The 260459-nt window shown below is 40.6% G+C and overlaps 3 protein-coding genes and 1 pseudogene across 4 annotated transcripts; 1 reads left to right on the forward strand and 3 right to left on the reverse strand.

The window, feature by feature from the left end:
* Positions 1-22914: 22914 nt before the first annotated feature.
* On the reverse strand, positions 22915-182204 carry GTF2F2 (general transcription factor IIF subunit 2). Its single transcript, XM_079903380.1, has 8 exons — positions 181885-182204; positions 167365-167438; positions 156731-156749; positions 155354-155498; positions 95525-95606; positions 55140-55239; positions 40926-41069; positions 22915-26842 (listed from the first exon to the last, which is right to left on the reverse strand). Exons 1-8 carry the CDS (start codon positions 181948-181950, stop codon positions 26723-26725), a joined length of 750 nt encoding a protein of 249 aa, XP_079759506.1. The 5' UTR covers positions 181951-182204; the 3' UTR covers positions 22915-26722.
* Positions 116919-121379, forward strand: KCTD4 (potassium channel tetramerization domain containing 4). The gene has a single exon (XM_079903379.1). The coding sequence runs from the start codon at positions 119391-119393 to the stop codon at positions 120168-120170; it is 780 nt and encodes a 259-aa protein (XP_079759505.1). The 5' UTR covers positions 116919-119390; the 3' UTR covers positions 120171-121379.
* A 3159-nt stretch (positions 182205-185363) lies between the features above and the next one.
* Positions 185364-185555, reverse strand: LOC307176856 (phosphatidylinositol N-acetylglucosaminyltransferase subunit Y-like; the record flags this gene model as incomplete). The annotated part of the gene is made up of 1 exon (XM_079903345.1): positions 185364-185555. A coding segment is annotated over one exon (192 nt), but the record flags the coding sequence as incomplete, so codon positions are not given.
* Positions 185523-186676, reverse strand: LOC307176567 (protein preY, mitochondrial-like; annotated as a pseudogene). The gene has a single exon. The product of its transcript is annotated as a protein preY, mitochondrial-like (transcript).
* Positions 186677-260459: the final 73783 nt, after the last annotated feature.

Consider the following 260459-nt stretch of genomic DNA (forward strand, 5'->3'; position numbering starts at 1 on the left):
TAAGAGACTACTACAAGCAACTCTATGCCAATAAAATGGACAACCTGGAAGAAATGGACAAATTCTTAGAAGGGTATAACCTTCCAAGACTGAACCAGGAAGCAATAGAAAATATGAACAGACTAATCACAAGTAATGAAATTGAAACTGTGATTAAAAATCTTCCAACAAACAAAAGTCCAGGATCAGATGGCTTCACAGGTGAATTCTATCAGACATTTAGAGAAGAGCTATCCCTCATCCCTCTCAAACTCTTCCAAAATATAGCAGAGGGAGGAACACTCCCAAACTCATTCTATGAGGCCACCATCACCCTGATACCAAAACCAGACAAAGATACTACAAAAATATAAAATTACAGACCAATATCACTGATGAATATAGATCCAAAAATCCTCAACAAAATACTAGCAAACAGAATCCAACAACACATTAAAAGGATCATACACCATGATCAAGTGGGATTTATCCCAGGGATGCAAGGATTCTTCAATATACTCAAATCAATCAATGTGATACACCACATTAACAAATTAAAGAATAAAAGCCATACGATCATCTCAATAGATGCAGAAAAAGCTTTTGACAAAATTCAACACACATTTATGATAAAAACTCTCCAGAAAGTGGGCATAGAGGGAACCTACCTCAACATAATAAAGGCCATATACAACAAACCCACAGCAAACATCATTCTCAATGGTGAGAAACTGAAATCATTTCCTCTAAGATCAGGAACAAGACAAGGATGTCCACTCTCACCACTATTATTCAACATCGTTTTGGAAGTCCTGGCCATGGCAATCAGAGAAGAAAAAGAAATAAAAGGAATACAAATTGGAAAAGAAGAAGTAAAACTGTCACTGTTTGCAGCTGACATGATACTATACATAGAGAATCCTAAAGATGCCACCAGAAAACTACTAGAGCTAATCAATGAACTTGGTGAAGTTGCAGGATACAAAATTAATGCACAGAAATCTCTTGCATTCCTATACACTAATGATGAAAAATCTGAAAGAGAAATTAAGGAAACACTCCCATTTACCATTGCAACAAAAAGAATAAAATACCTAGGAATAAACCTACCTAGGGAGACAAAAGACCTGTATGCAGAAAACTATAAGACACTGATGAAAGAAATTAAAGATGAGATAAACGGATGGAGAGATATACCATGTTCTTGGATTGGAAGAATCAATATTGTGAAAATGACTATACTACACAAAGCCATCTACAGAGTCAATGCAATCCCCATCAAATTACCAATGGCATTTTTTACAGAACTCGTACAAAAAATCCTAAAATTTGTATGGAGACACAAAAGACCCCGAATAGCCAAAGCAGTCTTGAGGGAAAAAAAGAGCTGGAGGAATCAGACTCCCTGACTTCAGACTACACTACAAAGCTACAGTAATCAAGACAGTATGGTACTGTCACAAAAACAGAAATATAGATCAATGGAACAAGATAGAAAACCCAGAGGTAAACCCACGTACCTATGGTCAACTAATCTATGACAAAGGAGGCAAGGATATACAATGGAGTAAAGACAATCTCTTCAATAAGCGGTGCTGGAAAATCTGGACAGCTACATGTAAAAGAATGAAATTAGAACACTCCCTAACACCATACACAAAAATAAACTCAAAATGGATTAAAGACCTAAATGAAAGGCCAGACACTATAAAATTCTTAGAGGAAAACATAGGAAAACCACTCTTTGACATAAATCACAGCAATATTTTTTTTGATCCACCTCCTAGAGTAATGGAAATAAAAACTAAACTAAACTAATGGGACCTAATGAACTTAAAAGCTTTTGCACAGCAAAGGAAACCAGAAACAAGACGAAAAGACAACCCTCAGAATGGGGGAAAATATTTGCAAATGAATCAACAAAGGATTAATCTCCAAAATATATAAACAGCTCATGCAGCTCAATATTAAAAAAACGAACAACCCAATCCAAGAAAGGGCAGAAGACCTAAATAGATATTTTTCCAAAGAAGACATACAGATGGCCAAGAAGCACATGAAAAGCTGCTCAACATCACTAATTATTAGAGAAACGCAAACCAAAACTATAATGAGATATCACCTCACACCAGTTAGAATGGGCATCATCAGAAAATCTACAAACAAGAAATGCTGGGAGGGTGTGGAGAAAAGGGAACCCTCTTGCACTGTTGGTGGGAATGTAAATTGATACAGCCACTATGCAGAACAGTATGGAGGTTCCTTAAAAAACTAAAAATAGAATTACCATATGACCCAGCAATCCCTCTACTGGGCATATACCCAGATAAAACCATAATTCAAAAAGACACATGTGGGCTTCCCTTGTGGCGCAGTGATTGAGAGTCCGCCTGCCGATGCAGGGGACGCTGGTTCGTGCCCCGGTCCGGGAGGATCCCACATGCCACGGAGCAGCTGGGCCTGTAAGCCATGACCGCTGAGCCTGTGCATCCGGGGCCTGTGCGTCCGGGGCGTGTGCTCCGCGACGGGAGGGGCCGCGGCAGTGAGAGGCCCGTGTGTCGCAAAAAAAAAAAAAAAAAAAAAAAAAAAAAAGACACATGTATCACAATGTTCATTGCAGCACTATTAACAATAGCCAGGTCATGGAAGCAACCTAAATGCCCATCGACAGACGAATAGATAAAGAAGATGTGGTACATATATACAATGGAATATTACTCAGCCATAGAAAGGAATGAAGTTGGGTCATTTGTAGAGACGTGGGTGGATCTAGAGACTGTCATACAGAGTGAAGTAAGTCAGAAAGAGAAAAACAAATATCGTATATTAACGCATATATGTGGAACCTAGAAAAACGGTAAAGATGAACCGGTTTGCAAGGCAGAAATAGAGACACAGATGTAGAGAACAAACATATGGACACCAAAGGGGGAAAGGGGGGGGGGTGTTGGTGGGATGAATTGGGAGATTGGGATTGACATATATACAATAATATGTATAAAATGCATAACTAATAAGAACCTGCTGTATAAAAAAATAAATAAAATTAAATTAAAAAGAATAAAGTATATGGGAGGATGTGTGTAGGTTATATTGGGTTGGCCAAAAGGTTTGTTCACGTTTTTCCGTAAGTGTCTCTAGTAGCACTTAGTTGTCTTTAACTTCATTCGAAACAATTTTGTTAGATTGTATGTGACAGCTGTCATTTCAGCGTGCATTTAAAAGAATACATCAAAATTTGTGAAATTTTGTGTAGCCGTTTTAATATTGAAGATGGAAGAAAATAAAGCAACTTTTTCGGCATATTATGCTTTATTTATTTCAAGAAAGGTAAAAATGCAACTGAAACGCAAAAAAAATTTGTGCAGTGTATGGAGAAGGTGCTGTGACTGATTGAACATGTCAAACGTGGTTTGCCAAGTTTCGCACTAGAGATTTCTCGCTGGATGAGGCTCCATGGTCAGGAGCAAATGTCAAATCAAGACATTAATTGAGAAAAAACAGCGTTATGCCACATGGGAGATAGCCGACATACTCAAAATATCCAAATCAAGCGCTGAAAATCATTTGCACCAGCTTGGTTATGGGAATCGCTTTGATGTTCGTGTTCCACGTAAGTTAAGCGAAAAAAACCTTCTTGACCGTATTTCTCCATGCGATTCTCTACTTAAACGTAATGAAAACGTTACATTTTTAAAACAAATTGTGATGGGAGATGAAAAGTGGATACTGCACAATCATGTGGAACGGAAGAGATCGTGGGGCAAGTGAAATGAACCACCACCAAGCACACCAAAGGCCGGTCTTCATCCAAAGTCATGTTGTGTATATGGTGGGATTGGAAGGGAGTCCTCTATTATGAGCTCCTTCTGGAAAACCAAATGATGAATTCCAACAAGACTGCTCCCAGTTAGACCAACTGAAAGCAGCACTCGACGAAAAGTGTCCAGAATTAGTCAACAGAAAACGCATCATCTTCCATCAGGATAATGCAAGACGGCATGTTTCTTTGATGACCACAAAAACTGTTACAGCTTGGCCGGGAAGTTCTGATTCATCCGCCCTATTCACCAGACACTGCACCTTCGGATTTCCATTTACTTAGGTCTTTACAAAATTCTCTTAATAGAAACAATTTCAATTCCCTGGAAGACTGTAAAAGGCACCTGGAACAGTTCTTTGCTCAAAAAGATTAAGAGTTTTGGGAAGATGGAATTATGAAGTTGCCTGAAAAATGGCAGAAGGTAGTGGAACAAAAGGGTCAATATGTTGTTCAATAAAGTTCTTGGTGAAAGTGAAAAATGTGTGTTTTTACTTAAAAACCGAAGGCACTTTTTGACCAATATATAAATACAGGTCATTTTATATAAGGGGCTTGAGCAGCCATGTATTTTGGTAATCAAGAGGAATTCTGGTACCAATCTCCCACGGATACTGAGAGAAGACTGTAATTTGGAAACAGCTGGATGGAAGAGATGCATAGGGCAAGGTATGTGGGAAGGGGCACAGAGATTCCATGCCCCCTTCGGGTGCACCACCTCCCAGCATGTGGATGTGTTCCCAACCTGGAAGCTTTTGGAACCCCTGTCCTTTTGGGCTTTTATGGAGGCTTCATTACATAGGCATAATTGATTGCATCATTGGCCACTGGTGACCGAACTCAATCTCCAGCCCCTCTTCTATCCCTGGTGGTCTGGGGCATGGGGGCAGGCTGAAAGTTCCAACCCTCTAATTGCATGTCTTTTTCTCCTCTGGCAACTAGCCCCTATCCTGTGGGACTTTACAAAAGTCATTTCCATTAACATAAAGTCAGGTGTGGTTGAAACGGACTTGTCATGAATACAAAAATCACAGTTGGAGAATTCCCTGATGGCCCGGGGGTTAGGACTCTGCACTTTCACTGCTGAAGGTGCGGGTTCAATCCCTGATCGAGGAACTAACGTCCCCCAAGCCTCGCATGGTGGCCAAAAACGAACAAACAAAACAACAACAAACCACTAAAACACAGTTCACCTTTATCCTCTGGAGCTATTTTGGGAGCTGGGGAACAAAAGATGTGCCTGATGCTCTCATCACTTAGCAAATTACAAAGGTTTAAGAATCTATGTGGTGGGGGGCTTCCCTGGTGGCGCTGCGGTTAAGAATCTGCCTGCCAATGCAGGGGACACAGGTTCGAGTCCTCGTCCCACATGCCACGGAGCAAGTAAGCCCGTGCGCCACAACTACTGGGCCTGCGAGCCACAACTACTGAGCCAGCGCACCACAGCTACTGAAGCCCACGCGCCTAGAGCCCGCGCTCCGCAACGAGAAGCCACCGCAATGAGAAGCTCGTGCACCACACCGAAGAGTAGCCCTCACTCGCCTCAACTAGAGAAAGTCCGCGTGCAGCAACGAAGACTCAACACAGACAAAAAAACGAAAAAAAGGCAATCATCAGCATTATCCACCTTCTCCTCCTCCTCCACCCCGTTTCCGGGGGCTCTGATCAGCAGCGGCTTCTCCTGATTACAGAGTGTGGGCCATAGCAGCTGCAGGGATTGTATAAGCCAAACGGCTGATCTCTTTGGCTCGGGAGAATGAAAATGAGCTCCTAACAGACAGTCGGGCTTGCAGCACAAGCCGCTTAATGGCCCTGCCTCTCGCCTCTCTCCCGCGAGTCCGCGTATGGGAGATGTCGCCCGGAAGGGGCGCCTGTTGCGCGGCTGCGGCTCTGAGACGTATGGAAGCGTCGCTACGTCCCTGTTGGGAGCGGTTCAGGGCAATAAAAAGAAAAAAGGTCAGGAGGAAAACCACAATGAAGGGCATCTTTTTGATATAGTCAAGTCTCCTTCAGAACCGGGACTAAGCAGACATTTTTATAGCCTGGTGGAGAAGAGCCCGGACTTGGCCTGTTGCTTAGCAACGTAAAGTTAAAGTGTTAATAAAAACCATTAAGGTGAACGTTTACAAAGTCAGGTGGTACAAAGTAAATGGATGCCACTCATCTCATAATTGAAATGCTTGAAGGCTAAGTGGAGCGAGAGTAGTTTTTGCTTCCAAATACCTCTCTGCAGAAAGCTACCAAACATTCCCTTGGGAATGAATGGAAATGGAGCTGTTGGTACATTAAGTTCAGTCTAATTCTGTTCTTAATTTATGGTGTGGGCATTCTAAGACTGCCAAAGTGGTTAGCATGTTTATTATGAATTTGTTCTTTCCGAAGATATTAAGTATTGTGCAGAGCCCATGCGCATCACCACGGAATTGTCTTTATGCAAAGCTCTTCATACCTACATCTGTTATCACCCTTTTATATCTTGTGACTATATTTTGCCCTATTCCTGCTCTTTCCTACCCCCTCAAAAAAGGCAAAGGCAGGAAAGATGATGACTTGGTAGGGGTGCAGGTTGGGGAAGGAAAACAAACTGATAGTTAATACCTGAAATCTTGTGCCAGGGGCTTCTGAAACCAGCAAATGTGAAACTAAAAGAGAAGTTTCTAGCTCTCAAGAAAAATTTAATAAACTTTGCAACCAGTTCTCCAAGACTTCCCTGGAGAATTAGACTGGGCAATGGAATTGTTATGATTTTATTAAAATTTGTACAGCCAATGACCATAACCCATTCGTTGCACCATTAAGGTATAGATAAATGTGGAAAGGAATGAAAAATATCTGCAACTGGTTAAAAAAAAAAGGTACGTAGGTAAAAGTTTTCTTTTTGGGGAAATCACACTCCCAGCTGCTGCATCCATAATACATGTATAGAAAACGGACTTGGGTTAAATCTACACGTATGTGGCCAAGGTACTTAAAAATAAAGGGCCCAGAAATGTACGGGTGGTGTAGTTCACAAAAAGGCCAGCAGAGGGCGCCCAAGCTTGCTTCCTACAAAACTGCAAGTTGCACTTCAAAGTACAGACTAAGCCCATGAAGGTTCAACACTTAGAGGTCTCCTTCCTGGAAAGTGGCGTGCAGAAGGGCTGATAACCTCAGGACCATCAGTAGGAACTGGAAGATGGCTCGGCTAATGCTCACTGGTGGATGAGAAAGTCTGGACCTTGTTTTCAGTTGTGGTCTGCTGCCACTTGGTAGGAATTTCTCTCTCCCCTCCCTCTCAACTTGTCCACCTCCAAGGGTACTTACAGCAATGGGGGACAACGACAATCCCAGGAAAGGTGTAATTACAGCCTAATGGATATATAGGTATGAATGAGGGGATGTGTACATCTACAGAGGAGAAAGTGAGTGAAATCAGCTCTACCTAATCAGGAGAACTTTGTCATATTCTAAAAGTTAAAAGCTTTGAATGAATACAGGGATTCCTTTTATTTTCAAATACATATCGGAATCTCTTTTGTCTTGTTTACTGTGACTTACTGTATTATCTATTGCTGTGTTACAAATAACCCCCAGATTTAGCATTTTAAAACAACAATAAACGTTCATTATCTTGCAGTTTCTATAGGTCAAGGATTCAGGTGTGACAGCTAGATAGTTTTAGCTTGGGGCCTCTCATGAAATTGTTGTTGTCAAGATATGAGCTGAATCTGCAATCATGCGAATGTCCGACTAGGCTTGAGGATCCACTTCCAAGAAGCTCACTCTCATGGCTGTTGGTAGGAGGCTTTAATTCCTTGACCTGTGGATCTCATCACAGGGCTATTTTGAGTGTCTCCACAATAGGCAGCTGGTTTCCCCCACAGTGAGATCCAACAGAAAGTAAGGTAGAAGCCACAATATCTTCTGTGGCCTAACTTTGGAAGTCATACACCATTATTTCCTCAACATCCTAAAGGTTACACAAGTTAGCCCTATACAATGTGGGAGGGGACTGACTACCCAAGGGTGTGAATACCAGGAGGTCATAGGAGAGCCTCTTGGAGGCTGGCTACCACTCTGTTTTCTTTTTTTTTCTTTAATTGTTAAAAAAATATTTATTTATGGTTGCGTTGGGTCTTTGTTGCGGTGCACCGGCTTCTCATTGAGGTGGCTTCTCTTGTTGCAGAGCACGGGCTCTAGAGAGCACAAGCTTCAGCAGTTGTGGCATGTGGGCTCAGTAGTTGTGGCTTGCGGGCTCTAGAACACTGGCTCAGTAGTTGTGGCGCACGGGCTTAGCTGCTCTGTGGCATGTGGGATCTTCCCGGACCAGGGCTCGAACCTGTGTTCCCTGCATTTGCAGGTGGACTCTTTTTTTATAAATTTATTTATTTATTTTTGGCTGTGTTGGGTCTTCGTTGCTGCATGTAGGCTTTCTCTAGTTGCGTTGAGCGGGGGCCACTCTTTGTTGCGGTGCCCGGGCTTCTCATTGCGGTGACTTCCCTTGTTGCAGAGCACAGGTTCTAGGCATGCGGGCTTCAGTAGTTGTGGCACGGGGGCTCAGCAGTCGTGGCTCGCAGGCTCTAGGGCACAGGCTCAGTAGTTGTGGTGAACGGGCTTAGTCGCTCCGTGGCATGTGGGATCTTCCCGGACCAGGGCTCGAACCTGTGTCCCCTGCATTGGCAGGCGGATTCTTAACCAGTGCACCACCAGGGAAGCCCCTCACTTTGTTTTCAAAATGCATATTTAAACATCTTTTCAAGTGCACATTTTACATGTTTAATGTTACTGTTCCTGTTTTAAAAATGTGTATTTAAACAAATGTTTAAATGTATACCAGAAGTTTATTTTCCTATGAGTACAAAGACCTCCCTCCTCTGTAGATCAGAAAACGATTTCTAAAGAGGTGTGCGTTGGGTGTGTATGTGTGTCCTAGCATATATATATATATATATATATATATATATATATATATATATATGATGTCTCACAACTGTAAAAACGGATGCTTTAGGGAGAAGTTGCCCACTTTCTGTATGGGAATGCTCTCATTGCTTTCTGCATGCAGACTTTCTAGAAAATGACAAGTTATATTAAACAATAAAATTCAATAAAGTCATTCAGGGAGTTACTGGATCACTTTGCTTCATAATTAACAATCCCAAGACTTTTCTTGTATGACATGACACTAGCCATCCCTGAATAGTACATGGAATGATTCTTATGTTCTCTTTTCACAAATGAGGGCTCTAAGGCAGAGAAGTTCTAAGCAACCTCAGAACTGGAGAATGGCTGAGAACTCAGTTCTAATTCACAGCGACCTTGGATGACATTAAAAAGTTAAAGGAGAGGGCTTCCCTGGTGGCACAGTGGTTGAGAGTCCGCCTGCCGATGCAGAGGACACGGGTTCGCGCCCCAGTCCGGGAAGATCCCACATGCCGCGGAGCGGCTAGGCTTGTGGGCCATGGCCGCTGAGCCTCCGCGTCCGGAGCCTGTGCTCTGCAACAGGAGAGGCCACAACAGTGTACCGCAAAAAAACAAAAAAAAACAAAAAAAAAACCAGACTTCACTTTGTGGTGAGCAGGTTGGGAACTTGGCCATGGTTCTGGGGCCCGTGTACCGCAAAAAAAAAAAAAAAAAAAAAAGAAAAGTTAAGGGAGAAAGGCTCTGACAATCACTCAGCAGACAACCTCCACTTCTGTCAACAACAGAGGCAGTGCCCAGGCATCAGACAGCTCTGTCACCGACCCCAGCACAATATGGTGCTACCACAATTCCAGTAGAGTAGCCCTCAGCTTCAGAAACATACCTAAGTGCAATGCCCTTTGCAAGGAGCTTTGGTGGGAAAGGGCCTGAAAGGGTAATGCCAAGCGAAGAACTTTTCTTTGTGTCAAGCAAGTCAAGCTTAACAAACAGCCAGGGAATCTGGTTGTTTCTTTTGAGGATAAAGAATAAGGCTGAATAGAGGCTAAAGGCAAGGTAACTCTCTCAACACTAAGATCCTACAATTTCTACATAAGACTTGAACAAAGATCCTTCAGTGGGGAAGGGAGGTAAGCCAAGCTCCACCAAAACCATCCGCCTCTTGTGGTTAGGAGCACAGGACTTTTGGAGTTAGAGAGACCTGAGTTTAATTCTTCTTTCACTTCGTACTGGCTGCGTGACACTGGATGCTTTCTTTAACCTCTCTAAGGCTAACTGTATCCCTCTGAAACGTGGAGATAATATTTATTTTCTTAGTTAGTTGTGAGGTTATCTACCTATCTATCTACCTATCTGAAACATAACATGACATTACATAGGATTTTTCTCTTTAAAAAATTGGATAAACTCTGGGGAAAATCAGGGCAGTGGAGAATGTGTGATGTCCCATATTTAGGTCCTCCACATGCTGGCATTTCATCCCCAGAACCATGGCCAGGTTCCCAACCTGCTCACCACAAAGTGAAGTCTGTTAGTTGAAAGTCCTGCCCACACACACAGAGCTCCAAATCAAACATGCAATTCCCTTGTTTAAAAAATGTGAACAGGGCTTCCCTGGTGGCGCAGTGGTTGAGAGTCTGCCTGCCGATGCAGGGGACACGGGTTCGTGCCCCGGTCCGGGAAGATCCCACATACCGCGGAGTGGCTGGGCCCGTGAGCCATGGCCGCTGAGCCTGCGCGTCCGGAGCCTGTGCTCCGCAACGGGAGAGGCCACAACAGTGAGAGGCCCGCGTAGCGCAAAAAAAAAAAAAATCCAAAATCGTCATTTCATCTTGGATCTTTCTTCTCCCTCATCCCCCCTATAAGTTACTAACTGGTTATTTCTTTCTTCAGAACATCTCTGTTCTACTCCTTATCCATTTCCACCTTAGTTCTCAACTTTATCCATTTATTCATTTAACAAGTCTTTATGAAATGTCTCGTGTGCCAAGCACTGTGCCAGAGAAGGGTCAAACACCGATTCCAAATGCCAACCTGGTAGGAGGACCCGCATGTGGCCTTCTCACCCAGCAGTCCGGGGTCTCCCTCTTCCACCTCCCCCCGCCGCTGACCCAGCAGGCCGGGCAGTCTGAGCTTCAAGAGCGGTTCTGTTCACACAACTTCCTCCGCAGGGCCTAGGAGTTTCCGCAGTGCCACTACTTGACAATTCTCGTATCTCCCTAAAACCTGTTACTCTGGAACCATTTCTTGAAGAAGGAGATTTGAAACATCGGCAAGAAGAAGCCTCCTGAGTCTCTTGGGCATGTTTGCCAGCAGAGTGATACCAGGGAAGAGGAGGTCAGGGCTCTAAAAGCGTGGAGCTTTGAGAAAGAAGACACAGGGGACAAGCTCAGCACTTGGACTGAATCCGTCTCGGAATGCGGTGAGCCGGGGTGCAGGAGCTTAGTTCCTTATTGATGAGCCTCCAATAAATTACAACATCGTGGAAGGCGTGTTCAAGAAGCGGGCCTACAGGGAATTCCCTGGTGGTCCAGTGGTTAGGGCTCCGCGCTTGCTTCCACTGCAGGGCACGGGTTCGATCTCTGGTCCGGGAACTAAGTTCCCACATGCTGTTCAGTGCGGCCAAAAAAAAAATAACGGACCAATAATCTACATTATTACACTGCTGCATTTCTATCCTTTATATTTGGGTCCATGGGGCAGATTCATTCTATGTTTTGCTTAAGCCAGTTTGACTTTCTGTCATTTGTAACTCAAAGGGCCCACACTAATAGAAAGAATTAACATGTACATATTCTTTGACAGACTACGGTTTTACCCTTACAGGAAACAACGTAAGGTAGGCACTTTGTGGTTCCCTTTATAAGGAAGAAATGAAAATGCAGATAGAGGCTGTCCCCAAACAGCTGAAATTTGAGCCAGAGTTCCTGCCCCAGAGCCTCTGCTCTTTTCTATTGAACCCCCTTCCCTCATCTGTACAGGAAGTTTTTTAAGTGGTCTCAAACACTTTCTGAAGATGGGTGTGGTTCACATTACTTACACATGATAAACTGAAGCAGGGCAATTAGGAGCTATGTTTTCATTGACTTTTTTTTTTAATGATGGTGCTTTTTTTAAAAAAAATATTTATTTTGCCTGCGCCGGGTCTTAGTTGCGGCCTGCGGGATCTTCGTTGTCACATGCGGGCTCTTCGTTGCGGCATGTGGGATCTAGTTCCCCGACCAGGGATTGAACCCGGGCCCCCTGCGTTGGGAGCGCGGAGTCTTAACCACCAGGGAAGTCCCTTCACTGATCATTAATTTGAATATTCCCACAGTCTGATTTCTTTAGGTCCTTTTAATTTCTTTCAAATTCTGGACAATGGGGCCTGACATAAACGGCAAAATGCGAGACCCCAGACTTCCCTTTACACAGGTTCAGTCAAATCCTTAAGGGAATCGCTAACTTCTCAGCCAGGACACTTCCTTTCTCCTTTCCCACTCGAGAGGCGTGAGCTATTTCTGTCCCTATTATCAAGTCTCTCTGCAGCCAAGTGAGGGGATGGTGTCAGGTGCCAGGAAAACTAGAGGAGGCTCCTGCAGGCCTGATGGAGCTTCTAAATTTCCTTTGTCAGGGGTCAGCGGCTGACCCCACTGCTGACTGTATCACGCTCATTTCCACCATCCCGAGCTCTGAGGTCAGTCCGAGTGTTTTCAGCCCACCTGCTGGAATTGCTATTCAACCCAATTTAGATGAATTTGGCAAGTCAGTCCTCATGAGCTGTGGCATCACCACCCTCTTCAAACCCAAAGTAGATCCTGTAGGTGTAGCCTCTGCTTTGATAAATAACAGAGTTGTGCACTCAGTTCACGATGAGGCAGCAAACTGTTTTCAAGATACGGCTTGTTCATCATTAAAACAAACATGATCTGGAGATAGGTTCTCATATCAAGCTCGTTCAAGGTGTGAGAAGCCAACCACTGCACCAAAACAAAGATGTGTCCAGACTCCTTGTTACCCAACTAGGTGAGGGTCTCCCCTGTTCAGAGGTGTCTACATCTCCTTGTGTGTCACCAAAGCGAATGACGGCACCAACCCAGTGGGAACTCCGAGCATCACACACTCTATTTTTCACCACTGTGGATCCCGAAGCGTGTAGGGCTTGAGGGTACAACTGAGAGTGTCTGCCTTCCAAGGAGTGGCCATGAAGAGGTACTTTCTCCATCTGTTCTTAGTGCTCTTATCTCCTGAGATGTACGGAGCAGACATTGAAGGAAACGAGGGACCTAAAATCCCAAACGACTGGTGTTTTGGAGGGTACGTTTGTGCACAGCACACTGCGGGGGGACAAGTGCTTCCTCCTTCCATTGTTTACACTGGGACACTCACGCCAAGGAGGGACTTGATAGGAAAACTGACAGGAGGTGTGGGATCCAGGCCTGGACAGACTGGCTTGCCCACTCTGGTAGCCCTGCTGGGGCGAGTGGAGATGAGGGGAGACCTGGTCTTGGGGCACCTGAACCCTCAGGGTTCTACACCAGTTAGCAAGGCTTGAGGGCCAGTCAATATTTACCTTTGTTTTACCCCAAACTGGAGTTAATATTTGGCCTGTTTGATTAAAAACAATTACCATTATCCAATATTGGATTTCCTAGGTCTTCTGCTTTTCATCCCTGTTAACGGTTTTGGCCATTTCCTGTGAAATGGCTAGAAATGAAAGATGAAAAGTGCAGGTTACCCTTATCATTTAGTGACACCATCTCTGGAAACAGATTCAACAATAAACATTTTTGAACATACACCATGTGGCAGACACTGAGACACGAGAGCTACAAACTCTCACGTAACCCTCCAGTCCCGGTTGGAAGCATTCTCATCTTTGGACTTCAGATGAGAGCAGGGAGGCCTCGAGAGGTGTCCACGTCATACGGTCAGTGTGGATTCACCCTCAGGTTCTCAGGGCAGGCTGTGTGGGGTGTGATGCATACATAACAGATACCGCGCACGTTTTCAGGAAAGCTGGAAACTCTCCTACAAGCCCTTCGTGGTCGGGAAAACACAACCTCCCTTATTTGTTCTGGGGTTGGAAGTTTTGACGAGCGCAGCTGCTTCCAGATCTGGCTGCTCATCACAAGTAACTGTGGAGGGACTTCCCTGGTGGCGCAGTGGTTAAGAACCCGCCTGCCAATGCAGGGAACTCGGGTTCGAACACTGATCCAGGAAGATCCCACGTGCCATGGAGCAGCTAAGCCCATGCACCACACTACTGAGCCCACGTGCCACAACTGTTGAAGCCCGGGCGCCCTAGAGCCTTAGAGCCTATGCTCTGTAGAAAGAGAGGCCACTGCAGTGAGAAGCCCGTGCACCACAACTAGAGAAAGCCCGTGCGCAGCAACGAACATCAATGCAGCCAAAAATAAATAAATAAATAAATAAATAAATAAATAAAGAAGTAACTGTGGAACCTCATTAAAATACAGAGCCAGGGCCCCACTCCAGGGATGTTTCAGTTCTCGGGTGGCGCCCAGCAGTCTGCATTTTGCACGCCCCCTCCCGCCACAATGATTCTGATGACTAGGGAGGTTCAAGAGTCCTGGGGCTGCAGAGACCACGGTGCTAGGGATGGTTCACCTCTCTGTGCTTTTCTGTGTCTGTAGAACGGGGACAGAAAGGACTGTTAAACTGTAAGAGATGTTAAAAGTGCCTTTCGGTGCACACTAGCAGTGTGTAAATACAAGTATCACCTCAACCTTCTCAGAACTGGAAATCAAATATTTTAAAACTTTCGCTAATAGTATGTGTGAAATGGTCCTTTATTAGCTGAATCTGCCATAAGCATGTCACCCTTCTCTTCGATCGGTTGAGTAGTCTCTGTTCTTCTATCTTTACAGGGGAATCCCAGGAATTTAAAGCCGGAAGCCCCTTTTCTCGTAATTCTCACCGTTACCTGAGCTTCACTGGTGCATCTTTCCCCAGTGCCCTCTCTCTTCAGCTGTGGGACTCCAGGCACAGACTCTCACCAGAGAGGAATACACTGGAGCAGAACTCCAGGATTCTTCTATCCCCAGATGTGCATTCCTGAGTGACTGTGTTGGGAGGGCACCGAGGTCGCCTTCGGGGGTGCTCGGCTAGCAGAACTGCTTCCTTGGGAAGCCCTCCTGTCCCCGCACTGGCGGGGGCTCTGTGGACACACGCTTCCCTCCACTGGTCAGATTAGGAGCGGCAGCAATCAGATTCTTGCAGGAAAGCTGGAGATGGGACCCGGAGTTAGAGTCAGTCAGCTGTGGGAAGCTGGGATGAAAAGTCATGGAGAAGTGAGGCTGGAGCGGAAGATAAAGCAAAGTGCGTGCTGCAGTTCTGGGGGAACATGGACCTCTGGAGCCAGGGAAGCCTGATGAGCGCAGGACGGAGGCAAACCAACGGCAAAGACCACATGGCCCCTAAGCAGGAGGGAAGAAGGGCCAGTCCCCCGGAGGACTGTCCTTCCTGCCTTTGAGCCAACTTGAGTGGATTTCTCTTTCTTACAACTGAAGAGCCCCGCGTAGGACGGAGTTGAGTAAGGACTGGGTGACAGATGAGTATTTCCGGGCGCGGGCAAGAGGAGCAGAAGCAGGGGCGCCCGCAGTGGGGGGCAGGTGATGCTGTGAAGCCAAGTAGCGAATGGTCTTTTCCCAGAATACACACACCTGTTAGTGCCTGCCATCCTGTCCACAGCGGGACATCGATGTGTACAACTCAGCGTGTGTGCTGTAGCTGGGGCTGTACCATGTGCAGAAGCTGTGAGGGAGAATAATAAACCCCGTTCCAGTCTCGGGATGGGCAAGAGTGACGGGCAAGCCCAGCCAGGCCCACGGCTTAGAAATATGGAAACCTAAAACCAGACAGGACGCTGGAGATCATCCTGGCCAACTTCTCACCAAGTACAGATGCCCTCTTCTGTTGACCAGTCTCCCTCCAGCCACTTGCCCTAAATCACAAGTTTCTCTGTCCCAGAATACTAGTGATAGCAACCACCTAAAAGCACCTGGCAAAAATAAGTATTAGATATGATGGAGAATGTGAAAGCCCAATTCTAACTTCCTGGCCTCTCTCCTTGTTCGTTTTTAGCACATGATACCCCAGCCTCGACTGACATACTCAGTATTTTCATGAGGAAATCAACTACTTGGGCCCAACAGAAAAGTGTTTTTAAAAATGTTATTTAAGGGCTTCCCTGGTGGTGCAGTGGTTGAGAGTCCATCTGCCTATGCAGGGGACACAGGTTCGTGCCCCGGTCCGGGAGGATCCCACGTGCCGCGGAGCGGCTGGGCCCGTGAGCCACGGCCGCTGAGCCTGCGCGTCCGGAGCCTGTGCTCCGCAACGGGAGAGGCCGCAGTGGTGAGAGGCCCGCGTACCGCAAAAAACAAACAAACAAACAAAAAATGTTATTTAATATAATGCTGTTTTTTTTTTTAAAAGATAAATTTATTTTTGGCTGCATTGGGTCTTCGTTGCTGCGCGCAGGCTTTCTCTAGTTGTGGTGAGCGGGGGCTACTCTTCGTTGCGGTGTGCGGGCTTCTTATTGAAGTGCCTTCTCCTGTTGTGGAGCATGGGCTCTAGAAGCATGGGCTTCAGTAGTTGCAGCACGTGGGGTCAGTAGTTGTGGCTCGCGGGCTCTAGAGCGCAGGCTCAGTAGTTGTGGCTCGCAGGCTCGAGAGCACAGGCTCAGTAGCTGAGGCACACAGGGTTAGTTGCTCCACGGCATGTGGGATCTTCCTGGACCAGGGCTCGAACCCGTGTCCCCTGCATTGGCAGGCGGATTCTTAACCACTTCGCCACCAGGGAAGCCCAATAATGCTGTTTTTCTTTCCTGTCCTTTCCCAGTTGATTACTTGGTAACCATCTGCAACAGCATTTAACTAGAGACATCCACACGCAGAGGTGTTCTCATTTCAATGTACTAAGCTTGCAGGCAAAGGTTTGTGGGCTTTCAGATGAATCTTTGTGTAGGTGGTTAACAGAATGCAATCTCAGTGCTGACTGACTGATGCTGTTAAGGTTTCACTTGCCAATGCTGTCTGAAGGCGATTAATAAGTTTTATTTTCTGAGAGGATATAAAGCTTGGTGAGTAGTAAGGACTCACTACCTTCAGAAGCTGCATCTGAACAGGCCCCTTTGCCTGGGTTCACTGCAAGGCTGGCCTGCACCCAGGAAGCGAGGGGGCCCTCACGCTCCTCTCAGACCCTTGGCTCCACGCAGGGATCAGGCTGCTCACCTGGAGGCATGAGACGTGAGAAGGTGGATGGTGTGGGGCCGGCAACATTAGCAAGAGCTTCAGCTCAAGCTGACTCGAGTTCTAGCCTGAGCTTTTCCGCAGTCCCACGGTGACATGCTCGAGAACTTATCTTGGTTTACTCTGCTTTAAAACCAGCGCATCTCTTGCCTCCCCTACTACAGGAAATAATTATTCAAAATTGCTTTCTCATACACTCAGCAAATCAAAGAAGCGAGCGGTTTCTCTTTCCTCAGTGACACTCATCTTCCAAATTTATTGTGCGTGTATAAACGACTCATCCCACTGCGGACTTTTCGTGGACCCTCTCCCAGTGGACTTAACTCAAGGCTTTCATCGTTGCACATACTGGGCACTTTCTTCCTTTTCGGAGATGGAACTGACCTCTGTTAATCCTAAGAGAATTTGTCAAGGCAACAGAGCAGGCCTCTCTCAAACCCTCTAAAAGGGTCCTGACCCACTTCTCACGTCCTTCCCTGACGGAAGAGATCCACAGGCCCCCGGGCTTGCAGTGCAGGATGAGGATGGAGCCTCATTCGGCTCCCCCAACCCAGCAGCTAGGGTGGCACCTAGGACGCAGCAGGTGAAATTCAATACATGTCTGAAGTGCAGTTAGCCTCTCTCCCACATTTAGTCCTCTAGGGAGAGGTGCTTCCTTGACGACTGGACTTAACGTATTCTCTAACCCTATTGTCCAGTGGGGTAGAAATGGAGTAGGGTGTATCTTTGTAAGTTAGTTTATTTCATAAAAGCCATGCTCTCCTTTTAAAATATAGGTAGTGTAATGTATATACATATATATATATATATATAAACACATATTCAAATATTCAAGTCAGTAATATACTCACTCTCATTATAAAAATAGTCATCCCTCGGTATCCAGATGATTGATTCCAACAACATCCTCGGATACCAAAATCTGCGGGCGCTCAAGTCCCTCATAAACAATGGCGCGGTACAATGAATACTGATAGAGAGGACTGACTGTACACACATAAAGATAAACCTCCCCCTTGCCCTTCTCCCTATTCTAGTCTCCTCCCTCGAGGTAGCTCTGTTAAAGAGTTTGGTGTGTTTCCTGACTTTTTCTTGTTTATATACATGTGTGCTCATGTAGAAATACATACTTTGTTTTGCTTTTATTAACAGAAATGGGACCTTACTATTCACACTGATTTGAAACGTGCTTTTTACACTCAAGAATACTGAACTCTTTCCATGGCAGTATACATTCTTGTATCTCATTTTTTAACGGCTGCAGACATTCCATAATACGGATGAGTCATTGTTTAACTTTTCCCTATTGATGGATATTTTTTCCAGTTTTCATCCAGTTTAAGTTTCTAAAGCCAGGTGTATTGAGGTATACTTTACATGCAGTAAAATTCACCCTTTTAATGTGCAGATTATGTTTTAACAAACACAGTTATGTAACCACCACCACGATCAGGAGTTCCATTACCACAAAAGTTCCCTTGTGTCTCTCTGTAGTAAACCCGTTCACGCACCCTCAACCCCAGGCAAATGCTGACCTGTTTTTATCCCCATAGCTTTGCTGTTTCCAGAATGTCATACAGTCAGAAGCATACAGTATGTAGCCCCACAAGTCCGGCTTCTTTCACTTGGCACAAGGCATTGGAGATTCATCCAAATGGCTGTATCGTTCGGTCCTTTACTTTCATTGCTGAGTTGTAGTCCACTGCATGCCTACACTACAGTTCACCTAGGCACAAGTTGGTGGACATTTGGGTGGTTTTCAGTTTCTGGCAGTTAGAATTAAATCTGCTTAAACACTTGTGTACAGCTGTTTGTGTGCATGTATTATGTTCATTTCTCCTGGGCAAATACCTAGGAGTGGGATTGCTGGGTTGTATGGTGGTATGTATAGCTTTACAAAAAAATGCCAAACTACTTTTCAACGTCCCTGTACACTTCTGCATTCCCAGGAGCAATTCTCACGTGTGAGAGTTCTGGTTGCTCCGCATGCCCATCAGCACTTGGTACTGTCAGGTTTCTAAAATTTTAGCCATCTTTGTAGGTATGTAACCTTACCTTGCTGTGGTTTTAATTCGCATTTCCCTAATGACCAACGATGTTGGGCAGCTTTTCATGTGCTTCTTTGACCAACCACAGCTTCTCGGTGAGGCGTATGTGTACATCTATTGCCCATTTTTAAGTTGGGTTGTTTTGTTATTATTGAATTGAGAGATCTTTTTTTTTTTTTTTTTGCGGTATGCAGGCCCCTCACTGTTGTGGCCTCTCCCGTTGCGGAGCACAGGCTCCGGATGCACAGGCTCAGTGGCCATGGCTCACGGGCCCAGCCGCTCGGCGGCATGTGGGATCCTCCCGGACCAGGGCACAAACCCGCGTCCCCTGCATTGGCAGGTGGACTCTCAACCACTGCTCCACCAGGGAAGCCTGGTAGATCTATTTTTAATTTTTTGAGGAACCTTGGTATTGTTTTCCATAGTGGCTGAACCAATTTACATTTCTACCAACAGTATACAAGAGATCCCTTTTCTCCACATTCTCACCAACACTTCTCATCTCGTCTTTCTTGAGGACAGTCATTCTAACAGGTGTGAGGTGAAAGTTCATTGTGGTTTGATCTGCATTTCCCTGATGATTAGTGATGTTGAATATTTTTTCTCGTATCTGTTGGCCATCTGGATGTCTTCTTCCAGCTGCTCCAGATTTCTCACCTGCAAATGGTTAGGTCAGGCCAAGCAACAACCAGTGGCTGGCTAGTGGTCACTAACTGAGGAGAAGGATAGGTAAAGAAAGCTCTATTTCAGCCTCAGCTCTTAGCTAGGTCCTCCAGTCCAGCTAGGAGTTAGTGGGCCTCCAAACGGAATCGTTTGACCCCTTTAGTTCTTACTCCCTATTTATCTTTATTGATTAGTTTGCAGTGGTGAGGGGCAAATGATTGGAACCTCAAACCTCTACCACAGGATTCACTAAGGTTGGTTTGGACTGCTACTCTAATAGGCCCATAGTAAAGAAACGTGTTCAGGAATAAATCAATATGAAAAGCATGCTACAAATAAGGGAGCAACTGCGTCGTCTGCATCATTTTGAGCTTGTGTGGACAACCGAAGGAGGTGAGCCCTGCCTAAACCCTCATCCATTCCACCTAGGCCCAGGGTGCGATTACCTGACCTCCAGGTTCTGCCATGAGACTCAGGCTGGACTCAGCTCAGCCAGCTACACTCCTCTGCTACTGAGCGATATCTGTAAGAACACTGAAGGGGTGTGTGGGTTCTCACTCCAACTACCTTGTGAAGAAAGGCTGCTCCTAATATCCTTACGCTTGTTCTTTCTGTATTTCCTGCCTCTTGACTTTTATTAAACTCCTAGACCCTTCAAAACCCACTTCAGATATCAACTCCTCTAAGAAGGCTTTCCTGATTCCTCAAAGATGTAATCAATCATTTCATGCTCCGTACTACTTCTGTATTTTACATATTTTGTATATGACGAAGTTGATACTTATAAAGTACTTTCTATGTGTTCATGCAGTGTTCCAAGTGCTTTACATATATTGACTCATTTAATTTTCTCCACATTCTATTCAGTAGATACTTTTTTTTTTTTTTTTTTTTTTTGCGGTACGTGGGCCTCTCACTGTTATGGCCTCTCCCGTTGCGGAGCACAGGCTCTGGACGCGCAGGCTCAGCGGCCACGGCTCACGTGCCCAGCCGCTCCGCGGCATGTGGGATCTTCGCGGACCGGGCCACGAACCCGTGTCCCCTGCATTGGCAGGCGGACTCTCAACCACTGCGCCACCAGGGAAGCCCAGTAGATACTCTTAACATTCCTATTTTGCAGATGAGGAAACTGAGGAACAGAAGGTAAACAACTTGCTGTAAGTCACAGGCTTTGAATCCGGGCAGCTCTTAAGACGTTTTGCCACGTACTTCTACTGCTGCACTTACTACACTGTATTGCCACGTGTTTGTTTCCAAGTCCTCTTCAACACTGTGAGTTTTTGAAAGCAAGGACCTGTCTTATTCGCTCAGCTCTGTACCTGCAGTCTTATGCTGAGGAACTTCCTTTGCGCTCACTAGGCCATGGCAGAGACCCTCACCTGGGACCGGCCAAGTCAGCATCTTTCTCACGAGTCTGGGATTGGACATTCACTGGGCAGTCGAGAATGTAAGCAAATCAAATGCAGTGGCCACCTGCATTCGTTCCTGGGAAATACCTCATCTGAATCTACAGCAAAAAAAGGAACTTCATCCCACAAGTAAGAAACTCTAGAACCTGAACAAGAATTGGAAATAAATCTCTGAAGACACAACAACTCAGAAGAGACTCTGCTGCCCGTTAGTCAGAAGTCAAACACAAGTTATATGTCAATTGTATCTCAATAATAATAAGAAGAACAAAGCAAACAAAAACCTCCCGAACATGGGCAGGTGCATTACAGCTTTGGGTAATCAGCAGCGCAGCACCCATTATCAACACAGGACAGTAACTAAGAGCCTGCACTGCAGAGTGCTGCTCTGGGATTTGAACCTGGCAATGGCTCTGACTGCTGTATGACCTTGGTCAGGCTTGTTAACCTCTCGGTGCCTGGAATTCCACATCTATATAACAAGGGTGATAAGAGAACCCATGCTGTTGTAGGGTTGTTAGGATTACACGAGTTATAGGAGTCGAACGCTTAGCACAGTGCCTGGCACATAGTAGGAGTCCAATAAACACAAGCTATTCTTCCTGCTTATTTAGTAAGGTAGGCAGAGATCTGGTGGCATGTAAGGCACATTATCACAAACACCGCCTTTACCCCTGGCGCCTGGCATACAATGGGCAGTCAGTGGGTTTTCACTGAACGAACGAACGAATAAATGGCTAAAGTGGTTGGTAGGCTTTTGTTCAAGGAGAAATTAGAATAGCAAAAAGAAGTAACGCTTAAAAGTCACGAGGACTAGCCCAGTAAGCACTTTAGTATTCTATTAACAAGACTGAGGTATTACAGACATCCACTGTATGTGTTCGTAATAATGATTCTTAGGCACTGTATAAATCCTTTGTGTCTTAGGAGTTATCAATGGTTATTTTCAAAGGAGTTTTAAAATTAAGTATATACTACTGCATCCAGATGCTTTAGAAACTGGAAATCCACGTAGAGCATAAATGGCAACATGAATTAACTGGAAAATCCTGATTCACTGTACACTGAGTTCACACTTCTGTGCCCACGTGGTGTTATAATCGTCTACATTCTCTGTTTCCAACTAGACTGTGAATGCGTCTAGTGCCTAGCACTCTCATATCCACGGCGCCTGGGATATATTCATGGTCAATTACTACTTGCCAAATGAACAGCCACCATGTTCCATGACCCCACCAGATTAAAGTTTTTAGTCCAGCAACATACTCTTTTGGTGTACTTACATTTACAAAAGAGTTAAAAACTCTTATCTTCTTAAGACCTTTTAAATACAAATTTCAACATTTAAAAATATGGTATACCTTAAGAAATCATTCTTTTTTTTTTAAAAAAAAAGCAAACTTAAAAAAAAATTTATTTTCTTTTTTCTTTTTGGCCACGCTGAGCAGCATGCAGGATCTCAGTTCCCCGACCAGGGATCGAACCTGTGCCCCCTGCAGTGGAAGCACGAAGCCCTAACCACTGGACCACCAGGGAATTCCCAAGAAATCATTCTTTAAAACCCTAAAATTTAAGACTAAATGACTTGACAGAATTTAGTTTAAACTGGAAGCTAGAGTATTGAAAAAGTCCTTTTTTAACTTAGACGATTTCTAACAAAATCAGATAAAAGCTGTTAATTTTTTTTCTTTTTTAAATTAAAAGTTTTAACCATTGATAATTAACCAATTATCAGTAACCAATTATTGATAATTATCAATTAACCACTGATAATTCCTAAGACACAAAAGTATAGTTGCTTTTAATTTTCTTATATTAAACCATCAAAGACTTATACTGCTGGTCTGTCAGATGTTACACCATACTATTGTATAATCAATGGTGCTACCTGCTCAAAGGAAAGGAAGTAGGAAGAAGAAAGGATGGGAGTATGTGAAGAAAACTAATGTTAAAAAGTGACCTCTTACACACTATGAAAATGATATTAGGCTTAGGAACCTGCTCTGGACTCACATAGCAATGAAAACTGAACCAAAAAGATAACCAGCTTACCACCTCCTGGACCGTCACACAAATGCCAGGGAAAATGGCCAATGCATTGGCCATCAGCTAGTGCCCCGTCCTCCTGTCACATTCCACTGCCATCCTGAACTCCGATGCAGGTCTAAGAGTCCATTCTAAAGCTGCATACCCTACCTGGATACTTGAAGTGTAATAAGGATTAAAATGTCAGCAAAAGGAGCTTGACTTTAAAGGAGGGAATGTAATCTTCATCCTGTGGGTAAGGGAGGTTTGGGTGTCTGGATTCAAGCAGGGATGCCAAAGACAATTTGGCTGCCGTTTTGATAGCCCTTTTCCTGGTATGGAGATAAGACTGGGGGGAGGGAGGCATGTGTGGGCTTCTGGGAAAGTATACTCTGGTATTCACTTTACCCCAAGGGTAAAATTCCCCTAAAGAGGGATCAGTACTCATGATAATATGTTGGGCAGGAAATGGTTCTATAAAATGGACATTATCTACCTCTTACTTAGCACTAACTTATAACCCGGGAGAGATGTGATTGCATCTGCTGAAGTGTGTCACTACTGAATTGCTGCAATGTGCCTCTCTATGTGTAATACCTGGTCATTACACTACATATCTCTAGATCGTTTATGTAGTTACATGAGCCTGTGTTACTTACACAATTAAGCAAAGCTTTAATAATAAAAAAGAAGCATTTAGTCAATAGCATAAAATATCTGTAAGAGAGAGTGGTTAACAAGTTTATTAATAAGGTTAATAAGCACATTAATAAAGTTAATATGTTTATGCTCATCAAGCTAACCGCCTGATGATATTGACGGTGTTTACTGTAGAGCAGAAGGGCATCTAGTGATTAGACCTAAGTGTATGTTGAATCATTAGTTTCTTTTCATTTCAGAGACATAGAAATAGATTTTAAACTAGAAAGAACCTGACTATCTCTTAGGCAAGAGTAACTGAACAAATACCGTACATGTCATTTCAATGTCTCTGTATAATACGTGTTCATTTTTAGTTTATAAAGAGGTTATAAAAATAAAATGACAAAACACTATATTACTGATGTAACAGTGTTTATATAAGGTATACTTCTAAATTAAAAAAAAATAATGTCTTAGCACTAATTCTGAGGATTAAATGAGATAATATTTTAGAGCATTTAACACATGGCCAGGCACTGTTTACTCTCATTACCACTAATATGTACCAACAATGATGAAAACAGCTTCAAAGAAAATGTATTCACAGACCATTAGGAACAAATGCAACTCTGCTGAAATCCAGGAGAGCTGCTTCTGTTACAACAGAGCAGAACCTGTTTACTTTTTTAAGATATATCATTTTAGATGTTACTGTGGCAACATGTGATTTCAAAGCTTTCCACTGCCCAGCAACTATAATCTTATTACATTCTGTCAGTTAAAATATCCCCAAAGTGGGTGCACTAGTTGAGTTTAACAATCTCATTTGTTAAATATGGCCTTCCTCTCCTCTTACGATGTGACATCTTACCAGATGTGTATCTCCCTTATCAGCCTTCCTCTCTCTCCATCTCACAGTGGTTATAAAGGTTTAGGATGTTTGGCTGCCAAAACCATGTTTATCAGGGCAAGAGAATCCTGGAATAAAAGAAAAAAGGGAACCTAGGTGGAAGGGAGAGTCTCCTCCATGGCCAATAGCTGTATTTTTGTACTAAATAAGAAAGCAATTTCAAAAACATTAATCAGGAACAGCACCAGTCAACCACCTAGATTAGCTATCCTACTGAGATAACAAGTTGTTGAAGAGACACAAGCAGATACTATCAGGTGTGATGAGGTACAAGGTCACTAAAACAAGCTAAAGAAACCAGGTTTGCAGAAAATACCAAAGCATAGCTTCAAATGAGACGAAGTTCTGCCCTGGAAACTCTACCAGCAGCCAGCAAGTTCAATCTGGCAGGTGTTGTCACCACAAAAACAAAAGGCAGGGGTAGAGGAGACACAGGTCTGTTTCAGGGCAGTACCATACCTCCAAAAAGACAAGGTTTGGGGGGAAGGTGTGTACTATGAACAAAGCGCATGACAGGTGTCCCGAATTCTCAGCTCTGTACGGATTTATCACACCATTGTCCATCTGCTTTCTGCCACCGAGGCTTAAGTAACTAGGAATCGAAAGGTAATGGGGATACAACATTTGGTTCCTGTGCCACAGCAAGGCAGGATAAGACAACTGGAGGTAGGGGAGGGAATGGGACCACCCTCCTCAATCAGTTTTATTTTACAGTGGGAATGCAAGGACAAAATTGTTCGTAATGCAGTGGTACCCAGCCTCAGCATTCTGGTGCTCTGCTGCTAAAAATCAAATAATACAGGAAAATATTTATCTCAGTGGATAGATTATTTCCTTGATTTGCTTTAATTACATGACATTAACAAATTTTGGCATTTGCTGCTTCCTGGCTGCAGCTGACAAAATTAACAAGTAAAGAAGACGCTTTTCATTGTGTTTAGTTTGCTCAAGCTTCTTTGGTTCTGATGGTCTTGTTCATGGGTATGCTTTTGGATTGCCTAATATATAACATTTTGTACTAGAAAGACTTTAACCATGGACATGTATTGCTTTTATTTTAAATTAATTAAAGAGAAAGATAAAAGAAGCACTTTCATTCCCCAGGGACTGGCATCAACCTTTCTGTCTGCACCTATCAGCCTCACCCCTACAACCCGCATCTAGTCTGTAACCAGCAAGAGTCGGTGCACACCCACCGAGGGTGCAGGAAAAGTTGGGGGGCACAGTCAGTCTTTGAGAAACTTATAATCTGGGTGGGGGATAAATATCTTGAACTGGAAAAGTACTTAATTTCTAATGATTTTATTCTTTTCTTTTTTTTGTGGCCACACCACAGGGCTCGTGGGATCTTAGTTCCCTGACCAGGGATCGAACCTGGGCCCTCAGCAGTGAGAGTGCGGAGTCCTAACCACTGGATGGCCAGGGAATTCCCAATTTCTAATTATTTTAAAAGAAGAAAGAAAGAAAGACTAATTGACCATGATTTTTTCCATTTCCCATGTCACTATCGCTAGGATAAAATAAGCTAATGATGAAGACAGCTATCTTAGTACAAACATAAATGCTATCCTTTCATTAATGTGCGTGAACATGAAACACAGACACCTGTTAAAAAAAATAAAGACAGCTTTGTTCTTCAACAGTTTCAGATGAAGGAACTCTTTTTAATCCCTTTTGAGAGTTTCTGTAGTTGACTACTTTTTTCCTGCTATGCCATTCGGTTTGGATCTGTATCACCTCAGCTCCTCAGAGAGAAACAAGTACAGGGAGTCCTCATTTAGAAAACATTTCCTAATTTTACATTTTAAAAGTTAATATTTAAAAAGAAAAGCCTTCTTCAACCCCCAACCGCATCATGAATAATCTGATTAAGTATATAAATAAATGTGTTCTTTTTCCTCAAAAATCACTTAAGCAACTTGACAAGAATTGTTTAAAAAATTTACCTAGAGAAATTAAAGTACCAGTCATTTTCCCCCTACAACAGATGGTGCTCAAGGATTTCACGTATCAAGGCCGTTTGCTTAGCGCATCACCCTTTAGTTGTTCTGTTAGCAGGCAGGCTTCGAGTCTTCTTAATCACTCTTTTCTTCTACTTGATAATGTCTGTACTCTGGCTTCAGCTCCCACGTGTTTTTGTGGATCCCTTTTACATTTTGAATACCAATTTCTTTTAAGATTTCCTTCAGGTACGACTGAAAAACAAAAACAAAATAACCTTGACAGATGAGATTATGAACACAGGAAACAAGATTTAAAATAAAATGATACACCAAACCACACTTTTATTAGTAATAAAAATTATGATCCTGAAAGCTCGACGAGATTTCTCTATAAAGAAGTTCAATAAACTGCTCTTTTGACTCCAGGCATACAATACGTGAAAACTGCATTAAATATATGATCATTTGCATTAAAGGGGTTGGAAGTCCTGAATGCCAGCAACCTTGAGAGCTAAAGAAAAAAAAAAAAAAAGAAGAAAAAAAGTCTAGATGAAAATACACTAGAAAATTTGCTGATGCTTAATTTATTAAGATTACACAGCATACCAAGTGTGATCTGCCCTTGAGTTCAGTGGCATCACTGAGTTCACAGTCAGATAGGGTTATTCTTGGATTGGAAACAGTTGTTTCAGAAGCAGGAGCATGTATTAAAAAAATGACATATATCTGTGGGACATTAATACTCTATGAAGCAAGCACATGACAGGTGCCCAGAATTCTCAGTTCTAAGGTGAGTTCTCAAACTTGCTATTGGGCTACTTATTTTTCTTCTGGGGGCTGCAGCTTTCTTGTGCTTGGCTCCACCAAAGGAAAGAGGTGAGTGATGACGGAGGGCAGAACACTGCGTTATGGTATTTCCGGCACCTGAAAATTCAGTATTACCCAAATGCTTACTACAGTCATGAAAATGATGGCTATGACAAATGTAATATCAAACCCCACCGTTGCTTGCCAACGCCCAAGGTGAAAAAGCATTTCACTATAAACTGATCAATACAAATTACAGTACTTCCTTCTTGGGGAAGACAGAAAAGTTAATCATTTAAAACGGACTTTTTTCTTCTTTTTTTTGCTGCAGAACAAACCAACCCAACAATAATTTTTATGTGTATGCTTCAAAGAACCAGTTACAGGTACATTACAGTGACCCATCCCATGGATGGAAGATGTCATATATGTAAATTTTTAAAATTTACTGAAATGAGGCACTAATTAGAAAAATGGCTGAGAAGCTCTTACCTTGATAATGTTTAAGGCAGTGCCTTTCTCAAGTGTGGTGCTAGACTATCTGCATCAGAACCTCATAGGAGCCTGTGAGATAAGCCCCATTTTAGAGACAGTGAATCAAAATCTCTGGGGCTAGGCACGGGACTATGCATTTCACAAGCCCCCAGGAGCCTGATTTAACTACACTAAAATCCACAGCACCTGCTTAAGGGATTCTTCTGGCTCTAATAGTCTGGCACCTTTGGGTCCTCGAAGTATTACTTAGTTTTCTCAGCCTCACTGTTGCTGAAGAGTATGCGTGAATCAGCGTCACCTAACACCACCTTACACAGACTGGTATAATGCTCTACAGCTGATAACGTACTTCCATTTAGGGCCACCTGTTCAGCACTGGAACTACGTACGGGTCCCTCAAACAGCCCTGGATGGCTCAGCTCTCGCTGGAGCAGCCTCCCCATCCCGGCAGCCAGGTCCCAGCAGGTGGCAGCAATGAACCAAAGGAGGCCTGGGTTTCCCCAGGAGAAGGCCTGCTTGCCTCCCACACCTTCTGCAGCTGGCTTCACCGAAGGACCCACCCATAAGGAGTAAGCGGATTACTCAGGTGAGCTTCAGACAGCCAGGTAATGTGCACGCCTGCCGTCTTTAGATTGCATCGAAAAAAATGGAACACTGTTCATAAACGACTTTCTAATAAACAGGATTCGTAAGTGGAAAATGATGGGTTGGGCTTTGATTTTCAGTTTAGGTGCCATGAATGACTTCTTTGTAAAATTCCAAAGAATGGTTTATTGTGAGAACGGCCAGACCCTGGGCACAAACAATCACGCAACTGTGGATGCACTGTGATGGGTCAGAAATGAACAGAGCAAGCGCCAGGAGCATGGTGGCTGCCTGACAGACGCTCTTCACTTCCAGTCTAGCAGGGTCATTTATAATCTGGAAACAGAAGATGAAAAGCCTAGAAAGGGTTAAACACAAAATATTAAGAAAGTCTTAAGGGTACAAATTCAGTTGTCTTCATGTATAGCCCACCCTCACTTTATTAAACTATCAGTAGTATAATAAGGTTATGGAGTTATTTGCTTTTTATAAAGATGTCGCTCTTTTTTCTTTTTTAACAATAAGAATGCAATGAGACAGTCACAGTCTGTCAATCTGTCAGGTAACGAGATGGGATGAGGGTCGCCACATCTAGCATGGTACAGAAATCTTTTGGGGAGGGAGGGGCAAACTTCTGAAGTTTGAGAACGTTCCAAACTGCAACCTAAGACCATTCTACTATAACTAAATGAATTAACTTGGCACAAAGCATTAGCAGAGAAAGTGGTAGTAATAATAGAGAAAAACAAGGTCAGAAAATCCTTGAAGGAAAGACATAGGTAGAGAACAGTGAGATTATGTCATTTCTCTGTTTCAGAATTTTCTCTGACTTCCCCTTTGGCCTACAGGTTAAATTCCAAATTCTTTCACAGGCATCCACCCAGGTCTGTTTGCCCTTTGGCCTCTTTCTCTAACACCTCCCCATACGCGCACTTGCCATTTCTGCGTCTGCATGCTCTTGGTTTTTTTCCATGTGCCCTACCCTTTCCCTGTAATGCGCATCCCCTTCTCTCAGATCTGAACTCCTCCTCATCCTTTCCGACTCAGCACAAATGTCACCTTCTCAGAGAAACTTTCCCTAATGGGCCTACCTCTCAGATCTACATTTCACACTGTACCTACTTCAGGGAGAGCGCTCAACTATATTATAACTCTTTGTGTACATGTCTATCTCTCCCATCAAACCCTGTGCTCCCACTGCAGGGCCCGACTGCACATCAGAGCTGCAGCGCACTGATAGTGAGTGAAATGGGTGTGCTTAAGAGTAAGGAGCTAAGAGGGTTTTGGACGGTGTGGTTGGCTGTGGGGAGGTCACTTAGAAGGCCCAAAGGAATAAACCTCTAATTCTAGTTGTTTTCATTTTTCATCTCATTAACATATAGGGCAATGACCCGGTTTGAGAAATAAAAATTGATTAAACTGTATTACCTGAATCTGAATGACATTTACTACTAAAATCTGTATTATAGTGCTAAAATATTATTTGAGACAAAGCCAACTGAGGTGGAGATTTTTTTTTTTTTTTTTTTTTTTTTTGCGGTACGCGGACCTCTCACTGTTGTGGCCTCTACCGTTGTGGAGCACAGGCTCCGGACGCGCAGGCTCAGCGGCCGTGGCCCACGGGCCCAGTCGCTCCGCGGCATGTGGGATCTTCCCGGACCGGGGCATGAACCCGGGTCCCCTGCATCGGCAGGCGGACTCTCAACCACTGCACCACGAGGGAAGCCCGAGGTGGAGATTTTAAAGGTTTTAGCAGGATTGAAGATTAATTGGTAATCTAACTTTCCTTTTAAAAAATGTATACCTTCACACTAATATTTATTCTAGTATCAGGCTGAGTGGCACACAGTGTGTAGTCATCCTCACAGAGTTCACAGTTTAAGATCAGGGTGTTAAATGGGGGGAAACAAAGGCATATAAGCAGGCAATCATAAACTAAAACAGAAGCACAGTAATAGGACGTAACACGCAGGACATTATGGGAGCACTTGGAAGGGGCACCTAACCCAGCCGGAGTCAAGATGTTAGGTTCTTTGAGGATGTACATTTGATCATTTGAACTGAATGGCAAGTCTGTGCAGGGATCAAGGGAAACTAGTTCTCCTCTTACTAATTCTAAACACTGATTTTGCAATTTAATCTTTTGCCTCATCACTTGTATTTTAAACACCAGATTCCAGAACTGAGTAGATCACCTTTATGTCACATAGGACTGGAAAGATTTCTCATTACCAACTGTGGGCAGTTCTGCAGAACAAGATCTGAAATAATAAATTGGCTCAGGTCCAGCAATTCTTCATCAAAGAGATGTGTGGGAGGGTATTTACAGCAAGCCCGAATGCAGAGAAAAAGGGGATAGAACATTACACCTTCCTTGCAAGGGAAAGGCAAAGCACATACTGGAGCAGAGAGGTCTAGTGAGTAGGATGTGGTGTGCATGTGTGGATCAAGACAAAATGGTGGTGGCCAAAAAGCTGGAAATTCACAGATCAAATTCCTGGTCTCTCCCCCAAGATCAAGACAAACCTGTGTAGGGTCACAGGGCACAGTAGCCTACTATTTTAGCCTCTCTTCTTCTCCCTCCTTACCAGCTTCCACCTCTGCCATTTTTCATATCATCTTTTCCTCTACTGCTCTGTCAGCCAAATGGAAGATTTATCTGCATTTCATTTTATCGGGCATTTGAGTGTTAAGCATTAACATACGTAATAATAAACTAACTATAACTAAATTCCTAGAAGTTGATAAAAAAACATATATCTTTGACAGAGAGCTGATCACCAAATAATAATGCTTTAGATAAGCTAAAGATATAACCCTACTAGACTTATCATCACAAAATCTTCCCCAAAAGGTTGGAATAAATGTGCGTCATGTAAATCAATACCAAAGACGGCACTGGTTAACAGTCACCAAAGGGAAACTGCTACCTGATTTTTATAAAGGGACCCAGGAGGCAAGGGCATTCATGATCAGTTATGTGATAATTTCAAAGCATCACTTCATATTTATGTGATTTTCATGTGACTGACTGTGACTCCTTTAAACAAGGTTAATAGAACAGAGGACTTACTGATGAAGATGTTAGTGGCTCCAAGGCACAAAATTCTTTCATTAAAAAGATAAACAGGGTTTCCCTGGTGGCGCAGTGGTTGAGAGTCTGCCTGCCGATGCAGGGGACATGGGTTCGTGCCCCAGTCCGGGAAGATCTCACATGCTGCGGAGTGGCTAGGCCCGTGAGCCATGGCCACGGGGCCTGTGCTGCGCAACAGGAGAGGCAACAGCAGTAAGAGGCCCGCGTACCACAAAAAAAAAAAAAAAAAAAAAAGATAAACAAACTGCACATTATACATAAGCTGTGAACAAAGGCAACCTATGTTTCATTCCTTTAGACAGAGAGAACTGTGAACAGGAGAGGGAAGATGGTACTGAGGGCATCTCTGGAACATGGGCCATCTCAGCACTTTTCTCCTCTTTTCCTTCTGGTTTCACCTCTGTTTTTATACTAGTCTCCACCCTGTCCTCCTCTCAGGGTCCCACAGGTTGCATTCCTCCCTTTGTAAAACTCTAAGAAGCAGAGAGATGATCGGTAATGAAATGGCCAAGCCACAAACTCTACCCACCCCCAGCCCTACTTTATGGCTTAATCCAAATTCTAAAGAAGAAATTTATCACTGCATTAATATTCACGTGCTGGTAAATCATCTTACTTTTAGTTAACACTTCATCTGTCCAGCAGTGAGTCGCAAATGATTCACATACTTCCATATTTCAGATAAAGTTTACTTCCTTTGGGCCAAAACTTTTAATTTTAACTATATGTTTAAAGACATGCCTTCTAAACTGTATTAGTTTATTTGTATGCTAAACATAACTTAACCTTGGAATACTGCAAGGTATTCCAAGGCTGGGATATGACGGCTTCCAACTGGGGGAAAAAAACATACATATATTCATATAGTTAATGTTAAAAGTGTTAACTAGGAACATACAAAGATATCTAAAACTTAATAAAGATGAAAAAAATTCCTATTGAAATATAAATATGAATTCTTGCATTTAGAACCATGGAAACCACCTATTAGTGCATTTGGTGTGACAAGTAGTTTAGAATGTACAAAAAATAAGAAGATATCAATTGGCAGCGTTATTATTAGTCCACTTGAAAATATTGCTCGAAATTAAATGGCAAGCAATGAGACTCTTTAGGTATATATTTTACCATAAAGAATTTTTAGAAAATTAGCTAGTATTCTCAACAATGAAGCATTATTCACCCTTAAAATATTTGGAATAAAGTTTTACTTTAAGGCAATAGTAGATAAAAGGTTTGCTAGCTAAGGATTAAAAAAGGATTGATGGGGCTCCCCTGGTGGCGCAGTGGTCGAGAGTCCGCCTGCCGATGCAGGGGACACGGGTTCGTGCCCCCGTCCGGGAAGATCCCACATGCCGCGGAGCGGCTGGGGCCGTGAGCCATGGCCGCTGCGCCTGCGCGTCCGGAGCCTGTGCTCCGCAACGGGAGAGGCCACAACAGTGAGAGGTCCGCGTACCGCAAAACAAAAAAACAAACAAACAAACAAACAAAAAAAAGATAATTCCCATAAGGATAGCAAGCTTAAAACAAGTCCTTCCTTCTAGCTTGCTCAGGGACTAAATAAAGAAATCAGGAGAAAGCAGTTAATGAGCTTAAACATTTACTTTTCCCTCCCTTTAAAATTAAATGGGACTGGAAGGGTGGAGAAAGAGATTTTATGAATAATGACATTTTTCAGAATAAACATAAATTGTGTGGCCTACTGCTTAATTTAAAACTCTATGTAAATTCTGTATGTAAATAATGCCCAATTTTGCATACTGGGAACCTATGTCAGATATTGCTGTTACCTACGTAATGTCTCACGTAAAATATGGACTCAATTGGTTATGTTAGTAAATTCACCCCCAATTTTACCCCATGCAGAAATAAGGTGAAAAAACAGTAAAAAGGCTGAAACAAACTGTACAATAAATTAAAAGAGAAAACGTTACTATTTCATAATAAACTCATTAGTAGTAAATCTATTAGTTATTAGAACCTTCTACTCATAAGGAAAGCATTAAAATTTCATAAATGTGCTTAACTTTTATCCTTTTATATTCAACATAGTTAATAATTTATTTTAGTATGACATTTCATATTCTAAAACTTTTAATTAAGGCTCAAATTCACAAGCAAATAGTTATTTTTTAGCACCACCTTCTAACCAACTAAGTTAACCAGCCACTGCAAATAATTATTTTTTAAAATGGAAGTCTCGTGACTTCCCTGGTGGTCCAGTGGTTAAGAATCTGCCTTCCAATGCAGCGGACGTCGGTTTGATCCCTGGTCGGGGAACTAAGACCCCACAGGCCGTGGGGCAGCTAAGCCTACGTCCCACAACTACTGAGCCCGTCTCACAGAGGGCTGTCACTAGCTAATATGCTCTGCTGGGAAATTGGTGGTCTTTTTAGTTTTGGTAGTACCATTCAAAACTGAAAACTCCCAGTTATAGGAGACATGAAGAGAGAATAGAAAGGAAATATGTGAACAGAAAGGAAATGATAAAGATTCAGGGGAAAAGAAGAAAAAGGAATCATGTAAAAAAGGGAAAGCATATGTCAGAACAAGACATTATAATAAAAACAGCATTATTCAGTAGTACATTTGGGAATGAACTTCAAACACGTAAAAAAACCCATTTTGGGGACTTCCCTGGTGGCACAGTGGTTAAGAATCCGCCTGCCAATGCAGGGGACACAGGTTCCAGAAGCCTTGGTCCGGGAAGATCCCATATGCCGTGGAGCAACTAAGCCCGTACGCCACAACTACTCAGCCTGTGCTCTAGAGCCTGCGAGCCACAACTACTGAGCCCACGTGCCACAACTACTGAAGCCCGTGCACCTAGGGCCTGTGCTCCACAACAAGAGAAGCCACCGCAATGAGAAGCCCGCACACCGTGATGAAGAGTAGCCCTCGCTCACCGCAGCTAGAGGAAGCCCGCACGCAGCAAGAGAGGACTCAACGCAGGCAATAAATAAATAAAAATAAACAAATTCATAAAAAAATTAAAAATAAAAAAAACCATTTTTACTTTGGATTAGAAACTGAATGAGCTAAGATAAAGCTTAGATTCCATTCTCTATGTACTTAGCTTAGATTAACGATGATGATTCTTTCTTTTAAGTTGGTTTCAACTTTTTAACGATACAATTTTTAAAAATTGATTAATCCATTAATTTTTACTTTTGGCTGCGTTGGGTCTTTGTTGCTGCACGCGGGCTTTCTCTAGTTAGGGCGAGCGGGGGCTACTCTTAGTTGCGGTGCGCAGGCTTCTCATTGCGGGGGCTTCTCTTGTTGCGGAGCACGGGCTCTAGGCGTGTGGGCTTCAGTAGTTGTGGCTCGCGGGCTCTGGAGCGCAAGCTCAGTTGTTGTGGTGCACGGGCTTAGTTGCTCCGTGGCATGTAGGATCTTCCCAGACCAGGGCTCGAACCCGTGTCCCCTGCATTGGAAGGTGGATTCTTAACCACTGCGCCACCAGGGAAGCCTGGTGATTCTTAATAACACAGACATTTGAAAGCAGTCTGCCTGAGAGAGAAATTAGCTTCCCCCCTGCTCATTAAAAAGGGGCTCCTATTGTCAGAAAAACATTTTCTTTGCTTGTCTTTGGTTGTATACACATGTCTGAATAGAAGAGGCAATGTGGTAAGAGATGCCTTCAAGCCACTAGGCAACTTCCTTCTCTGGGACTACAACTTAGACTAGATTATCTCTAGGATTACTTTTATCTTTTAAGATCCTGAGCCAGAGATATATAACACATATATGATGTATCTGTACCATAATGTGTAACATAGATATCATGAAGAGGAAACAGGAGTACAGATGTCTGGCTTGAGCAACTTGGGGAATGGTGGTGTCACTGCAATGGGGAAGTCTGGGGGGTCGGGGTTGGAGGGGTGTAGAAATCGAGAGTTTTGTTTTCAACAAACTAAATTTGAGATAACAGTCAAATGACTATGACTCATCAGGTGCTACTTCTGTAGCAAGCAGTGTGGCACAAGGGTGGGAGAGGCAGTGGGCTCGGTTGATGGACTTCCGTACCCTTGGCTCAGGAATAAGCATACAACCCCCATCAGGGCAATTAAAGTCTTCCCTGAGCTTTTGCTGGAATCATCAGGACAGATATTGTCTTTCTGCTTTGAGGCTGCTAGCTGTGAGGTGCTTCAGGAGGCCACTTTGGTTACCACATGGCAAGATCCTGCCTAAGGATAAAGACAACACACAGAATGATGAGGAAAGATGTGGAGAGATGGGGAGGGACAGTTCTAACTAAATAATATTAGTAGCTGGATCTAGCCATGTCTAAAGCAAGATGCATTCCTGAACTTCCCAGCTACAGGAGCCTATAAATTCTATTTTTGTTTAAGCTAGTTTGAGCTGAGTTTCTCTTTCTTGCAGCTGAAAGAGTCCCTACCAATTCACAGATCTATAGGAACATGTATTTGTAAATAAAATTTTATTTTTTTGACAGGAGAAATGCTCAGTATATCAAATTCCCTAGCTATTTTATCCTTTAAAAAAGCATATCTTCTTGTATCTCACTGATGCCAAATTTCACTTATTTCTGTTCAAGCATTTATTTAGGCCTGTCTGGAAACAAACTCTGAGGATTATGTTAACACTACCTTATTGCTGCATCAGTTTTATCAAAAGCTTACTTTGGGCAAATAAACAAGTCTGTTCAGCATTATTTAGTGCTAGGCAATTTGAAGTGCGGGCACCAAGCTGCTTCACGATCAAAGCCATGCAAATCTCTGCCTCATTTTTCTTGTTGATTTGAACTTACTTTATAAAAGCATGCAAACTGTTCAATTACATACACTGAATTCAAAAGTAAATGGTCCACTGGATCGACATGATTGGGGCTGCTGATTTAGAAGGGTCATCAATAATTAAAGATAAACTTCCCTGAATCTTGACGTGAAATTGAGTGGATTTAGAGCATAAGGAAATGAAGAGGTTCAGTTATAATTAGAGCTGATTTTCGACGACACTTCTAATACAAATGGATGTTTAGAGAAACACTGGGAAATGGGTGCTGTGTTAAGAGAACAGTATGCTAGGGCTCAAAATGGTCTTCGCAGTTTGGTGTTTCAAAGGGAGCAATTATATACAGTTTCTAGTGTTTTTTTTTTTTTTTCTGCACGCGGGCTTCTCACTGTTGTGGCTTCTCCCGTTGCGGAGCACAGGCTCCGGACGCGCAGGCCCAGCGGCCATGGCTCACGGGCCCAGCCACTCCACGGCATGCGGGATCTTCCCAGACCGGGGCACGAACCCGTGTCCCCTGCATCGGCAGGCGGACTCTCAACCACTGCGCCACCAGGGAAGCCCTGGTTTGTATTTTTGAAGGAAATGATATTATGCTTCTATTTTACAGATATAATAAAATATGAAGAAAGACTAGACATAACACATTCAAGGTGAAAGAGCAAAGACTGCCCGGAGAGAAATAATAGGCTTCCCCTGATAGTTTGCTTTAGAGAGGGGGAAAAAAAAGTCAAAATTTAAACTGCATAAAAACACTTCTTTAAATGGATACCATGTTTCCAACTTTTTATCAGTTACCAGAGCCTGGCATATTAATAAAATTGGCTTATTTGCCCTGAATGAGCAACTTTAACTCTTTGGTTGCTTATGCAAGTCACACACCTGCGAATGAGAGAAAAGGGCTAGCCCTTAAGGGCAGTTTCTCTAATCAATAATTTTGCTTGTAGAAGTGAAGGTTTTTAGGAAGAAGAATATAGAAGGGAAGGAACTGGAAAAACAAGAAAATACTTCAGATTCACTCAGAATGTCAAAAATGACATTCTAAAGGTCAGAAAGCAGATGGTAACTTAAGAATACAGTAGTAGTGTTAATAACAAAGAGGAGGTATTAAAGCAATACACTTCACGGTTAGAAACTTGGTATCAAAAGTGGCACTGGGCGCCATTGGAAAACGAGAGCAGGGACTTCCCTGGTGGTGCAGTGGTTAAGAATCTGCCTGCCAATGCAGGGGACACGGGTTCGAGCTGTGGTCCAGGAAGATCCCATATGCCGCGGAGCAGCTAAGCCGGTGCGCCACAACTACTGAGCCTGCGCTCTAGAGCCCACGAGCCACAACTGCTGAGCCCACGTGCCACAACTACTGAAATCCACGCACTCTAGAGCCCACGTGCCACAAATACTGAGCCCGTGGGCCCCTAGAGCCCATGCTCCGTAACAAGAGAGGCCATTGCAATGAGAAACCTGTGCACCGCAACGAAGACCCAACAAAGCCAAAATAAATAAATTAATTAATTAAAAAAAAGAAAACAAGAGCATGTCATTAAATGCATACACTAAAGAACTGATTAACACAAAGAAGATCTCTTTTCTTCCCTTTTACACAGGGCTCAAAAATTTGTTTAATAATACTAATAATAATAGTAAAATATTTTGCTGTTGACAAATGCAACTTTCATAAACATTAATTATTATAAGGATCCTGTAAACTAGGTATTTTAAAAACATATTTACAAAGTATAATATGATAAACATTTAATTTGAATATATTGGTAAATTTTATATTAAGAATGTCATATATTAAGTAAATTAAATATTAAATTATATAATGTATTAAACATTAAATGCATTTAAATACCTAGGACTCTGGCTAAATGGCAGGGCTGGGACTTGAACTGAGATCCTATTACTTCCAGTCTCGTGCTCTTTCCATCATACCAGGAAATCTCTTTCCTGGATCACTGACCTTCATGTGACACTGGGTTCCTTCATTCTCTTGGTATTACTCAGACTAAAATCAAATTAATAAGGGTATATTCATGACAATTAGTACAGACTGACTTATGCCCTGTGAACCTTTTAAAGGGGATAGTTACCTACACAGAGGAGAGCTGGGCTCTGGCCACTTTCTTTCTAGGTCAAGGGGCTTTGCCAACTCAGTTCAAATGTGAGTGGGAGGTGGAGAGGAGGAGATGAAATAGGAGAAAGAGAGAATCACAGATGGAGAGCTGGAAGGGCTCACAAGGATTATCCAGTCCAACTCCTCAATTTTAGCAATGGAAGTGACTTCTCCAGATCCCACTGAGGTATGGCAGGACTGGAATCAATGCTGACCACTTCCTGTCCTCTCCTCCCCTCTATGCGAGGATAACGGTAGCTCTGGCGTTCCATGCTTTCTTGAGATAGCTCTTTCTACCCTGCTCCTGCCATAAACGACATGAGGCCTGTCAAAATCCACCTGAGGAAAATATGGCGGTCTTTAAATACAGAGGATGGGCCATCTCCTGATTCTTAGATCAATTACTGAATTGCTACTATGTTTGTGTTGTGGAATGTATGAATATTTAGGGATATGAATAATATACAAACCTGCCTTCAAAAACTTTATGCTTGCCGAGGCAATTTAGTCCCTAAATAATAAAACCATTATAAAATAATTGTTTCTAGGTCAGTGGTTCTCAAGCTCTTTGAGGTTCCCAGGCTCTCTACGAGAAGCTGATATAAACTATAAATCTGCTCCCCAGAAAAATCCACACATTTCTGTACATATTCAGGGGGTTGCTGGATCTCCTAAAGCCCATCTACTGACCATGAATTAAGAAGCTCTATTGTAAGAGATTCACTGAGTTCCACCATGTAAAAATTATCCGAAGAACAAAGATTGACAGAAATACTAGTTATCCCTTTTCTTTGATGCAAAATGAGTAAACTTTAAAAATATGTCATCCCATGTTAAGGGCAAACAAAGTGCTTTCCCTAGTATCATCTGAATGGCCCTCTACAAACACTTATTTTCCCATATCTAATTTTGTGTGTGTGTGTGTGTGTGTGTGTGTGTGTGTGTGTGTGTTATTCTATGAGAATATACTGTTTGCATCCAGAATTTCTGGAATGGCCTTTTCATGTATATATAAAATACAAAGGTAAACTTCATTAAAACCAGAAGAAACAGAGCTTAGCTTATGAATTATTCTATTTCAAATTTTTTATCTAGCTTGGAATGCTGTTTCTAAGGCTTTGATGCTGAAGGGAGCGAAGTCATTAAGATGAGTTGATAATACTGCCGGCATGAGCACTTTCCTCCTCTCTGGTAAAAAAAAAAACGACGACAAAGTACTTAGGTCTTTTGGAATTCAAATTTCTTTCTTAATGAAAAAGTGAAAGGATGAAATATAACAGTAAAGAAATCTCTACAGAAGTGGGAAGCCGTACCATCAATACTGAAGTTTCAGAAATAATTTCCTAAAGCTTTGAATAAATCAGAAAAAAATTATACCAAGCCGTTTCTGTTAAAATATTTTACAAAAGCAGTTATCTTGTTACATATTTTGAAGCAAATAAATGGAGCAGTTAGAATTAACATATTCTTGAGTATCCTGGCAAAGCGGACAAAATAATAAAGCAAAGTGGGTAAGAGGACAAAAACAAGGGGGTTTCCATCTAATTTTTAAAAACCTGTAAAGTAAAATACTTTAGGTAAAATACTTAAAATACTAAAATACTTAAATACTTAAAATACTAAAATATAATTCAATTTGATACTTTGCTAACCTCAGGCGTGAGAAAGTTAAATGGAAGGAAATGTGACCCAAGGCTGGAGAAAGGGTTTAGATCCCTTACTTGTTACCAACATTTTAAATGGATTAGAAACACAAACTATTAGCAAATAGGCACAAGAGTCTGGAGATGTGATTAAAAATGATTACTTATAGAACAAAAACTTTCTAAAACATCAATTTATTAAAATTTTCCTTGAAAATGGAGAACAGCCCAACGCAATCATAGTCTCAACAAGCATTGTGAGGCAGTACAGCTCAAGTTTAAAAAGACCTAATGTTAGTGCTAGATAGATTCTGATTAAAAAAAAAAAAATCCACAGAGAACAGTTCACAAAACGGGGATAAACATTCACCGTGAAAGACCCATACAACTCTTCAAGTTGAGCTTTTTTGGAGGGAGGTAAGAGAACAAAAGACAGACTAGAAAGGATATAAACAAAGAGACTTCAGGCTTAAAGTCAAGGATCAGTCAAAAGGAGGACAAATCCACCTTTTCTTCATATGGAACTACTGATACTAAATGTATTTAAAATTGAAAACAATGAAGCTGAGGTAAGAAAACAAAATGAAGGAAGGGAGGAAGGAAGGGAGGAAAGAAGGGAGGGAAGGAGGGAGGAAGGAAGGAAGGAAGGGAGGAAAGGGGGGGGAGGAAGGGAGGGACGGAGGGGGAAAAAGGCTACACTGAGACATCTTTTCCGTGTTGAAACAAAATCTGACATCAGCATAGGTGCAAGTGAACTTATTCATTTACAATACACTTCTCTTCAGGGAAGCTGTATTAATGAAGCAGGACGTATTTAAAGGATCAATGTGAGCATATACATACCACAGGCTGTTTTGTGATGTCCACCAAGTCCTTAAGATTATAATATTGATGCTTCTCAAAGGCCGAAAACAACATGTCTAAAACGTGTTGTTTATCAGCTCGAGCTCGTTTCCCATCTTCTTTCTTTTTCCTTTCATATTCAATCTAGGTGCAAAAAGCAAAAAGAAAAATGGAAGCGTTAATTCAACATGCTCACTCTGAAACACAGGCACTCTCTTTTCAGTCCTCCACGTGACACTTAGATTTTAAGCTGCAAAGCAGCAGGTCAAAGGCTGGTGGTTCAGTACCGGGGGTCCTCACTGCTCCCAGGGCTCCTCAGACCTTCAAGGCTCCAAGAAGGTATTAAAGCCCATCTGTAACCCGTTTTCATTATTCCCTAAAGCTTTACATAATGTGTCCACTTCCTCGCAAAAAGCCTTTCTTTACCGAAATTGTATCAGTTCAGCGTGGCCACCAGTTAGCTCATGTTGATCACAAAGTCTAACTTGCAGTTCTTTGTTTTTGATTACCCGAAATTCAGTAAAACAGTTTATCTGCTACATGCAGTTTGGTAGGCAACATCTTTCAAAATTGGAGTTTTTCAGGGCAGGAAGAGGGTTGAGGGGCAGGCAGATCATAGAACAGGTTCTCTAGGGATGAAAAGTTTGGGGAACATTGGTAAAAAGGAAAGCACATGGGAGGTGACAGGAGGCCTTTTCTCCTCCCAACTGTGTGACCTCTTTGAACTTGCTTCTTCTGTAAGATGAAGTAAGCAGTGACATGAAGAGAGTGTATAAACTCTCTCCTAGTGTTACCTTCCAGAGACATGTGCATTTGTAAAAAAATTACCTTTTTATTGAAAACGTGCAACTTACTTGCATTCACGTCAGTTGATTAAGCTTTTAATTTTTTTTTTTTAAGAAAAACTTTATTTTATTTATTTATTTTTTTTGGCGGCACGCGGGCCTCTCACTGTTGTGGCCTCTCCCGTTGCGGAGCACAGGCTCTGGACGCGCAGGCCCAGCGGCCATGGCTCACGGGCCCAGCCGCTCTGTGGCACGTGGGATCCTCCCGGACCGGGGCATGAACCCGCGTCCCCTGCGTCGGCAGGCGGACTCTCAACCACTGCGCCACCAGGGAAGCCCAAGAAAGACTTTATTTTGATGAAGCCTCAGGAACTATATGTTATAGGACATGTATATAAACTGCGGCAGCCCACCTGGTAAATACAGCATCAGAAGGGGGGGGGTGAAAGCTGCCAAGAGAACAATCTTCTGTGCGTCTCTATAATCTAGAGACTAGCTTCAAAGACAGTGAAAGACGTTTCAAAATGTACAACTAAATTAGGCACAAATTCCAGCTTCATATAGTTAGGCTTATTCTCTGGATTTTAACAATAGAGATGTAAAAAGATAAAGTCTAATTTCTACTGATGTCAAGACTAAATAATATATCAGAGACTTTCAAATTAGAGGCAAGAAGTAACTGACAACAAGTATCTGTCCTTCAATTAGATAAAATTAGGAGCTATACAAGGAAAAAGGACTAAATTGAATGTCTTAATTTTTATGATATGTACATCTTGGGAGTAAAACTCAAAACCCATTCATCTCCTCAACAGATTAAGCATAGATTAGGTGCTTGGTATTGCACTAAAATATGGGGCAAATAAGACACTCTCTTTCAAAAGGTATCCCTTTCTTAGGGCTTGTGTATTAAAATGTACAGACAGGGCCTTGAGCATTTTAAATGTAGTAATAGTAGTAATGTAGTAATAGAGAGCACAGAGCTACCTAGAACAAGATCATGATGCTGAAAAAAAGTGCAAATGCATGGCACAGACTGTATTGTTGGGGAGGAATGAAATCTAGCTAGTCTCAAGATTTTCTGGGTGGAAAGAGCCTGAAAGAAAACAACTGTGGGCAGCTACAAAGGAATTGCTAAAGAGCAGAGTGACTAGAAGAGCTAGAAGCAAGACTGCAGAGGGGAGAGACCAGAGAAACCCATGACCAAGGGGGAAATCCATGCCTTCTCAATTTGAGGAAGATGGAAGAACAGATGAAAAAAAAAATGCACTTAAGCAAAAAGGCAGAATTACAGATTCTGCCCCAATTCTGAGAGAAAGGAGGCCGCAGAGATAGCCAAGACCAACAGAGATCTACCTGAGGGCCACTCAAGGAAGAATTTTCTTTCTCTCGGGTCAAAAGAAGGATAGAAAGAACTAAGACAGTGGCTGTATGATGGAGAAAGAAATCACGACAGACCAGGACAAAACCCACAAATCCAAACAGTCTTTGGGTTAAAAAGAAGAATGAGATCATGGAATGCCTTAAGGGATTAATCTTTAAGCCTTGCTTTGCTGACCAAGGTCTCAAATATGTCATTACTTCCCCCTACTTACATTTGTACTTAGTTTGCATCCTGACATTCCCTTCCACAGGTGCACTGTATTTGAAAGGGTTTGCTTTGTCCACTGTGATGGACAGTCTAGAAAGAAGGGCCTGGTAAAAGAGTATGAAAGTCTGGACCACGGTATGAAGATGTTATAGCCTTTTACTCTGACCAAGTGGGGACTAAGAGAAACTTAACTTGGTATCTAGAAAATAGAGGGAGATAGAATCAGACTAAGGAGGAGTGGGGAAAGCCTATTCCCTTCCCGCAGGCTTGAGTGGGATGTGGGATCTCATTTAGGGAAAAGCCATTGGTCCTCAAGAAAAACAAGACAAAGAAGTGGGGACCTAGCAAAAGACCAGTGCTAGGCTTTGGACTCTAAGTGTGGAGCTACAGTTGTATGATATTCTGTCTTCTCTTCTGTCCCAGCTTTAATTTATGCTGAAAGAAGATGGAAAAAGTTAAATTAAGGAAATAGGAAACAGAAGTTATGGTATATTCAGCTTCCACCTTTAGCCATCTCTTCCTTGTGTAAAATGACTCGAGGGCTTCCCTGGTGGCGCAGTGGTTGAGAGTCCGCCTGCCGATGCAGGGAACACGGGTTCGTGCCCCGGTCCGGGAAGATTCCACATGCCACGGAGCGGCTGGGCCCGTGAGCCATGGCCGCTGAGCCTGCGCGTCCGGAGCCTGTGCTCCACAACGGGAGAGGCCACGATAGTGAGGGGCCTGTGTACCGCAAAAAAAAAAAAAAAAAAAGACTCGAGAAGCTAGGAAGATGAACAAAAATGTTTTCAAGTAAAGAAACGTGCTGGTGAAGCAAGATGGCCCAGTTCAGAGAGGGCATACATTCTAGCTGGCAGTGGAGAGAAAAACTTAAGTGTTTGTTATCAAGTTGTCCCAACCCTAAAGCCATATGTCAGACCCAAAAGGACTGAAGAAAAGAATTTAGAATAAATTAGAAAGAAACTTCAAAATCAATATTGAGAATAAGGGACTTCCCTGGTGATCCAGTGGTTAAGAATCCGTCTTGCAACACAGGGGACGCCAGTTTGATCCCTGGTCGGGGAACTAAGATCCCACATGCCTCAGGGCAACTAAGCCCATGCACCGCAATTACTGAGCCCACACGCTCTGGAGCCCTCGCGCCACAAGTAGAGAGAAGCCTGTGTGCTGCAACGAAAAATCCTGTGTGCCACAACTAAGACCCGCCAAATAATAATACAAATAAATAGATATTAAAAAAATACTGAGGATAAGATTAAGAGTCAGATTAGGTTGTGATTTGTAATGTTAATGAGTACTGAGAAAAGCACCAATTCTACACAGAAATTTTTTTTAAAATCTTGGTTTACATGTTTCAATCTCAAAACACTGTATTTAACATTGCTGCTTTCCTTCTTTAAATTGTGGAGAAAACAGACTAGACTTGTATGCTTGTCTTTCTGTGTTAACCATGTCTATCAATGGCTCAATAACCCAGGGGACAGTGCAGCCTAACTTTACTTTTGACTAGTGAAATAAAAACACTTAAAAGCGCACCTGAAACTAACACAACATTGTAAATCAACCATACTTCAATCAATCAATCAAATATTTGCAAAAGAAAAAAAAACACTTAGAAGTGTAATCTGAAAACCCAGACATATATCTCTTTAATGCCCTCAGGGCCTGTACTATAGGATAACTTACAGAAAAGATTGTTTTAAAACAAAATTTCTGCAGTACCGCATTATTTAAATCTTTTTTGATAATGTCCAAGACAGGCTTATAACCCAAATTCTGCTCTGTGGTATCAGGTAGTTCCAATATATGTGTAACTATAAAAAGGGACTGAAATTACTTCCATGATCATTTAGTTATTAATAACTTATACTCAGGACAAAACTAAGATCCCTGAGGTAAATTTTCTCTTTTAAGCCAAACAGTGTAGAAATGCCAATCTTAATATTGCACTTACAACTTTGTACTACAAATAAAATTAATTCTACAAATAAGCTACAAATGATATGAACTAGTTTAGGAGAAGACTACTGTTTTGAGATAATGCTATTTCTTCTCATTTTAGCTCTTTTCCCTTTGGGCATTTTGTTTTGTACTGGCATTATAAGGAGATGACACTCAAAGCAGTCATATTTTCTAACTTTTTAGCAGCTACCACAAAATATTAGTAGGAGAGTTACTGGACTAGAAATAGCTTTTATATTATATGAATTTTAATTACTGATCTTATATCTGCCCCCAATGACCACAGACTACAGTGTAACCAGCTGCATAGAAATAAATGTCAATTCAGAAAGAACATTAAATTTAATCTCTAGTTACAAATTTTTACAATCCAAAAAATCCATCATATACAATTTTACTTTCAAAATGAAAAGCAAATTATTCAAGACTAAAAACGCAACCAAATGTTGAAAATCCATTGTGGATGTGGTATAGAGCTGTTCAACCATCATTACTGAAACAATAATCACTGACTAAAATTATAAATGCCACCCACTGCCAATTAAAGTATTATAATACAAATGTCTGTAAATTTCTAGATTGTTGTTTGCAGAAATATTTTGATTGCTTTGTCAAGGCAGTCTTTGTGGAGGCTTGTATTTTAACTTTTAAAGTGAGCATGACAGCCTTGAATAACATGGTTTGCATTTTAAATCCTTATGAAAGACTCCCCCCCACCCCCAATGCTCCTGTTTCTGCTTAGTGTGTTGTTATCTCTTAGGAGGAAATTATTTCTTTAGAGTTGATCAGTCCTTGGTGTGCAAATTCAAATGAACGAAGCATGTATCCTTATACTACACTATATACTACCCGATATATTCGGCAAATATTGCCGAAAGGCCTTTAGATACAGTCCTGCAGGCATCCATTTTAATCAGCAAAATTCCAAATTCATACAGATACCTGAGAACAAAACAAAAAGCCAAGCAAAACCCCCCCTACTGCCAACAACCCTAGCTCTGAAGACTAACACAGTTGGTTGCCACACAGAAGGAAACAGAGTATGCATAAAATAAATTTTCTTTTTAGTTCCTGGGGGTTTACGTCAAGATTTTATGTAATAGTTCTATTACCTCCAACAGTAGTTTTCTAGTTCAATTTTTCTAATTCTCTATCATTTTCAGACTAAGAGCTCTTGCCAGGAAAAAAAAAGGGAAAGAGAAATCTTTTTTCAAGCTGGGGTGGGTGGGGCATAGAGGGGGATTGATGATAACAGAGACGAGAAGATACTAAGCCTTTTTAAAAGCCTTAGGTTTAGTGGAAAGAGACTTCCTGGTCTCCCGGGCATCATTTTTGCTCCCCACACCAACAGGAGATGGCAGACAGAGCTATAAAAAATGCCTGTAACTGTGGATCAGTGGCGGAATGCTAGAATTACCTAGGGAACTTAAAAATTTAAGACAGTTGGCCTCCATAGTAGATCAATACAATCGATCTCTGGAGGTATTTTTCTTTTCAAAAGCTTCCCAGGTGATTCTAGTGTACAGCCAGCATTGGGAACCACTGTCTAGACAAGAGAAGACACAAATCCTTATGAGAAAAGGGAGTCCTTATGAGAAAGGTCATAAGATGGAGACTACATATAAGAATACTGTGACATTTACACAGGCTGGATGATGATATCCACAACGTCAACCAGAACACACATACACAAGCACCCTTACTTGCAATCAGGGATGGAGGGAGCTGAAAGGAATCTTACAGGTCAGCCGACTCTATATTTTGATTATACAACTCTATTAGTAAAAAAAATTTTTTTTTCCCTCGCCACGCAGCTTGTGGGATCTTAGCTCCCTGACCAGGAACGGAACCCAGGCCCTCAGCAGTGAAAGCGCTGAGTCTTACCCACTGGACCACTGGGGAAATCCCAATCAGTAAAAAATGTAAAGCATGAACTATATGAATATATATTTGTAAATTATTAAAAAATGTATTCTGTATTAATATGCACAGTTATCTTTATAAAGCATACAAGAACAAAAAATTTAAAGAGATGAAATAAAAATAAAACTATTTTAGGAATAAGTTTTAATTTAATTGGTCAAAATTACAAAACACTTTTTTTTGTTTTGCTCTCAAAATACAGTGGATCCGTCTTCATGTTCTGGAGGCTTAGTCTTTAAATGAATTGCAAACTGTGATGGCTTTGAACCAGCAACAGCTAATACAACTTACGGTACAACACAAAGGTCAAGGGTCACTATGTCAAATTATTTCCAATAAGCCTTCAGCTCCCAGCCTTGGCGGCGGTGGTGGCGGCGTCAGGGGACTGCAGGCCACACTTCCGAGACCCCCCCTGCCAGCCTGTTCCCAGCTGGGGCTCTGCCAATGGAAGAAGGAAGCAGGAGGAAGGGCGGTTTTCTTCTCTTGTGCTGTGGAAGCACCTCTGGAAGCAGCAGCTTCCTCATCTCTGGCAACCTCAGCCCTTCCATTTTTGTTATTCCATTCTGTAAACCATTTGTAACCAGTTCCCTACTTTAAGTCCCTTTTGGCTTGAAATATCTGGAGTTGTTTCTTCTTCCATGATAGACACTAATTGAATCATTAAAGACAGGGGATCACAAGCCATATTTAGAATGATAATTTCCTTTTCGGGAGGGCCAAGTTCTTGTCAGATTTGATCACGTCATCACTGTTTCTACCTCACAAAGTGACTAATAAAAGAGATTTTTTTTTTTGCCATGCCACACGGCTCACGGGATCTTAGCTCCCCGACCTGGGATCGAACCTTGGGCGCACAGCAGTGAAAGTGCCGAGTCTTAAACAGTGGACCACCAGGGAATTCCAAGAGATGGTTTTAGAAGAGAAGTGTCAGTTTTGCCACTTTCATGTTGATATATATTTGCTTCATTACTATTATCTTTAATCTACAGTTTTTTTGTTGGAATCTTTTTAAGCCATTTATTCACTTTTTGAGATTGAATTTAGTTAATAATAGATACTATAATCTGTAAATCCTTAAATTTAGCACCAAACCTAAAATGCTGAAAACAAGAGCGTGAGGTGCTGAAAGCACCAATGCCAACCCCTCTGTGTTGCACAATTTCTTTCTCTTTTCTTTGGCCACACCATGTGGCATGTGGGATCTTAGTTCCCTGATCAGGGATCGAACTTGTGCCCCCTGCGATGGAAGCTTGGAGTCTTAACCACCAAACAGCCAGGGAAGTCCTTGCGTTGTACAACTTCTACTCCTCTAATGAAAAATGACTGATTTGCACAGGGACTGCATAAGGGTACCAAGGTCAATCCCCATTGTAAATATTTCTAGAGCTCAATTTCTTTCCTTTATTAGGTAAAAACTAAGAAAAATATAAGTTCCAAAATCTCCCCCTCCCCCAATGGGCCCTTTTGTAAATCCTATTTTGACAGCCATTATTTTTCATAGTTTGTTTTTGCTACGTGAAAGGATGGGGGATGGGGAATGTGATGTTCAAATGTTTACAAAATGCAGGATTAAACAAATTCCTAGAGGTTCCCAACTTTAGTATATTAAATGCAGTGTCAGTATTGAAGGGGGAGGATATAATCAGAATCTACAAGTTCTTTTAATACACAATTCTTTTTACACAACTCTTTTTTTCAAGGAGATTCTCATAAAATTAGTGTTTCAAAAAAGTTTCTCTGGAAGAAGTTTCAGAAACTTAATGATGATCTAATAAGGCAGAGGAAAGGCCACAAACGGAGAAACCTGACAGGTCACATCCTACTAAAGGGTGAGTTTTCAGGGCCAAGCTTTCAAGGAAGGACTATTCTAAGAGATAATGCTACTAATATCATTCTTTTTGGCTCCCAAAATGCTTTCTGAATGGCAAGAATAGTAGGTATCATATCCCAGATAGTTTGTGAAGCAAAGAGATAAATTTAAATTTAATGCTTAGAAAAGCTCTATGTACAAAGTAGGAATTCAAATATTTGGAGATGATCATATATACCAAACGTAAATTTATCTAGGTGTCACAGGTGAGTGAAAATGTTTCTGGGGGTAAATGCAAAGTGGTTTCTTTCTGATCAAATATATGTATGGATATTCTTTTACAAATATATATGTCATTTCCACCTCCTTTAAAATTTTTTGTACAAATTTTTCCCCCCTTATTTCTGTCCTGAAAATTGCATTAAAAGAACCTCAACTGTTAAAATGAAATACTGGGCTTCATGTTTATATAGCTCCACCTGGCAAAAGTTTGCGAACATTTCAACCTCATATTGAATTTAAAACTGGACATCATAAAGCCACCTAAGGAGACAAAAGACCTGTATGCAGAAAACTATAAGACACTGATGAAAGAAATTAAAGACGATACAAACAGATGGAGAGACAGATATACCATGTTCTTGGATTGGAAGAATCAACACTGTGAAAATGACTATACTACCCAGAGCAATCTACAGATTCAATGCAATCCCTATCAAACTACCAATGGTATTTTTCACAGAAGTAGAACAAAAAATTTCACAATTTGTATGGAAACCCAAAAGACCCCGAATAGCCAAAGCAATCTTGAGAAAGAAAAACAGAGCTGGAGGAATCAAGCTCCCAGACTTCAGACTATACTACAAAGCTACAGTAATCAAGACAGTACGGTACTGGCACAAAAATAGAAATATACATCAACGGAATAGGATAGAAAGCCCAGAGATAAACCCACACACCTATGGTCACCTTATCTTTGATAAAGGAGACAAGAATATACAATGGAGAAAAGACAGCCTCTTCAATAAATGGTGCTGGGAAAACTGGACAGCTACATGTAAAAGAATAAAATTAGAACACTCCCCAGCACCATACACAAAAATAAACTCAAAATGGATTAAAGACCTAGATGGAAGGCCAGGCACTATAAAACTCTTAGAGGAAAACACAGGAAGAACATTCTTTGACATAAATCACAGCAAGATCCTTTTTGACCCACTTCCTAGAGAAATGGAAATAAAAACACAAATAAACAAATGGAACCTAATGAAACTTAAAAGTTTTTGCACAGGGGCTTCCCTGGTGGCACAGTGGTTGAGAGTCCGCCTGCCGATGCAGGGGACATGGGTTCGTGCCCCGTTCCAGTAAGATCCCACATGCCGTGGAGCGGCTAGGACCGTGAGCCATGGCCGCTGGGCCTGCGCGTCCAGAGCCTGTGCTCCGCAACAGGAGAGGCCACGACAGTGAGAGGCCCGTGTACCGCAAAAAAAAAAAAAAAAAGCTTTTGCACAGCAAAGGAAACCATAAACAAGATGAAAAGACAACCCTCAGAATGGGAAAAAATATTTGCAAATGAAGCAACGGACAAAGGATTAATCTCCAAAATTTACAAGCAGCTCATGCAGCTCAGTGTCAAAAAAACAAACAACCCAATTCAAAAATGGGCAGAAGACCTAAATAGATATACCCTGAGAAAACCATAATTCAAAAAAAGTCATGTACCACAATGTTCACTGCAGCTTTATTTACAATATCCAGGACATGGAAGCAACCTAAGTGTCCATCGACAGATGAATGGATAAAGAAGATGTGGCACACATATACAATGGAATATTACTCAGCCATAAGAAGAACGAAATTGAGTTATTTGTAGTGAGGTGGATGGACCCAGAGTCTGTCATACAGAGTGAAGCAAGTCAGAAAGAGAAAAACAAATACCATATGCTAACACATATACACAGAATCTTAAAAAAAATAAATAAAAAGGTTCTGAAGAACCTAGGGGCAGGACAGGAATAAAGACGCAGACGTAGAGAAGGGACTTGAGGACACAGAGAGGGGGAAGGTTAAGCTGGGACGAAGTGAGAGAGTGGCATGGACATATATACACTACCAACTGTAAAATAGATAGCTAGTGGGAAGCAGCTGCATAGCACAGGGAGATGAGCTCGGTGGTCTGTGACCACCTAGAGGGGTGGGATTGGGAGGGTGGGAGGGAGATGCAAGAGGGAGAAGATATGGGGATATATGTATATGTATAGCTGATTCACTCTGGTATAAAGCAGAAACTAACACACCATTGTAAAGCAATTATACTCCAATAAAGATGTTTAAAAAAACCACAAAAAACTGAATATCTCAGTACTTCCCTGGTGGCACAGTGGTTAAGAATCCACCTGCCAATGCCGGGGACACAGGTTTGAGCCCTGGTCCGGGAAGATCCCACATGCCGTGGGGCAAATAAGCCCGTGCACCACAACTACTGAAGCCCGCGCACCTAGAGCCTGTCTTCTGCAACAAGAGAAGCCACTGCAACGAGAACCCCCATGCATCGCAATGAAGAGTAGCCCCCGCTCACCACAACTAGAGGAAGCCCGCGCGCAGCAACAAAGACCCAACGCAGCCAAAAATAAATTAATTAAAAAAAATTTTTTTAAATAAATAAATAAAACTGAACATCTTGATTACATACTCTCTAAGTCATTCTTGTTGAATGAACTACATTGAAGTTTCTCAATCACTTAAAAATTAATGTTCCTGACAATAATAACAAAAGTTTTATACTCTTCTTACAGTTGGCATTATAATACTGAATATCCTTTTAAAAGCTATGCAGGTGCCTTCACCCATTTTGATACAATCCCATGGAAGAAATTCACTAAACATTCAAATAACATAATGTGGTAAGTTACAGTCAATCTCTGTTAATCAAAGATTACTATATGACTCATCACTGTAATTACGTTAATATTAACGACTCATTTACGCTATGACAACCTTAACGAAGGCTGTTACCATGAACTGAGATGTCACTTAATGTTAAAAAGAGTCTTTAAAGTGGATGTGATGGCTTTTTTTTTTTTTAAATAGATCTTTATTGGAGTATAATTGCTTCACAATACCGTGTTAGTTTCTGTTGCACAACAAAGCGAACCAGCCATATGCACACACTTGTCCCCACATCCCCTCCCTCTTGAGATAGGATAGGTTTATATCCTAATGAGTGGTTTAGAATATACAATATATTTGTATTTATTTTAGCAGTAGAAAGAAAGCAATGAAAAACATTCTAAAAATGACATTTGGAATGTATCTTCTATACCTGACAGGTAGATATAGTGCCAATGTCACTCTGTATATGAATTAGATAGAGGTCAGAGCTTTAATACTAAGCAAAGGTGCCGGCTTTGACTGACCTAAGAGAGATTTTCCTTTTGCCTCAGAAATGATGGTATGTGGTAGTATAACAAGAGTGACCCTTATAATGGAATTTAAGAAAAAACAATTATAATATACAAATGTGGACTCACTAGGTCAAAGGAAATATAGATTATACCCCAAATGGGGTCTGAAAAGGCATGACCAGAGAAATTGAAAGAAGTGGTAGCTGCTTCTTCTTTCTTCCGTGAAGACAGGAATTTTATTTATTTGGTTCACCAAGAGTAGGTATCTCAGGCATAAAGCAGGCATTAAAAAAATATTATTTTTGTTGACAGAAGACAAACCTTAGATAACTGTGGAAGGACATTGTCATGGCTAAGTACTAACACTCTTCCCTAGCTTTCTTCCCTTTCCCATTCCAACAGAAAAGTTTTACTGCCCACTGTAACAATTCAGACAATACATGCTCACTGTGACAATTCCAACAATTCAAAAAAGATTTCATAAAGAGGAAAATTAGGATAAAATCACTCTAGAGCCTACCATCAAAAAATAACAACTTAAAGTACTGAACTAATCCTTATTTTGGGACAAGTGTTTCTGACCTTTTCCTATCTTAAGCAATAGGGAGAAACACTATTGCATATACATCTTTGGCCACTTGTCTTACTATGATAAATTCTTAGATACAAGACTGCTAGATCAAAGGATGTATCCTTTTATAGTGCTTTTGACACAAATTACCAAACTTCTCTCCAGAAAGGCTATATCTTTTTATAGCCTATGGAAGGTGTGGTCTTCCTTGTCCTCACTGCAATAAAAACTTACACAAGAGTAGAAACAGGTATACAGAAGCCTGACCCGTAAGTGGAGAAAAAAGCACAGTCAGGGGCTACAGGAGAAGCATATTAATGAAGAAGAGAGGCAAAGACAAGTAAGACCTATCCTATTTCACTTCTCTGTTTCCACTTGGCTCCAGAAGGTTGTATGTATTCCCATCTAAGAGTAGAAAAGACTGGAATAGAAGAGGACAAAGAAGGAGACTTCTACTTACTTGTCTCAATCAACAGACATCATAAAAATACCTCTCTTGGATTATCTTATGTTTGTCCCCACTTATCTTGCCTATCCTCTTTTTTAGTTTATTTTTCCCCTGACACATAACCAGAGGCCATAAAACGAAAGCCTGCATGCATGCAGCTGAATTGTGACTTGCTTGACTAAATCCACACAGTGTAGCAATTTTTAATATCTGAATGTCTTTAGAAGGGGCACATACACTCCAGTTCATCAGTCTCTACCACTTATCTTCTTAAATTTCAGCACCCCACCCAGAGAGATGCCTGCTTGGTCCTGGAGGCACTTGCATTTGCTACCTTTCACATAAAATAACCAAAAGAAATTCAAATATCATAAAGCAGTGGTTTGGCAGATACTATCTGCGTCACTGAATAAGCCTGGAACTTAAGGCCAGTCTTAAAGAGTGTTTATTTCTTCCTAAACTCAGTATCAAGGGGAATCTTAAGCAACAAAGGAGGACACAGGTTATCAACTCTTAATTGCTACTTGACTTAACTTAGGCTTCCTTTTATTTTCAGAAAATCATCACATTTCTCCTGACGCTGCAGGTACTTCAAGACCCAGAACCCTTAGCCCTTTTAGCACTGCTAATAATGTGCAACAACACAGCACAGTGGTTCATTAAGAGTAAGGCTCCTACTCACAGACACAGGAAACAAACTTATGGTCACCAAAGGGGAAGTAGGGGGAGGGATAAATCAGGAGTATGGGATTGACAGATACACACTACTATATATAAAACAAACAGCAAGGACCTACTGTATAGCACAGAGAACTATATTCAGTATCTTGTAATAACCTACAATGTGCATAACCACATCACTTTGCTGGACACCTGAAACTAATGCAATATTATAAATCACCTATACTTCAATTAAAAAAAAAAAAAGTAAGGCTCTTAAAACAGACTATCTGATTCAACACCTGGACTGGCTCATTACTGGCTGTGTGACCTCAAGTAAGCTAACCTCTCTGTGCCTCAGTTACTTCATCTGTAAAATAAGGATAGTAGCAGTAGTTACAATAGTAAGAACAGTGCCTGGCACAAAGTACACATAGTATGTATACATGTGTATACATATTTTATACACACAGAAAATACATACTGTGTGTGTGTATATATATGCTGTGTATATATATAATAAATATAGTATATATGATATACTTCAATAAAAGAGGTTTAAACACACACACACACACACACACACATACACACAGGCAGTCCTTGCTTTGAATGGTAGTGTGAGGCCATAAAAATGCCCATAAAAGTTGAAACTATGCAAAGCCATCTTAATAATCAATGGGAAAAATTAACATTGTTTCATGGTCTTTAAAATTTTTGTCAAAACATTAAAAACTCTCAGTAATAAAGGTATTGAGAAAAAACAGCAAAACTAATATTTATTAAGGACACTAAAACATTAGAAACATTGAAAAATGAAGTGTTTTATTTCTTTGAAAAACTTTTCAGGAGTCATTTGAACAGTGGTTGCCTTCTTCTCATCGTATGATTTAGGATACACAGTGAATATCTTTTCTATGCTTGGCCAACTGTTATCTTCCTCACTAAGTCTGGATAACTCAAGCGCCTGACAGCAAGTTATGTGACTGCCAAGGTCCTTTCAAAACCTAAGAGTTTGTGATATTAAAGACAGAACAGAGTGAAGAAAGACATGAAGACTTACATTGTATTGATGATTAGCAACAGGTTTGTAATTGGTTGTCACAACTTTGTCTAGTTGCTGTGATAGCCTCACAGGTTTGGAAGATTCTTCTATTTGTAATCTGAAAAACAGAAGGCATTATTAACAAACTTACGAACATTGTTTACTGGGTGAAACCTGAAGAGTTATTCCTATAATTCTTCAAGACTAATACTTAATATATAAAGAAGATACATCAGTCTTAATACTTCAAAAACACACTGAATATGACAATAATGTAGAAACCAGACCATAAGCTAAACATACAAACCATGTCATTTAATTCTACAACTTCCTTCTAAACCTATACTTTGCAGACAAACTTTAAGTTTTAAAACAAAGAAGCTAATCAGCTTTAAATTTCTAGAAAAAAATTTGCATGTAAAAATGAATTATCTTAAGTTATATGGTCTAAAACTAATCAAGGTATTAATCCAAAACTTCTATTCATTTGATGAGATTAAAGTATGATAAAAAGATGACACATCAGCATTCAGGATCTAGTGGCTAGTAGCTGCTTTAATGGACAGTGCATATAAATAACATTTCCATCATCACAGAAATTTCTATTGGACAGCATTGGTTGTCCAACTGTAGGACTCCAGCCATCTAAATTAAAATATAATTAAAAACATCACTTTTGGAAAAAGAACCATAAAATAAACCTATGACACTAGGTATATAGCATATTATAAATATATATATTCAAATAGCAATCTGAGGAGATTTTGTTTTGTACTAAATATTACCATACCCAGTGACTCACATTCAACCATTTACTTCTTATTTTAAAAATTAATTCTTTGGTATATGAGCACAGTAAATCTAAAAAATGTTTTAAGGGGGAAAATGGTGTAGCTTTCAAAATGACTTTTTTTTTTAATCAAAGTGACTATTTTTTAAACGACAGAAGATACCACTGTACCTCTAGACTTCTCATCAGCAAGACATCAGAATACAAGAATATATTTAAAGTACTATAGAAAAAAAATTGCCAACCATGTCTAGCTAAATTATAATTGAAGAGTAAGAGTGAAATGAAAGTATTTTTGTACAAAAACAAAGTTTATCATTCACAGGTCCTCACTGAGAGAACTACTCAAGGATTCATTTCAGCAAAAAGTAAAATGAACCCAAAAGGAACTAGTGAAATGCAATGGTCACAGCAAAGAAACTGAGAACCATGTTAGAAGATTATCTACTTGATACAGACAAAAAAAAGAAGGTGGGTTTTTAAAGAAAATGGAACTTAACATGAAAGAATGGGAAGAAAGAGAGCAAAATGAATGCATTTAAGATTTCCACATGCTTTCTAAATTTTCTGCAATAAGCATCAATCACTTTCATAATCAGAAAAGGAAGTATACTTTCTTAAAGGAAAACGAAAAATCATTTCTTAGTTTGAAAGCCTTAAAAATGTTGGTCATTTAAAAATAATACATGTTGAACATCGTATTACTTTATTTTAATGGGACTTTAAATTCTTTGGTTCAACAGAACAGGAACTAAAAATGTTCATTTAAAATTCCTTCAAAAGAGAAAAACAAATACTGTATGCTAACACATATATATGGAACCTAAAAAAAAAAAAAAGCTTCTGAAGAACTTAGGGGCAGGACAGGAATAAAGATGCAGACTTAGAGAATGGACTTGAGGACACAGGGAGTGGGAATGGTAAGCTGGGGTGGGATAGGGAGGGTGGGAGGGAGACGCAAGAGGGAGGGGATACGAGGATATATGTATATGTACAGCTGATTCGCTTTGTTATAAAGCAGAAACGAACACACCATTGTAGAGCAATTATACTCCAATAAAGACGTTAAAAAAATAAAATAAAATTCCTTTAAAGGCACAACTTGCAGTATAAAAGGTACCTGCTTTTATAACATTCTTATTATTTAATTACTTGGTTGGAGTTATTTCTGTTTATTTCTGCCTATTTTTACGGATATAATACCAAATTCCTCAGAAGATATTAAATATCTACCAATTGCTTTTTTAATTTGAAAGCTACAAATACTACAGGTTTTATTTTTAACTATGATCCCCAAATTGAGTACAGCCATTTCTGTATTAAAATATAAATATTTTAATCCTTCCAATTATTCATAAATCCATATATATCCTTTAAATACATAAATTCATTATTTTATGAAGTGTAAAAAAAGTACTTTAGAAATGTCTTTAGAAACTTACTGTATATGTCACCATAAATCATATGTAGTTTGTTACTTTGCTTTTCATGGGCCAAATATACTTTCTATGAACCAGGAAGAAGGCACTAGCTAGAGGTCTAGAAGGGAGATGTCCACCCAAAGATGGACTTGGGCTAACAATCCTTCAATGGCCTCTTAACTGTTCTTGGGTGACACATAAGCTCCTTTACATGACTGCATGTCCCTATGGGATCAAGTCCCTGCTATCTCTCCAGCTTAATCCACTGTTCTCCCACATCTGCACCCGCATGGCTCCAGCTGTGCCATGACCAGACTTCAGAAGGAGCCTCTTACAGGCAATCATCCAGCAAATGACTACTGGGTGCCTCTCTCTGAAGAAAAGACTTGATTAGTGGAAGACAAACATTAAACAAACGCTTATCTATAACAGATTATCTGCAGGACTGAAGAGGGACAGGGGGTTGATATTATGACAACTGACTGCGTGCTGCTACGAAGTAAAGATTAACTCCAAGATGTGCACTTGAGGGTAAGCTGGAGCAGGGCAATCCAAACTTGTAACAGGTGAGGCGAAAAAGACTGGGCAGAAATCACTCCTCCAAGCTGAGAAGATGTCTCAAAGTGACAAAGAGATAAGCGTTTAGAGAGAAAAGAATGATTGAAGACAGATATAGGAATGTTTACAAAGAGGTAGAACTAAGCATGTGTAATTCCTTGAAAAAAGGGCGGAAACCCCCCCCCCATAACCAAGTGGCAAACTGTCTCTGAACACCTCTCTGTGCTCTAACCTTAGCCCCATCCCCTTAATGCAATCAGTTCTCAGGGGTTTGGCCTCTCTAAATGGTAATCTACCTGTTATGCTGCCACTAAATTATCTTTCCTGATTCAATCACCTCACTCCACAATTTGATCTTATAGGCTTTCAAGGAGGGAGGCATGCGCTAGCTTCTTCCTTCTACATTAAATGATTGTTCCCCTTACTTCACAATTTGAAAATTCCTTGGGGTTTCAGTCTGTTCAGGTAAGTGCATTTTTATAAATGGTAGCTTATTCTTGTCATGCTCTTACACTAGAATTTATTTTCAGCCACTGCATCCCGATTCAGGTTCATGTGGCATACTTTCCTTTCAATTCTAATACAAAAGTTCTAAAAGCCAATTTCATCATCCATAGAGTGTCATGACTCATGCCATTTTTATCCTCAAAGTATTTAATCTTTTAAATATGTAAAGGAAAACACTGAATTAACTTTTTAAAAAATAAAAAGCTCACATTAAAATTTAACCTTTTTATTATACATTTAAAAAGTCAAGTCTAAGCGTTTTGTTTTAATTAAAAGAAGATATCTTTATGATTCAAAACTCAAAAGGTGGGACTTCCCTGGTGGGACAGGGGTTAAGAATCTGCCTGCCAATGCAGGGGACACGGGTTCGAGCCCTGGTCTGGGAAGATCCCATATGCCGCGGAGCAACTAAGCCCGTGCACCACAACTACTGAGCCTGAGCTCTAGAGCCCGTGAGCCACAACGACTGAGCCAGCATGCCACAACTACTGAAGCCCACATGCCTAGAGCCCACGCTCTACAACAAGAGAAACCACAGCAATGAGAAGCCCACGCACCGCAACAAAGAGTAGCCTTCCGCTCACCGCAACTAGAGAAAGCCCACGCGCAGCACCGAAGACCCAATGCGGCCATAAATAAATAAATAGATTAAAACAAAACAAAACACCTCAAAAGGTTAATCTGTGGACTGAAAATATAACATATTCTTAAAGAACTAAATCTTAAAATACTTTAACTAACCTGAATAGTTTAAAATAATTTAGCAGGGTTCTTTACTTAACATTAAATAATCCATTTAACATTATCTCATGAAGCGTCAGAACAATTTGCAACTCCACTTCATCACTGAACAAAGCACCAAATTAAACATCACTGACCTCAACATGCCTTCAAAGTCAAAATGAGGTTTAAAGCTAGGCTTGTACAAAATAAATTAATTTGCAAATATTTGGTTTGTACAGCTGAACAGCAAACTACACACAGAGGTTTTATGCTGGACTGGGAGGAAGCTAAAAGTTTTGCTGTCCCAACCATTTAAAAAATTGGGTCTTAACTTTTTCAGAAAATTTAAAAACATGGTGTTATTTTCAAGAAGTAATAGAAAAATATTACTATGTGATCATTTAGACACAGCTAGGCCCTGTTTTACAAACCATTAAAAAAAATACGTGTTGCTAATTATTACCACCATTTCAGGACAGTTTAGAATACACATTCACATTCTTAGAAGACTAGGACTCAATGAATTCCCAGTCTTTCTAGAATTATTATTTAAAGAGTCAGTTTTTTTGTTGTTTTTTTTGTTTGTTTTTTGGGGTATGCGGGCCTCTCACTGCCGCGGCCTCTCCTGCTGCGGAGCACAGGCTCCGGACGCGCAGGCTCAGTGGCCATGGCTCACGGGCCCAGCCACTCCGTGGCATGCGGGATCCTCCTGGACGGGGTCATGAACCTGTGTCCCCTGCATCGGCAGGCGGACTCTCAACCACTGCGCCACCAGGGAAGCCCTAAACAGTCAGTTTTATCTCTCATTTTTTCCCAGCAAAGAAAAAGCTCAAGGGCTACAAGACCCAAGAGCTTAAACACTAATAAAACGACAACTATAACAAATAACAGACATTTAAAGCACTTACTATGTTGCTAGAAACTGTGTTAAAAGCTTTACCTACATCTTCTCAATCCTGCTTTTTCCTTACAGAAGGCAAAACAGAACTGGAACTCAGATCTTTTTTTTTTAACCCAAAGGTTCAAGCAGTTAATCTATACAGTCCCTAATAGGCCATATAATAGAGTAACATCTCTAATTAAAAGCTTATTGAATTTAGATCAAAATAAGTAATTCTCTTATAATGACTATAAATGGAATATAACCTTTAAAAATTGTGAATCACTTTGTTGTACACCTGAAACTTACATAATATTGTATATCAATTATAGCTCAAAAAACAATTCTCCTTGATGCTCATCAACCTGCCTTCAACTAGCCTAATTCCACACACGCGTGCGCGCACACACACACACACACACACACACAGAGAGAGACAAAGAAGAGCACATTCTCCTTTATAACAATGAAAAAAAAATTCCTATTAAGTCAATGTCACTAGGCTATAATCATGGTGCATAATCACCCTTATTAAAGTTACTTCATTATACTTTATTAAGATTTATGCACTACAGTGGGAATTCAATTCTCAAATTGTTTAGTATATTTTGAAAATATAAAATTCATTTAAAAAAAGTAGCATAAACATCCCCAAATATTTTAAAGTATGAACACTGGTAAGATCTAACAGGAACTGAAAAAAGCCAAATTCTACTGCTCTAAGCTGTTGGCAGACTGGGGAAGAGAAGTCTACAAATTTTAGTCAATAGATCTTTTTTTTAACCTCCCTGCTACATATAATGCTTCTTATGTAAAAGTAACTCAAAAATACTGGCTAAGCATATGAACAAATGACCTTTACTGGACACCTTTTTTAGATCACGAAGGCTGAATCCCATATTAACAAATTTCCCAATAATGCCTGATTTTATACATATAGACTATTCTCCTGCCTAAGCAAGACACCCTAAGTAATACTGCCTTGCTAATCTGGTTATTAACTATAGAGTGAAACAACTACAAAAACAGTGAATGACAAATGTTTCCATCCGCTGCCAATGTAGGAGTCATTTTATAATGTAAATATCACTATTTTAGCATTCATCTATCCTTTGTGCTCTAGCTGCGTTTGATTGCAATTTATGCTATTCTTAAAATGACAGGTTTCACAAAAGAAGGTAAATTTTCTTAAGATGCTGATTTCATTTTTGAAAGGGAGAGAGTAAAGCAGTGAAGGAGGTCAACAGTGCCTCCCAAGGGGGAGAAGGAAGCTGACGTTTGCCGGGTGAGAGAGAAAAGTCTCTGGGCAAGGAGAAGCAGGAACAGCCCGGAATGCTGGGACTGCCTGTGAAAACACCCACTGGGCCCTAAGTCAGATAACAAAAACAAGTTTCAGAAGAAGGCCCAGCTTGGGAGCAGGTGGACAGAAGGCTGGGAGAAGGCCAGGTGAGGGAATAACCAGATGTATGCTGAGCTGATTCACTAATACAAAAAGGTTCTGATGATGCCTAGTTTTAAGACAGTACATTTATAGGAAGCTTCAATAGGACAGAGAGCTTCTCAGAGGAATAGTAATAGTAAAACATTTTAGTCCATTAGAATGTGGATTTGAAAAAATTTTAGCACTTGCAGTTGACGAGTAATCAAATATACCCTTATCTGGCAGGACTACTAGAAGGATTACAGACAGTAAATATTAAAATTAAGTATCTCTTAGAAATATCTGTGAATTATTTGTAAGCTTCATGAAAACAGGGACCTTGCTCATATCCCTACGGCCTAGAATGGGCATGCAATATAAACGTGGTAAGTGAGGAAAAAAAGTATGAGAAGAAGAAAGGTTTTAGGCTGCATTTAATCAGAGATGGTAATTTGGATGTAAAATCATAAGACTTACAGCGATATATGCTAACATTTAGATCCGGCATCTAAGAGAAGAGACTGTAAAATACATTAAGGTTTAATGTTCACTCTGTAGGAAACACCCAATAATGGGAAAAACTCCATTATCTGCTTGCACTGTCCAATACAGTAGCCACTAGCAACATGCAACTCTTCAAATTAATTTAAATTAAAACCTCAGTTCCTTAGGCACACCAGCCACATTAAGTGTTCAACAGCCACATGTGGCTACCATACTGGACAGTACAGATATAGAACACTTCTATCATTGCAGAAAGTTCTACTGGAGAGCGCAAGAGAATCGCCAACGCAAATGTCTACAGGGGCCTGTCAAGTAAAGAAGAAAAAGTAACAGGGAGAGGTGAGGGCTGTGGTGAACTGGAAACAGAGCACAAGCTCCACCCCAAGTGGGCAACTAGTCCTCAGCACCAGGTTACTCTGCAGGAGCGTAACGCTGCTATTACCAGATTGCCTAATTATTCAAGAAAATCCAGAGTCAGATTTTTATGTGAAATCATTCATTAGACACTGCCAACTAATTCAATTTTTTTAAAAGGGCAATCCTCCTCCCCCAAAACAAAACAAAACCCCCCTCAAAACCAAAAAACACATACACTAGCTATACCAGGCCTCCAGTTAGCAGTCCTCTGATCCATATATCTATGTCCCAGGGGTTGGTTTTTTTTTTTGTTTTTTTTTTTTGCGATACACGGGCCTCCCACTGCTGTGGCCTCTCCCGTTGTGGAGCACAGGCTCTGGACGCACAGGCCCAGCGGCCATGGCTCACGGGCCCAGCGGCATGTGGGATCCTCCCGGACCGGGGCACAAACCCGTGTCCCCTGCATCAGCAGGCGGACTCCCAACCACTGCGCCACCGGGGAAGCCCCTGTTTTTTGTTTTAAGCAAAGCAGCAGCAAAGATCTAAGAATTATAACTAGATCTAAGAAAGCCATGACACAAGTGCGTCATAAACACTGGCATCAAAACTACACAATTTTGTTGAAGGACCTTGCGATTCCCTGCACCTCCAATCCCACGCTGCCATCCTGAGATCCATGAGCTGGCTGATGGACTCTCCCAGATTCCCCTTAGGAGAGGGCATTTTAGCTCGTGCTCAAACAGTCAAAAAATATCTCCTATATAATACAGAATTTTGATCATTTTTGGCTTTTTATAAAACTAGCAATTTCGTATGATTCAACCTAACAGCTCCCTCTTTTTCTCCTCCCTATGATTGTTTTTTTTAAAATTTTATTGACGTATAGTTGATTTACAATGTTGTGTTAATTTCTGTTGTACAGCAAAGTGACTCAGTTACAGATATATATACATATATATTCTTTTTCAGATTCTTTTCCATTATGCTTTATCACAGGATACTGAATACAGTTCCCTGTGCTACCCAGCAGGACCTTGCTGCTTATCCATCCTATATATACTAGTTGGCATCTGCTAACCCCAAACCCCCAATCCTCTCCCTGCCCGCCACCCCTCACAGGCAACCAGAAGTCTGTTCTCTAGGTCGGTGAGTCCTAACAGTTCCCTCTTAATGAAAGACTTAACGCTGAGTTGAATTCTTTTACATGAGAGTAATATAATTCAAATCACTAATTAAGTCCCAGCGTGAGGGTGACTTGCCCATGGTCATACAGCTTGTCTGAAAGGGAAAAAAATTCAAGATTCCTCGTCCAGTGCTCTTATATCACTGCATCTTAAACATAATGAGGCAATCCAGATGTCTTTTCAAGTTGGTAAACATATACTATCCCAATTTAAAATATTTATAGCTATTTAAGAAAATACATGATGTCCAAAACGCGTCCATTACATTAGCTAGCAAGTTGTTCGGAAGGGACCTACATCTGGCGAGGGAAACGATAATGCACAACGCACCTTGTTTTCTCCTAGGTTCGTTAGAAACAACAGCCATCCGCAAGTTTTTGGTATGTGTTGGGTAAGGTAAAATAAATGACAGTGTAATGAAGATATTTTATGTGTCTTGGTTTAATTTTTGCCTAATTTTTTCTTTTTCACCAAAACACTGTAAGACTGTCAATCCAATTTTCACTTCTCCAGGAAGAGCATATATCACCAACATTCCGGAGAGTATCTGTTTACCTAATCTGTGAGCTAAACAACACAATCTCCACTCCACAGTCCAAAATATAAATATCTTACCTGATGGCCAGAACATTTTTACTATCTTATGTAGTTTCCTTTTCTCTCATAGTCCTTCCTTATGTAATCTACTTAATATCTTGAACTTGAAGGCACCTTCAGTGGATCCCTTTAGCCTAAGCAGTAGCATTACTTCCCAGTCACCAGTGCTCTGGTTGCATGCAAGTACTACAGACGTCCAAATGGGAGGAAGTGGGTCAGAAAGACAGCAAATGCAACTGGTTCGTAGGAGTCTGGGAAGCAACAAGGTATCTAAGGTTTGCACTGCCCGGAGTTTTTGTTCAAGTAATTATAAACTTTGGTCGCTTGAAACTTTTTCTTTGCAATGTGTTTTTTCTTTAGTCCAAGAAAGGCATGACTTCTTATATCATCTCATGAAAGCAAATTGTTTTTTACCTTAGAAAGTTGTGATTTCAGTGTAAGAGTGTGTGTGATAGGGAAGGGGAAAAAGAAGGGGGGCAGTTGAAGGGGGGGCAGAAGGAAGCAATAGCATTTGATGTAAGAAACCCTTTACTGCTTATGCTTTTCCTGTTAATCAAATACCCTAGTCAATATTTTGGTACAGGCACAAAGCAGAAACACATGAGGAAAAAAGTTTAGCTAATCAGGGAACATTAATTGTTTCTCAATACATGTCCAAGTAGCTACTCTTTTTATGCTAGAAATGAAATTACCCTAAACTCCAAAGGATGATGAATGACAAAAATACTTGTTTCATTTTTAAGAACTTTTCATTTTAGTTCCCTTCTCCATACTCCAAGAAAAGTAAAAAGCCTAAATAATTTGGTATGATTCCCAGGGGGTGGCGGGTAAAAGCTTATCAATCAAAAGGACCAGGAACCATACTTATAACTCAATACAGTCGGGTCCTCCATATCTGAGGATGCAAAACACATGGATAACAAGGTCCAGCTGTATTATACCATTTTACATAAGGAACTTGCACATCTGTGAATTTTGGTGTCTGCAGCGGGTCCTGGAACCAATGTCCCGTGGATACCCAGGGATGACTGTTTTCAAAAAGGCAACAAAGAAATACCTTTTGTATTCAGATTCATGCTGATAATTTCCCATTAAAAAAAAAAATCAGAGATTAAGCAGACCTATGGCACACAGAACAACTCTGAACAATGCTTAGTTTAGAAAGAATGTACCATATCATGGTATGGTAGGGTCTGAACCCAGACTCCAGTTTTAAGGTCCAGTTCTACTATTAGGTGTTACCTTGGTCAAGTTAGTCAATCTCTTCAACACCTTGGTGCTCTCACGGGGAAAAATGAGAATTACAACAACAGAAATAAGTGAGATAATCTTTACAAATGGCCTGTCCCATGGGACGCGTTCAGTACATTTTATTATTATTTTACTTACTGTAATCACTTCAGTAGCCACACTAAACAGAAATGTATGGAAGTTATTTGAATAAACATAACTTCTAATAATTACCTGCTTCACTGATTAGATTTATGGAATCTGTGTTCATCCTTTACCCTGATGGGGGATATTTGGCTACATCAGATAAAAAGCACTTTCTTTGATCTCCTTTGACATTTTCAAGGATAAGAAAATTTCTTTCCAAATGCCATTCAGCTGCAGGTAAAATGTGTAATGCTCATGGAAGTGCTAATTAGAACTAATTATAATTTAACCACAGCAATAGGGCAGCTTACAGTTTTGGGTAACTGTTCATATATCAGATTTTAAAAATTTACTGGATTTCAGATGTAGTCAAAATATTTTTGGAGTTAATCCTTAGGGCACTCAAATCAATCTCTCATATATGACCTTCAACCATTAGTGACCAGAACATGAGTTTGAGCTTAACAAAAGTAGAAAAATGCATTTGAGCAGAACATCTTCCTAAGTTATGCAGATACCTCACAACCATTTTAAAACTACATATTAGTTTCAAAAATATCTTTCCCCATCTTCCCCGTCATATTAAAGCATGATTCAAGGGGGTTATGTAAATATTTTTCTTCCCAGGAGACAGGGTCACCTCCAGACAAACTGCATAGTGGGTGCAACTGAACGAAGTAGCTGTTTTATTCCTCTCCTTCCCTTTATTGTGGATATCTAGTTCACTGAGGCGAGTGGCCCTACTTTTCCACCTCCTGGACCTTTTTAGTCCTTGATTTTCTCTAGGTTTCTCTAGGACCTCTTGATTTTCTCTAGTTTTTCTAAATAGCTCTAGATGATTTCATACACATTATTTTACCTCATCGGCCAAAGAGGCTAATGCCTGCAGGAAACATTAAACAATAGTACTTGGGCCCATTTCTGCCCATGATCGCTAAGGAGTAGTTTAGAATTTCATATCCAACATTTATCCACACTGACCTGCGTACACTTTTGTGTGAGGCAGATCCATTTAGACGGTGTTCAGAGATCTTCTTGACATCACCGTTTCACTCATGCCACTCAGATTTCACCACCCATCTCTTCTCCCAGATTACTTTCATCAGCAGGAGGTGGGTGTTGCCTAAGTACTAATTCTAGGGGCTGCTGCTGCCTGAACTCTCCTGCCCAGCTCAGGAACTGACTCCTGTCTTCTGTTTCCTTGTGGAGTCCCCATGAACAACAAGAGCCCACAGAATCCCACAGGGATGTGTGACTCAGAGGACGACGGGATGAGAGAATTGCGGGCCAAACAGTCAGTGTGGCAGCTCAGCGTGGTGTACTGGGGGTTGCCAAGCCCTTGAATAGTCTCGAATCACATCATACACATCTTGTTAAAAACACTTTAATAATCAAGTGTTTAATAAACAGAATGCAAAAGCCTTTTCTTTCCATCAAGGATTGAAATTTATTCGTTAATTTAAAGTTGAATTTGGTTTTGAGAGCTTAAGTCTCACATAGGTTCTACCTTTGTGGATAAAATTCTTTAAAAATTAAAAGAGAAACTGCTAGAAATTACCATTAATATAATAAAATTAACTCAGTTTCATAGCAGAAACACTAATGCTCAAATGTTCACCACATTGATAAAGTGCTGAGAGCAGTTATTACACTAAGGTTTTCTATTTTCACAATTTTGTCAGTTCTTGTTGCCAGCCCTCTCAAGAGACATTCAATCCCCACTTTTATAAGCTCCTAAAACCTATCCACTGACTGATAAATAGGCTTCTGGTTTGGTATCATTTGGTGGGGAACTATGAACACTGACATGACCTGGCCAACATGCAAATTTTCTCTTATATAGAGCCTATGGATAGATTTATTAAGAACTGAGGGACTTCCCTGGTGGCGCAGTGGTTAGAAATCCGCCTGCCAATGCAGGGAACACGGGTTCGAGCCCTAGTCCAGGAAGATCCCACATGCCGCGGAGAAACTAAGCCCGTGTGCCACAACCACTGAGCCTGTGCTCTAGAGCCCGCGAACCACTACTGAGCCCATGTGCCACAACTACTGAAGCCCGCACACCTAGAGCCCGTGCTCCGCAACAAGAGAAGCCACTGCAATGAGAAGCCCGTGCACCGCAACAAAGAGTAGCCCCTCACCCCCCAAGGCTTCCCTGGTGGCGCAGTGGTTGAGAATCTGCCTGCCGATGCAGGGGACACGGGTTTGAGCCCTGGTCTGGGAGGATCCCACATGCCGTGGAGCAACTGGGCCCGTGAGCCACAACTACTGAGTCTGTGTGTCTGGAGCTTGTGCTCCGCAACAAGAGAGGCTGCGACAGTGAGAGGCCCGCGCACCGCGATGAAGAGTGGCCCCCGCTTGCCACAACTAGAGAAAGCCCTTGCACAGAAACGAAGACCCAACACAGCCAAAAATAAATAAATTAATTAATAAACTCCTACCCCCAACATCTTAAAAAAAAAAAAAACCTATCAGAAAAACAGAAGTGCAGGAACTGGTCAAGACTAAATGTGAAGCAGTATCCCCATTCTTTAAAAAAAAAAAAAAAAAAAAAGAGTAGACCCCGCTCGCTGCAACTAGAGAAAGCCTGCACGCAACAATGAAGACCCAACGCAGCCAAAACTAAATAAATAAATACTTATTAAAAAAAAAGAATATATCATTTTATGAGTTTAACAAAATAATTTTTCTTGCTATTAGTAGAGGGAAGAAGGCATTATAGAAATGCTTCAGTCTGCTTTTTCTAAATATATAAAACACTACCTGGTTCAATTCAAATCTAGGATTTTTATAGCTGGTCTTAGAACAAAGACAATAAATTTAGCATATAGGAAAATGATTTCTAAACAAGACGTGGGCAAAAACAGTATTGATGCTTTATGGATTTAGACTCTATGTGTCATTTTACTTGTATTACTAGCTCTATTTAAAAGTACCTTTACCTTTTAGTCACTTATTTTATAGCCTATTACTCCTATAAAACATTAGGGATATCAGGCTATTCTTCATGTAGCTCTGGTTAGTCACAGAATGACTACTATTAGGGGCCCCAAACAAACGTATGAAAACATTTCCTGCATCATCAACATGCACGGATGATTACAAGTTATTACACAGGCTACTTATATGGACAAAATCCACTTTATTTTGCTAATGTGTTGATATGATGATCTGGGTCATTAATCTTTGGTAGACATCCTGAATGAGGCTGAATAGCAGTAAGAAAGCATAAACTCCTACATTAGTTTTTCCAGTTGTGGTAATGGTTTCATACCAAGCTCTTTCACCCAGTTCCTTCTAGTGTCACTAGCTAAAGGCGAGGGCAAAATCTGTGTCCATGGAACAATCCAAGGTAACATGCTCAAATAGCAACTGACCATACAACCTCGGTCTCCTCGTGAATCCATTCAGTAACTGAGTTAGGCAGGAAAAGGTGAAAAAAAAATGTATGTATGTATATGTACATATTTATATTTGAATAAACACATTCTAAAATATGCCCATGTTTCTTCAGGTTCAATATTCAGAGCCCAGAAAGAAATTAGTAAGGATTTGAGCTTGCTGCATTTTTATACAGATCCAAACGAGATTACAGATGACTGAAGGGAAGTGGGCATCTGTGGGTTTCACTCACTCATTCGCAAGGTAGGGGTTAAAGTATAGAGTGTGTTTGATAAAAGCAATTTAGGTGTGAAATGAACTTGGTGGTTTAAAGCGAGCTTTTACATATTTTACAACAGATGGTACAGCAATAATTTTTTATCATTTAAGATGAGATCAGATTCTTGAAACTGTGAATTCTATCACAACAAACAGGCTACACCGTCTTCTCCAAATAATGTATATTAGAGAGTGTGTATTTTCTGCAAGGTACATATTTACGCTATGTGAAATCTGAAGAAAACACATTTTAAAAATGAAAATAGATTTATGTAACTTAGTTTCAGTGGTGACTGAAGGAACTTAGAGTGGGTATGTAGGAAGGGAAATATTCAAATGAGGTAATGCAGTTCAAAGAAGCTGACCTAACAGAAATCAGACAATAAAAGACTGGAAAAATTACTGTGATGAGAAGTACTTTCCGATTTTCCCATTTATTATACTGTAGCTGGAATTCTTATAACCAGAATTATTTAAAATGGTTTAAAGCTAAGTATCCAAGATTATCAAGCAGCCCCAACTGCTAACCTCTGATCACTTTCTTTTACTCCTAAAAATATTTAGGTTAGGGATTTAATAAGCTGCTTATGAGGATAAGTGCAATGTTTCTCTAGCCAGTCCCTGTGATATATACTGCAAGTATGAATCATTTTTCCAAATTAAAATGTCTATGATCCTATGACTACGTGATGGGTGCCAAGAGAATACAACAGTGGAATCAAAACAACTTCTATTCAGCAAATTTAAAAATACCATTCTGCAAATTTCCAGTTGCCTCTGAGTAGAAATCAGAAATATTAGCCGCATATCATGTCAAACTGTAAGAAGGTACCCAGGCATACATGAACCAAGACACTGTTGCTATGGTGACTAAGCAAATACAGCAAATGGCTACTTCATTAGTGACTCCATGAAACTATAAATGCTGGAATAATAGATGGGAAATATCTGGCAGGATGTGGCCATCAATGTGGGCTGGAATTCAGAGCGAATTTCTGAAAAAATGAGGTAAATTTTAATATGCTGTTTTAGCAACCTTTGAAAAATTAAAAAGTGAGATTAATTAGCACCAAATGAAGCTGCGGGGGGGGGCGGAAATCAGAGGAGTGGTTTGGTTCAAGAGAGAGTGCTCTGTTGAGGATCAGCTGCTGTGGTACTGATATTAAAGAGTGAGAGACACTTAGACTATCATTTAGGACAGCAAAGGGAGGAAGAAGGACTCCCTATTGACTCACTGCTTCAGACTTCCCATTGTGAATGGGGTTCCAGGCCATATGGTCTCACTTTCTCCCTATCAAGAAAATTAATTCAAACCCTTCCAACTTTGAAGAGTTTAAACTTTACATTCACGAATGAAAATAAAAGCTGGATATGAACTTCGGTAACACAGTTATAAAAGATTAATGCTAGAATTAGATTTATCTCAAATAATTTAAATTATCCAGCATTCCACATACTCTTACTTAGTCTTATAAAAACAAAGGCTGGAAACGAAAAAAACCCAAATGTTTTTGTCTTTTCCTCATGAATTTACCAGGCCTCTAAGAACTTTTAAGTGCCACTATATAGGTACTAACTAAAGACACGTTTATATTTTAGTATCTTCTAAATTCTAGTGATAAAAACAATATGTTATATTATGTTTGTACATAAATGTTAGTTATATCTGACCTTTATTTTAAATTAAAACTTTTTTATTGAAGTATAGCTGATGTACAATATTATGTAAGCTACAGGTATACGATATAGTGATTCACAATTTTTAAAGGCTACACTCCATTTATAGTTATTATAAAATACTGGGTATATTCCCCTTGTCGTACAACATATCCTTGCAGCTTATTTTATACCTAATAGTTTGTATCTCTTACTCTCCTACCCCTATATTGACCCTCTCCCTTTCCCTTTCCCCACAAGTAACCACTAGTTTGCTCTCTATATCTGTAAGTATGCTTCTTTTTTGTTATATTCACTAGTTTGTTGTAATTTTTAGCTTCCACATGTAAGTGATATCATACAGTCTTTCTCTATCTGACTTATTTCACTTAGCATAATGCCCTCCAAGTCCTTCCAAGTTGCTGCAAATGGCGAATTTTCATTTTTCTTTATGGCTGACTTCTAATAAATACCAGGCAATGCTATGCTTGTTTTTATCCTTGTTTTGATTGGTGTAAACGTCAAAGTGTAAAAGCCACAGTTACTACATACCTCAATTCATCCTCCCAGACTTCGAGCAGGACTTTCTGATCCTGTCCTATTTAGCCCAGTGACGTGCACACCACACCACAGCAGACTCTGCCCTGACTTTCTACTTGAATGGCTTTTTCATCAGCATTGCTCAAGACACACAAATTAGATTGGAATCACCTCTTTATGCCAAACTGAGCTATCAGGAATCAGTTGTTAAAACACGGGAACTACAGCAAAGGATTCACTGTAAAATGAAGACGAATTCTGGCAGCAATATAGAGAATGAAGCAGGGTAAGGAGAGACTGGTGTCAGGGAGAACAATAAACAAGAGATGAAGAGAAGCTACACAGTACCAGTGAGTGGAAGGGCAGAGCGGTATGTGAGTACAGTAAGTGTACATATGATACTGAATTCAAGAGGGTTCTGCAGACCTAACATAACCTAGGCCCAGTGTCAGGTACTGGAGGAGAAACAAATATGAAAAAGCTACCAGCTGTTGGAGGAGTAGGCAAGACAGACTGCTAGCCAAACAAAACAGCCTCTAGAACTTCTGAGGATCCGCTGGCATCTGCCACCTTCTTTTCTATTCTTACTCCTCCTTTTCTGCCTGGCAAACTCCTTCCTGGGTCGTCACCTCTCCAGCAAAGCCAGCCCTTACTCCGGAGGCGGCTGCTCCGTCTCCCATGTTCTTTACTCATGGCTCACATACTGGAGGGTAACAGTATTCCCACAGGCACCTGCGAGGCAAGTGCTGACAGCATTGTACTAAAGAAGGAAAAGCAATCCAGTGTTACTCAATTACATTCCGCCTAATACATTCAGAGTGTCTATTACCTGTCAGGGACCATGGTAACTACTGATCTGCACTCCTTTTCAAGTTCATTAGCAAAAACTGTAATAGAAATCTTCAGTGAAAGCAAATGAAGGCAAGACTATCAGAGAAGAAACCTGACTCAAGCAAAGGTTCTATGATACTGTTTTTTAAAACAGTTTTATTGAGGTGTAACTGACATACAATAGACTGCACATACTTAAAGTGCACAATTTGATAAGTTGTCAAATACGTACATACCTGTGAAACCATACGATACTTGTTTCAGAAAAACCACCCAGCCTTACAACCTAGGCTCCTCCATGCTGAATTTTGTATTCCCCGTGGAGGAATCAATAAACTCAAACTGAATTTTTTTTTAAGTTACTGTCTATTTCTGATCAATAATCTCAGGAACTTAAGGACACAGAAGTTTTATTTTGTACTTTTAATAGAATGATAACTATGGATATATATATTTATATAAAACTCTTCTAAATTTCATATGCTAATGAAGTATCAGTATACATTTGCAGGCAATATAACTATATACTTTTAAAAAAGAGAAACAGAGCTTCCCTGGTGGTGCAGTGGTTAAGAATCCGCCTGCCAATGCAGGGGACATGGGAGCGAGCCCTGGTCTGGGAAGATCCCACATGCCGCAGAGCAACTAAGCCCCTGCGCCACAGCTACTGAGCCTGCACTCTAGAGCCCACGAGCCACAACTACTGAGCCCATGTGCCACAACTACTGAGCCTGCACTCTAGAGCCTACGCACCTAGAGCCCGTGCTTCACAAGAGAAGCCATCACAATGAGAAGCCAGTGCGCTGCAGCAAAGAGTAGCCCCCATTCACCGCAACTAGAGAAAGCCCGCGCGCAGCAATCAACACCCAAAGCAGCCAAAAATAAATAAATAAATTTATATAAAAAAAGAAATAACTGAACAGTGATAGACTAGAAATAGTGCAAATATACAAAAGTAGCTTTCTTATATTCTAGCTATATAATATTTTTTAAGGGAAAGCAGTTACAATAGCAACAAAAATATAAATACACAGGGCAACCCTTACCAAAAATGTTCAACTCTATACGAACAAAACTACACATTGTTACTAAAAATATAAAGAAGGCTTGAATAAATGGAGAAAACAACTGTATTTCTGAATGGGAAGATTAAATATCCTAAGAAGCTGATTCTTCCCAAACAATTTTATAGGTTTAAAATAAAAATTTACCGGAATTTTTTGAATTTGGAAAAAAAATTGTTCTAAAATTGACTTGGAAGACTAAATAGGTAAAAAGAATTAAGAAAAACATTTTCAGGGACCTAATTAAATTTAAAAGCTTTTGCACAGCAAAGGAAACCGTAAACAAAACAAAAAGACAACCTACAGACTGGGGAATATGTTTGCAAACAATGTGATGAACAAGGGATTAATTTCTAAAATATACAAACAGCTCATACAGTTTAATACCAAAAAAATAAACAACCCAATCAAAAAACGGGCAGAACATCTAAACAGGTATTTCTCCAATGAAGAAGTACAGATGGCCAACGGGCACATGAAAAGATGCTCAACATCGCTAATTATTAGAGAAATGCAAATCAAAACTACAATGAGGTAACACTTCACACTAGCCAGAGTGGTCATCATTAAATAGTCTACAAATAATAAACGCTGGAGAGGGTGTGGAGAAAAGGGAACCCTCCTACACTGTTGGTGGGAATGTAAATTGGTGCAGCCACTATGGAAAACAGTAAGGAGGTTCCTTAAAAAACTAAAAATAGAGTTACCATTATCATTCTACAGTCCCACTCCTGGGCATATATTCAGAGAACACTCTAATTCAAAAGATACATGCACCCCTATGTTCACTGCAGCACTATTTACAATAGCCAAGACATGGAAGCAACCTGAGTGTCCATCAACAGATGAACAGATCAGGTAGATGTGGTATATATACACAATGGAATATTACTCGGCCATAAAAAAATGCCATTTGCAGCAACATGGATGGACCTAGAGATTATCATACTTAGTGAAGTAAGTCAGATAGAGAAAGACAAATACCAAATGATACTGCCTATATATGGAATCTAAAAATATGATACAAATGAACTTATTTACAAAACAGAAAGAGACTCACAGACATAGAAAACAAACTTATGGTTACCAAAGGGGAAACGGGGGTTGGGTGGAGGCATAAATTAGGAGGATGGGATTAACATATAACACTACTGTATAAAATAGGTAACAAGGACCTACTGTATAGCACAGAGAACTATACTCAATGTTTTGTAATAACCTATAAGGGAAAAGAATCTGAAAAGGAATATATATATATATATATATGAATCACTGTGCTGTACACCTGAAACTAAAATGATACTGTAAATCAACTATACTTCAATTAAAAAAATAAAAAAGAAGTCTCCCCTAGACATCTAGATCCTCTCCTTGGAGGCAACCACTGACACAATTTCTCACATATACTTCAAGATGCATTCACTGACACTTTATTTCTAAAGAAGCTGTTGGGTGGAAATGTTCTGCCTGTACTCTAGCGCTCTAATAACTGTTATCTTTGGGAGACAGCTTGTCATAGGCCACTGTTATTCTCATGGAAAAGATTAATTGTTGGGGGGGTATTCAAGAGAGAAGAAACACCATACTTAGATTTAATCATAGTTTCCAGTAATTCTATCTCAACATAAAGGTAAAAAGTAGAAACATAAGCCAGTGATTTAAAAAATAGACTCTTGAGATAGTTTAGATTATAGATGAAATACTGATCAGGTTAAACACAGAAATACATTGTTCTTGTCTACATACTATTTGAAGACTGTACCTCCTTGTTAATAATTCCTTATCAGCCAGACACATATTTGTCAAAATGTGCTCTCAGGACAACTTACATCAGAATCATCAGGCTGCCTGTTAACAATGCATATTTGTAGTCCCAACTCAAGACCTACTGAGACAAAAACTCTGCAGGCCGGGTCCTGGAATCAGCATTTTAAATAAAGTCCCCAGGTGATCTGTATACACAGGTAAAAGTCTGAGAGCAACTGGGTACTTACATAAGCCCTATAAAAACAGAAACCCTGGTTTCCTTATTCATTTTAGGCATACTACCTAGGATAATGCCTGACAAAGTACGTATCCCATTATATATGTTGGCAGTTTATTGAATGTACACTGGGCCTAACTGCAGAGTATCCTGATATGCTGTCAACACTTAACGGATTTTGAAACTGCATACTTCATCCATGATAGAAATCTGAATTTGGAAATCCACAGCTTTTAGAGATCATTAAGTTGTATGACTCAGTTTCATGGCAAAGCACTTGGAAAGATGTCAGGGAATTTAATTAGCGATACTTTATTACATATCTGAATTTCAGATAGACGGTACAGTGTACCAAGGACCAAGTGATCCAAAGGAAGGGTTCCAAATTCTACATATTTTCTATTTTGTGATTTGTTAAACACAGTGACATCTGTCCTAACTAGTACCAGAAAAGAAGCAAAAAAGAGCATCTCAGCAACCAAAACATAAGTCACAAGGCCAAGTATGACAGCTCTGGGCACTTGACTCATAGGCGAGCCCATTAGACCTTCACTCAGAGTCTATTCAGTCCTCTTTTACACATATTATTCATTCTAACAGAATTTTAAAACTGGTTCCGTAGCTCACAGGAAATTAAAAACACTAAATCAGAACAAAGAGAGGGCCTGCAACTGACAGTAACACAATCAACATTACAAAATGATAGTTGCTAAGAGGGGAGTGAAGAACTACATAAAATAATCAAAAGAACTCACAAAGTACAATACTCCATGGCCATCTTATGAAAGGGTAAATAACCCACTCTTCTTTTTTTTTTTTTTTTTTTTTTGTGGTACTTGGGCCTCTCACTGTCGTGGCCTCTCCCGTTGCGAAGCACAGGCTCCGGACTCGCAGGCTCAGTGGCCATGGCTCACGGGCCCAGCCGCTCCGCGGCATGTGGGATCTTCCCAGACCGGGGCACGAACCCGTGTCCCCTGCATCGGCAGGCAGACTCTCAACCACTGTGCCACCAGGGAAGCCCAACCCACTCTTCTTGATGTATCTGGAGGCAGCTACCACATAATTCAAAAATAGGCATTCATGAGAAAAAACAAGTTAAAGAGGAGGCTAAATTATGTTCCCAATAAACTTTGTGAGGTATGGATACAAGTATAATGTGTAATATATTTTAGGAAGATTTTCATTCATGAAACTAATTTAAAAAATGTTAAAGTTACAAACTTTCAAAAACAGTTTAGTAACAGCTATTTGGAAAACTATTAGAAACAACTCATCTCTCTAGAGTTCCAGGAATAAAAAAGATACTAATGTACCAGACCAACAGAGGAAATTTTCAAAACAAAATGTCCTTGATGGGCTTCCCTGGTGACACAGTGGTTAAGAATCCACCTGTCAAGGCAGGGGACACGGGTTTGAGCTCTGGTCCAGGAAAATTCCACATGCCACAGAGCAATTAAGCCCGTGCGCCACAACTACTGAGCCCGCATGCCATAACTACTGAGCCCGCATGCCACAACTACTGAAGCCCGCGCACCACAATGAAGAGTAGCCCAGTTCGCCGCAACTAGAGAAAGCCCGTGAGCAGCAACTGAGACCCAGTGCAGCCAAAAATAAATTTAAAAAATAGTCCTTGAGGGGACTTCCCTGGTGGCGCAGTGGTTGAGAATCTGCCTGCCAATGCAGGGGACACGGGTTCGAGCCCTGGTCCGGGAAGATCCCACATGCCACGGAGCAACTAAGCCCGTGCGCCACAACTACTGAGCCTGCGCTCTAGAGCCTGCAAGCCACAACTACTGAGCCCACGTGCCACAACTACTGAAGCTTGTGTGCCTAGAGCCCATGCTCCGCAACAAGAGAAGCCACTGCAATGAGAAGCCCGTGCGCCGCAACAAAGAGTAGCCCCCAGCTCACTGCAACTAGAGAAAGCCCGCGCACAGCAATGAAGGCCCAACACAGCCAAAGTAAATAAATAAAATAAATAAATTTAAAATAAAAAAATAATAAAAATATATAATGAGATATCTTAAAAAAAATAGTCCTTGAAAAAAATAATTTATCTCTTGGTTGACATGGTCAGCAACAGTTATTCCTATTTTCCATATTTGAAGGACTGTACAGCATATATCCTGTCATTTAGTCACCACTTAGAATCCACGTGGGGATGATCTCTGGAAAAGTCAGGGTTCTGTATTCTATGAATTATTTTCATCTTGAAGCATGATATTTTATGAAAAAGAAATATTTTATATTTATATTACAAAAAATAGTGCTATTGAAATGCACTAAAGATAACACAAATAGAAGTATAAACTCCTAGTGAGCTGCAATAAAATGCCATATGGCATTCAATGTAATTATGTAAAAAGCATTGAAAATTCTGTGAACAATAGCACTTGGCCGCCACCACACCCGCCCCCTCCAAAACTGGTGTGTGTACCAGACAGTACTGGTAAACAACAGATTTGTAAATTAACTTTAAATATTTCACATTCATGTCAGCTTCATAAAGTGTATGTGTGTGTGTGTTTCTTCTATACAGCAGCATCGTTCTGGACTATGCAGTAAGGCTTTTTAAAAGCTAGAAGATAGAGTGTAGTTCATAAAGTAGATTTAGTATTTTTCTTTTGAAACTACACAGAATGTTGCATATAAAAGCACAAGCTTTCTAAAGTGAGCAACTCAAGAACAAGTAAAGTGTCTGGTACATAATAGATGCTCAATGTTTACTGAATAAATGATTTTACATAAACTTGTGAAGCTTGAGCTGTGAAACCTTTGGTATTATGATGTAAAATACTGATTCTGAGGGGGAAAACTCTACTCATTCTATATTATTAACTTCAATTTCAACACGTAATAGCAACTTTAATTCCCTGTCCAAGCTACAGTACATATAGTATGTGTCATACCAAAGACACGCCATTTTAAAGAAAAGATGATTTCTTTGAGATTTTAAAATTAACTTTGGAATATCTGTAAATTAAATATAAATGAATTCAATTTTATGAGAATTCAACAAATAAAAAAGTATTAGGACTGAACAAAGGAAAAAACCCTGTCGATCTTACGATAAATTTCCAAAATATAAGAGGGTAAAAATATTATGAAAAACATTCATTCATGTAACAAATAATTATTGAACATTATCCTGTGGCAGGCACTATGCTAGGTGACAGGGATACCGTCAATAAGTCATAACTAATAATTAATAAAGGTAGTGCCACACAGTACTAAGTGCTAAGAATACAATAAAACTGGGTAACGGTGTAGCAAGTATCGGGGAGGAGGCTATACTATTTCATAGGAGTGGTCAGGAAAGGCCTATCTCAGGAGGTAACATATGACCTGAGAACTGCATGATGGAAAGCAGGCTGACCCTTTAAGATCTGGTGAAACACTTGTGCTTAGGCTGAAAGAGCCCTCAAATGGGAATGTTCTTGTTCCGAGGGACGAGCAAGTGGCCATTTTGGCTGCTGCCTGGGGAATGAGAGAGGAGTGTGGTAGAAGAAGAGGTTGAAGCAGCTTCAGGATCACATCACGTACAGTCTGGAAGCCCAGAGCATGGAGGATTCCTGTATATTCTAAGCAGGCAAATGGTATGATCTGATCTACTCTGATGACTCTGACTGCTATGTGAAGAATGGTCTATAGGGGGAAGCAGGGAGCCACTAGTTAGGAGGCGTCTGCTATAGCAGAGGGAAGGCCAGCTTTACTAGCAAGTGCCCCATGCAGTCACACTGCGCCTGCACTCAGAAGGGCCTTGCGCTTGATTTAATGCAATGCTGGCACCATTTTGAAATTCTTAATAATTTACGAACAAGGGGCTCTATATTTCCATTTTGCAACAGGCCCTGCAAATTAGGTAGTCAGTCCTAAACATAGCTGAAGAAGGCAGCTCAGAACAGTGTAGCAGCAGGGTGTGTAGTGTTGGTACAGCTGACAGACCCTGAAAATGGACTGCATGTGTCTTGTCAAGAAAAGAGGACTCGGGCTTCCCTGGTGGCGGAGTGGTTGAGAGTCCGCCTGCCGATGCATGGGACATGGGTTCGTGCCCCAGTCCAGGAAGATCCCACATGCCGTGGAGCGGCTGGGCCCGTGAGCCATGGCCGCTGAGCCTGCGTGTCCGGAGCCCGTGCTCCGCAACGGGAGAGGCCACAACAGTGAGAGGCCCGAGTATTGCAAAAAAAAAAAAAAAAAAGGAAAGAGGGTAACTCCCAGGTTTTTTATCCGAGTAACTGAGTGGAAACGGTGAAGAGTGGGGGAAGAACTGCATTAGGGGTGGGAGGGTGGGTAAAAACCAAAAATTCAATTTCTGGCATGTGAAGTTAAGATGCCTGTGTGATATCCAAGTGGTGTTATCAAGGGGAATGTTGTACATGTATGAGTATGAAGGTCAGGAGAGAGGTCTGGGCTGGAGAGACAAATTCTGGAGTTACTGTGTGTGTATGGTGAAAGGGGATGGGATCACTCAGCGAGATAATGTAGGGCGGGAAGAGATCAAGACAGAAGCAAGAGCTACAAAGACTATTAAGGCAAGAGGAAAACTGAAGAGGACCACAGTAACAAAGGGAGGAGAGTGTGCCAAGGACAGAGCTATGAAGGAGACCTGGGACCTCCCTCAGAGGGAAATATGCTCTATCAGTTGATTCACTGGCTCGCCTGCCTGTTCAGTCTAACACTGAAATTCCCTACAATCAGCCTTCTGTCTAATCTGCCAGGCTGATCTACTATGTTTCCTAGAACACTCCCACTGATTTATCTCAAATTATGCTGTGCTGTTCCACCCAGAATCCCTCCCTCCCCCTCTTCATCTAGTCAAACACTATGACTCCTTTCTCTGACTTTACCAAGTCAATATTTTCTGAAACCTGATATTTACTGCTTGTGCCAACCTCTCTTTCATGCCCCTGAATAACTGTGGTAGACACACACTGCCAACAAACATTAGACGTAGAGCATAAATCAGAAGTGAATTGCTTTAAGGCCTTGGTTTTAATCATGTTGGGCTACAACCTAGCTATTCTGGCTGATACGAACCCCTTAGTTATCAGCTAATGTGTTACAAAGATCTACAGGAAATTCTGTATCCGAGTAAGCCAGGAGGAAATCCATCCTGGTAGATCCTGAGATCTGTGTAATATAATACTCGTGATTCTTCATGTAAAAGGTGATGTGACCCAAATGGTTCAGTCCTTTCTAATAATAAAAATTGTGCTTTCTGGAATATTTGTGCTTTGTAATACAAGTCACATCGTGAGTACAAAGAACACGGTTTTTGGAAAATAATTTTTTCTCAAAAAAATATGATTATAAAAAATTATAATCATATAATACTCTAAATTATTATTTAGGACCCAGCTATGATCCATTCCCCAAAACGAATAAGCTCTGGTTGCTTTATGTTAGTTACACTGCTTAGTATACATTAGATGCTCAATAAATATCTGTTGAGCAAATGAGTAATAAATGACACTCTGAAGCTACGAAGCATGGGGAAGTGACAGAAGTAGATAAATTAACTTGGCATGCAACAGCCTGAAAAAGCATGACTCATTGTCATCAAAGTCCTAGGAAGCCTGTGAGACAAAACCTAAGTTTCATGCCTTCCTTTCTTCATTCGACAAATATTCAATGTGCACCTACTAGGCGCCAGGCACTCTTCCAGTCATTAGAGATACACCAGTGAACAAAGCAGACAGGAAGTCTTGCCCTCATGGAACTGCATTTTAGTGGGAATACCGTTCATTGGCATATTTTGTTTTGTGTAAGCTTACTACTAAGCCCACATCTTTCTCCCCTGTTTTTTCCCACATGTCTACTGTTTTTCAGTTTGAAAAGTTTCTGCCTGAACATGATTATTGTTAATTCCATATTTTCAGTTTTCCTCAAATACATAACATGTTACACAAAAAGGGTTTCAGACATTCTGAGGCCTTCAAAGTCACATACAGATCAGTATACAGTACATGACAAGTGTAATACTAGGGTATATTAAAGGGAACTAGATCTTCAAAATGGTACAACTACTAGTTCATCAAAAGTACCTCAAAGTATTACAACTTTCACGTCAACTTCACAAAAGTAAAACAATAAACTTCACAGACATAAAATCACTTAATACCTACCTCTCTTCTACAGATACACGGAGCTTTGAAATTCAAGCAAGTTATGCTAACAAAGCTCATTTTTAAGTTGTAGAATCTGCAATTTGATTTAAAAAATCTAAACTGAAACAATGAAGCCATTATATATTTTATATAATAAATCCATAAATGTTATCCTATTGTATAATGAAACAGAACTATGGTCCTAACGATATTAGTGTAAGTTGTGAGGCATCGGAGCAATGATCATCCAGTGCAAGAGACGAGAGAAAGAGAACAAGCTCCCTTCCCTTTGCCTACGGATAAGCCGGGCAACGTTTTGAAACTACAAAAGCCAGAAGAGGCAGCCTGCCACCTAACACACTGGAATCAATCAGATCTCAGTTCAAATTCCAGCTTTGCCATTTACAAACTGTGAGCTTGGGCAAATCACAACTTCTCTATGACTCTATGATCATTTGTGAAAATGGAAATAAGACTAAAAAAAACCAGTAACTAAAATAAACATCTAATTAATATAAATATGAAGCCATTTAAGAGTGCGTGACCCCTAAAATCAGTTCCCCAAAACAGTCTTTTAAAATCTGTAAACAATATCTTCTCTTTCTCTACTTATAAATTGAAAGATTCTTTTAAAAAAAATCCAAGTTTTCTTTACAAATACATCCCACGGCAATTGCATTAGAGTCTCAAGAAAAAGAGATAGTATATAAGATGTTTATGAGTCAGGTTTTCTTGTACTTTGATTGACTAACTACTAAGAATATTTAAAGCCTGATCATCCCAAAGTTTAAATTAGTTCGTCCTAGCAGTAAGTTAAAGGCTTGATTATCATTATTCCTACTGATTCAACATACTAAATGGGACCCTTGTTCCCTAATAAAGGAAGATGTGGTATCTTTCCTTAGTTTTCAAGTGCTTCAGGGAATCACAGACCAAGAGATGAAAACCCAGTGCCTGCAAGGACCGGGCAAGCAACTTAAATTTTAAGCCAACCGGTAAGAAAACAGGACCTGAAGGCCTGCAGCAAACCAGAGAGTAGAGCTCCTTCCCAGGTTTCTCTGTTTAGCGTGTACAGTGATGCCACATGAAGGGGCACATTCGCATCAGAGAGAGCAAAGATTTGTGTAATTATTATGACAATTTTCTGGCAGATGGTAGTAATGTCTTATTTAACAAAATATGTAAATTACTATGATTTTCTGACAGATACAAATAAAAACACTTGAGGAAGGATCACCTTTAAAAATGTGTACAATACATCCTACAGACTAGTGGTGGTCCTGATCCTGCCTAAGGACATTTGGCCACTTCTGTGGGTCACATTCAGCAGCAAGTTTTAAATTCTCAGAACAGATCTCCAACAAATGCAGCTAGGCCAGATCTACCCACTCGGGCCAGGAAGCACAGATGGTTATCCTGGGGATAAGTCCCCCTGACAAACAAAAAGGCATATTTAATCTGTGTTTAGGGCCAACCTATAAATGCTATAATTTCAATGACTTTTCTTCCTTTCTCGTGAAAAAAATGTGTCCACTCAAATACCTTGAACAGGTAACCTGATGGGTATTATCTCACATTTAGTAAGAAAAGGTTTAAAATCAAATACCCAGTTTGACTTAGGCCCATTCATTCTTAAAATATATTCAGAATTGATAGAATAAAAAAGATTAGAGCAGGATAAAAAGTAAATAGGCATGGACACATATACACTAACAAACGTAAGGTAGATAGCTAGTGGGAAGCAGCCGCATGGCACAGGGATATCGGCTAGGTGCTTTGTGACCGCCTGGAGGGGTGGGATAGGGAGGGTGGGAGGGAGGGAGACGCAAGAGGGAAGAGATATGAGAACGTATGTATATGTATAACTGATTCACTTTGTTATAAAGCAGAAACTAACACACCACTGTAAAGCAATTATACCCCAATAAAGATGTTAAAAAAAAAAAAGTAAATAGATGCGTAAAGACAGCATTACTAAGAGGAAAAGAAATGAAAAAAGGAGATGCTGGGATAATAAAGATAAACTTTCCATACTTCACAGTTTTGCCTAAGGTTTAGCCCTGTTGATTTTCAATTGTGAGTGAACAAAGAGAAATTGTGTATTGAGGTTTTTTATCCTGCAAAGCTGTGAGGCTTTGTACAAACACCACCACATGCCAATACTGTTTCTCAGGGCCTATAATTTGAACCTTAAATACAGCTAAATGCATTTTTAAAAGAGTATTCATCCTGGAGAGATTCATTAATTAAGGTACACTGTAAATTCTTAACTTTAAACTACTGATTTTTGGTCAATTACTCCCCTAGCACTTATTGAACATAAAGCTGTTGGATTAAACATGAATGAGATTACAGACCCTGACCTCAAGGAGCTCACTATCTAGTAGAGATATAAACAAAAGTAATAAAAAGTAGAATGAAAAGCAAAATGCGATTAGTGGTTTATTAGAAAAAGTATAAGCAGGAGCTTGGTGGAATGGTACTTATCTTGGGTGGAGAGAAACAGTTGTGCAGGTTGACATTTGAGCTGAATCTTAAAGGACGAACAGGAGTCTGGAAAGCAGGAAAGCAAGGAAAGAGCACAGCAGACAGTGGGACACGAAAGCACATGGGGAAGACTGATAATGACTGGGTTTGCTCTAGTGCGTGCTTGAGCTGCAATGGCAGCAGAGTAGAAGGGGTCAGAAGCCCCAGGAACACCAAGACAGCGGGCAGAAGAGGTGGGGAATTCCAAAGACGAGCTGTGTTTAGGGTGAGACAACGGTACCCAGATACTGAAAAAATCCCTCTCCTCCTGCAATCTTAAGGTAAAAATATCTGAGGACTTGAAAGAAGGATTACATAGAACCTTTGTTTGTTGTTTAATTATGCCAATGGTTTAATTTTTTAATATATCAATATATTCCTGATAACTTTTTATAATCATTTGGAAAATCCTTATTTCATCAGAATAGTAAATCTTTAGGAGCAGCCTACAGCTCAAGGGCTGTGGGGACAGCTTCTAGGGCTCTTCAGAGGGAAAAGGGACATCTTTACTGTCAATCTCCCTAAGAAGTCTTTCTTACACCAGGAATGCCCTGGCAATCCAGTGGTTAGGGCTCAGTGCTCTCACTGCCGAGGGCATGGGTTCGATCCCTGGTCAGGAAACTGAAATCCCACAAGCCTCACGGTGTAGGGGGAAAAAAAAATCCATTATTGGGACTTACCTGGTGGCGCAGTGGTTAAGAAACCACCTGCCAATGCAGGGAACACGGGTTCGAGCCCTGGTCCGGAAACATCCCACATGCCGCGGAGCATCTAAGCCCGTGCGCCACAACTACTGAGCCTGCGCTCTAGAGCCCGTGCACCACAACTACTGAGCCTGTGCTCTAGAGCCCACAGGCCACAACTACTGGGCCCGCATGCCACAACTACTGGGCCCGCGTGCCACAACTACTGAAGCCTGCGTGCCTAGAGCCCGTGCTCCGCAACAAGAGAAGCAACCATAATGAGAAGGCTGCGCACCACAACAAAGAGTAGCCCCCGCTCGTCCGAACTAGAGAAAGCCCACATGCAGCAACAAATACCCAATGCAGCCAAAAACAGAAGGCTTCCCTGCACCAAAAAGCATTCCCCATGAAGATCTGTCTTTTAAAAACTTCTTGATAAAACACCATGACTACCTTTTCACAGTCGTTTTATCCCACTGGTAGTTTTGCATGTTTACTGCAGCTATCTATTTATAATACATTTAAAAATTATTGTACTTCAATGAAGACATCCAGCTTCATTTTTAAATGGTAGTTAAAAAGGAGCAGTTCAAGGTGAAAGGATGTGAGAACAAGGGCACACTTACGGCAAAGAAGGTTAGCTGCCTTCTTGGGTTAGCTCTCTAGGACTTCCTGTTCTCTGGCCTTTAAAAAAATCTTTGATGAAGAAGATTTACAGCCCCACATTTTAAAAGTCACACATTTGGGTACCTCAGGAGAGTCATCAGCTAAAGTATCACTGCAGGAGGGGACGATAAGACTGTTTCCAAAGGTAACTTGGGAAAATTTCAGGATCAGTAACCTTTACAATTTCCATAAAGATTCTGAACATCCAGTAGAAGATTTATAAACTAAAAATCCATGGGTTTCTGATCTATATATGGTGGTGGGCACATTAAGGAGTTCTTGAGGGCAAGAACAGGGTAGATGAAAAGACTGTGAAGAGAGGGTTAACTCAGTTCCTTGGGTCTGAATCTCGATAATATCTAGGAACTTCTAAACCACTACTTTAGGGTTTTTGTTTTGAAAAGAGGATTATTATCATGAACTCTATAAAAAAATTCTTCAGATTCTTTTTCTTAGCTCTAGTCCTCTTTCTGCTCTATTTCCAATTTAAACTTGATTAAACTAATTTATCTACTTCAGGGCAGGAATTCAAAAAGAATCCTTGTGTGCAAGTCTCTTTTATCAGGAGAACTAAGACAAACCGGGTTGGGTTGGGAATATCTCCAGAGGGTTTTAGGACAGGAGTACTTACTCAGGCAACTGTCATAAACATAATGGGTAATATTTATTGAGTACCTACTCTGTGTCAGACACATCATGTAATATATAGTATTATTTAATCATTATCATAACACAGATAAATGCCACTACCACATTTTACAGATGAGGAAACAAAGGCACCGAAAGGCCATGTACTTTGCCCAAGATCATAGAGCCAGTAAATGGGGAATCCAGTCTTTAAAACCAGGCAGTGAGACTCCAGAGCCCAACCTCTTCACCATCTTACCCTATTATTAAGGCATCTTCACAGAGTTGCTTTCTAATAAAAGTTCTGACCCTCTTTCAAGAGAGAAGACGGTCATTCCTCAAGAGAAGCAATGAAGGGTGCGAATGTCCCTGATGAGTGTTTCTTATCCCTAAGATGCTTTTCTGGTAAAAAGAGTTTTGCTGTTGATCTTAGCATTATCTCCCTGGCACCCACCCTGTCCCCCCGCTACTGAGCAGCAGCCACATGTGTTGTTTGATGGGACTGACCCTCCCTCCTGTACATTTCCACAGGTGGGCCCTAAGCATTAGTGCACACTTCCCACCTTCATTAACACATTTATTGGTTTCTGAAGTAAATTCAGAACCATGTTGGCCCACAGAAGGAAGTGAAGGGTTCTGTTTAATGGTTGGTTGAAGACAAGGTCACTTAACTCCCGAGGCCCCGTATAAAGAATGAGGTAGACAATCCTGGGAGCTGCAAGTAGCCCTCTTGCTACCGGGAGAAAAGCCCGTCTGAAAACAGGCAAGCTGGAGACAGACAGACCCCAGAAAATTCAAAACAGCTCGAACACTAAGGACACTGAGAACTCCCAGGTAAAGCCACGGCTAAAGCCCACAATACCACTGGATTCAATTTACGGGAGTCAACAAATTTCTTTTATTTTTAAGCCAGTTTGCCCTGGGTTTTCTGATACTTACAAATGAAAGCATCTAATTAATACAAGTACATTAACCATTAACTTCAACATTCACCAGAAACTCTGTTCAATAAAATCTGTTTCAAATAAGATCACCAGAAAGCTAAAATCCAATACTGTATTTCCCTGGTCATAAAATTATCTTTATCGAACCCTGAGTTACTTCTATAACCTCACCTTTTATTTAGGATTAACAGAAAAGTGATTTTCTGTAAAGCTAAGTTTAGTTTATTATTCATCTTGCTGTTTAATAAACTTTATCTACAAATTTACATTAAGATTATACAAATATACATTTAAACGTTCACATCGCACTGTCATATGCCCAGATTTGGGTGGCTACTGGGACTCACACAACAGTTTATGTTCAGCCATAGCAGTTTCTAGTCTAGATTCTCTGATATATGTTTCCTAACTGCCAGAACTTTCATTATTTGACTCTTTAAGTTCTCATTTTAAAGTCAGCATTTTAATATATCCAGGCTATTCACAATAAGGGTGATCTTACATCGCAGTTTATGTGGGACAGTTTACACTGCTGTCTCAGTGTAGCTCTCAGGTTAGGCCTACTTTCATTCTTAAAAGTATCCTGTTTTAAACGATAAATTATGTAATTACCCTATTTACAACTCATTTTGTACTTTTTTAAATATAAAGGGACATAGCTATAAGATAATCATCCTAATATATAAGAAATATCATTTATAAAATAATTATTCTTTATGTAATTTATATATGAAGAAAAATAAAAATTACAAGGACTAAATATATTCAAAAACTAGTTTAAATATGGTGAAAAGAAAATGCTTCAGTGCTGTTATTGCATTAAGCAAAAATTTTATTTGCAGAAACTTCTCTGGGCATGAATCACATCACCCACAAATTACGTAAAGAGCTACTAAGTGAGAGGGTCCTTTCCACTTCCCTTACAATAAGATGTTCTAAGACATCTTTTACCATAATATGAAGCATCAGGAATCTAGGCAGGTACAGCAAGGTAACTTCTCCCCAGGAGAGAATGTGAATCACAACTTGCTTCCTCTGTCTGGTGTCTCAGAATAGAAAAAAAAACTGCTTTTTCTTTTCTCCACCCATCTACAGCCAATGTTCTGTTCCCAAAGGGAAAAGCTTTTCTTATTAGGTTTTTGAAGAAAACCCACAAACACTGAAAGAACTAAAAATAAAAATTTTTGAGACAAATATTTTTAGATGACTTAGTGACAAAAACATGCAGAAGTTAAAAAGCCATATATTTTCCTATTACTAGGATTTCCTACACGAAAACAGGTTAGGATGATTGTCTTATATTTATGTCCCTTTACATTTAAAAATGTACAATATGAACTATAAATAGGTTGATTACATAATTTATCATTTGACCATTAAGGAAAAACTCAAGGTCATTAGTAAAGTTACAGTTAATGAAACAATACAAATTAAATTTTAATTACATAATACATCAGATATGAGCTATTTTAAATATATTCACATTTAGCAATTCAAAATAAATTTCCTCCTAATAAAATATCATTCAAATCCATCCAAATTTATGTCAGATAAAGAGAAAGTACTAGAAGCATTGGAAATTTTTTTTTTCCCATTTGATTTTTAGATTTTCTTGCATGGTTAAATGGATTTTTGTAAAACTTTATATACGTGATGGGTTTGGACAAAAGAAAATTATAGCACAGGATTCATTTCTTTCTTGGCTTAAATTTCACTGATTCAAAGGTTTACATATTTCTTGGGTTTACTGCAATACTAATTTCCACCTTCATTTAAATGAATGACAGACTCTTACAAACTAACAGAATCTTACTTACATTTGATGAATATGGGAGTTATAATTCTCATAACATTTGGCTAATTTATCAGCTAAATTTTAATGACAGAGAGCTGTAATAAGAATCTACTACTAAAATTAAATTCCCACCAAAGCAACACATCGTTCTTAGAGAGTATTATATAAAATACACTTTGTATATACCCATTTACATTACTAGGAGTATAGTTCAGCTGCTATTTGCTAAAATATAATATAGTAAAATCTCACTGATTTCAGGAAAAAACCTCACTCAATTAAGTCAAGGAAAGAAAGGTCTTTGATACAAAGGCTTTCTTTTCTAGTCCTCTGTAAATGGAAGTCTATTCAATTCTTATTTTATACTTTGAAAACCTTTTTCGTTGTTGACGAAATGTTCTGTATTTGTTTTACAATCACTTTCTTCTCAAAGCAAGATGTGTGTGTGTATGTACGTGCACACACATGCACATGTAAATGAACTGAAAAATCAAGTCCAGGTTTCAAGTGTAGCTCTGGGTAAAAAAAAAAAAAAATCAAAGCAGCTGAGTGCTGCTGATTTCCATGTTTCCGTACCTAGTTTTGCCATTCATTTCTATTTCAATCAATTTCAACCCAACAGATACTTCTGGATATTTATATATTTGTAATGTGCTATGCCAAGTGCTGAGATACAAAAAGGAAAGGAGGAAGGAAAAACGGAAAAGAAAGGAAGAAAAATAAAACTCACAGTTCCTGCTCTTATGAAGTTTATAATCTTGTAGAAGATGCAACTATGTACACCTAAGTAGTAGAAAACATAGACATTTATATATACCATTAAAGAAGAACAGTATGTGGGAACATAGGAAAGGCGCAGGGGAGGCAGATCCTGACTGGAGTGGGGAGTGGAAGATATGAGAAGGTTTCTGTGAGTAAGCGACACTTGGGTTGGTTTTAAAGCCCTTAGCAGAAGGTAGTTAAGGTCTTCCAGATAAAGGATGCAACATATCACACAGCCATAAGATGTACAAGTGCCTAGTACATCTGGGAAAACAACTTGTAGTGTGATATAACTATCGGACATCTATGTAAAGGAGAAGAGCTGAAAATGAAGCCAGGAAGTGAGACAAGAGCCAGATTATCAAAAAAACCCTGAATGTCATTAAAGAGTAGGCAGTCAGAAGACGTCCCTGATGGAAGATCTAAATAGACATTTCTCCAAAGGGAACATACAGATGACCAAAAAGGTCATGAAAAGATGCTCAACATCACTAATTATTAGAGAAATGCAAATCAAAGCGATAAAGAGGCATGGACATATATACACTACTAAACGTAAGGTAGATAGCTAGTGGGAAGCAGCCGCATAGCACAGGGAGATCAGCTCGGTGCTTTGTGACCGCCTGGAGGGGTGGGATAGGGAGGGTGGGAGGGAGGGAGACGCAAGCGGGAAGAGATATGGGAACATATGTGTATATATAACTGATTCATTTTGTTGTGAAGCTGAAACTAACATACCATTGTAAAGCAATTATACTCCAATAAAGATGTTTAAAAAAATAAAAAAAAAAAAAAAAAAAAAACTACAATGAGGTATCACCTCACACTGGTCAGAATGGCCATCATCAAAAAGTCTACAACCAATAAACGCTAGGGAGGGTATGGAGAAAAGGGAACCCCCCTACACTGTTGGTGGGAATGTAAACTGGCACAGCCACTATGGAGAACAGTATGGAGGTTCCTTAAAAAACTAAAAATAGAGCTACCATATGACCCAGCAATCCCACTCCTGGGCATATATCGGGAGAAAACCATAACCTGAAAAGATACATGTACGCCAATGTTCATTGCAGCTCCATTTACAATAGCCAGGACATGGAAGCAACCTAAATGTCCATCAATGGATGAATGGATAAAGAAGATGTGGTACATATATACAACAGAATATTACTCAGCCATAAAAAAGAACAAAATAATGCCATTTACAGGGACATGGATGGACCCAGAGATTGTCATACTGAGTGAAGTCAGTCAGAGAAAGACAAATATCATGTGATATCGCTTATATGTGGAATCTAAAAAAATGGTACAAATGAGCTTATTTACAAGACAGAAATAGTCACAGATGTAGAAAACAAACTTACGGTTACCAAAGGGGAAGAGGAAAGGGAGGGATAAATTGGGAGACTGGGATTGACATATGCACACTACTATATATAAAATAGAATACTAATAAGGACCTACTATATATATATAGCACAGAGAACTCTACTCAATACTCTGTAATGATCTATATGGGAAAAGAATCTAAAAAAGAGTAGATACATGTATATGTATAACTGATACACTTTGCTGTATAGCAGAAACTAATACACCACTGTAAATCAACAACAAAAAAATTAATTAAAAGAAGAAGAAGGCCCTGAAAAACTTTGAGCCTGTGTATGAAATATCTAGGTACAGGATATCTGAAATATTGAATTGCCAATTCTGTTCTCAAACACTTCCACTTTGAGATCACCCACCCACATCTGAAAATCTGTCTTTCCACTTTACATCAATAGCACCACAACATTTCTATTCCTCCCCCACTACACTGTCAATAAATATTTTTAAATAATCCTCTGTGTGTGTTTTCTTGAGGTTCAAAGACTAAAAGCTCTCTAGAGCAAGAACAGTATCTAGTGATTTTTCTAAAACTGAATCTTACCTTAGAGATCACAGCAGACATTGGAAAATGTTGAATAATGATAAACAAAACACATGAGATACAACTTATGACTTAGATTACTTTCCTATTTTGAGAATTTACCCATTGTTACGCTTCTTGAAGTTTAAGTACTTCCTGCTTCTTTAAGTTTTTACGTAAATTGTCAACCAGGATTTAAATTAAACTGTAAGGACTTCTTTATCCCTCTGACTTGTCAATGCATTGCACAGGATGGTACGGAGCCAGTCTGAGACTCACAGCAGGACGCGTATCTAGGCCACAACACAAGAGCCACCACCATCAGTCTGGTCCTAGAGAAATCCCCTGTCCCACAACTATGGAAGTTTTAATTAAATTATTTATCTATCTATCTATTTATTTATTTACGGCTGCATTGGGTCTTCGTTGCTGCGCGCGGGCTTTCTCTAGTTGTGAGGAGCGTGGGCTACTTTTTGTTGCGGTGCACGGGTTTCCCATTGTGGTGGCTTCTCTTGTTGAGGAGCACGGGCTCTAGGCACACGAGCTTCAGTAGCTGTGGCACGCAGGCTTCAGTAGTTGTAGCTCACGGGCTCTAGAGCGCAGGCTCAGTAGTTGTGGCACTCGGGTTTAGTTGCTCTGCAGCATGTGGGATCTTCCCGGACCAGGGCTCGAACCCAGGTACCCTGCATTGGCAGGCGGATTCTTAACCACTGCACCACCAGGGAAGCCCAACCATGGAAGTTTGAGATGAGTTTATCAAGTCGCACAAACTCTACCTCCAAATATCCTCAGAACCTAGTTTCTCATCTCCCTTCTGCCTAACCACCTTGTTTAGTCATTCTGACATTTTGTACCTGGGCTATTACGTCAGCCTCTAATTTATCTCCCTGGTTTCAATCTCTGTACTATGGCCAGAATGACTCTTGTAACACACAAATCCCTTCGCTTTCCATCAGCTTAAAATCCTTCAGTGCCTCCCTAATAGTAAAAGCACACAAAGTCCAAATTTCTCACCACAGCATGTAAGACCTTTCAACAAGTAATTTAACAAGCATATGAGACTAACATTTCAACCTTTGTCCTGCCATTCATTCACTCAACAAATATTTCCTAGGACTTCCCTGGTGGCGCAGTGGTTAAGAATCCGCCTGCCAATGCAGGGGACACGGATTCAAGCCCTGGTCTGGGAAGATCCCACATGCTGCGGAGCAACTAAGCCCGTGTGCCACAACTACTGAGCCTGAGCTCTAGAGCCCGTGAGCCACGACTACTGAGCCCACATGTCATAACTACTGAAGCCTGCATGCCTAGAGCCTGTGCTCCGCAACAAGAGAAGCCACTGCAATGAGTAGCCCCCGCTCACCGCAACTAGAGAAAGCCTGCACGCAGCATTGAAGACCCAACGCAGCCATTAATTAAATAAAAACAAAACCAAAAAAAAGCACACAAAAAACCACAAATATTTCCTGACTACCTGCTACATGTCATGAACTATTCTAGACACTTGGGGGTATGCGTGTGTGTATCAGTGAACAAAGTAGGTGCACATACAGACAAAACAAAACAAAAAACAAACTATGGGAGCTTAAACTGCACTAGGGCAAAGCTGGTAATAAATATAGTAAATAAATTACATTAGGTGATATGTGCTATTGAAAAAAATACAAGCATAGAAGGAAATAAGGTGGTCAGGGTACACCTTATTGAAAAAGTAGAATTTGAGGAGAGAATTGAAAGAGGCGAGGTGAGCCATGCAGCTGTCTGGAGAAAGCGTGTTCCAGGTAGGAAAGAACATCCAGTGCAAAGACCCTCATATGGAACTGTGCCTGTGCTCGTGGACTGTTACGAGATCAGTGTGGATGGAGCAGAGTGAGTGAGGGGGAGGGAAGCAGGAAGTTTGAATGGGGAGAAGGGGAAGAGAATGGTAGGGAGATCATGTAGGTCCCTGTATACAATTATAAGGACTTGGATTTTATTCTGAGTAATACAGGAAACACTGGAAGTGACATGTGAGTAGAGGAACGGCACAACTTGACAGGTTTTAAAAGAACTGCTCTGGCTACTGTGCTGACAATAGACTCCAGTGGGGCAAGGGTAGAAGCAGGAACTCTGCTAGGAGGCTACCGCCGTGATCCAGGTGAGAAACAACGGCAGATCATGTGGGTGGTGAGAAATGGTCAGACTGCAGATGTATAATATTTTGAAGGTACAGTCAGTAAGATTTTTCTGACACACTGGATGTGGGGTGTGAGAGAGGAGTCAAGAATGCAACCAAGGTTTATGGGTTAAGAAAAATGGGAGGACAGAGTTCGCATGAGCTCAGATGAGAACGAATGCTGGTGGAGCAGGTTTGAGGGGCGAGACTGGGAGTTCAGGTTTTGACATATTTGAAATGTCTACTGGACATCCAACCAGGCTTTTGGATATTTAAGTTCACAGTTCAAAAAAGGGCTGAAGCTTCTGCTTGTTCTGCCCCAAATGAACCCTGCGTTCCAGGCTTGCAGAACTACACACAGGTCCCTGATGCCTTCCCCGGGTCTCTGTACCTACATGTCTCTCTGTGTAGAAAGTGTTCTTACTCATGTCTTTTTCCACTTGGTCAAAAAAAATCTCAGCCTTCAAGACTTATGTCATATAGCATCTAACTCACATAATTATCATCTCCTGAATCACCCTGTTTCCTCGAGTCACTGAAGTAACTGAAATATATAATGGCTGGTCTTTTAGCATACTCCAAAAGGCTAAACAATTGTAATGTCTTTTTTGGTAAGGAAAAAACAGCCATTTCATAAACACAGCAGGTGACTTGCCTGATCTCATCATCAGAAATTTTTAGAAACTTTTAAAGAAAATTAAGACCACAGAAAAATATCTTGGCAAGCAGCAGAGTAATCAGATTTTGCATTTTCCAATTTCAGTAGTTATTTGAAGAAAAATTCTCAAGAAGACTTGTATTATATAATAAACTTTATAGGCCCAAAACAAAGAGACGCATCTGCCTGTGTTCCAAAGTTATTTACTGTTATAAAAATTTTTCATTTTGATTGTCATCCTTTTACTTGCCCTGGGGAGGCACTGAAATTAGAGGGATTATTGGACAAAGCCAGTCTCTTTGTTTCATTCCCAGGAGACAGACTTCCAATCTAATTGAGAAAAGGGGAAAAAATTTTTAAATGTGAAACTGAGAGCTGATCCAGCTCAGCCAGTTTGGATATCCATAAGGGCTGCTGCTGTCACTTGGAAGTGTCCTCCCAACTACCAGTTCTGAGCAGCTACAATCTTCTAAAATGTAAGTTCCATGAGGGTAGAGATTTTTATTTGTTTTGTTCACTACTATTTCACGTAGTAAGTGCTGGGTAAATGAAAAAATATGTAATTCTAAACTACATGGGGTTGAAATACATTCAATATAAACTATAAAGCAAGTACAATAAATACATTTCTTCCGGGTTTAAAAAACTGTTGACTCTTTCAAAGTCACAAAGTTTGAAGTATCAAGAATTCACGATCATAATCTTTAAATATTAATTACAAAAGGTTAACCACGTACTAAAGTGGGGAGGAAGGACCCCTAAGCAAAATCTCTAACAAAGTCATAAGTTTCTAAAAAGTTCTTTGTAGATTAAGAGAAAAGGATGGTATTCTAGCAACTAACTATACTTGCTTTTTAATGTACAGTATTTTAGATACATATTCATCATGGGAAAATTATAGCCCTTGAAAATAAAATAGTACAAAGATCTTATTACATGTCTTTGGAGAATCAAGATTTATAAGGACAACTAGAAAAAGACATTTAAAAAATTTGATTCCAGGTTATATTAACACAGTAGCTTAATATACCCCAAATTAACAGCCCAGGTTCTGAAAGTTCTTTTGCCAAAGAAACTCTTGAGTTTTTAAAAAACTGAGGTATAACTGACATACAACATTATATTAGTTTCAGGTGTACAAGAAAACAATTCAATAACTGTATACTTTGGGAAATGATCACCACAATAAGTCTAGTTAACTTCCACCAGCATAGGTAATAGTTAAAAATTTTTTTTTGTCTTGGGATAAGAACTTTCCGGATGTATTCCCTCAGTAAACTTTCAAATGTGCAATAAAGTATTATTAACTACAGTAACCATGTTGCACATGACATCCTCATGACATTTATCTTATAACTGGAAGTTTGTTCTTACTTGGTTTTAAAACCAAACAACCTTTGAAGAAAACACTTTCAACAATAACCATAGTTTTCATGCAGTCTATAGACAATCTAATATATGTATTTCAATCCCCAAAAAGAAATAGCAGGTATTATTTTAAAGTTAAAAAACACCAACCTCTTTAATCTCATGTAGTTTTCACTGGCAGCAGGTCGGCATTCAGCTCTTTGTACCACTATTCCTTCCAGTGAAAGCTTATCTTGAATGGAAAGACAAAAATTAACAAACGTATTGAGAAATAACATTTATCACGTTCAAGACTGTATTTTGACATACTAACCAAGGTAACAATGATTACAATCAAATATAGTTAATAATAAAAATCAAGGAAAGAAAAGGAATATTTTTAAGTTTACGGTAATATCATTGGTATCATTTTTCTCTGATAAAAAAACCTTATTCTTGGCTAGTAAAAAACCTTATTCTTGGCTAGTAAAAAACTGGGCTTCTGTCAGGTTTATGTATTGGGCTGCCCCTTGCCAATAACAGCTTTTATACACTTAGCTCTTCCTAAAGAGAGTGGCTTAAAAGGGCATAAAAATCAAGTAAAAATTTGAAGGGTGTGGCAGCTATATCATCTTTGGGAGAGAAGTAAGTTCTGAAAACACAGCTAGCCTAAAGCACTAAATCAAAAATTCATACACACACGTATATGCATGCATGGGCACACACACGTATATGTGCAAAAAAGAAAATTCTAGAATACACGGTGACCAGTACAGCTAGCTTAGAAAATACTGTGGAACTAGGCAGGTCCTTGGTTGGGTTATACTGTGTACCAGTTCTGCCTGCCAGTTGCTCTGACTTCTATTTTCCAGCAAAATGATTAATATGATGTGTCTAAACTAGACCTTTAACTGCTATGAATATCTGTCCAAACAGAAGGGCAATTTTTCCCACCATTAGTAAGAATTCTTATGGTGACCCTGACACAGAATTCAAGAGAAAACAAAAGTTAGCACCTACTGCATACCTACTAGGCACCAAGTCACTTTAAGACCTCATCCTATTTGATAATGCATGTATGGCTGACCCACGATGGTATCTGCTTTACTGCAGTCTGGAAATGTATGACTATGGTTAGGAACAGTTATGGTTCAGTCGTATTTCCAGGAGAGTTCACCCAGGTTTCTGGAAGAGATTCAGGAACTCCTCTGGCTCATCAGCAATGCATTTATGATCCATCTTTTCAGGGCGAATGACCTCATGCATTCCACAAACATTAACTAAATGCCTACGATGTGAAGGGAACCATCTAGGCATTGCAGAATCGAAGATGACTGAAATACAGTATTGTCTTCAAGAAGCATACAGTTCACTGGAGGAACAGATAAGTTGACCAAAACACAGAATGCAGATAGAACCATGCCCACATGATTTATGTTAGAAAATTTTTCTTATGGTGACCTTTCTCGATTTTGCCTCCAAAATCTAGGAACTCCTTATTATAGCCCCTAAGTACTAATACACACAGTAACTCAATAATTCAATGTAACATGTGCAACAAACCTCAATTAGAGGCTGACAGATGACTGCAAAGAGCAATGATGAGAAGCACGTCTACCTTACACCAAAATATGCCAGGAAGGAAATAATAATAAGGCTGCAATTATTTTATATTAAATTTAAGTTTAAATATCTAAAAGTAATTTCCTCTTATTAATGAATTTAATAAGATTAAAATTTGAATTTTCTAAAAGCAAAACCAAGTATTATATTTGAGCATGCCTCTCCACTGAAGCTGACAGTTGTATCTAGAAAAACTCTTGCCATAACAATAACAAGATTTGGGAAAGATTCCAATCTATAATGTCTTAAACGCATGAGAAAAGTTCACTTTTTTTTTTTTTTTCCCAGTACGCGGGCCTCTCACTGCTGTGGCCTCTCCTGTTGCGGAGCACAGGCTCCGGACGCGCAGGCTCAGCGGCCATGGCTCACGGGCCCAGCCGCTCCGCGGCATGTGGGATCTTCCCAGACCGGGGCACGAACCTGTGTCCCCTGCATTGGCAGGCGGACTCTCAACCACTGTGCCACCAGGGAAGCCCCAAAAGTTCACTTTTTAAACATAAATTAATCCTTTTTGAAATACAAAATAGATCTGGAATACTGTCTCTGAAAATAATTTAGTTACATATCCAGGTGTTTACTAATGCTGAATACTAGAAAGCTACCTTTCAACACCACCTGTGAATGTTCCCCACTTATTCATCTGTACCTACTCCTGGTGGACAGGATGAGTTTAATTTCTAGTTAAAGGTTTCTGCTGTCAACGTTCCACACATAATACCTGAAAGGGTTAAAAGCATCCAAAGCACCTGCCCATTTCAACTTGGCCACCACTCATCACTCTTCTTCAATCAAGCTCACTCACACAAAGCAGTAAAATTCACCTCCCCAAACCATGATTTTCTGTCCATCACATCCCCTTTTCAAATCTAAAATAGCCTTCAAATGCTTCTCAAATGAAAGGAAAAGTCTTCATCAGCAGCAATGAAAACTTCTACCAATTGGCTGCTCTTAAATAACCCCACATCTCTGTTAACTCTTTGCCATTCCCGCTCTCTTCCTAAGTAAGTTTTTTAAAAACCAATTTACTTATAATACAGCCCCCTAAGCAAGATTTAAAGGTGTCACACACTTTTTAAAGCCTCACAGGAACATGTTTTCATATTCTTTCCACGAAACCATGCTTCTCTTCTTCTCCAAAACATTGCTTAAGATTTCAGGGGAAAGCTATTAAATATCCCATTTTAAGGCATTTGAAAGCACCCACTTGCACACCACTGCTGTTAATTACAGATCATATTCATTAAAACAGGAATCGTGACTTAAGACTACTTCATTGGCCCAGTTTGAAAGACTGTAAATACTTGAAAAATAATCTTTTTATTGCTCATATATTTATCAAATATTTACTAAGTGCCTTTATGTAAAAGATAATACAAAAACACATCAGGAATAACAAAGATAAATGAAACTTGGCTCTTGCCCTCAAGCAGTAGAGGCTGGTGCAGCCATTCACAAACGTGCGGCATATATGCCTGAAAAGTAGTGAGGAACCCCGAAGAACCTTTTATGTGGGTTTACTACTGATATTGATTACACTAGCAACTAAAACTGAAAAATGTTTAGAAAATCAGAGTGAAAAAGGCAAAAAAAGGCTTGGTATTATGACAAAAATAGCTTTGATTTCACAGGCCCCTTAAAGGGTCTCCAGGACCCCTCTACCCAGTGGTTTCCAGATCACATTTTGGGAGCTTCTGGTCTAGTAGGATGATGAGATAGGCATACAAATCACTTTAACACACGAGAAGCACTTGTGATAGACCTCCACTTAACCCACTTCTAGATTACCAAGGCTGCCAGTTCCCATCTTAACTATGGCGACAGATGCCCACAGCTCACTATACACTAGTGGGTAGTAGGTTAATCTCTACTACTCCCACACACTTCTGCTCAAACTATGCAGAACTTGTTTATGCTAGTTTTACTCTGTTAGTAATTATGCAATTTGATTATATATTACATAATCCCATTAATTAAGAGTATGGGGGGGGGCTTCCCTGGTGGCGCAGTGGTTGAGAGTCCACCTGCCGATGCAGGGGACACAGGTTCGTGCCCCGGTCCGGGAAGATCTCACATGCCGCGGAGCGGCTGGGCCCGTGAGCCATGGCCACTGAGCCTGCGCATCTGGAGCCTGTGCTCCGCAACGGGAGAGGCCGCAGCGGTGAGAGGCCCGCATACCGCAAAAAAAAAAAAAAAAAAAGAGTATGGGGGAGGGAGATGTTTCTACAAAAACTAGGTTTAATGCTTTGTAAGATGTGATATAAAGATAAGTTGCTAAAAATCTGTCAAATTAGGTACTGGAGAGACAACTAGAGATTAGAAGAGAAACATAAAAGTCTAGAAGGATTCTGCATTCATACTGTTTCGCAGTGCCTAAGTTTTTGCTCCTTTTTAAAGAAACCAAAACTGAAAATCGAAACTAAATTATGGGTTTACTTTTCACAGGAAAGAGAAATCAGATGCTTGTCAGCACCCTATACTGAAAGCAAAGGCCTTGTCCTGCATGTACACTGGTGACTAAATGTACATTTGTGGGTCTTAAAATGTTTCAGGCAGTAGGAATATATACTATTATCATTTTTATGATTCCCTACCTTTTAGTTTAACTACTGGAAGGACTGCCAGTCCTTCCATAAAGGCTGTGGGATCTACTGTACTACGCAGAATTTGCCATGGCTTATGAGGGTTATAATCTACTGACAGAGACACAGAGTACTGGGATTAAAACACACAGACACGAAGAGAATGTGTCTAGCTGGGGATTACGAAGAGCTGTGATGGAGAAAGCAATGTTTGTGCTGGACCTGGAAAAATGGGTAGGATTTAGACTGGGAGGTGAAGCAGAAGGGCACCGAAGGTGGTGGGAACAGCATGAGCAATGGCTTTTGTCTCTTCTCTGTTTCTCTGTCTGTCTGTCTCTCTCAGAATTTTAAACTAAGGGACCCATACCAGAGTCACTCCACCTCAGAAATCTCTAGAAGGACATGGTCACAACAGCACTCTGAAGAGAAGCCACATAGGCTCATCCTACTGAAAGCCCAGCCATGGCTTGGTTCCTATCTTTCCCTAGGCTTGGCCGTTCATTCAACTCTTCTTTAGATTCTGGGAACTATTCCAGGATCTTTTTCTAAATTTTCTCACCTCCCTCGCTTTTGGGGCTAGATTGGTTTGCTTATTGGTTTCTGCTACTTGTAACCCAAAGAATCCTCATGACTATGAACATACACCTTTGGTGATGGTATTTTATTGATCTATATCCTGCCACCTAGTTTCAGAAAACAATTGAGAGAAAGTTTTAAAGGGTAGTTACACAAAGTGCATCCTATAACAAGAATGGAAGTGTTCTAGTTCTGATTCTGTCTCTAAATAGCGGTGTTACTTTGGAGAAATTACTTTACATCTCTGGGCCTCAGCATCTATATGTATAATAAAGTCACTGGGATCTCTGAGATCTCCTCCAATTCTCTCTCACTAAAATAAACAAAACAAAACTGGCCTTCCCCTCCATCTGAGGATGTTTTATCATTTCATTAGTATTTATTTTGTTTGCCCTAATACTTTCTAAAAGACCTAGATACAATTAAATTTTCTTTGAGTAGAAATTAGAGAAGAACTGTTTCTTGAAATGACGATGAGAAAATGTTGAGAAGCTGTCCAAGACTTGAAAATATACAAACTTCTGTTCTAAGCTGGACCTTCCAACATACTCTATGTTGAGGAACCCAAGAGAAACAAATGACTGGCATTTTTTACAAGTTAAGGGCCTGGCTAGTTTGAAAAAGTTAAAGTGGAAGTAAACAGGAAGGGTGTCTATTAGCACTGGCATGTAAGTAATGAGAAGTAAGGTGTTAAGAAGATGTTGGGCATCAGGAAGTTACAGGCGTTCATTTCCACAAGACCACTCGATCCAGTTCAATGTGGAGGCCTTTAAGAGCACTTCCAACTCAAGTTAAAACTCAGACAAGGTTAGAACCAAGATTTTGGACTGATTCTTGAGATTTGAGGCTACTTTCCTGATTCTTCCTTACATCACACCTGTGTCTACCCTCGCTGGAAAAGGACTAAAGAAATAATATTTCAACAGAGCAAGAGCATTTAAAAGATAAACCATTTTTAATACTCCTACCAGTCTCCACTGTTCTCATTTAAAATCTTTTCCTAGCAGTTTCTGCCTGTGGTTCACAGGGCAAGGCCTATTAATACATGCTACTTACTGAAGAAATCAAAGAGGAAATCAAAAAATACCTAGAAACAAATGACAATGGAGACACAACGACCCAAAACCTGTGGGATGCAGCAAAAGCAGTTCTAAGGGGGAAGTTTATAGCAATACAAGCACACCTTAAGAAGCAGGAAACATCTAGAATAAACAACCTAACCTTGCACCTCAAGCAATTAGAGAAAGAAGAACAAAAAAACCCCAAAGCTAGCAGAAGGAAAGAAATCATAAAAATCAGATCAGAAATAAATGAAAAAGAAATGAAGGAAACAATAGCAAAGATCAATGAAACTAAAAGCTGGTTCTTTGAGAAGATAAACAAAATAGATAAACCACTAGCCAGACTTATCAAGAAAAAAAGGGAGAAGACTCAAATCAATAGAATTAGAAATGAAAAAGGAGAGGTAACAACAGACACTGCAGAAATAAAAGAGATCATGAGAGATTACTACAAGCAACTCTATGCCAATAAAATGGACAATCTGGAAGAAATGGACAAATTCTTAGAAATGCACAACCTGCCAAGACTGAATCAGGAAGAAATAGAAAATATGAACAGACCAATCACAAGCACTGAAATTGAAACTGTGATTAAAAATCTTCCAACAAAGAAAAGTCCAGGACCAGATGGCTTCACAGGCGAATTCTATCAAACATTTAGAGAAGAGCTAACACCTATCCTTCTCAAACTCTTCCAAAATATAGCAGAGGGAGGAACACTCCCAAACTCATTCTACGAGGCCACCATCACCTTGATACCAAAACCAGGCAAGGATGTCACAAAGAAAGAAAACTACAGACCAATATCACTGATGAACATAGATGCAAAAATCCTCAACAAAATACTAGCAAACAGAATCCAACAGCACATTAAAAGGATCATACACCATGATCAGGTGGGGTTTGTTCCAGGAATGCAAGGATTCTTCAATATACGCAAATCTATCAATGTGATAAACCATATTAACAAACTGAAGGAGAAAAACCATATGATCATCTCAATAGATGCAGAGAAAGCTTTTGACAAAATTCAACACCCATTTATGATAAAAACCCTGCAGAAAGTAGGCATAGAGGGAACTTTCCTCAACATAATAAAGGCCATATACGACAAGCCCACAGCAAACATCATCCTCAATGGTGAAAAACTGAAAGCATTTCCACTAAGATCAGGAACAAGACAAGGGTGCCCACTCTCACCACTCTTATTCAACATAGTTTTGGAAGTTTTAGCCACAGCAATCAGAGAAGAGAAGGAAATAAAAGGAATCCAAATCGGAAAAGAAGAAGTAAAGCTGTCACTGTTTGCAGATGACATGATCCTATACATAGAGAATCCTAAAGATGCTACCAGAAAACTACTAGAGCTAATCAATGAATTTGGTAAAGTAGCAGGATACAAAATTAATGCACAGAAATCTCTGGCATTCCTATATACTAATGATGAAAAATCTGAAAGTGAAATCAAGAAAACACTCACATTTACCATTGCAACAAAAAGAATAAAATATCTAGGAATAAACCTACCTAAGGAGACAAAAGACCTGTATGCAGAAAACTATAAGACACTGATGAAAGAAATTAAAGATGATACAAATAGATGGAGACATATACCATGTTCTTGGATTGGAAGAATCAACATTGTGAAAATGACTCTACTACCCAAAGCAATCTATAGATTCAATGCAATCCCTATCAAACTACCATTGGCATTTTTCACAGAACTAGAACAAAAAATTTCGCAATTTGTATGGAAACACAAAAGACCCCGAATAGCCAAAGCAATCTTGAGAACAAAAAAAGGAACTGGAGGAATCAGGCTCCCTGACTTCAGACTACACTACAAAGCTACAGTTATCAAGACAGTATGGTACTGGCACAAAAACAGAAAGATAGATCAATGGAACAGGATAGAAAGCCCAGAGATAAACCCATGCACATATGGACACCTTATCTTTGATAAAGGTGGCAGGAATGTACAGTGGAAAAAGGACAGCCTCTTCAATAAATGGTGCTGGGAAAACTGGACAGGTACATGTAAAAGAATGAAATTAGAACACTCCCTAACACCATACACAAAAATAAGCTCAAAATGGATTAAAGACCTAAATATAAGGCCAGAAACTATCAAACTCTTAGAGGAAAACATAGGCAGAACACTCTATGACATAAATCACAGCAAGATTCTTTCTGACCCACCCCCTAGAGTAATGGAAATAAAAACAAAAATAAACAAATGGGACCTAATGAAACTTCAAAGCTTTTGCACAGCAAAGGAAACCATAAACAAGACCAAAAGACAACCCTCAGAATGGGAGAAAATATTTGCAAATGAAGCAACTGACAAAGGATTAATCTCCAAAATTTACAAGCAGCTCATGCAGCTCAACAACAAAAAAACAAACAACCCAATCCAAAAATGGGCAGAAGACCTAAATAGACATTTCTCCAAAGAAGATATACAGACTGCCAACAAACACATGAAAGAATGCTCAACATCATTAATCATTAGAGAAATGCAAATCAAAACTACAATGAGATATCATCTCACACCAGTCAGAATGGCCATCATCAATAAATCTAGAAACAATAAATGCTGGAGAGGGTGTGGAGAAAAGGGAACCCTCTTGCACTGCTGGTGGGAATGTGAATTGGTTCAGCCACTATGGAGAACAGTATGGAGGTTCCTTAAAAAACTACAAATAGAACTACCATATGACCCAGCAATCCCACTACTGGGCATATACCCTGAGAAAACCATAATTCAAAAAGAGTCATGTACCAAAATGTTCATCGCAGCTCTATTTACAATAGCCCGGAGATGGAAACAACCTAAGTGCCCATCATCGGATGAATGGATAAAGAAGATGTGGCACATATATACAATGGAATATTACTCAGCCATAAAAAGAAACGAAATGGAGCTATTTGTAATGAGGTGGATAGACCTAGAGTCTGTCATACACAGTGAAGTAAGTCAGAAAGAAAAAGACAAATACAGTATGCTAACACATATATATGGAATTTAAGAAAAAAAAAAAATGTCATGAAGAACCTAGGGGTAAGGCAGGAATAAAGACGCAGACCTCCTAGAGAACGGACTTGAGGTTATGGGGAGGGGGAAGGGTAAGCTGTGACGGGGCGAGAGAGAGTCATGGACATATACACACTAACAAACGTAGTAAGGTAGATAGCTAGTGGGAAGCAGCCGCATGGCACAGGGATATTGGCTCGGTGCTCTGTGACAGCCTGGAGGGGTGGGATAGGGAGGGTGGGAGGGAGGGAGACGCAAGAGGGAAGAGATATGGGAACATATGTATATGTATAACTGATTCACTTTGTTATAAAGCAGAAACTAACACACCATTGTAAAGTAATTATACCCCAATAAAGATGTTAAAAAAAAAAAAAATAAAAAATAAACTCATAGCAGTGTCAGGACAAAAGAAACTCTGTCCACAACCAAATTTAAAAAAAAAAAAAAAAAAAATACATGCTACTTGGCATCTTAACAAACCAGGTGGGCAAAGCTGCAATCCCTATGTTATTAAGAAGGTGTTTCTTGCTGTATTCAGATTTGTCAATTGATGTTCTGATCTCTATCTAATACTCAGGAATTTTAGGAATAAAAGATCATGCTCAGATTTCAGTAAACCTACAGAGTCAGCATTTGATTAATTACCTCAAAAGCAACAAAATGAGCAGCCATATCAGTACTCCCCCAAATTATCTGTTCATGCAATATGTTTTCTTGTGATGATATTCAAATTACAAACATGCCTAAATAGCTGGGAATTCCCAATTTTAAACCAAATACTGAAACCATAATTTGAGGACTAGACTTCGGATTAGAAAACATCTCGGCTTCCTCACTCCTACTACTGCCCTTCAACTTTTCCCCTATGGACTGGGAGAAAGAAGGTTTATGTACATTCCTATACAAGGGATGTTGTAATGCTCATCAAAGAGCACCTGTGAATGACAAGACTGGTTGTCCGGGAGTAGGAGAGTGGTTACGTAAGGTACAAAATCGAAGACGGAGGCCTGAAGTGTACAGAGGAGTTGGGACTGTTCTAGGAGTCTACAGAAGCCATAACAAACTTTTCGTCAAAGAAATAACTTAGAGAACGACATTTTTAAAACAAACATTTGTATGTTTTACTGTTTACAAGGCAAGTTCACAAGTTATCATTCCTCCTATACTTCACAGTAGTCTTCTTTTTGCTTGCTATATATAATTATATAAATAATTTAATATATATAATTAATCAATATAAATCCTCAAATACAGATGTGGGCATAACGTTGTAATGCTGTATAAACAGACATAATTCCTAATCTAAAAGTTGCTTTCAAGAATAAGAGGTTGGCTCTACCTCTCCACACCAGCTTTCTAGTTCCCAATTCCCTCTTCCTCTTTCTCCTCTTGCCCTTCCAGTCCTCTGACTCTGAGCCCCCAGAACCAGCCTCTGGCCCCATACATGTACGGCTGCCCCACTGCAGGACCTCTGGTTTGCTGGCAGCTGTGTCTCAGAAAAAGCTGTCTTCAGCAAGGCAGAAGCAGTTCCCTGCTGGTATTCCCAGAGTCTGGTGGAACGCCTAACACATACTGTGTGGCTGACAGGGTCTTGGTGCTCCCGCCAGGTGTCAGGCGTGAACCTCTGAGGGGGGAGAGCCAAGTTCAGGACACTGGTCCACCACAGACCTCCCTGGTGGTATCAATCGGTGAGAGCTCTCCCAGAGATCTCCATCTCAACACTAAGACCCAGCTCCACTCAACGACCAGCAAGCTCCAGTGCTGGACACTCCATGCCAAACAACTATCAAAACAGGAACACAACCCCACCCATTAGCAGAGAGGCTGCCTAAAATCATAATAAGTTGACAGACACCCCAAAACACACCACCAGACGCGGTCCTGCCCATCAGAAAGACAAGATCTAGCCTCATCCACCAGAACACAGGCACCAGTCCCCTCCACCAGGAAGCCTACACAACCCACTGAACCAACCTTACCCACTGGGGGCAGACACCAAAAACAATGGCAACTACGAACCTGCAGCCTCTGAAAAGGAGACCCCAAACACAGTAAGTTAAACAAAATGAGAAGACAGAGGAATATAAAGCAGATGAAGGAGCAAGGTAAAAACCCACCAGGAAAAATAAATGAAGAGGAAATAGGCAGTCTACCTGAAAAAGAATTCAGAATAATGATACTAAAGATGATCCAAAATCTTGGAAATAGAATGGAGACAATACAAGAAATGTTTAACAAGGACCTAGAAGAACTAAAGAGCAAGCAAACAATGATGAACAACACAATAAATGAAATTAAAAATTCTCTAGAAGGAATAGCAGAATAACTGAGGCAGAAGAATGGATAAGTGACCTGGAAGATAAAATACTGGAAATAACTACTGCAGAGCAGAATAAAGAAAAAAGAATGAAAAGAATTGAGGACAGTCTCAGAGACCTCTGCGACAACATTAAATGCACCAACATTCGAATTATAGGGATCCCAGAAGAAGAAGAGAAAAAGAAAGGGACTGAGAAAATATTTGAAGAGATTATAGTTGAAAACTTCCCTAATATGGGAAAGGAAATAGTCAATTAAGTCCAGGAAGCACAGAGAGTCCCATCAGGATACATCCAAGAAGAAACATGCCAAGACACATATTCATCAAACTATCAAAAATTAAATACAAAAAAAAAAAATTAAAAGCAGCAAGGGAAAAGCAACAAATAACATACAAGGGAATCCCCACAAGGTTAACAGCTGATCTTTCAGCAGAAACTATGCAAGCCAGAAGGGTGTGGCAGGACATATTTCAAGGGATGAAAGGGAAAAACCTACAACCAAGATTACTCTACCCAGAAAGGATCTCATTCAGATTCGACGGAGAAATTAAAACCTTTACAGACAAGCAAAAGCTAAGAGAATTCAGCACCACCAAACCAGCTTTACGACAAATGCTAAAGAACTCCAGGCAGGAAACACAAGAGAAGGAAAAGATCTACAATAACAACCCAAAACAATTAAGAAAACGGTAATAGGAACATATATATCGATAATTACCTTAAATGTAAATGAAATAAATGCTCCAACCAAAAGACATAGACTGGCTGAATGGATACAAAAACAAGACCCGTATATATGCTGTCTACAAGAACCCACTTCAGACCTAGGGACACATATAGACTGAAAGTGAGGGGATGGAAAAAGATATTCCATGCAAATGGAAATCAAAAGAAAGCTGGAGTAGCAATTCTCATATCAGACAAAATAGACTTTAAAATAAAGATTATTAAAAGAGACAAGGAAGGACACTACATAATGATCAAGGGATCAATCCAAGAAGAAGATATAACAATTGTAAATATTCATGCACCCAATACATAAGGCAAATGCTAACAGCCATAAAAGGGGAAATCGACAGTGACACAATAATAGTGGGGGACTTTAACACCCCACTTTCACCAATGGACAAATCCAAAATGAAAATAAGGAAACACAAGCTTTAAATGACACATTAAACAAGATGGATTTAATTTATATTTATAGGATATTCCATCCCAAAACAACAGAATACACTTTCTTCTCAAGTGCTTATGGAACATTCTCCAGGATAGATCATATCTTGGGTCACAAATCAAGCCCTGGTAAATTTAAGAAAACTGAAATTGTATCAAGTATCTTTTCCGACCACAACGCTATGAGACTGGATATCAATTACAGGAAAAAGAAATACAAACACACGGAGGCTAAACAATATGCTACTAAATAACCAAGAGGTCACTGAAGAAATCAAAGAGGAAATCAAAAAATACCTAGAAACAAATGACAATGAAAATACAATGACCCAAAACCTATGGGATGCAACAAAAGCAGTTCTAGGAGGGAAGTTTGGAGCAATACAATCCTACCTCAAGAAACAAGAAAAATCTCAAATAAACAACCTAACCTTACACCTAAAGCAATGAGAGTAAGAAGAGCAAAAAAACCCCCAAAGTTAGCAGAAGGAAAGAAATCATAAATACCAGATCAGAAATAAATGAAAAAGAAATGAAGGAAATGATAGCAAAGATCAATAAAACTAAAAGATGGTTCTTTGAGAAGAAAAACAAAATTGATAAACCATTAGCCAGTCTCATCAAGAAAAAAAGGGAGAAGACTCAGATCAATAGAATTAGAAATGAAAAAGGAGAAGTAACAACTGACACTGCAGAAATACAAAGGATCATGAGAGATTACTACAAGCAACTATATGCCAATAAAATGGACAACCTAGAAGAAAAGAACAATTTCTTGGAAAAGCACAACCTTCTGGACTGAACCAGGAAGAAACAGAAAATACAAACAGACCAATCACAAGCACTGAAATTGAAACTGTGATTAAAAATCTTCCAACAAACAAAAGCCCAGGACAGATGGCTTCACAGGTGAATTCTATCAAACATTTAGAGAAGAGCTAACACACATCCTTCTCAAACTCTTCCAAAATACAGCAGAGGGAGGAACACTCCCAACTCATTCTACGAGGCCACCATCACCCTGATACCGAAACCAGACAAAGATGTCACAAAAAAAGAAAACTATAGGCCAACATCACTGATGAACATAGGTGCAAAAACACTTAACATAATACTAGCAAACATAATCCAACAGCACATTAAAAGGACCATATACCATGATCAAGTGGAATTTATCCCAGGAATGCAAGGATTCTTCAATATACGCAAATCAATCAATGTGATAAACCATATTAACAAAGTGAAGAATAAAAACCATATGATCATCTCAATAGATGCAGAGAAAGCTTTCGACAAAATTCAACACCCATTTATGATAAAAACTCTCCAGAAAGTAGGCACAGAAGGAACTTACCTCAACGTAATAAAGGCCATATATAACAAACCCACAGCCAACATCATTCTAAACAGTGAAAAACTGAAACCATTTCTACTAAGATCAGGAACAAGACAAGGTTGCCCACTCTCACCACTATTATTCAACATAGTTTAGAAGTTTTAGCCATAGCAATCAGAGAAGAAAAAGAAATAAAAGGAATCCAAATCAGAGAAGAAGTAAAACTGTCACTGTTTGCAGATGACATGATACTATACATAGAGAATCCTAAAGATGCTACCAGAACACTACTAGAGCTAATCAATGAATCTGGTAAAGTAGCAGGACACAAAATTAATGCACAGAAATCTCTTGCATTCCTATACACTAATGATGAGAAATCCGAAAGAGAAATTAAGGAAACACTCCCATTTACCATTGCAACAAAAAGAGTAAAATACCTAGGAATAAATCTACCTAAGGAGACAAAAGACCTGTATGCAGAAAACTATAAGACACTGATGAAAGAAATTAAAGATGATACAAACAGATGGAGAGATACATCGTGTTCTTGGGTTGGAAGAATCAACACTGTGAAAATGACTATACTACCCAAAGCAACCTACAGATTCAATGCAATCCCTATCAAACTACCATTGGCATTTTTCACACAACTAGAACAAAAAAACTGCACAATTTGTATGGAAACACAAAAAACCCCGAATAGCCAAAACAATCTTGAGAAAGAAATACGGAGCTGGAGGAATCAGGCTCCCGGACTTCAGAGTATACTACAAAGCTACAGTAATCAAGACAGTATGGTACTGGCACAAAAACAGAAATATAAATCAATGGAACAGGACAGAAAGCACAGAGATAAACCCACACACATATGGTCACCTTATGTTTGCTAAAGGAGGCAAGAATATACAATGGAGAGAAGACAGCCTCTTCAATAAGTGGTGCTCGGAAAACTGGACAACTACATGTAAAAGAATGAAATTAGAACACTCCTTAACACCATACACAAAAATAAACTCAAAATGGATTAAAGACCTAAATGTAAGGCCATACACTATAAAACTCTTAGAGGAAAACATAGGCAGAACACTCCATGACATAAATCACAGCAAGATCCTTTTTGACCCACCTCCTAGAGAAATGGAAATAAAACCCAAAATAAATAAATGGGACCTAATGAAACTTCAAAGCTTTTGCACAGCAAATGAAACAAGAAACAAGACGAAAAGATAACCCTCAGAATGGGAGAAAATATTTGCAAACAAAGCAACTGGCAAAGGATTAATCTCCAAAATATACAAGCAGCTCATGCAGCTCAATAGCAAAAAAACAAACAACCCAATCCAAAAATGGGCAGAAGACCCAAACAGACATTTCCCCAAAGAAGATATACAGATTGCCAACAAACACATGAAAGGATGCTCAACATCACTAATCATTAGAGAAATGCAAGTCAAAACTACAATGAGGGGCTTCCCTGGTGGCGCAGTGGTTGAGAGTCCACCTGCCGATGCAGCGGACACGGGTTCGTGCCCTGGTCCGGGAAGATCCCACATGCCGTGGAGTGGCTGGGCCCGTGAGCCATGGCTGCTGAGCCTGCGCATCCGGAGCCTGTGCTCCGCAACAGGAGACGCCACAACAGTGAGAGGCCCGCATACCGCAAAAAAAAACAAAAAACAAAAAACTACAATGAGGTATCACCTCACACCGGTCAGAATGGCCATCATCAAAAAATCTACAAACAATAAATAATGGAGAGGGTGTGGAGAAAAGGGAACCCTCTTTCACTGTTCATGGGAATGTAAATTGATACAGCCACTATGGAGAACAGTATGGAGGTTCCTTAAAAAACTAAAAATAGAACTACCATATGACCCAGCAATCCCAGTACTGGGCATATACCCTGAGAAAACCATAATTCAGAAAGAGTCATGTACCATCATGTTCACTGCAGCACTATTTACAATAGCCAGGACATGGAAGCAACCTATGTGCCCATCGACAGATGAATGGATAAAGAAGATGTGGCACACATATACAGTGGAATATTATTCAGCCATAAAGAGAAATGAAATTGAGTTATTTGTAGTGAGATGGATGGACCCAGAATCTGTCATACAGGGTGAAGTACGTCAGAAAGCGAAAAACAAATACTGTATGCTAACACATATATATGGAATCTAGAAAGAAAAAGAAAAAAAAGGTTCTGAAGAACCTAGGGGTAGAACAGGAATAGAGACGCAGATATAGAGAATGGACTTGAGGACACAGAGAGCGGGAAGGGTAAGCTGGGACGAAGTGAGAGAGTGGCATGGATATATATACACTACCAAATGTAAAACAGATAGCTAGTGGGAAGCAGCCACATAGCACAGGGAGATCAGCTTGGTGCTCTGTGACCACCTAGAGGGGTGGGATAGGGAGGGTGGGAGGGAGACGCAAGAGGGAGGGGATATGGGGATATATGGATAGCTGACTCACTTTGTTATACAGCAAAACTTACACACCATTGTAAAGCAATTATACTCCAATAAAGATGTTAACAAAAAATAGACAAACGGGGGGCCTCCCTGGTGACGCAGTGGTCGAGAGACCGCCTGCAGATGCAGGGGACACGGGTTCGTGCCCTGGTCCGGGAAGATCCTACATGCCGTGGAGCAGCTGGGTCCCTGAGCCATGGCCGCTGAGCCTGTGCGTCTGGAGCCTGTGCTTCACAACGGGAGAGGCCACAACAGTGGGAGGCCCGCATACCGCAAAAAAAATAGACAAATGGATAAAGAAAAAAAAATAAGAGGTTGAATAAAACCCAGAAATAAAATATAGTTTTATTTAAAAAAATGAAGTAATGCTGCATTGTAATAATAAATGAAAAGGAAAATCAGAGTACTGTGATAGTTTGTCTTAGTTAGACCTTCATCAAAGGGTGCAATGCAGCTTTGGCTGTTGCACTTGAAATTAGAGAGAATTCAAAAACAATAGCAAATGTGATTAAATGGACAGAAAAACAAATCCTTCTAGGAAAGATTAAGTCTCCTGGAGAAAAGACTTTTACTATAGTGCTTCATTACAGTTAAATAGTGCGAAACACTGTGCTAGATGTGATGAGGGGTACAAAGGAAGAAAAATACAGACCCCTGCACTTAGAAAGCCTGTAATATAGTTGAGGGATACAATATTAATATAGACCATCTGATGACACATTTTTAAATCAACTGAATATGATTCAAGTTTCATTACTTTCATCCTCAATAACTCCTGTTCTCTTCACCATGTTTAGGAACAGCAGTAATACCACATACTAATTTAGTTCTTTACAATTTTCAAGACACTTTAATAGTAAGTGATCCTCATAACTACAGAGTAGAAATTATGCCCTCATTATTAAGAACTCCTTTGGGATAAGTTCCCCTTTCTGAGCTCATCAATTTCCTGTATATGGTAGTTCTTCAACTCTGCTTGATCCTAAGAATCACCTGGGAAGCTTTTTAAAAACTACTGGGCCCACTGTCAGAGATTCTACCTTAATTGCACTGTGCGGGCAAGAGGTGTTTTTACAACCTCGCTAGATAATTCTAATATGCAGCAGCCAGGGTTGAGAACTACTGCCCTGATATTTCTCTCCTCCTCTCCCCTACATCTTTTCCTCTTCCTGTATCTCTGGTAATTTTATTTTCTGGTGGTATGGGGATAACAGCTTACAGAACTGCTCAAATATTTCATCAAATCTAAGATACCATCAATTGTAATAGTCACCATCATTTTATGTGCCCCCAAGAAAGACAAAATACTACCATGAGAATTTTACAAGCCAATGATTTTAAGACGTACCCTGATTTCAGAAATGCTAAATGTGAAAAAGTGTGCAATATGATAGACTTCTCCATCCCTGATTTGCAATCACTCTACACTGTGTAAGAACTCCATTTCCTCCTATGAACCATGATATCCCATCCTGCTGGTTCAGGACCCCCTCTCTCCTCAACACCATGTCATCACTGAAGACACAAGAGAATCTAAAATCAAGATGATAACAGGAGGGACATTGGTAGGACACCGCATCAGCAGCAGAGACTCTTTGGGTTACTGATTTCATAACAATATTAACTTTACAACTTTTCAGAGTCATGAAACCTCATTTTGAGATTGTAGACAATGGCTATTAACTTAAAACATCTCCTTCTGAAAGAGGAGGCAAAATTCCATTTTGCCAAATAGCACTATAAAAATGAGTTCTACACAATATAATTTCAGTGTTCATTTGATGGCTCATGGAAGTGCTTTGCTCATCTAGTTACAATAAAATTTTCCAGTGAATAATGCATAGTCTGCACTTCAAAAAAAGAAAAGCAAACTCATTTTTAAAAACTTAAATGACTTCTGCCTACAGAATTATAAAATACAGTTTTCCCTGAAATACTCATCTCCCAAAGTACATTTAAAATATGAATTAATGTAATTTGTAAATTGTTTTCAAGATTACCTCTGTAATGAAAAGCAAAGAAACGTGGAATGAAATTTTGCCAGAACTTCTCATTTAGTCTGTCATTTTTATTTGTGCTCCTTTTGATACAAAGTGTTTTCATCTTTTCTACACTCCTCAAGTGAGGTTTAAAAATTTGCTGATGCAGCAAAGTTTCCTGGGCTTCTCTGAAGACTCAGTTCAACACTGCAAAACATTTACAAGCTTATTCACCTGACTGGAATTACACATCCACATCACCTTCCTGCCAAGGCTATACTGAATGTGTCCTAGGAGGACTTCAGCACTCTGCACAGGTGGTGAGATACTGTGGTCAGTCAGCTCCATAAGGTAGTGAGGTAGTACTTGTGGGGATGGAAGCCCAGTACAAGACAACATCTAATTTTGCAGAGAAATTTTATATTTCAAAATGAAACTAAAGTTTTTTTTTTTTTTTTTTTGCACGGTACACGGGCCTCTCACCGTTGTGGCCTCCCCTGTTGCGGAGCACAGGCTCCAGATGCACAGGCTCAGTGGCCATGGCTCACAGGCCCAGCCGCTCTGCAGCACGTGGGATCTTCCAGGACTGGGGCACGAACCCGTGTCCGCTGCATCGGCAGGCGGACTCTCAATCACTGCGTCACCAGGGAAGCCCAAAACTAAAGTTTTGATGTTCAAATAGAATTAGATTAACACAGAAAAATCCTTGATTCTTAAAATATGTTAATACATTACACTGTGTAATTTATTTATATTTTTTAACACCAAAAAAGAGGCTAAAATAACAAGATTACAGCTGAATATCAAAGTGAATATTTCTCACATTCAATGCTATTAACGGGAGTCTATGAAGAACAAGAAAGCCACACATTAAAAAAGAGAAACTCAGCTTGTAAAAGTTATAGGAAGATCAAGGCAAAAAGGAATGAGAGGACATGCAAGTCAGATGGCCAGAGGTTAGCCAGATTTTGGAAAATGAACAGATCAAGATATCACTGCAGAATCAAGTAGATGGGTATCAAATTCAAGTGAAGAAGAAAGACCCAGATCAATAAGCCTTAAAAAATCTGCAAAAGACCAGGGCAGAGACATAGTGCCAGCTTTAAGTGAAAATTGACAGCTACTGCTCTTTCTGCAGTTGGTTTTACTTTCTTCCTAAGGTAATAGGAAATAATCTTTTTTTAAAAACAGGCATTAATGTATGCAGGTGAAAATAACCAAAAAGATTTGGTAGAGACAGAGAATGAGGAAACAGAAGCCCAGTGTTTTTAATAAAGGCAGCTTCTGAGACCATCCCTTTTCCTTGGAAAGGAGTGCTTGAATTTCAGAAAGTGATCTGTTGAGTCTAGGGGAATTATCACATCTTTTATCTTCCAACCAAGAGAAATACCTTCTTGGTAAGGTTCCACTTCCTTCCATGGCAGGAGAATACCTCTGGCATATAAATGGAGCAAGCATATATTATGGTCATGTTCTGTGTCAATAATGTTGATGATGATGACCTCATTTCCTATCAAGAGTTGGTAGATAAGATGGAAATTCCCACTGGCCTGGAATAAATTCTGCCTAATGCAGACAGTGGAAGATTAGCATCACCATATAGTGGAAAGGTTTTGCTAAAATTTGGTTAGGCATTGGGCCTAACCAATGAATATACTCATAACAAGAACCTGACAATGACACTGTTTACGTCCTCAAAGTTGGCTATCATCAACAGGAACACAAATAACAAATGTTGGCGAGGATGTGGAGAAAAGGGAATCCTCATACACTGTTGATGGGAATTAAACTGGTGCAGCCACTGTGGAAAAGAGTATGGAGGTTTCTCAAAAACTAAAAACAGAGCTACCATATGACCCAGCAATTCCACTCCTAGGTATATATTCAGAGAAAACTCTAATTCAAAAAGATACAGGCACCCAATGTTCATAGCAGCATTCTTTACAATTGCCAAGATATGAAAGGAACCTAAGTGTCCATCAACAGATGAATGGATAGAGAAGATACACACACACACACACACACACACACACACACACACACTGTAATACTACTCAGCCATAAAAAAGAATGAAATTTGCACAACATGGATGGACTTGGAGGGTATTATGCTAAGTGAAAGACGTCAGACTGAAAAAGACAAATACTATATGATATCACTTATATGTGAAATGTAAAAAATAAAACAAAACAAAACAAAAAAAGAAAGGCAGATAACACCAAGTGTTGGAAAAAATGTGGGGAAACAGGAAACCACAGGCACTGCTGGTGGGAGAGTGCACTGATAGAGCTGATCTCGGGAGTCATCTGGCAGTTCTAAGTGAAACTGAACACGGCCAGCAAGCCCTCAAATTTCCACAGACACCCATAAGAGGACGTGCTTGAAACTGTTCATCACAGCAAGGGATTGAGGCAGCCTGGGTGTCCATCACTAGGGAATCAAAAACAACATTTATTGGGTACGTAAGTGTGAAATACCGTGTGCCACCCACAAGTAGTGAAACAGATGTATACACAGCAGCATGAACTAATTCAAAAAACAGAGTTGAATGAAAAAAGTAAGAAACAGATATATATATGAAAATAAATCTTCAAAGTTGACTAAAGGGCTCTTTTATATGTGTGATTACAGATGTCTATGACAGACACTTTTTAAAAAATATATCTTTCTGTCTGCAAAGTGGATGAAATCTTCAAGTCTAGTGGTCAAGTGGACTAACGCGAGCTAATCTTTTTTTTTTTTTTTTTTTTTTGCGGTACGCGGGCCTCTCACTGTTGTGGCCTCTCCCGCTGCGGAGCACAGGCTCCAGACGCGCAGGCTCAGCAGCCATGGCTCACGGGCCCAGCTGCTCCGCGGTATGTGCGATCTTCCCGGACCGGGGCACGAACCCGTGTCCCCTGCATCGGCAGGTGGACTCTCAACCACTGTGCCACCAGGGAAGCCCGCGAGCTAACCTTTGATGTGTAGGTTAAGCCTTTCTGCTGAAACCACTGAATTGATTACTTCCAGTTGGTATCTGCAGTGAGGCAGAGAAATGTAGTCACATAAACCATGGATGTTTGCCTTGGAATAGTTATTGAAGCACCATTTTTACAGTTTTAGGGATGTGTGGACTTGACTGACATGACTCTCCCCACCCTACAGCCCCCTAAAGCAGGTACATATAAGCTTAAAAAAGACTAAAAAGAAGACAACCTGGCTTTCTCCTAAGGGGCATATGAACCACCACAGCAGCAATGATCAACAAAGCCCCGTGATTTCTGTAAACTGCAATCATCTTGCTTTAATGGGGATGGAGTGGAGTAACGCAGAGAAGCTGGGACCTACTGGGTACCATTTTTCTTTCTCAAGACGGCAAGCTGGGAGCAATAGGACATAAAAGAAAAGTCCTAGGGATTCTTATCAGCTTCCAGTCGACAAGGCTTCTGTTACACTATTGTTGCCAGGCCGCGGCTGGCAAACAAATCACACAGGTCAGGTCTGCAGAAGCCAAGAACATCAGAGTGAAGTCTACAGAGAAAGAGCGGTCACGGGTTAGAGGCACATGTCTAGCCACATGTCTGTCAAGGCAAGCCAGCAGAAACAAAGAACACACCCCAGGAATTTTAAAGACCAGAAACCAGAAGTGAGCAAGTCCGCAAGTGTAAGGTGGCCCTGGGGGTGATGGCTGAAGGGATCAGCAGTCCAACTTCCTCCAGTCCTACCTCACCTCCCCACCCCATGGAAGCAAATCCTCCAGCAGCACTAGCTTTAGGGCTCCCCCAGGAAGGCGTCTATAAACAGGCCAAACAGTGTATCAGGAAGCAGACTAAGCCTTACATAGAATTCAACTATATCACCTTATTTAAACATACAAAGAAAATTCTAGCACAGTCTCCACCACTATACTACAGTTATGTTCTACTGATTCTGGTGTCCCACGAAGTTCACTGACACAGGACTATAACTGTAAATGAAACTGGCATGCCTTTGCTGGTTTTGCCATTACATGGTACTACTCACGTGCATTGACTATTAACACAAGAATTCCATTTCTAAAGTTGTACCCCCCAAATCTGTTCAATATTTCAGAAAAAGTCATAGCCACAGGTAAGACCCGATTCCAAAACCACAGAATCAACACATATGAAATTGTTAGAATATAATAGTAAACTCTTCTTAAATGATGCAGTACTGAGAGGAAGTTTTAGTCAAAATGTTGGCTTACTACCAACAAGTTGTAAAGTTCTATATAAAACACTAAAAACTCTCGAGAATTCAATCTTACCTTTGGTTCAATTTCATGGTCTCAAAGCAAAAACTCAGCCCTAAGAATGTTATGTCTTAGATTCCTAGTTTAATTTCAATGCAATTTTGATGAGCTCAAGGATACGTAAATACTAAATTCAAAATGCGCTATAATTAAAAGTAAAATTTTTATATCTGAAGAAAATCTAACATTGTTTAGAGAAAATGCAAGGCAAGCATTTTTAGAAGAATCTGTACCAATATTTCTATCAACACAAAGTTGAAAAAATTTCAAATACCTTTAACGTAATAAAAATATAAATCAATTTAACAAAATCTAAAGTCTAATTCTGAGGACAATGCAGCTCCTCAGAATAATCTGGCAGGTAGATCAGCCAAATAATAGTGCACTGGGGACAACGCTCACACTTCTTACCACTGGGTCTTTAAATTCTAGAAACGAAGACTCAAGATCCCTAAAATGTTTTGGAAGGCAAGTTACAGTGGAAGGAGGAAAAAAAAGAAAGGGGAAAAAAAACACCACACTCACACTGTTCCAGCTCCAAAAAAAAAAAAAAGGGCAGCTAGGCTTTGGTCTTTTCTCTCCCCCTATGTGAACACTGAAAAAAAACCAACAGCGGCAAAAGAAACCCAACTAACTTAGCCCATGACACTATTTTACAGCAGGTATTTTGAATGTGTCTCTCTGTTATCTTCTCGAGGGAGGACATGCCTGCGTGCACACATACACACAAACACACAGACACACGGTTACAGTATTTTCCACAGCAGTCCAACTCTTTGTTCAGCAGTGAAGCACGTTCAGGGTGAAACAAGCTTATGAATTTTCCATAGGAAATCTTAACCAAAAAAAAAAAAAGATTACTATAAAACCTGTATATTTGATTTTTTACCTTTAGGGTAAAAAGCCAAAATAACAGAGACTTTTGTTAAAGGACATGAAGAAAATTTCTTCTCACTCGCTAAAGATCCACAAAGCAGAATCACAGGCAAATCCAATTAAATTCAAGTACAATGTCACAAACAACAGGTTGAAATATTCTCACTTGCGTCTCTAAAATGACTACACCACTTGTGAAATGTGTGACTTTTTTTAGGAGAAAAACTTCTATACACCTAGGTCCTTTGTCTTTGGGTTTCCTACTTATGATTTACTTTAAAAAATGATACTAATTCAACATACATTATTCTCCAAAAGGTGACACTATTATTCATTATTAAGCCTGCCTGATTAATAACTTAAAAGACATTTAGAAGTGGATAAAAATTCACACTTAGCTGGAGAATTAAACATATGTAACTGCTTAACTGCCAATAGGAAATTCAATTTATTCAGTAACTTTCATTACTTCAAAGAATACACATGAAAATCTTTTCACAGCGAGTTCCTTCCCTGATACAGTTAAATGCAAATTATCTTTTTCCCCTCTTACTCCAGAAAGCTCCTGCATACATAGCTGATACGCCACCTACTGCAAAACCGAGCTGGCAGCACAGGCAACGCTGCCAGCATTTCCATTCCATCACCAGGCTGGGGCTGAATAAAGGCGTGTTTGTGTGGTAGTGTTTCTTTTTAAAAAATCTCAACGCCAAGAAGAACAAGCTGAAATAGCATTTTCAAAAATGGAGCGTAAAATAAACAGAAGAGAAAAAGAAAAGGAGTATGAAGGGAAACACAACAGCCTGGAAGATGCTGACCAGGGAAAGAACTGCAAATCCACCCTGATGACCCTCAACGTTGGTGGATACTTATACATTACTCAGAAACAAACACTGACCAAGTACCCAGACACTTTCCTTGAAGGTATAGTAAATGGAAAAATCCTCTGCCCATTTGATGCCGATGGTCATTATTTCATAGACAGGGATGGGCTCCTCTTCAGGCATGTTCTAAACTTCCTACGAAACGGAGAACTTCTACTGCCAGAAGGGTTTCGAGAAAATCAACTTCTCGCACAAGAAGCAGAATTCTTTCAGCTCAAGGGACTGGCGGAGGAAGTGAAGTCCAGGTGGGAAAAAGAACAGCTAACACCCAGGGAGACTACTTTCCTGGAAATAACAGATAACCATGATCGCTCACAAGGACTGAGAATCTTCTGTAATGCTCCTGATTTCATATCAAAAATAAAATCTCGCATTGTTCTGGTGTCCAAAAGCAGGCTGGATGGCTTTCCAGAGGAGTTTTCAATATCGTCAAACATCATTCAATTCAAATACTTCATAAAGTCTGAAAATGGCACTCGACTTGTACTGAAGGAAGACAACACCTTTGTCTGCACCTTGGAAACTCTTAAGTTCGAGGCCATAATGATGGCCTTAAAGTGTGGTTTTAGACTGCTGACCAGCCTGGATTGCTCCAAAGGGTCGATTGTTCACAGCGATGCACTTCATTTTATCAAGTAATTACCTGTGTCACGAACAAAGGCAACAAGCATGCAGCCAGCAAGCTTCGGAAAACCACAGCATCAAAGGCATCCCAAATAACGTACCCAGCTAGCTCTGTACTCAGAGACCTGCTGCTAATCAATTACTGTGAGCTAACGGTATGTAAATTCTATCGCTAAAGATGTCCTTCTCTAGGGTGTTCCTGCTGATCAGACTCGTACACTTAAAGTGAAAACAGTGATCTTCTACATATTGTAAATAAAGACTGAATGCTTTTGCTATTTGTTTATTTTTCCTTAAGCTGTCTTTCAATCAGAATGTCTTAAGTATTTGCACAATGAACAAGCATGTACATTATCTATCGTTCTTTCAAGTAAATGGTAACAAAATATTTTAAGGGACTGTAAGATTTTAAATCCTTGCTACTCATGGCAAAAATCTACAAAGAAAACTGAACTGGTAAATTTAACCATTGAGACCAAGACAGATATGCAGATCTACTAAAACAGAGCTGTGGTGAAACAAAATGAGATTGTAAGAATTAAAGTTATGGATTTAATTTTTAACGGTAGGCACCAAAAGCTTGTTCATAGTTTCTGTATTTCATACTAGAATTACAGCTGAATTGATATATTGCTGAAAATTCCTAGAAAACGGCTTGATGACAATAAAAAAAAAAGAAAGCACTACTAACTTCTTTGCTTGTATTAATAATTATAGTAAAAAGTTAAATGTGTCACTTTTAAAACAAATAGTACCTTTTGACGACTTCACACAAAATTATGCATTGATGTGATCAACTGGCAGGCTGCAGTAACCCTGGCTGGACTTGCAAATGACAAAAATCAGCCAATTCATTTCTTTGCAGGCTGAGCTCCAACACAGCATGGATAACTTAGTCTCAATACAGTAGTACATGGTATTAGAATAATGAAAGAGTTCATTTTCAGAATCGTCCTATCTTCATTTTTCAAGCTCAAAAATATTAGATGAACATCACTAAACATCCTTATGAAAGAACTTTATTCTTCTCAGCACCTCTTTTGATGCTAAAACTCAGACTCAGTGAGTTGTGGTAATTTTTTTGCTTCATACTAAATAAGAAGGTATTTTTGGAAATTAAGTTTTATATATGGCTCTCAATTAAATAATCTAGAAACTTAGCTTTAAATGTGAGTGTATTTTTTTCCTCCCAAAGAACAGCTAAATCATTTATTTCTATGCCACTTATTTTCTTTGGCTTCTAAGAACAAATTACATCTTAAATTCGCTCCTTTAAAATTTAACCATTAAAACTGATAATTAAATCTTAACTTTAATAAACTTCAACAAAGTATTTCTGAAAATCTTGACTGAGGTTACATAAGTTAGCATATAAGCCAAAAGTTTGCTTACACATAAAAATTCAGCAAAGCTAATATTCATTCTCAGAAGTAAAAATGACTTCCCATTTACAACATCTGAGGTAATACAAATGTTGGCTGTACATACTAAAAGAAATATTTAAAAACCTCTTGTACAAAAAAGTCCTTTAAAAATTCACATTAAAAACAAAAATCTCTACATCAACCACGCAATCTTCTTTTTGTATTATAAGAAAAAAATGTTTCTATTAAAGCATCAAATTATCTCTTATGTACTTAAAAATGGCTTAATCAAGATTTAAAAGAACTATGAAAACAGAAAAAAGTAATAAAATCTATTTTAGCAGTCACTATAATTGAACTGTTTATATACCTCTCCAGCTTACAAGTTGACTTTTCCTTGGCATTAGACTTCGTAATGAAAAAAAGGGCAGTGATTTAATGTCAAAGCAAGATTTTCTCTAACAGGGTTTCATTACAGATAATAAAAATAGCCCTGACATCTCTTTTTACAGGAAATATAGCTGAACAAATCGCCTTAGAAGTATTATAAGTGAGGTTTTTGCATCAGTTCACAAAAAGAAAGTTTAACTGTTATAACAAAATTATTGATGGAAACCATTACTTAAAGAAATTTGTCACTTGTGTTTTTGTATATCTCTAAAAAATCGTTTCTGGAATGCATTTAATTTTTCCTCAAGCTTTTGATAAATCCTAATATCCTAAAACAATTTAGGAATCTACAAGGAAATATGGCTAGATTGATAACTCTTGTGTAACTTTTCATAAATGTACCTTTTTAAATTCAAAATTACCTGAACTTGTATTTACATATTCAAGTGCCTAAATATTGTAAGTGTACAGAAAGTATCTAGTTTTTAAATTTCACTATTTAAAAAAAAAAACTTAGAAATACTTTCCATTCAAAAAATTCAAGAAATCATACAAAATGCCAACTGTAAGTCAGAGTGAAGCTGTCATAACATTTTTGTTTGCAGTCAATGAAGAATTTCTTCCTCAAATCTTTTCTCATAAGTAAATATTGCTCCAAAGAATAAATCACAAAGTGACTCGTCATCTTCTTTTTCAGAAGAAAGGTAATAAAAAATAGGTTACTGTACTTGCCATGAGCCAAACACATATACGCCTGTATTTGGAATTACACCACACAGTGATTCTGGCATTGCCCTTAAAATATTAAAAATAAACACATAGCTTATGGTGTACTATATTTCTAAAATGTGTGCAGTGTGCAGAACAAATGAAGGGAAACACTTATGAGACTTTTCAAATGATACAAAAAAGATGACTACCATCCCAGACTGAAGATCATGATACCAATTAAGCTTGTTCAGTTATTTTTTTTAAAGAAAATTACTTATATTTAAAGTGTTATTTTTAAGATAAAAAGGTAACATTTATTGTTTTATTACATGCCAGGTATCATGCTATGCACATATATTATCTCAATTAATTCTCACGATGACCCTAAGAAAGGTACTATTATTTTTCCTTCTCACAGATGAAGAAAGAACCTAAGAGGGCTAAGGAACCTGCTAATAAGATCATACAGTTATTGAGAGGTAAAGGTGGAACCAACATTTGAAACCCAGCTATACCAGTTCCAGAGCCAGCAGGAACTACGTCTGCTTTTGCAGGTCACTTATCTCTCTAGCACCTAGAACCTGGTGTTAAACAGGTTAAAACAGGCATTCGTGAAGAACATGCTAAATAAAGCATACCAAAATACAGGTTTGCCTCACTTGATAAAAATTTCACAGTGCAGGTATTCTTAAAATGTTAAGTAAAGCAGCTGAATTTTGGGAAAGCAAATAATATTTTAAATGTCATGTCGTGTCATTTATAGAACATGAGATGAATCATCTCACAAGAATAAAGAATATCCCAAATTTGTATATTGGCAAATCTAGATTTTCACATGTCAGGTTTGCTGAAAAGGGGGGTTACTTTTTATGACTTATACAGTCCACAGAATTGACATATTTTTCCTCATAGGAAAAAAATATGGCACAGTGAAACACACACAGGCTCTGGAGTCAGACTTGGGTTCAAATTCAATTAACTTCCACTAATTTGCTTACATGACCATAAGCAAGACGCTTAACTTCTTTGAACTTCAACATCCTCACAGTAAAATGGAGATAATAATGACTAGTTGATAGAGCATTTATAAGGCTTAAGTTCTAAATTACATGTAAAATGCCTCAGCCATCACAGACTTCCCATAAGCACTGGTTATTATCTTATCCAGTGTAAAGGTACCTTCATGACATAACCATGAAGAACAAAAATGCACGTTTACATTAATTAGGCTTTCAACTTAGGCATGAACAGAACAGAGAACTTTTGACAAATGCATGCTTACTACTGTGATGAATACTATAAGATACAAGAATCTACTTTAAATTAAATTGCTCCAGGCAAATGCAGTTTTCAACTTTATTAGTTTAAAAATACATATAATGAGTTTTTCTTGGGACTTTTATCTTCTAGCTTCATGCACAAAATCTACAAGATCAAAATAATCACTGCAGCTGTTTTATCAGCAATTTAAAATCAGTCAGCAATAATATATGATACCATACTCTTAAAGATATCCCTGTCTAATAAATTATGATCAAATGACTTAAATTGCAATGATGTCAGTCAAGGTTAAAATCTGAGTATCTGAATCATAATTATCTTGCAAATAAAGCAGAAATGTAATATGGACTATCCAAAATAGCATGCAACTTAGAAATTGTTTGTATTTAGCTTTTTAATATTTTTTATTTAAGTCGAGTTGATTTACAATGTTGTGTTAATTTCTGCTGTACAGCCAAGTGACTCAGTTATACACATATATACATTCTTTTTTATATTCTTTTCCATTATGGTTTATCCCATGATACTGAATATAGTTCCCCGTGCTATACAGTAGGACCTTGTTGTTTATGCATACTATACGTAATAGTTTGTGTCTACTAACTCCAAACTCCCAGTCCATCCCTCCCCCCTCTCCCGCTCCTGCTGTACTTAGCTTTGAAATATACAATGGCTACTTCTGTAGCAGACTTATTTTCCTAATCATATTTTGCTTAAGCTAATATTAAAATTAATTTGCTTCTGTGAATAAACACCAAGGGGGTGGGGATAAAGGAAGATGTGCTGGGCAGAGGGAAATATCTAAGATGAAATTTTATTTATTTATTTTTAACATCTTTATTGGAGTACAATTGCTTTATAATGGTGTGTTAGTTTCTGCTTTATACAGAGTGAATCAGTTATCCATATACATATGTTCCCATATCTCTTCCCTCTTGCGTCTCCCTCCCTCCCACCCTCCCTATCCCACCCCTCTAGGTGGTCACAAAGCACCCAGCTGATCTCCCTGTGCCATGCAGCTGCTTCCCACTAGCTATCTATTTTACGTTTGGTAGTGTATATATGTCCATGCCACTATCTCACTTTGTCACAGCTTACCCTGCCCCCTCCCCACATCCTCAAGTCCATTCTCTAGTAGGTCTGTTTCCCGTCTTGCCCCTAGGTTCTTCATGAACTTTTTTTTTTTTCCTTAGATTCCATATATATGTGTTAGCATATGGTGTTTGTTTTTCTTTCTGACTTAATTTCACTCTGTATGACAGACTCTAGGTCCATCTACCTCACTACAAATAACTCAATTTCGTTTCTTTTTATGGCTGAGTAATATTCCATTGTATATATGTGCCAAATCTTCTTTATCCATTATAAGATGAAATTTTAAATTTGCCTGATTTATAAAGAGGTGACTGTATTCCTACGTCTTCTCTTTGCAAAGATACACAATAGTTCAAGAGTTTCTATCAAACAAAAGTCACTAAGTCTTATAAGCTATTATAAATAATTTAATTAAATCTTTCCAATAATGCAAAAACTATACAATATTAAGCATTCTGTACGTAAAATATGGCAATTCTAAATTTATCTAAATTACTACTTATTTTAGAAAAAATACTGAACTGGATATTAAAGACTTAGACAATTATAATATACTTCTTTATTATCTGTCTTAAAAAACTGTTCCCTAGCATAAAATATAACACAGTTAACCTAATAGTACAGCAGGTTTTTCCAAACCAAGGATTCCAGAATATTCAGTTACATTTAAAAGCAAGTTTTACTAGTTATTTTTTTTAAAGATCTAGTTAATTTTATAAATTTCTTTTTGAAGAAAGGGCCAACTTTTCAGAAGTAATTTTGACTATGGCCTTCTAGAATCTTTAGTACATATTTTTCTACATCATTAAAGTGTAAAATTGGGCAAATTTACTGATTTTTTTAAAAACAATTCCACCCTACTGATTTTGCCTCGTTATAAAAGAGATTTATTAACTAATTTTAAAGGTTCTTAAAATTGTTGAATGATACTAACTTTAACCTCAATGGTTGCTTGAGTTTGATAACCTTCTATGACTTAATGTGGTTTTACAAAGGACTACAACATTTAGCATTTACTTCAGGTACCATACCATTTGATGAATTTTTATTTAGATTTATTTAAAAAAACATTAAAATTAAATATACATGCAGACATCCTAAGAAAACTACTTTGAGGTTTGCATATCTTTTCTATCCATGTATAGATATTTTTAAAGAAACCACCATGGAAAGAAAAAGGAAAGACGCAGGGCGCAGTGGGGCGTGGGGTGGGAGGGAGGCACAAGAGGCAGGGGATGTATGTACACGTACAGCTGATTCACTTGGTTCTACAGCAGAAACTAACACAGCATTGTAAAGCAATTATACTCTAATAAAAAAAAGGAAAGACTACATACAGCTGTGTGCAGAAATAATTATTAATAAAGGTTGATGATTACTGGAGAGAAACATCAAAAGAATCTAAAAGTCACAGGTGACTGATTTATAAAACAACAAAACAATGCAGCCACAGGCACTTACGACACATATATGCTTACTTGTTACAACACAGCCAGAAAATAACACATTGGGATTCAATATAAAAATATTCAGCTACCTTGAAACCTGGAGGCAGGCTTTATCAAAATGCTATTTTGGTTCCCAGTTATATATCCCTTCCCTCTTTTTTCTATCTTATCAAAATTTAGATTATTTGGATATAAGGCAAATTGTACTTAATAAGAGGCAAGAAAAGAAGGCTCGACTATAGCTCTATTATAGAACAAAAATCTGTGTATTGTAAAATTCACTACATGATGAATATATAGTAAAACAGCAAAGCTTAAAAAAATTGGTAGTTAAAAATTTGGTAGTTAACAATGAGGTGCTTTAATGAAGCAAGGCTAATAAGCATTAAGTAAAATCATTCCCAACCTTCATTCTGTATCACCCTAAGACTTTCCATTTAACTAAAGGATGTAATAAAAGCATTTTTAAGTGGAATTAATTCTCTTTATTAAAAAAAAAAGAATATGTACCAATCAAAGTAAAAAAAGACATATCAACTCCACCAATGTTAAGAACTGCTAATGAAGCAAAAAGAGATGAAACTTCCACAGAGACTAATGGTTTTCCAACAAGGGAGCAACCACTACCTACCTAGCTCTTCCCTTCAAAGAAATCATCTATGGTTGTTTCTGTAAGTTTCAGCTATTGTATGACGGTATTATAAAAGATCACTACCCTGAAAAGTATATGAATGGTTGGAAAGGAATAAGAAAAAGTGGGACATGCTGGTAATATGACCTTTTAGCAAAAGTCATAAAAATGCCTGGCATTCACTGAGGCGTTACGATTTATCAGTCAGTACTTAGTACTTTATTTGCCTTATCTCCTTTCTAGTAGAGCTACACAGATTGCGTGTTACTTCCCCAACCCTCATTCTTCCCTTACTTGTTAGTAACTGAACCCTAATTCCATTGAGGTGGCAACTGTACCCAGATAAACACCTGTATTTCCTGATATTCTGTGGCTGCAAGGTCAAGTTATCGAGTTCCGACCAATGGAATATAAGCAAAACTGAGAGGGTGTGACTTTTGGATATGGTCCTCTCACAAAGCTGGGTGAGCCTTTCTGCCTTGCCCTCCTGCTCCATTTTGCTGCCTGGAATGTACATGTGATGTTTATAACCACAGCAGTCATTCTGGATCACCTTGAGAATGGAAGCCACAAACTAATGATGGCAGACAGTTGCTGATAACCATGGAACCGCCATACCAGACCTGCACTTCTTACCTCAGAACTTCTGTACAAAGAAGAAAAACGCATTAAGTCATTGATACTTTAGATGGAGGTGGGTGGTATTAAAGCCCTCGTTTTACAGATGAGAAAAGAGACCCACAGAGTTAAACAACTTGCCTCAGGCGCACCGCTAGCAAGCAATCTCCAACCGCTGTGTAAGACCACTTTCACCCAGGCACCAGGAACTGAGCGGGAGACTCAGCAGAGGACGTGAGCCTTGAAAATGGGCAGGATAACGCTGAAGGGAGGAGGGCACCTCTACGCAGTCGACTATGCCAAAACCTGGCTTAAAATACTGGAAGACGCCAAAGTTAATGAAAAGGGCATCCAGCCAGCCTGGTGAGTTGCTACAGAAAAACCACGCTAGAACAGTGAATCCACTGACGAGAGGTGCGGGGCCACAACCACAGAAAGGAAAAGGGGTAACTGATAGGTCCGGGAACAAGTGTAACCTGGAGAGAAACCTCTGTGAGCCAGGCAGATTTTTCCTCATTCAGGTACAGATTCATTACTGGATTAAATCCAGAAGAATAGCTACCTGGGAATAACCACCCAACTGATTTCTAAACATGAACTAAAAATTCTTAATGGGAACATCTAAGAAAAAGTAGAATATCTTTATGCAAATAGGAGGAGAGGAAGGGTGTTTATATATCAGGTAGGCACAGGAACAACTTCACAGATTTCTGAGATATAGTCAACTTTTGTACTACCACCCCCTCCCCTGCTTTGGGGGTGGAGGGGGAGTGTGAGGGTGGAATGGAGAAGAGCATAATCCTCCTGTTTCCCTGCGTTATCAAGCAATTAAAATACTTAGGATGAAAAAGCATCTTGCATGCTCTGTTTTAGAGTCTTCCGGGAGGGAATGAAGTAAAAAAACTGAGAAAGAGAAACAGTCTGAAAAACTGAACTTGTGGAAGCTGGGAAACATAATGATCATTTTTTTAGAAACAGTAAGGGATGAATGAATGAAGAGTTACATAAGGAGCTACCTCCAGACACAGAGAGGGGCCTGAGGCTTTAACCAGCAGGGCAGCTGTTTGTTCCCTAAGTAGCTAGTACTATCTTCAATTTTCCAAATTAGTAAGCTTGTAGTAAACTACTCAAATAATTAGATATTTTCCCCAAGAACATGTTAACAGAAGGATCAAGAAAAGCTACTGCTAGCTTTTTTACACATAAGTTAAAATACTGGAGCACAGATGATAAAGCTCACATACTTTTTAAAATAACCAGATAAAAAGTGACCTAAAGGACACGGATAAGTGAGTTTTTCTGGTTATATAACCCAAATTCGACGATCCCTTAAGAGGCAAAACGTACTCATGCACATGTTAACAGATTTATTTTATATTTACATACTACTTGTTCTTTGTATTGCACAACTTTAAAAGATAAAATACAGTTATTGTTGCTTAAAACTTTATTTTACACAGCCACATGGGAGGCAAATTATTTATAAATCATTAGAAGACTTAAACACAAGAACACAGCGTAAAAGAGTTAATCAGAAAGAAAAAAGTATTTCGAAAATTAGTAAACAAATAAATGAACGATGTCAACTAAGACCAATACAATTAAATAGACCCGAATGTTGCCCTGCATCTTTTAGCTTCTGGTCACTTATAGTGCATTAAATAACTAAACAGATGAGGACAGACAGAGAAATGTTCTTATTCTAAAACATTCAAGGAAGATGCCCGCTACCCTAGTTCCCTACCAGTCTTTTATAAAATTAAATAGAGAAGCACAGGACCAACGTCAGTGCGTGGTCCATCTTTCTGGATTGAACACACACCTAACTAAAGCTGCTAATAATATCTTCTGCTTGGCTTCACATTGATGACAGACTGCTTTCAAATGTCCTTGTAATCTGATACAGGCCAAAGCAATTAGACCCATATCTTTAAAACATATTTACACCGGACGCTTATTTAAAATTGTCTTTGTAGCTGAAGACCCTTACACCTTTAAGTTTATTGCTCAGCTCTGTTCAAAATCCTAGCCTGCACAATTACAGGCTCATATTATATGTGTATAATAATAATAATAAATTAAATTAAAATAAAGATGAATAAAAGGTTAAAATGAGCATTAAATCATGCCAGGCACTCTGCTAAAAACAGTTATTGCTACAACTCATTTACAAATGGAGAGACTGAAGTCTGGCAAAGAAGTGTGTCAGACTTCCGATCTCCTAATGAGAGACTGAGGAGGGTTTTAATTCAGCAGTCAGTTTCTAGAACCCATTCTCAATTACTACCACATACATTCTGTCAACCTACATTCTCCTTCTAGCTTTGAAAAGTAGAAAATTGACTTTTTCCTCCATCTATGAAAAATAGTGTTCATCAAACAACTTAAATCAAACAACGTAAATATGATTCAGAGGTGAGGTGCTCAGCTCATCAAAAAAGTGTTTTTAAGAACATTAGAGATGTTTACATATGTAAGTAACTGACACATTTTAAATAGTCTTATAGCTATTCATTCGAAGATTCTCCCCAAATCTCTCTGGGCCAAGCTCTTTGACTCTGATTTATTATTTTGAAATAATGACAATGACTTTCCTTAAAACTACTATGAATTGGGACTTCCCTGGTGGCGCAGTGGTTAAGAATCTGCCTGCCAATGCAGGGGACACAGGTTCGATCCCTGGTCCGGGAAGATCCCACATGCTGCGGAGCAACTAATCCCGTGCGCCACAACTACTGAGCCTGTACTCTGGAGCCCGAGAGCCACAACTACTGAGCCCGCGTGCCACAACTACTGAAGCCCACACGCCTAAAGCCCGTGCTCCGCAACAAGAGAAGCCACTGCAATGAGAAGCCCCCACACCGCAACAAAGACCCAACACAGCCAAATATAAAATAAATAAAATAAAGTAAGTTAAAAAAATAATAATAATAAAAAAAGAATCTGCCTGCCATTGCAGGGGACACGGGTTCGAGCCCCGGTCTGGGAAGATCCCACATGCCGCGGAGCAACGAAGCCCGTGCACCACAACTACTGAGCCTGCGCTCTAGAGCCCGAGAACCACAACTACTGAAGCCCACGCACCTAGAGCCCATGCTCTGCAACCAGACTAAACAAAAAGTACAAATCTATTTATACAATACTAAGGTGAAATAACAGGAGAATTAGCTGCAGAACAGAATGTTAATCTTAATAAAGTGAAAATACAACCAATGAAATTTGAGAAATTGTGTTTTGAGGAAAATAATTTCCTAATTTTTCGTAACAGAGAATCAACAGATTGTCAAAAAATGAAACCTGGAGTTAAAAAAAATAAACAACGTAATGACTCCAATCCCTTAATTTCTCTCCCCTCACATCCACAACCTCAACCCCCAACTTTAGAAGGAGCTCTTGGGAACTCATAGTTTTTGTGGAAAAGAAGCATTTATCTGACATTCAGCAATTCTTTCTGTTATCTTTCTTCTGTTAATTCAAGTAAATTAACTAGAGTTCTTCCTATTCCCTATAATGGTGAGCTAAGTTATTTAGATCAAATCTCACACCAAAAACAACTGTAAAAGTTGAATAAAATTTTGAAAGTATTAAAAAGACTACAAGATAATAAGTAATCACCAAGCTCCAAAGATAGGGAAAACAAGACTCTCTGAGGTCATGGGCCAATCCGAAGAACACGAGACCCTTTGTTTAGACAGATGTCCAAGGCGAGTGTGGGTGGACAGAAATCAAAGTCCAGAGTGCGCACAAGGTGGAACGCCTAACAGAAGTTCCTTACTTTAAAAATTAAAATCCCAAAAGACTATACCCACAGGGTGAGAGTAAACAGGATGTGGAAAAGTCCCCTAACGTTCTATAATTTAAAACATGCCCACTCAGACTAATCAGTGAATTGTGCTAAATATTTAAGTTAGAAATAAACCCAGTCTCATATAAGTTCTTCTTGGTAACAAAAAAGGGGGTCACCTCCCCAATTCATTTCATGAAGACAGTATAACCTCAACACACCAAAACTTAACAAGGACATTAGGAGAGAGGAAAATTATGGGCCAATTTTACTCATGAACATAAATGTAAAAATCTTAAACAAAAGATAAGCAAACTGAATCTAGCAATATTTAAAAATATTATAAATCAAAGCTGACTTGGGCTTATTCTAAGAATAGACGTTTGATTAGCAGTAAAAAAAAAATCAACATAATTTTCCACATTAATAAGATAAACTTTATAATCATCTCAATAGATACAGAAAAGGTATTTGATAAAATTCATCACCCATTCATTGACACGCTTAGCAAACTAGGAAGAGAAGGGAATTTCCTTAATCCGATGAGGACTAACTACCAAAAACAGCAAACTAACTAAAAGTTACAGCAAACAAAGATAAATGTTAAACAGAAAGTGACCTTATCACTTCCCCAACTAGTAAAACAGAGCAAGAAAAAGAAATGACAGGTATAAAATTTGGAAAGAAAGACATAAAACTGTGATTATATTCACAGATCTTATAATTATATAGTTATAAAATTTTTAAAAAGTCTATAGATAAATGAGTAGAATGTATAAAGGCAGTTTGGCAAGGTTGTTGGATATAAGATCAATGTTAAAATTCAACTGTATTTCTATATGCCAGCAACAAAGAGAGGATAATCTTTTTAAAGATACTTTATACAGCAGTGTCAAAAATATCAAATATATAGGAATTATAATTAAAAAATATAAGAAATCTACAGAGAAAACTATAAACATTACTGAGAACAATTAAAGAAGACTTCATAAATGTACATATATTGCAAGAGTCAATAAAAGATGTCAATTTTTCCTAAGCTGCTATACAAGACACCCCCCACCCCGGCCAAATCCAGTCAAATGCTTTGTGGAAAATTTCAAGATGATTCTAATTTATATAGAAATGGAAAGGGGCCAAGAATAACCAAGAAACTCCTGAAGAAGAACAAGGTGGGAGGGCTTGCTGTCCTGGATATCAAGAATTATTAAGCTAGGAGAGGAAAGAAAGTGTGGTATTGCACAGGAATAAATGAATTGATTAACAGAACGGAGAGGAAGTCTAAAAACAGACCTGTGCTTCAGTAGATACTTAAGGCAAAGATAGCACTGCATAACGGTGAGAAAAAGATGGTTTTTAAAAGTACATGATATTCATCCATAAGGAGGAAAAATAAAATTTGACCCCTATCTCACACCATACAGAAAAAACAATTCCAGGTAGACTGTAGATCTAAATGTGAAAGACAAAAGAGCTTCTGGAAAATGATATGAGAATACCTTTATGATCTTGGAAGCTGAAAGATTTCATAAATGGGACACAAAAAGCACAAACCATAAAAGACGAGACTAATAAATTGGACTGCACTAAAGACAATAACTTCTGTTTATCAAAAGACACCTTTAAGAGAGTGAAAAGGCAAATCACAAAATAAAAGACATTTGTAACCCATGTAACTATGGGCTATACCCAGAATATATAAAGAATTACAACTCAAAAAGAAAAAGTCAACGCAATAAAAAATAGACAAGAGGGCTTCCCTGGTGGCGCAGTGGTTGAGAGTCCGCCTGCCGATGCAGGGGACCCCGGTTCGTGCCCCGGTCCGGGAGGATCCCACATGCCGCGGAGCGGCTGGGCCCGTGAGCCATGGCCGCTGGGCCTGCGCATCCGGAGCCTGTGCTCCGCAACAGGAGAGGCCACAACGGTGAGAGGCCCACGTACCGCAAAAAAAAAAAAAAAAAAAAGACAGAGATATGAACAAGCATTTCCCAAAACAGAAAATCCAAATGGACAATAAATACATGACAGGGGTTCCACTTCATTAGAAATCAAGGAAATGTCAAATCAAACCACAAAGACAAGTCACTACACATCACGATACCAGTTAACATTAAAAAAAAAAAAAGGACAATACCATTGGAGAGGAATTGAAACAAAAAGAACTCACATACACTGCTGATGGGACTATAAACTGGTGTAACTTCTTCGGAAAACAGTTCGGCATGATCAACTAGAAGTGAACATAAACTCTGTGACCAAAGTCCACACTTAGGAACATACCTTTAAAATTTCATGTACCAGGGCACAAGTATAAACATGCGACAGCAGCACTGTTAATAAGTCACAAATATCCAGCAACAGTAAAAATGGATAAACTGAGTTAAATACACACTGTGGAATACAGCGAAGAAAATGAATAAACTGATGCTATATATAACATGGATTAGTGTTAGAAAACAATGTTCAGTGAAAAAGCCATGCCAAAAAATAGTGCATACTCTGTGGTTCTATTTAACATCCAAACACAGGCAACATAAAATATATTGCAGAGGGATGAAGGCTTAAATGCTAAAATTACGGGAAAAAAGTGATTATCATAAATGTCAATGATAATGGCTACCTCCTTGAAGGAAGGAATGAGCTATGACAGAGGAAAGATATCCATGTTCTATTTCAACTGCTTATGTTAATGCGTTTTTTCTGTATGTTAGTGTTCACATTTAAAAATGTTTTTTGGGACCTCCCTGGCAGCTCAGGGGTTAAGAAACCGCCTGCCAATGCAGGGGACACTGGTCAATCCCTGGTCCGGGAAGACCCCACATGAAGCGGAGCAACTAAGCCCGCGTGCCACAATTACTGAGGCCACGCGCCACAACTACTGAAGCCCGTGTGCTCTAGGGCCCGCATGCTGCAACTACTAAGCCCGCGTGCTGCAGCTACTGAAGTCCACGCGCCTAGAGCCTGTGCTCCGCAACAAGAGAAGCCACCGCAGTGAGAAGCCTGCGCACCACGACGAAGAGTAGCCCCTGCTCGCTGCAACTAGAGAAAGCCCGCGCGCAGCAACGAAGACCCAATGCAGCCAAAAATAATTTTTTAAAAAATTTTAAATGTTTTTCTAAATTATCCATATTGTTATTTTTAAAAATAGCCACTCTGAAAAACAGTTTGTCAGTTTCTCACAGAATTTAACATGCATTACCATATGACCCAGCAAATGCCTTCTCGGGCTTAAAGAAAAACTTACGTTCACACAAAAATCTATACACAAATGTTCATGGCAGCTTTATATAATAGCAAAAGACTGGAAACAACCCAGATATCCTTCAAAGAACGACTAGACAAACCGTGATACATCCATACTATGGAATATTCAGTGAAGAAAGGAATAAATTATTGAGACATGCAAAACCTTGGATGAATTTCCAGGAAATTTATGCCAAGTGAAGAAAGCATTTATATAACGTTTATTTGCACAACATTTATGATACTTTTTAAGTGACAAAATTATAGAAATGGGGAACAGATCAGTTGTTGCCAGGGGATGACGACGGGGCTGGGGTAAGCAGGGGCTGGGGAGTGGGAGGAAGGTGGCATGGTTACAGAGGGTAACACAAGGGATCTCTGTGGGGATGGAACTCTCTGTATATTCATTACGGCGGTGGCTACATAAAACTACACATGTGATAAAACTGCATGGAACTAGACACACGCAAGTGAGTACAAGTAAGACTGGGGACAGCTATCTGAATAAGATCAAAGGATGTCAATATCAAAGTCAGTGGACTGTACGATAGTTTGGCAATATATTACCATTGGGGGAAACTGTGTAAAGAGTACACAGGATCTCCGTGTTAGTTTTTACAACATGTGAATCTACAACTATCTGAAATTAAAAGTGTAATTAAAGTAATTTCAAAAACAGAACAAACACAATTTCTCTCTCTCTCCTTTTCTTTCTGTCTCTGTGTATCTTTATGATGTACAGTTGGGATGATGTTCACCAAATGATAATTACAACACTTATTCCTTGATGGTGTAACTCTGGGTGATTTGAATGTTCCTATACTGTTATAATATTTTTTATAACAGGCATCTCTTTTTAGAAAAATAACAAGTCATTACTTAATTTTTTAAAGGCAATACAGTATGAAACTTATGCTCTTAAAATTATAAGACACTATTAAAAAATTAAGAAGACCTAAATTAATGAAAAGACATCTATGTTCATGGATTGGAAGACAATATTGTTAAGATGACAATACTCTCGGGCTTCCCTGGTGGCGCAGTGGTTGAGAGTCCGCCTGCCGATGCAGCGGACACGGGTTTGTGCCCCGGTCTGGGAAGATCCCACATGCCGCAGAGCGGCTGGGCCCGTGAGCCATGGCCGCTGAGCCTGCGCGTCCGGAGCCTGTGCTCTGCAACGGGAGAGGCCACAACAGTGAGAGGCCCAAGTACCGCAAAAAAAAAAAAGATGACAATACTCTCTCAATTTATCCACAGATTCAACACAATCCCTCCCAAAATCCCAGTTGGTATTTTTGCAGAAATTAACAAACTGATCCTAAAATTCACAGGAAAATTCAAGGACCCAGAATAGCCAAACAATCATGAAAAGTAAAATGAAGTTGGAGGGGCTTCCCTGGTGGCGCAGTGGTTGAGAGTCTGCCTGCCAATGCAGGGGACATGGGTTCATGCCCCGGTCCGGGAGGATCCCACATGCCGCGGAGCGACTGGGCCCGTGGGCCACGGCCGCTGAGCCTGCGCGTCTGGAGCCTGTGCTCCACAACGGGAGAGGCCGCTACAGTGAGAGGCCCGCGTACAGCAAAAAAAGAAAAAAAAAAGAAAAAAAATTAAGTTGGAGAACTCTCAACTTCACAATTTCTTCACAATTTCTAAATTTACTACAAAACTATAGTAATCAAGACTGTGGTACTGGCATAAGGATAGATATATAGAGCTATGGAACGGAATTGAGAGTCTGTAAAAAAATTTCTGATTTTCCACAATGGTGCCAAGACAATTCAATGGGGAAAAAAAGATAGTCTTTTCAAAAAATAGTGTTTGGACAACTGGATATCCACATGCAAGAAATGAAGTTGGACTCTCACTTCATACCAAATACAAAATTAACTCAAAGTAGACCATAACCGAAATGTAAGAGATAAGACTATAAAACTCTTAGAACAAAGCTCAGGAGTAATTCTTTATGACCTTGAGTTAGGCAAAGCCTTCTTAAATATGACACCAAAAACAAAAGCAACAAAAAGGAAAAACAGACAAAGTGGATTTCCTCAAAATTAAAAGTTTTGTGCTTTAAAGAATACCATCAAGAAAGTGAAAAGAGAACCTACAGAATGGGAGAAAATGTTTGCCAATCATATTGCTGATAATAATACACATGTATACAGCTCTTACAACTCAATAACGAAAGACAACCAAGTTTAAATATGGGCAAAGGATCTGAATAGAAATTTCTCCAAAAAAAACCAAAAAACCAAAAAAAAAAAAAAAAACCCAAAACAAACAACAAATGGCCAACATACACATGAAAAGATATTTACATCATTAGCTATCAGGGAAATGCAAATCAAACCCACAATGAGACCACTTCACACTCACTAAGATGACTATAATCAAAATGACAGATAGGACTTCCCTGGTGGTCCAGTGGTTAAGACTCCGTGCTTCCACTCCAGGGGGCACGGTTTGACCCCTGGCTGGGGAAGTTCCACATGCCGCACTGTGCGGCCAAGAAAAACAAAAAACAAAAAACAGACAGACAGTAACAAGTGTTGATGAGGATGTGGAGAAATCAGAATGTTCATATACTGCTGGTGGGATGAAAAATAGTACAGCTGCTGTGGAAAATAGTTGAGCAGTTCTTCAAAAGGTTTAACATAAAGTTACCATACGATCTAGCACTTTACTTCTACGTATATACTCAAGAGAAATGAAAACATAAGTTCACAAAAAACTTGTACACAAATGCTCACAGCGGCACTATTCATTGCAGCTCAAAAGTGGAAACAATCCAAACATCCACCAATTGATGAATGGATAAGTAAAATACGGAATATCCATACAATAGAATATTATTCAGCAATAAAAAGGAATGAAGTACTGATTAATGCTAAAACATGGATGAACCTTTGAAGCATTATGCTAAGTGAAAAATGCCAGTTACAAAAGACCGAATATTATATGATTCCATTTACATGAACTACCCAGAATAGATATATCTATAGAGACAGAAAGTAGATTAGTGGTTGCCTATGTGATGGGGGTTTGGGGTGAAAATAACAAGTGACTACTAATAGGTATGGGGTTTCTTCTAGTGATAAAAATGTTCTAGAATCGATTGTGGTGTTGGGTGCACATCTCTGCAAATATACTAAAAAGCACTGAATTGTAGTACATTCTAAGCGGGTAAATTGTTACTAAGTGAATTATATATCAATAAAGCTGTTCTATTTAAAAAGGCAATATAATGCAAATACTTTTTCATTTACAAGACCACTAAATGACATCACGTTTACTTATAGACGAAATAGGGAATTATGAAAAATTCAGAAATTCAATACAATGTTTAAGCAGAAAACAGACAAGTTTTCATTTTGGAGCTATTTATTATTTTATTTTATTTTAAATACGAGGGATAAGAGCAATCCTTAAAGAAGGAGTAGGATCTGAGGACCAAACTAACATATGCACAGAAAAGGCGATAAACCTGGAATTTGCTTTGAAGTAATCTAGCAGTGGATAAGGGAGGTAGGAAAGGGAGATAAAAAATGTAACAGGACTGGCTGTTGTCAATTTTTGAAGCTAAGTAATAAGCATATTGAGATTCATTTATTACTCTCTCTACTATGTTTGAAGTTTTCCATTAAAAACTAAGAAGTATTTTTCTAAAAATAAATCAATAATTATATTATATTCTAATACAATATGTCATAATTTACTTCACCAGCTATTTGTTTTTGGACATCAGCTCTGTCCAATTCCATTATTAGTATGAATGCTGGGTAAACAGTCCCCAAATCACTTAATGCAGACTTAGTTGGACCACACACCTTGGGAAAGAAGGGAAGATCAAAGGAAGCAGTAGAGGATACAATTAAGGTGCACATTTTTCGCTTTTGCCCCACCCTCTACCTGGTACTGACAGATATCCAATTACCCCATGGTTAGCTCTGGAGGTTTTGAGATAGACTCTTATGATGATAATACATTAATCATATCAGAAAAATAAATAAATAAAATTAAAAGTATAACCTTAAGTACCAAACTTCCAAAGAATTATTTAAAATAGTACAGGGACTTCCCTGGTGGCGGAGTGGTTAAGAATCCGCCTGCCAACGCAGGGGACACAGATTCGATCCCTGGTCCAGGAAGATCCCACATGCCACAGAGCAACTAAGCCCGTGTGCCACAAATACTGAGCTCATACATCGCGACTACTGAAGCCTGCGTGCCTAGAGCCCATGCTCTGCAACAAGAGAAGCCACTGCAATGAGAAGCCCGTGCAACACAACGAAGTGTAGCCCCCGCTCACCTCAACTAGAGAAAGCCCGCGCGCAGCAATGAAGACCCAAGGCAGCCAATAAATAAATAAATAATACTATAAAATCAGTTTTACAATGATATCTATGGTTCTGCAGAAATGGTACAAATGGTTTTCAAATAAATCTGATTTCCTAAACAGCTTAGACAGCACTATAGTATCCTCCACAATAAGGCAGAGTGTTTTAAAATGGAAATTCTTACCAACTTATATCAAATATGTATCATCTGATTAGATCTAAAGCAGATTAAATGTGTTTCTTACTATTTATAAAACATCACTATACCCAGCTAACGATTTGCATAGTCAGTTAGACAATATATCAACCAAGACAACTAAAAACTGGCTCCAGGAACTTTCCTGGTGGTCCAGTGGCTAAGACTCCATGCTCCCAACACAGGGGTCCTGGGTTCCATCCCTGGTCAGGGAACTAGATCCTGCATGCCACAACTAAGAGTTCTCATGCCGCAACTAAAAAAGGTCCTGAATGCCACAACTAAAAGATCCCCGCATGTTGTAGCTAAGACCCAGAGCAGCCATAAATAAATATATAAAATTTTTAATAAATAAATAAAAACTGGCTCCAAATAAGGGCTAATGATTAACACAACTGAAAAGGATCTTAAACAGAATTATAAACACTAGCAAAGCTAATTCTTTTCACTGAAGGGTAATGCCATGAAACAAATGATCATAAAATGTGAAATCCTTCACAAAAGTATTCAAAGCAAATTAAATTTTAGAATGACAAATATTCAAGTGCTACAGTATGAGAAGTACTGTGCATTGTCTGAATAAAAGTAATGAGAGATAATACTGAAAAACAGTCACCATTCGTGAAAGAGGCACTTAAAGATAATAGTTGTCTTGTGAAAAATACTGTACCCCCAAATGATCAAAACATTCCTCATTCTTCAGTATGAGCAATAAGAAGATGAAATAGAAATGCATATAAAATATTTATAGCTGCATGACAATTAACTTCAAAATGATACTGAGTCTCTCATGAGCCCCTTTGGAATTACACGTCTGACAAATTCCAGGCATTAAATATCACGTCTCTTTTCCCCTCCTTTCTTCAAACCTTTATTCTAGTAGCACTGCTCAGTCTGAGATGCTCTGCACCACAGCCCCTCCCTACCTCCTGGATATTGAGGATGCTACCAATCTTTAATGCTCCCAAAGCATCTTCACCAAGATGCACACACTTCCAGGAGCTACCATTTCCCTTCAGCAAAGTAGGGGAAAGCACTCATCATCAGAGCTCGACTCACTCTCTATTGTGTATGCACATCTAGTCCCAAGTCTCCTCACTCCGTGCCTCATCCTTTACACTCGCAAAGTTCCAAACCCATCCTGCTCTCGCACCTCTGCACAAGCTGTTTCCGAAGCCCACAGGCATGCTTTGCTTGCTCAAGTAGAACCCCAACTAATACTTCAGGTCTTAACTCCGGCGAGGTTCTCAGCGAAGCTTCTCTCACTCATCCAGGATAATTTGCTGCAGCTTCTCCCTTTTGCTCCCAGTAAACCACCCCCATTTCAGAAGCGAACTCTCTGAGGACAAGAACTGTGTGTCTTGCCAAAACATTTTGTTCTCAGGGCTTGGTATAACGATCTCATAGTAGGTGGTCAAATTATATCTCCTTAACCCACCTTGAGTTATTTATTTTTCCTATCAGAATTCTTGAGGGTCATGTGATAGTACTGCAAAAGTATTTTGTAAAAGCACTGTACAAATGATGGGTTTGTCTAGGCTGTACTTATCTTTTAGACAGTGAATCACAGTGCTTTTCATCCTAAATTATAGTTGGGAAATATAGACATCTGTTAGTCTCTACTGTCGAATTTCTTAATTCTCTAACCAAATAAACTAAACGATTCCATCCCTAAGATGAATCTGACAACCTTCAGGAATATTAAGATTCCCACTTCAGGAATTTTTTCTTTTAATTTCCCCTAGGGACTTCTCTGGTGGCGCAGCGGTTAAGATTGCGTGCTCCCAATGCAAGGGGTCTGGTCTTGATCCCTGGTCAGGGAACTAGATCCCACATGCATGCCGCAACTAAGAGTTCACATGCCACAACTAAGACCCAGGGCAACCAAAATAAATAAATTAAATAAATAAATAAAGTTTAATATCCCCTAACCTCAGATATAAAGGAAAATTTATAGTGTTTATTATTTGCCTCAGAGGTGCAAAATGAATAGTCAGGCAGGACCCCCCCAAATCACTTAAACCTGTTTCTTTCAAAGTTTTGTCTGGACTCCTAAAGCAAAAACTGCAGAGCACATTATCATTCTGTCCTGTGTCCAAAGAGATACAACCTGGCTTCTTACTCATCTCTTCACTTCTTTCCTATTCTTTCAATGGCAGGAAGGGCATGGATACAGAATAAGAAAACTGGCCTCTACTTCTATTTCTCAAAGGCATTCAAAACAATTTTGCTACCTCAAAAAAAGAGACTGAAAAAAAAAAAAAGAGACACTGGACTAAAATTAGGCAGTCTCAAATTGGGGCAGGTAAAAGAGTTATGTAAAACAACTGAGTAGTTAATAAGGAATAATGGTTACTATCCTGGCCCTCTGGAGAAGAAATGTCCTGCCTAAAAATCTCAATAGTCACTAAAAACAAAACAAAAAGCTAGCCAAATAAAATACACCTGAAGGCTGGACTCAGTTTCTTACACCAACAGTATTTTAGTAGCCATAACACACATAAATTAGTGAGTTATATTTGTGAGTTCCTTGCTGATCCTGATAATCTTTCAGCACTGCCTCTTCTACCTTTGAAATTTAACTCAAAAAAAAGGAACATGAGAGCCATGTTTTCCAAGTTAAAGATATTATGGCTGGGAGATAGTTTCAACAAGCCAGAGTTTGCTGGTCCCTATTTTACTCTAATAATGAACCAATATCTTTGAATGTCTTGTCCTAAAACATCTTTGGCCTAGTACTAAAACTCTACCTTCAGTGTATGACTTTTTATTCTCCCAATATACTCTTTTTTTAAAAAATCGAATTGTATACTTTATTTATTTTTAATTAATTAATTTTTATTTTTGGCTGTTTTGGGTCTTCGTTGCTGCGCATGGGCTTTCTTTAGCTGCGGCGAGCAGGGGCCACTCTTCATCGCGGTGCGGGGGCCTCTCATTGTGGTTGCTTCTCCTGTTGCAGAGCACGGGCTCTTGGCACATGAGCTTCAGCAGCTGTGGCACACGGACTCAGCAGCTGTGGCACACGGGCTCAGCTGCTCCGCGGCACGTGGGATCTTCCTGGACCAGGGCTCGAACCCGTGCCCCCTGCATTGGCAGGCGGACTCTTAACCACTGTGCCACCAGGAAAGTCCTGTACTCTCCTTTTAACTGTGCAGCAAAGCCACCATCCTTGAATGTCAGAATTACAATACCTTTATTCATAAACGAAGGTCGCTTCCAACCAATATCCCAATACCACCACAACCCCACACACACGCACACACACAACTCCTGTTCAGAAATGGTCTGGTTCATAAGGCATCTCCCTCTCCACTAATAATGTGAGAAGATTACCATTTAAATAGCACTCCTTCTAATTCTGTAAATTCAGCCAATATGATTCCACTGGTTGAAGTATATACTATTCTCCAACGATGCATAAACTATGGGACAGACATAATCGTGTGCTGCAGAGTCATTCTCAGGTTCCCAATCAAATGTCATAATATCGTAACCCACAGGGTGAGCTTCTGGAGAAATCCAATCAAGACAAAAATAGTAAACTGTAACTCTACAGTTACTGTACTCTGCAGTTAGGGTGGGCCCTAATGCCACACGACTGGTGTCCTTTGGTCATAAAGAGACACACCAGCGGTGCATGTTCACAGAGGGATGACCATGTGAAGAGGCAGCAAGGGGGCACGCCAAGGAGAGAGGCCTCAGAAGAAATCTAACCTGCCAGCACCTTAATCTTGGACTTCTAGCCTCCAGAACTGTGAGAACATAAACTTGTTGTGTAAGCCACGCAGTCTGTGATATTTTGTTACAGCAGCCCTAGCAAACTAATACAATGTGATTTAATACCTGCGATTAAAAATTTTTGAACAAACTAAAAGATGTGGTTGGATTTTTAGAAAAATGTGTTTTCTCCTTGTGCTTTGCTTTGTTAATACAATTTGTACTGAAATATAACCTACGTTTAATAAAAGTATACAAATCATAAGTTTCCAGCTTTGATGACTTTTCACAAAGTGAACACATTCATGTAACCACCACTCATATCAAAACAGAAAACACCGGTAGCTGTGCTTTCTGAATTCATGGATTCAAAACTGAATTTTCTATACTAATTGCTTACATATCTTGAGTAACTTTGTTTCCTTCCTAATACAGATTGTTTTTTATCTTTCAAGCATAGGTCTTATTGGACACAACCAGTATTGTTTAGAAATACTGCAATATCAGAAACATTAAACTTCTTAAGGACTAACATGTTAAAAAGAAACCAACCAGAGTCATGGTTCCATCATTTTATCTATCTATCTATCTATCTATTCTTCTTTTTTTAATGGGAAGAGACTGTGGTTATCTTTGTGAGACACACAGTCTGGTAAACTTATCACATAGGCTCCAATTAGTTTTTCTTTCTCCCACTTAATATCTTTTAACATTTTCTTCCAACAAGACTTCAAGCAAGTAAAGACTTTTGTGGAAAGTGAATGTCAGTTGAAGCAGTGATGCAGTTAATTTATTTGAATTACTTTTCATGAATTTTATAGTCTTGAAATGAAATTGTTTCCAACAAGTGATAGTTTTTTCAGCTAATGAGGAGCGGTGTATTATTTTCCCCTTGCAACTGTCTTCCTGAGTAAATTATATTCTAATGGAAAAGTTCTACGGTTTTGAAGTAGTTATTTCAAAAAGCTGGAGAATACAGAGAAACTGCATAAATGAAAAACTAGATGCTGAAATCCAAAAAGATCAGAGGCAGTCTCTAAGAGAACTTTATTGGAATCATAACCACAGTTCATGGAGGGATTGGAGAAGTCCAGATGAAGAGAGGGGCAGGGATGAAAAAAGACAGGATTACCCTGGGGGACTGAGGGGAGACGGTGGTAAAAGCCCAGTGAAGGCAACAGCAGCGTGATCAGTCATCCTGATCACGGGTGCCAAGGTAATCCCTATAAAGACATCATTTTCACTTTCTGAATAAAGGTAGGGCTATAGTTTACTATCTCTATCTTGGTTTGTATTCCTCCAGAAGCTGACTGAGACAAGGTTTTAAAGTTCAGGTAGTTTATTTGTAAGGTGATCCCAGGAAACACTGGAAGAGGAATGGGGAAAAGAGACAGGAAGAAGAAAGAAGTCAATAAAGAGCTGAGTCTAGAAAACGGGTACCAGTTGCATGCCATTGTGGACAACTGCAGAACAACTGCAGTTCTGCTGCAGAACTCTGCAAGACAGTGTAGGACGGGTGCCCCGGGTCACCCCACCTGAGGGTTAAGGGAGCTGGGTATTTACCCACCAACTCCTTTCAGATATTGGTTGAGGGCCGCTCCCAGAGTGAGGGCTAATACCGTGACATTTCTGACCCGTCCTCCAGGCCAGCAGAGGAGCTGGCAACAGAGAAAGCTCTCAGGCAGAGATACAGATACTGGGATTTAGAAGTTGGCCAGTGTGCACAGAAATGGCAAGGGCTGAGGGACTCTGGGAGGGCACTGAGAGCATCTAGGGCATGTAGGTCACAGTTCCTAAACCAGGGGAATCTGTCCCTAACTTGGAAATGTAAGAAACATCACCCTTCACCTAGAAGATGCAGAAAAAGGACTGAGAACTGCTCTACATCAATAGACATTTTCCTTTGCTAAACAGTAGAGGTGCTCGTCTCAAGACATTGTTTAGCTATGATACATAACAAGTTACAAAGAAAAAATCTGCCAAATCCTTATAGTTATTAAGTTCTGCATAGTTATATAAAAGAAACCAAAGCTGTAAACGACCCTGGGTGGTGTGCTTTTTTTCTCTATGAGCAGAGAAGGCCACAACTTCCAATCATAAAATATTCTCCAGAAAGCCTCTTTTAAAGAGAAGAGAAAAAAGTGTAAAAATAGTATGTCTGTAGAGTTTTCCCCTTCTTCTTTTGGAACAGCTAATGATACAATATAAGCAAGAAACTGAGGACTGATACACATAAACATGGTTGTTACAATAAACTAAAAAACAGACTTCAGCTGAATTTCTTTTCAAACACAGTCTTTCAGAATACGCTGGCTCTCCATCTATGTTTCTTTCACCTCTGGCCAGGCCACAGCTGTCTATGTCTAACAGCTGGTAAGAACATGTAAGAATAAGGTTTTATTTAAGAACTTAAAAATGTTTATTAAGTCATTTTGCATTAAAGACATATAATTGACCTAACTTTCAAGAGGTTTATTTTAAACTTAAACTCAACTTAGATGAGATCGGTTTCTCTAGTCTTCTTGATCAATTTCTTTAATTTTCCAAACTGATATTCTAAATTGAGGTCTGTACACAAATTGTATATGTCCCTATTGTTTATATTGAGATAAACTAGTACTTCCCTACTCATAGTAACTATATTGAATTAAATAACATTTTTTAGTCCATTCATCATACAAATTCTTACACAGCTTCTATTTTATTGTTAACTTTTATTTTAAAAGCCCTCTACGCCTTTAGAGTTTGGTCATGTTGTGCTGACAACATTTTCTTCTATCTAAATGTATCTATTTGTTAACTTTAACTTTATGCAATCTGAAAATAATCCATGACATTCGGTAGACACAGTTTAAGTATTTCCCTCTCCAACAGTGTTACAAATTTGACATCAGTGCCTTGGTACAGCTCTAAAAATGATTTCCTATTCTGTCACTTCTTTGCCAGCCAAATTCCTGAAACAGTTCTGCAGAAAGACTGCTTCATGCCTTCACAGTAATACAAATGACTTGATGAACTGTATTTTCTCCAGTGGTGCCTTCGTAAGTGGACACTGTAAGCTGTTAAATTGCAAACCACTGTGATTTCAGATAAAGTTGAACCACAAATCAGAAAACAGAACGTAAAGAGGAAAAACAATCAAGAAACACTGGAGTCTGAGCATTAAATAGTTTCCGCTGACTACATCTATGATGATATTTTGGAATTAATGTTCATTTTCTTAGGTACCATAATGGTACTGTGGTTATGTATTTTTTAAAAAGGAATCCTTATGGAGACATGTACTAAGAATTTAAAGATGGAATGATATGCTGTGTGAGATAAAATAACCTTGTGAGGTACAAAGGGCAGTGGCTGGGCTACAGCTGAAGCAAGACTGACCAAATGTTGATCCTCTGAAGTTGGATGACAGGCACATGGAGTTTCACTATACTATTTCTCTACTTTTGTATATGCTTAAAATTTTTTCCACAATGAAAAGTTAAGCTGCAGGCCAGAAGGGAGTAGCATGATATATTTAAAGTGATGAAAAGGAAAAACCTTTCATCACTTTAATTCTCTACCCAGCAAGGCTCTCATTCAGATTTGACGGAGAAATCAAAAGCTTTACGGACAAGCAAAAGCTAAGACAATTCAGCACCATCAAACCAGCTTTACAACAAATGCTAAAGGAACTTCTGTAGGTGGGAAACACAGAGGTGAGAACAAGAGTAAGGGAAGAAAAAAGACCTACAAAAACAAACCCAAAACAATTAAGAAAATTGCAATAGGAAAATATATATCGATAATTACCTTAAACGTAAATGGATTAAATGCTCCAACCAAAAGTTAAGCTGTCTCAAGAGCAGTCTCCTAAAAGCACAGAAATTTCTTCTGATACAACAAAAGGAAGAAAAAAGGCAGAAGGAGGACGGGAAGGGGAAGAACAGGAGGAGAAGAACAAAAACCAACTATTGGGGAGGTGAACAGGTTCTGGTCACTCCTGTTGGCTCCATCAAAAAAAAAAAAAAAGGCATTTTTATTTTATAACTTTAATCTGATCCGCAGTTATACCAAATAGCTTGTCCACTAAGAATAACAGCTTCTCTTACGCTAGACAAGGGTTTCTCATCCTTGGCACTACTGACATTTGGGCTGGGTAATTCTGTGTTGCGAGGGGCTGTCCCTGTGCACAGCAGGGTGTTTGGTGGCATCCCCAATCACCAGATGCCAGGAACATGCAGCCAGTGTGACAGTCAAAAACGTCTCTGGATGCTGCCAACGCAGCCCCCAGGTGGAAACCACTGCACTAGATAATACATAAACACAAATACCCATCTGGAAAGAGGCAGGTTAAAAACATATTGATAATCTGCAGACAGACAATGATCAGACAGATTACTTTTGTTTCTGCAGGGCAAACCCAATAGGGAATTTACGAAGGAATTGAGGTTTAGAATAAGTGAAGCTATATATCATTTTGATAAAATCACAGTGATAGGCCTTACAGAGGCTTAGGAGACATAACGCAGCAGGGCAATGAGGGGTGCAAATATATATGAAAAAAGCAAAATACCTTTTTATAAAAGTAATTTGTTCTTTATCACTGACAGCACGTTAAAAAAGCTGGGTGGGGACAGTACACAGGGTTTATTGTAATATTCTACTTCAGTGTATGTTTGAAATGTTCCAAAATAAAAAGTTAATTTTTTTCCATTCTATTTCTCGCTTTCTTTTTTTTAATGGTGCCAATTACTCACAAAATTGATTTTGCACCTACACTCTGAAAACCACTAGAATGATGATTAAGGGCACAGGTCTACAAGCTGTATGTTGGTCAAATTATATCCTATGTAAACTCCATTTCTCTCATCAATAAAATAACAATAGTGCCTACCTCATAGGCTTGTTGTGTGAAATAAATAATTCCTGTAAATTGCTTAACATACTGAAAAAATAAGTGCTCAACAGGTTACCTACTTCAGTTTAGCTATCACTGCTTAATGACAAGAAAGACATAAACCTTAGTAAAAAGTTCCTTCAATTTTTCTAAACCAAATAGTTATGAGAATATAAAACGAGACACTGTGTTACAGCAAATGTAACCAAGAATATAGTCCAACTATAATTCAAAGATACATGCACCCCTATGTTCACAAAAGCAGTATTCACAATAGCTAAGACATGGAGACAACCTAAATGTCCATCAACAGATGAATGGATAAAGATGATGTGGTACATATATACAATGGAATACTACTACCCACCATAAAAAAGAATGAAATAATGCCATTTGCAGCAACATGGATGGACTTAGAGATTATCGCAGTCAGTGAAATAGGTGAGACAGGGAAAGACAGATATCATATGATATCACTTATATGTGGAATCTAAAAATATAATACAAATGAACTTATTTACAAAACAGAAAGAGACTCAGAGACATAGAAAACAAATTTATGATTACCAAAAGGGAAAGGGGGTGAGGGAAAGACGGATTGGGAGTTTGGGGTTAGCAGATGCAAATCATTACATATAGAACTGATAAGCAACAAGGTCCTACTGTATAGCACAGGGATATTCAATATCCTGTGATAAACCTTAATGGAAAAGAATTTTAAAAGGAATGTGTATATATATATATATATATATATATATATATGTATAACTGAATCACTTTGCTGTACAGCAGAAATTAATGCAACATTATAAATCAACTATACTTCGGTTAAAAAAAAATCTCAGAGTCCCACTGCAATGGCAATTAGTAATATACAGATGGTGATAATTTATGCAACAGTATAATTCATGTAAAAGCAGTGATAAGAAAAAACTTCAAAAAAGAAAACAGCTGTACTTTGAAAGCTATAAAGCACACACAGATACACATAAAGCTTAATTCAAACCAACTGACTCTCAACAAACAGGGGAAATGCACCAAGCATTATTATAATGTGTCCAGTGGCTAACCAAGTGTCACATCACACAGCACTGAACTAATCTGATTAGCAAAGAGAAAGTAGAAGAATCATCTGTGCCAAAATAAAAATATAATGAGCAAGAAATAAAGTAGGGAACAAAGGAATTTAATATTCAATTTTGAACCTCAAGTGTCCTAAGAAAAAGACTTAACTTTGAAGGAAGAAAATCTACCCTTTTGTCACTAACAAGTCATCTCACTTAAAAACATGCTAAAGAGTACCTTTAGGGTATTAGTAATTCTTAGGAGAAAATAAAGGAAAACAAACTATTTCAACACATATTTGCTTTAACAAGCCCATGTGCTACGTGCTCAGTCCTACAATAGACACTCTGGAGACAAGCATGAGCCACAGTCCCCTGCCCATAAGGTGTAATTCCGGGACAAAATGAGTAATACAAACGTTACTGCCACACAAGTCCAGATGAAGGAAGAATCAATCAAATCAAAAGGCTACAGCCATAAAAAAAAAAAAGCCTACAGCCATAAAGGGCAGAATGGTTATGACTGTAAAAGGCAAACAAATTCCTGCAGAGGAAAACAAGGGGAAAAGGAGAGGCAGCAGTGCCAGGAAGCTACTATGAGAGAGAAGGGATTCCAACAGATTGGACTAGAAGAGGGTAGAGAGGATGGGTGAAGTTTTCAGAGGATTTTGGATTAAGTGGTATCGAGAAATGTATATGTGTGATGTCTACTATGGGAATGACCAAGTGGGTAACTGACTGAATGTGAGAGTTAGAGGAGGCCAAGAACTATCATGGCCAAGAGAACAGAAGAATGATGTTATCACTGACAGAAATATGGATACATAGAGAATAAAGGAATGTAGAAGCCAATTTGATTTCATAACTTGCGAGTTTCAGGTGATAAGAAATCCAAGTGGATTGTCTGTTAAGACAACTAAAGATGGGATGAACATCAGATGAGAAAATAGACCTTTGTCACTGCTGCCACACTGGTCCAAGTCTCTGTCATCTCTCCCTGGATTACTGCAATAGCCTCTAGCTGCTACCCTTGTCCTCATGGTCTCTTCTCAACTGGCCAGAGAGGGCTTTCAAAATGTAAGTCAGAGTATATCACTACACTGCTCAAAACCCCCCAGTGGCTCCCCATTTCACTCAGTAAAATCCAAAACCCTTATAATGGTTCACAAATCCCTTCATGATCTGCCACCGCCAACCCCCTTCCTCTCCAGCCTAATGGCCTCTTCCCTCTGCCCATCGATTCTGCCCACACTGACTTCCTTGCTTCTCCTAGAACATTCCAGGCTTGCTCCCACCTTAGGGCAAATGTGTTCCCTCTGCCTTGAAGACTCCTAGCTGGATAACTAACTCCACAAGGCTACCCTTTGCCTCTTTCAAGACTTAGTTCAAATCCCACCTTCTCAACGAGCCCACATCTGACCACACTATTTAAAATTTCAAGCCCCACCCTCAACCTAGTACTCCTGATCCCACTTCCTGCTTTTTTCCCAGAGAACTTACCACCTTCTAGGCTGCAATGCAATTTATTTATTATGTTTACTATTTGTTACTGTCTCCTCTTACTAAAATGTAAGCACTATGAAAGCTGAGATTTTGCTCACTGAAGTATCGCAGGCCTAAGTAAAAGAGGGCTTGCAAAAACTAGGTACAAATACCAATTTTTTAAATTAACAACAAGCTGCTAAAAAGGGGTCAAAGATAATGAAAACTGGGGCTTCTCTGGTGGCGCAGTGGTTAAGAATCCGCCTGCTAATGCAGGGGACACGGGTTTGAGCCCTGGTCCGGGAATATCCCACATGCCGTGGAGCAACGAAGCCCGTGTGCCACAACTACTGAGCCTGCGCTCTAGAGCCCATGAGGCACAACTACTGAGCCTGCAAGCCACAACTACTGAAGCCCATGCGCCTAGAGCCCGTGCTCCACAACAAGAGGAGCCACCGCAAGAAAAAGCCCATGCACCGCAATGAAGAGTATCCCCTGCTCACCGCAACTAGAGAAAGCCCGCATGCAGCAACGAAGACCCAACGCAGCCAAAAATAAATAACTAAAATAAATAGATTTAAAAAAAAAAGATAATGAAAACTTGAGCAAAAAAGTCACCTTGTCTCTATCAGCTCCAAGCCTGCCCATTTCTTCCAATACTTTCTAACTCAGTAATGGTCTCACCATTCAACCAGATTCTCAAGTCAAAGAAGCTTGGAAACCATTCTAGACCTCTCACTCTTCCAGTCCCTGCCCAGTCAATTCATCACCAAAAGCTGTCAAATTTCCTCTAATATCTCTAGAACAGGAGCCCTCTTTTCCACTGCCACTGTACCAGTACAAAGATTTTCATCTCTAAACTAGACTATGAAATCCACAACTGAGCTTTTTTGCTTTGACCTAACCAGGACCATTGAACGGATTTTAGATGATGACAGAGTATGACAGGTAGCAGAAAGCTAAGTGAAGAATAGGATACTTGAAGGTGAGAGAAATAAATTTTATCTTCACTTTCTTCCCTCCTATTGATGTGCACTTATTCATATATTTGAGGTCCAGTTCAAATATTTTCTCCACTTTTGAAGCCTCTCCCATTTCCTTCAGGCAAAGTACATACTCTTTTTTGTACATAACTCTAACAGAGCACTTTCTGTAGCAATTATTTTTTCACATATCAGTTGCCCAACTGGACAGGCAAGTCTTATTCTAGCGTAGAGCCTAGCATCAAAAATATCTGTTGAACAACTTTTAGTCTAGAATTGGCAATTGTAAAATGAAAACATAAGTTTGAGCAAAGGTAGTCATACAAAGGACAAAAGAAACAGAAGTTATCTGGTTACCAGAAAATAGTAGATAAAAATACTAAACTGAAGACCCAAGGAAAACAAAAAAAAAAGGCCAAACACATGAGGCTTTTCCATGTAGATGAGGGTAGAGAGATAAGCTAATAGAGATCCCCATGGAAATATTTAATAGAGAAAATAGATTATCTGGAATTTCACGGAGAAATCTGGAGGTGGAAGAAGGGCTAATCTAAATGGCCCTTAAAAATGAAACCCCCCCCCAAAAAAAAAAAATGAAACCCATTCTCTGAGATACGAATGCTCAACTAGAAACAAATGAATTGTGTTCATCAAATGCTCATAAAATGCAGATTGTTTTAATTAAGGAGAAAGCATTGTAAAACATATCATCAGGCCCCTCTAACCCCATCACCCCAAAGACACTCAAATATTTAGAATTCAACCATTAGAAAAACTGGCTCAAAAGAGGTCTCTCAAAAACCGACAAAAGTATGTTAACTGAGAAAATAAAGCTATTAAAATTAAACTCAACACACTGAACTTAAGTGAAGGTCTAATCTTTTCTCATAAAATTCTGTTTTATAGACCTGGGCACTAGTAAAAAGAAATAAAGAGCCCAGAAAAGCAATTTTTTTTAATAAGAAGGTACAGTTCTATGCTTGAGAGAAAAATGGAAAAATATTCAGGATAATGTCCGCCTCCATGTATATTTCAATGTAAAATAAATGGCTTGCTCATTGTAAGATGACTCAGTCACTTACACTTTGGCAGGTTCATGACAAACCAAGCTAATACTAGAGTGGTGGCTCTTCAGCTTTTTTGGGTCCCAGATCCCTCTGAGACCCCAATGAAAGCTAGGGTCCTGTCCTGCAGAAAAACATGCAGATATACACTTAGCTAGCATTTTAAACATGTCACAGCAGTCACAGAGTCCCTGTTGTCTATTTATGACTTCCTAGAGAGCCAAGGAACCCAGCTGTACAACTGATACCTTAATGAGTAGAAATAGCAAATGACGCGAGGCTCAGAAAAGGAAATGAACCGTTAACGATTCTAGAGCATTTTTCCTGGTCCTCCAGACAATTAAAAACACTGAACATAAAAATCTCTTCTGGTTGAATTTTATCAAGTGATATACACCCAGATATAGGTAAAATGCATGCACACACCTTAAAATACATTTGAAACCTAAAGTGTTTAAAGGTAAAATCTAATATTAATAATAGTAATAACAGCTAATAGTTACTGAGCATGTACTATATACCAAGTATTATTCAAAGTGTTTTAAATATATTCATATTTATGCACTAACGTAAATAACTATTATCTGTATTTCATAAATAAGGAAATTAAGGCCTAAAAAGGTGCAAAGAGAGTTAAGGAACAATGACATGAAACAGAAATGACTGAGATTAGGCAGCAAAGACCTCCCTTATAGTGCACCATTTAATAGCAACTTAGACCTGTACTTGTATTGTCACAGTTCTACAAAGCAAGAACATATTGTACAAACTCCAGAAGAAGGATGACAATCTTGATCTTTTTCCATATTCCTGGCAAGATAATCCTTATAATATCATGTTCACTTTGGAGTACACTGTAACCAGAAATGTGAATACAAAATGTTCAAAAAGATCACAATGCTAACTAAAGGATTTATGAGATTAGAAATGAAAGATTAATTTTGAGGGTAACAAACCTTAGCTTTCTAAACCACTGTCCTCTGTATACGTACCAGCAATGAATCATGCTTTGGAAAAATGAGCAACTTGATAAGAGGTAAAAAATCTGAAATAGGGCACCTTTTTCTACCAAGGAAGCTCAAGTTTTCCTACCTCAAGCTTTTTTCCAGACTGCTTCCTTTTTATCATATTGGTGCCAACACCTCTTCTACTCCAGGGACACACACAAAAGTAGAGAAAACCTCACAGGTTCAATAGGTCTTATTAAATCCCATCAGTTGCAAGACTAATTCAGATTCCTTGGATGTGCCTATGCTATGCCCTGCACAACGCAGCATACAATAAATATTTGTTGAATGGCTGAATCTTCTCCAGGAGAAAATGCATACGTTTAACGTTTTCTACTTCCCATAATATTACACTACAAATTATTATGGTAACAGAATAATGTAATAATACAAATCTTTTACCTTACCATTTTTTAAATTCTACGTCCCAGGGGGAAAAACAAGACTAATTTTTTTGACATCAATTTATGCAGCTATTGGCAATCCAAGACACCACAAAAAATGTATCTGAGTACAGGTGACGCCTGAACAACATGGGTCTGAACTGCACAGGTCTACTTATATGTGGATTTTTCTCAATGGTAAATACTACAGTACTACACAATCTACAGTTGTTACGTTTGAGCACACAGAACCACAGATATGGAGGAAGCTTGGATAGAGAGCCCCCTGTAAATTACATGCGCATTTTCAACTCTGTGAGGGCTGCTGCCCTTAACCTTCCCATTTTTCAAGGATCAACTGTATACTCTATTTAAACAATAATGTTCTTAACATATTATAATTTCTTACAGCTATTTTTTTTCTAACATCTTATCGGAGTATAATTGCCTTACAATGGTGTGTTAGTTTCTGCTGTATAACAAAGTGAATCAGCTATACATAAACATACGTCCTCATATGTCCTCTGTCTTGCGTCTCCCTCCCACCCCCCCCATCCCACCCCTCTAGGTGGTCACAAAGCACCGAGCTGATCTCCCTGTGCTATGCGGCTGCTTCCCACTAGCTATCTGTTTTACATTTGGTAGTATATATAAGTCCATGCCACTCTCTCACTTCGTCCCAGTTTACCCTTCCCCCTCCCCGTGTCCTCAATCTTACAGCTTTCTTTGTAATGTTTAATGAAAATACAACAAAACCATGGATGTTTTTCTTTTAAACAACCAATAAACTTTCTGAATCAGGTAAGAGAAATTAGTTCTGTTAAAGTGAGGTGGCCTGCTGCTTTACTACTAATATGCTAAATTCAGTGAAGCTTAAAACCAAGAAACAATGAAAATAAACATATACTCTTACATATGCCACAAAAAAAGTTCCCTTTATATTTAATTCACAAACTGAAACACCTGCTCTGATTTACTGAACTGTTAAAACATCTGAGAGCAAACACACAAAAGTAAAAACTATACACAGTTTTCTTAGAAGTTGACACCAATGAAAAGAAATTAATTCCTATGCATTAAAAAGTATAGAAAGCATGCAAGAGCCAAAATATTCCCTCTAGTTTGACTAAATATTCCCTAATATTCAGCAGTACTTTTTAAAACACAACTTATAGTTACTGAATATTAATTTACCAAAACAGGCAAGGATGACCTTATCTTGGCAAAACTCATAATACTGTTTCCTCAACATCCTAGAAGACAGCTTGATGCACCACACTCTTCCATCTGCTTTGTTCTATTTCTTCATGCCCCAAATGGAAATTAAACCCTTCCAGTAACAGCCAAAATTTCATCAGTCACAGGAAAGTACTTAGCGCAAAGAAGTAGTATGATATGAGTAAGAGGTAGAAAGAACAACAGGTAGAACAGCCCTGGTAATGACCTTAGAGTATGCGCTGAGAGAGAAAATCTACACAACATGTACAGGAATTGCATTTAAATAATTCTCTTCCCACTTACCTGATGAGCTCTCAGTAAACACCGTTAATGTCTGTCCTCCAACACTTTGCAAGACAAATGGATGTTCTCTAGGAGCACTGACTGAAGCTGGTTTCCCGCCAATATCATGAATGTTTGCAAGATCCTCATTCAAAGTAAATGACACCTAGGAGACACATTAACCAGAGCTTATTACAATAGATTTCTATATTCAAAGTATCTGTACAGAAATTCTAACTATAAATCAAATACTTTTTTAATGTGAATCTTTTCCAGTCATTTTATTAAGCATTTTTTAAAAACTTTATCAAAAAATTTTTAATAATTAGTCCTAATAGGAGAATCTATCCCCTTTTCTCAGACTAATGGGGCTAATCTACCATTATATAGACAGCTTTCAAATGTTTTCTCTGGTCTATGGCTGGAAAAACTTCTATTTACAAAATAGAAATAAATTTTTTTCCTAAGGTGTCTGAGGTCAAGGAAGAAACCATGTCTTGTTATATTTATACCCCTAAATAAATTAGATAAGTATTAGGTGGATGGATGGATGGATAGACTGACAGATAGATAGATAGACAGACAGACAGACAGATCTATCCATCCATTCATCCATTCATCCATCCATCTCCTAGCAAAATGCCTGGCACACAGAAGGAAAACACTGTTCGCTGAATGACCGAACATTTTAAAAGTATTAAGAAAGCGACTGTACTTGAAGCAGGGGGAAGTGAGCTATTTACTCAGGAAGCTTAAACACTCCCATAAGCAGAGGATGTCTTTCTTTTTAGATCCAGTAACTGTATGAGTACACGGTGCTGTTTTACTTTTGAATATTTCAACAAATACAACTAAATATTCGTAAAGATAACTCAATATTGAGGTTTAGAATAAAAAGACACAGTAGGTGTTCTTTCAAAATGATTTTTACCATATCTCCCCGAATTTTACATCAAAGGGATTTATAAACTTAACACACTGATCTCTTAACCACGTAGAAAGATTATGAAGTATTATTAAATGTCTCTCTACTATGCGAAAGGTACTGCAAATTATGTCCTGGACTTAATGGGTCAAAATCTAAAGGCTTCAAAAATCCAAATCAAATGCATTTGCCAACCTGAAATAATGTTTAAAGTATTACTGAAACAATACTAACTTTCATAGTACCAGAGAGGGGATATTTAGGTCAAAGGAGAAAAATGCTAAGCATGAACAACTAGAAAGGAGCCTATTCATTCACACAAGAGAGGCATTTATACTAGTATGTGTTCCTGACCAGCCACCAGCTTGATGTGGAGTTCTCCAGAATGCAAACACTACCCTCTCTTTACTATTACTAATGCATAGTAAAATAATCTAATGTTTTAAATAAAATTTCCACAGAAATAATCTTACCTCGGTCCTTCCTTGATTTCTGAAAGAGAGGAAAGAAAAAATTTTCACTTATTTAATTTCATATTTTTTTCAAATGTAAGCTAAGAACTAAAAGAAATAATGCTACTTCATATTTACATAAAAATATTACATTTACAGAGATTAACTAATATTTATCCTTGGCTCTCCTAAACTATTCTATTTGTAATCCTATAGGAAAAACAAATACACATTAATCCCACATGAGTATTTTAGATATTATGAGTTTGTGTCTCTTAACACTATTACAACCTGACCTAATAATATTTTATCCAAATAATGGTCTTATTACAATTCTTATTTTAATTTCTGAGTATTTTAATTTATTATTTATTTATTATTTTTGGCTGCATTGGGTCTTCGTTGCTGCGCACGGGCTTTCTCTAGTTGCAGCGAGCAGGGGCTACTCTTCGTTGTGGTGTGCGGGCTTCTCATTGCAGTGGCTTCTCTTGCTGCAGAGCACAGCTCTAGGCATGCTGGCTTCAGTAGTTGTGGCACACAAGCTTAGTAGTTGTGGCTTGTGGGCTCTAGAGCACAGGCTCAGGAGTTGTGGCGCACGGGCTTAGCTGCTCCACGGCATGTGGGATCTTCCCGGACCAGGGCTCGAACCCGTGTCCCCTGCATTCACAGGCGGATTCTTAACCACTGCGCCACCAGAGTAGCCCTCTGAGTATTTTTAGCATTCAGCAGCATGTGAATGGCATATTTAATACCAGATATATAGAACTTCAACAAATTTTACTATTTATTTTGTCTAGCTGAAGAAGTTTCACTTACCTAACAAAATCTTAAAGATCAAAAATTATTTTTAAATTATAAGCAATTTTCTCTGCTATAAAAATAATATATGCCCATGTAGAAATAATTTTATTACAGACAAGCCAAAAGTTTTAAATTAGCCAAGATTCTACTGTTAACATCTACTGCTATCCCCAGTAAATATCCTTCCATACGATTTTTAATTTATTTGAATTACATTTTTTAATTTTTCTTTTTTTAATAAATATGGGATCAATGTACACCCTAATAATAGCCTAATTAAAAAAAAATCATGTATTAAATACCTGCAAAGTACTGAGTGGAAGGCCCCTATCCCCAGGCAGCAGAAGATATAAAAGCTAAATCCAGGGGCTTCCCTGGTGGCGCAGTGGTTGAGAGTCTGCCTGCCAATGCAGGAGACACGGGTTCACGCCCTGGTCCGGGAAGACCTCACATGCCGTGGAGCGGCTGGGCCCGTGAGCCGTGACCACAGAGCCTGTGCTCCACAACAGGAGAGGCCACAACAGTGAGAGGCCCGCATACCACAAAAAAAAAAAAAAAAGCTAAATCCATAACTATAAAGTGAGATAAATTTTAATTTTAATTAAGAGAGCCACAATGTGCTAGGATTAGGTAGGAGTACACCACTTCTTCCATTTTAAGAGTTAAGGACTGGCTCAACAAGAGGCAGCTTTTGAGCTATAGTATCAAATGTAAAACAGATAGCTAGTGGGAAGCAGCCGCATAGCACAGGGAGATCAGCTCGGTGCTTTGTGACCACCTAGAGGGATGGGATAGGGAGGGTGGGAGGGAGGGAGACGCAAGAGGGAAGAGATATGGGAACATATGTATATGTATAACTGATTCACTTTGTTATAAAGCAGAAACTAACACACCATTGTAAAGCAATTATACTCCAATAAAGATGTTAAAAAAAAAAAAAAGTAAATAGCTAAGTGGGACTTTCCTGGCGGTCGAGTGGTTAAGACTCTGCACTTCCACTGCAGGGGATGCAGGTTTGATCTCAGGTCGGGGGAACTAAGATCCTGCATGCTTCGTGACAGGGCCAAAAAAAAAAAGCAAAGTAAATTGCTAAGCAAAGCCAGGAAAATGTGATCAGATTTGGCTGGGAGGGAAAGTACAAAGTAAAGAATAGTAGGAGATGAACTATAAAGGAGAAATGGGGCCAGACCATATAAGATCTTGAATATCACAGCACAGAGCATGGACTTCACTCTTTAGGCAATGGAGAGCTACAAGCATTGTTTGAACCAAAGTGTAACAAGTACAAAGACATGTTCCAAGAAACTGACATCAGAAAATATACATAGAATGGATATGAAGACCAGTTAGAAAACTACTAGTTCTCCATAACACCCGGCTGAGTTCCAACCTGTCTTCCTTCAGTGGTTCAGTCATTCACTGTCATTAAGTGTCTGCTATACATCCACTAGGCACTGTGACAAGTGCATGGTATAGTATGAGTATAGGTCTTTATCCTCAAGAAGGTCCCAGTCTAATGAAAAGAAAAAAAAGCTCCAATCCATGAACAACTACAAACAGGACAATAACTTCAAGACAGAGGTATAACAAACTGTCATGGAAATGCAGATGTGAAAGCTAGGAAAAGATGAACTGAGTGGGGGATGAGATCAACAACAAGTGGCCATTCCAGGCTAAGAGAAGAATCCAACTAAACACCAGAAATGAGAAAGTATCCAGCATAGTCCTTCTAACATCAGTGAACGGTAGGTTGGAGTCAAGCGGTAAAGAGCCTTTTAGGCCAGACTAAGGATTCCAGATTCTTACAGAGATTTGTTTACTGTAGGAATTCGCAGTCTTTCATACATTAAAATACAATGTCAATCTTCTTTTTGTTGGGGAAGTACCTAGAAGCGAGGTGAAAAAAGTTTAAGATTTCACATAAAAATAATGAATTTCCAGCTTCTCTTACAAGAGCGGAAGATCTGGCAACAATGTGCTCCCAATTCAGCATGACAACAATCCCCTCAACATGCAGACAGTCAGGCACTGAATTCACTACAGTCCCTTCCCTATCTCTCCAGAACTTTCCTTGTAGAGGAACTGAATTTAGCTACCCTAAGAGAGAGGCACTGTAGGCAAAGCAAAGGGAAAGACACAGAAGGCACTCACGTAATGTTTACTGAATTGAACTGAGGTTAATGCAGAAACGCATATAAAAAGTAATGAAGGCCTGAACCAGACAGCTGTAGAATTCAAGGAGGAGTGTGGCCATCATCAAAAAATCTAGAAACAATAAATGCTGGAGAGAGTGTGGAGAAAAGGGAACACTCTTGCACTGCTGGTGGGAATGTGAATTGGTACAGTCACTATGGAGAACAGTATGGAGGTTCCTTAAAAAACTACAAATAGAATTACCATATGACCCAGCAATCCCACTACTGGGCATATACCCTGAGAAAACCATAATTCAAAAAGACTCATGTACCAAAATGTTCATTGCAGCTCTATTTACAATAGCCCAGAGATGGAAACAACCTAAGTGTCCATCATCGGATGAATGGATAAAGAAGATGTGGCACATATATACAATGGATTATGACTCACCCATATAAAGAAACGAAATTGAGCTATTTGTAATGAGGTGGATGGACCTAGAGTGTGTCATACAGAGTGAAGTAAGTCAGAAAGAGAAAGACAAATACCGTATGCTAACACATATATATGGAATTTAAGAAAAAAAAATGTCATGAAGAACCTAGGGGTAAGACAGGAATAAAGACACAGACCTACTAGAGAATGGACTTGAGGATATGGGGAGGGGGCAGGGTAAGCTGTGACAAAGTGAGAGAGAGGCATGGACATATATACACTACCAAACGTAAGGTAGATAGCTAGCGGGAAGCAGCCGCATAGCACAGGGAGACCAGCTCAGTGCTTTGTGACCGCCTGGAGGGGTGGGATAGGGAGGGTGGGAGGGAGGGAGACCCAAGAGGGAAGAGATATGGGAACATATGTATATGTATAACTGATTCACTTTGTTATAAAGCAGAAACTAACACACCATTGTAAAGCAATTATACTCCAATACAGATTAAAAAAAAAAAAAACCACTGATAGAAGAGGAAATGACTGAAAGTGGGCAGCAAAGGAAAAAGGATGGATTAAAGATCATGCTGCCATTTCCTGTCAGTGACTAGAAATCACCTAGATGCAATTAGGAAACACAGGAGGGGAGGTCAACTTCCTTTTCATATACAGTTGACCCTTGAACAATGCAGGGGTTAGGGCAGACAACACCCTCTATGTTCATGGTTCCATGTCCATGGATTCAACCAACAGCAAACGTGTGGAACTGTAGCATATACTGACTGAAAAAAACCCATGTAATCAGTGGACCTGTGCAGCTCAAACTCTTATTGTTCAAGGGACAACTGTATATAATATAATAGCACCTTAGTTGGAATGATAAGAGATTGATCAACTCTGGATGAGTTAATTTTCTAGAATAAATATTAACCCTTGAAAACTTAAAATTTATTTTAAAAGGATTATGTATTGCTTTGTCTTGGTATATGAATGTATGAAGTATACATGACCTTTTGTCATTCTACATTACAACTAAAATATACCCTTCCCATGATGATCTGTGGTCAAAGTTATAAACATCCACTATTGTAAAACACAGTAATGGCTTCAGAAATGGATGAAGTAAACACCTGGCCCACCCTTTCACTGAAAGTCTCATAATGTTTCTCGTTACTCTGAGTCTGTTTCTCAATACTCCACAGATACTTCTTTCGACTCCAACCTCGTTCCTCTTGCCTTTTTCTTTTTTTTTTTAAATTTTATTTATTTATTTATGCGGTACACAGGCCTCTCACTGTTGTGGCCTCTCCCGTTGCGGAGCACAGGCTCCGGAAGCGCAGGCTCAGAGGCCATGGCTCATGGGCCCAGCCGCTCCGTGGCAGGTGGGATCTTCCCGGACCGGGGCACGAACCCACGTCCCCTGCATCGGCAGGCAGACTCTCAACCACTGCACCACCAGGGAAGCCCCAACCTCTTGCCTTTTTTAAAAAAAATTAATGTCTTTCCTTTTTCTTACACTCTTAAAATACATCTTAGATTTGACACCAATGGGGCCAGACTTTTCACTAATCACTGATAACCAATAAATCACCTGCTTCTTCAGGATAAGAAAACCAACCAAATAATAATAATAATAACGCTGTGCTCCCACAGGATTTTTTGTGGTTTTTGTTTTGTTTCATTTTGAATTCCTATTCATATGTCCCCTTCTTGAACAATATAGCTCAAAAACCAATAGGGGAGGCCAAGCAAGGTAGGCATCTGCAGAGTGGGTTGAGCAGAGCAGTCATAGCCCAAGTGGAAAGGAAGCGCCTGGGGTAGAGAGGGCAGGCCGGGGCAAGGTGCCAGAGCCCATGGGGTAAAGGAGGGCACCCCATAACAGAACAGCTCAACAAGAAATGGGTCAGAGCCTAGTGAGGCGAGGGCATCCACATGGAAGGACAGACTGAAACAGGCTATTGGAGCCCCAGCAGGGTAAGGAGGCATGCCTTTGAGGAGAGGGCAGCCTCACAACAGGGGGTGGAAGCCTAGAAGGGCTGAGGAGAGCATCCCTGTGGAGGGCAGCAAGGGTTAACAACAGCCTAACAAGGGTTGCTATAGCGCAAGGAGGGTGAGGAGGGCAATCACCAATGCGGGGAGAAGTGGGGGACTCTGAACAAGAAAGAACAAAGGCCTGAACAAATAAGTGAATATATTAAGAATAACAGGAACCAGGTTTCTCACTTTCAGAAAAGAGGTACGAATATGAAAAGGGAGGAAACTAGAACACACCCTGTAGTGCTGAACTGGAGCTGGGTATTGGTATAAATTCATGATCTTCAACACATGTAAATATAAAAATAAATGCAGACCTAGAGGTATGTGTGTGTACATACACAGCCACTTAGAGGGCCTGGGAGCAGCCATGAGCACCTGTGGTATCCGGAGCTTAGTTTCCAAATCCCATTTTCCTCGAGAGGAAACCAAGCCTCTTCGGAGAAATGACTGCCTCTAGGGCTCAGACAGAAATGTACAAGATGAGTCTAAAACATCTTTCCTTAACAAAAAGTAAGTACTCAAAGAATGATGAAGACATGCCCAAAGTCTATGGGACATACACTATTGAACTGTACACTTAAAAATGGTTAAGGTGGTAAATTTTATATGTATTCTTTACCACAATAAAGAAAACAAAGATCATGAGTGCCAGCTAGAAGGAGCTTCCATTGGCTAAACTTTGGACAATTTGAACATCAGAATAAATGATGATAAATTGAGTCTCTCAGTGTCTTTCTGTAAGGGCAGCACCAAGAACTGAACATAATGCTTGCACTGTGAACTAACCGGCAGAGGAAACAGTAGGATTATTATTCCACTTTGTTTTGATCAGCAATGTGTATCTGTGCCTATGTGTGTGTATTATATACGTATATGTGTGTATATATATATGTGCATTGATATACATATATGTTTTTATTTGCATATTTTCTATTATTAGTGGGCCCCGATATGACCTTGGAAGTTAAGTGTGTTTAGAAATAAAACAAGAAATTAAACGTCTCTGAAAGAAGCTGTATTAGTACAAACTGTATGACTGTGAGTAAAATAGGACATATATCAAACATTTTGAAAACTGAAGTTTGCTGAGGCAGGATGGTAATGTAGAAAGGCTGGTTTTAAAATTAAACAAACTAAAGCAAAACTATAAACCAATTAAAATACAGTACACATCAGATGTCCAAAGGTATAAGAATAGTCCAAGTACAGTGATTTAGGGACATGGCATGAATTGCTTGACGAAAATGGCCCAAATGTTACCAACTGTTAAGAGAAGCTGTTACTCTCATCTTATTCTGGACTCTCCTTTTTTCAGGTATTGAAAGAACCAAATTTGGGAAGAGCTGCATTCCCAGCAGCATGTGTTCCCCTCCCCTCTGCCTCTCTTGATTCCTTTACTCCACAGTGCCTGTCTCTGCTGGAATCAGCGTCCACACCATGTATTTCTCCCTAGCTTCTGGCCTACTGCACAGCAAGCTGGTGTTGCTGCTTAACTCTGGGAGAGCTGACGGGGAGGGGAGGCGCCAGACATGATGCAGGGTCTACTGCCTGTGCTCTGTGGGGTGTGGGGCATGACAGCAGGTGAACACTTACGGAGTATTTTACATGCACTTAGCCTATGAGGTATTAATACCATCTCCTTTTCACAGATGAGGAAACAGAGAGGGTAATAAGCAACTTCCCCAAAGTCACACAGCTGGTAAATGACAAGGCCCGGATAAAGCCCAGAGCTGACTGACTCCTGAGTCCATACTCATTATCGGTATACCACACTGCCTTTTTAAAACCTTAGGTATTTTTCATTTTTTACCCAAATATACGTTTTTTCAACCACACAGATAACCCACCAAATGGTTAATCTGCCTCTAAGGATCAATAGTTGATCATAGGGCTTCCCTGGTGGTGCAGTGGTTGAGAGTCTGCCTGCCGATGCAGGGGACATGGGTTCGTGCCCCGGTCCGGGAAGATCCCACGTGCCGCGGAGTGGCTGGGCCCGTGAGCCATGGCTGCTGAGCCTGCGCGTCCGGAGCCTGTGCTCCGCAACGGGAGAGGCCACAACAGTGAGAGGTCCGCGTACCGCCAAAAAAAAAATAATTGATCATACATCTTCTAGTCTTTAAAAATACTTGAAGACAGTTTCACTGGTTTGCCCTAAGTCTTCTCTTATTAAACAGCCATCGTGCCTTCAAACGTTCCTCACAGGAAATTGATTTTAGTTTTCTCATTGTCCTCGTCTCACTCCACTGAATGAACTTATTTGTCCATGTCTCTAAGTGCAGCACTAAAAACTGAACACAGTGTTTGCTCTGGAAGCTCACTGGCAAAGAAGAGTGGGGTTATCATCCCACTTCATTCTCAACAACAATCATCTATCAATGGAGGCTTCTGTTTATAGCCACAAAACCTTGATGAGTTATATTTAGCTGAAATTAAAGTATTGATAACTTAGTCACAGGCACTGCTAAGCCACTCCTTGCTCATCCTACACTTGTTTAATAGTGAACCTAGTAATCAGTAAGAAGAATGAAAACTAAGTAAATTAGAAACATAAATAAGATAGCCAGTAGACCTACTCTAGAACAAGCTGTTTTCAAGCATTTCCATAGCAATCTTAGGATACCAACTACTAAAAATCTGTTCCCACCATTAAAAGCATCTAGTTCTACACGGCAAGATTATATTTCATGTTAGGTAGAAAATCTGCTAGATTTTTTATTTACATATAAAATACACATACACACATCTGTTAATATTAAGGGCAAACATACAGTTTATTGCCAAAACCAGGACACTCTGGAGAGTGAACACTATTAATAATTACACAGGAAAAATATGTAAACCAGCGCTGTAAAACATGTAAACTGGTCACGACCTAGGGATACGGCCTCCCTATGCATATTAGATGTAACTATATAAAACATCTGCTTTAAACTAAGGACAAGCTTGAAATTTTCTTCCAAACAAAGGGTGATCAAGAAAAGGTGATCACAGCACACCCACTACTGTTTATTTAGCATGCTATCTTTAATATTTACCTTAGGGACGAAAGCAGCACTTAGCGCTTACATAGGTTTCCCTAGAGCTTGGCTCCTTTAACTCTGTTTCCCATACCAGCTCCCTCCTCCCCACACCAAAAGATTTTACATTCCTCAACTAGGTATTTTCTTCACACAGAGGTTTTCAGGAATGCAATATTCATGGTAGGGAAAGGTAGCGAATCTAAACTCAGAAGACTGAGTATCTGTCCAAAGTCTCACTGATAGTAAGTGACAGAGCTGGCACTGGAACCTGTCGGAGTTTTCTTACCACTCAAAGGACTGAATTTAAGCCCAGTTCTGCTATGAAACGTGTAGCTGTTTCTTAAGAAAAGAAGATGTTACTTCTCTCTACCTAACATTAGAACTTTGGATATAAAAGCATGCCCATTTCCAATAAATACCTTGTGAAAACAAAAGGAAGAATTAAAAGATCTGTCTGAAACAAATGCAAGTAAGATAAAGAACAAAAATATTGATATTTAGGGCATAAACCATGAAAGTATCAAAGCTTCTTACTTTAAAGACATGACATCATCCAAGAACACAGGATTGCTCCTCCAAAGAACAAAACCCAGAGGGTGTCCAAATGACATTTAGAAATTGAGAAGATGAGAAGGAGCCAGCAAGAGAGTGATGTCTCAGAAGTGAGGTGAAAAAAAAGGGTTTGAGGGTAGAAGTGATCAACTATGTCAAATTCTGTTGAAGGTCAATTGAGAAGAGCTGCTAGTTGACTCTTAGATTTAACAATGTGGATGTGGTAGGGGCTTCCCTGGTGATGCAGGGGTTAAGAATCCGCCTGCCAACGCAGGGGACACGGGTTTGAGCCCTGGTCTGGGAAGGTCCCACATGCCGCAGAGCAACTAAGCCCGTGTGCCACAACTACGGAGTCTGCGCTCTAGAGTCCAAGTGCCACAACTACTGAGCCCACGTGCCACAACTACTGAAGCCCGCGCGCCTAGAGCCCGTGCTCCACAGCAAGAGAAGCCAATGCAATGAGAAGCCTGCGCACCACAGCGAAGAGTAGCCCCTGCTCTCTGCAACTAGAGAAAGCCCGCGCACAGCAACGAAGACTCAACACAGCCAAAAATAAAATAAAATAAAATTTTTTAAAAACTTAAAAAAAAAAAAGAATGTGGATGTGGTAGATTGTAAAAAAAAAAAAATTTTAGGACTACAAATTATTTGCCTCAAATCCCATCAAGAGGTAGAGTCTACTGCAAGTTACATTTACATTTGGCAAACATGATGCAAGCACAGCTTGCAAAGCACTTGTGTAGTGGGGCTTCCCTCTCTCTTGCTACTAGGAACTCTTTCACCACCATGTGAAGAAGCACGCTGGAGATGAAAAACACGTGGCAACTGCCCCAGCTGACAGCAAGCCAACCACCGGACACATAAATGAGGCCATTCTATAGCCAGGAAGACCAGCCAGGTCAGCCTTAACCAGAACTGTCTAGAACGGCCCCATAGAATTATAAGCTAATAAAATGGTTTTGTTCTAAGCCACTAAACTTTGGGGTGGTTTGTTATGAAACAAAAACTCAGTGATTAAGAGGTGGATATTGGTGGTATACAAGAGCCATTTGAATGGAGTAGTGGGCATGGAAATCTGATTAGAGCCGGATTAAGAACGAATGGACAGTAAGAGGGGAACACAAGGCCTACGGCTGACACCAGCTGAGCTACGGAGGCTTCCTTTTCAAACAAGGTTATTTTCTCAACCAGGAAACAATACTCTTAGATTGTTTACTAGGTGTTCCCTACCCTCTTCCAAAGCCTCTGTAAATAGGTATGGTGGCACAATGGCAAAATCCTTCTCCTGAAGCCCTTAACTTGGTGCATCCAGTTATGCCCAACTCAAGCATACCTCCTCAAAGATGCGGAGCGGATAGATGGATGAGGGAACTACATACTCTGCTCTTCACTGCCAACAGGCTTTACCAATACATTTTACTTGATATTTACACCTTTCATTAGAGGAATGTGTGTGTGTGTGTGTGTGTGTGTGTGTGTGTGTGTGTGTGTGTGTGTGTGTACGCTAATCCTTACAGGGCACCTAATCATCTCTTGACAAGCCTTGGCATGCTCATTACTTCTTATTTTTCAGGTAAATTCTCTGTTTGCAAAAGAACTCTAATTACATTTAAAAGCACTTGTACAAAAAAATTCAAAAAAGTTTTATAAAATGTCAAAAATTCATAAATAACTTACTTGGCAATCCGCAGTTTCCCAACTTCACCTCTTCCAGGGGCTTTAGTCCATTGCTGTGACAAATATTTAGGAACCTAAAACAAAATAAGACACTATTAGACTATGTTTTAGATGCTAACAAATCTTTTTAAACATAAAGTGATATACGGCTTCTATATATACTTTGTCTGTAATAATTGCTAATTAAGTAGCAAGCTCTCATTATATGTTTTGCACTAAAGAGGTACTAAGATATGTAAGAAATGATTTTAGCTCTCAGTGTTTAAAGTCAGTCGAGTTGATGACACAAAACTAAAACTGGTCATATAACTTAACAATAATGAAGTGCTAACTTATGTTCCCAGATAAGTCCAATAAAAGTTCAGAGATGAGAAAGGCTACCAAAAGAGGCTTCTTGGAGGAGCATAACATTCTGACATGATATTATTATTATTTGTGTGTGTGTGTGTGTGTGTGTGTGTGTGTGTGTGTGTGGTACGCGGGCCTCTCACTGCTGTGGCCTCTCCCATTGCAGAGCACAGGCTCCGGATGCACAGGCTCAGTGGCCATGGCTCACGGGCCCAGCCACTCTGCGGCATGTGGGATCTTCCCGGACCAGGGCACGAATCCATGTGCCCTGCATCAGCAGGTGGACTCTCTACCACTGCACTACCAGGGCGCCACCTGACATGATATTATTTAGAGACACTACTGAGCTTAAGATGATTCAAAAGTTGTATTTTATATTTTTATATATTTTACATATATTTATTATGTATAAGATTATAACTGACCAATATGATGAAGGATCTGCTGAAATAAAAGAAATTGTTCAATATAACAGCTAGCAGTTATATAATAGTACTTTCCTGACACTTATATGCATTTTTTATACATTTATACCTCACGTCTCTACAGGGAACTTTTTTTAAAATTAATTAATTAATTTTATTTTTGGCTGCGTTGGTCTTCGTTGCTGCATGTGGGCTTTCTCTAGTTGCGGTGAGCGGGGACTACTCTTCTTTGCAGTGCGCGGGCTTCTCATTACAGTGGCTTCTTGTTGCGGAGCACAGGCTCTAGGCGTGCTGGCTTCAGTAGTTGTGGCACGCAGGCTCAGTAGTTGTGACTTGTGAGCTCTAGAGCACAGGCTCAGTCGTTGTGGCACACGGGCTTAGCTGCTCCATGGCATGTGGAATCTTCCCAGACCAGGGCTCGAACCCGTGTCCCCTGCATTGGCAGGCGGATTCCTAACCACTGCAACACCAGGGAATATCCCCATTTTCCAGATTATGAATTTGGAGCACCCAGGGATTATAAAATTTAGCCAAGGGTATATAATTAGCAAATGAGGAGCCAGGATTCAAATCCAGGCAGTGTGGTTCCAGCATCTATGTTCTTAACTGTGTTGTGTCTGAAATTAGATATATGTAATCAGAAGGGTTTTCATTCTCAAAAAGATTAAGGGAATATATGCTGAATGTCTACTATGGACCTTATCTCATTTCTTCTAACAAGTAGTTTGAACTCGGGAATCAGTACATACTTTTAAGGTATGTATGCTCCATATATATAAAGTATGCTCCATACTTTATATGTACACGTGAAGTATGAAGCATAATGCCTCACACAAACAAGCATTCAGTGAGTGTCAGGTGTCATTATTATTTCCCACAGTAATCCTGGAATGATAACATGAACATGAATGTGTAACTGAGTCAGAGAGACCTTCCAAGGCTGGAAAGGAAAAAAAAATTCTACCTAGCACAATTTCTTTTGCAAAAAGAACCACTTGACCATTAGTCAAACAAACAGCAGTGCTCTGGATATAGTAAAAATTCAAGAATAAAAGAAGATCCTAATGGTGTTTGTTCATTCTTTACACTGAACTATACTGAACAACTACCGTGTCAGACAATATGCTAGAAAAGATGAAGGGGAAGGGAGCCAACAGTGTCAGGTACAGGGCTACACATGTTACACCCACTATGCCATTTAATCCTCCCAATCACCCTGCAAAATTGCTGCCGCTCTCCTCATTCTATATATAAGAAAACCGAGGCTCAGGGGGTTGAAATAACATGGTTAGCTAGTGTCAGCCACGAGAGGCCTCCAGGTCGGTCACATGCTCTCTTTGTTATACAACTAAATAAGAGTATGTAAAAGGTCCTAAAGGAAAAGGGGTTTTGAAGATTCCACATCTTAAAGTTTCAACTACACTGCACTCCACTTATTCATGCACGCTTAGAGGATTTGGCAAACTCCTTCTGCTAACTGTATCTACCTATTAGGTCTCCTTTGATTACCAACGAGAAGAAAACCCACTTAGTCATACAGAGGATTTACTGGCAAAAGTAACTAAAAATTCCAGAGGCAGTTTTAAAGTGGCTTGATTAAGGGCTCAAATGATGTAACCAGGCCTCTTTCACCATCTCTCATCTCTTCTCACCATACTGACTCACTTCTTTGACAGCCTTCCCCCTTGTGTAGCAAGATGGCTGAAAGCCGCTCCTGAAGAGCAAGAGTTCTCCTTCCCCAAATCCCCAGCAGAACTGTAATTGTCTCTCGTGGCTTTGACTAGGTCATGTGTCCTTCTTTGGGCCTATTACTGAACCCACAGATGAGATCCTTGCACTGTCAGCCTGAGTCAATGACACCTCTGGCGAGGGACAGTCAACGCCGTTAGAATCACACAGACTGAAGAGGGAGCACTAAGTAAGTGCTGTTACAGTGTCAGAGCAAGAGGATACTGGTTAGTCAAAGAAGCAAATGTCAACATTACCTGTCAGAACTAAATACAAGATCTGAAACTGATCTGGACAAATACTGTTACAACATCAAATAAAACCCTGAATCCTTGAACTATGTAAATTATTCCCTCATGGCCTCAATCTTGAAATACTGCCTAACAAGTGAGACTTTGCTTCTTGCTTGTCTTTGATTTTTAGCCCCAGGGAACCTTCTTGTCAATTACTCTAACACAAAGAGAAAATTATGTTCTACAGATAGCAGCCTACTCTACCAAGCGATCACAAGCTGTATTCCCTCACAAAGTCTTTAGGGGAAAGATGGTGGCTTTTCTTCATCATATTCCAAGTTACTGATTCAAATCAGCCCTACATTTACATACTGTAAAACTTTCTCGTTATCAGTAACAGTACCCCTCTCCGCAAACTGTATTTCAAGGAACAATTCTGACCACCACCTCCTAACTTCCTGGCCCTTTCCTCAGTACTTCGACTCCAACAATTCTTCCATCCCTCAAATCATAGACTCTACATCTGTACCCTGTCCCTGTCTGCTTATGTCCTCACGCCTCTCTTTAACGGAGCTACATTTCACAACCCATCATTATAACCATTCTCTTGCCCCTAACTCCCTCCATCATACTGGCCTGGCAGAACCTAATCCTGATTAAAGCCAAGCTATACTACTACTTATTTTATTAATTTATCTATTTATTGTTTTATTTGATCGTGCTCTATTCTTCCTCTACACTTGCACCTGAGCAGCTGAAGAAAAACAATCATGCTCAACGGTCTCCCTTGAAATACACGGCTACTAACATCAAGTAAGCCCTTCAAGATGCCAGGCAATTTAATGACCTCCCTGGTCAATTCTCACCTGCAGTAGGAAAGCCACTGCAGACAGGTCACATGTTCTCTTCACTCCTCAAATACGTAACACTTCTTCCTTCCTCTTCCACTGAGGAAAGACGAACAATCAAAAGGATACTTCCAAATCTACCACTTAGGACTTCCCTGGCAGTCCTGTGGTTAAGTCTCTGAGATTCCACTGCACGGGGCGCGGGTTCGACTCCGCATGCCTTGAGAACTCAGATCCTGCATGCCATACCGCTTGGCCAAAAAATCAGTCAGTCAATCAATCAATCTACCGCTTAGCCACAGGTGGGGCCTTTACTCTGCTTTCCCCTTTTAACAGGTGAACTATGTATGGCCAATCCCTCCAGGTGTGCACTGAATTTTTCCCTGTAGTCTAATCAAGGACAGCTTTCTTTCAATTCTACCCTTTCCTCCACTCCCTTTACGTAATCATTCCCCCATCGCAGTAACAATGATGATGGTGAGAGCTAACACTCAGAGCGCTTACTAAATGTGGCAGAAGACTCTAAGATGGCCCCCAATGATCCCCACCTCCTGATATTCGCACCTTTGGGTAACTGCCTCTCGCTGGGTGAGAACAGGACCTGCGACTTCCTTCTGGTCGATGCAATAAGGCAAAGGTGATGGATGGGATGTTACTCCTGTGATTAGGTTACATCAGATTGTGATCTCTGTCTTGCTTCGAAGCCCATGTGGCAGGAAACTAAGGGCAGGCTCCAGCCAACAGTCAGCTGGGAATTTAGGCCCTCGGTCCCACAACCTTAGAGGAACTGAATTCTGCCAGCCACGGAACCTTGGAAACAATCTTTCCACAGGCACAGCTTCAGCTGAGAGTCCAGCCCTGGCTGACACCCGGACTGCATCCTGTGAGAGACTCTGAAGCAGAGGACCCAGGTAAGCCACACCAGGACTCCTGATCCACAGAAACTATGAAATAATAAATGCACACTATTTTAAGCTACTGAGCCTGTGGTGATAATGTTATATAGCAATAGATAACTAACACATTAAGTGACAAGCACTCTTTTAAATGTTTTAAATATATTAACCATTTAACTCTCACACACTCCTTTTATTGTCTCCATTTTACAAATGAGGAAACTGAGGCACAGGGAGGTTAGCAAAGTGATTCATGATCACACACCTGGTAAGGGCAGGCTCTGAAGTTCTTTCCAGCCACTGTCCCGTCTCTCTGCCTCTCTACAGCAAAGCTCTTGGAAGAGCCGTCTCTGCTGGCTGACTACAGTTCCTCCTCTGCCACTTTGTTCTGCTCTAGACAGGCTTCCCTGCTACTACTCTGCTGAAACTGGTTCCCATGGTTACAAAAGCTCGCCATATCGCCAAGCCAATGTTTAGTCCTCGTCTTGCAGACCTATCAACAATATTTGAGAACTTACTGTTTCCTCCTTCTTCAAACACTTTCTTTACTTGGCTTCACGTCACTCCAATCTCTCTGGATTTTCCTCCTACTTCTCTGGACTCTCCTTTTTTGGTCTCCACACATCTAGATTCTCATCTTCCTGACCTCTTAACCTCAGAGGGCCCTGATTTCAGTCCTCAGACCTTTCTTCTTCTCTATCCACACTCAATCTTATGTAATCTCATCCAATCTCTTGACTTTAAATACCCTCTGTATATTGACAACTCCCAAATTTATAGCTCTCCCCTCCAAATCCCAACTTATATATTCAACTGCCTACTCAAACTCTCCATCTGAATATTCACTAGATATTTCAAACTCAAAATATCCACACCAGAACTCTTATTTCTCCCTCATAAACCTGTTCCTCCTGCAATTTTCCTATCTCAGTAAAAGTCGACTCCGTCCTTCCAGGCACTCAGTCTGAAACTGGAGTTACCCTCAAATAGCTCCTTTTTTCTCACATTCTACATCCAATTAACTGACATAGCCTGTCAGCAACACCTTCAAATTATATCCGGACTCCATGTCCTTCTCACCAATTCCAGGGTTACCAGCCTAATCCAAGTCACCATCATCTCTTGTAACAGCCATCTCTTACTGTAATAGCCTCCTGATTCCCTTGCTTCCACTCTTGTCCATGCACACTTCAGTCTCAGTACAGCAGCCAGAGTGACCATATTAAAACCAAAGTCACATGATACTGTCCTGCTCAAAGCCTTTCAATTTAACAGACATCTACATAGTGCTTAACATGTGCCAGGTACTTTTCTAAGCACTTTAAAATTTTACTTCACTTAATCCTCATAACAACTCTATTATTATTCCATTTTGCAGATGAAGAAACGAAGGCACCAAAAAGTTATCATTTGTCCAAAGTCTCACAATTACTAGCGGTGGGAAGCCAGGATTCTAACCTAGGCAGTCTAGCTCCACAATCAGCATGCCAAGCTGCCTCTATGGCTATCGCTTCCCATGGCACTCACTGTAAAAATCCTCTATAATGTCTTAGATGATTCAGCCCTCTGCAGTCCGTGGCCTCATGGATCTATGGATTCATGACCCTCCTACTGCTTCACTCACTTGACTCTAATCACACAGATCTGTGAACATTCCCAACACCATCCCAGCCGAGGGCCTTTGATTCGTGGTTACTTCTGTCTGGAATGCTCTTCCTCCAGATATCTGAAGGGCATCCCCATAACTTCCTTCAGGTCTCTGCTCAAGGCCCACCTTATCAGTGAGGCCCTTCCCCACGCCATTAAAATAGCATCCCCAGCTACCTTCTACACCTTTTACCCTTTTTCTTCAGAGCACTTATCACCTGCTATATACATATCTGTTTACTGTCCATTCTCCCTCCCCATTAGAATGCAATCTGCACGAGGTAGATATTTTGTGTGTTTTGTTTACTGCCACATCCCTAGCATCTAGAATAGCCTGGCACACAGTAGGAACAGAGTTATTATTTTAATGACTGGATATTGTTGAAGAAATGTTAGTGTAATGAAAATGATGGTGTTATTAGGATAAATCCAGGATACAGAATTTAATTTTAATAACTTTCACTGCATTCTCAAAGGGAAACCTTATTTCAGAGATCTACCTTAAAATAAGGGGGAAGAGAGGAAAACACCAATAGTAGAGTGGAGCATTTTCCAACCTGCCACTGTCCCCTCATTGCTGGTTCCCTGAAATGTTATTAAGATAAAGGGAAGACAAGAATGTTCTGGAGCTCTTGAGGTTTCCCTGGTGGTGCAGTGGTTAAGAATTCGCCTGCCAATGCAGGGGACATGGGTTCGATCCCTGGTCCAGGAAGATCCCACATGCCACGGAGCAACTAAGCCTGTGCGCCACAACTACTGAGCCTGTGCTCTAGAGCCCATGAGCCACAACTGTTGAGCCCGCATGCCACAACTACTGAGCCTGCACTCTAGAGCCTGTAAGCCACAACTACTGAAGCCCATGTGCCTAGAGCCTGTGCTCCACAACAAGAGAAGCCACCGCAGTGAGAAGCCCGTGCACCACAACAAAGAGTAGCCCCCGCTCGCCACAACTAGAGAAAGCCTGTGTGCAGCAACGGAGACCCAACACAGCCAAAAATTAATTAATTAATTAATTAAAAAAAAAAAGAATGTTCTGGAGCTCTTGATGAGACCACTGTTCTTCAATACATTAACCAGTTCAGAAGATTCTATGATCAAACTGCTGGAGACTACAGTTTAGGCCACCAAACAACAAGACAATAGTTCTAAGTGAAGTAAGTATATATCATACACTAAAACAAATTTAAGAATCAAATCCAGTACAATAATTGTATCTAATACAAGCAATTGCCAACTAAAACAAAGATTACGTCCCAGAAGTTAATTGATAAAAACAAGTTTGGAACTCATACTGCATTGTCATCATTATTATAATAAAACTGTAAGTTCCCATGGAACTTCCCTGGTGGTCCAGTGGTTAAGACTCTGCGCTTCCAGCTGCAGGGGGCGCGGGTTCAGTCCCTGGTCGGGGAACTAAGATCTGGCACGCTGCGTGCAATGTGGCCAAAAAAAAGGAAAAAAGTAAGTTCCCAGGTAAGCCTACCAGCTTATTTAATTCAAAAGGTTGCCAAAATACTATACCCTTGTAATGAAAAATAGAATACAATGAGGATACTATGTCAGTCATATATAACTTTCTACACCAAGAGCTTATGGAAATGGGCTTCCCAGAAGTCCCAGCCCATTAAGTTGTGAAAAAAAGAGGTAGAAGGAAAAGGAAAAATAATGGTATATATGGTTCCAAGGCTCCAAAATACTTTTTTTTGGACAGCTGATATTTTTATTTTAATTTTATTTTTAAGATTTAATTTTATTTATTTTTGGCTGCGTTGGGTCTTCGTTGCTGCACGCAGGCTTTCTCTAGTTGTGGCGAGTGGGGGCTACTCTCTGTTGCGGTGTACGGGCTTCTCTTGTTGCCCTAGGCTCATGGTCAGTAGTTGTGGCGCGCAGGCTCTAGAGCGCAGGCTCAGTAGTTGTGGTGTCCGGGCTTAGTTGCTCCGTGGCATGTGGGATCTTCCCGGACCAGGGATGGAACCCATGTCCCCTGCAGTGGTAGGCAGATTCTTATCCACTGCGCCTCCAGGGAAGCCCCTGGACAGCTGATATTTTTAATTAAAACATTATATTTTATTTTTAAGGTGTACAACATGATGATTTGATATATGCAGTGAAATGATTACGCTAGTCAAGCTAATTAACATATCGTCTCCTCACATAATTACCTTTGTTTCTGGATGAGAACACCTGAATTCTATTCTTAGTAAATTTCCGCAAAACACTCTTGTCAACATGTCACTTGTGAGATATCTGTGTTGTTTCCACTGTCTACACATTCATTAAAGAAAATGAGATGGAGACAAGATAATGGGTACAGCGATGTTTTCTCAGATTTCCCAAGACCAGAAAATGACTCACTTAAGCATTATTTCCTCAGGGAAACTCCCTTGACCTCCCAAACTAAGTCAAGTTCCTTTGCTATTCATACTCACACAACAGTACTCCTTGCTTCAGTGCCCTCATCTGTCTGGAACTGCCTTCATTAGGACTTGACTGATGTCTCTCTCCAGCACAGACTACAGATCCGAGTTTACAGAGCCCAGGCCTGTCTGTTCTTGCTCACCATAACACACTCAGAGCCCAGAACAATGACTGGCAATCACTGAAAGCTTGTTGGATGAATCAATCCGCTCGCTCAAGCTACAGGTCAATTTTAAGGTCAACAGTGCCTTTGAATCCAAGGTGCTAAGGTGATATATACAGTAGTTACTCCCCTAAGCTTGTTTGCCAACTTTGCGTCATCAAATATCCAGTTCCCCAACTACTAGTCCCCAAAGCCCTGTTTCTCCCAGAGTACTGGACACTGTATTAGACAGTGATGTGACACCCTTTTCCTCGTTTAGGATTGAAGGCCTTATTCCCCTAGCTGCTGGGAGTGACCGCAGAGAGCCCTCAGCTGTTAGCTCTCTGTGGAATTGCCTCCACTAAAGACAGGCCCTTTGGCCACGATCGCCCACTGTTCCTGGGGCAAGCCACCCTGTGCCCAATCCTGCATAAGTCCTTTTCCTTCCACAGGTGATGATCCCAGGAGCACTCCATAACAAACCTCTGCATGCTAACCTTCTCCTCAGAACCAGCTTCCCTGGGAACCCAACCTATGACAGGCAGCTTCTACTCACACGTTTACTTGAAGGTCAACATATGGAGCTGACAAGACCTAAGGCCATAAAAACAGTCCCAGGGCTTCCCTGGTGGCGCCGTGGTTGAGAGTCTGCCTGCCGATGCAGGGGACACGGCTTCGTGCCCCGGTCCAGGAGGATCCCGCATGCTGCGGAGCGGCTGGGCCCGTGAGCCATGACTGCTGAGCCTGCGTGTCCGGAGCCTGTGCTCCGCAGAGGGAGGGGCCGCCACAGTGAGAGGCCCGCTTACCGTAAAAAAACAAAAAACAAAACAAAACAAAAAAAACACAAAGTCCCCCACCTCACCTCTGGTCTCCAGGGAGATGATTCATTAAAGAGAACCAAGGGGAAAAAAAGACATTTCCTGGGCTTCCCTGGTGGCGCAGTGGTTAAGGGTCCGTCTGCAAATGCAGCGTACATGGGTTCGTGGCCCCGTCCGGGAAGATCCCACATGCCATGGAGCGGCTGGGCCCGCGAGCCATGGCCGCGGAGCCTGTGCGTCCAGAGCCTGTGCTCCGCAACGGGAGAGGCCACAACAGTGAGAGGCCCACTTACCACAAAAAAAAAAAAAAAAAAAAGACATTTCCTATTCCTGGCATAAGCTTTGTAGCCAAACAGACCTAAATTTGAATTACTGTTCCATGCTTGGGCAAGATAATTAACCTCCCTAAGCCTCAATTTTATCATCTGAAAAATATAATTAGTACCTACTTCACAGGTTTGCTGTGTAAAATACTTGGTACATTATAAATATAAGTTCCTTTTTCTCCTGCAAGACTTCGGGGTATCACCCATTCCGGTTTCATCTCTCCCTGGTACATTGCTTTCTCTCTGGCTGCCAATGTCCAACTGTTTAACTGTCTGTGAAAAAATAAAAGTTGAGCTTGGTGGCATTTGAGTTGTTGAATGGAGGACCCAATATTCACAGGGGATGGTGTCCATCTCTCTTGTCCTGATCCTCTCCTCCAACAAGTATCAATCGAAATGCTTATAAGAGGAAGGCTGATGGGGCTTGAAACACACCTTTTTGCTGGCTAGGAAGCTGTTGGTTGGACCCATTGCAGCGCTTGTCAATACCTCCACCTGTCCATTTCCCTCAAAAGATAGCATTTCTTATAATTCAAGCTCCAGTATGATATTCATTACTTACAAAACCCCCACCACTCCTAAAAACCCTGCCAGCTGTATCTCCCCCTCTTCCCCATCAGGTACCCTACCCTCCTGCCAATCATAACTAGATAAGATGATTTTTTTCCAGAAGTCTAAATATTGAAAGCTGGGCTTCCCTGGTGGTACAGTGGTTGAGAATCCACCTGCCAATGCAGTGGACACGGGTTCGAGCCCTGGTCCGGGAAGATCCCACATGCCACGGAGGAACAAAGCCCGTGCGCCACAACTACCGAGCCTGTGCTCTAGAGCCAATGAGCCACAACTACTGAGCCCACGTGCCACAACTACTGAAGCCCGCGTGCCTAGAGCCCGTGCTCCACAACAAGAGAAAACACCGCAATGAGAAGCCCTCGCCCCGCAACGAAGAGTAGCCCTCACTTGCCGCAACTAGAGAAAAGCCTGCGTGCGGCAACGAAGACCCAATGCAGACAAAAATAAATAAATAAATTTTAAATAAATATTGGAAGCCAAACAAAAGAACTATGCTAAAATTTTTTTAAATATCATTTTTAGATCCTGATTTGGTACCGCGTGTGTAGTAGTAGTGGGACCAGCTGGCAACCTAACAGTGGCATAGACTAAGCAACAGAAATAGGGCAATGCAAACTACAAGGGACTAGCTCCCTGACCAGGTAAAAACTGCAGCTGTTTATGTTTCTTAGCAGGTGGCATCTATTGTGAAGTTAAATCCAATCATGTCTATTATCTATCAAAACTCATTTAGATCATCATTCTCTTGTAGATTTAAGATATTCAAAACTCCAGAAATGGCATTTCATTAGGCCAGAACAGTTACAGGTAGTGGATATTCTGGTACACAATCTTCCACTATATTTGCCTTTTCCTGAACACACTCACCAGCCCCGCTGGGAAGTCTTTTCTAACTAATCAACCCCATAGGCTCTTCTTAAATGTCACCTTACCCAAAGTCTTCCCTGTTCCCACCTGACAACTTTTTTCCTACTTAAAACTCTCAGAGGGCTTCCCTGGCGGCGCAGTGGTTGAGAGTCCGCCTGCCGATGCAGGGGACGCGGGTTCGTGCCCTGGTCCAGGAAGATCCCATGTGCCGTGGAGCAGCTGTGCCTGTGAGCCATGGCCGCTGAGCCTGTGCATCCGGAGCCTGTGCTCCACAACGGGAGAGGCCACAACAGTGAGAGGCCCGCGTACCCGTACCGCAAAAAAAAAAAAAAAAAAAAAAAAACCTCTCAGAGATATTGTATGTATAGCCCTTACTTGTATTTATCCTTTTCTATACCTGTCTAGTGATGGAATTAATAAAATATGAACAAAATGGCCCATAAACTTGCAACACTCTAGGAAGAAACTCATGTATTTTACAACAAATAATCCTCAAAGATCAGAACTCAAGGCGTTATTTATAAGAAATATTAACGTGTACTGAAAAGATTTAAAGTCGTATGTAGTTCTATTCACAAACTCTAATTGGGTAAGAATGAAAACAAACTCTATAAACAACATATTATATTTTAATATCACACAAAGCAAGCTGAAAATGAAATTAACCATTACAACTTGAAGCTCTCATATAATTTATTCCTATAATTCAGAGATAAAAATCCAAATATGCTTAGGATATGGGCATGAAAATCATACTGGATGCTAATCCCAGCACAAATGAAACAAATTCAAACTATCTGACAGGTGTGCAAATCAAACCTCATTGCCTACTAGCATTCCTTTAACTAAAGCAGAAATAAAAGTTGTCAAACAAAGAGGGAACATGAATGGATTTTAGAACAGAAAGTATTTGATAGCAATTCTCATCCTCTTTAAGAGATAAGGTTGTCAGAGAACAAGAACTGGCAAAAAAAAAAAAAAAAGTCCTTTCACACTCTGGAAAGATGTAGTATTTGCAAGCCTGTTACTTTTCTTTGATACATAAGGTTAGAAAAAGAAGAAATACTACAGGCCAAATTGATGTAAGGAAACAATGATACAGCAAACAATAAATAACTGAAACATTATAACTACCTTTATAAAACAGAACAAATCATTAGTCTGAAGTAAGTTTTTAAAGTGATAAAATGTATTCAAATGGCCATATATGAAAGAACACTAAAATTTCTTAACTTTAGATTCATTGCTTTCTTTCACATCCTCATTTAGTCAGTCACCACATCCTGACAACTTTTGCTGAAAAAGTTTCCCTAACTCCTCAGAATTCACTATCAAATGCCTATAATCCTGTGATAATTTTCTAATTTTGACTCTAATTTTGCTATCTTCCCTTCAAGTTTTTTTCCCCCTAAAAGACTCATTTGCATCCCTGCCTTACTCAAAAACCTCCAAAAGTTTCCTCACTTCTTGTAGACTAAAGTTAAAACATCCCCATTTCACAATGTGACAGTAACAGTATACAGTCCCAAGCCTCTACTCGAGGCATAATAATCTCCTCTCTGATTTCCAGGACACAGCATGTTACTGTGCATTTTCACGCTTGCATTTCAGTTCCACTTTCCATGGTATACTACAGAGATACTATGGGTGGCCTCTGTCCACCCATCCAAATCTCTCTGTAAGGCAAACAACATTCCTTGAGCATTTACCGTGCTCCAAGCACAAACACATCATCTCAAGCTTCACCATCTTTTCAAGCTCTTTCAGTCTGTAAAGGAGCTCTCCTCCCTAATGATTCCCCTCCATTTAGCATGCAGGAGGAGAGAGATGTTGCTGCACACGGGCTTTCTCTAGTTGCAGTGAGCGGGGGCTACTCTTCGTTGCGGTGGACTTCTCAATGCGGTGGCTTCTCTTGTTGCGGAGCACGGGCTCTAGGCGCGCGGGCTTCAGCAGTTGTGGCTCGCGGGCCCTAGAGCGCAGGCTCAGTAGTTGTGGCGCACGCAGGAGGTTTAGCTGCTCCGCGGCATGTGGGATCTTCCCAAACCAGGGTTCAAACCCGTGTCCCCTGCATTGGCAGGCGGATTCTTAACCACTGCGCCACCAGGGGAGTCTCTACTCCATTATTTAAATCACACTGATATCGCCGTGATAAGTCAAATGAGTACCAGAGACTAAGGCTAGCAATGAAGAATAAGAGTTCATTCATTCATTCATCACAAATCTGAGCTATTACCATGTGCCAAACACAGTTCGGGGTGTGACAGGCAAGGAGCCTAGTCTTGAGAAATGTGACTGTGCGTGTGCTGGGGAAAAGGAGGTAACCAACACTGAACACAGAATCACTTTGGACTCTGACAAGTGCTTTGAAGAATATAATACAGGTTCGACTGACTAGCGAATAAGCATAAGAGAGCTACTTCAGAGAGGCAGACAGGACAGGCCTCTCAGATTTAACTGATGAAAACTCAGCCATGTGATATAAGTTTTTAAAAATCTAACAAACCAAGGTCCCTACATTTTACTTGAGTTTCGGATACTGTCACAATCACATTTTGAACATGCATATGTCTTATGAAACCCTCCTAAAAGACAACACTCCCCAATATGAAAAAGTAAAGCACAAATACTGTGCTCACTAAGGGCTAATCAAGATTGCTGTCTTTACAAAACAAAACAAAACGAAAGACATTTGCTGACAGTTTCACGAGACCAGGTCTTGCTCTAAAAGAACACTCCAGTCCACGGCCTCTCCTTTCCTGAGTTCAGAGCTCTCTCAGCTCTCCTGAGAACTGCATAAGAACCAACAACCTAAAAGAACACTTTAAGGGTACGCAGAGACCAGTTCTACTTTCTGGCTGAGAAAATTCTAACAGGAAGCAGACACTCAACTTCCTTATACAGACTGATAACTAAAATCAGTTTCACCAAGAGAAGATGCAGAAATTTTTCAGCTTGGGGTTAAATGCACCGCTCACATTGGGGGACACCAAGACAGGGCCCCAGAAAAACCAGGTCGTGGGGAAAGGAGATCCATGCCAGGCAGGCTCGGGCTCTTAACTGACTGAAAAACACTGGGCGTCCCTTAACTAATCTTCTCGTCTGCAAACGAGCATAACAATGAGTCCTGCCTCTCAAGATAACTGAAGCTCTAATAAGAAGGCCGTAAAGAACTTTAAAAGGCGCACGGGGTGGGACAGTCTCAAGTCACTGAAACTAAGGAGGAGCGCAAGCGGGAGCCGCGCAAACCTTACCTTGACCAGCCACACTCCGGTGTTCTGCTTGGCGCCTGTCAGATCGAGTTCCCCGCGCTCGGCCATGGGTCTGTCGCCGGCGGAGGCGTGCGGGCCAGAGCAGCGGCCCCGGAAGCTGGGGGACTGAGAAGCGAGGGACCGGAGCACAGCGCAAGCCGGAGCCGGAGGCTGACTGTGAAGAGCCGGGGTCCACCTGCTGGGACGCTGGGATCCCGGGAAAAGAGGAACACGCCGCCGGGAGCCGGGAACTGCGCCTGCGCGCTGCTACCGTCAGTACGGCGCACTGCTGCAGACAAACTTCCTGAGCAGGCAACTTCTTGAGTGGGTGTGGCTACTGCCGTGGGCTGTGCCCGAGTGATTAGAGCATAAGGTGGGATGGGCCAAAACGTCAGTAATACTTTCAAAGACTAGGTCAGCGTAACTAAAGAAAGAAGGTGTCAAAACAGAAAAATGGGGTTCAAAGAGACAAAGGCTGTCAGTATCTGTCCAACCCTGGCCAAGGAGAGAGAGACAGCATTTGGAGGACAGGGTAGGAGTAATAAAGTGAATTAGCACAAGTGGTCTCAATTGAAAGGCACCTGAGCACCTCCAATTAAACAAGCAGAGTACACCCCTTTTAGACTCCAAAACCCGGAGCCCTGTAATTAGGTCAATGACAATAGACATGTAACAGACAAATCTGATTGTTAAACTTCCCTGCTTATAGAATTTCCTCTTTCTCTTCTTGCCTCTAGAATAAAATTCAATCCTCTCCACACAGGCCCTCTCAGTTTGATACCTGCCGCTCAATGCACCACACATCCAACCACACCTAACCCATCAGACCTCCCTGAATACAGCAGAATGTTCCTCAATTATTTCAGAGCCTCTGCACACTGGATTCCCTTTACTCAGATGACCTATTCTTCCCTTACCCTCATTCTCACCTCTGTCTTCTGATTGGCAGACTCCTACTTAGGTGTCAAGACTAATGGAAATGTCACTTCCTATGAGATCTTTTATCAACTCCCCCAGAGGAAGTTACATTTTTCTTCACATCACAGTGTGCGATACTTAGCACGATGCACTATGATATACATGTTTACATGCTGCCTTTGGTTTCTAGACTATGAGCTCCTCCTAGGCAGAAATAGTGTTTTATTCATTTTTTATTCACAGCATCTGGCACAATGCTTGACACCTGTCAGATTTCAATAGGCTTTGGCTGAATGAACATTTGCTGGAAGAGAAACAGACAGTAAGATATTGTAAGAATGGCAAGTAATGTATTGAATCCTGCATCAGAACCATACACATAATTGAAGAAATTCCATGTCTGTGCAGCATAGGGCTAGAAAAAGCTGTCAGGTCACTGAGATAAGCTGGGAAAACTAACAGGAAAAATAGGAGACGAGGCATGTGTTAAAAAGGAAGATTGCATTCTTGTGTTACAGCTTGGGAAATGGCCTTAAAAGATATAAAGGACAAGTGGATAAAGAGAGCTGCTTTAAGCTTGGATCAAATAGAAGGAATAAATTAAAATATGAGACCATAAGAGAAGAGACTTAATGTAGTCTGGATGACCCTAGTAATGACCTTTAGAGTAAAGGATTAGAACCTTGGCCTTGATCTGTGGCTTATGGGAAGCCTAAAAATGTGTGTGTGTGTGTGTGTGTGTGTGTGTGTGTGTGTGTTTACAGGGATTGGGGGAGAACAAATAGCTAAAGAAGAAGAAATGCCTAGAGAAGAAAGGAAAAAGTGAATATTTTTAAATGATTATATAAGGAAGAAGAAGAAGAAAAAACTTATTGAGCACCTCATCCTCCTACATTGCTGAATAAAGAACAGACTTCTTCTATCTGTCCTTTTCAAATTTCCTTCCAGCTTGAAGAGGATGCTTATGAGCTGTGAGAGGAAAGGAGGATGCGGGCTCCATGAAGCAGATTCACAGATTTACTTTGGAGACCAGCAGGGTAACATATATTACAGCTAGATCCTTCACCCTCCTAAGGGCCTATTATATGCCAGACATCGATAATTTTGGCCCAATCCAGCTTTATGTTCTTTCCACCATGATCCCATACCCTTAATATCCATTCCCACACAGGTTCTATGGATTTCTGCTTGTGGTCAATTAGGCATATCCAGTGCAGATATTTTAGGTATCTCTATTGCCCAATGATGCCAGAGACCATTAGTGTTCTCTTTACTACTTGAAATAGAGTCATTAGCATCTTTAAATCTAATTAGGTTAGACAGCCAGTTCCAAAAACCCAGAACCAATTTAGGAAAACCTATCCTTAACACCCTGTTCCTCTAGGATCACTCTCAGTACCAAATAAGTATTAGTCAGGGTTCTCCAGAGAAACACATGATAGATAGATAGATAGATAGATAGATAAATAGATAGGCATTTACTGTATAGGAATTGGCTCACATGATTATGGAGGCTGAGAAGTCCTAAGATCTGCATTTGACAAGCTGAAGACCAGGAGAGCCAAAGGTATGCTTCTAGTCTGAGTTCAAAGGCCTGAGAGGCAGGAGAGATGATGGTGTAAGTTCCAGTCCAAATCTGAAGGCGGGAGATGATTAATGTTCCAACTTGAAGACAGGCAGAGAGAGTGCATTCTCCCTTACTGAACCTTTTTTTCTACTTTGGCCTTCAACTGATTGGGTGAAGCTCACCCATATTGGGGAGGACAATCTGCTTTACTCACTCTACTGATTCAAAGGTTAATTCATCCAGAAATACCCTCACAGACACACCCACAATAACCTTGGACCAAATATCTGGACAAACTGAGGCCCAGTCAGGTTGGCACATAAAATTAACCATCACAGACAGATACAGAGGTCACCACACAAAAAGGAAACTCACAAATTCTTTACTCTCCCAGATGATTGACTAGTCAAGTTTTTTTTTAATAGAAAATGTCAATACCTTATCTTATTATTATTAATGTAAGTATGTGATGCCAAAGAAATGAAGGTAATTTTACAAACTCAGAATTTTGGCAAATACAAGAAATTTCCACTTTATTACAGTTTTATACCACATTAGTTCAAATGCATTTCTCTACAGTTCCTTCAACCGAGCTCCTCTGGAATTATTCACATCCTTAACATGTGACTTTACCAAAGACTTTGAATGTAAAACGTATAAAATTTCAAATTACTAACTTTTAATTATGAATGGGATAAGAAATAAAGTCATCAGATGATGGCCGGGGATATTAATTTCCAACAAGACACTTTGTTGTAACGTTTTTTCTGATACCCCAGATATAAATGAGAACCTTCAAAAAAAAAAGGGCAGAACCAAAGTACAATAAAGAAGCCTCCGCAGCTTAAGCCTCCCATAGTCCTAAACCTCTGACAGAAGCTAGGCAAAGCATCTTTCTTGCAAATTAAGTGGGTTTCCAGTATTTCCATGTAGTTGAGCTTTCAGGGACAGACACTCAAGCATATCCTTAGGATACACCATCTTGGCTCTGGTTGTATTAATTATGCCTGAAGAGTTTAATACCCATCCAAGTCCATAGGTGGAAGAACACATAGCCGGGTATGGTAATCAACAAGAGCAGACTGTAAAGGCACATCACAGAGGCCGAGTATAACAGTCCTGCTAAAGGGACCAATGGAATAAGGGCAGTCAATGTAGAAAGAGACAGAACATTCTTTTCCTCCACTTTTTACACACCACTCTGACTTTTTTCTTTTTATATAGATTTATTTATTTTATCTATTTCGTTGCTGCATGCAGTCTTTCTCTAGTTGTGGTGAGCGGGGGCTACTCTTCGTTGCGGTGCGCGGGCTTCTCATTGCGGTGGCTTCTCTTGTTGCAGAGCACGGGATCTAGGTGCGCTGGCTTCAGTAGTTGTGGCACACGGGCTCAGCAGTTGTGGCTCGCGGGCTCAGTAGTTGTGGCTCATGGCCTCTAGAGCACAAGCAGTAGTTGGGGCACATGGGCCTAGTTGCTCCGTGGCATCTGGGATCATCCCCCGGACCAGGGATCGAACCCGTGTCCCCTGCATTGTTAGGCGGATTCTCAACCACTGTGCCACCAGGGAAGTCCCCACTCTGGCTTTTTAAAAGGTGGATGGAATTTAGAAAATTTAGTTGTGCTGTTGTTTTCAAGTATGACCTATGGCTCCTTCATTTCTTCTTGCTTCTTATTTTGATGTGTCATCCTAGCTGCCTGTGGTATCATATTATGAATCCCATCAACAGTTGGATAGGCTATTCCTAACTCTTCGTTAATCAATTCATTGGTCGATGCTTCGTATCTCAGCGGCTTCTTGGAGAGCGGGCACACCAGGAACAGCAGCAGCGCTGGGTCGAAGGCGCGGAGCGGTTTCCTCGTCCTCTCGCTCTTGTCTGTGGCGACCGCGACACCAACGCGTGCAGATGCCTCTGGGCGCCCGCGGACGGCTCTGCGTGTGTCCCCCGCAGCGCTGAGGCGAGCTGGCCGCACACTCCACTCAGCATGTTCCGGCGGCCCGCGACCGGGCGTCTGCGCGCCCTTGACCACCCCCCTCTAGTTTTTATTAAATCTTTTAAGGCACAAATGCAAGCCAAGGAGGGAAGGCTCAAGAACTCACTAATGGCAGAAAAATTTTCAAGAACACGACATGTTTTGTAAATTTAGAACACCACAGTTCTGTCATGTAGCCATTAGAGGATAAGCAGCAGTCATTAGAGGAGATGTTACAAGCGAGTTGAAGGAATTAGAATGATATTAACAGTAGCTGAGTCCACTCTCAGATTTTGTCCTTGGCCCTCCCATAGGGGCCCAGTGTCTCTCTAGGCCAGAGATTCTCTTTGTTCATACTTACTCAGAAACATTCTAGCAAGAGGAAGTATTACCTTCAGCGGCATTCATATAGGCAGAAAAACACGATCACAAAATCCTTCCTTTTTAAAAATTTTTTTCTTCCAATTTTGTTGAGATACAATTGACATACAGTACTGTATAAGTTTAAGGTATACATCATAATGATTTGACTTACAACCTGAAATGATTATCACAATAAGTTTAGTGAACATCCATTATCTCATATACGTACAAAATCAAAGAAACAGAGTAAAATATTTTTCCTTGTGATGAGAACTCAGGATTTACCCTCTTGACAATGTTCATATATAACATACAGCAGTGTTAATTATATTTATCATGTTGTACATTATATCCCTAGTGTTTATTTATCTTATAACTGGAATTTGTAACTTTTGCAAAATCCTTCTCAATAAGCCAGACTTACTCTGTATTGGTTGTTAACATAAAGATTTTCATTCAAAAATTACAAATGGGGCTTCCCTGGTGGCGCAGTGGTTGAGAGTCCGCCTGCCGATGCAGGGGACACGGGTTCGTGCCCCAGTCTGGGAAGATTCCACGTGCCGCGGAGCGGCTAGGCCCGTGAGCTATGGCCGCTGAGCCTGCGTGTCCGGAGCCTGTGCTCCGCAATGGGAAAGGCCACAACAGTGAGAGGCCTGCGTACCGCAAAAAAAAAAAAAAAAAAAAAATTACAAATGAATGTGGCAATGTGGTCATTAATTAGATTTCCCCTATACTAGTGATGGTATAGATTGATAATTTTGCTTTGATATCACACCACGGCTATATGATCCCATCTGTAGATTCTCCCTGCCTCTCCCTTTGACCTCTCAGTTCTCTCTTTCACAGAATACCTGTCTTCCCCGGCAGAGTCCTTTCTTCCCCAGTCATCCACAAACAAAAAGAAATACTCCCTGCAATAGTTTCCATGTTGTTAGCACGAGCAAATGGTTGGGCACGAGCTGTGGAGTCATGGCTTCAAGTTATAGTACTGCTGCCTACTACCTTAATTATTTCTTCATCTCGGCACCTAATTCCTAGCTTATAAAATGGGATTATTATACCTACCTTGTAGAGTTCTGACATGATTAAATGTGAAAATAAATCAAAAAGACTTGGGCTTCCCTGGTGGCGCAGTGGTTGAGAGTCTGCCTGCCGATGAAGGGGACGCGGGTTCGTGCCCCGATCTGGAAAAATCCCACATGCTGCGAAGATCCCACGTGCCGCGGAGCGGCTGGGCCCGTGAGCCATGGCCGCTGAGCCTGCGCGTCCGGAGCCTGTGCTCCGCAACGGGAGAGGCCACAGCAGTGAGAGGCCCGCGTACCGCAAAAAAAAAAAAAAAACAAAAAAAGACTTCACACTACAATGTGAAAACTATGTGGTAACTGCATTAATTATATTGGGTCAAATAACTGAAAGGAAACACAAAAAATTTATTATAGGCAGTGGTGTGCTGGTAAATGTTTTAACAACTGGCTTCTTCTAACCCCCAGAAAAAGCCCTGGTTTGTAATGTTTGCCTGATTTTTTTTTTTTTTTTGAGGATTCAGTTTATTTATTTATTTAAAAAAAAATTTTTTTTTTTTATGGCCACACCTCGTGGCTTAGTTCCCTGACCAGGGATCAAATCTGGGCCCCCTGCAGTAGAACCGCAGAGTCCTAACCACTGGACCTCCAGGGAAGTCCCTGTTTGCCTGATTTGCAGTGTGAAGTTGGATGAGATGCATATTAGCATGGCATCGTATAGTATTTTCACCCAATGGCTACATTAGATGGAAATAGAGCGCATAGACAATCGTAAAATACAGTAAAATAATTGGGAAGTGATGAGTTTTTGGTTTTATTATCTTGGTGTTCAGTATAATTTATTTAATCATTAGTGTTCTGGAGAAAAGGGAGTAGCATGAGAACCTGCTGTATAGCATAGGGAACTCCACTTTGCTGTACAGCAGAAACTAACACAACATTATAAAACAACTATACCCCATTTAAAAAAAAAAAGGGAGTAGCATCTGCAAACCCCAAAGGGACCTATGTGTTGGTGTCTGCGGAGCGGGGGCATGCCAGCAGGCAGGGCACAGTGAGTGAGTGACAAAGCAGTGATAATGCCACCAGTTGGAGAGGGAATGGGAGGTCAGCCCATGCAAGGCCTTGCAGGCCTTGTTCAGATCAAATATAAACTTGAAGAAGCAGGTTTTTTTTTTTGGCTGCGCCACGCGGCTTGCAGTATCTTAGTTCCCTGACCAGAGATCAGCCCAGGCCCTCAGTAGTGAAAGCGTGGAGTCCTACCCGCTGGACTGCCAGGGCATTCCCTGAAGAAGAGTTTTAAGCCTGAGTATAAAATAATCAGATTTGCTTTTTTTTGCGGTACGCGGGCCTCTCACTGATGCAGCCTCTCCCGTTGTGGAGCACAGGCTCCGGACGCGCAGGCTCAGCGGCCATGGCTCACAGGCCCAGCCACTCCACGGCGTGTGGGATTCTCCCGGACCGGGATACGAACCCGCATCCCCTGCATCGGCAGGCGGACTCTCAACCACCGCGCCACCAGGGAAGCCCCAAATTTACATTTTAAAAAAGATCTCTTTAGCTACTGTGGAAAAAAAAAGTGGATAGTTAGGGGCCAGAATGGAAACCAAGAGACTAGTTCAGACATTACTGCACTAATCCACGTTGGAAGGAGCAGTGGTTTGTATGAGGAAAGTGGAGATAAAAAGAAGTAGATGAACTGGAAACATATAGACAGATTTAGGAGGTCGAATTGACAAGGCTTTGTGATTCCTTGCTGTGTAGCAAAATAGGACCATTTACTGGGCAGAAGACCTGGATAGATATTTTTCCAAAGAAGACATACAGACGGAAAATGGGCACATGAAAAGAAGCTCAACATCACTAATCATCAGAGAAATACAAATCAAAAGCACAGTAAGATATCACTTCACACCTGTCAGAATGGTTATCATCAAAAAGTCTACAAATAAAAAACGCTGGCAAGGATATAGAGGAAAGGGACTATATGCTGTGGGTGGGAATGTAAATTGGGGCAGCCACTATGGAAAACAGAACAGAGGTTCTTCAAAAAACTAAAAATAGGGACTTCCCTGTGGTCCAGTGGCTGGGACTCCGCATTCCCAATGCAGGGGAACTGGGTTCAACCCCTGGTTGGGGAACTGGATCCCACATGCATGACGCAACTAGGAGTCAGCATGCCGCAACTAAGAGATCCATGTGCCACAGCAAAGATCCTGTGTGCTGCAACTAAGACCTGGTACAGCCAAATAAATTAATTAATTAAATATTTTTAAAAATTAAAAAAAAAACCAAAAATAGGGACTTCCCTGGTGGTTCAGTGGTAAAGAATCTGCCTTACAATGCAGGGGACGCGGGTTCAATCCCTGATCGGGGAACTAAGATCCCACATGCCATGGGGCAACTAAGCCCGTGCACCACAACTACTGAGCTCGCATGCCTCAACCAGAGAGCCTGCGTGACACAAACTACGGAGCCTATGCACTCTGGAGCCTGCGCGCCACAGCTAGAGAGAGAAAACCCGCACACCACAACTAGAGAGAAGCCCGCATGCCTCGACGAAGATCCCACGTGCCACAACTAAGACCCCATGCAGCCAAATAAATAAATAAATAATAAATAAATCTTAAAAAAAAAACAACCTAAAAATAGAATTACCATATATGATCCAGCAATTCCCCTCTTGGGTATATATTTGAAGAAAACAAAAATACTAATTCAAAAAGATACATGCGCCCCAATGTTCATAGCAGCATTATTTACAGTAGCCAAGATATGGAAGAAAACTAAGTGTCCATCAACAGATGAATGGGTAAAGATGTGAGATATATATATATATATATATATATATATATATATATATATATATATAAAATGGAATACTACTCAGCCATATAAAAGAATGAAATTCCGCCATTTGCAACAATGTTCTAGATCTAGAAGGTATTATGTGTACTGAAATAATCCAGACAGAGAAAGACAAATACTGTATGTTATCACTTACAAGTGGAATCTAAAAAATAAAACAAACAAATGAATATAACAAAACAGAAAGAGACTCACAGATATAGAGAACAAACTAGTGGTTACTGGTGGGGAGAGGGGAGGGGGGGAGGGAGGGGATTAAGGAGATACAAACTATTATGTATAAAATAAACATCAAGGATATATTGTATAGTACAGGGAAATATAGACATTATTTTGTAATAACTTTAAATGGGGTATAATCTATAAAAATATTGAATCACTGCATTATACATCTGAAACTAATGAAATTCTGTAAATCAACTATACTTCAATGAAAAAAAAATAGGACCATGTACCAAGTGATAACTCAGTACAAGAAAATAGAACAAAAGACACACACATAAACACACATAGCTTTGCTCCTTCTGGGAGATGAGACAAGACTCTGCATGTATTTTCCCTGATGGATAACACAATTCAGTTGAATTGCTTTTGTTAAGTGTCTTATGTCTGATGTAACATATGGTTACTGTGGCCTGCTAAAAGCCCTCAGTCTCAGTAAGTCAGTTTAATTGCCCATTAGGGATTACTCTGGGAATAAAGTGTTAAATAAAGCATGAGAAAATTTAATTTGTCATTGCTGTAGTGAAGTCCAATTTGTTTTCATATATGATTTACCAAAACATTTATATCATACTTTATATACTAAATAAAATTATAGTTAGGAAACAGCACTGAAACCCTTGATCAAAGTGCCCAGATAAAAATCACAAATAACAGTAAGTCCTAAAATATCATATTAAACAGATGGGTCCTCATTAGTGTTCAGATTTCAAAGCCAGGGAGGCCATGTGTGCCGAGTATCAATGAGGAATTATGTCCATATTCCTGCTAAGAGCAAAAGCGAGGCCCTTCCTTATTGATGGATCTGACTTCCCACCCAAATACACAAACATCAGGGACAGGAATAGTGTTCACATGCAGGGTGAGCTAAAGCAAGGATGTGCCTACCCATCAATGGGTAAAGTCGAAAGTTCAGTTTAAGGCTCCTTTCTATAAGTAGAGCTCTTGCAATAGCTTTGTCAATGCGTTTTTTACTTCTCTCTCATGTAACAACTGAGATGATGATGGCTCTGCTCCATGTACTTGCTGGGAACCTAGGGTTCTTCCATCTTATTATTTCGTCATCTCCGGGGTGTTGTCCTCCTCTGCATGATGGACCACAAAGTCTGCATCTTCCAACCAGCAGGAGAAGGAAAAGGGGAAAAGAATTATACATCACTTTGGCCAGAGCTTCAAAATATTTTTTTTTCATGCCAGCATTATTCACAAGAGCCAAGAGGTGGAAGCAACTCAAGTATCCAAGAACAGATGAGTGGATAAACAAAATGTGGCCTATACATACAATGGGGTACTATTCAGCACTAGAAAAGGAATGAAATTCGGTCACCTGCTGCAACATGGATGAACCTCAATGACAGTATTCTAAGTGAAACAAGCCGGTCACAGAAAGATGAGTATGTGTGATTCCACGACAAGAGGTACCTAGAGTAGTCAAACTCATAAAAACACGGCAGAAATAAAGGTAGAATAGAGGTTGCCAGGGGCTAGAAGGGGGGAACGGGAGTTGTAGTTTAATGAGTACAGAGTTTCAGTCTTGCAAGATGCGAGAATTTTGGAGGTGGATGATGGTGATGGTTGCACAAAAATGTGAATGAACTTAATGCCACTGAATGGATAAGATGGCAAATGTTCTGTATATGGTACCACAATTTTTACAAACACCTAAAATTAAAAATAAAAAATTGTAGTCTGAATTGGGATCCAAATAAGGGCCATATGTTGTGACTGGTTGAAATGTCTCTTAGTTCTCAGTCTCTGTCTTTCTCTCTCTGTCTCAGTCTCGTTGTTAAAGAAACTAGATTAGTTTCTTAGATATAGTTCTTTAACTATACACTTTTCTACATTCTGTATTTTACTCATTGCATCTGAGGGTATCATTTATGATGTTTCTCCTTCCTTTTTATTTCCTACAAACTGCTAGTTAGATCTTGAGGCATGATCAGACTCGCGCTTGATTTTGGTGGAGGTGAAGATGATTTCCTTCCTGTGTGCTCTTGTGCACTTCCAACCAGAGAGAGATCACATCTAGCTTTCTTTCTTCTTGCGATGTTGGCTACCATCGATGAGTATTGCTTAGACCCAACAATTCATTAGGGATTGCAAAATTGTTATATTCCAGGTGCTGGGCTGAGTCGTTGCTGTCCTGAGACAGAGGCTGCCCCAGTGGAGCCAGTGGGGACCAGGGCTGGGGGGTTGACCCACCCACCACTGGCTTAGGCTCCCCATGTGGATTCATTGACACAATGACTCAAGGTTACTGTGTATGGGTTTATTTGGATGGACTATCTCTTAGGTACTACATTAAACATTTTTACCTACATTAACAGAGACACTTTTAGGCTGGAGGAGTACTCCAGGGGGTTCAGCTCTCAATCCACCTGTAGTACTCTGATGCCCAGTCTTGCATCCTCTTCATCCTTCAACCCCAAAGCCATAGCCTTTTCTGTTTTATTTTCCTGCAACATCCTTTGATCACCCACCAAGAAGAGCTTCCATGGCCTATTAAAATTGGAGCTCCCAAATTTGCTACTGGCTGATTGCCTAATTGTTTTTGTTTCTACACATAATAGATTTCTACAGCATTTGCCTCTCAAGCATCCAGAAAGAAAAGCACTATCTTTGCTAAACTAAGAGAATCAAGTGCAGAGTAACTCCATTCAATTTGCACAAAAGTTCGGCTCTGTGTGGGGATAAACTAGGCTGGGTCACAAGTCTGCTCTGTAAGTAGCTGCCCCATGTGGACACATCTCTGCAATGCCTCAGGACCAGTAAACAAGCTATTTGTTTACTGTCCTCTGGGAGGACAGAACTGATCAAGACGGAATGACTCCTGAGAGGAGTCAGTAGTTAGTGATACTTCTGTTCCACTGCTATTTTATTTTTCTGGCTTCAAGGCTCAGATTCAACTCTAGCAGGAGAGAAAGCCCTTAGCAATTACTTATTATTTTATGTCCTTTCGTTCCTATGTACTCCTCATTAATAAGATAATGAGAATTTGCCTATTTCCTGAAGCCAAAGAGCATTATGTAGATCACACTTTAAAACTGATTTTGTTATATTGATTCTTTTGCAATTCCTTCCAGCTTGCAGAGACCTTGAGCCATGAATGCTTTCTTGTGAAAAGGGTGTTAATTGCTTTCCCTGGGGTCAAACACGCTCTTTGTAAATCAGGAATCCCATACTCACTAAGAACCCAGATGAAGAATTGACCATTAGTCTTACAAATATTATAATTGAGCATTTTTTTACTTAGCTCTAATGCAGATTTGTTTTCAATGGATTTTTTCTCTTCTATCATGTCTAAATAAAATAATTACTGTGAATCTTTAGACTTAGATTATTCATTTATTGTATGAGAATTCTTTCCAAGAATTCTTCCCTCAATGGCTAAAACATCTCTCTCTCTCTCTCTCCCACCCCCCCTGCCCCCATCTGTCTGTCTTTTCTTGGGTCACTGATGATTTACAAAGTGAACTTAACAGTCCTGATTTTCCGTATTGGTTGTAGTGGTGGGGTTGGCAGGTGGTAGAGAGACAAATGCCAGGATAAAAATTCCTGTCCATATCCAGACAGATTTAACCAATATCCTCTTGTGTGACTAGGCAGACTAGAGCAAGTATGCTGCACCTGCTATGTTACTATTTGAATTTAGATGAACTTTCTATGTACTATTTAAATTCCACCAGGCAAGAAAAAGGAAAACTATAATACTTCTATTGAGAGAATGCCAGAGCAAGCTACTATTGGACATGAGTTACTGCCTATCTTCCTGGGCAACTCCTGTTGCTGCCATTGGCTATGACTCTGGAGTGGTTTTAAAATATATCCCAACCTAATCAAACTTACAAGCTTTTGCACAGCAAAGGCAAACAAAAACAAAATGAAAAAACCAACAGAATGGGAGAAAATATTTGCAAACGATGTGACCGACAAGGGCTTAATTTCCAAAATATAAAAACGGCTCATACAACTCAATAACAACAAAAACAAACAACCCAATCGAAAAATGGGCAGAAGACCTAAATAGACATTTCTCCGAAGAAGAAATACGGATGGCCAATGGCACATGAAAAGATGCTCGACATCGTTAATTATTAGAGAAATGCAAATCAAAGCTACAATGAGCTATCACCTCACACCAGTCAGAATGGCCATCATTAAAAAGTCTACAAATAACAAATGCTGGAGAGGGTGTGGAGAAATGGGAACCCTCCCACACTGTTGGTGGGAATGTAAGTTGGTGCAGCCACTGTGGAAAATAGTATGGAGGTTCCTCAGAAAAGTAAAAATAGAATTACCGTATGATCCAGCAATCCCACTCCTGGGCATGTACCCAGACAAAACTATAATTCAAAAAGATACATGCACCCCAATGTTCATAGCAGCACTATTCACAATAGCCAAAACATGGAAACAACCTAAATGTCCATTGATAGATGAATGGATAAAGAAGATGTGGTACATATATACAATGGAATACTACTCAGCCATAAAAAAGAATGAAATAATGCCATTTGCAGCAATGTGAATGCAACTACAGATTATCATACTAAGTGAAGTAAGTCAGGAAGCCAAATACCATATGATATCACTTACATGTGGAATCTAAAATACAGCACAAACGAACCTATCTACAAAACAGAAACAGACTCACAGACATAGAGAACAGACTTGTGGTTGCCAAGGGGGAGGGGGTGGGGAAGGGAAGGACTGGGAGTTTGGGATTAGCAGATGTAAACTATTATATACAGGATGGATAAACAATAAGGTCCTACAGTACAGCACAGGGAACTATATTCAATGTCCTGTGATAAACCATAATGGAAAAGAATAGTAAAAAAAAGAATGTCTGTGTGTGTATAACTGAGTCACTTTGCTGTACAGCAGAGATTGGCACAGTACTGTAAATCAACTATACTACAATAAAAAATTAAATTAAATTAAATTAAATTCAAAAGAAAAAAAAGGCACAAATGAACCTATCTATGAAACAGAAACAGAATCACAGACATAGAGAACAGGCTGGTGGTTGCCGAGGGGGAGGGGGCTGGGGGAGGGATGGAGTGGGAGTTTGGGGTTGGCAGATGTCGGCTTTTATATAGAGAATAGGTAAAAAAAACAAGGTCCTACTGTAGAGCACAGAGAACTACATTCAACATCCTATGATAAACCATATGGAAAAGAATATTTTAAAAAGAATGTATATAATATGTATAACTGAATCACTTTGCTATAAAGCAGAAATTAACACAACATTGAAAATCAACTAAATTTCAATAAAATAATATTAAAATTGAACAATAAAATAAAATATATCCCAATTCTTTGATAGTCCTTCCTTCAAAATGTGAAGCCTAGGACCCCTACCCCTTGATACAGTGACTCACTTCAAACAAAAAGAATGCTATGAAAGTGAAATTATATGATTTCCACGGCTAGGATAACAAGGCTAGCTTTCCACCTGTTCCTCTCTCTCTTTCTCTCAGCAACTAGATGAGTCAGTTTATTTAGTATGCATATGGTCCCCAAATGCTCATTTGTAAATGCAACAATTATAACACAATCCAATTTAAAAATCTCTACTCTAATGAATAAAACAAAATAGCCACTACCATAGGAAAATTCAGCTGGTATGTTTTAAGATGAAAATACTAATGGGAAGTTTAAAATTTATGGTTTAGAGCCTCATTATTCAAAGTGTGGTCCCCAGACTAACAATATCATATCACTTCAGAGCTTTGTGAGAAATGCAGAATTTAAAGCCCTACCCTAGACCTACTGAATCAGAATCTGCATTTTAAACATCCCCAGGTGATTCATATGCACTTGAAACTTTGAGAATGGAGGTGGGATGGGGGCGGTTAGTTCATATACTCATTATTCAATAAATATTCATTGCACTGGGGATAGAGCAGTGAACAAGGCAAGTCAGAAACTTTCAGTTCTCTTCCAGCTCTAAAGCTTTACATTTTTGAAATCTAATTCTTTGACAGGTAGAATTATTTTTCTCTAGCTTTTCTCCTACCATCACATGGTGACAGTACCATGAAACTCTGAATAGAAAAACAGGTGCCAGAGAAAGCGGGGTGGGGTGTGTGTGGAAATTCCTTCAAGATTATAACTCTACCCTAAAACTGGAGTAGAAGTATGAGCATATACGTTAAAACACCCACTGCTGCCGCTGACAGCTTGCTACAAATTGTCTCCTTAAGGATTCCAAGGTTCTCTGACTCGAATTTCAAAATTGCTCCACAAATCGCTGTGAAAGTTCACAGTATTTTGGAAACAGTGACATTCTGACAGCATGTCAGGCATCCACTGTTGTGTCTTGCAAAGTTACATCTTTAATGCTAAGCCATGGTGCTAGAAAAAATGGCAGAGGTTCATCTGTAACAACAAAGCCAAAACTTGCTATTTGCCACTAGCCACAGGTCTAGAAACATCTTTTATCTTTTAAATTTCATGAATAGGCCTTTAGGCAGTAAAAAAAAGAAAATGGGGAGGAGAATAAATGGACAGAAAAAAGAAAAAGAAAGATGAAAAAGAAGTACAGTACAACAGAACTGACCTCCATTCCCATTCACTGGTCCCAGGTGCCCCAGGCTGCCTGCCTATGGTCTAACGCCTTCATTTAGCAGTCATGAAGAAAAAGCTAAAGCTATTATATTATAACTTTTTTTTTTTTTTGCGGTACGCGGGCCTCTCACTGTTGTGGCCTCTCCCGTTGCAGAGCACAGGCTCCGGACGCGCAGGCTCAGCGGCCACGGCTCACGGGCCCAGCCGCTCCGCGGCATGTGGGATCCTCCAGGACCGGGGCACGAACCCGCATCCCCTGCATTGGCAGGCGGACTCCCAACCACTGCGCCACCAGGGAAGCCCTAAAGCTATTATTTTATTTTATTTAACATCTTTATTGGGGTAAAATTGCTTTACAATGGTGTATTAGTTTCTGCTTTATAACAAAGTGAATCAGTTATACATATACATATGTTCCCATATCTCTTCCCTCTTGCGTCTCACTCCCTCCCACCCTCCCTATCCCATAAAGCTATTATTTTAAAAAGTCATTTCCTTTCCCTCAGTGGTCAGATTTACAAGACGACTCTTCTTAAAGGCTGAAGGAAAAAATTGATTTTTAACACAAAATACTTTGTGGATTTTATAAGATCGCTTCTTTTTAACCCTTGCGAAGTGTTTTCCGCTTTTTATGCATATGAGAAGCAGGGTGCTATTTGGCTGTAACGTCTTTGGTCCTGTAAATCTATACAAATGGGATTAAACAACATGCTTCAGATTATTTGTTGGGGGAAATTTTTTTTTTTTTTTTGCGGTACGCAGGCCTCTCACTGTTGTGGCCTCTCCCGTTGCGGAGCACAGGCTCCGGACGCACAGGCTCAGCGGCCATGGCTCACGGGCCCAGCCGCTGCGCGGCATGTGGGATCTTCCCGGACCGGGGCACGAACCCGTGTACCCTGCATTGGCAGGCAGACTCTCAACCACTGCGCCACCAGGGAAGCCCCTCGGGGAAATTTTTGTCATAATAATTATACCACTGTTTAACAGTCCTTTACAATTTTAATGAGCGCCTGACATATATTAATATCAAGAACATATCAATAAATATTTGTTAAATAAATAACTGAAGCAGAGTTCCGAAAGACAACAGAAAAAATAATTTAGACCCGCATCTGTTAAGGACTCAGCAGCTGGTTACATGACCAGTCACCGCCTGTTACCACAGCAAGGCTATTTTAATGAAAAGGGATAACATTGATTTATACTCTTTGGTTTCAGTTTGACTCCAGGATTGCTCAATATTTAGGTCTTTGGGGAAGCAAGACTGTTAAAAGCAATGCTGGATGAGGCAAACATATAATGGTCAAACGACTATGTAACTGAAAAATCCTCCCAAACCAAACATTCACAAATGAGCTTGGTTTGTGGGTTTAGAATTATAATGAAGAGAAGGCAGTGTTTGAAGCCCTAAAAACTGTGTGTGTGTGTGTGTGTGTGTGTGTGTGTGTAAGCAATGGCTTCTGAAGCACACTTTACAAAACTCCGCTTCAAAGGAGCTAGCTGAATGTTTTATGTTCACTGCATGCTTGTTAGTAACTGCCCTCATTTCTCCTGTTTACTTCTTTTCTTACTGATCTGAAGGATGCAGTTAAAATCCCAGTGACTTGTGGTTTCTGCCAGAGAGATAAACAGTGCCTGACCCCATGTGATCTGTTGCATGAATAGAGATCAGGATTTCATCTTCTAGCAACCCAATTTTGGGTGGTTGCTAAGGAGACTACTGGCATCTCTGTGTCCTAGGTGCCATATTGCTTGGAAAGAATTACAGCAGCTTCGCCTGTTACTTTCCCGGAGAGAAAACCTGAAAACTCATTAAAGCAGCCAACATTTTAAAATTCTGCTGGTCTCTTTGATGTTTTGAGTGCCTCTGGCCTTGGAGTATAACTTGTGAACATGTTGGCGTCTAAATGAGAACACTCTCAGAAATGACAGTGCAGCCTTGCTATAGAAAATAGAAGCATGAGTGGTCTGGCTGTGGGTACCAAATTCTCCAACCCAGCCTATAGCACAGGCCTGGTTTGTTTTTTGTTTCTTTTTTTGTTTTTTCAGTTCTACTCACCCTCCTTAAAGGTCAGTTCCAACCTTATTTTTAACAAGCCGTAAGGTCCTGGGCAAGTACCCTCTCTGACCTTCAGTTCTCTTATCCTTAAAGGCAGAAAAATAGTGATCCCTCACAATGTTGTTCATGGGGATTAAAGAAGGTACTGAGAACACGAGGTCCAAAGCTACTTGTAAATTGCAAAGCATGTGTAAATTACTATTCCTGGGGACAGTAAATTTTGCACAAATCCAGATTAGCTCTGAAGCTAGAATGACCCTTCAGGATTGTCCCAAATAGGGCTAATATGGCCAGGCCTGCTTTCCCCTGTTATGAACTGAATGTTTGCATCCTTCCCAAATTCATAGTCAAAGCCTTAACCCCCATGTGATGGTATTTGGAGGTGAGGCACTGGGAAGGTTTTTAAATTGAACTGTGATTATGAGGGTGGCACCCTGTGATGGGATTAGTGTGTCCCAGAGCTCTTTCTCTCCCCACCGTGTGAGAACACAGTGAGAAGGTGGCCATCTGCAAGTCAGGAAGAGAGCTCTCACCAAGAACCTGACTGTGCTGGCACCCTGATCTTGGACTTCCAGCTTACAGAACAGCAAGAAAGTCAACGTGTGTTGTTTAAGCGACCCCATCTATGGCATTTGTTACAACAGCCCGAGCTGACTCAGACACCCTCCGTCAATCCGTTATTTGGATGTGGGCTGCCCCAGGAAGGGGCTTGACTTCAGTCTACACAGTTCAGGTAATCCCTGAAGGGGCTGATTAGCTGAAGGCCGTCTGTGGGTACACATCACAGTGGACACGCAATCACTATTATTATTTCTCTCTTCTCCCTAACAAGAAACCCCATTCTGTGCAGCTAGTTTATGTCAGGCAGTAATAACAAGCTCATTACTGACTTCACCTTTCATTTATTCATCTCTACTGGCTCCACTCCTCACCTCTTTTGCACAAAATCTTTTTAAATAGCAGGTCTCAATTACCTTTTCATTTGTACTGCATCCAGGGATACAACACGCACCAATTAGCAATGGTAGCCTGTGATTTTCCCCAGGTGGGAACGGTGGGATATGGGCTCATTCTTCCTCTCAGGGCAATATATTAGGATCTTGGAAAAAATAACTAATCACGTCCATTCCGGGTGGAGTATAACTCTTACTATCAAGTCTTGGGCCAACTCATTGTTACTCTTATGTAACAAAAACAAATGGATTTAAGCAGATGAACACCATGGCAAAACTTGCAATTTAGAAAGATTTCTCAAAGCAGAATGTGGACTGAGTGGGGAAGCCTAGGAGCAGGGAGGTGCTAGAAGGACTTGCAGTCAAACCCTGGAAGTGTTAACTACAGATTTATTTCCTATTTTGTCTTCCCTCAAATTCCCACTGAAAGGATGTTACCTTTAAATATATTTTTATTTATTTAAAAAATAATTATTTTTGCGGTACATGGGCCTCTCACTGCTGTGGCCTCTCCCGTTGCGGAGCGCAGGCTTCGGACGCGCAGGCTCAGCAGCCATGGCTCACCGGCCCAGCCGCTCCGCAGCACGTGGGATCTTCCCGGACAGGGGCACGAACCCGTGTCCCCTGCATGGGCAGGCGGACTCTCAACCACTGCGCCACCAGGGAAGCCCCTACATATATGTTTTAAGAATAGAATAACAGCAAATGAGGAAAGAGTTAAGCCCCATTTGGGAAGCTAGAAAATAGATGGAAGAACGAAGACTGACAGCAGCATGGAGAAAGGTACCATCTAAGTGCCTGGGGAAAGAGATGTCAGTTAGGGATGTGTTCAGCTGCATGTAATGGAATATATAACAAGCAGAGGCTTCAATATCCAGGGTTTACTTTTCTCATATCAGAAGAGGTCCAGAGGAAAGTCGTTTCCAGCATTAGTTCAGCTATTCACCTATGCCGGGTTCTATCTTTCTACTCAGCAATCCTTAGCTAGTTGACTTTTGTTTGCCTCATGGTCACAAGTTGATCCCTGCAGCTCCAGGTATCATGTCTGACTCAAAGAAAGAATGGGTAAAGGAGAAGCCTCATGACAGTCACATCCATCCCTTTCTATTGGAAAAAAAAAAACATTTTTAAAAGTGTCTCCAGCAGACTGCTGCCTACAACAAAAGTGGTTATATTTGGTCTCTGTGGCTACACGGGAGGCTGGGTAAGTAAGTACCTTGCCTGAGGCTGGGCACCTGTGTCTTAAAGGTAACTGATATCCCGTTAGCAGAGTACAAGGAGGAACTAGATATCAAGTAGGTATCTGATAGGCTTGGCCATATATACCCACGAAAGGTGAGTGATTTGCCTAAAAGGCATCAAGTCCTGTGGAAGGAACGAAGAGCAAGCTGAAATCCTTGAAATGTGTTGAAAACCTGTTGCTAATCCAGGTGGACACCTCTGTGGATTGTCTCCTACACCCATCCTGCCAGCACTCAACCTTGTCCCCTCTCTCCCTTATGGAGACAGGACCTATTCCCTAAAGAAACTGAAGGAAGAGAGGCTCTGGATCAGAGGACACTAGGCTTAGCAGAAGGCAAGAGTGAAGATCCAGACAGAAAGAAGGGGATTCAGGGGAAGTTTGCATGTGGAACGGTGAAACTCCAAGGAGGCTGCCTTGCTCCTGGAATGCCAGCATCTGTGTAGCATCCAGGCAGGAGTCCAAAGGTTCCCTTTCTGGAAAAAGGGAAAATCCTCAGAGAACAGACCTCCTGATACTTCTTGTCACTGTCATTTTTGTCTTAGTGTTAATGTAAAAGAAAAGTTTTGTTTTGTTTTGTTTTTAAATTGCGGTGAAAAGCAACATGGATGGACCTAGAGATTGTCATACTGAGTGAAATAAGTCAGCCAGAGAAAGAGAAATATCATATGATATCGCTTATATGCAGAATCTAAAAAAAAATGATACAAATGAACTTATTTACAAAACAGACTCAGACTTAGAGAACTAACTTATGGTTACCGAGGGGAAGAGTTGGGGGAAGGGATAGTTAGGGAGTTTGGGATTGCCATGTACACACTGTTATATTTAAAATAAATAGCCAACAAGAAAAAAAATTGTGGTGAAAAACACACGCTCTCTAACAAATTTTTTTTTAATTAAAAATTTTTTTTAGCCACGCCACGTGGCATGTGGGATGTGGAATCTTAGTTCCCCAGCCAGGGATTGAACCTGGGCCCCCTGCAGTGGAAGCCCAGAGTCCTAACCACTGGACTGCCAGGGAAGTCCCTCTAACAAATTGTTAAATCTACCCTCTCAGCAAAATTTTGAGAGTACTGTACCGTATTATTAACTACATGCACATTGTTGCACTACAGATCTCTAGAACTTTTTCACCACGCAGGACTGAAACTTGCTATCCATTAAACAACACTCCCTGCTTCTCTTTCCCCACAGTGCCAGGGAATGACCATTCTACTTCCTGCTTCTATGAGTTTTGGTGAAACAGCTTGACCAAAAGCTTAAGTTAAGCAAACCGTATCAGGCCGTGTTCCAAAACAAGGAGTCGTGAAATATGCTATTTAGTCTGTGTTCTGGAGCTGTTCAGGACAAGCACTTCCAAAAAAAACACAACTAGGGTTGAAGAAATCAGACTCCTTCTGTTTGGTCAGGATGGATCATTGTAAATTTTCCTGATGTAATGGCCTATAAGGGACCTAGCAGATTGGGTGATGGACTGAGGGCGAATCATCCTGGGAGAGCCTCCCAGGCAACTTGTTTCCTGTCCTGAAATGTCACTGGTCCACCTGAATCCACCAGCTTGCCCTGTCTGAGAATAAACATGGCTTCTCTGGGTTTAATTAAAACTGTGCCCCTGGGAAGAAACAGAAATAAGAATAGGCCAAAGGTAGGGGAAGGATAAACACCAATATAATGAAAAAATAAATTTAAATCCATAGTTTTAGTACTTGTGATGTGATTTCTTTTGTGTTATGGTTCCTACTCATCTTGTGTGAAACGTACAGCATTTAAGTTGTGTTCAGCCATGTTAAGTAGTTCAAAATGGCATCACGGTGGCCAATGTGAACTTCCATATTAGTGATTTTGAAACATCTGCTGGAAGAGTTCGAGTGTCTTAGATTGATAAACTAAGATTATTACTTTTGAGGGAATTCCTTGGTGGTCCACTGGTTAGGACTCTGTGCTCTCACTGCCGAGGCCCGGGTTAAATCCCTGGTCAGGAACTAAAATTTCACAAGCCGTGTGGCACAGCCAAAAAAAAAAAAAAAAAAAGTATTACTGAAGAGTGTGCACCTAGAGCCCATGTTCCGCAACAAGAGAAGCCACCGCAATGAGAAGGCCACGCACCGCAATGAAGAGTAGCCCCCGCTCACCGCAACTAGAGAAAGCCCGCGTGCAGCAACGGAGACCCAGCGCAGCCAAAAATAAATAAATAAAATAAAATAAAGAGTATTACTTTTGATAAGAAGTTTGATGGGCAATGCCCATTACTGGAACACAAGGAGCAACTGATAGTGTCAAGATCTCTTCCCTAGACGTAACTGTTACTCCTTAACAAGAGACCACTAGACTTAGTGACTTGAAGCCCCTTCGCTGGAGGACCTGACTCCATGCTGCTGAGAGCTGCTCCAGACGGACACTGCCTGGGGTCTTGCTGGAGCAGAAGGTGACTTCCCATTCATGCTTGTCGGGAAACCCGTTGCCAGACCACTGCTCATGCTGAGATGCCTCTTCCCCGCCTTCTCCCTGGAGTGGTTCATTACACCCTTTTCCCTACTTTGACTAACCTGTGTTGGGTGCTGTGTCCAATAAACAGAGTAATTCGTGCATTGAGTGTTGGCTACTGTTTCGTGTTTCTCCAATTACTTACTGCTGGGCCCTGAAACAAACAGTACTTACTCTTTCATCATGTTTATTATCAGTATTCCAATCACTTTTGTAATCATTGAACTATTATATAAATGTTTTCCTTGCCTTTAAAGTAATTACTGCATTTAAAGGAATCTAAGGCATTAGACTTGCAAAGAATTTAACTGACTAAATTTGCAATTGATGTTTGAATGCTTGGAGAAAACTCATTTGCAAAATTATGACTTTGATTTATTAGTTGTGTAAGTAGGTTGTGCATACTTAAAGGAACATTAATTACTGAAATACTAATAAATTTGGGATTAGACTGAGTACAAGTAACAGTGAGTATTCCTCTCCAGCAGAGAAAACCCTAGAGATAGTTCAACACAGTGAGTTTTTGAATCAATCTGCACACACAAAGAAGCCAATCAACGTTTTTCTCCCAAGTTTTATTTTATTTATTTATTTTTGGGCCACACCACACGGCTTTTGGGATCTTAGTTCCCCCACCAGGGATTGAACCAGGGCCCTCGGCAGTGAAAGCACAGAGTCCTAACCACTGGACCGCCAGGGAGTTCCCTCCCAAGTTTTATTGAGGTATATTAACATACAATACACTGCATATATTCATATGTACAATTTGATTTTTTCATATGTCTACACTTGTAAAATCAAGATAATAAACATTTTGATCATTCTGAAATGTTTCCTCTTGTTCCTTTGTGATCTGGGTCTCCCTGACCCACCACTTCCCCACAGTGTCCAGGCAAAATTAGTCTTTCTGTCCTACAGATTAATTTGTACTTTCTAGAATTTTATATATGTGGAATCACACAGTATGTACTTTTTTTTGTTTCACCTCTTTTATCCACCATAATAATTTTGAGATTCTGCCATGTTGTTGCATATATTAATAATTCACTGTTATATAGCTGAGTAGTGTTCTGTTATATGGATATACCACAATTTGCTTGGCCATTCACTTATTGATGGACATTTGGAATATTAGAAATAAAGTGCTATGAACATTCATGTACAAGTCTTTGGGCGAACATATGCATTCATTTCTTTGGGGAAATATCAGGATTGGAATAGCTGGGCCATAACAGAGGTGTATGCTTAACTTTTTAAGAAATTGTCAAACTGTTTTTCAAAGTGATTGTTTTATTTTATATTCCTTCCAACATTGTTTGAGAATTCCAGTTGATCTGCATCCTTGCAACATTCGGTATGACAGTCTTTTACTTTAAGCCATTCTAGTGGGTATGTAGTGGTATTTCACTGTGGTTTTAATTTGCATTTTCCTAATGACTAATAGCGCTGAGCATCTTTTCGTGTACTTATTCTCCATCCGCATATCTTCTTTTGTTAAGTGTCTGTTCAAATATTTTGCGCATTTTTTTAATTGGGTTGTTTGTCTTGTGTTATTGAGTTGTGAGAGTTCTTGGTATATTCTAGATACAAATCCTTTGTCAGATACGTGTTTTGTGAATATTATCTTTCACTCTATAGCTTGCTTTTTCATTTTCTTGACAGTGTCTTTTAAAGAGTGAAAGTCATTAATTTAGATGAAGTCCAGTTTAACAAATTTTTCTCTTAGAATTCATACTTTTTGTCTCTTAGGAAATCTTTGCCTATGCAAGGCTACTAAGAGTTTCTCTTATGTTTTCTTTTAGAAACTTTATAGTTTTAACCCTACATTAGGTATATGGTTAATTTTTAGTCAATTTTTATTTATGGTGTTAGGTAAGGGTAAGGATAAAAGCTCTCCTTTTTTTTTTTTTGGCATATGACAATCCAGTTGTCCCAGGATAATTAACTGAGATTATCTATTCCTCATTGAATTGCCTTGATACCTTTGTCAAAAATCAACTGACTGTATATGTCATATATGACCATATCTCTATTCTGTTCCATTGACCTATATATTTATCTTTACTTTAATAGCTCACTGTCTTGATAACCATAGTTTATTATAAGGCTTGAGATCAGGTACTGTGAGTCCTCCAACTTTGTTCTTTTACAGAATTGCTTTGGCTATCCTAGTCTCTTTGCATTTCCAGCTGAAATTTAGAAACAGCTTGTCAATTTCTGCAAAAATACCTGCCGGGATTTTGATTGAGATTTCACTGACTCCACAGATCAATTTGAAAGGAATTGCCTTCTTGATAACATTGAGTCTTCTGATCAACAAACACAGTATATTTCTCCATTTATTTATGGCTTTAATTTCTCTCACCCGTGTTTTGAGTTTTCAATATACAGGTCTTGCACATCCATTGACAAATTTATTCCTAAATATTTCACATTTGTGACATGGCCATAAATTGTATTGTTTTAAAATGTCAACTTCTGTGTAAGCTAGTATGTACAAATACAATTTGTTTTTTTGGTATTGAACTTATATTCTGCAATCGTACTGAACCCAGTAAGCTGGGACATTTGTAGGGCTTATGTTATGTATTTTTCCTGTTCTCAGAAATCATTGTCCCATGCTGCCTGATGCTGACTGTCTGAAAACCATTGTTTTATACATCTTTCTGTTTTTTGTTTTCTTTTGTTTCAAGTAGAAGAAATAAATCTGGTCATTGTTATTCCACTGTGGCCAGAAACAGAGAAAGCCAATCAGATATTTAGTGCCTCACTTTTTATCATGAATGTGCAGCCTGGGATCACTAAGTATTTTACTAAGATCTTCAACATGAAAGACAGAGACCTAAACAAATAATTTTTTAAAAGGAATTTAAGAGAAAACTTTAAGTATTTTCATTAATACTCTCAGATTACCCAGCAAAATAAATATAGAGAGTTATATACCAAGAGTAAATTCCTAAAAAAAACAAAAAAAATTCTAAGAGATTTGGGGACAGGGCAAGAGGTGGGGAACAGGACACAATAAAACATAAGAAATAAACATGTTCTCTGGTTTCTCAAACTGTATGGGAAACAGAAGATAATGGAGTGTTGCCTTCAACACTCTGTAAGAACATAATTTTCAATGCATAGTTCTATTCCCAGCCAAATTATCAATGGGATTTGATGATGAAATAAAAAATGTTTCAGCCATGTAAAGTTTCAAAAAGTAAACCCCCATGCACCTTTTTTCAGGAAGCTAGTGGAGGATAGTCTCCAAAATTGTCTAGTAATACACCAGTAAGAGGGGACACAACACAGGAGAGAAGGTGTTGAAAGACACAATGACATCTCTACATCTGGCTTGGGAGACTAGTCCATAGTGGAGCAGGAGGATGGAGGGCTGCTACAGCGAAGAATCCAAAAAAAAAAAGAATGCTCTTGGGAACATTGTCTCAATAGCCCTTCCTATTCCCTGAATCTCTGTCCTTTACTCCACTTCCTTTTCCAGTAATACATCTGCAGCCTCTGCTGTAGGGTCATCTTGCCCCACTGCAACAAGACCCATAGAAGACCACTGTCTTACAACTTGCATCCTTGCTGCAAGCATACTAATGGAAACTCAGAAGTACCAGTCTAGGGTCAGGTAAACAAGGTACTCAGGGCTCAAAATTTAAGTATGCACTTACTCTCAAGTGCAAGCTCAGCACCTCGTGCTTCCCCAAATCTAGTTCCCCAGGGATGGATGTTGGGCCAGCTACCATTCCCGTGTCTGCCTCATTGTCTTCTATCTTCTGGCTGTGTTCTTTACTCCCTTTTTCTTATGTTCCTCTTCTACAATGGGCTGAAGCATAATAGTAGGCAAATGTGTTTCCTTTAAGAATATTTTTTTAATATTTATTTGTTTGTTTGTTTCTTTATTTATTTGGCTGCGCTGGGTCTTAGTTGCAACATGCGGGATCTTTTAGTTGTGGCATGTGACCTCTTAGTTGCGGCATATGGGACCTAGTTCCCTGACCAGGGATTGAATCCGGGCCCCCCGCATTGGAAGCACAGAGTCTTAGCCACTGGACCACCAGGGACGTCCCCAAGAATTTACATTGTAACGGAGCAGGACCCTATGGAGACTTCCCCAGACAGACCTGCCCCCACCCCCCTCCACTACCATATCCTCCGCCTGCCTCTTGTTTGTAGAAAAGCTTTAGTCTCCCAGGGCTCCCATGAGTCACAAAAGGCTAGCTCAAGAGGTAAGGACTGGAAGAATGTGAACATACAGTAACAAAAGACAGCAGTTGGGCCAGGAGAACTGGTAACAATGTAAACAACAGATCAGCCATATAGCTGTCACAGAATCTTTAGTTTCTCCCTAAAGGACATAGATAACTGTGTCTGATGCACATTCCTGAGTTGTCTTGCAGATACTAAAATTGCCACCAGAGGCAAAAAGCTAACTGTATGATGACCAGACTGGAGCCATGACATAAGCTGCTCCGTCTCGAGCAGTACTGAATCTGTGGCTTGCACAATTCCAGGAACTGGCTTCAAGGAAATGGGAGCAAACTGACCCTGGAGTAGAAGATTAATTGTGCATAAAGCCATCAACATGACACTAACCAGACCACCACACAACTAGTTTTGAGATGATTACCAGAGCTAGCTGTGCTGTTCTACAGGTAGCCCCCCTGCCTGTACACCACTGAAACTCCCATTTAAAACCTTTGTCCTCTAACAAAGGGGATGGTTTTGGGAACACTAGTTTGTCATCTTCCCGAATAAAACAACTTTTCCTTTTTAACCAACACTTGTCTCTCAAGTATTGGCCTTCTGAGTGTCAAGCAGCCAAACCTGAATTCGGTTCTGGCTCTGGCCGGTAACACAGTAATTTTTTGGGTATTGGGTTGGCCAAAAAGTTCGTTCGGGTTTTGGGGTCCAATCGTACAGACAAACCCGAACGAACTTTTTGGCCAACCCAATATTAATGAAGTTTAGGCCTTAGGGTTTTTTGTTTGTTTGTTTGTTTTTAAGTCCCATTAGAGATTTCTTCATATTTTGTGATGCTGAATTTTAATTTTAAAGTAGAATATCAACTCTGCCACCTCAACATTTCACGGGCAAAAAAACCCTCCAAAATCACGTGGATCATGACAATAATTTGTGATCCAGGCGTGATGAAGAATAGAAAAGGTATGAAGAAGAGAAGAAAGTGGGTGGAGAACACTGAAGTCTCCAAAACATGTTTTGTTCTCTCTAGTCAAACGAATCATATTGTTCCCTGAAAAATTTCTACTTTCAAGATTTGAGGACAGAATTTTCATAAGTGATTGTCTGAAGCTGAAAATCATGCTAAAATGCTAGAAATGGAAGAGCACAAATCACTACTCCAATCTTATGTCTATCTCTGAAAATATGCAGAAAGCACTTCCAAGCAGTGCACAGGGCTTCAGTGTGTGAGGTGCTTCAGAGAAAGTGCATTGTCATGATTTACCAATCTTCAAGGCCAGGAGTTGAAAATGAGTCTTTACTTTAGTCAATTATGATTAGAGAAGAAGGAAAGCTTTACACTGTAGTGGTACCATCCCCACCAGCCAAAGACTGTTGGCAGAGCTAGAAACAAAAGTCTTGCTACTCTTCCAACTTCAGTTGAAAGCAAGTGATGATTTAGCATTCCTAATGTGCAGTATGGTGACCACAAGAGGAAGCCAGTGGCTGAGAATGTTCTGCACTATAAAAACTTTGGGGGAGGGGTGGGATGAATTGGGAGATTGGGATTGACATATATACACAATTGATACTATGTATACAATAGATAACTAATGAAAACCTACTGTATAGCACTGGGAACTCTATTCAATGCTCTGTGGTGACGTAAATGGGAAGGAAATCCAAAAAAGAGGGGATATATGTATATATATAGCTGATTCACTTTGCTGTACAGTAGAAACTAACACATTATTGTAAAGCAACTGTACTCCAATAAAAAATTTTAAAACTTTTAAGTAGGCCTCTAAAATTTATAATACTAATTTAACCATTTTGATAATATTTGATATTTCTTGTTAAATCCCAGAAGTCCTATGATGGTAATATTTAGCTTTGGTCTGACCTTTGTCAAAGTATTTGTTTTAATGTTTGGCCACTAAGCATTCATCCAATTTGTGTATCTGTTAACTCTATCTGTTAGGTATTTATTTTTATATGTATTAACATGGTTTTTCCTCCCCTGCCCTGCCGCACTCCTTCTCCCTTAACCAGTTTTCCTTATTATTTTATATGTGTTTTGGTTCTAGTTAAATTTTAATTTAGTCCACAGATTACAGGATATTAAGACAGAATGTGATTAATCTAGAAGAATAAAATTCCCTTAGAAATAGATGTAGGGAGAGGGCAGACAGTAGAAGCAAGAGGAACTACAATTCTGCACCCTGTGGAAGGAAAACCACATTCACAGAAAGATAGACAAAATGAAAAGGCAGAGGACTTTGTACCAGATGAAGGAACAAGAAAAATCCCCACAAAAACAACTAAATGAAGTGGAGATAGGCAACCTTCCAGAAAAATAATTCAGAATAATGATAGTGAAGATGATCCAGGACCTCGGAAAAAGAATGGAGGCAAAGATCAAGAAGATGCAGGAAATGTTTAACAAAGACCTAGAAGAATTAAAGAACAAACATCTAGAAGAATTAAAGAACAAACAGAGGTGAACAATACAATGACTGAAATGAAAGATACACACTAGAAGGAATTAATAGCAGAATAACTGAGGCAGAAGAACGGATAAGTGACCTGGAAGACAGAATGGTGGAATTCACTGCTGTGGAACAGAATAAAGAAAAAAGAATGAAAAGAAATGAAGACAGCCTAAGAGACCTCTGGGACAACATTAAACACAGACACATTCACATTATAGGGGTTCCAGAAGGAGAAGAGAGAGAGAAAGTACCTGAGAAAATATTTGAAGCGATTACAGTCAAAAACTTCCCTAACATGGGAAAGGAAATAGCCACCCAAGTCCAGGAAGCACAGAGAGTGTCAGGCAGGATAAACCCAAGGAGAAACACACCAAGACACATAGTAATCAAATTGACAGAAATTAAAGACAAAGAAAAATTATTGAAAGCAACAAGGGAAAAATGACAAATAACATACAAGGGAACTCCAATAAGGTTAACAGCTGATTTCTCAGTAGAAACTCTACAAGCCAGAAAGGAGTGCTGTGATATATTTAAAGTGATGAAAGGGAAGAACCTACAACCAAGATTACTCGACCCGGCAAGGACCTCATTCAGATTCAAATCTATGACAAAGGAGGCAAGGATGTACAATGGAGAAAAGGCAGTCTCTTCAATAAGTGGTGTTGGGAAAACTGGACAGCTACATGTAAAAGAATGAAATTAGAACACTCCCTAACACCATACACAAAAATAAACTCAAAATGGATTAGAGACCTAAATATAAGACCGGACACTATAAAACTCTTAGAGGAAAACATAGGAAGAATACTCTTTGACATAAATCACAGCAAGATCTTTTTTGATCCACCTCCTAGAGTAATGGAGATAAAAACAAAAATAAACAAATGGGACCTAATGAAACTTAAAAGCTTTTGCAAAGCAAAAGAAACACAAACAAAACAAAAAGACAACCCTCAGAATGGAGAAAATATTTGCAAATGAATCAACAAAGGATTAATCTCCAAAATATATAAACAGCTTATGCAGCTCAATATTAAAAAAACAAACAACCCAATCCAAATATGGGCAGAAGACCTAAAGAGACATTTCTCCAAAGCAGACATACAGATGGCCAAGAAGCACGTGAAAAGCTGCTCAACATCACTAATTATTAGAGAAATGCAAATCAAAACTACAGTAAGGTATCATCTCACACCAGTTAGAATGGGCATCATCAGAAAATCTACAAACAACAAATGCTAGAGAGGGTGTGGAGAAAAGGGAACCCTCTTGCACTGTTGGTGGGAATGGAAATTGATACAGCCACTATGGAGAACAGTATGGAGGTTCCTTAAAAAACTAAAAATAGAATTACCATAAGACCCAGCAATCCCACTACTGGGCATATACCCAGATAAAACCATAATTCAAAAAGACACATGTACCACAATGTTCATTGCAGCACTATTTACAATAGCCAGGTCATGGAAGCAACCTAAATGCCCATCGACAGACAAATGGATAAAGCAGATGTGGTACATATATACAGTGGAATATTACTCAGCCATAAAAAGAAATGAAATTGGGTCATTTGTAGAGACGTGGATGGATCTAGAGACTGTCACAGAGTGAAGTCAGTCAGAAAGAGAAAAACAAATATCGTATATTAACACATATATGTGGAACCTGGAAAAATGGTACAGATGAACCGGTTTGAAGGGCAGAAATAGAGACACAGATGTAGAGAACAAACGTATGGACACCAAGGGGGGAAAGTGGCAGGGGTGGGGTGGTGGTGGTGGGATGAATTGGGAGATTGGGATTGACATATATACACTAATATGACATATATACACTAATATGTATAAAATGGATAACTAATAAGAACCTGCTGTATAAAAAATAAAATAAATTTCAAAAATTCAAAAAAAGAAAAAATAGATGCAGGGACTCATGTGGCTTTGGCTTCCCATCTTAGGGAGAAGGGGAGTGACTTAGGTTAAGCAGATAGTCTGTTATTGAGAAATTTAAATATGAGAAAGTTCAGAGGTTGAGTAGCTACAGTTGTGGACTGTTGCAGATACTGACTCTCCACACCCATTCCAATCACCTGCTGGCCTGGCTGGCTGCACCATATCACCCGAGAAACTACATTCCCAGAATCCTTTGCAGTTAGGCTCCAGATATATTTCAGGCTTCCCTGATTGGATGCACAACTGAAATGTTGACTTGGAATGAAGGCTATGGAGAGAGAATCAGGCTCTGAGTCATCTCTCGGCTGTTTTGGGTGATGACAGATGTTGCATCGTCAGACGACAGCTGTGCTTGTGGCTTCCCGAGTGGACAGCTTCCTAGTAGTGGCAGCGGCAGCAGCCATCTTGGCAGACTTGGCAGTTCTTCGGTGAGTATGGTTTTGGTTTGTGAGTCTACTTTTTTGAGTTTTAAAAATTTTTGTTAGGTCTTTGTCAACAGTTCTGTGAGTTCTTTATCCCCCTCAATAAGTCTGGTTGTACTTAAACTAGCCAGAGAGGATTCTATTCTCAATTATTTTGGAAGTTGATAGTTCACTTTTTGTCTTGCGATATGATAAGCCCTTTACCTACATTATCTAATTTAATCATCACATGAACAAGAGATAAGTACTATTATTTATTTCTATTAGCAGATGAGGAAGCAACTTTTCCAATCTCTTCTGAAGGTAAAGAAGGGATACTACGGGAACTTTTTTTTTTTTTTTTTTGCGGTATGCGGGCCTCTCATTGTTGTGGCCTGTCCTGTTGCAGAGCACAGGCTCCGGACTCGCAGGCTCAGCGGCCATGGCTCACGGGCCCAGCCGCTCCGCAGCACGTGGGATCTTCCCGGACCGGGGCACGAACCCGTGTCCCCTGCATCGGCAGGCGGACTCTCAACCACTGCGCCACCAGGGAAGCCCTTACGGGAACTTTTAATTATGGAAAGTTGCAAGAATTGTACAAAGAACTCTTCTTTACTTTTCAGATTCCCCACTTGTTAACATTTTACCACATTTGCTTTATCTTCTCTTTTTCTCTCCATACACACACAAACACACACACACGTACAAACACACACACACTATTTTTTTTTCCTTCTGAACCATTTAAGAGTAAGCTTCAGACATGACAACCCTCAGTATATATTTTCTAAGAACAAGAACATTCACTTACATAACTACAGTACAATAATCAAAATCTGGAACTTAACATTCTATCCTCTAGTCTACAGACTTTATGCTTTGTCTACTGTTCCAATAATGTTATTTATAGAAAAAATAAAAATAATATCTTTTTTTCTGGTCCAAGATGCAATTCAGACTCACAAATTGCATTTAGTTCTCAAAGCCAATTTAGTCTTCCTTAACTGGTACAGTTTTTCAGGTTTTGTCTTATCCTTAATAATATATATATATATTTTGTGTGTGTGGTACGCGGGCCTCTCACTGTTGTGGCCTCTCCCTTTGCGGAGCACAGGCTCCGGACGCGCAGGCTCAGTGGCCATGGCTCAAGGGCCCAGCCGCCCCGCAGCATGTGGGATCCTCCCGGACCGGGGCACGAACCCATGTCCCCTGCATCGGCAGGCGGACTCTCAACCACTGCGCCACCAGGGAAGCCCTATCCCTAATATTTTTGACGTACACAAGCCAATTATTTTTTAAATGTCTCTCAATTTTGGATTTATCTGTGTGTTTCTTGATGGAATAGTTTTAAATATACATATTACATGTGCATTGCAAAGAATTCAGAGAAGTCTTTCAAGTAGAAATAAAAATTGCCTCTTTTCCAACCCCTTCACCGTAAATAACTGTTGTTAACAATTTGATTCTTTGAACTTTCTAGTTCAAAATGTTGCTTAAAAATAATTGCTTTATTTGAGTATGCATTGCTAAAAGTTTAAAAACATTTCTTACTTTCTTAGGTGGCTGAAGTAACATCAGCATCTTAAAATTAATAATAGTTCCTTAATATTATCTAACACCCAGTCCATATTCAGTTTCCCATAATTGTTCCAGAAATGCCCTTTAGAGTTCATTTGTCTACACCAAGACTCAGTCCAGAATCAGACATTTGTAACTGGTTGCTATGTCCTCTAACTCTCTTTCATCCTGAAGAGTCCATAAGGTTGAATGGTAAGAAACAGCATGGTAAGAAAGCACTAACCTTTAATGTTGACCTTGGGAGTCTGTCAAGAAGAAATATTTGGCTGAAGTTCCAAGGGATCAGAAGTCATTCCTATGGCAGCAGTGAGAGTCCTCACTGCTGTGGACCAGGACAGGTGACTCAGGACCTGGCTGTTCAGGTAGATCACCTCTCCATGCTTTGATTTTCTCTTTTGCAAAGCAAATAAGAGAGTACCTAGTCCCAGGGTTTTGTGAAAAAAAAAAAAAAACCCAACTAATCATTGATCAAATATAAAGTATTAAATACAAATATACTTGCTATAAGACATTACATCTAAAGCAGACAAGGGGAAAACTCAAGCCACAAGGAATTGGATAATGAATATTCAACTCACACAAAGGAAGAAAAGTCTGTAGTCTGAAGATATTTCTTCTTTTGACTTATTTTTCAATTTTTTTCTTCCAGCGTTTTCTTTTTCATATCATACTGGCAGTGGGTGAGACCAGATAAGTTAATGGAACACAATGGAGCAACATTATATTTATGGACCTGGCGTCGTGGGAGTGAACTGACAGCTATGACACGGGAGAACAAACACTGAACAATGTATCACAAACCTTCTTTCATGTCAGCAAATGCTATGGCTACTACTTTTAGAGGAGACTTCAGTTTGCTTTGAGATTTATTCTATGACTTTATTACCTAGAGAAAGGAATCATTTGTTTACTACTCCTTTGGTTGTAAGCACGTTAAAAAGTCGAAAAATGAGACATAATTAATGATGACTTATGGATCTTTGTACTAGGTTGAATAGTGTCCCCCCAAATTTATATTCACCCAGAACCTCAGAAGGTGACCTTATTTGGAAGTAAGGTCTTTGCAGATGTAATTAATCAGATTAAAGTGAGGTCTTTCTGGATCAGCGTGGGCCCTAATCCAATGACTGATATCATTACTGGAAGAGGAAATTTGGACTCAGACACACTGAGCAAAAGCCATGTGATGATGGAGGCAGAGATTGTTGTGATGTGTCTTCAAGCCAAGGAGTACCAAGGACGGCTGGCAGATCTCCCAGAAGTTAGGAAACAGCAAGGAAGGATCCTCCCTTAGAGCCTACAGAAAAAGCATGCCCTGGGGACACCTTGATTTTGGACTTCTGGTCTCCCAGAACTGTGAGAGAATAAATTTCTGTTGTTCTAAGTTTTCCAAGTTTGTCTCCATTTGCCACAATGGCCCCAGAAAACTAAGACAGCCCTGAGGTGTCATATGCTGCTGGGCTTTGGAGAGCTGATTCATTATAACCAAAATTCGCCAACTGCTTTATAAACTCAAATTTCAACTTATTAATCTCCAGTGAGAAATAGCTGGCAGGATAACAAGCATTCTCTTGGGGAACACCAACCTGGTATATGGGCCTAAATTATAAATCAGGAAGGAGAAGGAGAAATTAATATTTATCCAGCATCTGATATGGTTCAGGTACCGTATGTGTCACAGATAAAGTTACAACGGTGATACGTGTCATAAATAGTTACAACTGTGCTTTGAAGAGAGGTATACTGTGGACATGAAGGAGATCCAAGAAAGTGAAGCTGAGGAAAGGATCTGGAGGAAGAATAGGAATTAACAAGGGGAAGGGGATACAGGAGGACGGCAGGTACAAAAGGCTTCTGTGTTCAAGGAACTGAAAGAAGGGCCAGGGGTGGGGGTTTGGCTTGTACAGTGTGAGGCAGGGGGGAAAGTAAGGCGTGATACGTGCAGGGGCTCCCAGATGGGCTCCAGGCTCATGTCTTTCTCCTAAGGACGATGAGGAGGTGTTAAGGTTTGCTATACAAAGGAGTGACCTGATGAGATTTGCATTCTCAAAAAGATGCCTCTGACAGCAGCTGGGGTACAGGTTGGAGGGAAGGGGAGAGTGTGACGCCAGCAAAGGATCCAGGGATTAGGACTGGACAAACCACACTCAGCAGACGCTCTGGGAGACCCTATGAGAGTGAGCAAGAGGCCAGGCCCCTTTTCCCCCAGTGCCAGGAGTCCCCCCAAACCATACTCCTCCCCGTAGAGCCAGACCTCCTCTTGGACAGAACTAGGCCAGAGCGTTTGCCTAAGTTATCCAAGCAGAGAGGAGGTAACTCAAGTGGTTATTGAGATCATGGGACTGGATTAAGATTGTGGTGCTGGACTAACTTTTCACCCTTGCTACCCCAAATGATGTGAGTTCGTAAGGTCAGATTTGTTATGGGATACGATGGCCTGACATTCTATTCATACATCTGAGTGCTGTGTGAGCGAATTCACAACCCTGACACAGGTGAAGAATAAACGTTTATCAATGTACCATAAACATCCTTTCAGGTCAGAATATATACATCCTGGGCATTCTTGCGTGAATGTACTGCCACTTATTTAACTATTTTCTTATTTATCCATAAACAATCGCTCTCTGGTGTTTGTTATTACACCAGCACCTTGAATGTATATCTAGATACTCTTCTGAGAGATTCTTCTATGGCATAGAGCCTCAGGGGGGAGGATTTCCAGATATAAGAGGAAGCATATTCAACCACTGATAGATCCTGGCAAACTTCCTAAAAGATTTCCTGATACCGTAATTCTATCAATAGTCAGGGCACGCCTTCACAATTATTTCAGCCTGGGTATGATATACACCACAGTTGCACACACGTTATCTAATTTTTGCGTAAAGTTTTTTTCTGATTATAAAAGTTATATGTGTTTCAGAAGATGGACAGAATTTCTTTTCACTTGACCTATCAAGGAAAGCACTGTGTATGCTGGGCTGAGATGCACGATGCGCTGCATGGGGCGAGGGATAATTCTCCCCCGGGATGTTCAGGTGAGAAACTCCCTCAGGAGGATGGGCTTCTGCCTTTGCTGAGCTTGCATTTCAAAGTAAGCCCTGAGCCAGAACGGAACCTTCTGTGTTCCAGAGGGGAGAATTTGAAGGTGGCAGGTGGGATGGGGATTCTGAGAGGAAGGCCCCCGAAGCCAGTGACAAGAAAGCCTGCGCAGGGGAAGGACGGAGAGGTAAACCCCGGACGCAGGGTAAGTAGAAAGGATTTTGGAAGTGAATGTACCATTTCCTAGAGTTCATAAATTCCCTTCTTTTTTGTGTTAGTTGTGCCTCAGAATACGTATTTAACCTCTTTATTAGAGGTTTTGTGAGTTGATGAGTTCTGGCCTTTGTCCCAGGAAGGCAGCTGCACAGCTTTCATGAGTTGTTTCAACACAGCGAAGAGAAGCCAGGAGAGCCAATCTCTGATGGCAAGAGTGGAAGAAGGTGAGGAAAGGTTGCCACCGATGCATAAGAAACCTATCTGCAGGCTTGCTCTTGGTACTGTTCTAGGGAACACGTCTAAATCTGCTTTGCCCTCCCTTCAAAACCCATGTGAGCAAGTGAAGGGGCAGGGGATCACTTAAATGTAAGACTGAGTCCCAAGGTTTTAATCACACCTCTGGAAAGGGGTCTGGGAATCCTTGTAGACGGTCCAAGAAGGGTTTAGGTGTTGTGCACCTGTGCAGAAGAGATGGCCAGGGACAGCTGGGCGTCACCAGAAAATGCAACAAGGAGCAATGGGAGGAACAACCTGGGAAGTGTGAGAGCCACTGGGGAAGTAGGGGCCACCTGAGAGCAGGGAGGGCCTGCCTCTACCTGGGCTGGTCAGGGGAGTCTTTCCAGAGAGCACAGCACCTGAGCTGAGTTTGAAAGATGGACAGCAGATCTCCATAAAGACCGGGGTGTGGAAGGGTGAATCTGATCCCTAGGGCTGCAGTCACAGAAATGTATTCTGCCACAATTCTGGAGGCCAGATGACCGAAATCAAGACGTTGGCAGGTTGAACGCTTCCCCGGAGGTTCTGGGGGAGACTCCCTTCCTTGCCTCTTCCGCTTTCTGGCGGTTACTGGCTTCCTTGGCTTGGGAAGGAATTCATTATTACATTACATTACACCAGTCTCTGCCTCCATCTTCACGCTGGCCTTCTCTTCTGTCCCTTTTAAGCACATTTGTCATTGAATTTAGGGCCCACTTGGATGACCCAGCATGACCTCATCTCAAGATACTTAAATCAATTACATCAGCAAATAAGGTAACATTCACAGATTCCAGGGGTTAGGATGTAGACAAGTCTTTTGGGGGTGGGACACCATTCAACCATCAGAGGGCACTCCATTCAGAGCATCTCTGGGAAGAACACAAACTCCTTAACAGAAGGTCCTGAATGATCATGACCCGGCTATCTTTCAAGTCCTAACACGCACTATTTCCCCTGACCTCAAGGTGTGATTAACTGCTTTCATTTCCACCAATGAAAGGTTCTTCCATGTCTCCATGTTTTGTACATGCTGTTCCCTCTTTCCATTTCAATGAATCAAGTTGGATGGTGGAAGGAGAATCAATAGGATGGAATATTTATAGGGAGCAGGTTTAGGGGGTGAGGCAAACAGGCTTTGTGGTTCCAAATGTTCATATCTCCTCAGTAAAATCTTCCTTTGGACAATCTAGCTACGTTCGGGAGGTCCCTTTACCATTTTGCCTGACTTTAAGAAAGTCACAATTAAAAGGTTTATTTGGGTGAAATGTAAAGAGTTCCTCTCTGAAATTTGATTTCATGTTTACTCATGAATAGCAGCTGCTCTCAAAAGAGGTTCACTTTTGAGTAAATTAGAAGTCTGTCTCTGAGCACATAATACCCTAAAGGTTTGTTTTGTTTTGTGTCTCAGGAGAAGTAGGGCAGAATGAGCTGGATACTCATAAGGCTGCAGGTAACTTGTTTTGAGCGCTCTCAGCAGACTGGAGAACAGCAGCTGAAGTGCAGAGAGAGGGGCTTGAATTTCACTGGGAATTGTCAACACGAAGCGAATGACGAAGACGCCAGCCACAAGATCAATGTCTTCATATCTTTCTTCTATTGCCTCATTGAAATTAAAGCCTAAAGTGAATTATGAAAATATACAAGCAAACGTCTTCTGCCTTGGATTTATGCCTGGCGTGCTGTGAAGTTGTGGTGGGATGATTGCTTATGTATTATGCATGCTATACTGCAAAGGAGGGACTTTAATATGTAATATGGAGTTTCCATGTGATAAAAATGGGTCTATCAACACAAAGGCAGATGAAAAGGGCATTGCTGATAAAAGATCATAAATAGATGAGGAGAAGTGAAGAGGCAGGGAAGAAAAAGAAGCCAATGTGGGCCAGACACAGAAATGGTATAGAATATCTGGTGCACAATCAGAGACACATATTTTGGGGGGATGTGGTACACAGAATTTTAAGATGACCACCCAATGGCCTTGTATAATCCCTCCTTTTGAAGGTGGGCAGGATCTGTGAATATGACATGTGTCACTCCTGTGATGGGGTTGCATACTTATGGCGAAGGTTAAGGGATTTTGCCCATCAGTTGATTTTGAGTTAATCAAAAGGGAAATTACCTGGGTGGATCTGAATCAGATGAAACTCTTGAGAGTGTAAGGTTCTCCTGCTGGCCTTGAAGCAGCCATCATGAGTTCTATAACTGCAAGGAGAATTTTGCCAGCAACCAGGTAAGGCTGGAAGAGCACTTGGAGCCTCAGGTGAGACTCCATCTCCTGGCACTGACACCTGATCGCAGCTTTGCGAAACCCGGAGCAGAGGACCCAGCTATGCCACATCAGGTCTCCCAAGATACAGAAACTGTGGTCTAATAAATATGTGTTATTTTAGGGGGCTCCATCCCAGGTGATTTGTTACACAGCATCATGCTAGGTGCTGGGGATAGATACAATGGTCCCCAAGGCAAACACAACCCTGCCCTGCAAGGGACACAACAAGGAAAGAGATGACCATGGCTGATGTGTGAGGAAAGGGAGGTACTTTTCAATTAACTCCTCCTATTGCCCCGGTAGTGATTCTTTCACTACAGCCCCTCTGCCATTACGCCCGCAGGGAAGCGGAACAGGAAATTTGGAAAAGAAGGGAATATGACGTGGGTGAAATCCCTGCCAGGCAGGCAGGGAAGGAAAAACAAATCCTGTTGGGTTCTGAGAGGTGAGGCCGAGGAGAAAGAAGGCAGGGGAGGCAACCACGTGGGCTGGTCCCCCCTCTCCTTCATCCTCCCCAAAGTTGGGGGAGGGGAGAGGTTTTAAATAACCGGAAAAGTTCTGGGGAGATTTCAGAGTAAGGGGTATTGTTCCTCTCTTTTCTGGATAAATACTGGCACATTATTAAGTGCCCTGAGGTAAGTGCTGAATCCATCACGCACCTGCTTAGGTGGTAAGCTGGAAATAGATCTAGGCAGGGGGACGGCCAGAAACAGGGCCCGTTCCCTCCTCTCAGGTCTGCGACCTGATCAACAGTCAGCTCATTCAGTCCCACTTGCTTCTCTTGAGACACAAGATAAACTAAACCTTTAGGACGTTTATGCGCTCAGAGGCAAACTTATAATTTATTTAAAAGTGAACAACTTTTGTGAGTAGCTGCTATTCATGAGTAAACATGAAATCAAATTTCAGAGACGAACTTTCCACATTTCACGCAAGAAAGAGATGGTTTTCAACCAGAAGAGAACAGGGTACCTTTAACTAGCAAGCGGAAGTGTTTTCTCTCATTAGTGTGATGGTGGCTTGAAGGCAAGATCAGACCACTATTAGCAAATAATGGAATCTTTTTCTTCTTCTTTTTTTCCTTAGCATCTGAAAGTATCTGGGGTATAATTGGCCCCAATATAAGCAGTAGCAGGGGCTTTCAGTGGGTGCAATTTTGCTCCCCAGCAGACATTTGGTAGTGTCTGGAGACATTTTTGGTTGTCAGAACGGGGGCGGGGGGACGGTTGTGCTAGTGGCATCTAGTTGATAGAGGTCATCGATGCTGCTAAGCATCCTACAGTGCACAGGACAGTGCACAGGACAGGCTTCCTCACTAAAAACTATCCAGCCCCAAACGTCAGTGATGCCACTGAGAAACGCTGCCCTGGGGAAAGCACGAGTTGCTAAGGAAGCACTGATGAGGATCCCCTACTCAGATGAAGGTGAAAGGGAGGAGAAGGGAAGGAAGGTTACAGACAGGGACTGGCCTGAGCAAAGGTCGTGGGGTACCTAGAGTTGGAGGCGGCTGAGAGACAGGAGACCTCTGCAGAGGTGAGCCGTGCACAGACTCTGGACTTCATTCCAAGGACCTGGGGGAGACGTTAGGGGTTTTAGGCACAGAGCAAGTTTGCCCTTTACAGCTTACAAAGGAATTTCAACTGCTTCTCATTGGATCTTCATAATAACTCGGTGAGGAAGGAATTGAAGCTGTTATTATTTCTATTTAAAAAGATACCTGTATTTCTTGACTTTCCTCACACAAACTGCCCTCCTGCCTGTGGCAGGAGGAAATGCCGATGGAAAGAAGGGACAGATGCTTTCCTGCCTTTACGTGTGGAAGTGGCAAAGCTGGTAACTGCCTGATTCTCCCACGGACCATCAGTGTGTTGATTTTGCTCTGCTTATCGGTCCTTTGGTGAACCACGACTAGGCGACAGCTACTTCGAACCACACAGTTAAATCAAGTTCAAGTTCTGCTCTGGCAACTGCCTGCACAAGAATTGTTGTGGGATTAGTGGAAATAAAGATGGACCATGAGTTCATATAGACATAAATAGAATTATCACTATGGGAGCATGATTAGCTTGTCAAAAGTCAATGGGCTGCGCACTACGGAGAACAGCATGGAGGTTCCTTAAAAGACTAAAAGTAGAACTACCATATGATCCAGCAATCCCACTCCCGGGCATGTATATGGAAAAGATGAAAACACTAATTCGAAAAGATACATGCACCCCAATGTTCACAGCAGCACTGTTTACAATAGCCAAGACATGGAAGCAAACCAAGTGCCCATCAACAGAGGAATGGATAAAGAAGATGTGGTACATATACACAAGGGACTATTACTCAGCCATAAAAAAAGAATGAAATAATGCCATTTGCAGCAACATGGATGGACCTAGAGATGATCATACTAAGTGAAGTAGGCCAAAGACAAATATCGTATGATATCACTTATATGTGGAATCTTAAAAAATGATACAAATGAACTTATTTACAAAATAGAAACAGACTCACAGACATAGAAAACAAACTTATGGTTACCAAAGGGGGAAGGGGAGGATAAATTAGGAGTTTGAGATTAACAGAAACATACTACTATATATAAAATAGATAAGCAGTAAGGTCATACCGTATAGCATGGGGAACTATATTCAATATCTTATAATAAACTATAATGGAAAAGAATATGGAAAAGAATCTGTATATTTATATGTATGTAAAACTGAATCACTTTGCTGCACACCTGAAACTAACACAACATTGTAAATCAACTATATACTTCAATAAAAAGAAAGTCAATGGGCTGTGAAACCTTATTGAGCCAGATGTTAATTAATCAGTGTGGAAAGATAAGCTGCACAGAAGGACAGGTTACCTTATAAGTGGGGTGAAGTACTGGTATTCAGATAGAAGAAGGGCAGCATATCTAGAGCAACCTACTTAAAGTATGGCTCGTTCATATCACTGACTTTCAGAGCATCTCCTACTCTTTGTCTGCAACTGGACTGCCCTGAATTTGCAATGTGCTGGCTTTTCCTGGGAGGCACAATGCAATGAGCTTTCTCCACAGACTCTATGTATAAAGTCCTCCAACCGCGCAGCAGGTGAAGGTGTAGTGTTTTGCCTTCTGTTCTGCAGGTGGTGAAGAGGAGGATTCTGTGTATTCACTGTCCAGGGCAACGACTGCTTAACAACTTCTCTGATATATCTGAGAGATATTTGCCAATAAATATAAATTAAGTGAAAACCAGAATAAATTCAAGAAATAATTTCCATCGGGAACCATGATTGTTCTTCATCGTTTAACTTCGGGGACTATGCTAAGTCCTCTGAACTTATTTGCCTTAATTGTAAAGGACACACGCAACACCTCTGTGCTCTAGAACCTTCAGGGGCTCCTTCCATTGTCAAAATTAAATTCAAATGCCAGGCACACAAAATAGTTTACAATCTGACTCCACCTACTCTGCCTTCCTTCCTCCCCATTTGGGACCCCAATATGGAAGCAGTGCAGAGGCCACATCAGGGGCCCTGCCACTCCTCCCTTGGGATGCCCATTTAATGCCTCCTTCTTTCTTTTTTTCTTTTTTTTTTTTTTGCGGTACGCGGGCCTCTCACTGCTGTGGCCTCTCCCACTGCAGGGCACAGCTCCGGACGCGCAGGCTCAGTGGCCATGGCTCACGGGCCTAGCCGCTCCGCGGCATGTGGGATCTTCCCGGACCGGGGCACGAACCCGTGTCCCCTGCATCAGCAGGCGGACTCTCAACCACTGCGCCACCAGGGAAGCCCTAATGCCTCCTTCTTTCTGACAATTGTTAGACAACGTTAGAAACTGCCCTTCCAGACATCTATCCGGAAGATGTCTCTGGATCACTTCAAATGATGAATTGGTTGAAGGTGTAGGCAAAATGACTGTGCTTGCAAACCCAGATTTTGGGAACCAGAGCCAAGCTCCTTGTCCTTTGACCTGTACATGAATGTCAGTTTGATTCTTTTTGTTTATTTTACATCTTTATTGGGGTATAATTGCTTTACAATGCTGTGTTAGTTTCTGCTGTATAACAAAGTGAATCAGCTCTACGTATACATATATCCCCATATCTCCTCCCTCTTGAGCTCCCACTCTCCCTATCCCACCCCTCTAGGTGGTCACAAAGCACCGAGCTGATCTCCCTGTGCTATGCGGCTGCTTCCCACTAGCTATCTATTTTACATTTGGTAGTGTATATATGTCAATGCTACTCTCTCACTTCGTCTCAGCTTCCCCATCCCGTCAGTTTGATTCTGACATTGGTCATTTGCAAGTACTGTTCAGCTCACAAGGATCCCCTGCTCTGGGGAACTGCCATCCCGATCCACAGGTCTCTGGAGTGGACCTCTGGCAGCTGTATTTGCATCATAGGATCCATAGTTTTTAGAGCTAGCACTTGACCCTGTAAAGGAATCTCTTTTCTGGAAATTTTTAATTGAGATCCAGGAAGAATTAGGTGGTACACATTCGGTGGCTGGAGCTGCAACTTACAAATTTAACAGCCATGAAGCAGCCACCTTCACTGTGAACCTGCAGAGGATGCAGAGGAAATAAGTCCTCGGAGAGAGGAGTGTAACAAATCCATATGGAGAAGCAGAGATGAGAGATGGAGAAAGAGACCTAGAAGCTTTGCAGACCTTAATTTCAGTAGCTTTCTGAAGCCCAGCCCAGCCACATTCCTGTGCTTGTGGACCAGGAAGTAACATCGTTATCTTTACAACAAATCCTTGCCTTTTCATTTCTGTCTTACTCAGTTGCAGATTACAGCACGCTAGGCTCATTTAATGGTGCAAATCCCCCCTCCTTTTCCTCTTTCATCTTCAACCTCCATTTTCTTACCTCAATTCCACTGCTTAATAGTAATCCATTGTGACTATAACACAAGTTGTTTATCCATTTTCCAATGGTTGGACACTTAGGTTGCTTCCTTTTTATTTTTGTTTTTATTTTTTAAAATTTTGGCTGCGACATGTGACTTGCAGGATCTCAGGTCCCCGACCAGGGACTGAACCCGGGCCACAGCAGTGAAAGCACCAAATCCTAACCACTAGACCACCAGGGAACTAGGCTGCTTCCTTTTTAAAAAAAATTTAAAATTTCCTTTTTTGCTATTTCAAAGAAAGCTGCTAACAATATTCTTGCATATGTCTACAAGTGCACATAATTAAGAATCTTTAGGGTATATTTCTAGGAGTGGAATTGCTGAGTTGGAAGTTACATATGTTTAACATTACAAGATAATGTCAAATTGTTTTCTAAAGCATTGTACTAGCTTGTGCTCCCACCACCATTACTAATCAATAAATGACCAATAATATTTACTGAGCATTTATCATACACCAGGCAGTCACCCACTGGTAGAGGTTTAATGTTGCCCACTCTTGCATTCCTAGGCAAAACACTGCTTGATCATGATGTATCTTATTTGTAATATACCGCTGGATTTAGATGGTTAATATTTTATTTAGATTTTTGCATCCATGCTTAGAAGTACAAAGGGCCCAGATTTCCTTTTCTTGTCCCGATACTGCCTGGGTTTGATATCAGAGTTATACCAGCCTCAAGAAAAGAGGTTAGCCCTCTTTTTCTATTTTCTGGGATGATTTGTATAAATGGTTATTTTCTGTTCCTTGAAAATCATCAAAACTCAACAGTAAAAACATTTAGAGCAGGCCTCTTTGTTGAGGGTAAGATTGGGGATGTCCTTGATAACAATGTCAATTTCTTTAACTATTATCAGTCTCTTCAAATTTCTTTTCCCTCTTGTATCAATTTTGACATTTTTGGTTTTATTTCTGAACAAATCTCTTTTATCTAGGTTGTCAAATAGTTACTCATTTTATTATTACTTTAAACTGCGGTGTTTGCAGTTACTTTTCTATTTTGTGATTTAGTTGCTTCTTGTCTACTGTTTTCTTTCTTTTTTTTTTTTTTTTTTTTGTGGTACGCGGGCCTCTCACTGTTGTGGCCTCTCCCGTTGCGGAGCACAGGCTCCGGATGCGCAGGCTTAGCAGCCATGGCTCACGGGCCCAGCCGCTCCGCAGCATGTGGGATCTTCCCAGACCAGGGCACAAACCCATGTCCCCTGCATCGGCAGGCGGACTCTCAACCACTGCGCCACCAGGGAAGCCCTCTACTGTTTTCTTGATCAGTTAAAAAAAAAAAAACAGCTTTTAGTTTTCTAAAAGCTGATGTTCTCTGCTTTTATTTTTATTGATTTCTTTCTTCTGGTTTCTTTGGGTGTGACCTGTTGCTTATTTTCTGACTTCTCAAGCTCATGTGTTTTTAGTATTTTGGTTTTTGATTGTCTGTTTTCTTATTTTTCTGCTTAGAACATCACCGCCCCCCCCCGCCCCCCCCCCCCACCCCCGCCCAGAGCTCCACAAAGCTCTCTCCCCTCCTTCCAATTGTCATTTAAATGTCACCTTCTCAGCGGTCTTCCTTGCCCACTCTATTCAAACTTGCAATTCTTCCTCCCTCTCCATTCCCCTTCCCTGCTTTATTTTTCTCTGCAGCACTTATTACCGTCAAATGTAGCATATATTTTCCTTCTTTATTACTTATCGTCTATTTCCCCACATTAAAATGTGAGTCCTTTTTAATGCCATTTGCAGCATCATGGATGGACCTAGAGATTATCATACTAAGTGAAGTAAGTCAGAGAAAGACAAATATATGATATCACTTACATGTGGAACCTAAAAATATGATACAAATGAACTTATTTACAAAACAGAAATAGACTCACAGACATAGAAAACAAACTTATGGTTACCAAAAGGAAAAGGGGAGAGGGATAAATTAGGAGTTTGGGATTGAAACATACATACTACTATATATAAAATAGATAAACCACAAGGACCTACTGTATAGCACAGAGAACTATATTCAATACCTTGTAATAACCTATAGTGGAAAAGAATCTAAAAAAAAGAATACATACGTGTATATATATGTGTGTGTGTGTATAACCGAATCACTTTACTGTACACCTGAAACTAACACAACATTGTAAATCAACTATATTTCAATAAATTTTTTTTAAATGTGAGTTCTTTTAATTTGGTAAATTTATGGATCAATCATCATCATATCTAGAACATTTTCTTCACCCCAGAAAGTTTCCTTGTGCCCCTTTACAGTTAATTTCCCCTCCATCCCAGTCCCAGACAACCACTGATCTCCTTCTGTCTTTATAAATTTGGAAGATAGGGTTTTGACTGTTTTGCTCACTGCTACAGCTCTAGTATCTAAAGCACTTGGCACATAACAGGCGCTCAGTAAATAATTGTTAAATAAGTTTTTCAAATAATCTTACCCCTCCCCCCATATGCTCTATCAGTTTCTGGAGGTGTTGTGTTTAAAATCTCCAAAAATACTTGTTGATATATTTGTTTCTCTCTGGGATTCTGCCCATTGATGCTTTATAAATTTTGGAGTTATTGTTGATCTATGATCTATTGTTCCTTTTTTCAATATGTGACATCCCTTTTATTGTCTATGACGTTTAAACTTTGAATCCTATTTTTTCTAATATTAAAATTGGTATCTTGGTTATCTTTCAGTTCCCATACCTTAATCTTTTCCCATCTCTTTATGTTTTATCTGTCTAGATCCTTTTTAAGTGTGTCTCTTCGTGTGGTTAAAATGTTACTAGATCTTATTAATTTTTTTAAGACTCTACCTTCTAAATGGTGAGTTCAACATTTTCATTTATTTCTGGCTTTTTTTTTTTTGACATTTTATCTTATATTTTCTACACTTTAATTTTCTGGATTCATCTCTCCTTTCCAGATTTCTACTGGGTAAACTGAATTAAGACCTTTAATTATATTTACTTTTCCCTAGCACTTTCTTGCACACACAAAAATCTGTCTTTCCCCCACATAAGACAAGTATGATACCACATTCTTGCTTTCCTCTGTTTGGTCTCCAGCCAACACTGCTTCCTTCTCCAACACACTGGGGATCACCTGGCTTTAGTTCTAGACTGCAATCATCAGAAGAAAGAGAAGATCCCTCCTTCTTTCTGAGTGTCCTCCAGCACCAGATCACAAGCACTTTTTCTCTCTCCCGAAGAGGGAGATGAGAAGAGCTCTCAACTGTCTTTGTAGGTCTCTAGGTCCATACACTTTTTCTCTATAGCATTTATTAGCGTCAAAATTCTATATATTTACTTATTTATTATCTGTCTCCTCCTATTAAAATGTTAAGCTCTTTTTTTAAAATTTTATTTTATTTATTTATTTTAAAATTTATTTATTTATTGGCTGTGTTGGGTCTTCATTGCTGCGTGCGGGCTTTCTCTAGTTGCGGCGAGATTGTGGTGGCTTCTCTTGTTGCAGAGCACGGGCTCTAGGCACGCGGGCTTCAGTAGCTGTGGCGCACAGGTTTAGTTGCTTCACGGCATGTGGGATCTTCCCGGACCAGGGATCAAACCCATGTCCCCTGCACTGGCAGGAGAATCTTAACCACTGAGCCACCAGGGAAGTCCCCAAGCTCTTTTAATTTTAATAAATTTACAGAATTGTTCCGTCATTATTGTAATCCAGTTTATCAGGGCAGGGGTGGACTGGGAGAGGGAGCTAGCAGCCTTTGCGAGTTTGCCACCTTCTGAAGTTCCATCTTTTTGCCTAGGCCAGCTTGAATTGGTTCTTGTTATTTGTAGCCACAGAGTCCTAAGAGCAGCATCTATCAATTTGCATGTCATAGTATTCAGTTGTAGACACCAGGTTTTGTGGACAGAAAGTTATCATGGAACTACAAAATGCACTCTTCTTTCTAATTTGCACATATTCACGGATTTAAGAAATTTGTAATGCAAGCATGCAAGGTTCCTAGCACACCCCTTCTCTGACATTTTTACTCTAAAATAGACAAGGGAAGAAATTACTGAATTTTCTAGATCTTGGTCCACAGCTTTGCTCTGAAAGAGTCATCAAGTTTTGAAACTCTCCTCCCCATTTTCTATAGTACTGACATCAAAGTTCTGAGTAATTACTGAAAAGAGTTGAATTTGGATCTTATAACTTAGCTTTTCTAGTCATTATTTTGAAAAGCATCACTTACAGCAAAATAAATTAATGAAAACTTAAGGACAAAATATTTACAAGGAGGATCCTGTGCATGATGGTGATAACTAAGCATCAAGAAGTGTCAAGTGAGCACCTTCTCTATGATAAGTACTGACGTTAAAGATACAATGCGAATAAAATATGTTCCCTGCTTTTGGATGGCTTACGATCCAGTGAAGAAAGCATGCATGCATTGTGGTAGGCATAAATCTAAGAGAGTCTCCCAGTCCCTGGTGTGCAAACACCTTCTCTCGTCTAGTAAATTAAACAATGATCTAGGTACTGCTGTGAAGAGATTTTGACGATGTAATTAACATCCCAAATCAGTTGACTTTAAAATAGGGAGATTTTATCCAGATCGGCCTGACCTCATTACATGATCCCTTCAAGTCAGTGTCTAGAGGTCAGAGACGGGGAAGTCAGAGACTTAAGGTGTGAGAGGAATTCAGAGTGAAGAAGGTTCTTCATTGAAGATGGAAGGGACCATGTAGCAAGGAATGTGGGCGGCCTCTAGGAGATGGGAGCAACCCCTGAGAGGAAAGAGGGACCTCAGTCCTACAACCACAAAGAACTAAATTTGGCCAAGAACCTGAATGAGCTTGGAAGTGAAATTTTTTGCCTCTAGAAAGGAACACAGGTGGGCCAGCACCTTGATATACACCATATAAGACCCTGAGCAGAGAGTCCAATCAAGCCTGTCCAGAGTTTTGATCTGTAGAACGGTGAGTTCATAAATGAGGGATGTTTTAAGCTGCTAAATGTGTGGCAATTTGTTACACAGAAATAGAAAACTACTACATGCACAAAAAAGAGAATAATAATGTAAGAAAGCTTTTGTGCAAGACACGCTGCTCTATTACATGTGGAGCTGTAACCATCTCCATGTCAGGGGACTATGTGTGCAGATAACGTGGAAGATTCTGGAGGATATTTTGAGAGTCTGTGTTGTTGCCTAGTTAAGAGCTTAGGCTTTGCAGTCTACGTGATCAGATTTAAATCCTGACTCCATCTCTTATAAGCTGTTTGATGTTCCATAAATTACATACTATCAAGGAATGTTCTGAAAAGTAAATGAAATATAAACACCTACTTGAATGGCCAAAGTCTGGAAGAGTGACAACACCAAATGCTGGTGAGGAGGTGGGGCAACAGGAACTCTCATTCATTGCTGGAGGGAATGTAAAATGGTACAGCCACTTTGGGAGTAGCTTAACAGTTTCTTACAAAACTAAACATACTTTTACCATATAATCTGGCAATTGCATTCCTTGGTATCTACCCAAAGGAGTTGAAAACTTATGTCCAGACAAAAACCTGCACATGGATATTTATAGAAGCTTTATTCATAATTGCCAAAACTTGGAAACAATCAACATGTCCTTTAATAGGTAAATGGGTAAATAAACTATAGTACTTCCAGACAGTGGAATATTATTGAGCACTAAAAAGAAATGAGCTAAAAAGTCATGCAAAGAAATGGAGGAACCTTAAATGCATACATGTCATTATACATTTATCCAAACCCATAAAATGTACAACACCAAGAGTGAACAATATGGTTAGCTAAGGACTTTGGGTGATCATGATGTGTCAATGTAGGTTCATCTTTGGTTAAAAAATACACTATTCTGGTGAGTGATGTTGATAATGGGGAGGGTATACACATGCAGGGTATATGGGAAATCTCTGTATCTTCCTCTCAATTTTGTTGTAAACCTAAAACTGTTCTAAAACAATAAAGTCTCAAAAAAGAAAAAAAGTAAATGAAATAATGCTTACAGAAGACTTAGTGACCACAGAATGGAGATATTTTATATACAGATATATTTCTAAAAGGAGTATTTATTAAGTTAAATGCTAAGTAATTACTGTTTGCTAGAATTTTCCCTAAGAGCTATAGAATGTTTGTCTCGAAAGGCACTCTGTGATGTAAAGGTTCTACAGTTCATTTCCCCTCTCCTGTACTGTATTCACAGTGCTCCTGGACAAATGATAGGCTCTGAGAAATCCTGCAGTACAGAGACCTGTTTAACTTTGTTTAACTCAGTTATTCTTCCAACTTACTTGACTGCAGAACCCTTCAGTCGGGAAAAATATATCATCATCCGTAAGAGCAATTTCTGTGGAGCTTACAGATACAGACAATTCACTCATTCATCCAAAAACACTGAGCACTGGGCAGCAGGCACTCTGCTGGGGGCTCACAGGAAGAGTCGGGTCTCCTGTGTCTTCACACTTAACACACCAGCAGGGGAGCCAGACACTACCAAATAATCATCAAACACATTATTTAAAACTGCAATAAGTGCGATGACGAAGTGAAGGAAACTTGAGAGAATAGCATTTAGACTGAGAGAGCATCAGGGAAGATCTTTTTTGACAAAGTGATGTTTAAGCTGAAGTCTGAAAGATGGGGGAGAAGCATTCTGGGCAGGAAGGGAAGATGGTCTGTGTAAATGCCTTCCAGAATCTGGAAACGGCACATGCGGGATATCAACAATATTAATTTGCGGAAAAAGATCAAGGTTTCAGGTTTGGACATGATTATCTTGAGATGCTGTGACATAATAAGAAACATACATTTGTTCTTAGCTCCTGGTTCCTGGCACAGAGCTTCTAAAATCCTTGTAACTTCCTTGTTATTCACAATAAGTCCTTCCGCTACACCTGCGTTTAAGCTAATGCAGTGACTCTTGGAGGTTGGGAGTGGTTGTCAGAAGAACTAACCCTGTGACCAGGGAGTAGGAACTTTCAGCTCCCCACCCTGCCTCTGGGGAGGGGTGTGAGGCTGGAGATTGACTTAATCACCAGTGGCCAATTAATTAATCAATCATGCCTATGTAATGAAGCCTTAATAAAAACCCTAAACAACAGGGTTTAGAGAGCTTCTGAGTTGGTGAATACAAGGAGGTGCTGCTGAGACAGGAGGGAAGGGGGCAGGGCACAACCATTAAAAGAATGACAGAGCTGTTGAGGATACAACATAAACTGGTTAGAACCAACTAGGCCCAAGATGGAGGAAGAATGGACTTCCAGTAGACCTTAAGCCTCATGGTACGCTCATTATAACACATTAGCATCTGCTGAATAACACACTCACAGGTGCCATGACAGTTCCGAGGCCAACCGTAAAAGGCCAAAAAGTGGGCGATGGCCCAATTCTGGGATAGACCCGCCCTTTCCCCAAAATATTATAGTAGAATAATCCTCCCGCTCCTTAGCCTGTGAAACTAGCCAGCCTGTAAAAACTGACCACCCACGCACCCCGGGGCCTCTTTTGCCTTCGGAGATGGCCCACACTCTGTCTGTGGAGTGTGCATCTGTCTCTCAGGGCTGCTCTCACTTTCTGATATGGACCACATTCTGCTTATAGGATGTGTATCTCTCTAAATAAATCCACTTCTTACCTATCGCTTTGTCTCTCACTGAATTCTTTCTGCGCTGAGATATAAAGAACCTGAGCTTCATTAAGTCCTGAGATGAATTGTGCAGTTTCAGCTGGAAGACTGTGGGTTTGCATCTCATCTGAGGTGCGACTGGGTTTGGGTCCCATCTGGGGTGTGGTTCTGTTAAGGAACCGTTGACAGAAACCACCTGCCTTGAAATAGAGACACAGATGTAGAGAACAAACGTATGGACACCAAGGTGGGAAAGTGGCGGGGTTGGTGGTGGTGGGATGAATTGGGAGATTGGGATTGACATATATACACTAATATGAATAAAATACATAACTAATAAGAACCTGCTGTATAAAAAAATAAATTAAATAAAATTCAAATATTCAAAAAAAAAAAAAAGAAAGAAACCGCCTGCCTTGGCCAGGCACGCTATAACCGCTTGCATGAGTTGTCTCACAATAGGAAGGAGAATTCAGGAGGGGCCAAAAGGAGAGAGGAGACGCCAGCCCATAATATGTCCTGCTAACCTCCCAGAAACCCACACACGGGAATCCATCTTGGCTGAGAGATGCACGCACCACCAGGAGGGACCTGAGTCAGACCACATACAGGCAACAAGCAAGATGACTGGCCAGAGACGACCCAGAAAGCCAACTCCATTACCATAAAACCTGAGGCTGCGAGCCACGTGGCAGAGCAGTTCTCCTGGGTTCCCTTACCCTGCTGCCCTCTGCCCAGGCGCCCCTTCCCAGTAAAGTCTTTTGCTTTGTCAGTATGTGTGTCTCCTCGGACAATTCAGTTCCTAGTGTTAGACAAGAGCCCACTCTCGGGCCCTGGAAGGGGTCCCCCTCTGGTAACAGTTTCACCGGGAGGGTGGCACACCCAGAGAGGCACACATCCACCCCTCCCCCCTTACTTCGCCTTATGCATCTCTTCCACTTGGTTCTTCCTCAGTTGTATCCTTTATAAAAAACCAGTAACAGTAAGTAAAATGTTTCCCTGAGTTCTGTGAGCCATTCTACCGAGTTATGCACCTCAGAAGGGGGTCCTGAGAACCCTAACTTATAGCTGGTTGGTCAGAAGAACAGGCAGCGACCTGGGACTTGTGACTGGTATGTGAAGTGAGGGCCCTTGTGGAACCGAACCCTTAACTTGTGGCATCTGCTGCTAACTCCAGGTAGAGTGTCAGAACTGAAATGAGTTGTAGGACACCTAGTTGGTGTCCACAGAGAATTGGAAAATTGTTTGGTGTGGGGAAAAGAACTTACACATTTGGCATCAGAAGCAATGTAAGTCTAGAAAATTTTTCCCTTCAGATACTCATGAGATAGTTAAGGGGAGATGTTGTAGGTAACTGGAAATGAGTTTGAAGCTCAGAAAACAGATTTAGGCTAAATAGTTAAATTATAATTTGCTTATATTTTAATAAAAATTTATTAAAATTATAGTAACTAAAAAAAGTCACTGGTGGGTATATGAAAAATTAATCACCAAATTTTGTGCCTATTCTAACCAGGAAGAAAATGTCTGAGTGTGCCTTTAATTTAGTCTTATTTTCCTTAAAAAGAACAAAGCTTATTCTAGTGATTAAGGCTCTTAAAGCCCCCGGGAGTCCCAGCTGGCAGCCATAGTAGCTGTTCCAAAGCCAAAGAGGAAAAGTGTTTGTGTCTGCTTAAAAATGGAGTAATTAAAAAAAAAAAAAAAAGGAGTAATTAATGACGTGGGAAAAATGTTTTCTTTATTTACTTTTCAACATGATGGCTTTGCATGATAAAGGATAGAGTGTTAAGATTGAATACGAATGCCACAAGGGAAAAAAATATGTCAGCTGATATGTCTGTGTTGTATAAAGAATGCTCAGATGTTTAACAGATATGCTGCAAAGACCAAGATGGCATCTTGAAACATCTAGAGAATTCTCAAATTAAAATTCCTAGAAAATGATAACATCCACAAGGAGCTTTGGGCATCTCAACAACACTAACAAAAATTGGGAAACTAGGGCTATTGCAAGGGGATGTGCTGGACAAATTTTCCTGGTAACAAAGCAATGGTGGGGATTTTTTTTTTCTTCCAGGAAGAGGACATGGGAATATGCAATCTAGCAGCATTGGAGATAAGAAGTGCTTGGCCCACATCCTTTTTATTTTTTTTAATTTATTTTTTCACATCTTCTTTAAGGGCTTCCTATTCATCCTTGAGCTCTCAGCTAAACTGCAAGAAAATCTAACTTGATCTCCAGCCATCCCCTTCCTCTCATTCAGATGAGGCCCCTGCCATAGGCTCTCAAAGAACCCAGTCCTTCTTTCACAGCATGTGATACCATTGTAATAAATCATTCATTATGTATAGGCATAGAGATAGTCCACAGCTCAGGTGAGCAAGAAGTATAACTTAATTTATACTTCAAGATCCCATTCAACCACAGTGGTAGAAATATAGTTTCAGTCAACTTGGGGGTCCCCAAAGTTTCTCTAGTTCTGAAGGACTAAAGTTCTATAGTTGGAGAGAGGAAGGGGAGGACAAGAAGCGTTGAGGGTGATCATTTTGTCTTTAGTGTCATCTGTCCCTGAAGCTGTCTGCTCAGATTCCCAGAGTCCTCTCTTGTTCTATTTCCTTAGGCACCTCGGCTGTTGAACAACAGCAGTCAGAGAGATGCTTGGAAAACTCTGTGCCCTGCCACACCTCCTCTGGGGCAATGCACACAACCTCACTATTTCAAAGGGAGAAAGCAAGGAGAGGCAAGGAAATCACTAGAGAGAGAAAACATTGGTTAATATTTTAAAAATAGTAGTTCAAACATATGTTTACTCTCTGGGAATGTGTAGTGAAAGTTGTGTGGGAGATATAATTTGCCAGTTTTTACCTGCTCTGTAAGTCTAGTGTGGGAGCTGAAATCCCTTTAAAAAAATAAAAAATAAAATAACGGGAAAAAAGTTTAAAAATACTATCCAAAAGGTGGAAGCAACCCAAGGGTCCACTGGTGAATAAATAAACAAAGTATCTACACATACAATAAGATCTTGTCTGGCCTTCAAAGGGAAGGAAATTCTGAGACTTCCCTGGCGGTCCAGTGGTTGAGACTCTGTGCTTCCACTGCAGGGGGCGTGGGTTCTATCCCTGGTCGGGGAACTAAGATCCTGCATGCCGTGTGGAGCAACCGTTAAAAAAAAAACCTGGGGCTTCCCTGGTGGCGCAGTGGTTGAGAGTCCGCCTGCCGATGCAGGGGACATGGGTTCGTGCCCCGGTCCGGGAAGATCCCACATGCCGCGGAGAGGCTGGGCCCGTGAGCCATGGCCGCTGAGCCTGCGCGTCCGGAGCCTGTACTCTGCAATGGGAGAGGCCACAACAGTGAGAGGCCCGCTTACCGCAAAAACAAAACAAAACAAAAAAAACCTGAATAGTTACTTGACTCTGGATCTCAACGTATAATGATAAATAAAGATGCTTTAAAAAAAAAAAAAAGGAAGGAAATTCTATCACATGCTACAACATGGATGAACCCTGAGGACATTATGATCAGTGAAATAAGCCAGTCATAAAAAGACATACTGTGTGATTTCACTTACATGAGTGCAGTCAAATTCATAGACACAGAAAACGGAACGGTGGTTGCCAGGGGCTGGGGGAGAAGGGAGTGGGGAGCTGTTTAATGGGTATAGATTTTCAGTTCTGCAAGGTAAAAGAGTTATGGAAATGGATGTCATCGATGGTTCACAACAATGTGGATGTACTTAATGCCACTGAACTGTATACTCAGAAGTGGTTAACTGCACTCCTGGATACAGGCTGCTTTACTAAGAGACACAGTATAGTGGCTTAAATAAGTTTCATGTTACATGTATATTAATCACAATAAAAAAATTATCCAAACACATGTGTAATTAGTTGTTTAACATCTTTCCCTGGAGCTAGAGTGGGATCTTGTCCCTCTTATTCAGTGCTATGTGTTCTCCGCCTAGTACAGTGTTTAGCGGATAGGAGTAACTCTGTAAATATTTGTCAAGTGAATACATGGTCCTGGGAGCAGGACTTGGGGGCCGATCATGCCTCAGGAAAGCAGTACTCAATATAATGACCGACCTATGAAACATGGGCAGGGGGTCACAAAATTTGCTACTGCTAATATTCAGTTGCCATACCATAGTGCCTGGATGTTTGTGAACACGTATCTTGATTAAATACCGAAAGAGGGAAAATAGGTATTGTGTTACATATCTCTGGTCACATTATTAATCACTTGGTTCCCTGTAGAAGAGGGCTTCTCTCTTCCTGAGAGAGCCTTTTAAAACAACGATGATTTTTTTTCCAATTTTATAATATTCATTGTATTTTCACAGATTAGCACAAACAAATGACATTTTAGCCTATAAGATTAGACCTAAAATGAACATGTCAGCCTTTTAATTATAGAAAATGAAACAGAGAAAGGATGTAGCAGAAAGTGGGCAAAGAGGAGAGTTATAGGGAGCAAAGGGAAAAAAAGGTTGGCTCTGGGAATTCCCTGGCGGTCTAGTGGTTAGGACTCTGCACTCTCACTGCCAAGGGCCCAGGTTCGATCCCTGCTCAGGGAACTAAGACCTCACAAGCTGTGAGGTGCTGGCTGTAAGGAAGCTATCAATTGCCACTGAAGATAATATTTATTAAAATTAAAAATTCATATGCCTTTTGACCCAGCAAGCCCACACCTGGGAATCAATCCTACAGAGACAAAACCACCATAAAAACACATGTACATGGATAGCTATTGTAGCATTATTTGTTGTGACAAAAAGCAAGAAACAAAGCCCAGGGCTGAATAATTTATGGCACACCAACACCATGAATTATTATTCAGCCATTAGAAAGACTGAGTTAAATCTAAACCAATTGACTTAGAGAGATTTTTATGAGATTATTGTTGAATGAGAAGAGGAAGATGCAGAAAAGTGTGGATAATATGATCTCACTTTTGTAAAGCCCCCCCTCCCCGCTGCCCATGACAAAAACCCTCCAAATCTCTGTATGTGCTTCTGTGAGCATGGAGAAAAATGTGGGAGAATGCATACTTGGTTGGTGACCTGGTTTGTGTGTTTGTTAGTGTGGGAATGGCTGGTGTTGGAGGGGAGGAAGAAAAAGAGGAAAGGAAGGAGGAAACCAAGTAGAAAAGAAAAAAGGAAAAGCACTGTACCAAAATAATAATAGCACATGATACATATTTATGTAAAATTATACGTGATATGGAAAGAACTAAGTTAAAAAATTATGCAGGTCTTTCCTTAGGTCAAGGGCTGCTTTTTAGCTTTGATTCCATCATCTCTGAAATATTCATGTTACTAGCAGAGGGAGTGACAGCCTTAAGCAATATTGACCTCTAAGAGAGATTAAGATTCTTGATCATGGCTGGCTTGCCTCTCGCCTGGCTGTGATGGGGGAAGGGCCTGCTGCCTGGTATGTGGGAGCCAAATTACTTATGTATAATAATAGACATTAAGGTGGTCCTCAGGACCTTACAAGAGGTTCCCACAGGTAAAACATGAAAATGGAGTGAGAAGGAAGAAATATGGAAAAAACTCCTGGAGGGTACCATCTTTTATTCACTCTGAGATCTAATGTAGATCCAGCGCGTGAGAACCACCTTCATCAAAGTGTTCTACTATATGATCTGTGATATATGATGTAAAGTATATACAGAGAAGAGGTAGATGGGTGTGGAAAAACATCATGTGGTCGTTTTGGGGGCTTGCAACCCCCAAAAGCTTGCTTTGGGGTCAAGCATCCTTGGATTCAAATCTGCATTTGCTGGCTATAGGCTGGTTTATTTTTTGTTATTTGTTTATTTTTGCGGTACACGGGCCTCTCACTGCTGTGGCCTCTCCTACCGTGGAGCACAGGCTCCGGACGCGCAGGCCCAGCGGCCACGGCTCATGGGCCCAGCCGCTCCGCGGAATGTGGGATCATCCCGGACCCAGGCACGAACCCGTGTCTCCTGCATCGGCAGGTGGACTCCCAACCACTGTGCCACCGGGGAAGCCCAGGTTGCTTTAATAAGAGACACAATACAGTGGCTTAAACAAGAAAATAGTTTAAGTGTTTCTCATGTAATAATCCTGATCATTAGTTGAGGGCTGATCTGGTGGTTATGGCGATGCTCACCACTTTCATCCTGCTGTTCTTCCATCCCTTCATCCCTGCATCAGTAAAGACCATTCATCATTATATTTGCCTTCCAGGCTGCTAGCGGGAGGAAAAAGAATAGGGAGCGTGTGCTCCATACCTTCTAAGGGCTACACTCAGAAGCTGAACACAACCCATTGGCCAGACTCTAGTCATATGATCATATCTAGCTGCAAGGGAGGCTGGGAAATGTGGTCTCTGGCTGGCGTGCATGCAGTTAAAACTTCCATTGCTAAAGCATACAGGGAGACAGACATTAAGCCCAAAACCACACAGCCATAGATTTATAAATCCTACCAAGTGTGCTCGCTTAGGCAGCATCTATACTAGGAAATAAATAAATACATAAATAAATAAATAAATAAATAAATAAAACCTATGAAGGAATGGTAGGGTGAACTCTGAAAACATAAAAAGGAAGCTCTGTTCTAGTCTGGGGAGTCAGGGAATTGACTTGTTTCAGCAGAGATCTACAGGACTTGATTAGATGGAGCAAGGAAGAGGGTTCCAGGAGGAGAGAACAGCATGTACAAGGAAGAGGCACAAGGCATATTTGAGGAATTGGAAAAAGGTGTAATTGAAGCAAATACATAAATCTGTTTTCTTCCCAAGGATCTGAGGCTGGTTTGTGAAATGTATTCTAATGTGCATACCTAATGGTCTAAAAGAAACCATTTATTTTCTGTGGCTTGGAAATATCCCACTGCGGTTCGTCTGGCAGCCCAGAGAAAGCTGACACTGGTTTGGGAAGGTCTAACTATTCCTCATATAAGACCTGGGTAAATGAGTGAAATGTGTGAGTATGTTCCTTAGAAGAATCTGACAAAGTTGTGTGCCTGGTTTGTGTTATTTATGATTTTAAGTAACATTAGGACGTGGTTCTAGAATTTCTGTCTATAATATATTGAAATTCGGTGTTTTGAAAATCATTTGCCTTTTTGCATGAAAGGAGCAAATTGGCATTTGGGTAATGAATCCACCTTGCTATGTGGGAGGTGAGAGCAACAATAATCGTTGACTCACGGAGACTCATTTCCATATGCTGCACAGGAAAATTGGTTTCATTTACTTTATAATTTCACCTCCTATTAAAGCCTTGTTAAGTGTGAGTCATAGTAAACTTGATGTCCTAGAATTTGAGAGAGCCCAGTACAGAAAATTCATGAAATGTTTCTGCACTGTTTACTCCACTTTTCCTTACTGCAACTGGGTAATCGTTTTTGTTTTTGTTTTTGAGTTTTAATGTGCTTCTCTCCTTTGCTTTCCCAAGGACATAACTTTCACCTTAGTAAAGGTATGTATCTGATTTGGAGGAGATGAAAATCTTTTATGGGAGGAAAGCTGAGAGAAAGACAGGGTAGTTTCCAATTTTTGGAATTCAAAACCAGGATTTGGCAGCTAAGCTATTGTCTTTTTTATTTTTTTAAGATTTAATTTTTATTTATTTTTGGCTGCGTTGGGTCTTTGTTGCTGCGTGTGGGCTTTCTCTAGTTGCGGCGAGCGGGGGCTACTCTTTGTTGCGGTGCGCAGGCTTCTCATTGCGGTGGCTTCTCTTGTTGCGGAGCACGGGCTCTAGGCTTGCGGGCGTCGGTAGTTGTGGCACGTGGGCTCAGTAGTTGCGGCTCACGGGCTCTAGAGCACAGGTTCAGTATTTGTGGCACATGGGCTTAGTTGCTCTAAGGCATGTGGGATCTTCCTGGACTGAGGATCAAACCCGTGTACCCTGCATTGGCAGGCAGATTCTTTTCCACTGTGCCATCAGGGAAGTCCCTAAGTTATTGTCTTGAATACGGATTTTGTACGTTAGTATGTTTAGCAAACCCAGGAAGCAGGCCCCGGTATAGTGTAGAAAAGTATAGTGAAATATAAAAAAGATATCCCTAGGGAGGATCACCAGATAAAATACAGGATGCCCCATTAAATTTGAATTTCAGATTAACAAGGAATACTTTTTTTATATAAGTCTGTTCCAAATATTGTATGGGACATACTTATACCAAAAAAATTATTCACTGTTAATGTGAAATTCAAATTTAACTGGGCATCTTGTATTTTTACTTGTTAAACTTGACAGTCGTACCCCTAAGATCTAGGACAGCAAGGCAAGTACTACTTACAAAGTAATAGGAGAATAAGATGTGAGGGAAGTCTAGGGCATGCTAATCATACTGACCATCCAAACTTTGAAGCCCTTCTCTCTATTTGAGCAGAGTCTGTACTCAGTGTAGAATCAGAAAGTACCAGATACTTGCTTTCCCAGCCTTCCTGAAATATACGTGAGGGCACCTCTTGCCAGGCAGATGCATCTACCCCAACTTTGATTCGAAAGCTGGTATTTGGAAGAAGCAGGTGAGGTGCAGAGTCAGTTACAGTGATGGCTGATGACAGTGACCTTGGCAGCATCCAGTGTCCAGTGTTGTCAGTGGAGTAAGCTGTGGGGTCCAGGGTCCACAGCAACAGCAGTGTCTCTAAGGCCTTATCCTGAGCATTCCTGGCTGCAGAGCCTCGGTGCCTAGGTTTGGTACTCCCTGGGACCCTGCAAGTTACCAATGTCCTTCTGATGAGTTCCTTTGCCCCTTAACTATGTCGGAGTCAGTTCTGTTCCTTGCATGTAAAAACTGTGCATGCATAGTACTTGAAGTACGAAATATAAGCCTTCTCAGGCTTGAGAAATTGTGGCGAGAAGAATAAGAAGAGTGAGAGGAGAACACAGTGGGCAGAACCGTGCCTGGGGAGGAGATGGAATATAGATCAGTTGGGGAGGACAGAGGCCTTAGAGGACGCTCCCGTGCCGGTCTTCACCCAGGGAGCGGTCCTGGGAGTTTGCAGCCAGTTCTGACTGCCTGATGGGGCTTGTTAAGGACCAGTGTCCATTCGGACTGCATAGTGTTTGTGCTCACTGGGCTTTGAAATATTTTTTTTATTTTTCGTTTTCTAAAATTGTGGCTAAAAAACACATGACATACAATTTACCTTCTTGGGACTTCCCTGGTGGTCCAGTGGATAAGACTCCGTGCTCCCAAGGCAGGGGGCATGGGTTCGATCCTTGGTCGGGGAACTAATATCCTGCACACCATACAGTGTGGCCTAAAAAAACAGTTTGCCATCTTACCCATTATTAAGTTGAGTTCATCAGTATTCAGTATATTCACATTGTTGTAAAGCAGATCTCTAGAATTTATTAGTTTTGGAAATCTGAAACTCTCTCCCCATTAGACAAAACTCCCCTTTCCCTCCCTCCCTCCAGCCCCTTTCTGTTTCTATGAATCCAACTCCTCTAGGTCCCTCATATAAGTGGATTCGTACAGTATTTGTCCTTTTGTGTCTGGCTTACTTCACTCAACATCATCTCCTTAAGGTTCATCCATGTTGTTAGCATGTGACAGGATTTCCTTCCTTTGAAGGCTGAATAATATTCCATTGTATGTATAGATCACATTTTCTTCCTTCATTCACCTATCATTGGACACTCGGGTTGCTTCTACCTCTTGGCTATAGTGTATGAACATGACAGTGCAGATATCTCTTCAAGGGCTCTTCAATATTTTGAATTGCTCGTGGGTGCAACCATTTCATCTTGGTGAGACAGAGGGAGTCGCCGAGGTTTAGCTGTCCAAAGCCTCCCTCAACTCCAGTACGGCGCACGGATAAAATCCGAGTGTGGCTGACGAGCCTGATTGGCAGAGGAGCGGTAGTTCTGCAGCTGAGACCTGTGCAGGGAAGAACACCCAAGCCTGGGTTGATGGCGAGTCACAGACAGACCTCAGAGCAACGGGGGCCCATTGAGGGCTCAGAGTTCAGGGAACGCTGCTGGGCTGGGTCCAGCTGAGTTAGACCAGAGTTGCCACGGATTTTCAGTCTCAGATACCAGCACGGCAGGCAGTACCCCAGGGAAAAGAGATGCCTTCCCAGGTTCTTGAAGTCCCCAGCTCTTTCCGGCCATGATAAGGTTGTAAAAACCATGGAACTCAATACTCCTTCAGGAAGAGGAGCAGGGGGGCAAGGTGAGCTATCTGAGAACCACAGGTTACCTACGCAGATTGTCAAATTACTGTATTAGATATAGAGTTACTTCTGTACTTGGCAAAGGTGTGGATAAGGCAGAGAAGGAAGGCTAGATCAGTGGTAGATTAAACAGTTAACTTTCGGTGACCCTGCTCTATTTCCCCACCTCCCCACTGCCCATCACTCCCCCGAGAACTACCCATGCATCATCACTCGGGCTCTGGAACTCCCTATGGAGTTCTGAGCAAGCAGCTCGGCTGTTGCTGTATGTGTCCTGGAGAAAAATCAATGGTTTCCAAGGTGCCTCAGCTTCGAACCCTGTGGGTTTCTGTTCATTCAGTTCCCTCGGTGTAGAACTCTCTCTTCTCCACTTGAGAAACCACATTCGCCCCTCAAAAGCCAGACCAAATGCCACGTCTGGGAAATTCACTGAGACCTGTGCTCCCTTCTGCGTTCCCTCTTCAGGCAGAATCAATCACAGCAGTTTCCCCCTGCCTTTTGTATTTGACGGTCATGTGTCTGTCTGCCTGCCTGGGCCATGAGCACGCTGACGACAGAACACATGGTCTTCTTTGTTATACCCCAGCTTCTGACATGAAACTGAACAGGGCACTGTGGGGCTTTCCTGGGAACAGACTCCCTCCATGTCCCCCATCTCTTGTTTGTAGAAAACCTTTAGCTTCCTAGGCCTTCCCCGAGTTCCAAAGAGCAAATTTAATCAGAGAAGTAAGAAAATGAAGAAACAAAGGAAAACAGCCTAGCAAGACAAAATAATAGTTTAGTCATAAAACAAAGTCAAGGACCTTTAATTCCTCCTCAAGGGACATAGATAATATCCTGAGCCATACTCGAGTTGTTCTGCAGATATTAAAACCCGCACCAGGTGGAAGAAGTTAACTGCCTGCTGATCACAAGCAAGCAGGCCTCAGACCAGCTGGAATCAGAAGGTTGATGATGTTAATCCCCGAAACACCACCGTGTCACCTTACCACCAACCAGTCAGAAGCATGTCCACGAGCTGATCATGTACCCCACAACCCTCTCTCTCATCTTTTTTTAATTTATTTATTTTAATTATCTTTTTTTTTTTTTTTTTTTTTTTTGCTGCATTGGGTCTTCATTGCTGTGCACGGGCTTCTCATTGCAGTGGCTTCTCTTGTTGTGGAGCACGGGCTCGAGGAGCACGAGCTTAGTTGCTCCGTGGCGTGTGGGATCTTCCCGGACCAGGGATCGAACCGTGTCCCCTGCATTGGCAGGTGGGTTCTTAACCACTGCACCACCAGGGAAGTCCCCCTCTCCCTCATCTTGCCTTTAAAAACCCTTCCCTGAAAGCCATTGGGGAGTTCGGGTCTTTTAAGCATGAGTTGTCCATTTTTCTTGCTTGGCCTTGCAATAAATGCTATACTTTCCTTCACCACAAACCAGTGTCAGTAGATTGGTTTTGCTTCATGTCCGGTGAGTGGACCCGAATTTGGTTCAGTAACAGACATGGAGTGTGTCCCTAATGTTAGCTGAACAAACTGAATGAGTGCTTTCCTTTGTCTCCCCCATTTAACTCTTCCAATCTCACATATAAATGGCCTTTAATTATATTTATCTTTGATTTAAATGCTGGTGAGATTCCATTCTATTCATTATAGCATTTAGGGAAGTAGTTTGCACATAATGGCACTCTATGGTGGCTGATTGATTGGATGTCTTGGTTTGATACCTGCATTCACAGAATGTCAGAGTTTGAAGAGACCCGAGAAGTCATCTGGTGTAAGCCCTTACCTGGTACGTGAATTTATGATGTCTGTATGCCAATGATTTTATGTCATCCATCTGGGTATCTATACTAATACATCCCTCTGGCTCTACACTATTTCATGGTCAATGCTCTTTGTTCAGTTATCAACAGCATTTTTTAAAAAAATAATATTTATTGGAGTATAGTTGCTTTACAATGTTGTGTTGGTTTCTGCTGTACAGCAAAGTGAATCAGCTCTAGGTATACATATATCCCCTCTTTTTTTGATTTCCTTCCCATTTAGGTCACCACAGAGCATTGAGTAGAGCTCCCTGTTCTATACAGTAGGTTCTCATTAGTTATCTCTTTTATACATGGTAGTGTATATATGTCAGTCCCATTCTCCCAATTCATCCCACCCTCCTTTTCCCCCCTTGGTATCCATACGTTTGTTCTCTACGTCTGTGTCTCTACTTCTGCTTGCAGATAAGTTCATCTGTATCATTTTTCCAGATTCCACATATAAGCAATATTATACAATATTTGCTTTTCTCTTTCTTTCTTCACTCTGTATGACAGTCTCTAGGTCCATCCACGTCTCTGCAAATGGCATGATTTTGTTCCTCTTTATGGCTGAATAATATTCCTATCAACAGCATTCAGTGTGTGCTGATGATTACGATCATGAGGAAAAGTGTTAGCTGCTAAGGGAATTTCTCTGCCATCCTATTGATAACAATATTAATTTCTAATATTTAATAAATGTCGGCTATTTTGAAGACATTTTGCTGGACACTGAAGGGACAAAAATACCAGGACCAAAAAAAAAAATAGTACTTGCCTTTAAGCAACTAGTAAGTCTAGAAAAGGAGACAGACCAGTCAAATAATTACAGTACAATAAGATAAACTGTTGGATTGGAGTGCGTGGAAAGCACAAGGGAAGCCAGGCCGGTGAGAGGATGGGGAGGGGATGGGTGGTGGCACAGAGCGGGTAGAGAATAGGGATGAGGGGCTTTGCCTGATGGACAAACTGGGGATGCAGTTCCAGAAAGAAGGGATGGAATGTGCCAAGTGAGGAAGCGTGAGTGAAATGCTGGTGGTCATTACGTCCAATCCTGTTTTGCAGCCGTAGCACGAGAGAGGCAGTGGTTACAGTGGCAGAGACGTAAGTGATGAGGCTGGAGAGAAAGGCAGGAGTCAGGTCATGAAGGGCCTTTCTTGTTATGCAAAGGCACTGGTTTTCATTATGCTAGCATTAGTGAATTTTGAGGACTGGAGTGATATGCATATTAGAGACAGCTTGCTGGTATCATTATTGTTGACAGAGGTTGAGGCTTAAGGTAGAGGGAGACCAGTGAGGAGGTGATCTGAATATTTTGAGAGAGAAGGGATGAGAGCCTGGTGGAGGGGCTGGATGAAGAAGAGAAAGAAGAGGTATTTTAAGATGTACATGTAAGAGGTCCTGGTGACGTGGGGGAGAGAGAAGGACTGGAGGATGACTTCTGGTTTGGTGAGTAGGTGTCCTCGGTGGATGGTGGTAATGAGTTGAGGATGAGGAGTCCACAATCCTCCAGTCAAGATGGTTAGTGGCATTTTTATCTACTGCTCTGAAGCTCAGAAGAAAGTTCTGGTTAGAGATACAGACTTAGGACTTCCCTGGTGGTCCAGTGGGTAAGACTCGGTGCTCTCAATGCAAGGGGCCCAGGTTCGATCCCTGGTCCGGGAACTAGATCCCGCATGCATGCCTCAACCAAGAGTTTGCATGCTGCAACTAAGAAATCCACGTGCCACAGCTAAGAATTCTGTGTGCCGCAACTAAGAAACCCACATGCCGCGGCGAGGATCCCGTGTGCCGAAACTAAGACCTGGCGCAGCCAAAATAAATAAATATTAAAAAAATAAAGAAATAAAGATACAGTCCCCAGGGAGAGGTGATGCAGGTCAAAGATCTCCAGGGACACACAGACATAAGAATAGGCAGTGCGGGAGGAGCCAGCAAAAGAGACGGAGGAAGAACCGAAAAAGGTCATGGCCAGGTGAAAGTTTTAAGGGGAAAAAGTGATGGATGAAGTTAAATGCTGCAGAGAGGAGCAGGACCTTAAAAAAAGTCACATATTTTAGCAACTTTGGGGGGCCGCTGGAAGAGCAACCGCAGTGGAGTGGGAGTCAGGAAGCCTAAAGACAAAGGTAGAAAGCTTTTTCTAGGAATTGGGTTGTGAAAAGGAAAGAGAAGATGATGAGCAGAGACAGTCGAAAAACATTTTTTTTAATAAGAGACAACAGACTGGACCTACTTACGTGTTGAGAGGAAAGTGCCAAATGAGAGATGGTCTGAGGATCAGGAAGGAAGGGGATAATCAAGGCATCGAGGGATTTGACGGGACTGCGGGACTGGAGGAAGGCTGATCCTTTCCTCTGAAACGTCGAGGAAGGGCGTGGGGACAGGTGCTGATCAACATGTCTGCTAGTAGTGGCGAGAGTAGGGGTTGACCAAGAGATATTTGAGGGAGACTGTGCCCGTGGACTCTACACTGAGTGAGCTAGGAAACACCATCATTGGAGGGAGGGTGACTATCCCATAGTGGTGCAGACTCCGGGGGCACCGCTGGGGCTCACATTCTCTTTCTGCCATTCACTAGCTTATGACCTTGAGAAATTGACCCAAACACTGTGTGCCTCAGTTTCCTCATCTGTACAATGGAGATGATAATAATCCTCAATGGATCGTTGTAAGAATTAAATGGGTTAAAATACGTGAAGGGCTTAGAACAGTCTGGGCATATAATCAGCACCGTATAACATTTATTGTTATTATCATCTTCTGCACCATCATTATCTGCGGAGCCAGAGGGTTTCGGGTGCAAGCTGGAGGTTGTAAAGATTTGGACCAGCTGTTGAGTAAAACAGGAGAAGAACATGAAAGAACATGAAAGAGTGCTGAGTGATGCTGGGGGATACAGATAAGACCAGAAGATAAGACTTGCTAACAGTGTAAATCTTCAGAGGTGTGCAAAGTTATTACTCAATAACCTATAATAATGAGACATGGGTCTTACTTCCCTTTTCTAGATGGGAAGACTTTAGAAAGGTCAAGTCACTTGCCTAGGGTCACACACTGGTGAGTGGCAGACACAAGGGATCTGACTCCAGTGCTCTGCCTTTTAACACCCTGGTGTACAAAACACACCACAGAGCAGCTCGCAGGGCAAACTGTCATCAGGCCTTTGAAGCTGTGGTTGCAGGGGCGATAATGGAGTTGTAACACACACAGGGAAAGAACAAAAGAAACGGATAAACAGAATGCTTGTGAACTTTGTGAAGCACTGCTAAGACACTGGCTAGTGAAAGTTTCCTTCAAAATGAAAATAGGCTAGTTCACATCTCACATACTGGAAATACAAAGCCAAATTCCGATGGGTTCTGGTAAAGAAGCCTTTTTTTTTTTTTCTTTTTTGGCCACACCGCACGGCATGTGGGATCTTAGTCCCCAACCAGGGATTGAACCCAGGCCCCCTGCAGTGGAAGCCCAGAGTTCTAACCACTGGACCGCCAGGGAAGTCCCAAGAAGCCTTTTGATAAGTACAGCCTTTATTCAAGGACTTGCCTCAACATTAAAGCTGATGGGACAGAGAATGTATATTATCTGGGATACATAGATGGTGGGATCCAGCAGAGTGCCCCGCACACCAAGGTGATTAACGTGTGTTTGCTGATAAAGTGATGGCTCTGGAGGGTGAGGGAGAAAGATCTGGGAGATCGTTTAGAAATTAGTCTAACAGAGGAAGTCCTATCAAAAGGCTTTCTCTCTAACATTTTACAGTATTGGCAGTACCCAGAAATTACTTAATTGTCTGTAAAACACTCGCCTAAACTGAAATCATTCAACCATATTAACTGGCCTCCTAACAGCCAAAGCCTTATCAGCTTCTAGATGATAATGGCCCAGCTGGTTTAAATGGGTCTCCATGGTTACAGGCATACTCTGGTTTCCATGGTTACATTTCTCCGTCCCTCACAGGAGTTAGAGACATATATTTGAGATTTAAAAGGATTTTTTCCTTTCTTTGCCAGCCTACACAGAAATCCAGGGTTCCAAGGTCTGGGATGAAAGTTTCAGTGACCTCTTGGGAAGAAAAAGGGGAAATGGTAATAGTATTTGTGACAGTTCTATTTTCCTCATTCTCATTGAATGAGGAAGAGAGGATTCAGTGGGGAAATATCGTGGCCGTAGAATGAAATCGCTGTAGTATGAGCCTGAGTATTTTGATTAGTGGAGGAGGAAAATGGGAGAGGCAACAACATGACATGGCTTCCCAGGGCGGTGGGATGTTTCCAAAGGTGGAGGGGGTCCTTCTGTGTTAGAGTCCCTTTAAAGTGATCATTCCTCTTTGCCGTAGCTGCGCCGTAATCGCCTTGCATTAATTTCCCCCTCAGTCCCCTTTTCAAATCATCCCTCTTGGCCCATTCGGGCTCAGCCAGGCATCTGTCACAAGGCATCAGCCCAGGTCAAGACACTTGGATCTGCCTTTTCTCGGCAGAGGGAACCCATGTGGAATTCTAGTGCCTCCTTGTGGTACCTCTAACATTTCCAGCTCTGCTTCACTCTGGAAAAACCTGAAGTTTTTACTGCTAGTATTTAGGAAGCAAAAATAGTTTTTCTCTGTGTATTAATGTATCCATCCATCCATCCATCCATCCATCCTTCCACCCAACCCTCTCTCTCCCACAAACTTTACTGTGTATCTATTATATTTCAGCTAGGCCCTGGAAATGATACTAATAAGAAATACAGGCTCTTCACAGAATTCACAGTCTAATGGGGTATAGGGAGGGGACAAAATAAGTGAACAGCTCCTAACAGTACAAAGAGCTATGGGAGAATAGCAGAAGGAGGGACCCACTGGCTGGGGAAGCTGTGTAAGTTATCGAGATAGAAGATATTTGGATGTTCAAGGATGCTGTCCCTCAAGGTTGCAAGATTTAAAAAAATGACAATATTTCATCAAATAGGGGTTTCTGTTATCAAAATAGAGTATAAAATGTAGCAACAGCTGTCTCTATCTGGGTTCATATGCTTGCTACCTTCAAAGCAGCTCTGCAGTCAGAAGCAACTACAAAGACCCAAACCTGAGAAGAAGCTGTCAATATCAGACAAACTGCAACACAGCATCATCATCAGCTGACAGTTATGGGGCATCTGGTGCAGAGCTGACAGGCACCTCCTGGGAGGTCCAGGCTGTTTACTGGGCAGAGGGTGGGGTGTGTGTGTGTGTGTGTGTGTGTGTGTGGGCGCGCGCGCACGCAGAGTGGCACAAATACAGGTGAGGAGGAAGGCACAGACACCGCTCGCCCTCTCCCTAGCGCCGAGGGCTTTGGGAGCCCATTAGAAGAGATGGCACCTTAATCTGAAGGCTATGGAGTCATTGAAAGATTTAAGTAGGGCAGTGATATAATCAAGCTTGTATGTTACAAAAGTCATTTGTTTTGTTTTGTTTTGTTTTTTTGTGGTATGCGGGCCTCTCACTGTTGTGGCCTCTCCCGTTGCGGAGCACAGGCTCCGGACGCGCAGGCTCAGCGGCCATGGCTCATGGGCTCAGCCGCTCCGCGGCATGTGGGATCTTCCCGGACCGGGGCACGAACCCGTGTCCCCTGCATCGGCAGGCGGACTCTCAACCACTGCGCCACCAGGGAAGCCCTATTATTATTATTTTTAAATTTATTTATTTATTTACTTATTTTTGGCTGTGTTGGGTCTTCGTTGCTGCGCGCGGAGGCTACTCTTCACTGTGGTGCACGGGCTTCTCATTGCGGTGGCTTCTCTTTTTGTGGAGCATGGGCTCTAGGCGCGTGGGCTTCGGTAGTTGTGGCTCATGGGCTCTAGAGCGCAGGCTCAGTAGTTGTGGTGCACGGGCTTGGTTGTTCCGCGGCACGTGGGATCTTCCTGGACCTGGGCTCGAACCTGTGTCTCCTGCATTGGCAGGTGGATTCTAAACCACTGCGCCACCAGGGAAGCCCCCAACTGATTCTTTTAAACAGCAGTGTTATGTTTCATAGAATGAAGGCAACAATTTATTTACAACCAGTCCCCTATTGATGAGCATTAATTTCTTGCTATTACAAAGAATCCTCAATTAAAAATGACGTGTCATTCTACATTTATGTGAGTATATTTGTAGAATAAATTCCTAGCAGTGGAATTAAGGTTCTGTTGTATGTAATTTTTATGAATATCAACAAATTGCCAAAGAGGCCACATCAAATTCCATTCCTCCCAACAATGTATGAGAGAATGAATTTCCCACCAGCTTTGCCGACATAGGGTGTTTTAACATTTTTTGACTTCTGCTAATCTATTAGTTGAAAAGTGATTTCTCATTGTAGCTTTAATTTGCTTTTCGTTTTTATGAGTAAGGTTGAGTTTCTTTTCATATATTTAAGAACTGTTTTGTTTCTGTGACTCATGAGTTCATATCCTTTGCCCAATAGGCTTGCTGATTTTTTTTTCTTGTTCGAATTTTTCTTATTGACTTTTACCAGATATTCAAATGCTAGCTTTTGTCTGTGATGTGAGTTGCAAAAATTCATTTGTCTTTTTTTTTTTTTGCAGTACGCGGGCCTCTCACTGTTGTGGCCTCTCCTGTTGCGGAGCACAGGCTCCGGACGCACAGGCTCAGCGGTCATGGCTCACGGGCCCAGCCGCTCCGCGGCACGTGGGATCCTCCCGGACCGGGGCACGAACTCGCGTCCCCTGCATCGGCAGGCGGACTCTCAACCACTGCGCCACCAGGGAAGCCCCATTTGTCTTTTGACTGTGTTTTCTATGCAGAATTTTTCTTTAATATAGTCCAATTTATCAGTGTTTTATTTTAGGGCTTCTGGATGTTATGTTATCCTTAAGCAGTCCTTGCCCATTCTGAGATTATTAAAATAAATTCTCTTACATTTCCTTCCAGTATTTTTAGGGTTTCATTTTTTACATACACATATTTAATATTTCTGGAATTCGTTTTGATCTACAGTGTGAGAGATCCAACTTATCTCTTCCCCCACGTATCTACACAAGAGTCTCAACATCATTTATTGAGTAATCTATGCCACCCTCTGCCACAGCTGATTTGAGATTTTTTTAAAAAATATTTATTTATTTAGCTGCGCCGGGTCTTAGGTGAGGCACGTGGGATCTTTGTTGCCGCGTGCAGGATCTTTAGCTGCAGACTCTTAGTTGCGGCATGCGGGCTCTAGTCCCCTGACCAGGGATCGAACCCGGGGTCCGCATTGGGAGTGCAAAGTCTTAACCACTGGACGGCCAGGGAAGTCCCTCAACCAGCTGATTTGAAATGCCTTCTTTATATTTGTGTCTCTTTCAAAACTTTCTATGACATGTGAGCTTTAATCCCATTTGCGACCTTGTCCTTTTTTTTTTTTTTTTTCATTTTTCAAAGTATTTTATTTAAATAAGTTTTTCTCTTGGTGTGTTTGAATTTTCCAGAAAAAAAAATACTGACAAATACTATACAATTGGGACCATTTATATTCTTCCTGAAGAGGTAACTGCCCTTTTTCTACATCTTCCCCTGCTCCCAAGAAACCCAAAGTGAATCCATTAAGCAGTGGGAGAAAGACCTCTTCTGACCATTCAGAAGTCCTGGGCCTGGGGGCTCCTCCCCAAGCCTGGGCTGGTTTAGGAGGCCTCTTCTTTACCATCCTTTTTGCCCTCTGTTAGCTTAACCTCCCCAAGATGGGCCAAGCAGCCTCCAGTCCTGAGGCACCCCTGGCTGCCAGTGGCAGTTCTGGGACAGAGGCTGGGAAGGAGTAAAATTGGAGAGGGACAGAGGAATGGAGCCGGGGTGGTGCCCAGAGAGGGGAATGAGAGAAGAAAACAGGGGAGAGAAAGATGAGAATGAAGTGGGAATAAAAGGTAGTGGACTCCAATTATTGCTTTGAGCTCCTTTCACGCGCCCACGTATTCAACAAAAATTTGCGGGCGTATCACACACAGGGATTGTTTTGGGCGACCTTGTCCTTGAAGGAAGGTTCGTTGTTGCTGTTTTGTTTTTAAGTAGGGGAGAGACTTGAGCAAGTTTGTATGTGGAGGGAGAAGCAGGTGGTGCAGATGTGCAGAAGAGGCATAAATGGGCCATGAGGGGAAAACGGGGCAATTTACGGCAGCTCCAAAGCACTGATCACGTGCCCACCTCCGGCAGGGGAGTGCATGCTGGGAATTTCCCCAGTAAGTTTTTTGCATGACGTGAGGCATCTTCCCTTCCAGCTCACAGAGCCCCCTCCCAGTTTGTAGGTCTCCTCGAGGCCTCTTTTCCTCCCCATTCAGTCTGGAATGTGTGTTAATCGCTTGCGTTCCCACCTGGGATTCCACTTCTCTTAACATCCCAACATGGATCAATGCCATGACTCATCTTTCACTGGTCTCTGTGTAGGACCATATCCTTTGCCCTCAGGGTTTATACCAAACCTGCCAGCCCCTGACCCCTTCCTCTGAGCAAATGACCTGTCTCTTCTGGGTGGAATGCAGGTTTTCTATCCAGAGTCCATGGTTGGGATTCAAAGGTTGGGAAACTGAAATTATATGTAAGAATCTGTGTAATGTGCATTTTTAAGAGGTGAAAAATCCAGAGTGTTCATCATATTCTCAACACACCCAAAGGTTAGAAAAACCTTGATTTCAGCAAATTGAGGATGCCAGGAATAATCTCCCTTATCCTTTTGAACTTTACCTAAAACCTATTGATACCCGTAACTGCCCTCATTTCCTTTTCTCTACTTTCAGAGGATGTGGATCTCTCTTCCTGTTTATCTAAGGCCAATCACTATTCATCATCCTTTAACTCCCCCCTTTCAGCGAGATTATTTTCTCTTAGCTCCCCATCTCTCCCTTCCACTGTCTTTCCTTTCAAACTGGTCGCTCTCAATCCCAAACACACATAACAGCACCACCACCCAAGCCCCTGTGTTGCTCTCTGTCTGTTTTGCTCTCAGCTCAACCTTGGTAGATCCTGCTGCCTCCTTTGTGATCTCCTGGTGTCCTGTGTGCATGTTTGTCCTGAACTTGCTGAGCTGCATTATCACAGCTGTTTCTCTGTATCTGTCTCTCCTTAGGCTGTGAAGTTGAGGACCACATCTTAATCATTTCTGCATCCCTAGACCAGGGGCTCAAACATTGTGGGAGCTCAGTAAATATTTGTACACAGGACTTAATTTAGTTCTCCTTCTGTAGACTTCCTTCTTCTCTATTGAGTTCTTTCCTTGAGGTATAGAAACTAGAACAGGAAGCAGTACAACTTTTTCCTGTATTTCTTTTCTCTCTTATATTATCCAATACTCTACTAGCTTTTGGGGGCTATAGCTACACAGTGAGTTGGTCTGAATGACTCCTGAACCCTTTTCTGCCTTGTAACTAAGAACTCAAAGCTCATACTCTAGTAAGTATAATTTGTATTATCACTGCCTAAATTAATGTCATTACTACCCACAATGAACCTTAACTGCTTGTGAGGCAGTACAAACAAAGCTCATTTAGAAATAGTTACCTATGTAAGGAAAAATATTCTACCTTTTTTCTCTTTAGAAAGATACATTTACACATGATCTAATTGCCATGTATAGGAGGCCAGCAGTACTATGGCAATATATCTGACTGCTAACTTTAAACAACAATTTATTAATGAAGTACCTTCACTTGACAACACTTCTTTTTTAAAAAATCCATTTCTAAGTACTCCATATCAGGCCTTTTACTGATTGTAGTGTTTTTTTGTTTTTTCAAATTTTTGCCTGCCCAGAATATATTTTCTTTTGGTAACAATCCCTCCAGTTTCTCCTAGGGAACCATTATGCATGGAGGCCAGAACCCTCAGAGCATCTGACAAATCTACTGGCCACCATGTCCTCAGCCAATGACGACTGCTGATGAGAAGCTGCTAACACTAGGCCTCATCTTTGGCTTGATGAAGCGAAGGCGAATTTGCTTCCTGTCTTGTTACATTAGTTTCCTAGGGTTGCCGCAAAAAAAAACTACCACAAACTTTGTAACTTAGAATTTATCTCTCACAGTTGTGGAGGCTGGAAGTGTGAAATCGAAGTGTCAGAAGGCTCTAGGGGAGAATCCTTCTTTGCCTCTTCCAGCTTCTAGTAGCTTGTAGAGTGCCTTGGCTTGTGGCAACAAAACTTCAATCTGTCTCCATCTTCCCGTGGCCTTCTTCTTGGTGTGTCTTTGTGTCTTAAATCTCCCTTTCCTTTCTCTTGTAAGGATACCAGTCATTGGATGTAGGGCCCAACCCAAATCCAGGATGATCTCATCCTGAGATCCTTCATTTAGTTATATCTGCAAAGATCCTTCTTCCAAATAAGGTCACATTCTGAGGTTCCGGGTGGACATGCCTTTTGGGGCCACTATCCAGCCCATGACACTTGCCTCTGGCACTCCTCCAGATCCAGCTCTGCAGATGCTCAAGAGGTAAATCTGAGAATCTCCTACCCCCCTTCCTGTTTCCTCCTACTTTCGTGATTTGGGAGTTTGTGGCCCCAACTTTGGCTAACACCTCTCGAGGGCTGCCTCAGATATTGGACACCTTCTATCAAGATACATGATAAATTGGCAATGGCAGGTAGGCTTCCTCGCTATTGATTGGGTTGAAGCTGGCACTCCTTTATGTATTTTTTCATTTCCTTCTCTTCTTTTTTCTTGTCTTGTTTGTAAATGGAAAGGCTAAATAAATCATTTTGAGTTGTGTTGTGATTTATACATGGCAGCAGAATGTGGTGAATAAACTATGACAGCCTCATTTCTTTCTTTTTTTTTTTTTTTTTGCAGTACACGGGCCTCTCACCGCCGTGGCCTCTCCCGCCGTGGAGCACAGCCTCCGGACACGCAGGCTCAGCGGCCATGGCTCACGGGCCCAGCCGCTCCACGGCACGCGGGATCCTCCCGGACCGGGGCACGAACCCGCGTCCCCTGCATCGACAGGCAGACGCCCAACCACTGCGCCACCAGGGAAGCCCCTCATTTCTTACCTACTTTGGGCTAAATGTACTTCTTGATGTCAGAGGATTTCACGGAACCAAATAAGCCGGGGACAAGCAGTGCTGTCTCACTGGGCAGAACCTACCGACGCTAAGTCATCTCTAAAGCAGGTCAGTGTGTGCTTGTTCCCTCCCCAAACCTCCCACACAAAGATTCATAACCAGGAGAACTGGTAGAAGCTACCTAATGAAAAGGAGATTCACAAAAAAGAAAAAAAAAAACAAGCCAAAAAGGGAATTTCCTGGTGGTCCAGTGGTTAGGACTTTGCACCCTCACTGCCGAGGGCCTGGGTTTGATCCCTGGTTGGGGAACAAAGATCCCACAAGCCGTGCAGCATGGCCAAAAACAAAGGGGGGGGTGTTCACAAAGGTGAACCTGGGGTGAATAGACAGGTAGATGGGTTATATCCCATTTTTGTAAACAAAACACTGGTATTCTCATTAACAAATTGGTGGGAATAAAAAATGAGATGGGGGCTATTGCAAGCATCAGATGTTTTGTCCTTTGTAGCACGTTACCTTGTTTCCAGTTACAGCACTTTCACTTCCTTTTAGGGAGCTACCCTCCCAAGTTCTCAGCCTATGTGGTTTAGATCAGGTTTAACCCACCCTTTGGCTTCAAACGTAGAGATGTGAACCAGCCTGGGCTATTGGGTGACCTCCTGACCATATGATTGATTCAGGGGTAAACAAGTGACCAAAGCTGGTCCCTAGAGCCAATTAGCCTTAGTCCTTGGGCATTATTGGCTGGAACTAGTGGGAAAGAGAGGCCTTCTTTTCAGTGGTTGCTAAGCTGGTAGGATGTCAGTTTAGAGGGGCTGCTATCTCTGCCTCTCACCACCTGGGAAGCCCACCTAAAGATGAAGTCCACACAGAGGAAGCAGGCTGGGGGACAGGGACAGAATCCTGGCGACATGAACTGGGCATCCACATCCAGTTGCTCCTCAAGCCAGGGTTATCTTTTTTTGCTTAAGCCAGTTTGAGTTTGGTTTCTACCACCTGCTGCCAAGAGTCCTGATAAATATAGGAATTTTCTGAGGTCGTAAGAAATGAGTGGGTCTGTTATCCACGGGTCTACAATAATGATAACCAGCATTTATTGCTGGATTTTGTGCTAACTGCTTAAGTGTGTCATCTCATGTAATCCTCATAACACCCTATGAGGTATCAGTGCCCCCATTTTAAGACAAATTACAGCAGAGATAGGTTAAGAAACTTTCGCAAGTTTACACAGCTAGTGGCAGTGCCAGGATTTGATCCCAAGATGCTGTCTCCAAAATTTCCGCTCTTAACTAGCAGAGTATAACTCCCTGATGTTACTCAGAGCTCTTACTTGCAAACAAAATAGTATACCTGGCCAGTTTAAGCAGGTCTGGAAGCTATATAACCAGGGATATGTCCAACCTCACTGCAATGCTCCAGTGTTACCACCGTTCCATACCACACCGCGGGCCTCCAACATGGTGGGTCACAACAGTGATGCTTGGGACTGGGTACCAGAAATGCCACCTCTGCTGCTGTTGAAAATCTAGCCACCTCCACCACAAGGTGATTCTGGGAATGTCTGCTTCTTTACTTTTCTCTCCTTGGAATCCCAGTCCTACGTGGGTACATTGGATTGGCTGAGCCCAGGCCACATACTTGTGCTCTATCAGCAAGGAAAGCTGGGGAATGAGTTCTGCCTTCTGTTCTTTGAATCAAGAGGCTCAGTGGCCACAGCATAACAGCAATCTGACTTTTTTGATTCTAGAAATCTTAATATGCCATGTTTGGACCAAACCAAGTTTGGTTCTTACACTTCGGAGTGCATCAGAATTACCTGGGGAGATCGCCAAAAACCGATGCCTGAGCCCACACCAAAACCTACAGACAATCAAAATCTCTGATAATGAGGCGAGGGCATCTATATTTTTAATAAGCTCTCAGGGGATTCTGATGAACACTGAAGTTTCAAAAACATTGACCTAGAGGATTTTGTTGTCTAAATTGGTCCACACCATGTTTGTTCAACTATCACCCTCATCCCTCTAAACCTAGGGATTACTCAGTTCTGATAAATGCTGAACTAAAGATGCAGTCCTTCTGCGTGTTGATATGCACTAATTAGAAAGAATATAAGGACTTCCCTGGTGGCGCAGTGGTTAAGAATCTGCCTGCCAATGCAGGGGACACAGGTTAGATCCCTAGTCCAGGAAGATCCCACATGCCACAGAGCAACTAAGCCCATGTGCCACAACTACTGAGCCTGCACTCTAGAGCCCGTGAGCTACAACTACTGAGCCTGTGTGCCACAACTACTGAAGCCCACGTGCCTAGAGCTCATGCACCGCAACGAAGAGTAGCCCCTGCTCGCCACAACTAGAGAAAGCCTGCACGCAGCCATGAAGGCCCAACGCAGCCAAAAATTAAAAAATAAATAAATAAATTTATTTTTAAAAAAGAATATAAATGTGATTTTTTAAAAAGCTCTTTATGATTAGATGGTAAAAGGAAATGCTCTGAATCCATCTTTTCATGTTTTCTTAGAAGGACCACAGTATTATGAATGGGTCAACTGACATCTTATACGTTGATAGGGTGAGTACTAATCTTGTCTTTATTGACAAACCAGTTTGACTGATAAACATTTTTAATTCTAAGAGTCTCAGTCTCCAAGTATGACAATTTTATTAACCAGTGTACAAGGCTGTTGGGAAAAAAAGACATTTAAAAGACCGTAACGTGTCCAGTTAAAATGAAGACTGAAAATTGGGTACAATTTCTAGATTGATCTTTCTGGCCAGTGTCAAATTAATTATGTCTGTACCTGTTGTAAAAAGTAGCAACCTTAGGTTAATAACCTGCTTTCTTTAAATGTATAGTGTGGATGAGGTATTACAGTATTATTTATTCTTAGGGGAGCAAGATGTGTTGCTTTCAGCATTACTCAAAAAGATAAAAATCATCCTAAGTTATATTCATAGGCAACTCCATTTATTCTTTTCTGTCCAGTGATAAAAGGAGCAAGTTTATTTTTATCTCAGAGCGCTGATTATGTAAAGAGAAAACTTTAGGACAAAATACCTGATCATATGGTCTGTTCTGCCAACATTAACCCATCCTAAGGAAACCAAATGGAAGTTCTCTAAAGGGCTGCACAGTGGAAAGGAGGTGATCAGACAGACTTGAAAGTGAGCTTCAAAATGCTTTTCAATATTCTAGCTTAGGTTCTGGACATTTTTCAGTCTTAATACAATCATGTACCTTTGCTGTTTGCCATTATCTATAGTCATCTTTTATTAGCAAATGCAGAAACTGGTATCTAAAAGTGTATTTGCTAGCTTAGTTCAAATAATACCTTAGCTGCCAAAGCAGTTACCTAAGACTTTAAAATACTTCAGTAACATTCACTGATTAATTCCCCCAAGGAAAATAGTCACAAGGCACCCACTCTGAAGTTCATCTTTAGCATCCCATTGAGCCCCCTAACCCTTTCAATGTTCTGTACTTCCAGGGCATTCAGTGATCTCACAAGGACCCAGGTAGCCAGGGACAAGGATCTTATAACCTAACTATTGCTCCCAGGGACTCTCCCATTTTAAAAGGCACCCAAGAGAAGGCAAAATCTAATGAAATTAGACTGAATTACCACTGACAGTATAATCTTAAACCCTGTAGCACCTGGCTGGTAAAAAATGTTTCAAGAATGAAAACTTTTAAGCATCAATTCACTCAAGAGAAATGATAATCCACTCCTCATAATGCAAGTATTATCATACTGGTGATTATAGCCATGTAACATAAAATGACTATGTATTTAAGAATATTTAATATAGGAAAGTGGAACGCATCAACAAGGGAGAGGGGAGTGTTTAGAGGAACATGTATAAGTGCGGTGATTCTCAAACTTGAGCTGACAAACAATAACGGGATAATTGTTAAAAATGGAGATTTCCTGACTGTAACCTCAAAGATCCCCATTCAACAGGGGTGGGTTTGGGAATCTGCAGCTAAACAAGGTCCCCAGGTGATTCTGATGGAGGTGGTTCAAGGTTCTCAAATTAAGAAACAGGTCTACTGTATTCTCCAGTCCCCAAATGAAAAGGTTCTGCCATGTCCTGGAATTCTAAAGATTAACTGCTATCAATTAATTAATTGATTGATATCAATCGATATCTATTGAATTCATCTGGTGTTATTTAGCTCTTAAAAAGGCTGTATATAATCCTCAATAATTAGGCCTAAGAGGAGGAAATGAACAATCATTTATAACAAATTCTGAAAAAAAAAAAAACGCAAACCGCTCTACTTAAATAATTGCAGGTTTGGTGATAAAGTATAGGCAGGAGTTCAATGTACTAATATTCTGATAACTGATGACCGTTATTAGTGAGGATTCACACAGGTTTTTAGAGCAAGGGCCTAAGGTATGAATTCAGATATGTTTAGGAAATTCTGGAAGGCCAGTAAGGTAGATCTTTGATGTTAGGATACATCTGGCCAACTCCTGTGCGACGTTTATGACTTGACCAAGAGC

The sequence above is a fragment of the Stenella coeruleoalba genome (genome assembly GCF_951394435.1).
Source record: "Stenella coeruleoalba genome assembly, chromosome: 18".
NCBI lineage: Eukaryota > Metazoa > Chordata > Mammalia > Artiodactyla > Delphinidae > Stenella > Stenella coeruleoalba.

What these genes read in the sequence shown, in the direction of transcription:
- KCTD4 (XM_079903379.1), top strand. Translation starts at nt 119,391, where the DNA reads ATGGAGCGTAAAATAAACAGAAGAGAAAAAGAAAAGGAGTATGAAGGG.
- GTF2F2 (XM_079903380.1), bottom strand. Translation starts at nt 181,950, where the DNA reads ATGGCCGAGCGCGGGGAACTCGATCTGACAGGCGCCAAGCAGAACACC. An exon ending in CCGGAGTGTGGCTGGTCAAG is followed by an intron (nt 167,439 to 181,884) that starts GTAAGGTTTGCG and finishes ATTTTGTTTTAG; the next exon opens with GTTCCTAAATATTTGTCACA. An exon ending in ACATCACAAAACAGCCTGTG is followed by an intron (nt 26,843 to 40,925) that starts GTATGTATATGC and finishes TTTGTTTTTCAG; the next exon opens with TCGTACCTGAAGGAAATCTT.